The sequence below is a fragment of the Pristiophorus japonicus genome, chromosome 29, assembly GCF_044704955.1.
Source record: "Pristiophorus japonicus isolate sPriJap1 chromosome 29, sPriJap1.hap1, whole genome shotgun sequence".
In the NCBI taxonomy this organism is placed as follows: Eukaryota; Metazoa; Chordata; class Chondrichthyes; family Pristiophoridae; genus Pristiophorus; species Pristiophorus japonicus.
In genome coordinates, this window is record NC_092005.1 from 2,625,620 (window position 1) to 2,913,977 (window position 288,358).

General features: G+C 53.8%; 1 non-coding gene and 1 pseudogene across 1 annotated transcript; one reads left to right on the plus strand and one right to left on the minus strand.

Moving 5' to 3' along the window:
• The first annotated feature begins 38,127 nt into the window (after window positions 1-38,127).
• On the plus strand, window positions 38,128-226,088 carry LOC139239975 (zinc finger protein 850-like; annotated as a pseudogene).
• trnai-gau (transfer RNA isoleucine (anticodon GAU)) lies at window positions 106,482-106,565 on the minus strand. Its single transcript has one exon. It is a non-coding gene; the product is annotated as a tRNA-Ile (tRNA).
• Window positions 226,089-288,358: the final 62,270 nt, after the last annotated feature.

Consider the following 288,358-nt stretch of genomic DNA (forward strand, 5'->3'; position numbering starts at 1 on the left):
TTTAATCGTCCTTTGCTGTTTTTAAAAAAAATATCACAATTCTCTTGCCCACTAATTTTGGTAACTTTAAATGCCATTGTTTTCAATTTGATGTGATCCTTTACTTCCTTCGTTAGCCAAGGATTTCTCTCCCTTACCTTAAAGTCTTTCAATCTCACTGAAATAAGCTTTTGATGAGAGTTACATATCATCTCCTCAACTGTCAGCCACTGCTTCTCAACCATCTCACACTTTAATCTATTTTGCCTGTCCACGTATGCCAACTCTGCCTTACAGCTTTGTAATCGCCTTTATATAAGATCAGGACACTGGTTTGAGATCCAAATTTCTCACCCTCCAACTGAATTTCAAATTCAACCAAGCTACGATCACTCTTTCCTCGAGGATCCTTTACATAGAAACATAGAAACATAGAAAATAGGTGCAGGAGCAGGCCATTCAGCCCTTCTAGCCTGCACCGCCATTCAATGAGTTCATGGCTGAACATAAAACTTCAGTACCCGCTTCCTGCTTTCTCACCATACCCCTTGATCCCCCGAGTAGTAAGGACTTCATTTAACTCCATTTTGAATATATTTAGTGAATTGGCTTCAACTACTTTCTGTGGTAGAGAATTCCACAGGTTCACCACTCTCTGGGTGAAGAGGTTTCTTCTCATCTCGGTCTAAATGGCTTATCCCTTATCCTTAGACTGTGACCCCTGGTTCTGGACTTCCCCAACATTGGGAACATTCTTCCTCCATCTAACCTGTCTAAACCCGTCAGAATTTTAAACGTTTCTATGAGGTCCCCTCTTATTCTTCTGAACTCCAGTGAATACAACTAGTTGATCCAGTCATTCTTGATAGGTCAGTCGCACCATCCCGGGAATCAGTCTGGTGAATCTTCGCTGCACTCCCTCAATTGCAAGAATGTCCTTCCTCAAGTTAGGAGACCAAAACTGTACACAATACTCCAGGTGTCGCCTCACCAAGGCTCTGTACAACTGTAACAACAGTACCATGAAATAAGTTATTAATCTGTCTCATTACACAGTACCAGATCCAAAATAGCCTGCTCCCTGGTTGCTTCCCGAACATACTGTTCTGGAAACAATCCCGCATAACTCTATGAACTCTTCCTTAATGCTACCTTGGCTAATTTGGTTTGTACAATCAATATGAAGATTAAAATCGCCCATTATTATTGCCATGGCCTTCTTATAAGCTATCGTTATTTCTTGATTTATACTCTGTCCAACGGTGTAACTACTGTTAGGGGGCCTGTACACTATGCCCACCACTGACTTCTGCCAACTATTATTTCTTATCTCCACCCAAACTGATTTTAGATCTTGATCATCAGGGCCAATATCATTTCTCATTAATGTACTCATCGCATCCTTAACTAACAATGCTACCCCACCTACTTTTTCTTTCTGTCTATCCTTCCGAATTGTCAGATACCCCTGAATATTCAGTTCCCAGTCTTGCTCACCTTGCAACCACGTATCTGCAATGACTCTCAGATCATATCCATTTATAGCTATTTGTGCCGTCAACTCATCTATCTTGTTACGAATGCTGCGTGCATTCAGATAAAGAGATTTTAATTTTATCTTTTTAAGATTTTTCCCTGCTTTGCCCCCACTTTCTGCTACACTTTTATTTGTATATATTTTCTCCCTTCCTGTTGCACCCGATTAACATTCCCCCACCGCCACACAGCACTATTGCATTCTCCATGCTGTTTGAGTCGTTACATTTCCACTCACCTGAAACCTCCACCACCCCGCGCTCCGTCCCCCCCACACCCCCCCCCCCCCACACACACTTTAGTTGAAAGCCCTCTCTACAGCCTAGTTATTTAATTCGCCGGGACACTAGTCCCAGCATGGTTCAAGTGAAGCCTGTCCCAACTGAACAGCTTCCTCTTACGCAAGTACTCGTGCAAGTGCCGGATGAATTGAAACCATTTCTCTCACACCAGTCTTTGAGTCACGTGTTCATTTGTATGATTTTATTGACCTTGTGAAAATGTGCTCATGGTTCAGGTAGTAATCCAAATAGTGCTACCTTTGTAGTCTGCTTTTTAACTTTTCCTTTAGCTGCTCATACTCTCTCAGCAGAACGTCTGTCTTTGTTCTGTCTATGTCATTGGTACCTTCCTCGACCACGACAACTGGATCTTCCTCATTCCATGACAAGCTCCTCTTCAGCGTAGAGGAGGGCAGGAAAAAGAGTGGGAGAGCGATAGTGATAGGGGATTCAATCGTAAGGGGAATAGATAGGCGTTTCTGCGGCCGCAACCGAGACTCCAGGAAGTTATGTTGCCTCCCTGGTGAAGGGTCAAGGATGTCTCGGAGTGGGTGCAGGACATTCTAAAAAGGGAGGGAGAACAGCCAGTTGTCGTGGTGCACATTGGTACCAACGACACAGGTAAAAAAGTGATGAGGTCCAACGGACGATTTAAGGAGCTAGGAGCTAAATTAAAAAGTCGGACCTCAAAAGTAGTAATCTCGGGATTGCTACTAGTGCCACGTGCTAGTCAGAGTAGGAATTGCAGGATAGCTCAGATGAATACGTGGCTTGAGCAGTGGTACAGCAGGGAGGGATTCAAATTCCTGGGGCATTGGAACAGGTTCTGGGGAGGTGGGTCCAGTACAAACCAGAGGGTCTGCACCTGGGCAGGACCGGAACCAATGTACTAGGGGGAGTGTTTCCTAGTGCTGTTGGGGAGGAGTTAAACTAATATGGCAGGGGCATGGGAACCAATGCTGGGAGACAGAGGGAAGCAAAAAGGAGACAAAAGCAAAAGACAGAAAGGAGATGAGTAAAAGTGGAGGGCAGAGAAACACAAGGCAAGAAGCAAAAAGGGCCACTGAATATAAAGGGGCTGCAGGAGGGGTCAAAACTAAAAATCATGGTTTAAAAACTAGGATTAAAATACTCTACTTAAATGCACGCAGCATTCGAAATAAAGTAAATAAGTTGACGGCACAAATCATTACAAATGGGTATAATTTGCTGGCCATTACAGAAACATGGTTGCAGGGTGGCCAAGACTGGGAATTAAACATACAGGGGTATCTGACGTTTCTGAAAGATAGACAAGAATGGAAAAGAGGTGGGGTAGCTCTGTTAATAAAGGATGATATCAAGGCTGTTGTGAGGGACGATATTGGCTCCAATTAGCAAAATGTTGAATCATTGTGGGTGGAGATTAGAGATAGTAAGGGCAAAAATTCACTGGTCGGCGTAGTTTATAGGCCCCAAATAATAACATCACGGTGGGGCGGGCAATAATCAAGGGAATAATGGAGGCATGTTAAAAAGTAATGGCAGTAATCATGGGGGATGTTAACCAACATATCGATTGGTCAAATCAAATCGCACGGGGTAGCCTGGAGGAGAATTTCATAGAATGCATACGGGATTGTTTCTTAGAACAGTATGTAACAGAACCAACAAGGAAGCAAGCCATCTTGCATCTGGTCCTGTGCAATGAGACAGGAAAAATAAACGATCTCCTAGTAAAAGATCCTCTCGGAATGAGTGATCACAGTATGGTTGAATTTGTAATACAGATTGAGGGTGAGGAAGTTGTGTCACAAACGAGCGTACTATGCATAAACAAAGGGGACTACAGTGGGATGAGGGCTGAGTTGGCAAAAGTAGACTGGAAACACAGACTAAACGGTGGCACAATTGAGGAACAGTGGTGGTCTTTTCAGGAGCACTTTCATAGTGCGCAACAAAAATATATTCCAGTGAAAAAGAAGGGCGGTAAGAGAAGGGATAACCAGCCATGCATAATGAAGGAAATAAAGGAGAGTATCAAATCAAAGACCAATGCGTACAAGGTGGCCAATGTTAGTGGGAAACTAGCGGATTGGGAAAATTTTAAGCAACAGCAAAGAATGACTAAAAAAGCAATAAAGAAAGGAAAGATAGATTACGAAGGTAAACTTGCGCAAAACATAAAAACAGATAGTAAAAGCTTTTACAGATATATAAAACGGAAAAGAGTGACTAAAGAAAATGTTGGTCCCTTAGAAGATGAGAAGGGGGATTTAATAATGGGAAATGTGGAAATGGCTGAGACCTTAAACAAGACACAAGAACCATGCCAAAAATTGCTGGTCACAGGAATGTGGGAGGGGAGGACCTTGAGACAATCACTATCACTAGGGCGGTAGTGCTGGACAGGCTAATGGGACTCAAGGTTGACAAGTCCCCTGGTCCTGATGAAATGTATCCCAGGGTATTAAAAGAGATGGTGGAAGTTATAGCAGAAGCATTCGTTATAATCTACCAAAATTCCCTGTACTCTGGGGAGGTACCAGCGGATTGGAAGGCAGATAATGTAACGCCTCTGTTTAAAAAAGGGGGCAGACAAAAGGCACATAACTATAGGCCGGTTAGCTTATCATCTGTAGTGGGGAAAAAGCTTGAACTATCATTAAGGAAGAAATAGCGGGATATCTAGATAGGAATAGTGCAACCATGCAGACGCAGCATTGATTCATGACGGGGAAATCATGTTTCACTAATTTACTGCAATTCTTTGAGGATATAACGAGCATGGTGGATAGAGGTGTACCGATGGATGTGGTGTATTTAGATTTCCAAAAAGTTACTGCAGAAGATAGAGGTACGCGGAGTCAGAGGAAATGTATTAGCATGGATAGTGAATTGGCTGGCGAACAGAAAGAAGAGAGTCGGCATAAATGGGTCCTTTTCGGGTTGGAAATCGGTGGTTAGTGGTGTGCCACAGGGATCGGTGCTGGGCCCACAACTGTTTACAATATAAAAATATGACCTGGAAGAGGGGACAGAGTGTAGTGTAACAACATTTGCAGATGACACAAAGGTTAGTGAGAAAGCGAGTTGTGCAGAGTACTCAGAGAGGCTGAAAAGCGATTTGGATAGGTTAAGCGAATGGGCAAAGGTTTGGAAGATGGAATACAATGTCGGAAAGTGTGAGGTCATCCACCTTGGGAATAAAAACAGGAAAGGGGAATATTATTTGAATGGGGAGAAATTACAACAAGCTGAGGTACCGAGGGACCTGGGTGTCCTTGCGCATGAATCCCAAAAAGTTAGTTTGCAGGTGCAGCAGATAATCAGGAAGGCGAATGGAATGTTGGCCTTCATTGCGAGAGGGGTGGATTACAAAAGCAGGGAGATCCTGCTGCAACTGTACAGGGTATTGGTGAGGCCGCACCTGCAGTACTGCGTGCAGTTTTGGTCACCTTACTTAAGGAAGGATATACTGGCTTTGTAGGGGGTACAGAGACGATTCACTAGGCTGATTTCGGAGATGAGGGGGTTACCTTATGATGATAGATTGAGTAGACTGGGACTTTACTCGTTGGAGTTCAGAAGGATGAGGGGTGATCTTATAGAAACATTTAAAATCATGAAAGGGACAGACAAGATAGAGGCAGAGAGGTTGTTTCCACTGGTAGTGGAGACTAGAACTAGGGGGCACAACCTCAAAATACGGGGGAGCCAATATAAAACCGAGTTGAGAAGGAATTTCTTCTCCCAGAGGATTGTGAATCTGTGGAATTCTCTGCCCAAGGAAGCAGTTGAGGCTAGCTCATTGAATCTGTTCAAGTCACGGATAGATAGATTTTTAACCAATAAGGGAATGAAGGGTTACGGGGAGAGGGCGGGTAAGTGGAGCTGAGTCCACCGCCAGTTCAACCATGATCTTATTGAATGGTGGAGAAGGCTCTAGGGGCTAGATGGCCTACTCCTGTTTCGAATTATTATGTTCTTCTGTTTTTATGTTAACCATGGCAGCGGGCAGGCAATGCAGCCTTCGGGCCTCACTGCATAATCGGTCGCCATACCTGCCTCACTCGCAGTTATACCCTCTTGTCCCTGACCACGGACCAAATTTGAGTTAATTAATCTAAGGGGTGTGACTGCATCCTGGACACAGCGTCCTGGTGATTCTCCACCTCCCTGATCTGTTGCATTGTTTGAAGCTCGGACTCCAGTTCATCAACACGGAGCTGAAATTGCTCGAGCTTCAAAAGCTGTTTCAGATGTGGTCGTCGTGGACCTCAATGGGATCAAGCAGATCCCACATGCAGCACATCTCCTCCCCTGCCTTCTCTAATGTAGTTAATCAATTAAGTTCTCAAGTTTTTAACATTTACTTTTTAATCCCGGCTCTTAATGTAAACCAATGCCTAAGAAAAGTGAGAAACTCACCCACCAATCACTTGCCAGTGACGTCACACTTGGTTTTCTTTTAACTTCTTTCCCAGGTAAGTTGTCGCTGGATGATCGAGCTCCTTTTGTGCTCCCCGCTGCTCGGCTGCTTTCGTGATGCTCAGGCCCGCTGTTTTTGTAATACCCGCTGCTCGTGTGATTGAAGAGGGCACTGCTCTTTATGGTAAATGTTGATTGGGCACCTGAGTACATTCTTTTTCCAATAACTACCTGATCCCTTGAGATGGTCACCACCAGGGCCTGTTAAACAAGGAAAGAGTGAATTTATCTGTACTGGCGGCAGGTGGAGAACAAGCACTCATTCACACTAATAGGAACATAATAACAGGAGTAGACCATTCATAAACTGTTACAAAGGAAGAGGAGTAGGCCATTCTGCACCTGTAGCATAGGGATAGGCTATTCAGATCTGAGGTACTGCTATATAAGAAACAGGAATGACTTACTACCCCGCTCCATGTTAGCTGGAGCCTGCTACATAGCAATAGGAGGAGGCCATTCAACCCCTCGGGCCAGTTATATCATCACAGCAGGTGGCCATTCAACCTTTCATGCCTCTTAATTGAGAACAGGATGAGGCCATTGAGCTCCTGAGCTTGCCCCACTATTGAATTTGATATTTTCGGATCTGTATCTCAATTCTACGTCTCCACTTTTACTCCAAATCGCTCAAAGACTTAATCAACAAAAATGTATATGTCCCAGAACGCCATTCTTCCGTATTGCCCTCCTTGATGCTTTTCATCGCCGTTTCTTGTCTGCATTGATCATAATGTAGACAAGGATGGCTGCACTCCATCAGTGCAATACTGATTGAGTGGAGCCCTGTCTGCGGTGTCGTCTTTCACATGAGACGTTGACCCGAGGGCCATGGCTCTATTTTGGAAGCAGAGCAGGTGAGTTCTCCCCTCTGTCCTGATTATTGCTGATCCATCAACTACCATCACTGACAAACAGATGATCTGGTCATTATCATGTTGCTGATTGTGGGAGCTCTCTGTGTGCAAATTGGCTGCCGCCTTTCCTTCATTACAACAGTAACAGTACTTCAAAACTCGTAAATTTGCTGTAAAGTGCATTGGGACGTCCTGAAGTCGTGAAAGGCGTTATATAAATTTGAATCTTTGTTTTATTTTTCTTTCGACATTTAATTGTTAGTACACAATATCACCAAAAGGCTCCCACTATTATTAGAACTTTCTATCTTGCCACGTGTCAGTTTCAATCGACCTACACAGTTCGCCAAAATGTTTATTTTTTAAGGCAAAGCATAAAGTTCACGAGCACAGTAGGTTTCACAACAGTGAAATCTTTCATAGCTTTCGTCAAATTGTCAAAACCAGTTACATTATTGCCCAAGTTCAGTCTTTGATCTGATGCACATTGTCAATGTTTCCATCTGATGGGCCATTTCGCGTCGCAACCGGGAATTGTTGATCAACGAGATTATAATGATCAAGTCGATTACTTGCGGTTAGGAAATGCATTGGCCAACGGGTGGCACCTCATTACAGAGTCCTGCGGTTGAGCAGATCCAACAGCACCATCCTCACTGGGACCAGATCGCCTTTTCCAATTCAACTATTCAGTTAATTCAGATCCTGCTTTTTCTGTTTGGAAGGGTATGCTAACAGTGTTAGATCAAGGGGGTGGGAGGACGCTGGCGTGGAGCTTGAACACCGCGTTCACCAGTTATGGCAAACAGTCTGTTACTGTGCTGCACATTCAATGTTCTCTATGTGTTTTCCATATTGTTGATGCTGGTATGTTAATTGTCAAATGAGTTTCCAAGTTAACTGTCAAGTTTGGCAAAAGAAGTACATATTTGCAGCGTTCGGATTGGAGGTACTCCAGATGACGAATATAAGATTAGTTCACAATTGCAGAGGGGCTACGTTCTTTATGGTACATAGTTACAGGAGGAAGCCATTCTATACATTAATCCTGTTACATAGGAACTGGATGAGGCTATTCTGCAGCTGTAATCTGTTAGATAGGACCAGGTGGAGGTCATTATGCAGCTCAAGCATGTTACACATGCACTAAACTGCAGTACGGTATTCAGGCCATCGATACTGTAAATATTAACAAAAGGCATCGAATGAGATTTTCGAGCCTGTTACATAGGAAAAGGCAAGCGCATTCGGCTCCCACGATCCTGCAACATATCTGCAGGGGGAGGGCATTCAGCTACTCGAGCCTGTTCCATGGCAGGAGGAGAAGGCCAGCCATCCCCTGGCGCCTGCTACATAGGAACAGGAGAGTGCATTTAGCCCCTCGAACCATTTATAGAGGAACAGGAGGTAGCCAATCAACCCCTCGAGTCCGTTACTTAAGAAACAATGGCGGCCAATCAGACCCTCGATCCTCTTCCATAGGAAGTGTCTCCTTCGGTAAGCTTACCCAACACAAATCTATCGATCCCAATACCCAACAGTTCCCTACTAACCTCCTTGTTGCGCTTCATCGCAGTGTCATAACTGTGTACATTTATCCAGAAATTTAGCACAAAATCACATACTCATTCTCAGCATTTCTCTGACGAGATTGAAGATTATTTTGGAATTATTATGAAAGGGAAGACTGATCATTTAATACTGATCATTAACCACACGGAAGAGAAAAAACAAGATGCTACTGGAGAATTGGAGAAGGCCACCTTGGCCCAACGAGTATACTGGCATTGGATTGTTCAGCCTGATTCGGTGTACCAGTGGTCAGTGAAATGTATATCGTAAGAACTCCAATTTATATATCACCATTCAAGCTCTCAGGTTGTCACAAGTGCTTTACCTCAATTAAGCACTTTTTCTGGATGGTAGTTAATATTGTAATGCAGCCCAGTTGTGCAAATTAAGCTCCCACAAACGGAACTGTGATGATAAACATATAATCTTTATTTTAGTGATGACAGTTGTGGGCTAAATATTGGTCAGGTCTTCAGCAAGTACTACGCTACTCTTCCTCAATTTTACCATGGATCATTTACATCTGCTAGAGAGGGAAGTTAGGGCCTTGCTTTAATATGGCATCCGAAATCCAACATGTCTGATTAAAATCGCTTCCTCAGTACTGTCACCAGAAGTGCCAAACTGGAAAAGGGCTGAACTTTTCTCAGTGGGATTTAAACGAAAGACATTATGATTTAGAGGACAGAATAACACACTTGCGACATGGATGACGCTTGACTTGTATTCCATGGAGTTGGACTTATATTCCATCGAGTTTATCCGTACTTCTCTATTGTGGAGAGGATGGCTGCATCAAATGAAGAGGGGCGTGAGATCTAGGGCTGAATTTGGGAACTAACATAAATAGGGTTGAGTCCTTAATCATACCAAAGATTGCAAAAGGAGGGATATCACCAAAAAATATTAATCCCTCATTGATCACCACTGTTAAACAGATTCTGGGCTGCCGCATTTCCTGCATTGCGACAGTGATTCGACTTAAAAAAAACGTAACTGCTTGTAAAGCACTTTCGGAGGTCCTGGGGTATGAAAGGTGCTGTATAATTTCAGCTCTCTCCTTTTTAATTCTAAATTTTTGGTACAAGTATCAGCAAGAGTCTTCCACTGTAATGATAACATAATCTTGTAACGTCCCAGTTATAATTCCAACATTCAGTTCATCAAGACGTTTTTGTTTTGTAAATCAAAGTAGAATACAGGAGGTTTCACAACAGTTCCCATTTGACATTTATCATAACTTTAGTCAAATTGTCATGACGAGAAATAATTGCCCAAATCCAGCCTTTGTGTTCACACATTGTCAGTGTTTCCATCTGATGAGGCAAATCTCTCCACAACCGGGACATGGTGATCAAAGAGATTTTATTGAACAAATCGATGAAATGCGGTTTGGAAGTTCATTTACCACCGGGTGGATTCTAATAAGGGAGTCCTGTGGTTAAGTAGATCAAAACCCACCATCTTCATTCGTATTTGTCAATTCAACTGTTCAGTTAATGCACCTCCTCGCTTGTCTGCTTAGAAGTTCAGGTTGATAGCGTTAGATCAAGTGGGATGGGAGTTGAGTCATGTGGAGCTGCCCAAGCCCCTGCAGCAGAGTGGGCGAGGCTATGTGGCGGGGCTTAACTGGGATTGGTGGGACGGGATGAGAATCTCGTGTGAGCCGTCAATAGAAGTGGTAGACTCACTAAGGATGATTAAATTATGCAGCGAACGCGCTCTGTGGCCACAGTTTGCAAGCGCCCACCGGAAGTTCCCAGGTGGCGGCAGTTTCTTGTAAAATTCGCCTGCTGCTGATCGGAGAAGTGATCGGAGCCCGGAGCAGGGGTCGGTGGGTGTCCCGGGAGCTGGATCTGAGCATTCGGCGGCCTTAGAAGTTGAGGGTGAGTGTGCGTGATAAGAGCGCTCGGCGGGTGGGCGGGGATGGTGTAGGACTGGAGGCCACATGGACCAGCGGGGCAGGGGAACGGTATATGACGAGCGGGGGAGAGGGGGGCAATTTAACATTTATATCTACAGAGAAACCAGTAATTGCTCAGCGCTTCTACTTCCTCTTGTAATGTCTCGCTGGCCAAAAAGAGGAATGTTCCCTGAGAGTTCACACACTAAGCTACAGTTAATGCATATTTTGATTATTGAATAATCTTACTAACATGTCTCACTTGTAATTATAAACAGTCCTTCCCCGCCCCCACATAACATGACTTTAAACTTGCAGTGAACTGGAGACACAGCCCGGTTCTCAGAGTCAGTGTGTGAGAGAGAGGACTCAAAAATTCTACAAAAGGACATAGACAGGCTAAGTGAGTGAGTATAAATTTGGCAGATGGAGTATAATGTTGGAAATTGTGAGGTCATGCAATTTGGCTAAAAAAAAATCAAAGAGCAACTTATTATTTAAATAGAGAAAAATTGAAAACTGCTATAGTACAGTGGGACCTGAGGGTACTTGTGCATGAAATAAAAAGGTTAGTAAGTCGGTAAAGCAGGTGATCATGAAGGCCAATGGAATCTTGGTCTTTATTACAAAAGGGATGGAGTATAAAAGAGGGAAGACTTTCTACAGTTATACAGTGTCTTGTTGAGGATACAGATTGAACACTGCGTGCAAATTTGGTTTCCATATTTATGAAAGGATATATTTGTTTTGGAGGCAGTTCAGAGAAAGTTAACTAGCTTGATTTCGGATATGAGGGAGTTGACTTTTGAGAAAAGGTTGACGTGTTTGGGTCTCTACTGATTGGAATTCAGAAGAATGAGAGGTGTTCTTATCGAAATGTATAATATTATAAGGGGATTTGACAAGGTTGACGCAGAGAGGATGTTTCCACTGATAGGCGAGACTTAACTGATAAGGAATTAATGGGTAATGGGGAGGGCAGTGAAGTGGACCTGAGTCCATGATCGGATCAGCCATGATCGTACTAACTGGCGGGGCAGTCTCGAGGGGCCGCATGGCCTGCTCCTGCTCCTATTTCTGATGTTCTTATGTTCTTATGTCCCATTGACTCAGAAACACACTGGTCCTGCGGGACTGGGAAAAGGGTCAGTGAAAGTCCCAGTGACTCACATATACACTGGTCCTGGGGCTAGACTGGGGAGAAAGGTTAGAGAATATCGCACTTTTACTAGGGGACTGCAGATAAAGATCAGAGAGAGTGCCATTGACTCAGATACACAATGGGTTTGGAGCTGGATTGGGAAAAAAAGTCAGAGAGGGTCCCATTGACACAGTTGCACGCTGGTCCTGGAAATGGACTTGGGAGAAATGTCAGAATACATCCCATTGAAAGACACAGTCTGTTCATGCGATTGACTGGGGAGAAAGGTCAGAGAGAGTCCCGTTGACTCAGATACACACTGGTCCTGGGGATGGACTTGGGAGAAATGACAGAGTAAATCCCATTGACAAATGCACTCGGGTCCTGGGATGGACTGGGTAGAATGGTCAGGTAGAGTCCCATTGTCTCAGATACACAATGGTCCTGGAGGACTGGTGAGAAAGGTCAGAGAGAGACCCATTGACTCAGATACACACTGTTCTGGGGATGGAATTTGGAGAAAGAACAGTGTGAAATCCATTGACAGATAGAATCGGGTCCTGGGGTTGAACTCTGGAGAATGGTCAGGGAGAGTCCAATTGACTCAGATACACACTAGTCCTGTAGACAATACACAATGGTTTCAACGTAATGCAGGATATAGTGAGAATAAGACTGGGAGAGTCTGATCACTGAGCACATTTATCCAGTATGATGCCGTGCAATCAGATGTGCGATCAGTTTCTGTCTCTAACCATACTGTCATAGTGTATCTTGTGTATTTTACAGTAAAGGGGTTTGATCTAAGTGATGATTCCAATCGAAGGCAGAGCCCAGCTGATATTACTGTCTCCACGCCCCCAGAACCAACTCGGAAAGAACCGATCTTTATGTTCCCCATAATATCGATATTATATTGTGTGTGAAGATAGTAACGGACTTTGATACCGAGTTCAAATATATTTCATATCCAACTATCAACATAAATAATCGTGCAAATCTGAACCGCTTTAGTGGAAAGTAACAACTATTCCCCCCTTTAAACACTAACTGCAGTTTCAAGAATTGTCCCTTACCCACATTTTGTAGCATTTCAGTTGTACAAATGTAAGCATCAAATATTTCATCATCGAACTCAGTAGTGTGTAATATAAATGGTAACTGTTATTAGTTACAGATTTAGATGGTTTAAGACAATAAGATTTTACGAGGTGACGGATTTATTTCGAACGATGTGACAATTTTATCGATGTACTTCTGTAGTTGTGGCACGGCTTAATGTTGTGTACAGTTAGAACTGACGATGCATTCCGTAAGTTCGCAGTGTCAGGTCTGGTGGTGTAAAAGATCCATTGCTGGAATCACAGCTTCACGCTTAGAAAAACAGGATGAATGCTCAGGGTTAATGTTCTTACTGAACTCAGAACATTTGATGTTGGTTTTGTTACTTCCGTTTTAGTTATTCTCGGAGTGAATGCCTCTATTGCCATGGTAACAATCAGGCAGATCTCAGCTCAAGAGTAATTGGTCCAAATCATATCTGAAAATGGTGAAACCTTCAATGTTAACTCCTGTCTGTTTAATCAGCAGTCCACGAGTAGGAACATCTTCAGGATAAGTGGAATAACAATACAAAGTTAATGCTAGCAACGTAAGATTATAAAGCTGATTCTGAGCAGTAGGTTAAAAATGCATGTAATTCAGAAGACGTCGTGTTGTCCTGGTTTAATTACACTATTCACATATTGATCATCATCATAGGCGATCCCTCGTATCGAGCATGACTTGCTTCCATGCAAAAAGCGATGAGTTCACAGGTGTTGCAATGAAGAGCCTGATATTCCAGGTCCCGAACGACATGTAGAAGGGTGGAAGATGCCTGTGTGTGGACTTTTTTAACCTGTGGTAGCCGTTGCGTACCAGCCACCACACGGGCTTGAGAGAGCTAGATCTTGGACCATTGGCAAGGAATACTTAAGGTGACTGGAGGTCAGCTCTGCTGCACGGACCTAGTATGCACACATATCGCAGTGTGGGCTGGCCCATGCTGCCCCTGATCGCTCGCCTCTCCAGGGCCCTGGTCATGTCGCTCCATGATCATCCGCCGCTCCTGCGCCACAAACTCCCCACTCCTGCTGTACCTGCCCAAGCTCCAATCAGTGACCTGGATTGTGGCGATGTCCAATCCAGTCACACTGTTCACAGCCCGTCACTCTCCAGCATGCACTGTACCTTAAATTGGTGCGTGCGGCCCAGCCTGCAAGGATCCTCGGCAGTTCGGGGCCCTCAAAGGAGCTTTCATATCTTGATACCGCCCATTTCATACCTGTTTAATGTAGTCTGCATGTTATTCAGCCCTCCCAGCCCTGAAGGCGGTGCAGGGAATATTTGCACATGTTCTCCTGGCATTCCTGCCTCGTACTGCAAACGCAGTGAAAGCAACTTCCAGTCCTCTGCTTAAGTAGGAGCAAGGACATTGAGGGCCAGTAGTAATTACTTAAAAGTCTTATTTTTCTGGAACCCTTCTTGATGCTTCACAATTATTGTTGGCCCAATTCATCTCCTTTCAAGTTCACTTCCTGTCCACATCGGACATCAAAGCTCACGTGTAACCTCTCCCTCTCCGTTACAAACAGCATTGCATCTAAACAGTAAATGCTGTTTAAATGAGACAGAGTCTGCAGCTCAAAACTATTTAGAGGGAGACCTGATGTAAATGATTGCTAATACTGGTTTTAGGTAATTGATCCATGCTGAAAATATGGGACAGTACATGATCACACGCCGAGTGGAAGAAGAGAACATTCGGCACCACCATTCCGTTCCGCCAATCACTTGGCAGAGCGCTGTGCTCTCTGGCGCAGGCGCAGTGTTGCATGTGCTGTGACTCTGGGGATTGCCAGTGGGCGGGGTTTGCGTGTTGTGCCTCGCGGTTGGCGGGGCGGGGCTGTGTGTGAGAAGAGGGCAGAGAAAAGATGGTTTCCGGATTACCGGGGCGGGGCCGGTGTGTGAGTGAGGGTGAGGAACAGGAGGGTTGCCCGCGTTACCGGGGCGGGGCCGGTGTGTGAGTGAGGGTGAGGAACAGGAGGGTTTCCCGGGATATCGGGGCGGGGCCGGTGTGTGAGTGAGGGTGAGGAACAGGAGGGTTGCCTGGGTTACTGGGGCGTGGCCGGTGTGTGAGTGAGGGTGAGGAACAGGAGAGTTGCCTGTGTTACCGGGGCGGGGCCGGTGTGTGATTGAGGGTCAGGAACAGGAGGGTTGCCTGGGTTACCGTGGCGGGGCGAGTGTGTGAGTGAGGGTGAGGAACAGGAGGGTTGCCCGGGTTACCGGGACGGGGCCGGTGTGTGAGTGTGGGTGAGAAACAGCAGGGTTGCCTGGGTTACCGGGGCGGGGCCGGTGTATGTGTGAGGGTGAGTAACAGGAGGGTTGCCTGTGTTACCCGGGCCCGCTCTCTCACTGGGGGAACGGAGCTGTGTTGAGCTCACGGGCTGACAGTATGCGGCTCAGCCACAGACTATGTGTCGCACACGGAGGACCCACCCGGGAATGGGACAGTGACGGGCTGGAACAGCGGGCAAACTGGCGCATTTCTGCCCACACCACTCAAAATGCGGAATCTCAGGCGGCCGGAATTGTACTGTTAGGGGAAACACGGAACTTAAAACAGCCCCTGAGCTGAGGGCTTGGGACATGTGGGAGTTAGAGTGAAACTAGCAGTGGGCCCAGACAGTGGGTAAACGGAGGCCCAGTGAGATCAGACAGTGTGTAACCCGGGGGCCAAGTGAGATCAGACAGTGTGTAACCTGGGGGTGGGCCCAGTGAGATCAGACAGTGTGTAACCCGGGGTGGGCTCAGTGAGATCAGACAGTGTTTAACCGGTAGGGCCCAGTGAGATCAGACAGTGTGTAACCCGGGGGCCCAGTGAGATCAGACATTGTGTAACCCGGGAGCCCAGTGAGATCAGACAGTGTGTAACCCGGGGGCCCAGTGAGATCAGACAGTGTGTTACCCGGGGCCCATTGAGATCAGACAGTGTGTAACCCGTACGGCCCAGTGAGATCAGACAGTGTATAACCCGGGGGCCCATTGAGATAAGACAGTGTGTAACCCGTAGGGTCCAGTGAGATCAGACAGTGTGTAACCCGGGGGCCCAGTGAGATCAGACAGTGTGTAACCCGGGGGCCCAGTGAGATCAGAAAGTGTGTTACCCGGGGGCCCAGTTACATCAGACAGTATGTAACCGGGGGATGTGCCCAGTGAGATCAGACAGTGTGTAACCCGTTGGGCCCAGTGAGATCAGACAGTGTGTAACCCGGGTGTGTGCCCAGTGAGATCAGACAGTGTGTAACCCGGGGGCCCAGTGAGATCAGACAGTGTGTAACCCGGGGGCCCAGTGAGATCAGACAGTGTGTAACCCGAGGTCGGGCCCACTGAGATCAGACAGTGTGTAACCTGGGCACCCAGTGAGATCAGACAGTGTCTAATCCGGGGAGGATGGGCCCAGTGAGTTCAGATAGTGTGTATCCCGGGAGTGGGCCCAGTGAGATCAGATAGTGTGTAACCTAGGTGCCCAGTGAGATCAGACGATGTGTAACTCGGGGGCCCAGTGAGATCAGACTGTGTGTAACCTGGGGAGGATGCGCCCAGTGAGATCAGACCGTGTGTAATCCGGGGCTGTGCCCAGTGAGAACAGACACTGTGTAACCGGGGGAGGATGGGCCCAGTGAGATCAGGCAGTGTGTAACAAGGGGGCCCAGTGAGATCAGACAGCGTGTAACCCTGGGGCCCAGTGAGATCAGAAAGTGTGTTACCTGTGGCCCAGTGAGTTCAGACAGTGTGTAAACGGAGGAGGATGGGCCCAGTGAGATCAGGCAGTGCGTAACCGGGGGAGGATGGGCCCAGTGAGATCAGGCAGTGTGTAACCCGGGGGCCCAGTGAGATCAGACAGCGTGTAACCCGGGGGCCCAGTGAGATCAGACAGTGTGTAACCCGTGGCCCAGTGAGATCAGACAGTGTGTAAACCGAGGAGGATGGGCCCAGTGAGATCAGACAGTGTGCAAACCGAGGAGGATGGACCTAGTGAGATCAGGCAGTGTGTAACCGGGGGAGGATGGGCCCAGTTAGATCAGGCAGTGTGTAACCCGGGTGCCCAGTGAGATCAGACAGCGTGTAACCCGGGGGCCCAGTGAGACCAGACAGTGTGTAACCTGTGGCCCAGTGAGATCAGACAGTCTGTAAAACGAGGAGGATGGGTCCAGTGAGATCAGACAGTGTGTAACATGTGGTCCAGTGAGATTAGACAATGCGTAAACCGGGGAGGATGGGCCCAAACTGATCAGACAGTGTTCAACCCGAGAGGGTGGGCGCAGTGAGATCAGACAGTGTTTAACACGGGGAGGATGGCCCCAGTGAGATCAGACAGTGTGTAACCTGATGAGGAGGGCCCCAGTGAGATCAGACAGTGTGTAATGCGACAGGCCAGTGAGATCAGACAGTTAGTAACACGTGGGCCCAGTGAGATCAGACAGTGTGTAATCCGGGGAGGATGGGCCTAGTGAGATCAGACAGTGTTTAGCCCGGGGAAGATGGACCCAGTGAGATCAGATGGTGTTTAACCCGCGGAGGATGGGCCCAGTGAGATCAGACAGTGTTTAGCCCGGGGAAGATGGACCCAGTGAGATCAGATGGTGTTTAACCCGCGGAGGATGGGCCCAGTGAGATCAGACAGTGTGTAACCCGGAAGCCGGGAGAGATCAGACAGTATGTAACCCGCGTAGCCCAGTGAGACGAGACAGTGTTTAACGCGGGTCCCAGTGGGATCAGGCAATGTATAACCCGGGAATGATGGTCACAGTGAGATCAGATGGTGTGTAACCTGGGGAGGATGGGTCCAGTGAGATCAGACAGTCTGTAACCCGGGCAGGATGGGCCCACTGAGATTAGACAGTGTGTAAACCAGGGAGGATGCGCCCATGAGATCAGACTGTGTGTAACCTTGCAAGGATGGACCCCGTGGTCTGCCTTTCTGCCTTGAGACCTTCTTAGCGATACTAGAATACATAGGACGCCAGCTGTGCCCATGTCACTGCAATTGAATTAATATTTGCTCCTTGGCTGTGTGTGATGCTGGCAAGGGCGCTTTTAGTGTCCCTTTGTGGGTGCTCTGAGAAGATGCTGTGTCCACTCATTGAACTTCTGCACTTCTTGTGATGAAAGTGCTCCACAATAGTGTTATGTAGGTAATCCTGGCACAAAAAGCAGTGATAGTAAGGAACAGGCAAACACGTCCAAATAAGATTAGTGTGTGACTTGGTGATGAAAGTGTTCCCAAGAGCTTCCTTCGCACTGGTAAATTCACGGGAGAGGGAAATGCTGATGAAGGAATCTGTGCGCACAGAGCTGGGAATATCTGCTAAATGGGTGGCTTGCAACAGTGTGGCAAAAGGAATGTGTTGAGAGTGGGGATTGAGTGCACAAAGGGAAGGAGATGCTAAATGCTTTCAACCAAAGGGCAACAATTAATATTTCATCAGAGTAATTAATTGGATCTGAAGGAATAACTTAAGCAAAATGAGGGAAGAGCGGAAATCCGTTGCCTGCAATTCCTGTGCCATGTGGGAAGTCCAGGCTGCTTCATGTGTCCTTTATAACCACGTGTCTCGGATGTGCCTCCATTTGTTCGAACTCAGGTCTTCAGAGTAGGGAGGCTCAGAATTACCTGGAGCCCACGTTCCAGGAGGTTTTCACAGCGCAGCTTCAGACAGATCTGCAGAATAGAGTGTGTGGCCATCTGGCAGGGGAGGAAGAGGCAAGCACTGCAGGATTCTGCTTTCTGTGCTGAATATCAGTGAGGGACGCAACACATTGGGGGAGTGCAGTCTGGAGCACATCCACGGCACTGTGGGGCAAATGATTTCACAGGGCGGCGGGGCACACAGCAAAGTGTCGAAATGCAGTGGTCATAGTGGATTCGATATTCCGGGGGCATGGACAGGAGATTCTGCAACTGCTAACCTGAGTCCCACAAGGTGTGTTGCCTCTCTGGTCACAGGGTGAAGGACATTACTGAGAGGGTGAAGCACATATTGAGGAGGGAAAGCGGAACAGCCAGAAGTCGTGGTTCCAACATAGACCGATCACATAAGAAGGAAAATATTTAAGGTCCTGCAGTCAGTTTCAGGAGCTAGGGAAGAGGTTAAACAATAGGCAGTAATCTCTGTATTACTCCCAGTGTCATGCGCTGGTGAGTATAAGAATAGTAGGATAAAACATGAACAGGTTAGGCCATTTAGCCCCTCGAGCTTATTCCGCCGTTCAATGCTAATCTGTGACCTAACTCCCTATACACGCCTTTGCACTATATCCCTTAATCCCTTTGGTTAACGCAATTTAAACAATCTCATATTTAAAGTGAACGAATGGCTAAGCATCAACTGGTGTTTGCCAAAGAGAATTCCAAACTTCTACCATCGTTTGGGTGTTGAGGTGTTTCCTAACGTTGTTCCTGAGAGGTCTGACTTCAATATTTAGGCCGTGTCCTCTAGTCCTAGATTCCCCAACCAGAATAAATAATTTCTCTCTATCTACCTTTCAGTTCCCCTTAATATCTTAAATTCAAATTACCCCTCAATCTTCTAAACTCCAAGGAATACAAACCTAGTTTGTGTAACCTCTCCTCCTAAATTTACGTTGGAGTCTATATTTCATGCTAGTAAACCTACTTTGTGCTCCCTCCAAGGCCACAACATCCTTCCAAAGGTGTGGTGCCCAGAACTGAACAAAGTAGCCCAGGTTAATGCATGGCTGGAGAAATAGTACAGGAGGGAGGGCTTCATATACCAGGGGCATTGGGACCGGTTCTGTGGCAGGAGGGACCTGTACAAGATGGACAAGTTGCACCTCAGCAGAGCCGGGACCAATGTCCTCTCTTAAAGGTTAACTAGTGCTGCAGGGGGAGGTTTAAACTAATTTGGTCGGTGGTTGTATACCAGCATGAAACATAACTAAGGGGAAACAAGGTGCACAGAGGACAAGGAGAGGCGACATGCACTAGTGTAAAGAATAGTTCAGAATTAAGTGTGATGATACAGGGGGGAAATCCGAAGCATTCAAAATCGGTTTGGAGTGCATGTACGTAAATGGTGAATAAGGTTGATCAGCTGCAGGCATAAGTCGCTGTATGGGACAGTTATAAAATGGCAATAACATAGATCTGGCTAAATAGAACGGGAGAATTGGGAACACAATATTCCAGGCTGCAATATATTCAGGAAAGATCAAACAAAGTGGGATGGGACAGTGGCAGCATTGATCATTGAAGCTATTCTCGCACTCGAGGGATGATAGAGTTGAGGGGAAAAAGACAGAATGTAATTAATTAGAATTAAGCAACACTAGAATTCTACTGTGTTACTGTATAAGCCACAACATAATGGGCAGAAGATAGAGGAACAAATGTGCAGGTCAGTTACAGGCAGATGGAAGAACTACAGGATAATGAGAATGGGGAACTTCAATTATCCTAATATAGACTGGGACAGTAACAGTATAAAGGACAGAGTGGGAGGAATTCCGGAAATGTGTATAGAAGAACTTTTTTATCACTGTTTACAGCCGAACGATGAAATAAGCAGTGCTGGTTTCTCTCCGATCTCTCCTCATGGCCTTTCTGGGCTCATCCTGTTCATGAGAATCACTTTGTGCTCCCTTCCCCCTATTCCCACAAAACTGCTGACCACACAACTTCCTTTTCTGAGTCCGATGTTAGCTGATATTGTTAACGGTTCTCTCTCTCCTCAGGTACTGTCCCCCTTTCTATAAAATCTGCCGTCATCACCCCTCTCCTCAAAAATACTATCCTCCACCCCTCTGTCCTTGCAAACTACCACCCCTAAACTCCCTTATCTCTCCAGAGTCCTTGAACGTGTTGTTGTCTCATAATCGGTGCCCATCTTTCCCGAAATTCCATGTTTGAATCCCTCCAATCCGGTTTCCATGCCTGTCACATTATTGAAACGGCTCTCATCAAAGTCACAAATAACATCCTTTGTGACTGTGAAAAAGGCAAACTATCACTCCTCGTTATTCTTGATTTGTCTGCAGCCTTTGGCACGGTTGACCACTGCAGCCTCCTCCAACGCCTCTCCACCGTCGTCCAGCTGATTGGGACTACACTCGCCTGGTTCCATTCTTATCTTTCTAAACGTTGCCAGAGAATCACCTTGAACAGTTCCAATTCCCGCTCCCGCATCGTTGCCTCTGTTGTCCTCCAAGGATCTATCTTGCCCTCCAACTATTTCACATCTACATGTTGCCCCTTGGCGACATCATCGGAAAACACTGCATCAGTTTCCAAATGTATGCTGATTACACCCAGCTCTACCTCACTACCACTTTTCTCGACCCTCCACGGTCCCTAAGTTTTCAGACTGCTTGTCCAACATCCAGTTCAGGATGAACAGAAATTTTCTCCATTGAATATTGGGAACACCAACGCCATTGTTTACAGTCCCCGCCACTGACTCCATCCCTCTCCCCAACTTCAGTCTGATGCTGAACCAGACTGTTCGAACCTTGTTATATTTGACCCTGAAATCAGCTATCGACCATATATCCACAGCAGAACTAAGACTACCTATTTGCACCTCTGTAACAGTACCTGTCTCCACCCTTGCGCTGCTGAAGCCCTCATCCAAACCTTTGCTACCTCTAGACTTCACTATTCCAATGCATTGCTGGCTGGCCTCCTACATTCTACCCTTTGTAAACTAGAGGTGATCCAAAACTTGGCTGCCGATGTCCTAACTTGGATCAAGTCCCGCTCACCCATCACTCCTGAGCTCGCTGACCGACATTTTCTCCGGTTGAGTAATGCCACGATGTCAAAATTCTGATCCATGTTTTCAAATACCTCTATAATTTCGCCCCGCCTATCTCTATTCTCCTCCAGCCTCCCCCACCCCACCCCAACCCATAGATGTCTGCGCTCCTCTAATTCTGCCCTCTTGATCAATTCCTGATTATAATTACAAAACCATCGGTGGCAGTGCCTTCTGTTGCCTAGGCCTTAAGCTCTGGAATTCCCTGCCTAAACCACTCTGCCTCACTTTCCTCCTTCAAGATGCTGTTCAAAACCTACCTCTTTGACCAAGCTGTTTGTCCCCTACCCTAATTTCTTCCTTTGTGGCTCAGTGTCAATTTTGTTGTCTCTTAATACTCCTGTGGTGCACCTTGGGATATTTCACTATGTGAAAGATGCTATATAAATACAAGTTGTTGTAGGATATGGTTCTGAGGAATGAAGTACTGCAAGTGGAGCATGTTTCAATGAGAGCATTCGTGGAACAGTGATCATAATATCAGGCACAGAAGAGTAATGGAAAGGGACATGGTACAATCAAGTTTAAAAATATTAAACTGGAGTAGGGCTAACCTCAGTAAGGGATCAGGCCCAGATGGCTTGGAATCATAAATTGGTCGGCAAAATTGAACAATTGAACAAGAGGAGATGGTTCACGTACAGACTAGACACATTGCCATAAGGGTGAAAGGAAGGTCATCTGATGCGAGAGCTCCCTGGATGACGAAAGATCCAGAGGTTAAAATGAGACAAGAAAAGGAGGCATAGACAATTGTAATGTTCATAATCCAATAGAGAACCAAGCTGAATATAAAAAGTACAGCGGAGATCTTTGAGGGAATAAGAGGGCCACAGAGAGAGTATGAGAATAGATCAGCAGCGAACAAAAAGGGAACTCAAAATTCTGTTGTTAATACATAATAGTAAAAGGATATTCCTCGGAAGGGTGCGGCCGATTGGGGACTAAAAAGGAGAATTTGTGGAGGCAAATGGGAAAATGGCTGAGCTACTAAATGAATACTTTGCATCTGTCTTCAATAGAAAAGAGGATGCTGCGAATGTAGCAGTAAAGGAGGAGACAGTAGCGAGATATAGGATAAAGAGGAGGTAGTTAAATGTTTGGCAGTCCTCAAAGAAGAACAGTCACCCAGACCGGATGGGATGAATCCGAGGTTCATGGGGTAAGTGAGGGTGGAAATTACATAGGCTTTGGCCTCAATCTTCCAATCTTACTTGGATATGGGGTGGTGGCAGAGGACTGGAGGATTGTAAATGTTAAAAAGGGGAGAGTGACAAACCCGGCAAGTACAGGCCAGTTAGCCTAATGCCGGTGGTGGGAAACCTTGGGACAAAATTAATTGGCATTTGGAAAAGTAGGGGCTAATTAATAAGTCAGTGGATTTGTGGAAGGCAAATCATGTTTGACTAACTTGAGTAAGTTCTTTGAAGTAATGTAGAGAGTAGGTGAGGGTTGTGCGGTTGATGTTGAGTACATGTATTTTCAAAAGGCTTTAGACAATGCACCACCTTATAGACTTGTTAGCAAAATTAAAGCCCTGGGATTAAAGGGATAGATGGATAGAACATTCGTTAAGGGACAGAAGGCAGAAAGTAATGGGGAACGGCTGTTTTTTCACACTAAAGGGAAGTATACACTGGTGTTCCCCGAAGGTCAGTATTGAGACCGCCCTTTTTGATGTATATTAATGACCTAGACTTAGGCATACTGGGCATAATTTGACAGTTTGCAGATGAAATAAAACAGTGAGGAATACGGTACCAGACTTGAGGAGGACATAGACAGACTGGTGAAATGGGCAGACGCAGATAAGTGTGAAGTGATGCATTTTGGCAGGTAGAATGAAGACAGGCAATATGCAATAAATGGCCCAATTTAAAGCGCAGATGCAGAAACTGAGATGTCTGGGTGTGTATGTACGCACATCATTTGCGGTGGCAGGACAATTTGAGAAGCCTCTTAAAAAATGTGTGTGGCGTCTTTGGCTTTATTAAAAGAGTAAAAAATCAAGAAGGTTATTTCAATTCTTAACAAACACAGGTTAGGCCTCAGTTGGCGTGTTGTGTTCAATTCCGTGCACCACACTTTAGCAAGGATGTCCAGGCCTTGGAGAGGGTGCGGAAGATAATTACTAGACAGGTCCCTGTGATGAGGGACTTCGCATTCTGCTATCACCTGGAATGAAATGTTTTGCAGATAACAAGTTAAAAGAGATGGAGAATCCATCAAACAAACAAAGTCAGATTCAAGAACCTGCTCCTTGGAAAGGTGATCAGGCGGCAGGAACCGGTAAGTGTGAAGCGCAGATTTATTAAACATAACAAATAGGAGCAGGAGTATGCCCTGTTTTTAACAGAAATGTTAATGGGGCAGAGATTGCTTTGTGTGTAGAATGGACACCGCCCTTTGGACACGTACAAAATCACGTGCCCGCAAGCAAAGCCTCAATGCGCCGATCCTTTTAATTTAAATAAAATAAGCAGGTTATCAGCACCACTTGTGTTGTGCGTTGCCCCCTCGCAGAATGATGGCTGTCAATGTCACCATTGCTGGCGCCAAATCATGGCAACCTGCAGCTCAAAGTGAAGGAGCGTTTTGGCTGCAGGCAAATGTAAGTGAGGTTTGTGGCCAATGGTCAGCACAGCAGACCCTACAAAGGCCGCTAGTTTCCGGACACTGATTCGTGGTTTTACAGGAGGTGGTCTCCAGGAATAGGGATGACTTCTGTCTTTCAGGTGGCGATAAATACATCCAGATCATCCGTGAGTGGGGAGAGGTGGCAGAACGCGTAAGTGCCAGAAATATATCTCCATAACATGACTACAATGCAGAAAGTTCAATATCCTCACACAGAATACTAAAATAAACCGACTAACTCATTTATATCATTACTCTCACGCCTTGCATTACCTGTTGCCCCAGCACACTCAACCCTTCCCTCAATTACCAGAACTCTCCCTCATTCACTGCAAATTCCTATCTCTATATCCAGACGTCCATTGGCAGCATCACCTTCTGGATACAGGGAATACATTTTATACAATTTCTGCTGAATCAGAAAATTAATATTATAACCCAGCAGGTTTTATGCATACAAATAATTCAGCAGATTTCCTATTGTGATGGTTTAATAACATTTGTCTTATACCGATGGCGCCTTGTTTCATTTCATTTCTAATGGAGAATATTGTTCCTATTTATTCAGTATTCCAGCACTGGGAGTGTTGTAATGAACATTCGCCCATGTCTGCTTGCCATTCTCGCCTGTTTCAACAAACGCAGGGAGAATACTTTCCAGTCCATCTGTCAAAGGATCAGCAAAACCATCAAGATTCATTTGTAATGAGCTCACACTCTTATTGATAATGCTCATTTTCTGTAAGCATCATACTTACTGCTGCCCTTGTCCCTTGTCGCACATCAAACTTCACACTGCAGATATTAAACTTGGAGTGTAAACACACTCAGCATTACAGAGGTTGTGGTGTAGGGCTGGTCAGTGACGTATCAGTGTTAGGCTGGGTCAGTGGGGTATCAGTGTGGGGCTGGGTCAGTGAGGTATCAGTTTGGGGCTGGGTCAGTGGGGTATCAGTGTGGGGCTGGGTCAGTGGGGTATCAGTGTGGGGCTGGGTCAGTGGGGTATCGGTGTGGGGCTGGGTCAGTGGGGTATCGGTGTGGGCCTGTTCAATGGGGTGTGGGGCTGAGTCAGGGGGGAATCGGTGTGGGGTTGGGTCAATGGTGGTGTGGGGCTGGATCAGTGGGGTATAGGTGTGGGGCCGGATCAGTGAGGTATCGGTGTGAGGCCTGGGTCAGTGGGGTATCGGTGTGGGGCTGGGTCAGTGCGGTATCGGTCTGAAGCCTGGGTCAGTGGGATATTGGTGTGGGCCTGGTTCACTGGGGTATCGGTGTGGGGCTGGGTCAGTGGGGTATAGGTGTGGGGCCGGGTCACTGGGGTATCGGTGTGGGGACAGGTCAGTGGGTTATCGGTGTGGGGCTGGATCAGTGGGGTATCGGTGTGGGGCCGGGTCAGTGCGGTATCAGTGTGGGGACAGGTAAGTGGGGTATCGGTGTGGGCCTAGGTCATTGGGGTATCGGTGTGGGGCTGGCTCAGTGGGGTCACACAGTGCGTAACCCGGGAGGATGGGCCCAGTGAGATCAGAGAGTGTGTAACCAGGGGCCCAGCGAGATCATTGTGTAACCCGGGAGCCCAGTGCGATGAGACAATATGTAACCCAGGGGCCCAGTGAGATCAGACAGTGTGTAACCCGGGAGCCCGGTGAGATCAGACAGTGTGTAAACCGGGGGCCCAGTGACATCAGATAGTGTGTAACCTGGCTGTGGGTTTGCCCTCAGTCCCAGTGACGAGTTGCTCTTGACACCAAATCCACGGATGATTTGCAATGAGACATCAAATCCAGGATAAATTACATTGTGACACCAAATTGAAGATTTACTAATATCGTGACATCAAATCCAGGGTCCACTTACACTGAGACTACAACATTACATAGAATATATGGCACTGAAATGGTGCATTCGGAATAACCAGTCCCTGCTGGCATTTGTGCTCTGCTCAGTAATTAGAGAGCCTCAGTATGAGGAGTGGTCATGCCGGTGAAAGCAGCTCTAGTTAGGGCGAAAGGTGGGTAATGAATGAAGATATGATGGAGGAATCACATGGAGACTGGTGGGGCCTGGTGACAGATTATTGTCAGAAGCCCTTTTCAGGCAGGCTGATGATTAGATGTAACCAGCACAACAACTGTATCCATCTGTTATTGTCCCAAAATCCCCAAATCTAATCTCACTAATTTATTTTTCTGTGAGAAATGTAGAGATGTGAAAGAATGGAGGAATTGAGCCTTGCACATGAAAGAAGATTCCTTGAATGAACACATTGTGAGGCTATATTGTGACTTGTCTGTGTGAGGTTAAAATCATGAAATGGAAAAGGGCACGTCCAGTGACACTTATATTGCCAATAGTGCTTTCTAAGTTAATCACTATATCCTAAGCCGAATATCCTATTGACTATCCCAATCACTAATCCCAATCCTATCAAATAACCACAAACCACACCCACTAACCCCTAAACCTACATCTAAACCCAGCCCCTAACCAAGGCTCAGACCATAAGAAATAGTAGCAGAAGTAGGCCATCTGGCCCCTTGAGTCCACTCCACCATTCAATAAGATCATGGCTGATATGATCTTGGCCTCAATTCCACTTCCCTGCCCTCTCCCTATAACCCTTGACTTCCCTATCTGCAACTTAAGTATATTCAATGATCCAGCCTCCGTTGCTCTCTGGGGCAGAGAATTTCAAAGATTCACGACCCTCTGAGAGACGAAATTCCTCCTCATTTCCGTTTTAAATGGGCGTCCCCTTATGCTCAGACTGTGCCACCTAGTTCTAGATTCTCCCACAAGAGTAAACAGAGATCAGTGGGGAAGCTAAAGAACTGATAAAGAAAGTATTCAAACAATTATTTTGATGCAAAAGTTACTGCAAGGTATGTTAGTAACAAGTTAATATAATCAACTAACCCATCAAAATTAGCCAAGGCAATTACAAAGATCAGAACATTTCAAAGTTGATCACATGCAGTATGTGTGGAGAGCTATTAAACGCATTCAAAAATCGTTAAACAATACAGAAAATAACAGATTTCCAGTCTTAAGCAAGATAGTTCTTTCAAGGGTTGGTTTAACAGAAGTTCGAAAGAATGTAAAGTGAGACACGCTGGTTCAGTCCATGACACCCACAAGCCGTAGACTCAAACTTGGGATTTGATGTGGTAAAATGCGCAGGCGTCGGACCTGGCTGCATTTGGAGCATGCCCAGTGAGTGTAATGGCGGAGCGGGTGTTTTGAAATGTGCTCCGCAAAACAGCTCTGGTTCAGCGGGGCGGAGTTGAGTAATGGACCAGCGGGTGGGCGGGGAGGCTTCATAAACAACTCGTGCCCGCCGGAAATCCGGAATAATAACCTGAACTGGGTGAGAAGTGAAATAATCCAGAGTAAGAAAAGGCCCAAAATGGAAGGGGAGGAAACATCAATTAGTCTGCTTTTATTATGGAGAAATCAAATATTCGACACACTATGTTTCAAACAATATTTATGCAGAACATTAATCTCCAGCTCAGGTATAGGGGTTATGAAGAGCAGCAGAAACAAAATCTAAGTGCCAGAATGAACATGGTTCAATGCCCAATGGGGGCCCAGTAAATCATTTTCCATTCACGAAAGTGGTCTTTGGTATTTCCCCAGCATTCCCCGCGATGGAGAATGTGCTGAACACAAACTACAGGGGCCCAGTGCGCAGGCGTCGGACCTGGCTGCATGTGGAGCATGCGCAGTGAGTGTAATGGCGGAGCGGGTGTTTTGAAATATGTTCCGCAAAACAGCTCTGGTTCAGTGGGGCGGAGGTGAGTAATGGACCAGCGGGTAGGCGGGGAGGCTTCATAAACAACTTGTGCCCGCCGGAAGTCCGGAATAATAACCTGAATATCAGCGACTGTAGCCTCGAGGCTTTCTCCCGGTCACAGGCCCAGGGTAACGGCGGCCATCCATGTAGAGGTTGGCAGGGTCAGTTCTCCGCCATCTTTGTTCAGTGAGCAGCAAAGCGCATGCGCAGCCATCTTGGTAAAGTAACAGCTTAGTTATTTTATTCTCGACACCTCAGATTTCTCAACATCTCCGAGAGGCGCTGCTCATTGCGAAGTTTCTGGTTACGTCCCAGACAATTGTAACAGGAAAGCCCCAGAGCTGTTCACTCTCATGGTTAGAATCCCCATGTACAGTCCCAGGGTTATTATCTCATAAGAACATAACAACATAAGAAATAGGAGCAGGAGTTGGTCATTTGGCCCCTGGATCCTGCTGTGCCATTAAATAAAATCATGTGATCTGATCATGGTCTCACCTCCATCTCTCTGCCCGCTCCCCATAACTCTTTAATCCCTTATCGTGCAAAAATCTGCCCATCTCTGCCTTCAATATATTCAATGACCCAGCCTCCACAGTTCTCGGGCAGAGAATTGCACAGATTTACAACTCTCAGAGAAGAAATTCCTCCTCATCTCAGTTTTAAATGGGTGAACCCTTATTCTCAGACGACGCCCACTAGTTTTAGTTCAATATATGAGTGGCAATATCCTCTCTGGATCCACCTTGTCGAGTCCCCTTGTTATCATATGTTTCAATAAGATCACCTCTCATTCTTTTGAACTCCAAAGTGTATCAGCCCAATGATCTCAACATATCCTCATCAGACAACCCCCTCATCGCCGGAATCAACCTCTGAACAGCCTCCAATGCAAGTATATCCTTCCTTAAATACGCAGACCAAAAGTGCATGCAGTATTCCAGGTGTGGTCTCACCATTACCCTGTACAGTTGTAGCAGAATTTCTCTGTTTTTATACTCTATCCCCGTTGCAATAAAGGCCAACATTCCACGTGCCTTCCTGATTACTTGCTGTACCTGCATACTAACTTTTAGTGTTTTATGCACAAACAGCCTCAGGTCTCTCTGTCCTGTAGCACTTGCAATTTTTCTCCATTTAAATTATAATTTGCTTTTCTATTCTTTCTGCCAAAGTGGATAACCTCACATTTTCCCATATTATATTATATCTGACAAATTTTTGCCAACTAATTGAGCCTGTCTATATCCCTTTGCAGATTTCTTGTGTCCTCAATTTGCTTTCTAACCCATCTTTGTATCATCAGCAAACTTGGCTATATTACACTCGGTCCTTTTCTCCAAGTCATTAATATAGATTGTAAATAGTTGAGGACCTAGCACCGATTCCTGCGGCACCCAACTAGTCACCATTTGCCAACCAGAAAAAGACCCATTTATCCCGACTCTCTGTTTTTTGTTAGTTAGCCTATCCTCTAAACATGCTAATATATACTGCCCCCAACCCAGCGAGCTTGTATGTTGTGCAGTAACCTCTTATGTGCCACCTTATCAAATGCCTCCTGGAAATCCAAATACACCACATCCACTGGTTCCGCCTTATCCATCCTACTCATTATATCCTCAAAGAACTCCAGCAAATTTGTCAAACATGATTTCCCTTTCATGAAGCCTTACTGACTCTGCTGGATTGAATCATGCTTTTCCAAATGTCCCACTACTGTTTCCTTCATAATGGACTCCAGCATTTTCCCAATGACAGATGTCAGGCTAACCGGTCTATAGTTTCCTGCTTTTTGTCAGCCTCCTTTTTTAAATAGAGGCATTACATTTTCGGTTTTCCAATCAGCTGGGACCGCCCCAGAATCCAGAGAATGTTGTTAGATTACAACTAATGTGTCCACTATCTCTGCAGCCACTCCTCTTAAGACCCTACGATGTAAGCCATCTGGGCAAGGTGACTTTTCTGCCTTTAGTCCCATTATTTTTCTGAGTACTATTTCATTATGAATAGTGATTGTATTAAGTTCCTCCCTCCCTCACGATAGCCCCTTGATTATCCACTTCAGTATTACTCTCAGTGACCGAGAGTTTTACTCTAATTAAAGTGATCTCAGATTGTTTCTGTCAGATATTAACACCTGATTGTCCAGCAAACACTCCCACTCCCTCGTCCCTCTGATGTTTTTGCAGTATTGCCTTGTGAAGATGGGCTCATGGAAAGAAACACCCTGCACGGAATGATCCCAAATTGAGCATCTCCAAGGGACAAGGCTCCCAGCTTAATCATTCTCTGTCCTTTCCCCCCAGGCCCAGTTCCTTTGCTCAGATTCTGATAAAAGTAAATTAGGAAAAGTGCGCTTTGATTTTTACAGGCTGAATTATTGCAGAGAGCTGGGCATGCGTGGTTCAGCCTCGCCCCCTGTGTCGATTCCCAGTGAGCAGAAGAGCGCATGTGCTTTCCCCTCCTCCAGCACTGCCTGTAATCGCCATTCATTCAGTGAGTTGAAGAAGATGGTTTAAAACAGCCGGGAATGGCGACACTGTGTCCCCGGGGTAAGGCAGCAAGCAGCAGCCTCCTTACAGCAGGGCAGCGCTTTGGGAGCGTGTCTGCAGATGGGCTCAGAGATCAGCATTGAGTCCGGGGGAAGTTCGGGGGAGTCAGGGGCTGTGTGTGAGGGGCAGAGTGGAGCAAGAATCAGTCTCAGTGTGTGGTGTGAGTGGGGGAAGGGAGAGGCCATTTTCTGGCTGTGTGTGGACAGTGTGTGTCCAGGATAAGGGAGATAGAATGGTCAGAATCTGCTATCTACAATCTGCTGCTTTCTCTTTCCAAACCAGTAGTGAACGTTCCTGGTTTAGTTCCGTCGGGGGCTGTGTGTAAGAGGCAGAGTGGAGCAGGAACTAGTTCTGGAACATGATGTGAGTGGGGGAAGCGAGAGGCCATTCTGGGGCTGTGTGTGGACAGTGTAAGGTAACAGAGAAGGTAAACCACCTCGCTCTTTACAATCATTGCTGCTTTCTTTCCCCAAATCAGTAGTGAGTGTTCCTGATTCAGTTCCTATCTCACCGTGTCTGTTGTTCATGAACAGTGAGCAGTGGAAACAAAGCCTGACAGTGACGATGTGGGGAGTTTCACAAAGTGCATCTACTGCAGGCACCAGGAGAGGAGTGTGGGAGAAGATATTTTAAAGACGGATTATATTGTTTCAGTGAGCTGAGTTCTCCAGAACCATGTTGCTGATGATCGAGAGCTACATTGTCTCTCCCTCAGATACATCATATTCTCCCCGCATCCATATCTTAGAACGAATAATGTTCTCGTATTATTATTCTCAGAGCAAAATTCTTCAACCAGCCAGAATAAATGTGATCTTTTCTCCAACCAGAATACAAGGAACAGTGTAGGCAGCTCCTTCTCACACACAGTAAGTAGATTATCACTCACAGAGCGCAGAGACACAGAACTGGCCTCAATCCTATTGTCACAGACAGCAGAAGCTGTCAGTCCCACAGTGATCCGAAGTGGCAGAGTTACATTGTGAATCTTACAGCAACATGGAGCATTAGAATCAGATGCTGTTTCACCATTGAAACAGATCACACTGACAGCGACATTAAACACCCACACTCACTTGCCAGAAACTGGCAGGTAGAGAATAAAAGACAATCATCGATCAGAAAAAATATCAAACAGGTAGTATAAACCACGCTCGCATATCAGAAGCTGATGGGTACAGAGCAAAAGCCATATTCATGTTTCAGAATCTGACGGATTCAGTATTTAACCCCCCGAACATACCGGAACATGACAGGTGCAGAATAAAACCCACATTCCCGTACCATGGACTGAAAGATACAGTGTCCAACACACACCCACATATATGAAAGTGACTAACAGAATAAAACCCCCACTTGCATACCAGAGAGTGACAGGTAAAGTGTAAATCCCATGTGCACATATCGGAAAACTGAAAGGCAGTAAGTAAAATTTTTACTTGCATCGCAGAAAATGATAGGGGCAGAGTAAAACTCACACCCACACATCTGAAAAATTACACGTCGAAGGCAAAATCTTCACTCACATATCAGAGCAATACAGGTAAAAATTAAAATTGATTATCATGTTCACATACCAGAGACTGGCAAATACAGCTCAAACCCAGACTACCACAGCAGAAACTGAGAGGCACAGATTAAACCTCAACACACACCAGAACCTGACAGTTGCAGAAAAATACACACACTTGCATATCAGAGACTGAGAGATACAATATAAAATCCATACTCACATTTCAGAGCCGGACATATTAAAATCCATATTCCCATCACATAAATTGTCATACAGTGACATGCGCATACTCACGAACCAGTAATTGACAGGTATACGGTAAAGATCTCTCTTTCATTCCAGAAACTGACAGGTACAAAGGAAAGTCCACTCACAATTAAGCAGAAACTGGCAGGTATAGAGTAAGGCCCACAATCACATGTCAGAACGTGACAGGTACAGAATAAAACCCAGGCTCCCATAACAGAAATGGATAGAGACAGAGAAAGGCCCACACTCACATACCAGAGACAGATAGATACAGAGTAAAACTCGGACTTATTTACCAGAGAACAACAGATTCAGCATAAAACTCACCTCTACAACACAAATTGAGAGTTAGAAAGTAAAACGAATACTCTATCAGGAATTGTGGGTACACAGTAAAACAATACTAACATACTGGAGAATGACAGGTATGGAGTAGAGCTCGCATTCACATAACAGAGATGGACAGATACAGCACAAAACACTCACTCACACCAAGAATGGAAAGAAACATAGAAAATAGGTGCAGGAGCAGGCCATTCGGCCCTTCGAGCCTGCACCGCCATTCAATATGATCATGGCTGATCATGCAACCTCAGTACCCCACTCCCGCTTTCTGTCCATACCCCCTGATCCCCTTAGCCGTAAGGACCACATCTAACACCCTCTTGAATATATCCAACGAACTGGACTCCACGACTTTCTGTGGTAGAGAATTGCACAGGTTTACCACTCTCTGGGTGAAAAAGTTTCTCCTCATTTCAGTCCGATATGGCTTACCCCTTATCCTTAGACTGTGACCCCTGATTCTGGACTTCCCCAACATGGGGAACATTCTTCCTGCCTCAAACCTGTCCAGTCCCGTCATAATTTTATATGTTTCTATGAGATCCCCTCTCATTCTTCTAAACTCCAGCCTCACTGATCCAGTCTTTCTTCATATGTCAGTCCTGCCATTCTGGAAATTAGTCTGGTGAACCTTCGCTGCACTCCCTCAATAGCAAGCACGTCCTTGCTCAGATTAAGAGAGCAAAACTGCCCACAATACTCAAGGTGTGGTCTCACCAAGGCCCTGTACAACTGCAGTAAGACCTCCCTGCTCCTCTACTCAAATTCCCTCGCTATGAAGGCCAGCATGTCAGTTGCTTTCTTTACTGCCTGCTGTACCAGCATGCCTACCTTCAGTGACTTGATGTACCATGACACCCAGGTCTCTTTGCACCTCCCATTTTACTAATCTGTCACCATTCAGATAATAATCTGCCTTCCTGTTTTTGCCACCAAAGTGGATAACCTCACAATAATCCACATTATACTGCATCTGCCATGCAATTGCCCATTCACCTAACCTATCCAAGTCACCCTGCAGGCTCTTTAGCATCCTCCTCACAGCTCACACTGCCACCCAGCGTAGTGTCATCTGCAAACTCAGAGATATTACCTTCAATTCCATCGTCTAAATCATTAATATATATTGTAAATAGCTGGGATCCCAGCACTGAACCTTGCGGCACCCCACTAGTCACTGCCTGCCATTTTGAAAAAGAACCCGTTTATTCCCACTCTTTGCTTCCTGTCTGTCAACCGGATCTCTATCCATGTCAATACATTACCCCCAATACCACGTGCTTTAATTTTGCACACTAATCTCTTGTGTGAGACCTTTTCAAAAGTCTTTTGAAATTCCAAATACACCACATCCACTGGTTCTCCCTTATCCACTCTATTAGTTACATCCTCAAAAACCTCCAGAAGATTTGCCAAGCATAATTTACCTTTCAGAATTCCATGCTGACTTGGACCGATTCTGTCACTGCTTTACAAATGATTTGCTATTTCATCTTTAATAATTGATTCAAGCATATTCCCAACCACCAATGTCAGGCTAACCGGTCTATAATTCCCTGTTTTCTCTCCCCTTCCTTTTTTAAAAAAAAGTGGGGTTACTTTAGCTAATCCAGAGGTACTGATCCAGAGTCCTTGAAATTCTAGAAAATGACCACTAATGCATCTACTATTTCTAGGGCCACTTAGTTAACTACTCTTGGATGCAGACTATTAGGCCCTGGGGGTTTATCGGCCTTCAGTCCCATCAGATTCCCTTCAACCATTTCCTGCCTAATAAAGATTCCCCTCAGTTCCTTATTCCTGCTAGACCCTCGGTCTCCTAGTATTTTCGGGAGGTTATTCGTATCTTCCTTAGTGAAGACAGAACCAAAGTATTTGTTCAATTGGTCTGCCATTTCCTTGTTCCCCATTATGAATTTACCTGATTCTGACTGCAAGGGTCCACATTTGTCTTCATTAATATTTTTCTCTTCACATATCTATAGAAGCTTTTGCAGTCAGTTTTTAATGTTCCCTGCATGCTTACTCTCATATTCTTTTTCCCCCCTCCTAATTAGACTCTTAGTCCTCCTCTGCTGAATTCTAAATTTCTCCCAGTCCTCAGGTTTACTGGTTTTTCTGGCCAATTTATATGCCTCTTCCTTGGATTTAACACTGTCCCTAATTTCCCTTGTTAGCCGCGGTTGAGCCACCTTTCCAGTTTTATTTTTACGCCAGACAGGAATGTACAATAGTTGTAATTCATCCATATGATCTTTAAATGTCTGCCATTTCCTATCCACCATCAACCCTTTAAGTATCATTCGCCAGTTTATCCTAGACAAATCACGTCTCATACCATTGAAGTTTCCTTTAAGTTCAGGACCCTCGTCTCTGAGTTAACTGTGTCGCTCTCCATCTTAATGAACAATTCTACAATATTATGATCACTTTTCCCCAAGGGGCCACGCACGACCAGATTGCTAATTAATCCTCTCTCGTTACACAAGACCCTGTCTCGGATGGCCTGCTCTCCAGTTGGTTCCTCGATATATTGGTCTAGAAAACCATCCCTTATACACTCCAGGAAATCCTCCTCCACAGTACTGCTACAAGTTTGGTTCGCCCAATCAATATCTAGTTTAAGGTCACCCCCATGACAACTGCTGTACCCTTATTGCACGCGTCCCTAATTTCCTGTTTGATGCCATCCCCAACCTCCCTACTACTGTTTGGTGGTCTGTACACAACCCCAACTAACATTTTCTACCCTTTATTTTTTCGCAGCTCGATCCATATAGATTCCATATTCTCCCAGATAATGTCCTTCCATACTATTGCATTAACCTCCTCTTTAACCATTAACACGACCCCACCTCCTTTTCCTTTATGGCTATCCTTCCTGAATATTGAATACCCCTGGATGTTGTGTTCCCAGCCTTGGTTACCCTGGAGCCATGTCTCAGTAATCCCAGTTACATCATATCTGTTAACAGATATCTGTGCAGTTAATTCGTCCACCTTATTACAATGCTCCTCGCTTTGAGACTCAGAGCCTTCAGGCTTGTTTTTTTTTAGCACTCTTGTCCTTTAAGAATTATCTTGTAATTTGGCCCTTTTTGATACAGAATGAAACCCACAGGAAATTACCAGAAATTGAAAGGTACAGGATAAAATCCACGCTCTCCATTCAGAAACTAACATACAGTGTAAAACCCCATCCACATACCAGAGATGGACTGCTACAGAGTCAAATCTACACTCCCATACCAGACACCCACTATATAAGAAAATAAGAGCATAAGAAATAGGGGCAGGAGTAGTCCATACGGCCCCTCGAGAGTGCTCCACCATTTAATACGATCATGGCTGATCCAATCATGGACTCAGGACCACTTCCCTGCCCACTCCCCATAACCTCTTATTCCCTGATCGATTAAGACACTGTCTATCTCTGTCTTAAATATATTCAATGTCCCAGCTTCCACAGCTCTCTGAGGCAGCGAATTCCACAGGTGTACAACCCTTAGAGAAGAAATTTCTCCTCACCTCAGTTTTAACTGGAGGGCCCTTATTCTAAGATTATGTCCCCTAGTTCTAGTCTCCCCAATCAGTGAAAACATCCTCTCTGCTACCACCTTGTCAAGCCCTCTCATTATCTTATACATTTTGATAAATCACCTCTCATTCGTTCTTCTGAATTCAATGAGTCGAGGCCCAACCTCCTCAACATTTTCTCATAAGTCAAACCCCTCATCTGCAGAATCAACCCAGTGGACCTTCTCTCAACTTCCTCCAAAGCAAGTATATCATTTCATAAATATGGAAACCAAAACTGCACTCAGCATTCCAGGTGTGGCCTCACCAATAACTTGTATAACTGTAGCAAGACTTCCCTGCTTTTATACTCCAACCCCTTTGCAATAAAGGCCAAGATTCAGTTGGCCTTCCTAATCACTTGCTGTACCTGCATACTAATCTTTTGTGTTTCATGCACAAGTACCCCCAGGTCCCGCTGTACTGCAGCACTTTGCAATATTTCTCCATTTAAATAATAACTTGTTCTTTGATTTTATTTCTGCCATAGTGCATGACCTCACACTTTCCAACATTCTGCTCCATCTGCCAAATTTTTGCTCACTCACTTAGCCTGTCTGTGTCCTTTTACAGATTATTTGTGTCCTCCTCACACATTTCTTTTCCTCCCCTCTTTGTATTGCCAGCAAACCTGGCTACATTACTGTCGGTTCCGTCTTCCAAGTCGTTAATATAGATTGTAAATAGTTGGTGTCCCAGCACTGATCCCTGTGGCACCCCACTAGTTACTGGTTGCCAACCCAAGAATGAACCATTTAATTCAACTCTCTGTTTTCTGTTAGTTAGCCAACATCCCCCAGCCCCGTGAACTTTTATCTTGTGCAGTAACCTTTTATGTGGCACCTTGTCAAATGCCTTCTGGCATTCCAAATACACCACACCCACTTTATCCACCCTGTTCATTACATGGTCAAAGAATTCCAGCAAATTTGTCGAACTTAACTTCCCCTTAATAAATCCATGCTGACTCTGCCTGACCGAGTTATGCTTTTCCAAATGTCGTGCTACTGCTTCTTTAAGAATGAACTCTTCAACATTTTCGCAACCACAGATGTAATGCTAACTGGTCTATAGTTTCCTGCTTTTTGTCTGCCACCTTTTTAACCAAGTGTGGCTCTCAGTCCCCAGGCAACGCCGAGTGCGGCTCTCGGTCCCCAGGCAACGCCGATTGCGGGCTCGGTCCCCGGGCCGTGCCGAGTGCGGCTCTCGGTCCGCGGGCAGCGCCGAGTGCGGCACTCTGGTCCTGGGCAACGGCGAGTGCGGCTCTCGGGCGATGAGTCAGAGCTGCCGGGCCCGGCATCAGCAACCCCCGATGGCAGCACCTCCCCCACACCAGGACAACAACAAGTTGCATTTATATAGCAGGCCCAGCAATTCCCAGCCGTTCAGTATCAGGGTGGGAGCTGGATGTGGAAGTCGCTCCCTGGCCTCCTGTGTGGGTCTGTTTGTTGCATCAGTTTGAGCTGGATGGAGCGAGGGGAGAAGCTGCTGGTTTCACCCCCAGTAATTCTGGGCCCAGTGGGACCAACAATTTCCCATTTGGGCCTGTCGAGGGAGGTGGGTTCCCTTCCCTGAAGGACAGCAGTGACCCAGATGTGTTTTTATGACAATCCGGCAGCTTTCATGGTCACTTTTTTCTAGTGCCAGCCCCATAAATGAACAGACTCATATAGCTCAATTTCACTACCTGCCTATGTGTTTTTGTGGGTACTATCTCACACTCATTTTCCTGTTTGAAATTCACTTTACAGGATGTTAAAAGGGGAGGATTTGTAGATAGGAAGCTCAAACAAAACATCACCTCAAGATCTGATAGAGTCACTCGCTACTTCGGGACTGGAATATCATCACCTTTTGACCATGGAAGCAGAAGGCACCGTTCACAGTGGGGAGAAACGGTACACGTGCTCTGTGTGTGGACAAGGCTTCAGCCGATCGTCCAAACTGGAGAGACACAAGTGCAGTCACACTGGGGAGAAACCGTGTAAATGTGGGGATTGTGGGAAACGTTTCAACTACCCGCCCCAGCTGGAAATACATCGCCGAGTTCACACTGGGGAGAGGCCATTCACCTGCTCCGACTGTGGGATGGGATTCACTACATCTTCCTACCTGCTGACACACCAGCGAGTTCACACTAGGGAGAGACCGTTCACATGCTGCAAATGTGGGAAGGGATTCACTCAGTTATCCCACCTGCTTACACACCAGCGAGTTCACACTAGGGAGAGACCGTTCACCTGCCCCGCTAGTGGGAAGGGATTCACTCTATCATCCCACCTACTGACACACCAGCGAGTTCACACTAGGGAGAGACCGTTCACCTGCCCCGCTAGTGGGAAGGGATTCACTCTATCATCCCACCTACTGACACACCAGCGAGTTCACAATGGGGAGAGACCGTTCACCTGCTCAGAGTGTGGGAAGGGATTCACTCGATCATCGCACCTGCTGACACACCAGCGAGTTCACACTGGGGAGAGACCGATCACCTGCTCCGAGTGTGGAAGGAAATCACTTCATCATCCGACCTGCGGACACACCAGCGAGTTCACACTGGGGAGAGGCCATTCACCTGCTCCGACTGTGGGAAGGGATTCACTGTATCATCCAGCCTGTGGACACACCAGCGAGTTCACACAGGGAAGAGATCTTTTAAATGTTCAGTCTGTGAGAAGAGTTTGAAAGGAAAACAGCACCTGCTGATACATCAGCGAGTATACACTGGGCAGAGGCCTTTTAAATGTTCTGACTGTGAGAAGAGTTTTAAAAGCAAAGAGCATCTGCTGATACACCTGCGAGTTCACACTGGGGAGAGGCCGTTCACCTGTTCCGAGTGTGGGAAGGGATTTACTCTATCATACCACCTGCAGACACACCAGCGAGTTCACACTGGGGAGAGGCCGTTCACCTGCTCCGAGTGTGGGAAGGGATTTACTCTATCATACCACCTGCAGAGACATCAGCGAGTTCACACTGGGGAGAGGCGGTTCACCTGCTCCGACTGTGGGAAGGGATTCACTACATCATCCCACCTGCTGAGACACCAGCGAGTTCACGAGAGGCCGTTCACCTGTTCTGAATGTGGGAAGGGATTCACGCAGTTATCCAACTTGCTGACACATAGCGAATTCACACTGGGGAGAGACTGTTCACCTGCTCTGAGTGTGGGAAGGGATTCATTCGGTCATCCCACCTGCTGACACACCAGCGAGTTCACAAGTGACTGCAGGGGTTGGATTCTGCTGTTATTGCTGCTGTTAATCACATCCCGTGTTCATTCTGACAGTTGGGGTTTGTAATTCCTGTAACGCTGATGGTAATAACTCCTGTAACTGGACTGGAGTTTAATATTTGGGATACAGACACATAAATTAGTGTTGCTTTCAACACATTGCTGTTAATTGTTGTCTTTCCCACATGAGTGTTTAGCACCACCTGGCTGGAGCTGAGAAAGGACAATCTGTGGCGAGGATCTTACAGGGGGAACATAACTTCAGCCTGGACACAGTCCTTCAGGGCCATACAGAGATCACCTCATTCTTCTGAACTCCAATGTATATAGGCCCAACCTACTCAACCTATCGTCATAAGTCAAACTCCACATCTCTGGAATCAACTCCGGAATCTGCAGCAGACATGAGCAAGGACCTGAGGCTTATTAAATGACACATATTTCATTACAGACATGGTTACACTGGGAGAACTGTTCAGTTACAACATAAGAACATAATAAATAGGAGCAGGAGTAGGCCATTTGGCCCCTCGGGCCTGCTCCGCCATTTAATAAGATCATGGCTGATATGATCATGGATTCAGTTCCACTTCCCTGCCCGCTCCCCAAAATCCTTTACTCCCTTAATCGCTCAAAAATCTGTCTATCTCCACCTTAAATATATTCAAAGACCCAGCCTCCACAGCTCTCCTGGGCAGAGAATTCCACAGATTTACAACCCTCAGAGAAGAAATTCCTCGTCACAGTTTTAAATGAGCGGCCCCTTATTCTAAGACTATGTCCCCTAGTTTTAGTTACCCGTATAAATGGAAATATCCTCTCTGCATCCACCTTGTCGAGCCCCGTCATTATCTTATGTTTCGATAAAATCACCTCTCATTCTTCTGAACTCCAATGTGTTTAGGCCCAATCTACTCAACCTATCTTCATAAGTCAATCCTCTCATCTCCGGAATCAACCGAGTGAACCTTCACTGAACAGCCTCCAATGCAGGTAAATCCTTTCGTAAATATGGAGACCAAAATACGAAGTCCATTACAGGCAAAATGCCAATCAACCAGCAGCACACTGGCACCTTAACAGTGTCTCATTGGCCTACAGGCTTTTCTTAAATAGATTTGCTGAGTGGATATAAACTTAAACCAGGTTTACAGGCGTGATGCTCTATTCACATATTGAAGGTAGAAGAGTTGCTGTGGGGCACATGGTAAGTCCAGTAGCTGAAAGTGATTAACAGACTGGGTTTTGTGTTTACTGATCCCAGGCGTGTTACCAATACCAGCAAAATTGAAGCCCATGGAATAACGGGGAGAGTGGCAGCATGGATATGAAAGTGGCTAAGTGACACAGAGTAGTGGTGAACGGCTGTTTTTCAGACTGGATGAAGTGATGTTCCCCAGGGGTCGGTAGTAGGGCCACTGCTTTTCCTGATCTATATTAATTACTTCGACTTGGGTGTACAGGGCACAATTTCCAAATTTGCAGATGACACAAAACTTGGAAGTACAGTGAACAGTGAGGAGGATGGTGATAGACTTCAGAAAGACATAGACACGCTGGTGGAATGGGCGGAAATTTGGCAGATGAAACTTAACGAAGAAAAGTTCAAAAGTGATACATTTTGGTAGGAAGAAAGAATAGAGGAAATATAAACTAAAGGGTACAATTGGAAAGGGATGCGTGAACAGACAGACCCAGGAGTGTATGTGCACCATTTGCTGAAGATGGCAGCGCTGGTTGAGAAAGCAGTTACAAAGACTTAGCGGATCCTAGGCTTCATGAATAGAGGTATAGAGTACAGAAGTGTGGATGTTAGGATGAACCTTCATAACTTACTGGTTCGGCCTCAACTGGAGTATTTTGTCCAATTCTGGGTCACCATCATCATCATAGAAACAAGGAAACATAGAAAATAGATGCAGGAGTAGGCCATTCGGCCCCTTGACCATTCAATAAGATCATGGCTGATCATGCAACTTCAGCACCACATTCCTGCTTTCTCTCCATACCCCTTGATCCGTTTCGCTATAAAGGCCACATTTAACTCCCTTTTGAATATAATCTAACGAATTGACCTCAACAACTTTCTGTGGAAGAGAATTCCACATGTTCACAACTCTCTGAGTGAAGAAGTTTTGCCTCATCCCGGTCCTAAATGTCCTACCCCTTTTCCTTAGACTGTGACCCCTGGATCCGGACTTCCTCAACATCGGTAACATTCTTCCTGCATCTAATCTGTCCAATTCCATCAGAATTTTACATGTTTCTCTATCATTCTTCTAAATTCCAGTGAATATAAGCCTAGTCAATCCAGTCTCTCCTCATATGTAAGTCCTGCCATCTCGGAAATCAGTCTGGTTAACCTTCGCTGCATTGCCTCAATAGCAAGAATGACCTTCCTCATATTAGGAGACCAAAACTGTACACAATATTCAAGGTGTGGCCTCTCCAGGGCCCTGTACAACAGCAGCAAGACCTCCCTGCTCCGATACTCAAGTCCTCTCACTATAAAGGCCAACATGCAATTTTGACTTCTTCACCGCTTGCTGTACCTGCATACCAACTTTCAGTGACTTATGTACCATGACACCCAGGTCTCGTTGCACCTCTCCTTTGCTTGATCTGTCACCATTCAGATAATATTCTGCCTCCCTGTTTTTGCCACCAAAGTGGATAATCTCACATTTATCCACATTACACTGCATCCTCCATGCATTTGGCCACTCACCAAACCTGTCCAAGTCACCCTGCAGCCTCTTAGCATCCTCCTCACAGCACACACTGCGACCCAGCTTAGTGTCATCAACAAACTTGGAAATATTACATTCAATTCCTTCGTCCAAATCATTAATGTATATTGTAAATAAATGGGGTCCCAGCACTAAACTTTGTGGCACCCCACTAGTCACTGCCTGCCATTCTGAAAAGGACCCGTTTAGTCCTACTCTTTGCTTCCTGTCTGCCTAATAGTTCTCTATCCACGTCAATACATTACCCCCAATACCATGTGCTTTAATTTTGCACACTAATCGCTTGTGTGGGACCTTGTCAAAAGCCTTTTGAAAGACCAAATACACCACATCCACTGGTTCTCCCTTGTCCACTCTACTCGTTACATCCTCAAAAACTTCTAGAAGGTTTGTCATGCTTGATTTCCATGCTGACTTGGACCGATCCTGTCACTGCTTTCCAAATGCGCTGCTATTAAGTCTTTTATAATTGATTCCAACATTTTCCCCACTGCCGCTGTCAGGCTAATCGGTCCAAAATTACCGGCTTTCTCTCCCACCTTTTTTAAAAAGTGGGGTTACATTCGCTACACTCCAATCCATAGGAACTGATTCCGAGTCTATAGAATGTTGAAAAATGACCACTAGTACATCCACTATTTCTAGAGCCACTTCCTTAAGTACTCTGACATGCACACTATCAGGCCCTGGGGATTTATCAGCCTTCAATCCCACCAATTTCCCTCACTCAATTCCCAGACTAATAAGGATTTCCTTCAGTTCCTCCTTCTTGCTAGACCCTAGGTCCCATAGTATTTCCTGAAGGTTATTTGTGTCTTCCTTAGTGAAGAAAGAACCGAAGTATTTGTTCAATTGGTCTGCCATTTCATTGATCTCCATTATAAATTCACCTGATTCTGGCTGCGAGGGACCTATAGAAGCGTTTGCAATCCGTTTTTATGTACTCTGCAAGCTTACTCTCATACACGATTTTCCCCCTCCTAATTAAGCCCTTTGTCCTCCTCTACTGAATTCTAAATTTCTCCCAGTCCTCAGGTTTGCTGCTTTTTCTGGCCACTTTATATGCCTCTTCCTTGGATTTAACACTATCCCTAATTTGCCTTGTTCATGACAGTTGAACCAACTTCACCGTTTTATTTTTACGCCAGACAGAGATGTACAATTGTTGAAATTCATCCAGGCGATCATTTAATGCCTACCATTGCTTATCTACCGTCAACCCTTTAAGTATCATTTTCCAGTCTATCCTAGCCAATTCACGTCTCATACCATCGAAGTTACCTTTCTTTAAGTTCGGGACCCTAGTCTCTGAATTAACTGTGTCACTCTCCATCTTAATGAAGAATTCTACCATATTATGGTCATTCTTGCCCAAGGGGCCTCGCATAACAAGATTGCTCATATTTCTCTCTCATTACACAAGACCCAGTCTAGAATGGCCGGCTCTCTAGTGCATTCGTCGACATGTTGGTCCAGAAAACCATCCCTTATACACTCCAAAAAATCCACCGTGTTGCAACAAGTTTGGTTAGCCCAATCTATATGTAGATTAAAGTCACTCATGATAACTGCTGTACCTTTATTGCACACATCCCTAATTTCTTGGTTGATGCCATCCCCAACCTCACTACTACAGTGGTGGTCTATGCACAAATCCCAATTGCGTTTTCTGCACTTTGGTGTTCCGCAGCTCTACCCATACAGTTTCAACGTCCAAGCTAATGTCCTTCCTTACTGTTGCATTAGTCCCCTCTTTAACCAGCAACGGTACCCCACCTCCTGTTCCTTTCTGTCTATCCTTCCTGAATATTGATTAACCCTGGATGTTGAGCTCACAGTCTTGGTCGCCTTCGAGCTGTGTCTCAGTAATCCCATTTGCAATATATCCGTTAACAGCTATCTGCGCAGTAAATTGATCTACCTTTTTATGAATGTTCCTCGCATTGAGACACAGAGCCTTCAGGCTTGATTTTTTAACACTCTTTTTCCTTTTAGAATTATGTTCTAATGTGGCCTTTTATGATTTTTACCTTTGATTTATCTGGCCAACTTCTTTCCTTATCTCCTTTTTACCTTTTGCTTCTGTCCCCATTTTTCTTCCATCTGTCTCCCTTAATAGATTCCCATCCCCCTGCCATATTAGTTTAAAACCTCCCCAATAGCACGAGCAAACATTCCCCTTAGGACATTGGTTCCAGTCCTGCCCAGGTGCAGAATGTCTGGTTTGTACTGGTCCTACTTCCCCCAGAACCGGTTCCAATGTACCAGGAAAAATTGAACCCCTCCCTCTTGTACCATTCCTCAAGCCACGTATTCTTCTTAACTTTCCTGCTATTTCTACTCTGACTAACACGTGGCACTTGTAGCAATCCTGAGATTACTACCTTTGAGGTCCTACTTTTTAATTTAACTCCTAGCTCCCTAAATTCATCTTGTAGGACCTCATCCCATTCTTTAGCTTTATCGTTGGTACCTATATGCACCACGACAACTGGCTGTTCTCCCTCCCCCTCCAAAATGCCCTGAAGCCGCTCTGAGACATCCTTGACCCTTGCACCAAGGAGGCAATATACCATCCTGGAGTCTCGGTTGCAGCCGCAGAAACGCCAATCTCTTCCCCTTACAATTGAATCCCCTACCACTATAGCTCTCCCACTCTTTTTCCTGCCCTCCTGTGCAGCACAGCCACCCATGGTGCCATGAACTTGGCTGCTGCTGCACTCCCCTGATGAGCCATCGTCCCCAACCGGAGCCAATACGGTATATCTGTTTTGGAGGGAGATTACCACAGGGGACCCCTGCACTTCCTTCCTTCCATTGCTCTGCCTGATGGTCACCCATTCCCTATCTGCCTGAGTAACCTTTACCTGCGGTGTGACCAACTCACTAAACATGCTATTCATGACATCCTCAGCATCGCGGATGCTCCAGAGTGAATCCATTTGCAGCTTCAGTGCTGCAATGCGTTCTGTCAGGAGCTGAAGCTGGATACTCTTCCTGCACACATAGTAGTTAGGGACACTGGAAACGTCCACATAGAACAGGAGGAGCATGACACAGGTCTGGGCTCTCCTGCTGTGACTTAACCTCTGAATTAATTTAATTTGACAAAAATGACAAGGTTTCTTACTGCTATAGGATATAAAAAGCAAAAGAAAGATTAAATACTCACCAGTCAACCAGCCAATCACTTACCCGCTTGACTGTGACGTCACACTTCGATTTCTTTTTGCTTCTTTGTTTACCTTCTGCCGCTGCACCAGCTAACTTCCTCCGATCCGCCACCGCTCCCACTCGCTGCCACCACCCTTTATTCTCCTGCACCGCCCGCTCTCGCGATGCTGGCCTCCTCCGATCTACCACTGCTCCCACTCGCTGCATCCGCCCTTTGTCCTCCTGCATTCCTCGCTCTTGCGATGCTGGCCTCCTCCGATTCGCCACCGCTCCCACTCGCTGCCACCGCCCTTTATCCTCCTGCGCCGCCTGCTCTTGTGATGTTGACCTCCTCAGATCTACCGCTGCTCCCACTCGCTACCACCATCATTTTTCCTCCTGTGCCGCTCGCTCTCGCGATGCTGGCCTCCTCATCATAGGCAGTCCCTCAGAATCGATAAAGACTTGCTTCTACTCTAAAAATGAGTCCTTAGGTAGCTGAACACTCCAATATGAGAGCCACAGACCCTGTCACAGGTGGGACAGACCGTCATTGAGGGAAATGATGTGTGGGACTGGTTTGCCGCACACTCCTTCCACTGCCTGCGCTTGATATCTGCATGCTCTCGGCGGTGAGACTCGAGGTGCTCAGCTCCCTCCCGGATACACTTCCTCCACTTAGGGCAGTCTTTGGCCAGGGACTCCCAGGTGTCGGTGGGGATTTTGCACTTTATCGGGGAGGCTTTGTGAGTGTCCTTGTAACGTTTCCTCTGCCCACCTTTGGCTCATTTGTCGAGAAGGAGTTCCGAGCAGACCACTTGCTTTGGGAGTCTCGTATCTGGCAAACAATGTATCCTTCCCAGCAGAGCTGATCAAGTCTGGTCTTTGCTTCAAAGCTGGGTATGTTGGCCTGGTCAACGACGCTAATGTTGGCGCGTCTGTCCTCCCAGGGGATTTGTAGGATCTTGTGAAGACATTGATAAAAATGGATTCTTTTCCCTCAATCTGGTTCAGCGAAATTACTGTCGAATACCGTTTCTGCCTTAAACAAAGCAAGCTTTTATTTCAAAGCAAGTCTCGATCGGGGTCGGGGTCAGCCATGATCTTATTGAATGGTGGTGCAGGATCGATGGGCCAAATGCCCTACTCCTGCACCTATTTTCTCTGTGTCTATGAACCCAGCCAGATTCAGCACCTTTAGGGGAGCGGAACCAGTGAGTGTAGAACTGAACCCAGCCAGAGTCAGACCTTCAGGGGAGGGGAACCAGTGAGTGTAGAATTGAACCCAGCCAGAGTCAGCATCTTAATGAGAGGGGAACCAGTGAGTGTAGAACTGAACCCAGTCAGTCAGCACCTTCAGGGGAGGAGAGCGAGGGGAACCAGTGAGTGTAGAAATGAACCCAGCCAGAGTTGATGATGATAATTGGGAGCGGAGGACAAGCTGCCTTCAAACGTGCGATATGTTTGAATTTCAAGACAGGCAGAGTGAAGTGTATGGGGCGGGGATTTATTGCTTTGGGACGAACAAGGGAGCAAAAAATGTTCCATAGGATCTAGAATTGTCGGTTCTGAATTTCTGTGCTGTACTTGCAGTAATAATTATGTAGACTCCTTTTCCAGAGTATTCAATGAGCAGGATTTGCAGACGGGAAACTCAAACCAACCAACACGTCAAGATCTGACAGAATCACTCGACTCCTCACGATAAGAATATCATCGGTGTTGGAATGTGGAAGGAAAGAAGCTTGTCTGTTCTATCTGTGGGAACAGATTTCAAACATTAGTGATACTGGAAAACTACCGAGACACACACACCCGAGTGAGAGTGTTCCAGTTCACTGACTGTGGAACGAGCTTTAACCAGTTACACAGCCTGAAACAAACATTGCACCATTGACAGCAGGGAGAAAATGTACACGTGTTCTGTGTGTGGACCAGGCTTCAAGTGATCGTCCCACCTGGAGAGACACGAGGACATCCGCACCACTGAGAAACCGTGGGAATGTGGGGACTGTGGGAATGGATTCAATTACCCGTCCAATCTGGAAATTAATCGGCGCAGTCACACTAGGGAGAGGACGTTCACCTTCTCCAACTGTGGTAAGAGATTCACTACATCATCGATCCTCCTGAGACACCTGCGATTTCACACTGGGGAGAGGCCATTTACCTGCTCTGAATGTGAGAAGAGATTCACTGCTTCATCCGAGCTGCTGACACACCAGCGATTTCTCACTGGGGAGAGGCCGTTCACCTGCTCTGAATGTGGGAAGGGATTCACTACATCATCCGAGCTGGTGACACACCAGCGAGTTCACACTGGGGAGAGGCTGTTCACCTGCTCCGAGTGTGAGAAGGGATTCACTCAATCATTGACCCTGCTGACACACCAGCGAATTCACACAGGGGTGAGGCCGTATATCTGCTTCGAGTGTGGGAAGGGATTCACTACATCATCGATCCTGCTGAGACACCAGCGAATTCACACTGGGGAGAGGCCGTTCACCTGCTCTGTGTGTGTGAAGGGATTCACAGAGTTATCCAACCTGCTGACACACCAGCAAGTTCACACTGGGGAGAGGCCATTCATCTGCTCCGAGTGTGGGAAGGGATACACTTAATCATCCAGCCTGCTGAGACACCAGCGAGTTCACAACTGACTGCAGGTTTTGGATTCTGCTGCTGTCCCAGGCTGAATAGCGTCCATTCTGACAGTTGGGCTTTCTTTCTGCTGATACTGCTTGCCACTATAACTGGGCTAGAGTTTAATATTCGGGATATTTGACAAATTAATCAATGGAAAAATGGTCAGATAAAAATATTATGCTGATTATGTTTGCATCTATACATCACACTTTAAACAACATAAGAAATAGGAGCAGGAGTAGGCCATCGGCAACTCAAACCTACTCTGCCATTTAATAAGATCATGGCGGATCTGACCTCGGGCATAGCTCCACTTCCCCGCACACTCTCCATAAGCCTTCATGCCATTGTCGCTCAAAAATCTTTCTATCTCCACCTCAAATATATTCAATGACCCAGAGTCCACAGCTCTCTGCGGTAGAGAATCCAAAAATTTAAGACATTTCGAGAGAAGAAAATTCTCCTCATCACAGTTCTAAATCGGCTACCCCTTATTCTGAAACTATGCCCCTAGTTCTAGATTCCCCCACGAGTGGAAACATCGTCGCTGCATCTATCGTGTCGCGCCCCCTCAGCATCATATATTTCAATAAGTTAATCTCTTATTCTTCTAAACTCCAATGAGTATAGGGCCCAACCTGCTCAACCTATCTTCATAAGTCAACCCATTCATCTCAGAAATTAAACGAGTGAAGATTCTCTGAACTGTCTCCAATGCAAGTATATCCCGCCTTAAATAAGGAGATCAAAATTGCAAGCAGTGCTCCAGGTGTGGTCTCGCCAATACTCTGTACAATCATAGCAGGACTTCCCTGCTTTTACGCTCCATTTCCTTTGCAATAAAAGCCAACATTTATTTGCATTCATAATTATTTGCTATACTTGCATACTAACTTTTTGTGTTTCATGCACAAGGACCCCTAGATCCCTCTTTATTGCAGCATTTTGTAATATTTCTCCATTTCAATAATAAATTTGCAGCTCACCACAGTGCTGCTGCCCCAACCTTCAGCACCGCATCATTCGTTGCAACGATTCAAAATACTTCTGTGCTTGCTTTTTCAAAGTCAGCAGTAAATGACTAGATCTCTCTCAACAAATGGAACTAGAATTGCTGATCTACGCTGTAAATTTTTCTAATCATGGCTATCATTAGTCTTCCATGTACCTTTTTGCGCCACATCACCCTCGCTTATCACAGCACCGCTATTAATCAATGCATTGCCAGTGTGGAAACATTCAACATTGTAATCTTAGTAACTTGTGCAACACTGTAATTAGAGAATGCCTGGGCCATGGGCTTATCCTGAACATTAAGATATTCATTTGGCCTGGACCTTCCTGTATTGCACATTGACTCACTGTATGTCTATGTTTAAGTTTAGCAGGCGATGTCCCAGATCTGAATTCCCCAGCAGAGAATTCATGGATTGTTTGATCTAAAGAAGATTCAACATCAGTATCGTTAACTCTCTCCTTGTTTCACGACTCTTATCTCTCTTCAGCATCTCTTTGCTAAGGGCTGAACCTGTTGTAATTTCACCTTGGCTCGCATTCAGTGCGGCTCAGTTTGACTTCGACCCATGTCCCTTACACAACCCATCAGTGTCTTCAAAAGAACGGGGAATTTTAATCAAATTGTATATTCTGAAATTTGAATAAACACACCAGCATATTTCACTGTGTCTTCAAAACTGTGAGATGTAGCCTGGTGAGCTTTGCATCTTTATGAACATTTCAGCAGAACATTAAATAACATATGGAACTAGAATTACTGTTTAGCCAACATTTAACTGCAGTGTGAGAACAATCACAATTATCATTAGGCTTCCATGTACGTTCTGGCTCGGCATCACCCTAACAATCCGAGCTGCTCATAGCACGACACTTCATTGCCAGTGTGCAAAAATACACATTTTGAACTTAGCAACGTGTCAGAGACTGCCTGGGCCGTGGGCAATGATAACTTAACCTGAACGTTAAGATTTTCATTATCATTATACATTACATTAACACAACCTGAGCTCCGAGCACAGTTTGGGATCCATTGCCCCCAAGTGAGGCCTGAGTGGGCGGGGCAATTCCTCCCGGGGTTAGGTTTTCTTTCAAAAAAGTGTGAGAAAGTTTTGCTTCATTTGCTTTCCGATCGAAAAAGCTCAGTTGGGAGAGCGTTAGGCTGAAGTCCTAAAGTCCCTGGCAGGACCCACATCTTGGGTTTCAGCAATTTCTGGTTATTTTGTGTTCTCTTAAAATTTAAGGGGAGAGGCTGGTTTTATATGTGGACAATGCTTGAGGGACAGGCTGTTCAGCGGTTGTGCGATAATTTTCAAAATGAATTCTGTTGGATTCAGCGCTCTTTTTCTGTTACTTTCTATTTACACTCTACCCAGTTTTGTATATGAACAGTGAACAATGTGTACGCGTTCAATGTTTGTGCAGTAAATCTATCAGCCAGTGTGTACCGGAAATTCGTTACATGGTGTGGAATGTTAGCTCAGTTGGTTTGAGCATGGGGCTATTAACGCCAAGATAGCGGGTTTGGTCACTGTTGGAATGCTGTTCATAATTTATTCCGGTTTTTTATAACTTTTCATCCAATATTTATAATGAAACAAATCCATACAGAATCCCAAGGATTGCGAATTATTTGGAATACCTTACATTGCTTCTTTGCCGCTGTGGCGGTGAGGCACATGTTTCTGTTTATTTCTATTTCTTGGTCTGCTGATAAACGATGAACTGGCGGCCTGTTCCCGTTCATGGTCATAAGCAGGAACGGTTAGACAGAACGCTTCTGTCCCCCAGAGATGGGCAAATGGCTTCAGTTCAGGACAAATGCATCAAATGAAATGTTCACCCAGCACCGAGAGTGAACAAACCCCAGAGAAAAGGACAGGCAGAAATAGATTTCAGTGAATGCCTACCCGCACTTAATACCGTGGTTGTGCGGACATGTCTTTCATTGTCTCAATAAAAATGCCATTTGCTACAAACAGTTTTACGTGGCATGAATGTGATGTGAATTTAGAAGGAGCAAGGAGGAAAGAGCGTTGGTCTGTATTGTATGTAGTCACTCTTTTAATGATTCCACGAGGCAGGAGTATGGTACTTAAACTGTGAAGACTGTATTCGTTTATTGCAGCTCATAGAGTGAGGACACCAAGAGGTGAGTTCCCTTTTATACTGGGTTACCTGCAGTGTGCAGGTGACCCTTAGGTCTCCAGCAGCAGCACCCTCTGGTGTACAGGTAAGGTCTGTCCAGGGTGAAGGTGGTGACGTGATCAGTCATAGGCTGTGGGAGATTTTGGTGATGGTTGTGTGGGTGCCAGGTATGATCGCTGTGCATGAGGCTGGCCTCATATATTCAGTGTTACAGTACATCATAACATTGTAGGCATGCATACATAACAATACTCCCCACTAAGCATTTTTCAAGTCCTTATTGCCATGGCCTGTGGACGTGATCAGTAGTGGGCTGTGGGAGCTTTTGGTGAGGGCTGTGTTGGTGCCAGATGTGATTCCTGTGCATGAAGCTGGCCTCATACATTTCCCCCCTCACGCACAGACCATGTGGGTGTCACTTTTGTGGGATCTCTCAGTGGGGCTGCCAGTGCAGCAGTGGGTAGGGTACATACTCGGTAGAGTGGGTAATTGTGTGGTGGTGGGCAGGGATAAGCAGCAAGGGTGCATGTTGTGCGGACTGTAATGCATTAATGCAGGCTGAGCGGCCCGCAGCCTGCAAGTACCATCGGAGTAGGCCGGGGAGCGGAAGGAGCAGCGTGGCGGCCTGGCCCAGCAGTCTGCACGGCCGTCGGCCTGAGAGCACCATCGGAGCAGGCCAGGGAGTGGAAATAGCAGCGTGGAGACCTGGCCCAGTAGGCTGAGTGGCCCTCGGCCTGAGAGCACCAGCGGACCAGGCCGGGGAGTGGAAGGAGCAGTGTGGAGGCCTGGCCCAGCAGGCTGAGTGCAGGGTGACGTCACCAATGTCCAGGTCGTTGATTGGAGCATTGGCAGTTACTGCAGGACCGGCGAGGTCGGGGCGAAGGAGCGGAGAGAGATTGCAGTGGGACATGATCGGGGCCCAGGAGAGGCACGAGTTTAGGGCCCAGAAGAGGCGAGGGCCCAGGGGCAGCACGGGCTAGTCCACACTGTTATTTGTGTGCGCACTAGGTCCGTGCAGCAGAGCTGGTCTCCAGTTAGTCTTCGTTATCCCTTGCCACTGTGCGAAGACCTACATCTGTCAAGCCCGTGTGGTGACTTTTGTGCAAGGGCCACCACACGTTAAAAAAAATCCACGCACAGGCATCGTCCACATTTCAATGTTTAGTTCGAATCTGGAATTTTAGGTGCTTTAATGAAACACCTGTGAACTTTTTAACGTGGAAGCAAGTCATCCTGGATTCGAGGGACTGGCGATGATGATAGATAGTGATGGTGGTGGTCATTCCAGGGTCTGGCAGGAAAGGTGGAGGGTACTGGCCTCTCGCTCCTGGTGTTGGCCCTGCTGGCCAGGGGGTGTAGGGCCGATCTGGGGCAGGTTGCCAGTATTGATGGCTGTGCTGCCCATTGACCGCTGTCCCTGTCCCTGCAGTGGGTCTGTACCCACTGTGTGTGTGTGTGAGCCCTTCCTGGGGCAACACATTTGTCCCAAAAGTACAGGCTACATGGTCAGGTAGCCCGCTGGACCTGGGGTTCTCCCACTGGGGGATTCCTCTGGCATAAACATTGTCCCTGTTGAACCCGGTGTCCTTTAACAGTATACTTCTTGTACACATGACACATTGGCTCCAATCATACAGAGTCCAATCTACACTGCTTTCTCTCTTTACATTGTCACTTACAGCATTTACATCAATTTCTTGTATCTTGGTCTCTCCATACATGGTTGCATTTGGCATTTTTAAATTTCTATCATCATCAATAAACTTTACAAACTTGTTCTCAACATCACTTACACAAGCATTCATTACATTTTCCCATCAGTTACTCCAGCATCATAATTCAACGTTACATTTTCATACCTGCATTTGATAACTGCATTTTTAACTTTAAAGTCCTTGTCATCTTTACAGTGGAACTGTCCATTTAAATTATTTCGGTTACCGGTCTCCTTTAAGGGGGCCTTCCAATTCACTTCGCCGCTCGTTGCCACGTGTCGCTCCTCCAATGCTGCCCCTCGTGGTCTGATCGTGGCCATTTAGATTTTAGGTTCTTCGAGTCGTAGTGCGGCCGCCATCTTCTCGCTCTCCTCCAGTTAGGCTGTGGTGATCGCTCCTTCTCAGGTACAGCCACAGACGCCGGGAATCCACTTTTCCCAACGATTTGCTTCGCTTGGAGTTCTGCCACGGCCCGGAAGGTGAAGTCTGGATGTTTGGTTCTGGTGATCTCGCCATGGTGTTGTGAAGTTGTCGCCACGCAGTAGAGCTGGACGGCAGGATTTCTAGGTGCAGCCATGGATCCAAGTTCTGGACTGAATGGGATGTGGATTGCTGGAGCCCGGAGGCCGTCATCACTTCGACTGACTTGGACCTGCTTCATCCAACTTCTTCCCAGCAGTGTTGGACCATCGATGGCAGTAATCCACAGGGGGTCACATCGCCATGGGAGACCTGGACATCCCCGCTGCCAGTGACTGTGGTTTGCCTTTGGTGTAGCTGAGCAGCTTCGCTTGGACAGGAGACAGTTTTGTTCGTTTGGCGGGATTGATCCAAAGTTTTTCAAAGGTCGGCTGGCTCATCAAAGATTGGCTCGCCCCTGTTTCGATCTCCATCGAAACTGGAACTCCTATCATGTCTACTTCCATCTTCCATGGGGAAGTATCAGTGGATGATATATAAATTCCATACTCTTCTTCTAGGTGTTGAGCAGCTTCACCTTCATCTATGTCGGAGCCCAGGTGATCAGACAATTCTTCAGCGACGTGCTTTGACTAAAAGTTGGCAGGGCTCGTCCGGGATATCTCGTATTTCAATCATGAAAATCCTTAAGCGGTAATCATACCCCTAGACCAACGAGCCGCCAAACAGTGAGTAACATAGCTCTCAGATTCTGACGGTAGTTTACTATTCGGACCATCGTGCCTGTGCTGACTCTCAGAGACCGATCTAATGAGTCCCCCTCTCCATTGTCCTGCTAATGATTTCCCTTTGATGAATATATTATTAAGTTGAGACATTACATAACCAAAGTGATGCATCCTTGTCAGTAAAAGGTGAATTTGGCAATGCGGTTCAATGTGATTGACAAAAAACCAGATGGGTCAATTTTTAACACAATAACGACGAGGGTGGGAGCACCCTCGGTCAGCAGTCCATCGCCTGAATCTGTCGGCCATCTCGTCTCCTATTTATAGCAATGCCAGACATCCATCCCCTACTTTTTGCATCCAAACAGAAATAATGTGCAAGGAAGTCGACTTTACTGCCTGTTTTGCCCGTGCAACCACATCGGCAGTGAAGAAAATGTGCCATTATCTTCTTAAAGCAAACAGCCTTCCTTTACATCAGGTGAGTGACTGTACGAGATGGTTGGTTTTGAGCAGAATCAAAACAAAGAATATAAAATTTCACGCGGCGAGTTAATTGACCGCGGCAGGACTCGATGCTGCAATTTTCTGATAACATCGTGGTTATAATCGAAGTCAGATGCCTTATCCATTAGGCAACGCGGCCCCTGCATTGCCGCAAAATTGGTTGTTTTTAATCTTGAGAGCAAATTTGGGACAAGGGTTATTTCAAGGAATGGATGTAGAAAACATGAGCATATTTCGAGTAATGAATAGATGCGCTGCGATATGGATGTGCACGGACACAGGCAACGTCAATGTAGCTTGAAACACAACAGTTTAACAATTCGGTCATCGCAGCTGAAATCACACTCCTTTTAAAACTATACAGGATGATCCGGATTAGGAGAAAATACGTCATAACGGGGCAAATTATGAACCGGAACTGACACCCATCCCGTTTAAGCAGACGCCGAATGATCCTGAACAGCAAGCACATCCCTATTAGTAAGTAGTATAATGACGCTTGACTGACACAGATCGCATTTAAAAAAATAAAATGTGATTTCTATCATTCTTGAAGGCAATTGTGCCGCGCGTGAGTGAGAGTGGGGCACAGGACCAGTCGTGGCTGGGACAGTTGTTGAAGCCACAGGTGAACGAAGGGAGGATGGAGGGAGGGAATTAAAACCAACCCAGACAAAAAGACAATTTAAAATATCTATATATTTATCATAATAAGAAAATAAATAATTTTACAATTTTATTGCAAAAAATTGAATTTGATTTGATTAAAAAAATAAATACTTGTTTCTTAATCTATACATTTTTGATTGAACGAAGGCTGTGTGACTGGATGAATTTCACTGGAAATCAGGTGGTGCAGTCAGTAAATACCCAAACACAGTAAGCCCATGGTGGATGACAAGCCACGATGGAAGATGTGGGCAACAAAGGCCATCTTTTAAAGTCGCGAGTGACTTTCTGTTGGATTTGACAGCAGTTGCGTGTGCTGTGAAAGAGGTCAATAGAGCCCAGTGCAGGCAGAACAGAAAAAGTACATTTATTGTCAAAGTTAAAAAGTAGGGTATGTAAATAAATATAAGTTTATATTAATAATTATATATATATATATTTATATAAACAACTTCAGTCAATCAGTCAGTCAGTCATGTCTTGTCTTGTCTTGATTTGATTTGTATTTGAAAATAAGGGGGAAGGAGGTCATCATGTCACACAGCCCAGACACAAGGTCTCGATAAAATCGCAATGTTTCTAACTTATGTAATTTGCCTTCTTTCAATGTGGAGTTGCAAAATCCCAGAGCAGATTCTTCTCCTCTCAGGCAGTCATCCAATGCATGTTGAATCAAATCAGTGTGGCTTCAAGTTACATGTAATGCCTTTTTTCTCCCATGACATGAAATGCACTGTAAGATCGCGCAGCACGATTGCACGCACTCTCTCGCTAACACAAACACACAAACAAACTAAAATTCCTGCACCCTCCAAAGGCAGTTTGTGAAATTTTAAATTTTAAATCCGGGACAGACAGCACATCCCTTTTAAACAGACACAGAATGAAACGGGACTGATAGCACACCCATTTTAGAGAGACAGAGAATGACCCCGGTGATCAGCGCATCACCATAAAAGGGATACGGAAACAGATTGAACAAAAACAGCGAATTCTATAAAACTCAGCAGGTCGTGCAGATTCTGTGGATGAAGATCCCGGGTTCACGTTCAGTCATATGATCATTCCGATATTTTCGGCAAAACGTAAAGTTTACAGATTGTTTCAACAAAAATAGCGCCTGGAAAAAAATAGACAGCGAGGAAGGACAAAAGGGAATGTCTGTGATACAGTGGAACTTAGGAGTGATTGAATAATAAATGATACAATGCGAAAAGGCAAAGTGGGTGGTAAGTGGGCAACAAAGTAACAATCGATGGCCCAGAGGAGGTGTTAGTGGGAACAGCAGAACCATTACCAGATAATGGGAGCGGTGCTTATGATACGATACGTTGAACCTAATCGTGAGGCCAGAACACTATAACATACCTAGAATATAGGGTGTGAACGCCTTTTAAACAGACAAGGCAGCTTGGCTACCCCGGATTGATTTCCTGTCCGCTTTGAATTCGGCAGCCAAGGGACTACCTCAAAAGCTAGCTTCTCACATCTTTTCTGCGCGAGAGAAACAGGACGCACTCATATTCAGGGCAGAGTCTGTTTCACGTTGAAGTGGAGATTGACGCCGAATGTATGATTATCCCAATGGAGGTGAGCTCATGCGTGCAGAAAGGAAGATATATTGATCAAGTTTTGGCCGGAAACAAACACGGGTTTAGGTTGTCCAATGAGACACAGGGCCGAGTACATCTGAGATGCTTCAACTTTACTCAGTTAGGTGAGTTTCACTTTGCTCCTGGGAACATAGAAACATAGAAACATAGAAAATAGGTGCAGGAGCAGGCCATTCAGCCCTTCTAGCCTGCACCGCCATTCAATGAGTTCATGGCTGAACATGAAACTTCAGTACCCCCTTCCTGCTTTCTCGCCATAACCCTTGATCCCCCGAGTAGTAAGGACTTCATCTAACTCCCTTTTGAATATGTTTAGTGAATTGGCCTCAACTACTTTCTGTGGTAGAGAATTCCACAGGTTCACCACTCTCTGGGTGAAGAAGTTTCTCCTCATCTCGGTCCTAAATGGCTTACCCCTTATCCTCAGACTGTGACCCCTGGTTCTGGACTTCCCCAACATTGGGAACATTCTTTCTGCATCTAACCTGTCTAAACCCGTCAGAATTTTAAACGTTTCTATGAGGTCCCCTCTCATTCTTCTGAACTCCAGTGAATACAATCCCAATTGATCCAATCTTTCTTGATAGGTCAGTCCCGCCATCCCGGGAATCAGTCTGGTGAACCTTCGCTGCACTCCCTCAATAGCAAGAATGTCCTTCCTCAAGTTAGGAGACCAAAACTGTACACAATACTCCAGGTGTGGCCTCACCAAGGCCCTGTACAACTGTAGCAACACCTCCCTGCCCCTGTATTCAAATCCCCTCGCTATGAAGGCCAACATGCCATTTGCTTTCTTAACCGCCTGCTGTACCTGCATGCCAACCTTCAATGACTGATGTACCATGACACCCAGGTCTCGTTGCACCTTCCCTTTTCCTAATCTGTCACCATTCAGATAATAGTCTGTCTCTCTGTTTTTACCACCAAAGTGGATAACCTCACATTTATCCACATTATACTTCATCTGCCATGCATTTGCCCACTCACCTAACCTATCCAAGTCACTCTGCAGCCTAATAGCATCCTCCTCGCAGCTCACACTGCCACCCAACTTAGTATCATCCGCAAATTTGGAGATACTGCATTTAATCCCCTCGTCTAAATCATTAATGTACAATGTAAACAGCTGGGGCCCCAGCACAGAACCTTGCGGCACTCCACTAGTCACTGCCTGCCATTCTGAAAAGTACCCGTTTACTCCTACTCTTTGCTTCCTGTCTGACAACCAGTTCTCAATCCACGTCAGCACACTACCCCCAATCCCATGTGCTTTAACTTTGCACATTAATCTCTTGTGTGGGACCTTGTCGAAAGCCTTCTGAAAGTCCAAATATACCACATCAACTGGTTCTCCCTTGTCCACTTTACTGGAAACATCCTCAAAAAATTCCAGAAGATTTGTCAAGCATGATTTCCCTTTCACAAATCCATGCTGACTTGGACCTATCATGTCACCATTTTCCAGATGCACTGCTATGACATCCTTAATAATTGATTCCATCACTTTACCCACTACTGAGGTCAGGCTGACCGGTCTATAATTCCCTGTTTTCTCTCTCCCTCCTTTTTTAAAAAGTGGGGTTACATTGGCTACCCTCCACTCCATAGGAACTGATCCAGAGTCAATGGAATGTTGGAAAATGACTGTCAATGCATCCGCTATTTCCAAGGCCACCTCCTTAAGTACTCTAGGATGCAGTCCATCAGGCCCTGGGGATTTATCGGCCTTCAATCCCATCAATTTCCCCAACACAATTTCCCGACTAATAAAGATTTCCCTCAGTTCCTCTTCCTTACTAGACCCTCTGACCCCTTTATATCCGGAAGGTTGTTTGTATCCTCCTTAGTGAATACCGAACCAAAGTACTTGTTCAATTGATCCGCCATTTCTTTGTTCCCCGTTATGACTTCCCCTGATTCTGACTGCAGGGGACCTACGTTTGTCTTCACCAACCTTTTTCTCTTTACATACCTATAGAAACTTTTGCAATCCGCCTTAATGTTCCCTGCAAGCTTCTTCTCGTACTCCATTTTCCCTGTCCTAACCAAACCCTTTGTCCTCCTCTGCTGAGTTCTAAATTTCTCCCAGTCCCCAGGTTCGCTGCTATTTCTGGCCAATTTGTATGCCACTTCCTTGGCTTTAATACTATCCCTGATTTGGTCGGTGTGGGTACAACGGAGCGAAATCATACGTTTGAATTTGAAATATGTCTGTTTTGTCACATGTCGACCGGCTGAGAGGCGGTTCTTTGACTAAAAGTTGGCAGGGCTCGTCACCGATTTGGACCCGGGACCACTCGCATTTTAAACATGAAAATCTCTCAGCGAGAATCATACTCCTGGACCAACGACCGCCAAGAGTAAATCGAGTAGCTTTCAGAGTCTGACCGTAGTTTACTATTCGTCCCATCGTGCCTGTGCTGACTCTCAGAGACCTATATAATGAGTCCCCCTCTCCATAGTACTGTTATGTCTGGAGGTGTCGTTGGAAATAGCGGATGCATTGACAGTCATTTTCCAACATTCCATAGACTCTGGACCCATTCCTATGGAGTGGAGGGTCGCCAATGTAACCGCACCTTTTAAAAAAGGTGGGAGAGAGAAAACAGGGAATTATAGACGGGTCAGCCTGACATCGGTAGTGGGTAAAATGATGGAATCAATTAATAAGTATGTCATTGCAGCGCATTTGTAAAGAGGTGACATAATAGGTCCAAGTGGGCTTCGATTTGTGAAAGGGAAGTCATGTTTGACATAGCTTCTGGAATTTTTTGAGGATGTTTCCAGTAGAGTGGATGAGGGAGAACCAGTTGATGTGCTGTATTTGGACTTTCAGAAGGCTTTCGACAAATTCCCATACAAGAGATTAATGTGCAAAATTAAAGCACATGGGATTGGGTGTAGTGTGCTGACGTGAATTGAGAACTGGTTGGCAGAGAGGAAGCAAAGAGTAGGAGTAAATGGCTACTTTTTGGAATGGCAGTCAGTGACTAGTGGGGTACCACAATGTTCTGTGCTGGGGCCCCAGCTGCTTACATTATACATTAATGCTTTAGACGACGGCATTAAATGTAGTATCTCCAAATTTGTGGATGACACTAAGTTGGGTGGCAGTGTGAGCTGGGAGGAAGATGTTATGAGGCTGCAGAGTGACTTGGATAGGTTTGGTGAGTGGGAAATTGCATGGCAGATGAAGTATAATGTGGATAAATGTGAAGTTATCCACTTTGGAGGTAAAAACAGAGAGACAGACTATTGCCTAAATGGATTAACAAAAGGTGAGGTGCAACGAGTCCTGGGAGTCATGGTACATCAGTCATTGAAGGTTGGCATGCAGGTACAGCAGGCGGTTAAAAAAGCAAATGTCATGTTGGCCCTCATGCTCATAGCGAGGGGATTTGAGTACAGGGGCAGGGAGGTTTTACTACAGTTGTACAGGGCCTTGGTAAGGCCACACCTGGAGTATTGTGCACAGTTTTGGTCTCCTAACTTGAGGAAGGACATTCTTGCTATTGAGGGAGTGCAGCGAAGGTTCACCAGACTGATTCCCGGGATGGCGGGACTGACATATCAAGAAAGACTGGATGAACTGGGCTTGTATTCACTGGAGTTCAAAAGAATGAGAGGAGATCTCGTAGAAACGTTAAAATTCTGACGCGTTTAGACAGGTTAGATGCAGGAAGAATGTTCCCAATGTTGGGGAAATCCAGAACCAGGGGTCACAGTCTAAGGATAAGGGGTAAGCCAATTAGGACCGAGATGAGGAGAAACTTCTTCACCAAGAGAGTGGTGAACCTGTGGAATTCTCTATTACAAAAAGTTGTTGAGGCCAATTCACTAAATATATTCAAAAAATAGTTACTTGTAGTCCTTACCACTAGGGGGTTCAAGGTACATGGGGAGAAAGCAGGAATGGGGTACTGAAGTTGCATGTTCAGCCATGAACTCATGGAATGGCGGTGCAGGCTCGAAGGCCCGAATGGCCTACTCCTGCACTTTTTCCATGTTGCTATGTGTCTAATGTTTTCACTTTGATGAATATATTATTAATTTGAGACATTATATAACAAAAGTGCAGCATCCTTGTCAGTAAATTTGAATTTTGCAATGAGGTTAAATGTGATTAACAAAAAATCCAGAGGGGTGAAATGTTTAACACAATAACGACGAGGGTGGGAGCACACTGGATCAGCAATACATCGCCTGAACCTTTCGGCCACCTCGTCTCCTAGTTTATAGCAACGTCTCCATCCATCCCTTACTTTTTGCATCCAAACAGAAATAACTTTCAAGATAGTCTACTTCACCGCCTGTTCTGCCCGTGCAACAAGATTGACAGTGATGAAAATGTGCCATTAGCTTTTGAAAGCCAACAGCCTTCCTTTACTTCAGGTGAGTGACTGTCCGAGGTGGTTGGTTTTGAGGCAGAATCTAAACAAAGAATATAAAATTTCACGCAGCGAGTTAGTTAACCGCGGCAGGACTCGACACTGCCACTTTCTGATAACACCGCGGTTCAAAACCAAAGTCAGACGTCTTATCCATTAGGCCATGGAGCGGCAGTACTTGTTGTTGTTTATATTGAGAGCAAATTTTGGAACAGGGTGAAATCATGTACTGAATTTAGGAAAAGATGAGCATATTTCGAGTAATGAATAGATGCGCTGCGATATGGATGCGCACGGGTTCAGATAACGTCAATGTATCTTGAAACAAAAGAGTTTAAGAATTCGGTCATCGCAGCTGAAATCACACTCCTTATAAAACTATACAGGATGATCTGGCATTCTGAGTAAATATGTCTTAAAGGGGCAAATTATGAACCACAACTGACAACCATCCGTTTGAACAGACACCGAATGAGCAGGGGCTGTTGGCACATCGCTCTTACACAGATGTAGAATTACCTTTGACTGACAGCAGTTCCCTTTTAAAAGAATAAATTGGGATTTCTATCAACCCTGAAGGCAATTGTGCTGTGCGTGAGTGAGCGTGAGTCTCAGGAGCACGCCTGGTTGGGATGGTTGTTGAAGCCACAGATGATAGACAGGCAGGAATGAGGGAAGAAAGTAAAACCAACCCAGACAAAAAGCCAATTTTCACGTTTTCACGTTCAGTCGGGTAATCATTCCGATGTTTTGGGGAAAAGTTAAAGATTATTAATTTTTTTCAACAAAAACAACACCTGGAGAATATAGGCAGCGAGAAACAACAAAAGGGAACGTCTGTGATTCAGTGGAAGGCAAGAGTGATTAAATAATAAATGGCACAATGTGAAACGGCAAAGTGGGTGGTAATCGTGCAATAAATCAACAAAGGATGGGCCAAGAAGGGTGTTAGTTGGAACAGCAGAAACATTGTCAGGTAATGGGAGCGGTCCTGATGATCCGATATGTTCCAGCTAATGTTGAGACCAGAAGTCTATAAAATTCCTAAAAAATAGGAAGTCAACGCCTTTTAATCAGACCAGGCAGCTTAGCCTCCTCGGATTGATTTCCTGTACGCTTTGAATTCGGCAGCCAAGGGATTAATTCAAAAGCCAGCTTCTCACAGCTTTTCAGCGCTAGAGAAACATGACGCACTCATAATCAGGGAAGAGTCTGTTTCACGTTGAAGTTAAGATTGACGCTGAATGTATGTGTATCCCAGTGGAGGTGAGCTCATGCATGCAGAAAGGAAGATATACAGATCTCAAGTATTGGCCGGAATTAAACACGGGTTGGGGATCGTCCAATGAGACACAGAGCCGAGTACATCTGAAATACTTAATTTTACTCAGTTAGTAAATTTCACTTGCTCCTGTGGAACTCTTGGATTGGGACGCCGTGGGAACAGCTGTGCAAAATCACACGTTTTCATTTGAAATATTTCTGTTTTCGCACATGTCGACCAGCTATGAGAAGCGGATCTTTGACTAAAAGATGGCGAAGTTCATCCGGGATTTGAACCTGTGAACTCTTGCATTTCAATTATGAAAATCCCGAAAAAAAAACCTCTAGACCTAGACCAACGAGCCACGTAGGTCTCAGCCTCTGGCCATAGTTCACTATTCGGCCCATCCTGCATGTGCTGTCTCTCAGAGACCTATCCAATAAGTCACAATGACCATCGCCCTGCTCATGTTTTCCCTTTGATCAATATATTATTAATTTGAAACATTACATGACCAAAGTGCAGCATTCTTGTCACTTAATGTTGAATTTAGCCATGATATTAAATATGATTGAAAAAATAACCGAAGGGCTTAATTGTTTAACCTCATATCGACGAGGATGGAATTCGAATCCACGCATGCACAACACACTGGAGTAGCAGATCATCGCCTGAAGTTCTCGGCAATATCGTCTCCTATTACTAGCTACGTCAGCAATTGAATTTGCTGCTTTTTGCATCCAAACAGAAATAAAGTTGAAGAAAGTTTACTTCACTGCTTGTTCTGCCCGTGCAACCAGATCGACAGTGAAAATGTGCCATTAGCTTCTTAAAGCAAAGAGCCTTTCTTTTCTTCAGGTGAGTGACTGTACGAGATGACTGGTCTTGTGGCAGAATGACAACAAAAAAACCACATTTCGCGCACCGAGTTAATTTGCAACGGCAAGACGCGAATCTGAAAACTTCTGATAACGTCGCAGTTACATTCGAAGTCATATGCCTTAACCATTACGCCACGCTGCTGCTGGCATGAGGAAAAAATTTGTTGTTGTTTATATTAGGAGCAAATTCGGGGCAAAAGCTATACCTCGGAGTGGGTTTTGGAAAAGGTGAGCATATTTCAAGTAAATGAACAGATGCGCTGCGATTTGGGTGCGCACTTTAGCTGGGCTTGAAACTTGGAACACAAAGCTTAACAATTCGGTCATCGCAGCTGAAATCACACTCCTTTTCAAAATATGCATGGTGATCCGGGACTATGAGAAAATTTGTCTTAAAGGGAAAGATTATGAACCGGAACTGACAACCATCCCTTTTAAACAGACACAGAATGATCCGGGACTGCAAGCACATCCCTTTTTACACAGATGCAGAATGACACTTGACTAACAGCAGTTCACTTTTAAAAGAATAAAGTGAGATTTCCATCATCCCTGAAGGCAGTGAGTGAGCGTGGGGCTCAGGAACACGCGGGACTGGGACGGTGATTGAAGCCCCAGGTGATAGACAGGCAGGAAGGAGGGAGGGAAGTAAAACCAACCCAGACAAAAAGCCAATCTAATAAAATTTATATACTTAATTTTTTAAGGAATGTATACATGTGAAATTTATTAAAGAAAAATTGAATTTGATTTGTTTTAAATAAATATATCATTAATTAATAATGTATTTCTTTTTTGATTGAACGAAAGTTGTGTGTCTCGATGTTAACCATTGGAGATATGGGTGTGCACGCAGTAAATACGGACAGGCACCATCAACCCATGGTTGAAGACAAGCCACGAGGAAAGATGCGGGAGGCAATGGTGATCTTTTAAAGTGACGTGTGTCTGTCTGCTGTTTTTCAGATGTGCAATGTCAGGATCCGACAGCAGCTGCTTGTGCTGTGAACGTGGACAAAAGCAATAGAGCACAGTGCAGGCTGATCAGAAAAAGCACATTTATTGTGAAAGTTAAAAAGCGGGGAGGTATACATTGTATATAAGTATACACTCACACACACACACATATATACTTATAAAAATATATATATATAAACAAAGTCAGTCAGTCAGTCATGTGTTGCCTTGTCCTGTTTTGATTTGATTTGAATTTGAAAATGAGGTGGTTAATGTCATCCTGACAAAAAGCCCACATGCAAGCCCTGGCTGGAATCTGTATGTTTCTAACTTGTGTTTTTTGCATTTTTTCAGATGTGGAATGTCATGATCTCACAGCAGATTCTTCTCCTGTAAGATATTCCGCGAAGGAGTGTTCAAAAAATTCGGCATGGCTTCAAATTCCATGGAATGCCTTTTTTCATACATGATATGAAATGCCAAGCTCGATCGCACAAAACGTTTGCACTAACTCCCTCTCTCTCTTACACAAACTCACAAACAAACTTAAATTCCTATACCCTCCAAAGGCCGGTTTGAAATTTGAAATTTGAAATCTGTAATAGACAGCACATCCCTTTTAAACAGGCACAGAATGATTCGGGACTGATAGAATATCCCTTTTTAACAGACACAGGAATTTGCGTGACTGAAAGCAAATCCCTGTGAAGCAGATATAGAATGTTCTTGGACTGAGAGTTCTTTAATTTTAAACCGGCCCAGAATGACCCGGGACTGAGAGCAAATCCCTTTGAAAACAGACACAGATTGATCCTGGACTGACAGCAAATCAGTTTAGACAGACACAAACTGATCCGTGACCTCTCGCATTTCCACTGTTAAAATCACAAAGAGAGAACCATACCCCTTGACCAACGTGCAGCCGACAGTAAAGTGCGTAACCCATTCTCTATTAAAGCGGTATATTCTGACGGTAGTGAAGAAAGCTATTCGGCCCAACGTGACTGTGCTGTGTCTCTGAGAGAGCGATCAAATTAGTCTCCATCTCCATAGACCTGCGAATAACAACATAAGAACGTAAATGTGACCTTTGATGAATATATTGGGCCTGAAGTCATTGTGCTAGGCTTCCCCCAGGCGCTCGGCTGAAAATAGTGATAACGTTCCACACCTACCTTTTCCTCCTGCACCCTCCGCATCTGAGGCCTTCTCTGCCAGCGCTTCGCAGCGCATTCACGTCTTGGAGCTGCGGAGGGAGAAGCTGGATTCACGTGGCCCTGGACAGCCAAATGAAGGTACAGTATTATCATTCGTAATAATAGCATCTCCGGAAGTAGCGATTCTCAGTATTACGATTGAAAACGCCCCCATCACCCAAACACACATAAAATGTAAAACACCTCACGTATGTAATATTAATTTAAATTAAAGTTAACAAATGTGTTAGAAAAAAATATATTCGGATTTTATTTAAAGTTTGATATTTAGGGTTTAAAATAAACCTTCCTTAGTGGACAGAGTTTTTAAAGATACAAATGTTCTTACATTTTATTTCTATATGTTTTTATATTTTTTACATGTTTTAAAACACTGACGCTGATAAAAGTAGGCTATGCACCTGCTTTTCCCAGGCGCAAGCAATTTAAGTACATTCGCTGGGCAATTGATGCGTGAATAGCGCATACTCACGCGAATGTCCTTCTCCTGAAGAAGCATTGGGTCTGTCAAGCAAGAATTTGACATTGGAAAACCTGGTTTTCAGTGCATGCGCCTCGCACGCCAAAGAAGGGCTTTTGTCGGTCCTTGCTGGTTGTGTACGTACTTCGTACAGACCCAGTGAGGCCGGAATTGCAGGCCCTATATTAATTTGAGACATGACATGACAAAAGTACAGCATCCTTGACAGTAAAAGGCAAATTTGGCCACGGGGTATTATATGATTGACAAAATAACAAGAGGCTTCAAACGTTTTACACAATAAGGACGAGTATGGGATTCGGAGCCATGCATGCAGATCACAATGGATTAGCAGGTATTCGCCTTAAACTCTGGGCTACCTCCTCTCCCGTTTGAAGCAACGCTAGGCATTCAATTCCCTGCTTTTTGCATCCAAACAGAAATATTGTGCAAGAATGTCCACTTCACCGCTTGTCCTGCCTATGTAAGCAGATCGACAATGTTAAAAATGTGCCATCAGCTTCTTAAAGCAAACGCTTTCATTACTTCAGGTGGTGTACACACGTGGAATTAAATGTACCAGATACAGCAGAAGTAGGAGCTGCTGAAACAGCGGAGTTAGGTTATTCATAAAAAGAATGAATTGGGATGGGGCAGCAGAAACAGGGGAAATAGGCGCTGCGGAAACAGGGGATTTAGGAGCTCCGGAAACAAGGAAATTAGGAGCTCCAGAAACATCAGCATTGGTTGATCTCCAGAAACAATGGAATGAGAGTGCCCTAGAATGACGGGAAATAGGATCAAGAAACAGTTGAATTAGGATCTCCAGAAACACGGAGAATTGGATCAACAGAAACAGGAAAATTAGGACCTCCAGGTATGGGGGAATTAGGAGACCGTAACAGAAACCTGAAAATTAGTACAAAGCTCCATAAACAGGGAAATTACGAGACAGCTACAGTTACAATGGAATTCTTAACTCCAAATGCTGGGACGTTAGGAGAGGGCATCATAATCAGGGAAAGTCGGAGCGCCAGAAATAGGGTAATTAGGAAAAGGAAATTTAAGAGCTCCAGCACTTTACCTTATGAATCAGGGGAATTAGGAGCAGCAGAAAAGGAGAGTTAGCAGTTAAAGAAAGAGGTGAACTAGGTTCACCTGATACAGGGGCATTTGGAGCTCCAGTGACAGGGGCATTATTTACTCCAAAACATGGGACAAAGATGCTACTGAAACATTAGAACGAGGACCTGCAGAAACAGTGTAATTGGAGCGCCAGAAAGAGGGTAATCTGGAGTTCCTGACACAAGGAAATGAGGAGCACCTGAAACTGGAGAATTAGAAGCTGCTGAAATAGAGAAATGAGGAGTGCAAGAAAATGGAGAATTCGGAGCTCCAGGAACATAGGGAAAAGGAGCTCCTGAAACAGAGGGATACGGAGCTCCAAAAACAGCTGAATTAGGAGCTCCAGAAACAGTGGGATAAGGAGCTCCTGAAACAGGGGAATCAGGAGTTCCTGAAACAGAGGAATTAGGAGCTCCTGAAACAGAGGGATAAGGAGCTCCTGAAAGAGAGGAATTAGGAGCTCCTGAAACAGTGGGATAAGGAGCGCCTGAATCAGAAATTACGAGCTCTTGAAACATGGGGAATTCAGAGCTCCGGGTACATGGAAATTAGGAGTTTCAGAAACAGGGGCATTTGTTGTTCAAAAGACGGGAATTATGACCACCAAAAACAGGCGGTTTAGGAGAGATTTCAGTACTTGCACTCCTAAATATCATTGTCAGGCACAGTTTCGAAGTATAATATACTCTGATCCATCTTTCTTAGGTTCAATATGAAATCATTTACACTTCGTCACTGGGACCTATATCTGCATAGTTATTGTCACAAACACTATATAAGCGTCTCTTTGCAACTTGATGTTCCACGACACTATTTACAATGCCAATTACATTTTTATTCACTAAAATTGGACGAGAGAGCGGAATTGGAAAATGCCTCCCCGTTTGTTTTTCGTTCTCTGCTTCCTCACGTCTGTCTTTCTTTCTAGCTCCCCATCTGCTTCCAACACTCTCTTACTCAACATGCCACTCCGCCGTCTTTCTCCTCACTTGTGTAAGCCCCTCTGTCTTTCTCTGTGATCCTCCCGCCTTTCTCTCCGTCTGACTCCCACTGTCATTTTCTTTCCTCTGCTGTTATCTCTATTTCTGTCTCCCCGTCTGTGCACATCAGTCTCTCTCCCTCCATCCCTTTGTCTCTGTCTCTCGAGTCTGTCGCTTGCACTTCTCAGTCCGCCTGGCCCCGCAGTCTGTCAACCTATCTCTCTCACTATCTGTATCTGTCGTTACCTCTCTGACTCCCTCCTGTTAACTCCCCCGTTTGTCACCCTCTCTGTCTCCCCTTCTTGCTCTCTCTCTCCCTAAATTTTCTGTGTCTGTCTGATTCGTCTGTTCTATTTCTGTCTTCCCCGTTTCCCTCTGCTGTACATCTCTCCCCTTCTACATCCTCCAGTCTGTCTACAACCATCAATCCCGCCTACTCTGTCTCCTTCTTTTACATTTCCAGTCGGTTATCTCCACCACACGGTCTGCCGCTCTCTCTCTATCACCTCCTGTAGGTCTCTCTCTGTCCCCCGCCCCCCCCCCCCCCCCACCACCTCCGGCCCTCTCTATCTCCTTCCTATCTCTCGCCTGTCTTGCTCTCACTCTCTCTGTTGCCCCTCTGGCTCACCACTTTGCCTGCTCCCGTCCAGCACCGTCTCGGCCTTTGTCTTTGTAACTTATCATCTACCTACCGCAGCCTGTCGCAATGCACCATTCTTCCAGTCAATCTCTATCCCACCACACCCAATTTTTTGCTCTCTCTCTCTGTCTCTTGCTGCCCTAGCACTTTTTCTTAGTCTATCACGACGTTTTCTCCCTGTCTTTCCGGGTCTGTTTTCTGCCCATTTCTCTCCTGCGTCTGTCCCACTCTAACCCTCCGCACGTGTATTCACTTCTGTCTATCCACAGCTGTATCCCCATCTCTCATTCTCTCTGTCACCGTCAAATGTTTATCTCTCTTTGCCTTGCCGATCTGTCTATCTGACTCCGCCTTCTGGTTCTCTCCCTCTTTCTCCCCACGTCTGTCTCCCTACTGTCTCTTCATCTCTCTCACTCTGTTTGACCCATCGATTACCCTGCCGTCTGCCTCTGTCTCTATCTCTCTCTCGGTCGACCTATTTCCCTGTCTCCAAAGTTTTTTAAAAAATTAATTCAGAAATGTAGGCGTCGCAACCAAGGCCTTCCTTCCTTTATTGCCCTTCTGAAACTGCCCCGGAGAAGGTGGTGGTGAGCCGACTATTTGTAACCGCTGCAGTCCGTGTGGTGAAGGAACTCCCACAGTGCCGATTTTGTCGCTGCAGTTTGATTCAACTGAATGTCTCGCTGGGCGATTGTAGAGGGCATTGGAGTGTCAACCACATTGCTCTGCGTCTGGAATCACTTATAGCTCAGACCAGGAAAGGACGGCATATTTCATCCCCTAAAGTACATTAGTGAAACTGATGGATTATTATGACAATCCAGTATTATCATGGTCATTTCTGATACTAGCTCTTTAAATTCAGATTCATGTAATTAAATCAATTTAAATTGTTCAGCTGCCATGGCAGGATTTGAGCTTACATCTCGGCGATCTTCAGACCATTCCCACTCTGCTACCGTATGGTTTCTCTCACTCTCTCTCTCGGTGTTTTTCCGGTCTGTCTCCTCCATCTTTCTCCCCCACCTGCCTCTCTCTGTCTTGCCATCTGTCTTTTTCCACCGCCTGTCTCCATCACTCTATCTCTCTACCCATGTCTGTCTCTCGCTCTGATCCGCCGTATGTCTCTCTCATTCTGCCTCCTCGTATGTCTTTCTGCTCCTGTCTCTCCTGTATGCCTCTCTCTCTGTCTATATCTCCTCATCTGTCTGCCGTTGTTGTCTGCCCCATCTGTATCTCTCGCCGTTTCGCCCTGTTTGCCCCGATTGTTTCACCACACTCTCTATTTATCTGTCTCTTACACGTCTGTCTCACCCCTATCTCTCACTCTCACTGCCTCACCCCACCGTCTGTCTCTCTCTCTTTATCTCTATCTCAGCCCAGTGTGTTACCTGTCTGGCTAACCCCCGTCTGCCTCTCCTGTCTGTCAATTACTGTCCCCTTCCACCATGCAACCCCGTCTGCCACTGTCTGTCACGCACTTCCCCCTTCCATCATTCTCCGCCGTCTGCCTCCTCCCTTCTGCCTTCCACGTTTATCTCTCTCTTTGTCACCCATCATAAATCCCATCCACCCAGTTTGCCTCCATCCGTTTCTTACCCTGTCGGTCGGTCTTGCCGCCCCCTTCCCCTCAGTATTATCGCTCCCTATATACCCCACCATAATAAACTCACTCTGTCTCCCCTCCCCCTCGTCTGTCGTTCTCTCTCTCTCTCTCTTTCAAAATATGTCTGTCTCGCTTTCTGTCTCTCCGGACTGTCTCCTCCCCATCAAAACCACCTGTCTGTCTCTCTCTTTCTGTGACATGCACATAACTGTCTCCCCCTGCCTATCTATCTCTCTTTCACCTTACCAGGCGTAAGACTTTGAAGGAGATCTTCTAGGCAAGAGTTGGGAAAATAGCGCAAATCTCCGACCACAATGACCCATCTCTCGGGGATGCGTTGTATCTGTCAAAAGCCATTTTGACTGTCCCAGTGCCGGTTTTCAGCGCACGCACATCGTGCTCTGAGAAGCGCACTTGAGGGGCCTCGACGGGTGCGTGCTGACATCATACGTGCCCTTAGAGACCGCAATTGTTCGAAGTTTGGCAGGCTCTCTTTTGCCATGTATTTCCCTCAGTCTGAAACAGAACGTGACAAGTTGTCAATGGCGATTGCAATAATTATTAATCTTTCACAGAATGTTATGAAATTAATTTAATAAGCTTCATTTTAATTTAATAAATCGCGGAATGGGCATCGAACCTGTGCCGACGAGGAGAGAGCGCTGCATCCTAACCACTAGGTGGCGATCACAGGGGTGAGTAAACATTGATGTCGAGAACTCGTGAACCAGTGAGATGGCCTCTGTGAGAATGTTTAAAGGGAGAATGTTCAAAGTAAACTAGTCGCATCAGCAATGAACTGCAATTAAAAAAAACAGCCAAAACCTGTGTTTTTCCCCGGCAGACATGGCGGAAATTAAACGGCGGAATTTAACCGTTTTGAAGGTTGAATGTCTTTTGGAACTGGCTCGTTTTATTAATTGTAAAATATATGATTTATCTTAAAGACTTGGATATTTCATTGCAGTCCTCTGCTGTTGCGATTTTACCAGAACAACAACAACAATTTAGCTCCCAGATTAATGCGTGGTATCCGGATTGGTTTCAATACCCACAAAGTGGCGCTTTGGGATTACAATATCGGACCGTATCTGGATTGCATTGTTGACGCTTCACGTCAATGACATTTAATCACAACCCCGTCATCAGAAATCTTTCCAGAGATGCTGCCTGACTCGCTGAGTAGATCCAACATTTTCTGATTTCATTTCAGGCTTACAGGATTCGCAGTACTTTGCTTTTGAAACTAAAAAGTAACATAAGTTGACGTCATTGGCGATTCGAAAGTCAGTACCTTTATGCAACGGCAAACGTGAGCCATGCGTCGTGTGTATTCTCCCTTCTGCCAGCTAAAGAACATCACTGAGTTGGTGCAGAACATTTTGAGGGGCGAAGGGGAGCAGCATAAGCCGTGATCTATGTGCTAACCAATGCCATAAGGAAACAAGGGGATGAGTTCCTTCAGTCAGAGTTTCAGGTGCAATTGAGGAAATTAATGAGCAGAATCACAAAGTTATTCTATGGATTATTCCCAGTGGCCCGCGCTATTGAGTTTAGAAATAGCAACGTGTGTCTGGATAAATGGTGCACGAATTGTGGCTACAGAATCCGGGTGATTGGGACCAGTTCTGGCGCAGGAGGGACCTGTTACAGTAGGTCGGGTAGTACATCAATAGAGCTTGGACCAATGTCCTCGCGGGAAGTTTAACAACTGGGGCGGGTGAGGGGTTGAAATAATTTGGCAGTGGATTTGTGTACCAGGATGAAACATCTGTAGATGTTGTAATTATGCCTTTATACACAAGTCCAGATGATTATGTATATATCAACTATAGCAGTGAACGTGGCCTCAGACAGCGCATTTCAGCCCATCCTTGGGAAACGATATACCACGGCACGGCCAAACCTTCTCCTACACCGAACACAAGCAGAGGAAACACAGGCAAAGCAGAATTTGCTGAGGACCGTAGAGAGTAAAATGTTCTTTGATCAGTGATAGCTCTAAATATATTTTGGTGTCTCTGTGTTAAGATGCAATTTGTTCTGTGGGATATAATCATATTTTGTATATCCGTATTCGTGTTTATGTATTTGAATGCAACAAAGTTATTTATAATAGTATTGTGGAGCATCTATGTTTGTTATAAATGTATTTTCTGTGTATATCTTTGTATCTATGCTACTTGTAAACACCTCGCAAATAATCGTAAATACAATAATAAGCACAGAGATACTTAGAGATAAATTCATAAAGATAAGAGACATAAAAACAAATAGATTTATAATAACACATATATGAACACATATAATTTGATTATCAATGTTCCACACAATTTAATTTACAACTCACATATTGATGCACAAATATATTTATAAAGTTCCCGCACGGACATCCAAATTCATTACAAATAACAAAACATTGCACAAAAAATAAAACACGTCTATGGTGAAAATCTATGGAGTCTCAATCATTGAAGGCTTCTTGCAGAGAGGCGGCATAGACACGATGGGATGAAAGCTTCCTTCTGTGTTGAATGATTCGATGATTCATTGTCTTCTTCCTTGTTAGACAGGTGGAACAGGTAGCTGTATGATGGGAGCACAAAGACCACAGGATATGCAGCTCTAGTGGCGTAATCGGATGGCGCACGGTACTCATATGACAGTACAGGCTTGGGAAATGCCGAGGTTGTGAGTTCGAGCCTCACTGGAGCAGCCGATGCTTTTGCACGTGATGTTTGTACTTTTCAGAGTCTGAGACCGTTTTCTGTTTATCCATCTCTCTTGTCCATTCCGCCATTTACCATGGTGCTGTCTGTCTCTCGCGCTGTAGTTATTCCTGTGTCAATCTGTGGGTTATTTCTGATTGAATACACGTGCCTGTTCCCCACATGAAATAAATGAGGAGATCAAACAATTCCACATCTGGCACTCGGGAGCGAATGAACCCAAATTTATAAGACGATATAGTTTATTGTAAATATAACATTCCCTCTTGAGTGATATAGATTCAATTCTGTACAAAACCAAACTATGATCACAACGTGTTTCCAATAAGCCACCTTCTAATGTATTGTCGCAAGTGCGACCATTGTAGCTCAAGGAGTTTCATAATTAATAAGCGTAGGAATCAAGTAATGAAACGGTAGAGATGGTTCTGAGAATGTGGAATGCCCTCGCCCAGACCAACATTTAAAACAAGGTTTAAAAACTGGCAGCGTGCAGGAGGAAGGGAATAGAGGAAAGAGAGCCACAGAAAAGTCACGGGAGTTTCGGAAGGTCAGGGCATTTTTCTCTGACCACAGCATAGTTGCGCACGGCACGGATATTGTTACTGTTAAATATGAATAAATGCAACGTTTGTTTGCAATTGTTTCTGTTTCTGTCCCTTTTAACTAATTCTTAATTCCATTTGCCTGCGATGATTCCATAAATCTTCGTATCCTTGCCGAACAAAAGTCGATCAATGTGAAACTTGAAAATGTCAATTGCCCCAAACCTCGATAGATTTTTAGGGGAGGAATTATAAGACAGGTGGAATAGGCAGCTGTAACAAAAAGGGCCGCTGAATATAAAGAGGCTGCAGGAGGGTTCAAAACTAAAAATCATTGTTTAAAAACTAGGATTAAGGCACTCTACCTAAATGCACGCAGCATTCGAAATAAAGTAAATGAGTTGACGGCACAAATCATTAAAAATGGGTATGATTTGGTGGCCATTACAGAAACGTGGTTGCAGGGTGGCCAAGACTTGGAATTAAACATACAGGGGTATCTGACGATTTGTAAAGATAGACAAGAAGGGAAAGGAGGTCGGGGAGCTCTGTTAATAAAGGATGATATTAGGGCAGTTGTGAGAGACGATATTGGCTCGAATGAACAAAATGTTGAATCATTGTGGGTGGAGATTAGAGATAGTAAGGGGAAAAAGCCACTGGTGGGCGATGTTTATAGGCCCCCAAATAATAACTTCATGGTGGAGCGGGCAATAATCAAGGGAATAACGGAGGCATTTGAAAAAGGAACGGCAGTAGTCATGGGGGATTTTAACCTACATATCGATTGGTCAACTCAAATCGCACGGGGTAGCCTGGAGGAGGAATTCATAGAATGCATGCGGGATTGTTTCTTAGAACAATATGTAACAGAACCTACAAGGGAGCAAGCCATCTTAGATCTGGTCCTGTGTAATGAGACAGGAAAAATAAACGATCTCCGAGTAAAAAATCCTCTCGGAATGTGTGATCACAGTATGGTTGAATTTGTAATGTAGATTGAGGGTGAGGAAGTAGTGTCTCAAACGAGCGTACTATGCTTAAACAAAGGGGACTACATTGGGATGAGGGCAGAGTTGGCTAAAGTAGACTGGAGACAAGGACTAAATGATGGCACAATTGAGGAACAGTGGAGGACTTTTAAGGAGCTCTTTCATAGTGCGCAACAAAAATATATTCCAGTGAAAAAGAAGGGCGGTAAGAGAAGGGATAACCAGCCGTGGATAACCAAGGAAGTAAAGGAGAGGATCAAATCAAAGGCCAATGTGCATAAGGTGGTCAAGGCTAGTGGGAAACTAGAGGATTGGGAAAATTTTAAACAAAAGCAAAGAATGACTAAAAAGCAATAAAGATAGGAAAGATAGATTATGAAGGTAAACTGGCGCAAAACATAAAAACAGATAGTAAAAGCTTTTACAGATATACAAAACGGAAAGAGTGACTAAAGTAAATGTTGCTCCCTTAGAAGATGAGAAGGGGGATTTAATAATGCGAAATGCGGAAATGGCTGGGACCTTAAAATTATTTTGCTTCGGTCTTCACAGTGGAAGACGCAAAAACCATGCCAGAAATTGCTGGTCACAGGAATGTGGGAAGGGAAGACCTTGAGACAATCACTATCACTAGGGGGGTAGTGCTGGATAGGCTAATGGGACTCAAGGTAGACAAGTCCCCTGGTCCTGATAAATGCATCCCAAGGTATTAAAAGAGATGGCGGTAGTTATAGCAGATGCTTTCGTAATAATCTACCAAAATTCTCTGGACTCTGGGGAGGTACCAGCAGATTGGAAAGCAGCTAATGTAACACCTCTGTTAAAAAAAGGGGGCAGACAAAAGGCAGGTAACAATAGGCCAGTTAGTTAAACATCTGTAGTGGGGAAAATGCTTGAAACTATCATTAAGGAAGAAATAGCGGGACATCTAGATGGGAATAGTGCACTCAAGCAGACTCAGCATGGATTCATGAAGGGGAAATCATCTTTAACTAATTTACTGGAATTCTTTGAGGAAATAACGAGCATGGTGGATAGAGGTGTACCGATGGATGTGGTGTATTTAGATTTCCAAAAGGCATTCGATAAGGTGCCACATAAAAGATTACTGCAGAAAATCGAGGTACACGGAGTCAGAGGAAATGTATTAGCATGGATAGAGAATTGGCTGGCGAACAGAAAACAGAGATTCTGGATAAATGGGTCCTTTTCGTGTTGGAAATCGGTGGTTAGTGGTGTGCCACAACTGTTTACAATATATATAGATGACCTGGAAGAGGGGACAGAGTGTAGTGTAACAATATTTGCAGATGACACAAAGATTAGTGGGAAAGCGGGCTGTGTGGAGGACACAGAGAGGCTGCAAAGAGATTTGGATATGTTAAGCGAATGGGCTAAGGTTTGGCAGATGGAATACAATGTCGGAAAGTGTGAGGTCATCCACCTTGGGGAAATAAAACAGTAAAAGCGAATATTATTTGAATGGGGAGAATTTACAACATGCTGAGGTGCAGAGGGACCTGGGGGTCCTTGTGCATGAAACCCAAAAAATTAGTTTGCAGGTGCAGCAGGTAATCTGGAATACGAATGGAATGTTGGCCTATATTACGAGAGGGATGGAGTACAAAAGCAGGGAGGTCCTGCTGCAACTGTATAGGGTATTGGTAAGGCCGCACCTGGAGTATTGCGTGCAGTTTTGGTCACCTTACCTAAGAAAGGATACACTGGCTATGGAGGGGGTACAGAGAAGTTTCACTAGGCTGATTCCGCAGATGAGGGCGTTACCTTATGATGATAGATTGAGTAGACTGGGTCTTGACTCGTTGGAGTTCAGAAGGCTGAGGGGTGATCTTTTGGAAACATTTAAAATTATGAAAGGAATAGACAAGATAGAGGCAGAGAGGTTGTTTCCACTGGTCGGGGAGACGAGAACTGGGGGGCAAAGCCTCAAAATACGGGGGAGCCAATTTAAAACCGAGTAGAGAAGGAATTTCATCTCCCAGAGGGTTGTGAATCTGTGGAATTCTCTGCCCAAGGAAGCAGTTGAGGCTAGCTCATTGAGTGTATTCAAGTCAATGATAGATAGATTTTTAACCAATAAGGGAATTAAGGGTTACGGGGAGAGGGTGGGTAAGTGGAGCTGAGTCCACGGCCAGATCAGCCATGATCATATTGAATGGCGGAGCAGGCTCGAGGGGCTAGATGGCCGACTCCTGTTCCTAATTCTTATGTTCTTATGTTCTTATGTATGATGGGCGCACTAATACCACATAGCATTCGCATCCAATTCCAGCGACGGAATTGGATAGCGTGCAGTACTTATATGTCAGTGTAAGGACGCAGTAAGGCAGAGGTTGTACGCTCGAGCCTCACCTAATACAGCTGATGGCTTTGCTTGAGACTATTCGAAGGTACAATTGATGTATCCCCAAACGTTACCTATATATTCACTCTTCTATTCCAGCACACAATATTGCAACGGAGGATGAAAATTGTACGTATTTGTGGGATGGAGTGGAGGCGTTGTTACATTTAATCAATAACTCTGATGTAAATAATAATGTGCCAGAAACACACTCGATTTCAAAGAGAAGATGTGTAAAACGCATTGGTTATCTCTACATAATTCCTGCACCACATTCAACAGAAACAAGGATTTTCCTGAACATTTCGCTACAAATGTTGTGCTCAGTTTTGCAATGGCTCGTGTATTGGACTTCTCGCTGATTCTGTTCTATAGAAACATTCAAACTTGTCGATTCGAGTCCCATAAAAGTCCAATTGTAAATTAATAGAATGATTACCGCACAGCAGGAGGCCATTCGTCCCATCGAGAGCGTTCCAGCTCTCAGCTAGTCCCACTCCCCCGCCCTTTCCCCATAGCTCTGCAGGACAGGGTTGGCTGGTTCCGAGGCTGGAAATTAAAAGTTTGCAGCAAACCGCAACTGTCAGCGATAGACGGAAGGTTTATTGTTTTGGGCCTGAAATCCACTCAGATTTACCTGCTCGCTGCTACAATGTTTAAAGCTCCATTCAGTGCTTGAATAACTAAGAGCTGTAGCTGCCGGCCTGCATTTATATCTGTCAGAGCGTGAGATCCGCCAGGGAGGGAGGCACGTTTAAACTGTCGCCCAATTATCTTTTATGGTTTTACAACATTTCAAGAAAGCAAAAGGATTTCCCCTCAAGTTACAATGATCTTTTCTGTTATTGTCTTCGCATGCATCTTTCTAACTCTCCCTATCTCTGAATCTTGTATTTCTCTGGTTTTCGCTGATTGACTTCTCAGGTTTAAATGGACGGTCTGGGTTGATCTAACCTGCAACAAGGAAAGCAATGGGCAAAGAAATACCTGGACTATAGGACAACAATGATGTAAATTCGAGGCAAATATCTTCATAGATATGTTCCTTCGCGCTCGCAGTGAAATAAAGCAGCACCGATTACAGTTGTCTTAAGGTAGAGTGTACCTTATGTGGATGCCGACACAGACGACAATATAGAGCTATTAATGCTACAAAATCTCATTTGATAATACAGGTCACATATTCAAAACTAGTTATGTAAAGACATTCTAATATTGTTGACGTGGAATAGTGAGCAATGCTTGCACGGCAATTGCATGCCTGTGTCCAGTTGGAAAGCTGTCTGAAGTAACATGCAGAACAATGAATTTCTGCTGAGCAGACCATGAGCCTACTTCTTGAAAATGGTTCTCCGGTCCCGCTAAGAGGGGATTAAGTATCATGAGAGTTCGATAGGACTGTGCCGACTTGTATAGCAGGACGTGTAGGGGGCATTTTTCCTTCCTTAAAGGACAGTAATGACTCAGTTGCAGAATTTGCTCGCACCACTCGCAATTCGGCCCAAGGACGAGCCGAGCCGATCACGTGGAGTTAATTCAATTCCTCCAGACAGTAAATTCAGTTGGCATATCAAGAAAAAATAAGAAATCGCCGTGGCTTACTCAGTGACCGCGCAGCATAATGGAAAAGGTGGTTATTTACGTTATGTACCTTGATGTTATCAGGAAATTGCAGTTTTGAGGAGATTTGAATTCAAAGCCTAATTTATGTAAGATTCAGTCAAATGCTTGGAAGCTTTATCAGCAACATGCGCTTAACAAAGTAAATGAGCACAATCGATTAGCAGTCCATCGCCATAACCTCTCGTCTGCCATCTAGCACAACTCATCTATTACATTTCAGGCTTTTTGCATCCATACAGAAATACGCTGCAAAAAGTCCCCGTCACGACGTGTCCTGCCCGTGCAACCAGATCGACAATGTTGAAAATGTACAATCAGCTTCTGTAAGCAAACGGCCTTCAGCTACTACAGGATGGCTGTGAAATGCCTCCTCAAATGATGAGGTGCGGGCCCCTTTTAAATAGACCAGGCAGCCTGGCCACGCCGGTTTCAAAACCGACCAATATAGAACTCTCTACAGTTAAACCACATTAGGCGTACTGTGTGCAATTCTGGTCGCTATATTATAAAATAAACTAGTGAGGCACTGGATAGGATGCAGGTAAGATGGTATACTATCAGGAAAGAATCGACAGGCTCAATTTACTTTGTTGTGAAACGAGAAGTTTGAGGGATAACCTAATAGAGCTCTTTAATATCTTGAAAGATTTTGATAGAGTTGATATAGTGTTTCCACTTGTGGAGAAAATATTACAAGAGACCATTAATATAAGAAAAACCAGCAACAAATCAAATTGGGAATTAAGAAGAATCTTCTTTACGCAGAGAGTGGTAAGGATGTAGAACTCGCTGCCACCAAAGAGGTTGAATCAAATATTATAGATGCATGTAAGGAGCGGTTAGATAAATATATGAGGGAGAACTAAATGGAGGGCTATGCTGATAGTGCTGGATGCGGAAAGAGGGGAGGATGCTCCAATGGACCACAAACGTCGATATTGACAGTTTGGGACGAATAGCCTGTTTTTGCATTGAATATCCTATGTATTCGTATGATGTCGACACCATGGGTTCAATTCAAAAGCCAACTTCTCGCAACTTTCAGACCTAGAGGAAATAACACTGATTAATATTCCTGATTTAGGGTGTTTCAAAAAGATGTCAAGATTGATGCTCCTTAAAGCCTACCTCGTTGACCAAGCTTTGGGGCATCTGTCGTAATTTCTCTTTTAAGTGTCTCGGTGTAAGCGTTGTTTGATTTGTCTTAAGCTTTCGTGGAGCGCCCTGTGACGTCTTACTATGTTAAAGGCGCGACATAAATGCAAATTGTTGTTGTTGTAATATTTACATCATTGTCTCCCTGTTTCAGGTTTCACCGAAAACGTGCTGGTTGAGAAGGCATGCGGCATACTTACCTTTATTAGCCGAGATATATATTACAATAGCAGTGAAGACATGCTTGAGCTATATAAAACATTATTTGGGCCATAGCTAGATTACTGCGTACACATCATTACAGGAAAGATGTAATTGCACTAGAGAGGACGTAAAAGAGATTTACGAGGATGTTGCCTGGACTGGAGAATTTTGGCTATCAGTAATGATTCGATAGGCTGGGTTTGTTTTCATTGGAACATAGGAAGCTGAGGGGAAACAACATTGATGTGTACAAAATTATGAGGGGCCCGGAGAGAGTGGATAGGAAGGACCTATTTTTCTGAGCAGAATGGTCAACAACCAGGGGACATAGAATTAAAGTCATTGGTAGCAAGTTTAGAGGGGATTTGACGGGTAATGTTTTCCCCAAAGCAAGTTGGTAGTCTGGAACTCACTGCCTGAAAGGGTGGTAGAGGCAGAAACCCTCACCGCATTTAAAACACGCTTGGATATGCACTTAAAGTGCAATAACCTACAGGGCTACGGACCAAAAGCTGGAACATGGGATTCAACTGGATAGCTCTTTGTTGGCCAGCGTTGACCGGATGGGCCGAAATATCCTTCTTCCGTCCTGTAAATAACTGTGATTCTATGATTCAGTTCTAAGCGAGGATCTAACTGCAGATAATCCGGACGTGGAGACTTTATGGTAAAATTAAGAGATAGGAAAGGATTTAAGACAATAGTGGGAGTTGTGCATAGGCCCCCTAGTCGCAGCTGTGAAGTACTAGAATATATAAATTTAGAGATTAGACAAGCGTGCAGTAAAGACAGTGTGGTTTTAATAGGGGATTTAAATTTTCATATCTATTGTGATAATCGGACTAGCACCTGTCAGAAAGATTGTGTATTTCTTGAATGTGTCCGGGCTAGTTCTACAACAATATGTTCCAGAACGAACAAGGGACATGCCAATTTACATTTAGTAATGAGTAACGAGCCGGAGTATTCAACAGCCGAAGCGTAAGAGAAAATGTATTTAATAGCGATCAAAACATGATCGACTTCAACGTAACGTTTGACAGGGAGAAACGAGAAAAAGCTACTACAATTCCAGATTTCGGTAAGACCGACTTCAAGGGACTGAGACAGAGACTGTCCACAACAAATTGGGAAAATCTGTTAATGGGTAAAACGATAGGAGTTATTACAAATAATTTAAAGTTATACAGAATCAGTGTATACCCCTGGGGGCCCAAAAAACTGGCATGGGCGACTAAAGAGGTAAGGGACCACGTTAACCTAAAATTAAAAGCGTACACAAATGCAAAAAAATAGCACAGATCCTGGTGAATGGGAAAGCTACAAAGAAAAGCTAAGGGGCACAAAGAAGATAGTAAGTGCTGCAAAGAGGGAGTAAGAAAATAACCGACTGGTGAAATGAACAGACACATAGCAGATGTAAGTTAACGCAGAGAATTGTGAAGTGATACATTTTGATGGGATGAGGAGAGGCAATATGAATTAATCATACTATTTTAACGAGGCCAGATTTATACGTGAACATTTAAAACCCTATTTCAGCATCCGCCTCTGGAGATCAATGAACCCGAAACCGGTCAGAATGCTCTCCCTGTATTGTATCAACCAGCATTAAATCGTACAATTTTAACGAGGGGGCAGGATCTGGAAGACATGAGGACTTTTCTTTTGTTAATAGACGAATAAGGTATAAAAACAAGGAAGTTATGCCAAACAATTATGAGGCCTTAGCTGCAATATTGCGTTCAGTTCGTGACAACACGCTTTAGCCCTTGGCAGAATAGATTTACTCGAATAATGCCAGAGTTGGTGACCTCATTTATATGAAGAGACTGGTGAAGCTGGGATTTCTCTCCTCAGAATAGAAAGTCGAACCCATGATCTTCGGTTTACGGGACCGAAGCCTTACCACTTGGCCACCGCGCCTTGATAAGCTATGTGACTTGCTTTGAATTGCTACCGAATCCCACATCATTACAATTCCGTTGTCGAAGCACAGACGCATATACAAAAAAATAAAGCGGGATAGTGCAACGGGCAAATGACCAGCGTCATTTATGTGAAACTATCATAAAACATTTCATAAAATCATACATGACCGATGGAGAATATTTGGTCCATCGTACTCTTGAACGAGCTATCCAATTAGACCCATCTCTTTCCACAACGCCCTGCCAAATGTGGCTCTTCAAGCATTTATCCAATTCCATTTTGAGGGTTACAATTGAATCTGCAGTGCTCCGGGGAAATGACAGGGGGTGAGACTGTCCTAGAGTCAGAACGGGCTCGATGGGCCGAATTGTCTTCTTCCGTGTTGTAACAATTCTAAGAATCGAAGACTCTATGATTCACCACCCTTTCAGGTAGTGCATTCACAGATCACAACAACTCACAGTTTCAAAACGAACAATTCTCCTCCACTTCCATTTGTTTCCTCTGTTCTGCATTGGATGTTCCCAGGATGGATAGTTTTGGTTATGGGGAAAGATTGGGGTTGTTTTCTTCGGAACAGATGAGGATAAAAGGTGACATAATTGAGGTGTATAACATTATGCGGGGCCGTGATAGTGTGCATAAGAAACACCTATACCCCTGAGCGGAGAGGTCAATAACCAGGGGGCATAGATTTAAAGTAATTGGTAAAAGGATTACACGAGAGTCGAGGAAAATTTTTTTCGCCCAGAATGAATTTGGGTCTGGAGCTCACTGACTGAAAAGTTGATGGAGACACAATCGGTCATCACATTGAAGCAATACTTGTATATGGATTGAATTGCCCTACATATCAAGAGCTGGGAAGTGCGATTGGGCTTGATAACTCTTTAGATTGGCGGAGACAGGATGGGCCGAATGCCCTCCTTTCCTGATGCAAACTTCTACGATTCTATGATTCTATGAGGTGGGGAATGCTCTTTTGTTTCCTGCACATATCTGTATCGATGCGATCGTGCTGTGTGGTAATTGGCTGCCGTATTGCCCTACAGCACATCCAGTGACTACACTTCAAGAAGTACTTCATTTTCTGTAAAGCACGTTTTAATAAAATATTAATTCAGTGGATGTGGGCTTAGCTAGCAAGGCTGACACTTATTGGCCAACCCTAATTGCGTTTGAGAAGGTAGTGATGAACAAACTTCGTGAACCACTGCAGTTCTTGGATATGCACTTGATGGCTATGGTCCAAGAGCTCGAAATTGGATTTGGCAGGATAGTGCTTTGTCCACCAGCAAGGACGCGATGGGCTAAATGGTTTCCTTCTGTGCTGTAAATTTCTATGGCTCTGTGGTTCAGTCACTGATGTGATGGTACTAACAATGTGCTGTAGTAGAAGGAGTTCCAATATTTTCACCCCACACAATAATGGAAAGGCGATATATTTCATGGTTCATTATCTGCGGAGTTGATACTCGAGTTGGAAAAATCAATCTTCAGCGATCATGCCCACTTCTGACCTGAAGATGGAGGGCAGGTCATTGATGAAGCAGGTGATGATGATATCCTGCAGCGATATCCTGGGCTGAGATGATTGGCGTCGAAAAACCACAACCATCTTCTTTTAGGCTCGGTATGTCTCCAGCAGTGGAGATTAACCCCGCAATGACTTCAACGTTCGAAGCCTCCTTGATGAAACATTCGGCCAAATACTGCTTTGATGTCAAGGACAATCACTCTCACCTCATTTTAGAATTAATCACTTTTGTCCATATTTGGACCAAGGCTGTAATGATGTCTGGAGGCTGGGCGTCCTGTCGGAACTCAAACTGAGCAACGGCGAGCAATTGGGTCATCCTATGTTCGTGAAAGTTGCTACGGGAATGCAAGCTCGTGCTGTTACTGTCTGAAAAGAGTGCACAGTTGCATGATGTATATTTGTAGGATAAGATGTGTCTTCGGCCTGAAATCTTACTCCAACTTCCCCTTCCGACAGACCCTACCAGGGCTTCAAAGCATGGCACGTTCTAAAATGTCAGTGTTAAAAAATTGTTTCATTCTATATTTCTTAAAGATTAAGACACAACTGGCAGCGAGATATCCAGTTTGCCGATGATGCAAATATTGGTGATATAGTAATTAGTGCAGATTTTAGCGTATACTTATAAAGATATATTGATGGATTAAATGAACGGACGATTCAGTGGCAGATAGATTCCAAACAGATAATTGTGTGGTCATCCATTTTGGCTCACAAATATAAATCCGAGTACTAATTATATGTAGCACAGCTCGGAGGAATGGAGTTCCAAAGTGGTTTGGTGTCCAAGTGCCCATACCACTAACGTGCAGTAGCAAGTTACAAATATATTCAAAACAACTAATGGCATGTTAGGCATTATAACTATGGGTTGGACTATAAAGCTATGGAAGTTTTTCTTCAACTGAACAGAGATGTAGTTAGACTATATCTGGAGAACTCTAAGTTATAGAATATAATAGATTCATAGACGTTTACAGCACGAAGGAGGCAATTTCAGCCCATCCTGTCCGTACCACGGTTATCCAGCCTAATCCAACTTTCCAGCTCTAGGTCCATAACCCTGCGCGTTACGGCCCTTCAGGTACACATCCAAATACGTTTTAAATGTGCTAAAGGTTTCTGCCTCTACCACTCTTTCAGGCAGTGCGTTTTAGACAACAATAACTATCTGCGTGTGGAAATTTCCCATCACATCTCCTGTAAACCTTCTCTAATTACTATAAATGTATGCCCGCGGGTTGTTGAGCACTCTGCTAAGGGCAATAAGCCGTTTCTACCCATTATATCTCGTCCCCTTATGGGCGCGGCCCCTTGGAAATGATAGGCTGGATTGGAATGTGTACGATTCATACTCACCAGAATGTGACCAGGATGCCACGGGTTAAATTATGAGGAGAGATTACATAAACTAGGTCTGTACTCCCTGTAATATAGAAGGTTAAGTGTCGATTTGATTGAGATTTTTAAGGTTTTGAAACGAATTGATAAGATAGATAGAGATACAGCTTTTTTCACCGTTCGTGGGCGAGTTTTCGACAAGGGCACATAATGTTAAAATCAGAGGCAGGACATTCGACAGAGAAGTTAGGAAAATCTTCTTCACGCAAAGGGTGAAGTATTTATCTTCTACGAAAGGCAGGATATACTAGCTCAATTAAAAATGTTAATTTTAGATTGATAGTTTTTGCTAGATACTGGTTAAAACGATATGGAGCCAATGTAGATGGATGGAGATAAGATAGAGCTCAGCCAAGAATTAACAGAATGGCGAATAGGCACAAGGGGCGGAATGGCCTAATCCTGTTCCTATGTTCAGTCAATTGACAGAACACCTATTATAAATAAAGAAACGTTGTCTTGAAGGGTGAATTAAAATACATTATTTGCAGAGATTATGGACCGCTTCGACGCTGTCTTAACAAACAAGCAATGAGTCTAATTGTCAAACCAGTTGTTTGAATATTTACCAGGAGCAGAGACACATCAGTTGGATTTTAATTCCAACGCATTAACATTTCGGCCATCCTGCTCATGGGCACGCTGCAGTGCAGTGCTTGGAAATTCGGCAAATCGCTTGCAGACTCAAAATGTAGTTTTCAGCGCAGAGCAAACTACACGTCTGCATACTCTGCAAACGTGGGAGGATTTCTGCCTTGTTTTTAACTGTGGTCGGTGAAAAGCTGAACCGCAAAAGCACAGCACTTAGCCAACTCATTGAACTGACCGTCTGTAACTAGAAAAGAAACCCCCTTGCTTTAACCCACATAACATGTAATCTTCCCGTCAACACTGAACATCGTTGAATGAATAATGTTAAAATTAACGTCAAAAACCCAGTATCAGCAAGCTCAGACTGAACCAGCGCTTAAAGTGACAACGCATAAGGTAGAGAGTAAACTGATGTGGGGAGCGATGGAGAGAGTGACAGAGAGAAAGTCATATTTGGACGGTTAACAGATCTCCAATGAGAACAGGTTACAGAAATTGACTGCAACTGAGATAGACATAAAGCGAGACTAACACACGGAAAGAAAGTTAGATTCAGAGAGAAATAGAATGAATGATAGAGAGAGAAAAAGAGAACCAGCAAACTAAATGTGAGAAAATCCCTCCCGGCTCGGCCGGTAATTAAATCCGTGAACTGAGGTGTACAGGTGAAAACACAAGCTCACTGAGAAAAAGGAATGTAGCATCCCATGAGACACTTTCCCCAGAGCCCTGCAAACTGTTCGCCATCAACTATTTACCCAATTCCCTTCTAGAGGTGGTCACCCCGTTGCTTAAGAGCGTGCAGGTAGAGAGGGAGTGGGTGATCAGCAGACAGAAGAGGAGGACTCGGCAGGTAGTGCACGAGCCCCCGAGTCCATCTCGCTCGCCAACAGATATTATCTTCTGAGTACCGGTGTGGAGATAGTGCCTCTGGCGAGTGCAACCAGATCCAAATCCACGGCACTGAAGGTGGTTCAGCTGCACAGGGGAGGAGAGAGAGGAATGGAAGAGCTATAATGGTAGGGGTTTCAATAATCAGGGGAGCAGACAGGCGTTTCTGCAGCCACAGACGTGACACCAGAGTAATATGTTACCTTCCTGGAGGCAAGGATGTCACCGAGCAGCTGCAGGACATTCTGATAACATAAGAACATAAGAATTAGGAACAGCAGTAGGCCATCTAGCCCCTCGAGCCTGCTCCACCATTCAACAAGATCATGGCTGATCTGGCCGTGGATTCAGCTCCACTCAGCCGCCTGCTCCCCGTAATCCTTAATTCGCTTATTGGTTAAAAATCTATCTATCTGTGACTTGAATACATTCAATGAGCTAGCCTCAACTGCTTCCTTGGGCAGAGAATTCCACAGATTCACGACCCTCTGGAAGAAGAAATTCCTTCTCAACTCGGTTTTAAATTGGCTCCCCCATATTTTGAGGCTGTGCCCCCAAGTTCTAGTCTCCCCGACCAGTGGAGCAACCTCTCTGCCTCTATCTTGTCTATCCCGTTCATTATTTTAAATGTTTCTATAAGATCACCCCTCATCCTTCGAACTCCAACGAGTAAAGACCCATACTACTCAATCTATCTTCATAAGGTAACCGCCTCATCTCCTGAATCATACTAATGAATCGTCTCTGTACCCCCTGCAAAGCCAGTATATCCTTCCTTAAGTAAGGTGACCAAAACTGCACGCAGTACTCCAGGTGCGGCCTCACCAATACCCTATACAGTTGCAGCAGGACCTCCCTGCTTTTGTAATCCATCCCTCTCGGAGCAGGGTGATCAGTCAGCGGTCATTGTCCATATTGTTACCAATGACATAGGCAGAAAGAGGGGTGATGTCCAGCAGGCAAAGTTTGGGGAGCTACGAGAGAGGTTAAAAAGCAGGACCTGAAAGGTATTAATCTCCGGAATACTCCAGTTGCCACGAACTAGTAAGTACAGAAATAGGAGGATAAAGCACGTGGATGCATGGCTGGAGAGATGGAGCAGAAGGGAGGGCTTTAGTTTCCTGAGACATTTGGACTACTTTTGACGGAGTTGGAACCTGTACAAGCCAGACGGGTTGCCCCTCAAAAGAGCCGGGACCAATAACCTCGAGTGGCGGCGGACTGGGGGGAGGCGGTGGTTGCTCGTGCTGTTGGGGAGGGTTTAACCTAGTTTGGCAGGGGGATGGGAACCTTAGAATAGATTCAATAGGGAGGCAAGTAGAGTTGGAATTAAAAAGCAAATAGGTAGAAAGTTAGTTTGTAGGACAGAGGAAACAAGCAGGAAAAAGGTGTAAAAAACCAATTAAAAAAGCTTTTTGTCTAAATGCACGTAGCATTCGTAAGAAAACAGATGAGTTGACGGAACAAATAGATACAAATGAGTACGATCTGCTAATCATTACAGAGACGTGGTTGCAAGGTGACAAGGACTGGAAACTAAATATTCAGGAGTATTTCACATTTCAAAAGACAGACAAAAATAAAAAGTTAGGGTAACACTGTTAATAAAAGATGGGATCAGTGCGTTCATGAGAAACGATTTTGGCTCAGAGCATCAAGAGGTTGAATCAGTTTGGATGGCGATAAGGAACAATAACGGGAAAAAGTCGCGGTTGGACGTACTCTTTCGGCCCCCAAAAAGTAGTTAGACGGTTGGACGGAGTATAAATCAAGAAATAATGGAGGCTTGGATAAAAGGAACGGCAATAATGATAGGGGCTTTTAACCTTCATATTTACTGGATAAACTTAATTGGCCAGGCTAAACCTGAGGAGGCGTTCATGGAGTGTATCCGGGAGAATTTATATCTACAATACATGCTGCCCCAACCAGGGAGCAGGCTATCTTAGATCTAGTACTGTGTAATGAGACAGGATTAATAAATGATCTCATAGTAAAAGATCGTATAGGATTGAGTGACCACAATATGGTTCAATTTCAATTTCATTTCGAGGAATAGAAATTTGTTTCTCCAACCACTGTCCTAAGCTTAAATAAAGGAGACTACAATGGCATGAAGTCAGAAATGGATAAATTTGCTGGGAAAGTAGCCTAAGGTGTGGGACGGTTGATGAGCAGTGGCAGGCATTTAAGGAGATATTTTATAACTCGGAACAAAAATTTACCCAATGAGAAGGGAAGGCTGTAAGAGAAGGGATAACCATCCGCGTCTAATTAAGGAAATAACGAAGGGTATCAAATTGAAATCAAAGGTATACAATTTGGCCAAGACTAGTGGGAGACGAGAGCAGCGCATTGCGAATTTTTTGAAGCAAGCAGAGAACGATTAAAAACATTATTAAAGAGGGAAGTTAGATAATGAAATTAAACTAGCACAAAATATAACAACAGATCGTAAGAGTTTCTACAAATACATAACAACGTGAATGTTGGTCCCCTGGAGGATGACACTGGGGAATTAATATTGGAAAACAGGGAAATGGCAGAGACTTTGAACAAATATTTTGTATTGGTCTTTAAAGTAGATGACACTAAAAACAACCCAATAGTGGATAATCAAGCAGATATAGGCAGGGTTGAATTAATACTATCACTATCACGAAGGAAGTAGTACTCGTAAAATAAATGCCCTAAAGGCAGATAAGTCCCCTGGACCTGATGGCTTACATCCTAGAGTCTTAAGAGAAGTGATTGCAGAGGTACTGGATGCATTCGTTTTAATTTCTCAAAATTCCCTGGAATCGGGGGCGGTCCCAGCCGATTGGAAAACCGCAAATGTAACTCCACTTAAATACGAGACAAGCAAAAAACAGGAAACTATAGACCCGTTAGCCTAACATCTGCCGTTGCGAAAATGCTGGTGTCCATTATTAAGGAAGCAGTAGCGGAACATTCGGAAAAGCACGATTCAATCAAGCAGAATCAGCATGGTTTTATGAAAAGGAAATCATGTTTAACAAATTTGCTGGAGTTTTTGCATATGTAACGAGTGGATAAAGGGAACCCAGTAGAAGTGGTGTATTTTAATTTCAAGAAGGCATTCGATAATGTGCCACAGAAGAGGTTACTGCACAAGATAACATCTCATGGGGTTGGGAGTAAAATCTTAACATGGATAGAGGCTTTGCTAAATAACAGAAAACAGAGCGTCGGGAAAAATGCGTAATTTTCCAGTTGGCAAACAGTGACGAGTGGGGTGACTCAGGTATCGGTGCTGGGTCCTCAACTATTTACAATCTATATTAATGATATGCATGAAAGGACCGAGTGGAAATGAGCTAAGCTTGCTGATGAAACAAAGATGAGTAGGAAAGCAAATTCTGAGGAGGACACAAATTATCTGCAAAGGGATATAGACAAGCTCAGTAAGTGGGCAACAGGTTGGAGTTGCAATATAACGTGTGAAAATGTGACGTTACCATCTGTGACAGAAAGAATAGAAAAGCAAATTATAATTTAAATGGACAAAAGTTGCAAAGTGCTGCAGTACAGGGACACCTGAAGGTCCTTGTGCATGAAACACCAAAAATTATATGCAGGTACAGCAATTAATCAGAAAGGCAAATGGAATGTGCGTTTATTGCAAGTGAGATGGTTTACAAAAGCAGATTAGTCCTGCTACAATTGTACCGGGTATTAGTGAGGCCACACCTGGAGTACTGCGTACAGTTTTAGTCTCAGTAATTAAGGAAGGATATACTTGGAGATTGTTCAGAGAATGTTCACGAAGTTGACTTTGGAGATGAGAAGGGTTGACTTATGAAGATAATTTAAGTAGGTTGGGACTATCCACACTGGAGTTCAGAAGAATGAGAGGTAATCTTATCGGGAACTTAAAAGATAATGAGGACGCTCGACAAGGTGGATGCAGAGAAAATATTTCCACTCATAGGAGGAACTAAAACAAGTGGACATAGACTTAGAATAAGGGACCGCCCATTTATAAGAACATAAGAACATATGAAAGGAAAAGGCCATACGGCCCCTCGAGTCTGCACCACCATTTAATACGATAATTGCTGATCGGATCATGGACTCAGGTCCACTTCCCTGCCCGCTCCCCATTAACCTGTAATCCATTATTGGTTAAGAAACTGTCTCTGACTTAAATTTATTCAATGTCCCGGCTTCCAGAGCTCTCTGAGGTGGCGAATTCCACAGATTTACAACCCCCTTAGAGAAGAAATTCCTCCTCATCTCAGTATTAAATCGGCAGCCTCTTCTTCTAAGATGATGCCCCCTAGTTCTAGTCTCCCCTATCAATGGAAACCTCCTCACTGCATCCGCCTTGTCAAGCCCCCTCATAAACTTATACGTTTCGATAAGATCACCTCGCATTCTTCTGAATTCCAATGAGTAATGCCTGAAGCTCCTCACTCTTTCATCATAAATCAACCCCCTCATCTCCGAATGAACCTAGTGAACCTTCTCTGAATTGCCTCAAAAGCAAGTATCCTTTCATAAATATGGAAACCAAAACTATACACTGTATTTCAGGTGTGGCCTCAGAATACCCGATATAACTGTAGCAAGACTTCCCTGCTGTTATACTCCATCTCCTTTGTAATAAACGCCATGATTCCGTTGGCCTTCCTGATTATTTGCTGTAGCTGCACACCAAACATTTGTGTTTCATACACAAGTACCCATAGTTCCGGCTGTACTGCAGCACGTTGAAATTTTTCTCTATTTAAATAATAGCTTGATCTTTTCTGTCAAAGTTTTTTCTGTCAAATTGTATGACCTCACACTTTCAAGCATTATACTCATACATTGCTTTTCATCACACCTTTTCATCGTCAGCAAATGTGGCCACGTTACACGCGGTCCCTTCTTCCCAGTTTTTTATGAATTTAAAATTGAGATGAGAAGAAACTTCATTTCTCAGATCGTTTTAAATCTATGGAATTCTCTCCACCAGAGAGCCTTGGAGGCAGGGTCAATGAATATATATAATCAGAGATAGACAAATGTTTGATTATAAGGGAGTAAAGGGTTATGGGGAGCAGGCAGGGAAGTGGAGCTGAGTCCTTGATTAGATCATCCATGCTCTTATTCAATGGCAGAGCAGGCTCGAGGGGCCAAATACTCATGCCCCTAATTCTTATGGTCTTATATACTTAAGAAAGTTCTGATCGCATCTGTGCCAACCAACTGCAAAGCATTCCAAACTTGAACTACTTGGTGAATAAGTCAATAATCTCCTCACCTCAACTCCGGTTCATTTGTCAACTAAATTGCTAATTTAAATCTGAAATTGATAGATGTTTGCTAGATAATGTTAGGAATTGATTTGGTGTCAATGCAGATGGACGAAATTGAGATATTGGTCAAACATTACCTCACTGAATGGCGGAACCGACTCGAGGGTTCAACGACCCCTGCTCTTATTTTCCGTCAATTGGCAGGGCACCTGTTGTAAATGTAGAAACGCTGCCTGGAAATGTAAAATATAAATGCAGAACCTTACTTTCGAATGATTATAATATTTTAACACGTTATCATAATAGGCACCATTTGCTAGTACTGGAGCTCAAACTCAAGCCAACATTCGCATATTTGATTTTCAGTCCAAAACCTATGACACACTCAGCCATCCGGACGATTGAAGCAAAAAATGCAAATTTCGACAATTCAGCAAATTCATTCCACACCAAATACCAATCCATTGATAATGCTAGTGTTTGGAAAGCTGCTATAGAAAAAAAGTAACATCAATTACTTTTCAGTTTCCGAGCTCTCAATCTCCCTCTCACTATGGTCGTCCAATCACTCTGGATATCCATCCCGCACCAGGACGGCTTGAGGCCCCTCCGCTTCTTCATTGAAAGGACGCTCAACCAATTCGCATCCACCATCAATTCGTCTGCCTGGCGGAACTTGATTTAAACTGGCATTGGACAACTTCTCCTTTGACTCCACACATTTACTCCAAATTAAATGTGGCGCTATGGTAACCCGCATGTGGCCTAGGTATGCCTGTATTTCAATGATATAAATGCAACAATCTTTGTTCTAGTCCTACTCAGGTCCCATCCATCACCTCGTTTTCTGGTACATTGATGATTTTATCTGTGCCATTTCCAGCTTTCGCAGTGAACAAGACGTTTAGCAACTTTGCTTTAAATTTCCACCCTTCCTGCCCTTCACATGGCCCATCTCCGACTCTCCCCTTCCTCTTCTCGATTTCGCTACCTCCACTGCTGGGGATGGTCGGCCGACCAATATCTACTATAATCCCACTGATTCCCACATGTACCTTAGTTGCACTTTTTCACACTCGCTTTCTGTAAGGACTCTCTTCCATTCTCCCAATTTCTCCATCACCATCGTATGTGTCCTGACGATGGCAAAGTCAATACCAGTGCTACAGATATGTAGCTAAATATTTCTCCAGCAAGAAAAACCCACGACCCGAGTCCTGCCCATTTCCAGCACTTCTGCTCTCATCCCTTCTCCTCCCTCGCAGAACCGCGATAGGGTTCCATTTGTGCTTAACGTTCATCCCACTAACCGCCACATTCAATGGATCATCCTGCCCCATCTCTGACACATCCATCGTGGTCCCACCATTAAATACATCTTACCCTGCCCTCTCTTTTCAGCAGTCCAAATGGACCAGTCTATCCGGGACGCCCTGGTCCACTATCCAATCACCACCAGAAACGCTTTCCTTCCCACAGCACCTTCCCATGCAAGCGCAGGAGAAGCAACACATGGCCATTTCCTCCTCCCTTTCCACAGTCCAGGCCAGTGTCGGTGAAACAACGACGTACTTGTACTTCTTTCAAATTAGTATACTGTATCGACTGAAATCTCCTCTACATTCAGGCGACCAGGCACATATTAGGTGAGCACTTTACCGAGCAGCTCATTTCTGTCCGCATCAAGAACCCCAAGCTTTCGGTCGTCTGTCTCGTCCTCCATCACTGTTCCCATGAAGCTCAACGTAAGTTCGAGGAACAGCAGCTCCTCTTTCCATTAGGCACTTTACAGCCTTCCGTGCTCAACGTTGTATTCAACAATTTCAGATTCTAATCACTGCTCCCATTTTCTCCGACAGTAGCTGTTAGTAATGATTTTGATATTCTCTCTTACCCTTTCTCTAGACGCATATTTTTTTCTTGAAGTGTCCCATTATCATGCCCTTTTGCTTTTGTCATGAAATCATTCCTGCTTTCCACCATGTCACAGGACTTCCTTTTCGCTCTTTCCTCCCCTCCAACTCTCCCTGCTTATGTACCTGCTTAAAATCTGTTACACCTCCAACTTCTGACAGTTTTGATGAAATATCATCGACGTGAAACATTATCTCTGTTTCTCACTTCACTAATGCTGCTTGTCCTGTTGAATATGTTCAGCAATTTCTGTTTGCATTTCCTATTCCCAGCATCCCCAGTATGTTGCTTCAGAAAAAGTAACATCAGTGCTATGAATGAGAGGTTTTGTTATCAAGTGGTGATGAGGCGATCCTGGCAAACCGGAAAGAGCGGGTTCAACCTCTGTCTGCGCTTTCAAAGAAGTCTCGGTTGATCTCCTGTTGTTGCGACCAGTCCATTATTATCTCAAATGGTAATAGATCAGGAGGTCCACTGACCGAAGAATTTGAAAAGCCATTGAATGTTTCTGAGTCCGTTAATGTTCCCTATCTTTTGCTAAATGTATTTATCTGAAGTCACGTGCAGAACATTATTATCCGTTTCCCACAGGAGTAAAGGAACCACACCGAGGTAGAGGATGAGTATCCGAGAATGACAGAGTACTGAAGGAGACATTTCGGCCCATCGTGACTGAGTCATCTTTGTGAAAATGCTATCCAATTGGACCCACTTTCCACCTAGCCCTGCAATTGATTCCCAGGAAATGTTACCCAATTCACATTTGATGGCAAGCATTTCAAGAAAATGTCATAATTCGCTACAATGTACATTCTTTGAAGGAATAACAACACCAAACTAAAAATGTTCCAACCGTGGTTAACAAGAGAAATTAAAGATATAATTAGATTCAAGGAAGAGATTTATAATATTGCCAAAAATAGTAGTAAGCCTGAGAATAAGGGAGTTTTGAGAATTTAAAAAGCTGTCTGCTGTCAATCCCGGATAACGCTGTGCTTTTTAAAATGGGGATGCGATCATTCCCAGATCATTATGTGTCTGTTTAAAAGCGATGTATTGTAAGTCCTGGGTCACTTTGTGTCTGTTTAAAAGGGATGTGCTGTCAGTCCCGGATCATGCGGTGTCTGTTTAAAAGGGATGTGCTCCGAGTCCCGGGTCATTCTGTGTCTGTTTAAAAGGGATGTGCTGTCATTCCCGGATCATGCTCTGTCTGTTTAAAAGGTATGTGCTCTCAGTCCCGGGTCATTCTGTGTTAGTTTAAAAGGGATGTGCTGTCATTCCCGGATCAAGCTGTGTCTGTATAAAAGGGATCTACTGTCAGTCCTGAACCTTTCTTTGTCTGTGTAAATGGGATGTGCTGTCAGTCCTGGATCATTCTGTGTGTGTGTAAATGGGATGTGCTCTCAGTCCCGGATCATTCTGTGTGCGTGTAAAAGGGATATTCTCTTTTGACTGGGTCATGCTATGTTTGTGTAAAAGGGATATTCTCTCAGTCCACGATTATTCTGTGTCTGTGTAAAAGGACGTACTCTCAGTCCTGGATCATTCTGTGTTTGTGTAAAAGTGATGTGCACTTAGTACCGGATCAATCTGTGTGTGTGTAAAATGAATGTGCTTTCTGACCTGGATCATTCTGTGTTTTTGTCTGTTTCAAAGGAACGTGATTACAGTTCTGATTACCGAATATTTAAGGTGATGTGATGGAAAGCGCATTTGGTTACCTGCGTGTATGCGGACCCACTTTGCAAAGCTTCTGTTCAGTAATTCAATATATGTTTATCTTTACGTAAAACACTTTTTATCATAATAGTGGCCCTGAAAAGTTTCACAATTCTCTTCACACAAATGCACATCATTAAGTCATTGCATTTCATAGTATAGAAGAGGCCATTCCGGCCCATCGTGTCCACGTTTTCCGAAAAGGAGCTAACCAGCCTCATCCCAATTTCCAGCTCTTGTTACGTACTCTTGAAGGTAACGGCACTTTAAGTGCAAATCCAGGTACTTTTTGAAACCTGGGCAGGGAATCTGTCCGGACCATCCTTTCTCGGTGTGCTACAGTCCTGGATCATTCTGTTTGAAAAATTGTCCCCACAAATCACCTCTAAACCTCCGACCAATTACAATAAATCTTTGCCTCATCTTTGTTGACCGCACTGCTAAGGGAAATCGGTCCGACCTAACACCCTGTCTAGGCCCCTAATAATTGTATATGCCTAATTACCGTCCCCCCTCAGCCTCCTCTGTTCCAAAGAAAACTAACTCACCCTATCTAATCTTTCCTCAGAGCTCAAATTCTCCTGTCCAGGCAACATTCTCGTAAATCTCCACTGTATCCGCTCGAATGCAATTACATATTTCCTGTAATGTGCTGACACAGTACTCTACCTCTGGCCTACCTAGTGTTGTATAGAGTTCAAGCATAACCCCCCTGCTCTTGAATACTGTGCCTCGGCTGATAAAAGCAAGTATGACATATGTCTTATGAACCACATTATCTACCTGACCTGCAACGTTCGGGGATCTGTGGACCTGCACTCCAAGGTCCATTTGTTCCGCTACACTTCTTAGTGTCCTACAAGTTATTATGTATTCTCTTGCCATATTTTCTCTTTAAATATATATTAATAATTTTAGACATGGCATGAGCTGAGTGTAGCAAGCTAGGTAAAAAAGTTGAATTAGAAATGAATTTTCAGGTGATTGACTAAGAGCCACATGCATCAAATATTTAACAAAATACCGACGAGGATGGGACTGGACCCACGCGTGCAGAACACAATGGATTCATAGTCCATCGTGTTATCAAGTCGGCCACCTAGTGACGCAACACAATCAGCCTTCTCGTTTACTGATTTTTGTATCCAAACAGAAATCCCTTGCAAAAACATTCCCTCGCCGCTTGTCCTGCCCGTGCACCCAAATCGACAATGTTCAAAAAATCTACAATCAGCTTCTGTAAGCAAAGGGCCTTCCGTTACTTCAGGTGAGCGAATGTCAGAAATGCTCGGTTTTGAGACAGATTCAGAATGGAGAAAGACATGTTTTGCCCGGTGAGTTAAATGACCATGACAGGACTTCTTTAATATTGAAGTAAATCACCTTATTCATTCGGCCTCGCGCCAGTGTCATACCAGAAAAACTGTTGCTTGGAAGAATTATGAACAAAATAAAGGAGGGCTATTGATTGTGGAAGGCAGAAAAAGCTGGGAGAAGAGGTTGGTTTGAAGGAGTAAATATGTTCAACTGCTTAAAACGTATTATCTGTTTCATTTAGTGAGGATAAATGTTTCGCTGTGTTCTATCAGCAGGTGTCGGAGTGAACAAAAGATATAAAGCGAGATGTGTCGTGAATCGGATTCAAACCGAGGTTGCTGCGGCCACAACACAGCATACTAATCACTTTTCGATCACGGCCCACACACCAGCTGCCACAGCTTTCTTCTGACTGCAGCAAAGTTACACACGGCGCTGGTCAGGAAATATGTAGTTTTTGTGATTAAGCCAAATTCAACCCCGCCAGAAATTATAGCAGCGTTGATACGCGACCAAGGCCCCGCACCATCTCGGGCCTTACTCCAGAATGGGAACTAGTGCAACCCCAGTTTCGTTTAAAATGATTGCAGCTATATCACATGGCAAGAAACTCACCCTTTGTGAACTATGAAGACAGTAATTGCCAGCCCCGCTGTGAGGTAAACCGAGAATATTTTGTTTACTCGACAGGCGCTTTGACTAGTTAAGCCATGGACTGAAACTACGCCTTTGAACTATCGCCTCCACTCACTCATATCAATCAGCTACCTGTCACTTCCATTTGGAGTTTCAGTCCCTTTTTTATTTAAGCATCTATTTTATCTATTCTCATGTGTGCCAATGCTGCCTGTATCTCTCGCTGCATTAATCTCGATGACAATCTGTGCATTGATTCTGAATGGGTACCTATGTTTGCCTCGAACGTGAAATAAATGAAGGACTCAGACAATTCCTCCTCTGATACTAGAGACGTAAAAAGCCAACATTTATAACAAGATATTGTTTATTCTGATCCAGAAAATACAATATTCCATCTGGAACGATTTAGATTCAATTCTGTGCGAACGAGATTATGACACACCATTATAGCAACCATTTTAAATAAAAAGAGAATGAACCCGGACAGACGGCTCATCCCCTTAAGAGGGGAAACAGAATGAATAAAAAACAGATAATTACGTAAAACTCTGCAGATTGTGCAGATTCTGTGGATGAAAAACTCGGTTTCACGTTCTGTCGGATATTCATTCCGATATTTTAGGAAAAACTTACAGATTACAGATTTATTCAACAAAATTAGCGCCTGTAAAAAATACGCAGCGAGAAAGGACAAAAGTGAACGTCTTTGATACAGTGGAATGCAGGATCGATTAAATAATGAATGACATAATGGGGAATTGGCAAAGTGTGTGGGAATCGGCTAATAAGGTAACAAACGATGGTCTAGAGGAGGTGTTAGTGGGAACACCAGAACCATTACCAGATAATGCTTATGATACAATACGCTGAACCTAATGTTAAGGCCAGAAGACTATAACATGCCGAAAATATTGGGTGTCAACGCCTTTTAATCAGACCACGCAACATGGCCAGCCCGGATTGATTTTCTGTCCGGTTTGTATTCGGCAGTCAAGAGACTAATTCAAAAGACAGCTTCTCACATCTTTTCAGCTCGAGAGAAAGAGGATGCACTCATATTCAGAGCAGAGGTGGACATTGACGCTAAATGTATGCTTATTCCAATTGAAGTGAGCTCATGCGTCCAGACAGGAAGATATACTGATCAAGTATTGGCCGGAACCAAACACGGGTTTAGTTTATCCAACGAGACACAGAGTCGAGTACCTTTGAGATACTTTAACTTTACTCAGTTGGGTGAGTTTCACTTTGCTCTGGGATTTGGACGCTTTGGGAATATCGGCGCAAAATCACACGTTTTAACTTGAAATATTTCTGTTTACTCACGTCGACCGGCTGTGAGAAGCGGAATATTGAATAGAAAATGGCGGGGCTGGCCCGGGATTTGGACCCAGGGCCTCTCACATTTCAAATGTGGTTAACCCAAAGCGAGAATCATAACCCTAGACCAACGAGCCGTCGACAGAAAAGAGGGGATCTCTCAGATTCTGACGGTATTGAGAAAAGATATTAGGCCCATAGTGCTTGTGCTGTCGCTGAGACCCTATCTAATTTGTCCCTCTCGCCACAATTCTACAAGTATTATCCCTTTGTCGAATATATTATTAATTTGAGACATGACATGACATGAGCAAAGTGCAGCATTGTCAGTGAAAGGGGAATTTGGCAATGAGGTGAAATGTGATTGACAAAACGACCACGGTGGGCAAAGCTGCAACACAATAACGACGAGGATGGAGTTCGAACCCATGCGTGCAAAGCACAATGGATCAGCAATCGATCGACTTAACGTCTCGGCTACCTTGTCTCTTTTTCAGAGCACTGTCAATCATTCAATCTCCTGCGTTTTGTAACCAAAGAGAAATAATGTGCAAGAAAGTCAACTTTGCAGCTGCTCTGCCTCTGCAACCAGATCGACAATGATGAAAAGGTGCCATTAGATTCTTAAAGAAAACAGCCTTCCTTTAATTCATGTGAGTGACTGGAAGAGATGGTTGGTTTTTCGGCAGAATCACAACAAAGAATATAATATTTCACGCAGCGAACAAATTGATCGCAGTAGGACTTGAACCTGTAATCATTCTGATAACGTCGAGGTTGTAATCGAAGTCAGACGTCTCATCCATTAGGGCGCATGGCCTCCACCATCAGCGCAACATTTGGTATTGTGCATATTGGGAGAGTTGAGTCCTGACTCACATGTACTGACTTCCACGAGACACATGCTGAAGTCAAGGTCAATCAGGACCTGCACCTTTAATTCACAGCTCTCCACTGCTGCACTTGCCTGAGACCTGCCTTTATACACCTCAGTGGGACAGGTATGGAGTGTCCCCTGCAAGTGCACCCCTTTTGGTAAGGTATGCTTATTGTTTCAGGTCATATCCAGTTACAGTCATGTATAGCATGGTAAGATACAGTTATATACAGTAATGTGAGATACATGACATCAACCTCCCCCAAGTTCTTATTGCCTTTATAGATTCAGTCTCGGAGGTGGTCTGCGCTCTCGCGTGGAGCGTCTTAATTGTGGTTCCGTTGTTTGCTTGGTGCCTGTGTTTCGTTCGGTGTGATTGCTGGTATCTCGCCTGCGCTGTCTGTTGAGACTGCCTTTCCTCAGATTGTTCCACCTATCTGTCCGCCAGATGTGGTGTGAATTTCACATTGTCGTCTGCCTCTGGTTCTTCAGTGTAATCAGTGAATCTACTTTTTACTTGGTCTACATGCCTCCGGCAGGTTTGGCCATTGTCCATTTGTATAACGAGTAGACTGTTTCCCTCTTTGTCTTTTACTTTCCCTGCAAACCTTTTGGGACCCCAGCCATAGTTTAGCACCAACACTTTGTCCCCTATATCATTTCACCTCCCCTTTGAATTTCGGCCATGGTACTAAGTTAGCTTTCGACGCTTAGCGTCAACAATTTCATGCATGTCTGGGAGGATTAACGAGAGCATGGTCTTTAAGGTTCGTTTCATCAATAGTTGCGCGGGGGAAACCCCAGTCAACGAATGTGGACGAGATCTGTATGCCAGCAGCAGTCACGACAGGCGCCTCTGCAGCAAGGGACCTTGGATTCTGAGCATGCCTTGTTTAATGACCTGCACTGCTCGCTCCACCTGGCCATTGGAGGCCGGCTTGAAAGGTGCTGTTTTAAAGTGATTTATATCGTGGTCAACTATAAAATCGTGAAATTCTGCGCTGGTGAAACACGGACCATTATCACTGAACAATATGTCAGGAATGCCGTACATTGCAAACATGGTTCTAAGGTACTCCACAGTGGTGGAGGTTGTGCTGGAGTTTAAAATGGTGCACTCGATCCATTTTGAAAATGCATCAACGACTACGAGGAACATTTTGCCCATGAATGGGCTTGCATAGTCGACATGCACCCACGACCACGGTTTGGTGGGCCAGCGCCAGGGTCTTAAGGGGCCTCCCTGGGGGCATTACTGAGTTGGGCACAAAAGGTGCACCGACGGACACAGAGCTCCAAGTCCGCGTCAATGCCAGGCCACCAGACTTGAGATCTGGCTATGGCCTTCATAAGGACAATCCCCAGGTGCTCGCAATGGAGCTCCCAGAAAAATGCCTCCCTGCCTCGTAAGGGCATAACTACTTGGCTGCCCCACAGCAGGCAGTCTGCCTGTAGTGAGAGTTCATGCATGCACCTATGGAAGGGTTTGACCTCCTTGGGGCAGGCATCGCGAGCCTCTGCCCAGTCACCAGTTAAAACGCATCTTTTAACTAGAGATACCGTGGGGTCGCTGGTGGTCCAGCCTCTGATTTCGCGAGCGGTCATGGGCGAACCTGTGGATTCAAAGGCTTGATTGCCACGACCATCTCACAGTCCTGTTCGTCGGACCCTTCTGTGGTCGCCAGGGGTAGCCTGCTAAGCGCGTTGGCACAGTTCTGTGCCTGGTTTGTGACTTATCGTAAGCCACCAGCATGAGTGGCCACTGCTGAATGCGCGCCGAGGCGTTGGCGTTGATTGCCTTGCACTTGGGTAAGAGGGACGTGAGGGATTTGTGGTCAGTTTCTAACGCAAACTTGGCCCCGGAAAGGTATTGCTGCATCTTTTTGACACCATACACGTACACGAGTGCCTCCTTCTCAACCATACCGTTCCCGCGCTCTGCCCGCGAAAGTGACCTGGTTTCAAAAGCAACGGGCTGCAATTTACCTGCATCATTGACGTGCTGTAAAACGCAACTGAACCCATACGCTGACGCAGCACACATAAGCATTAACTTTTTACCTGGCTCAAAAAAGGCTAAAACACTGTTGGAACATAGGAGGTTGCGTGCCTTATTGAAGGTGCGTTCTTGGGCGTCCCCCCAAAACCAATCGCACCCATTTCTGAGTAGCACTTGGAGAGGCTCCAGCAGCGTGCTCAAGTTCTGCATAAAGTTCCCAAAGTAATTGAGCAGCCCGAGAAACGCAAACAGTTCTGAGACATTCCAGAGACTGGGTGGCAGGTGAATCGCTTTGGTTTTTGATTCGGTTGAGCGGATTCCATCAGCGGCAATCCTTCTGCCAAAAAATTCAACCTCAGGCGCGAGAAACAGACACGTGGTTTCTTAACTCTTTGGCCTACCTGATCCAATCGACTGAGTATTTCCCCAAGTTTGCGGAGATGAGAGTCGGTATCCCTGCCCATGATGAGTATGTCATCTTTAAACACAACAGTCCCCGGGATGGACTTGAGCAGACTCTCCATGTCGCGCTGGAATATAGCAGCCGCCGACCTGATGCCGAATGGGCATCCATTGTACCCAAAAAGGCCTCGATGTGTGTTGATGGTGGTGAGTAGCTTAGACGCTTCGGTCAGTTCTTGCGTCATATATGCAGATGTGCGTCAAGTTTCGAGAAAAGTTTACCTCCGGCGAACGTGGCAAATAGGTCCTCCGCTCTGGGCAGCAGGTATTGGTCCTGTCGGGAGACTCTATTTATCGCAGACTTGTAATCCCCACAGATTCACATGGATCCATCAGGCTTCATGACGGGGATGATGGTACTTGCCCAGTCGCTAAATTCCACGGGAGAAATTATGCCTTCCCGCAGAAGCCGGTCCAGTTTGTTTTCTCTATTTTCCCTCATCACATATAGATCCTCAGTTTGGTGTCGATCTTCGTGAGTTTTGGTCTGTTGCTTTTGTGCGGCCACAGTTGTTCAAATTGTTGAACGCTCATGAGGGATTGACTGGCCCCTGTGTCCAGTTCCATGTTGACGGGCATCCCGTTGAGTAGAACCCTCATCATAATTGGAGGCGTCTTGGTGTAAGAATAGTAGACATTGATCGTGTTAACCCGCTGTACCCCGGCGTCCCGTGCACTGTTCCAACCAGGTTCTGGTCCGCATTCCGACCCTACTGATTTGTATACCAGTCGAGCTGCTGTTTTTCTGCACATACGAGCCAGATGCCGTGTGTAGTTGCAGTTTCTGCAAACGGCATGCTGAAATCGACACACCCTGATAGAGTGCCTTCCCCCACATCTCCAACACAGACCGTTTCCATTATTTGCGAGGGATGAGCTGCGTCTGGCTGATATCCCTTGAGCTTCTCTCGACCTGTTGTTGATTGCTCGCATTGGGGTTGATGAGGTGTGAACTACCGTTCATATGGCCCTTGATTTTGATGGATTCTGGCGCCACTGTCTGCTGTTGAAGGCCTGCTCTCCGGCCTTTGTCTGTGTGTGGGGGTAGCGGTTTGTTTCACAATGTGAATCCCTTGTTCCGATGCATTGTTGGTTGTCATACCCGAAGTACAGATCAGCCTCGTTTCTTCTTCGCCTGCCAAGAACATCTGTGCGACCAGTGCTGCTGCCTTTCAAGGCAAGTTCTTAATTTCTATAAGCTTTCGGAATATGCCTGCGTGGCCTATTCCTTCAATAAAAAAGTCTCTCAATAATTCTCTCCTTAGTTCATCGGTGAAATCACATGAACTAGCCAGCCTCCGAAGTTCCGCAACCAAGTTGGGTATGCTTTGTTCCACATAGCGTCGGTAGTTGTAGAACCTGTATCTGGCCATGTGTAGGATGTTTGCTGGCTTCAGGTGGTCTCTCACCAGTGCGCTCAACTCCTCAAACGACTTGCTTGCTGGTTTCTTGTTGCCAGCAGATCTTTCATTAAAGCGTATGTTTTCGATCCACAGCTGGTCAAGAGATGGGCTCTTGTCTTGTCTGTCTTATCGTCGCCCAGCCAGTCTTTCGTCACAAAGCTTTGCTGGAGCCTTTCTATAAAGTCATCCCAATTGTCTCCAGCATTGTAGTTCTCATCTGAGCTATTGGTAGCCATTCTGTCGATTCTGTGATCCCATCCTCGTCGCCACTGTAAAGTCCTGAGTCTAATGTACTGACTTCCACAAGACATATGCTGAACTCAAGGTCACTCAGGACCTGCACCTTTAATTCACAGCTCTCCAGTGCTGCACTTGCCTGAGACCTCCCTTTATGTACCTCAGTGGGACAGGTATGGAGTGTATCCTGCAAGTGCACCCCTGGTGGTAAGGTATGCTTATTGTTACAGGTTATATCCAGTTAAAGTCATGTATAGCATGGTAAGATACTGTTATATACAGTATTGTGAGATACATCACAGGAAGCAAACTCGGGGCAAATGCTATATCAAGGAGTGGGTTTAGGAAAAGATGAGCATATTTCGAGTAAATGAACAAATGCAGCGAAGCAGCCAGCCCCAATGTAACTTGGAACACAACAGTTTAACAATTCGGTCATTGCACCAGAAATCACACTCTAGCTTACACAAATCATACTCCTTCTCAAACTATGCAGGATGATGCGGGATTACGAGAAAATCAGTTTTAAAGGGACAGTTATGAACCGGAACTGACAACCATCCCGTTTAAACAGACGCAAAATGATCCGCGAATGGAAGCACATCCATTTTACACAGATGCAGAATGACCCTTGACTGACATCAGTCACTTTTAAAAGAATAAAGTGAGATTTATATCATCCCTGAAGGCGATTGTGCGGTGCGTGAGTGAACGTGGGGGTCAGGCCCACGCGGGGCTGGGATGGTGATTGAAACCACATGTGATAGACAGGCAGAAAGGAGGGAGGGACGTAAAAGCACTAAAAGCCAATTAAGAAATATATATATATTTAACATTTTAAGAAAAGAAATACGCTTAAATGTTATTTAAAAATAAATGAATTTGATTTGTTTTAAATAAATAAATAATTAATTCATTATCTGGATGTTTTTTGATTGAACGAAGGCTGTGTGACTGGAAGAATTCAATTGGAAATCACGGGGTGCAGTCAGTAAATACCAAAACACTGTAAGCCCATGGCGGAAGAAAAGCCGGACGGAAGATGTGGGCTACAAAGGCGGTCTTTTAAATTCACATGTGTCATTCTACTGCATCTGAGAGCAGCTGCTTGTGCTGTGAAAGTGGTCAAATGTAATAGAGCCCAGTGCAGGCAGAACAGAAAAAGCATATTTATCGTGAAAGTTAAAAAGTTGGGATTGTATATATTTATACATATACATATATATATAAATATACATGTAAACACAAAGCCAGTCAGTTAGTCATGTCTTGTCTTGTCTTGAATTGATTTGATTTGAATTTCATAATACGGGTGGAGGATGTCATCATGTCACACAGCCCACACGCAAGCCCTGGCTAAAATCGCTATATTTCTAACTTGTGTATTTTCCCTTCTTTCAGATGTAGAATAGCAAAATCACACAGCAGATTCTTCTACTGTCAGAGAGTCCACGAAGGAGTGTTCAATCAAATCAGTCTGGCTTCAAGTTGCATGTAATGCATTTGTCTCACATGACATGAAATGCACAGTAAGATCGCACAGCACGCTTGCAAACACTCTGGCTTACAGAAACAAACAAACAAACAAATTAAATTCTAGCACCGTTCAAAGGCAGTTTTTGAAATTTGAAATTTGAAAGCCGGGACAGTCAACACTTCCCATTTTAATAGGCACAGAATGATCCGGGACTGAAAACACACCATTTTAAACAGACAGAGAATGATCTCGGATAGGCAGCCCATCCTCTTAAAAGGGACATGGAAACACAATGAATAAAAACAGATGAATGTATAAAACTCAGCCTGTCGTGCAGATTCTGTAGATGAAGAACCCGGTTTCACGTTCTGTCAGATAATCATACCGATATTTTAGGAAAAAGTTAAAGATTACAATTTTTTTCAACAAAAATAGCGCCTGGCAAATATACGTAGCGAGAAAGGTCAAAAGGAAACGTCTGTGATACACTGGAACGCAGGAGTGATTAAGTAATTGATGGCACAATGGGAAACGGCAAAGTGGGTGGTGTTCGGACAATAACGTAGCAGAGGATGGTCCAGTGTTAGTGCGAATAGCAGAACCAATCTCAGACAATGGGAACGATGCTTATGATCCTATACGTTGAACCTAATGTTGAGTCCAGAAGACTATAACATGACTGAAAGATATGCCTTCAACGCCTTTTAATCAGACCAGGCAGCTCGGCCACCCCTTATTCTTTTCCTGTCCGTTTTGAATTCGGCAGCCAAGGGTCTAATTCAAAAGCCAGCTTTTCACATCTTTTCAGCTCTAGAGAAACAGGACACACTCATATTCAGGTCAGAGTTGGAGATTGACGCTGAATGTATGCTTATCCCAGTTCAGATGAGGTTATGCGTTGAGACAGGAATATATACTGATCAAGTATTGGCCGGAACCAAACACGGGTTTCGGTTATCAAACGAGACACAGAGCCAAGTAGCTCTCAGATACTTTAACTTTACTCAGTTGGGTGAGTTTCACTTTGCTATGGAATTTGGAAACTGTGGGATCATCTGCGCAAAATCACATGTTTTAATGTGAAATATTTTTATTTTCTCTTACGTCGACCGGCTGGGAGAAGCAGAATTTTGAGTAAAAACTGGCGGGGCTCGTACGGGATTTCTCGCATTTTAAATGTGATCGTCGCTAAGCAAGAATCGCATCCATAGACCATCGAGCCACCAACAGTGAAGAATGTAGCTCTCAGATTCTGACGGAAGTGAGAAAAGATATTCGGCGCATCGTGCGTGTGCTGTCCCTCCAGACCTAGCTGATTAGTCCTCCTCTCCATAGTCCTACAAATGTTATCCCTTTGACGAATATATTATTAATTTGAGGCATGACAGTCGCAAAGTGCAGCATTCTTGTTAGCAAAAGGGGAATATGGCGATGAGGTTAAATGTGATTGACAAACGACCAGGGTGATCAAAACTGTAACACAACAACGACGAGGATGGGATTTGAACCCATGTGTGCAGAGCACAATAGATTATCAGTCCATTGCCTTAACCACTCGACCACCTCGTGTCTTATTTAGCGACAAGTCACCCATTCAACCTTCTGCTTTTTGTATCCAAAGAGAAATAATGTGCAAGAAAGTCCACTTCACAGCTTGTTCTGCCTGTGCAAACAGATCGACAATGATGAAAATGTGCCATTAGATTCTTGAAGCAAACAGCTTTCCTTCACTTCAGGTGAGTGACTGCAAGAGATGGTTGGTTTTTCGGCAGCATCACAACAAAGAATATAAATTTTCATGTGGCGAACTAATTGACCACAGCAGGACTCGAACTTGTAAGTTTCTGATAACGTCACGCTGGTAATCAAAGTCAGACACCTTATCCGTTAGGCCACCCGACCTCTGCATCAGTGCAAAGTTTGTTGTTGTTTATATTGGGAGCAAATTCGGGGCAACTGCGATATGAAGGAGTGGATTTTGGAAAAGATGAGCATATTTCGAGTAAAGTAACAAATGCACTGCGATCTGAGTGCGCATCGGCGCAGGCATCCCCAATGTAACTTGGAACACAACAGTTTAACAATTCGGTCATTGCATTTGAAATCATACGCCTTCTCAAACTATACAGGATGATTTGGGATTATGAGAAAATTCGTTTTAAATGGACAGATTATGAGCCGGACCTGACAACCATCCCGTTTAAACAGACACAGAATGATCCGCGACTGCAAACACAACCCTTTTTCACAGATGCAGAATGACCCTTGACTGACAGCAGTTCCCTTTTAAAACTATAAATTGACATTTCTATTATCCTTGAATGCAATTGTGCAGTGAGTGTGCGTGGGGGTCAGGAACTCGCGGGGCTGGGTCGGTGATTGAGACCACAGGTGATAGACAGTCAGGAAAGGGTGAGGGACGTAAAACCAAGCCAGTCAAAAAACCAATTTACAAATATATATACATTTAACATTTTAAGAAAAGATAAAATATATATTTTATTGAAAAAAATTGAATTTGATTTATTTTAAATAAATAAATAATTGATTCATTATCTCGATATGTTTTGTTTGAACGAAGGCTGCGTGACTGGAAGAATTCCATTGGAAATGATGGGGTGCTGTCAGCAAATATCCAAACACCGTAAGCCCTTGGTGGAAGGCAAGCCACGAGGGGAGAAGTGGGCTATAAAGGCGACCTTTTAAACTCGCGAGTGTCTTTCTGCGACATCTGACAGCAGCTGCTTGTGCTGTGAAACAGATCCAATGTAATGAAGCTCAGTGCAGGCAGAACAGAAAAAGCACATTTATTTTGAAAGTTAAAAAGTTGGGATTGTGTATAAATATACACATATATATACATGTATACACAAAGTCAGTCAGTCAGTCATGTCTTGTCATGTCTTGATTTTATTTGATTAGCATTGGAAAATAAGTGTGGAGGATGGCATCTTGTCACACAGCCCACACGCAAGCCATGGCTAAAATCGCTATATTTCTAACTTGTTTAATTTCCCTTCTTTCAGATGTGGAATAGCAAATTTCAACAGCAGATTATTGTACCATCAGAGAGTCGATGAAGGAGTGTTCAATCACATCAGTATGGCTTCAAGTTGCACGTAATGCATTTTTCTCACATGACATGCAATGCACAGTAAGATCGCACAGCGCGTTTGCACACACCCTGGCTTACACAAACACACAAACAAACTAAAATACCTGCACCGTCCACAGGCAGTTTTTGAAATTTGAAAGTTGAAATCTGGGACAGACAGCACATCCCTTTTAAACAGGCATAGAATGATCCGGGACTGAGAGCAAACCATTTTACACAGACAGTGAATGATCTTAGACAGACAGCACAGTCGCTTAAAAGGGATAAGGAAACAGAATGCATAAAGGACAGATAATTATGTGAAACTCAGCAGGTCGTGCAGATTCTGTGGATGAAGAACCCGGTTTCACGTTCTGTCGGATAATCATTCCAATATTTTAGGAAAATGATAAAGATTACAGATTTGTTCAACAAATCGAGCAGTTGGAAAAAATAGGCTAAGAGAAAGGACAAAAGAGCAGTTCTGTGATACAGTGGAGCGCATGAGTGATTAAATAATAAATGGCACAATGGGAAAAAGCAAAGTGGGTGGTAATCGGGCAATAAAGTAACAAAGGATGGTCCAGAGAAGTGTTAGTGGGAAGAGCAGAACCATTACCAGACAATGGGAGCGGTGCTTATGATCCGATTTGTTGAACGTAATTTTGAGGCCGAACGACTGTCAAATGCCTAATCGAAATATAGGATGTCAACGCCTTTTAATCAGACCAGGCAGCCTGGCCACCCGGGATTGATTTCCTGTCCGGTTTCAATTCGGCAGCCAAGGGTCTAATTCAAAAGCAAGCTTCGCACATCTTTTCAGCTCTAGAGAAACAGGACGCACTCATATTCAGGGAAGAGGTGGATATTGACGCTGAATGTCTGTTTATCCCAATTGAGGTGAGCTGATGCGGCACAAAGGAAGATATACCAGTCAAGTATTGTCTGGAACCAAAAACGGGTTTAGGTTGTTCAATGAGACACAGACACGAGTGCATCTGAGATATTTTAACTTTACTCAGTTGGGTAATTTCACTTTGCTCCTGTGAAACTCTGGGATTTGGACGCTGTCGGAACGACGGCGTGAAATGACACGCTTAATTTGAAATATTGTTGTTTTCTCACATGTCGACACATAAAAGATGTCGAGGCTCGTGCGGGATTTGAACCTGTGATTTCTCGCATTTAAATTGCGGCAATCGCTAAACAAGTCGACCAACGAGCCGCGAACGTTGAGAAGCGAAGCTATCAGATTCTAACGGTAGTTTACTATTCGGCCCATCGTGTCTGTGGTGTCTCTCAGTGACCTATCTAATTAATCACCATATCCATTGTCCTGCTAATGTTTTCTCTTTGATGAACATATTATTAATGTGAGACATGACATGACCAAAGTGCAGCATCCTTGTCAGTAAAAGGTGAATTTGGCCATGAGGTTAAATATGATTGACAAAACAAACAGAGCGGTCAAATGTTTAACACAATAACGACGAGGTTGGGAGCACAATTGATTAGCAGTCCATCACCTGAACCTCTCTGCCACTTTATCTCCTATTTACTACAACGTCAGCCATACAGCCCTCTTATTTTTGCATCCAAACAGACAAAATCTGCAAGAAGGTCGACTTCATCGCTTGTTGAGCCCGTGCAACCAGATCGACAATGATGAAAATTTGCCATTGGTTTCTTAAAGCAAACAGCCTCCCTTTACTTCAGATGAGTGACTGAGCGAGATGGCTCGTTTTGCAGCAGAATAACAACAAAGACGTTAACATTTCACGCAGCGAGATAATTGACAGCGGCAGGACACGAATCTCAATCGTCTGATAACATCACGCTTACAATCGAAGACAGACATCTTATCCATTAGGCCACGCGCTGCTGCCGCCAAAGGGCTATTTGTTTTTGTTTATATTGGGAGTAATTCGGGGCAACTGCGATAACAATGATTGGATTTAGGAAAAGATGAGCATGTCTTGAGTAATTTAACAGATGCGCTGCGACCTGCGTCAGCAGCGGATCAGGCAAACACAATGTAGCTTGGAAGACAACAGTTTAACAATTCGGTCATCGCAGTTGAAATCACACTCCTTTTAAAAATATACAGGATGATCTGGGTTTATGAGAAAATCCGTTTTCAAGGGGCAGATTATGAACTGGAACTGACAAAGATTTCGTTTAAACAGACACCGAATGATCCAGGACTACAAGCACATCCCTTTTAGCCACTTGCAGATAGACACTTGACAGACCACAGTTAACTTTTAAAAGAATAAAGTGAGATTTCTATCATCCCTGAAGGACATTGTTCAGTGAATGAGTGAGCGTGGGGCTCAGGACCACGCGGGGCTGGGACGGTTATTGGAGCCACAGGTTATAGACAGGCAGGAAGGAGGGACGCACATAAAATCAACCCAGACAAAAAGCCAATTTAAAAATATATATATATGTACATAAAACATTTTAAGAAAATACATAAATATTTAAGTTTCATTTAAAAAAAATAAATTTGATTTGTTTTAAATGAATAAATAATTGATTTCTAATCTATATATTTTCTGATTGAACGAAGGCTGCGTGACTGGATGAATCCCAATGGAAATGAGGGAATGCAGTCAGCAAATACTCAAACACAGTAAGCCCTTTGAGGAAGACAAGCCAAAAGGGAAGAAGTGCGCGACAAAGGCGATCTTTTAAAGTGGCGCGTGTCATTCTACGGGCTCTGACAGCAGCTCCTTGTGCTGTGAAAGAGGTCAAATGTAATAGAGCCCAGTGCAGGCAGAACAGAAAAAGCACATTTATTGTGAAAGTTAAAAAGTTGGGATTGCTTATAAATATACATATATATTTATATATATGTGTTAACAAAGTCAGTCAGTCAGTCTTGTCTTGTCTTGATTTGATTTGATTTGAATTTGAAAATAATTTGGATGATGTCATCATGTCACACAGCCCACACGCAAGCCCTGGCTAAAATCGTTACATTTCTAACTTGTTTATTTTCCCTTCGTTCAGATGTGGAATAGCAAAGGCCCACGACAGATTCTTCTACCGTCAGAGAGTGCACGAAGGAATGTTCAGTCAAATCAGTATGTCTTCAAGTTGCATTTAATGCATTTTACTCTCATGACATGAAATTCACGGTAAGATCGCACAGCACGTTTGCACACACTCTGGTTTACACAAACACACAAACAAACTAAAATACCTGCAATTTTTGGAATTTTGAAATTTGAAATCCAGGACCGACAGCACATCCCCTTAAAAGGGATATGGAAACAGAATGATTAAAGCAGATAATTACGTAAAACTCAGCAGGTCGTGCAGATTCTGTGAATGAAGAACCCGGTTCCACGTTCTGTCGGATAATAATTCCGATATTTTAGAATAAAGTTAAAGATTACAGAGTTTTTCAAAAAAAATAGAGCCTGGAAAAATTAAGCAGCGAGAAAGGTCAAAAGGAAACGTCTGTGGTACAATGGAACGCAGGAGTGATTAAATAATACATGGGACAATGGGGAACGGCAAAGTTGGTGGTAATCGGGCAATAAGGTAACAAAAGATTGTCCAGAGGAGGTGTTAGTGGGAACAGCAGTCCACTAACAGAAAATGGGAGCGGTGCTTATGATGCGATAAGTTGAATCTAATGTTGAGGCCAGAAGACTATAACATGCCTACAATATAGGGTGCTAATTAGATAGGTCTCCGAGGGTCTCTAATAACGCCTTTTAATCAGACCAGGCAGCTTGGCCACCCCGGTGTGATTTCCTGTCCGGTTTGAATTCGGCAGGCAAGGGACTAATTCAAAAGCCAGCTTCTCACTTCTTTTCAGCTTTAGAGAAACAGGACGCACTCATATTCAGGGCAGAGTTGCGATTGCCGCTGAATGTATGCTTATCCCAATTTAGGTGAGCTTATGCGTGCAGACAGGAAGATATACTGATTAAGCATTGGCCAAAACCAAACACGGGTTTAGGTTATCCAACTAGACACAGAGCCGAGTATCTCTGAGATACTTTAACTTTACTCAGTTGGGTGAGTTTCACTTTGCTCTGGGATCTGGGAACATCGGCGCAAAATCACACGTTTTAATGTGAAATATGTCTGATTTCTCAAATATCGACCGGCTGTGAGAAGCGGAACCTTGAGTAAAAAATGACGGGGCATGTCCGTGATTTGGACCCGCGACCTCTTGCATTTACAAATGTAATCACCCCTCAGCGCCAATCAGACACTGAGACCAACGAGCCGCCGGCAGTGAAGAGCGTAGCTCTCAGATTCTGACGGCAGTGAGAAAGAATATTCGGCGCATAGTGCTTGTGCTGTCCCTCAGAGACCTATCTAATTAGCCCCCCTCTCCATATTCCTAAAATGTTATCCCTTTAACGAATATATTATTAATTTGAGACGTGCAAAGGGCAGAATCCTTGTGAGTGTAAGAGGAAGTTGGCGATGAGGTTTAATGTGATTGATAAAACGACCACGGTGGGTCATAGCTGTAACACAACCAGGGCGAGGATGAGATTCGAACTCATGTGGGCAAAGCACAATGGATTAGCAGGCCATCTTTTTAACCTCTCGGACACCTCGTCTCTAAATTACTGCAGTATCCGGTTGGAAATCCGTGGTTAGTTGTGTGCCACAGGGATCAGTGCTGGGACCACAACTGTTTACAATATACATACCTGGAAGAGGGGAAAGAGTGTAATGTCACAAAATTTGCAGATGACACGAAGATTAGTGGCAAAGCGGGTTGTGTAGAGGATACAGAGAGGCTGCAAAGAGATTTAGATAGGTTAAGTGAATGGGCTAATGTTTGGCAGATGGAATAAAATGTCGGAAAATGTGAGGTCATCTACCTTGGAAAAAAAAACAGTAAAAGGTAATATTATTTGGATGGGGAGAAATTACAACATGCTGCGGTGCAGAGGGAACTGGGGGTCCTTGTGCATGAATCCCAAAATTTAGTTTGCAGGGGCAGCAGGTAATCAGGATGGCGAATGGAATGTTGGCCTTCATTGCGAGAGGGATGGAGTACAAAAGCAGGGAGGTCCTGCTGCAACTGTATAGGGTATTGGTGAGGCCGCACCTGGAGTACTGCGTGCAGTTTTGGTCACCTTACTTCAGAAGGATATGCTAGCTTTGGAGCGGGTACAGAGACGATTCACTCGGCTAATTCCGGAAATGAGGGGGTTACCTTATGATGATAGATTTAGTAGACTGGATCTTTACTCGTTGGAGTTCAGAAGGATGAGTGGTGATCTTATAGAAACATTTAAAATAATGAAAAGGATAGACAAGATAAAGGCAGAGAAGTTGTTTCCACTGGTCAGGAAGACTAGAACTAGCGGGCACAGCTTCAAAATACGGGGGAGCCAATTTAAAACCGAGTTGAGAAGGAATTGCTTCTCCCAGAGGGTTGTGAATCTATGTAATTCTCTGCCCAGGGAAGCAGTTGAGGCTAGCTCATTGTATATATTCAAATCATAGATAGATAGATTTTTAACCAATAAGGGAATTAAGGGTGAAAGGGAGCGGTCGGGAAAGTGGAGCTGAGTCCATGGCCAGATCAGCCATGATCTTGTTGAGTGGCGGAGCAGGCTCGAGGGGCGAGATGGCTTACTCCTGTTCCTAATTCTTATGTCAGTCATTCAATCTCCTGCTTCTTGGGCACAAAGAGAAATAATGTGCAAGAAAGTCCACGACACAGCTTGCTCTGCCCGTGCAACCAGATGGATAATGATGAAAATGTGCCATTAGATTCTTAAAGCAAACAGCCTTCCTTTACTTCAGATGAGTGACTGCAATAGATGATTGATTTTTCGGCAGAATTACATGAACGAATATAAGATTGCACGCACCGAACTAAGTGACCACGCCAAGACTCGAGCCTGCAATCTTCTGATAACAGCATGGTTTCAATCGAAGTCTGATGTCTTATTCATTTGGCCACGCGGTTTCTGCCATCAATTAAAAATTGGGAGCAAATTCGGTGCCACTGCTATATCAAGGATTGGGCTTTGGAAAAGATGAGCATTTTTCTAGAAAATGAACAGATACACTGTGATCTTGGTGCGCACCAGCGCAGGCAGCCCCAATGTAACTTGGAACACAACCGTTTAACTATTCAGTCATTGCAGCTGAAATCATACTCCTTCTCAAACTCTGCAGGATGATCCGGGATTACGAGATCATCCGTTTTAAAGGGAAAATTATGCACCGGAACTGACAACCATCCCGTTTAAACAGAGACATAATGATCCGCAACTGCAAGCACATCCCTTTTCGACAGATGTAGAATGACCCTTGACTGACAGCAGTTCCCTTTTAAAAGAATAAAGTGAGATTTCTATCATCCCTGAAGGCAATTGTTTGGTGCGTGAGTGAGTGTGGGCGTCAGGATCACGAGGGGCTGGGACGGTGATTGAAACCACGTGTGACATACAGGCAGGAAGGAGGGAGGGACGTAAAAGCAACCCAGACAAAAAGCCAATATACAAATATGTACATATTTAACATTTTAAGAATATAAATGTATTTACATTTTATTTAAAAATAAATTTCATTGATATGTTTTAAATAAATAAATAATTGATTCATTACCTAGATATTTTTTGATTGAACGAAGGCTTTGTGACGGGAAAAATTCCATTGGAAAAGAGGGGGTGCAGTCTGTAAATACCCAAACACAGTAAGCCCAAGGTGCAAGACAAGCCACGAGGGACGATGTGGGCTACAAAGACGATAATTTAAAGTCGCGTATGTCTTTCTGCTGGATCTGACAGTAGCTGCTTGTGCTGTGAAAGAGGTCAAATGTAATAGAGCTCAGTGCAGGCAGAAGAGAAAAAGCACATTTATTGTGAAAGTTAAAAATTTAAAATTGAATTCATGTATACATATATATATATATATATATATATAAACAAACTCAGTCAATGAGTCATGTTTTGTCTTGTCTTGATTTGATTTGATTTGAATTTCAAAATACGGGTGGAGGATGTCATTATGTCACACAGCCAACACGCAAGCACTGGCTAAAATCGCTATATTTCTAACTTGTGTATTTTCCCTTCTTTCAGATGTAAAATAGCAAAATCCCACAGCAGATTCTTCTACCGTCAGAGCGTCCACGAAGGAGTGTTCAATCAAATCAGTATGGCTTCAAGTTGCATGTACTGCGTTTTTCTCACATGACATGAAATGCACAGTAAGAACGCACACATGTTTGCACACACTCTGGCTTACACAAACAAACAAATTAAAATTCCTGCACCCTCCAAAGGCAGTTTTTGAAATTTCAAATTTGAAATCCGGGACAGACAGCACATCGCTTTTAAGCAGGCACAGAATCATCCGGGACTGATAGCACACCATTTTAAATAGACAGAGAATGATCCCAGACGGACAACACATCCTCTTAAATGGGATACGGAAACAGAATGAATAAAAACAGATAATTGTGTAAAACGCAGCAGGTCGTGCAGGTTCTGTGGATGAAGAACCCGGATAATCATTCCAATATTTTAGGAAAATTTAAAGATTACAGATTTTTTCAACAAAAATAGCGCCTGGAAAAAATACACAGCGAGAAAGGTCAAAAGGAAACGTCTGTGATACAGTGGAACGCATTAGTGATTAATTAATAAATGGCACAATGGAGAAAGGCAAAGTGGGTGGTAATCGGGCAATAACGTAACAAAGGATGGTCCACAGGAGGTGTTAGTGGGTACAGCAGAACCATTACCAGACAAAAGGAACGGTGCTTATGATCCGATACGTTGAACCGAATGTTGAGGCCAGAACACTATAATATGCCTGCAATATAGGGTTCAACGCCATTTCATCAGACCAGGCAGCTTGGCCAGCCCGGATTGATTTCCTGTCCGGTTTGAATTCGGTAGCCAAGTGATTAATTCAAAAGCCAGCTTCTCACATCTTTTCAGCTCTAGAGAAACAGGACGCACTCATATTCAGGGCAGAGTTGGAGATTGACGCTGAATGTATGCTTATCCCAATTGAGGTGAGGTTATGCGAACAGACAGCAATGTATATTGATCAAGTATTGGGCGGAATCAAAACACGGGTTTCGGTTATCCAACGAGACACAGAGCCGAATACCTCTGAGATATTTTAACTTTACTCAGTTGGGTGAGTTTCACTTTGCTCTGGGATTTGGACACTGTGGGGTCATCAGCGCAAAATCACATGTTGTAATGTGAATTATTTCTGTTTTTTCACATGTCGACCGGCTGTGAGAAGCGGAACTTTGAGTAAAAACTGGCGGGGATGGTCCAGGATTTGGACCCGGTACCTCTCGCATTTCAAATGTGATCATCGCTGAGCGAGACTCGTACCCCAAGACCAACGAGCCGCTGAGAGTGAAGAGCGTAGCTCTCAGCTTCTGACGGTAGAGAGAAAAGATATTCGGCGCGCCGTGCATGTACTGTCCCTCGAGATCTATCTAATTAGTCCCACTCTCGATCGTCCAACAAATGTCATCCCTTTCACGAATATATTATTAATTTGAGACATGACATTAGCAACGTGCAGCATTCTTGTTAGCGAAAGGGGAATTTAGAGATGAGGTTAAATGTGATTGACAAACGACCCGGGGCTCAAATTTGTAACACAATAACGACGAGGATGGGATTACGAACTCATGCGTGCAGAACACAACGGATTAGCAGTCGATCGCATTAACCTCTCCATAACCTCATATTTTACTTACCGAAGCGTCAGACATACAATTTCCCGCTTATTGCATGCAAACATAAATAAACTGCAAGAAAATCCACTTCAAAGCTTGCTCTGCCCGTGAAACCGGATCGACAATGATGAAAACGTGCGATTAGATTCTTAAAGCAAACAGCCTTCCTTTACTTCTGGTGAGTGACTGTCCGAGATGCTTGGTTTTTCGGCAGAATCCCAGCAAACAATATCAAATTTCACAGAGCGGTCTAATTGACCGCGGTAGGACGCAAACCTGCAATCTTCTGATAACTACGCGATTAGGCCACGCGGTCTCTGCCATTTGCGCCAAATGTGTTGTTGTGTACATTGGGAGCAAATTCGGGCCAACTCTTAAATTAAGGAGTGGATTTCGAAAAAGATGAGCATATTTCGAGTAAATGAACAGATGCACTGCGATCTGGGTGCGCACCGGTGCAGGCAACCCCATTTGGAACACAACAGTTTAACAATTCGGTCATTGCAGCTGAAATAACACTCCTTCTAAACTATACAACATGATCCGGGATTATGAGAAAATCCGTCTTAAAGGGACAGATTATTAACCGGAACGGACAACCATCCCGTTTAAACAGACATAGAATGATCCGCGACTGCAAGCACATCCCTTTTACCCAGATGCAGAATGACCCTTATTGACAGCAGTTTCCTTTTAAAAGAATTAAGTGAGATTTCTGTCATCGCTGAAGACAATTGTGCAGTGCGTGAGTGAGCGTGGTGCTCAGGACCACGCGGAGCTGGGACGCTGATTGAAGACACAGGTGATAGACAGGCAGGAAGGAGGCAGGGACGTAATTGCAACCCAGACGAAAAGCTAATTTATTAAAATATGCATACATAATTTAAAATAAATGAATACATATGAATTTTATTTAACAAAAATTGAATTTGATTTGTTTTAAATAAATATATAATTAATTAATAATCTATTTATTTTTTGATTGAACGAAGGCTGTGTGTCTGGATGACTAGCATTGCAAATAAGGTTGTGCACGCAGTAAATACCGACAGACACAGTCAGCCCATGGTGGAAGACAAGCCACGAGGGAAGATGTGGGATGCAATCGTGATCTTTTAAAGTGACGTGTGTCTGTCTGCTGTTTTTCAGTTGTGGAATGTCAGGATCCGACAGCAGCTGCTTGTGCTTGAAAGTGGACAAAAGCAATAGATTCCAGTGCAGGCAGAACAGAAAAAGCACATTTATTGTGAAATTTAAAAGCGGGGATGTATACATTGCATATAGCTATACACTCACACACACACACATATATATATAAACAAAGTCAGTCAGTGAGTCCTGTCTTGTTTTGTCCTGTTTTGATTTGAATTTGAAAATAAGGTGGTTAAGGTCATCATGTCTCACAGCCCACACGCAAGCCCTGGCTGAAATCCGTATGTTTCTAACTTGCGAATTTTGCCATTTTTCGGATGTGGAATGGCAAGATCCCACAACAGATTGTTCTTCTGTAAGATATTCCTCGAAGGAGTATTCAATCAAATCGGCATGGCTTCAATACCACGTAATGCCTTTTTTCACACATGACATTAATTGTCCAGCAAGATCTCACAACGCGTTTGCACTCGCTCCCTCCCTTACACAAACTCAGCAACAAGCTTACATTTCAATACACTCCAAAGGCAGATTTTGAAATTTGAAATTTGAAATCTGGCAATGACAGCACATCACTTTCAAACAGACACAGAATGATCTGGGACTGATAGCCTATCCCTTTTAAACAGAAACATAAATTTCCGAGACTGAATGCAAATCCCTCTGAAGCAGATATAGAATGATCTTGTACTGAGAGTTCTTTAATTTTAAACAGGCCCAGAATGACCCGGGACTGAGAGAAAATCCCTTTGGAAACAGACACAGAATGATCCTGGAATGAGAGCAAATCGGTTTAGACCGACATCGAATGATCCGGGACGTCTCGCATTTCCACTGTGAAAATCCCAAAGAGAGAACCATGCACCTAGACCAACGAGCCGCCGACAGTAAAGTGTGTAACCCATTCTATATTAAAACGGCATATTCTGACGGCAGTGAAGAAAGCTATTCGGCCCAACGTGGCTGTGCTGTGTCCCTGAGAGAGCGATCAAATTAGTCCCCCTCTCCATAGTCCTGCGAATAATAACATAGATTTTTCCTTTGATGTATATATTGGGCCTGAAGTCACTGTGCTAGGCTTCCCGCAGGCGCTCGGCTGAAAACAGGAATAATGTTCCACAACTACCTTTTGCTCCTGCTCCCTCCAGCAGTCCGCTTCTGCGGCCTTCTCTTCCCGCCCTTCGCAGCGCATTCAGGTCTTGGAGATTCGGAGAGAGACGCTGGATTCACGTGGCACTGGACAGCCAATGAAGGTACAGTATTAGCATGCATAATAATAGCATCTCCAGAAGTAGGGGTTCTCATTATGAGAACGCCCCATCACCCAAATACACATAAAAATTTAAAAAAACAGCATCTCGCGTATTTAATATTAATTTAAATTAAAGTTTTTAAATGTATTAGAAAAAATTATATTTTTCGGATTTTTAAAAAAGTTTGGTATTTAGAGTTTAAAATAAACCTACCATAGCGGACAGGGTTTTTAAAATAAAACTGTTCTTACATTTTATTTGTATTTGTTTTTATATTTTTTATGTTTTAAAACTTTTACGCTGATAAAAGAAGTCGATACACCTGCTTTTCTCAGGCGCAAGAAATTGAAGGACATTCGCTGGGCAATAGATGGGCAAATAGTGCATACTAACCCATGCGAATATCCTTTTCCTGAAGAAGCGTTGGATCTGTCAAACAAGAATTTGACATTGGAAAAGCTGATTTTCAGTGCATGCATCCCGTACGCCAAAGAAAGGCTTTGTGGGTCCTTGCCAGTCTTGTACGTATTCCGTACAGACCCAGTGAAGCCAGAAATCCAGGCCCGATTTTAATTTGAGACATGACATGACCAAAGTGCAGCATCCTTGACAGTAAAAGGCAAATTTGGCCATTAGGTTTAAGCTCATTTACAAAACAACAAGAGGATTCCTACATTTAACACATTAAGGATGATTATGGGATCCGGACCCACTCATGCAGATCACAATGATTTAGCAGTTATTCGCTTTAAAATCTGCACCACCAACTCTCCAGTTTGCAGCAACGTTAGGCATTCAATTTACTGCTTTTTGCATCCAAACAGAAATATTTTGCAAGAATGTCCACTTCACCACTTGTCCTGACAATGCAACCAGATGTACAATGTTGAAAATGTGCCATCAGCTTTCCATTACTTCAGGTGAGTGGCTGTACACACGTGTAATTAAGTGCACCAGATACAGCAGAAGGAGGAGCTGCGAAAATAGCGGAGTTAGGATATTCATAAAAAGGAGGAATTGGAATAGGGCTGCAGAAACAGGGAAATTAGAAGCTCCGGAAATAGAGCAATAAGGAGCTCCTGAAACAGAATGAGAAGGAGCTCCAAAACAGTGGGATAAGGAGCTCCTGAGTCAGACTGATAAGGAGCTCCTGAAACAGAGGGATAAGGAGCTCCTGAAACAGAGCGATAAGGAGCTCCTGAAACAGAGCGATAAGGAGCTCCAGAAACAGGGGGATAAGGAGCTCCTGAAACAGAGGGATAAGGAGCTCCTTAAACAGAGTCATTAGGAGCTCCAGAAACAGGGGGATAAGGAGCTCCTGAAACAGAGGGATAAGGAGCTCCTGAAACAGAGGAATAAGGAGCTCCTGAAACAGAGGAATTTGGAGCTCCTGAAACAGAGGGATACGTTGCTCCATAAACAGATTGATAAGGAGCTCCTGAAACAGAGGGATAAGGAGCTCCTGAAACAGAGGGATAAGAAACTCCTGAAAAAGAGGGATAAGGAGCTCCAGGAACAGAGTCATTAGGAGCTCCAGAAACAGGGGGATAAGGAGCTCCTGAAACAGAGGAATAAGGAGCTCCTGAAACAGAGCGATAAGGAGCTCCAGAAACAGGGGGATAAGGAGCTCCTGAAACAGAGGGATAAGGAGCTCCTTAAACAGAGTCATTAGGAGCTCCTGCAACACAGGGATAAGGAGCTCCTGAAACAGAGGGATAAGGAGCTCCTGAAACAGAGGGATAAGGAGCTCCTGAAACAGAGGAATTTGGAGCTCCTGAAACAGAGGGATACGTTGCTCCATAAACAGATTGATAAGGAGCTCCTGAAACAGAGGGATAAGGAGCTCCTGAAACAGAGGGATAAGAAACTCCTGAAAAAGAGGGATAAGGAGCTCCAGGAACAGAGGGATAAGGAGCTCCAGAAACAGAGTGATAAGGAACTCCAGAAACAGCGGGATAAGGAGCTCCTGAAACAGATGGAGAAGGAGCTCCTGCAACAGAGGATTTAGGAGCTCCTGAAACACAGGGATAAGGAGCTCCTGAAACAGAGGTGTAAGGAGCACCTGAAACAGAGGGATAAGGAGCTCCTGAAACAGAGGGATAAGGAGCTTATGAAACAGAGGGATCAGGAGCTCTTGAAACAGAGGGATAAGGAGCACCTGAAACAGAGGTGTAAGGAGCACCAGAAGCTGAGGGATTAGGAGCTCCTGAAACAGAGGGATAAGGAGCTTATGAAACAGAGGGATCAGGAGCTCTTGAAACAGAGGGATAAGGAGCACCTGAAACAGAAGAATTAGTAGCTTCTGCAACAGAGGGGTAAGGAGCTCCTGCAACAGATGGATAAATAGCTCATGAATCAGAGGGATAAGGAGCTCTTGAAACAGAGGGATAAGGAGCTCCTGAAGAGAAGAATTAGGAGCTCCTGCAAAAAGGGGATAAGGAGCTCCTGAAACAGAGGAATAAGGAGCTCCTGAAACAGGGGGATAAGGTGCTCCTGAAACAGGGGGATAAGGAGCTCCTGAAACAGAGGAATTAGGAGCTCCTGCAACAGAGGGGTAAGGAGATCCTGAAACAGAGGTGTAAGGATCTCCTGAAACAGGGGGATAAGGTGCTCCTGAAACAGAGGGATAAGGAGCTCCTGAAACAGAGGTGTAAGGAGCTCCTGAAACAGAGGTGTATGGAGCTCCTGAAACAGGGGGATAAGGAGCTCCTGAAACAGAGGTGTATGGAGCTCCTGAAACAGGGGGATAAGGAGCTCCTGAAACAGAGGTGTAAGGAGCTCCTGAAACAGGGGGATAAGGAGCTCCTGCAACAGAGGAATTAGGAGCTCCTGCAACACAGGGATAAGGAGCTCCTGCAACAGGGGGAAAAGGAGCTCCTGAAACAGATGGATAAGGAGCTCGTGAAACAGAGGAAATAGCAGCTCCTGCAACACAGGGATAAGGAGCTCCTGAAACAGAGGGATAAGGAGCTCCTGAAACAGAGGTGTAAGGAGCTCCTGAAACAGGGGGATAAGGAGCTCCTGAAACAGAGGGATAAGGAGCTCGTGAAACAGAGGTGTAAGGAGCCCCTGAAACAGGGGGATAAGGAGCTTCTGAAACAGAGAAATTAGGAGCTCCTGCAACAGAGGGGTAAGGAGCTCCTGCAACAGAGGAAATAGCAGCTCCTGCAACACAGGGATAAGGAGCTCCTGAAACAGAGGGATAAGGAGCTCCAGAAACAGGGGGATAAGGAGCTCCTGCAACAGATGAATTAGGAGCTCCTGCAACACAGGGATAAGGAGCTCCTGCCACAGAGGGATAAGGAGCTCCAGAAACAGATGGATAAGGAGCTCTTGAATCAGGACCTATGAGCTCCTGCAACAGAGGGACAAGGAGCTCCTGAAACAGATGTATAAGGTGCTCCTGAAACAGAGGGATAAGGAGCTACTGAAACAGAGGGATATGGAGCTCCTGAAACAGAGGGATAAGGAGCTCCTGAAACAGAGGGATAAGGAGCTCATGAAACAGAGGGATAAGGAACTCCTCAAACAGAGGGATATGGAGCTCCTGAAACAGAGGGATATGGAGCTCCTGAAACAGAGGGATAAGGAGCTCTTTAAACAGAGGGATAAGGAGCTCATGAAAGAGAGGGAAAAGGAGCTCCTGAAACAGGAAAATTTGGAGCTCCTGAAACAGAGGGATAGGGACCTCCTGCAGCAGATGAATTAGGAGCTCCTGAAACAGATGGATAAGGAGTGCCTGCAACAGAGTCATTAGGAGCTCCTGCAACACAGGGATAAGGAGCTCCTGAAACAGAGGGATAAGGAGCTCTAGAAACGGGAATAAGGAGCTCCTGAAACAGAGGGATAAGGAGCTCCTTAAACAGGAGAATTAGGAGCTCCTGAAACAGAGGAATTTGGAGCTCCTGAAACAGAGGGATAAGGAGCTCCTGAAACAGAGGTGTAAGGAGCTCCTGAAACAGTGGGATAAGGAGCTCCTGAAACAGAGGGATACGTTGCTCCATAAACAGATTGATAAGGAGCTCCTGAAACAGAGGGATAAGGAGCTCCTGAAACAGAGGGATAAGAAACTCCTGAAAAAGAGGGATAAGGAGCTCCAGGAACAGAGGGATAAGGAGCTCCAGAAACAGAGTGATAAGGAACTCCAGAAACAGCGGGATAAGGAGCTCCTGAAACAGAGGGATAAGGAGCTCCTGCAACAGAGGGATAAGGAGCTCCTGAAACAGATGGATAAGGAGCTCCTGAAACAGAGGGATAAGGAGCTCCTGAAACAGATGGAGAAGGAGCTCCTGCAACAGAGGATTTAGGAGCTCCTGAAACACAGGGATAAGGAGCTCCAGAAACAGAGGGATAAGGAGCTTATGAAACAGAGGGATCAGGAGCTCTTGAAACAGAGGGGTAAGGAGCTTATGAAACAGAGGGATAAGGAGCTCCTGAAACAGAGGGATAAGGAGCTTATGAAACAGAGGGATCAGGAGCTCTTGAAACAGAGGGGTAAGGAGCTTATGAAACAGAGGGATAAGGAGCTCCTGAAACAGAGGGATAAGGAGCTTATGAAACAGAGGGATCAGGAGCTCTTGAAACAGAGGGGTAAGGAGCACCTGAAACAGAAGAATTAGGAGCTTCTGCAACAGAGGGGTAAGGAGCTCCTGCAACAGATGGATAAATAGCTCATGAATCAGAGGGATAAGGAGCTCTTGAAACAGAGGGATAAGGAGCTCCTGAAGAGAAGAATTAGGAGCTCCTGCAAAAAGGGGATAAGGTGCTCCTGAAACAGAGGAATTAGGATCTACTGCAACACAGGGATAAGGAGCTCCTGAACCAGAGGGATAAGGAGCTACAGAAACAGGGGGATAAGGAGCTCCTGAAACAGAGGAATTAGGAGCTCCTGCAACACAGGGATAAGGAGCTCCTGCAACAGGGGGATAAGGAGCTCCTGAAACAGAGGGATAAGGAGCTGCTGAAACAGAGGGATATGGAGCTCCTGAAACAGAGGTGTAAGGAGCTCCTGCAACAGGGGGATAAGGTGCTCCTGAAACAGAGGGATAAGGAGCTCCTGAAACAGAGGTGTAAGGAGCTCCTGAAACAGAGGTGTAAGGAGCTCCTGAAACAGGGGGATAAGGAGCTCCTGAAACAGAGGTGTAAGGAGCTCCTGAAACAGGGGGATAAGGAGCTCCTGAAACAGAGGTGTAAGGAGCTCCTGAAACAGGGGGATAAGGAGCTCCTGAAACAGAGGTGTAAGGAGCTCCTGAAACAGGGGGATAAGGAGCTCCTGAAACAGAGGGATAAGGAGCTCGTGAAACAGAGGTGTAAGGAGCCCCTGAAACAGGGGGATAAGGAGCTTCTGAAACAGAGAAATTAGGATCTCCTGCAACAGAGGGGTAAGGAGCTCCTGCAACAGAGGAAATAGCAGCTCCTGCAACACAGGGATAAGGAGCTCCTGAAACAGAGGGATAAGGAGCTCCAGAAACAGTGGGATAAGGAGCTCCTGCAACAGATGAATTAGGAGCTCCTGCAACACAGGGATAAGGAGCTCCTGCCACAGAGGGATAAGGAGCTCCAGAAACAGATGGATAAGGAGCTCTTGAATCAGGACCTATGAGCTCCTGCAACAGAGGGACAAGGAGCTCCTGAAACAGAGGTATAAGGTGCTCCTGAAACAGAGGGATAAGGAGCTACTGAAACAGAGGGATATGGAGCTCCTGAAACAGAGGGATAAGGAGCTCCTGAAACAGAGGGATAAGGAGCTCATGAAACAGAGGGATAAGGAACTCCTCAAACAGAGGGATATGGAGCTCCTGAAACAGAGGGATATGGAGCTCCTGAAACAGAGGGATAAGGAGCTCTTTAAACAGAGGGATAAGGAGCTCATGAAAGAGAGGGAAAAGGAGCTCCTGAAACAGGAAAATTTGGAGCTCCTGAAACAGAGGGATAGGGACCTCCTGCAGCAGATGAATTAGGAGCTCCTGAAACAGATGGATAAGGAGTTCCTGCAACAGAGTCATTAGGAGCTCCTGCAACACAGGGATAAGGAGCTCCTGAAACAGAGGGATAAGGAGCTCCAGAAACGTTAATAAGGAGCTCCTGAAACAGAGGGATAAGGAGCTCCTTAAACAGGAGAATTAGGAGCTCCTGAAACAGAGGAATTTGGAGCTCCTGAAACAGAGGGATAAGGAGCTCCTGAAACAGAGGGATACGTTGCTCCATAAACAGATTGATAAGGAGCTCCTGAAACAGAGGGATAAGGAGCTCCTGAAACAGAGGGATAAGAAACTCCTGAAAAAGAGGGATAAGGAGCTCCAGGAACAGAGGGATAAGGAGCTCCAGAAACAGAGTGATAAGGAACTCCAGAAACAGCGGGATAAGGAGCTCCTGAAACAGATGGAGAAGGAGCTCCTGCAACAGAGGGATAAGAAGCCCCTGAAACAGAGGTGTAAGGAGCACCAGAAGCTGATGGATAAGGAGCTCCTGAAACAGAGGGATAAGGAGCTTATGAAACAGAGGGATCAGGAGCTCTTGAAACAGAGGGGTAAGGAGCACCTGAAACAGAAGAATTAGGAGCTTCTGCAACAGAAGGGTAAGGAGCTCCTGCAACAGATGGATAAATAGCTCATGAATCAGAGGGATAAGGAGCTCTTGAAACAGAGGGATAAGGAGCTCCTGAAGAGAAGAATTAGGAGCTCCTGCAAAAAGGGGATAAGGTGCTCCTGAAACAGAGGAATTAGGAGCTACTGCAACACAGGGATAAGGAGCTCCTGAACCAGAGGGATAAGGAACTCCTCAAACAGAGGGATATGGAGCTCCTGAAACAGAGGGATATGGAGCTCCTGAAACAGAGGGATAAGGAGCTCTTTAAACAGAGGGATAAGGAGCTCATGAAAGAGAGGGAAAAGGAGTTCCTGAAACAGGAAAATTTGGAGCTCCTGAAACAGAGGGATATGGAGCTCCTGAAACAGAGGGATAAGGAGCTCTTTAAACAGAGGGATACGGAGCTCATGAAAGAGAGGGAAAAGGAGCTCCTGAAACAGGAAAATTTGGAGCTACTGAAAGAGAAGGATATGGAGCTCCTGAAACAGAGGGATAAGGAGCTCCTGAAACAGAGGGATAAGGAGCTCATGAAACAGAGGGATAAGGAACTCCTCAAACAGAGGGATATGGAGCTCCTGAAACAGAGGGATATGGAGCTCCTGAAACAGAGGGATAAGGAGCTCTTTAAACAGAGGGATAAGGTGCTCATGAAAGAGAGGGAAAAGGAGCTCCTGAAACAGGAAAATTTGGAGCTCCTGAAACAGAGGCATAGGGACCTCCTGCAGCAGATGAATTAGGAGCTCCTGAAACAGATGGATAAGGAGTTCCTGCAACAGAGTCATTAGGAGCTCCTGCAACACAGGGATAAGGAGCTCCTGAAACAGAGGGATAAGGAGCTCCAGAAACGGGAATAAGGAGCTCCTGAAACAGAGGGATAAGGAGCTCCTTAAACAGGAGAATTAGGAGCTCCTGAAACAGAGGAATTTGGAGCTCCTGAAACAGAGGAATTTGGAGCTCCTGAAACAGAGGGATACGTTGCTCCATAAACAGATTGATAAGGAGCTCCTGAAACAGAGGGATAAGGAGCTCCTGAAACAGAGGGATAAGAAACTCCTGAAAAAGAGGGATAAGGAGCTCCAGGAACAGAGGGATAAGGAGCTCCAGAAACAGAGTGATAAGGAACTCCAGAAACAGCGGGATAAGGAGCTCCTGAAACAGAGGATTTAGGAGCTCCTGCAACACAGGGATAAGGAGCCCCTGAAACAGAGGGATAAGGAGCTTATGAAACAGAGGGATCAGGAGCTCTTGAAACAGAGGGGTAAGGAGCACCTGAAACAGAAGAATTAGGAGCTTCTGCAACAGAGGGGTAAGGAGCTCCTGCAACAGATGGATAAATAGCTCATGAATCAGAGGGATAAGGAGCTCTTGAAACAGAGGGATAAGGAGCTCCTGAAGAGATGAATTAGGAGCTCCTGCAAAAAGGGGATAAGGTGCTCCTGAAACAGAGGAATTAGGATCTACTGCAACACAGGGATAAGGAGCTCCTGAACCAAAGGGATAAGGAGCTACAGAAACAGGGGGATAAGGAGCTCCTGAAACAGAGGAATTAGGAGCTCCTGCAACACAGGGATAAGGAGCTCCTGCAACAGGGGGATAAGGAGCTCCTGAAACAGATGGATAAGGAGCTCGTGAATCAGGACCTATGAGCTCCTGCAACAGAGGGACAAGGAGCTCCTGAACCAGAGGGATAAGGAGCTGCTGAAACAGAGGGATATGGAGCTCCTGAAACAGAGGTGTAAGGAGCTCCTGCAACAGGGGGATAAGGTGCTCCTGAAACAGAGGTGTAAGGAGCTCCTGAAACAGAGGTGTAAGGAGCTCCTGAAACAGGGGGATAAGGAGCTCCTGAAACAGAGGTGTAAGGAGCTCCTGAAACAGAGGTGTAAGGAGCTCCTGAAACAGGGGGATAAGGAGCTCCTGAAACAGAGGTGTAAGGAGCTCCTGAAACAGGGAGATAAGGAGCTCCTGAAACAGAGGGATAAGGAGCTCGTGAAACAGAGGTGTAAGGAGCCCCTGAAACAGGGGGATAAGGAGCTTCTGAAACAGAGAAATTAGGAGCTCCTGCAACAGAGGGGTAAGGAGCTCCTGCAACAGAGGAAATAGCAGCTCCTGCAACACAGGGATAAGGAGCTCCTGAAACAGAGGGATAAGGAGCTCCAGAAACAGGGGGATAAAGGAGCTCCTGCAACAGATGAATTAGGAGCTCCTGCAACACAGGGATAAGGAGCTCCTGCCACAGAGGGATAAGGAGCTCCAGAAACAGATGGATAAGGAGCTCTTGAATCAGGACCTATGAGCTCCTGCAACAGAGGGACAAGGAGCTCCTGAAACAGAGGTATAAGGTGCTCCTGAAACAGAGGGATAAGGAGCTACTGAAACAGAGGGATATGGAGCTCCTGAAACAGAGGGATAAGGAGCTCCTGAAACAGAGGGATAAGGAGCTCATGAAACAGAGGGATAAGGAACTCCTCAAACAGAGGGATATGGAGCTCCTGAAACAGAGGGATATGGAGCTCCTGAAACAGAGGGATAAGGAGCTCTTTAAACAGAGGGATAAGGAGCTCATGAAAGAGAGGGAAAAGGAGCTCCTGAAACAGGAAAATTTGGAGCTCCTGAAACAGAGGGATAGGGACCTCCTGCAGCAGATGAATTAGGAGCTCCTGAAACAGATGGATAAGGAGTTCCTGCAAGAGAGTCATTAGGAGCTCCTGCAACACAGGGATAAGGAGCTCCTGAAACAGAGGGATAAGGAGCTCCAGAAACGGGAATAAGGAGCTCCTGAAACAGAGGGATAAGGAGCTCCTTAAACAGGAGAATTAGGAGCTCCTGAAACATAGGAATTTGGAGCTCCTGAAACAGAGGGATAAGGAGCTCCTGAAACAGAGGTGTAAGGAGCTCCTGAAACAGTGGGATAAGGAGCTCCTGAAACAGAGGTGTAAGGAGCTCCTGAAACAGGGGGATAAGGAGCTCCTGAAACAGAGGAATTAGGAGCTCCTGCAACACAGGGATAAGGAGCTCCTGCAACAGATGGATAAGGAGCTCCTGCAACAGAGGAAATAGCAGCTCCTGCAACACAGGGATAAGGAGCTCCTGAAACAGAGGGATAAGGAGCTCCAGAAACAGGGGGATAAGGAGCTCCTGAAATAGATGAATTAGGAGCTCCTGCAACACAGGGATAAGGAGCTCCTGCCACAGAGGGATAAGGAGCTCCTGAAACAGATGAATAAGGAGCTCTTGAATCAGGACCTATGAGCTCCTGCAACAGAGGGACAAGGAGCTCCTGAAACAGAGGTATAAGGTGCTCCTGAAACAGAGGGATTAGGAGCTACTGAAAGAGAGGGATATGGAGCTCCTGAAACAGAGGGATAAGGAGCTCCTGAAACAGAGGGATAAGGAGCTCATGAAACAGAGGGATAATGAACTCCTCAAACAGAGGGATATGGAGCTCCTGAAACAGAGGGATAATGAGCTCTTTAAACAGAGGGATAAGGAGCTCATGTAAGAGAGGGATAAGGAGCTCCTGAAACAGGAAAATTTGGAGCTCCTGAAACAGAGGGATAGGGACCTCCTGCAACAGATGAATTAGGAGCTCCTGAAACAGATGGATAAGGAGTTCCTGCAACAGAGTCATTAGGAGCTCCTGCAACACAGGGATAAGGAGCCCCTGAAACAGAGGGATAAGGAGCTCCTGAAACAGAGGGATAAGGAGCTCATGAAACAGAGGGATAAGGAGCTCCTGAAACAGAGGGATAAGGAGCTCATGAAACAGAGGGATAAGGAGCTCCAGAAACAGGTGAATTTGGAGCTCCTGAAACAGAGGGATAGGGAGCTCCTGAAACAGAGGGATAAGGAGCTCCTGAAACAGAGGGAGAAGGAACTCCAGAAACAGAGGGATAAGGAGCTCCAGAAACAGAGGGAAAAGGAGATCCTGAAACATGGGGAATTCAGAGCCCTGGCTCCAGGGATTTCCGGAGTTTCACAAACAGGGACATTTGGTTTTGAAAAGACATGTGAATGATGACCACCAAAAACAGGGCGATTTGGAGAGATGTCAGTACTTGCACCCCTAAATATCATTGTCAGATAAAGTTTCTAAATATAATGTACTCTGATCCATCTTTCTTAGGTTCAATGTGGAAGAATTTACACTTCGCCACAGGGATCTATATCTACACAGTTATTTTCGCAAACACTTAATAAACGTCTCTTTGCAACTTCATGTTCTACGACACTATTTGCAGTGCCAGTTACATTGTTATTCAATAAAATTGGATGAGAGAGCGGGACTGGAAATAGTCTCCCCGTTTGTTTTTCTTTCTCTGTCTTCTCACGTCTTTTTTCTTTTTGTCTCCCCATCTGTTTCCAACACTCTCTCGCCCAACGTTTCACTCCATCGTCTTTCTCGCCACTTGTGTACCCCCTGTCTGTCTTTCTCTGTGCCCCTATCGCCTGTCTCTCCGTCTGACTGCTACTGTCTTTATCTTTCCTCTGCTGGTATCTCTATTTCTGTCTCCCCGTCTGTGCCCATAAGTCTCTCCGCCTCCATCCCTCTGTCGTCTGTCTCTCGAGTCTGTCCCTTGCATTTCTCACTCCGTTTGGCCCGCAGTCTGTCCACCTATCTCTCTCACTGTCTGTCTCTGTCGTTACCTCCCTGTCTCCCTCCTGTTTAACTTCCTCGTCTGGCTCTCTCTGTCCCTAACTTTCCTGCTTTCCTGTGTCTGCCTGATCCCTCCGCTCTATTTCTGTCTTCCCCGTTTCCCTCTGCTGTATCTCTCTCCCCTTCTACATCCTCCCGTCTGTCTACCACCATCAGTCTCGCCCACTCTGTCTCCTTCTTTTACATTTCCAGTGGGACTATTTCCACCACACGGTCTGTCGCTCTCTCTCTATCACCTTCTGTGTGTGTCGCTCTCTCTCTGTCACCCACCACATCTCCTCTCTATCTCCTTCCTATATCTCGCCTGTCTTTCTCTCACTCTCTCTGTTGGCCCTCTGGCTCACCAGTTTCAATGTTCCCGTCTGGCACCGTCTCTGCCTTTGTCTTTGTAACATATCATCTATCTACCGCAGCCTGTCGCAATCCACCATTCTTCCAGTTAATCTCTATCCCAACACACCAATATATTGCTCTCTCTCTGTCTCTCGCTCCCCCAGCTCTTTTTCTTTGTCTATCACGTCGGTTTCTCCCTGGGTCTGATTTCTGCCGATTTCTCTCCTACGTCTGTCCCATTCTAACACGCCTCACGTGTACTCACTTCTGCATCAAATCCATCTGCCCTGTCTATCCACAGCTGTCTCTCCATCTCGCACTCTCTCTGTCACCCCCAAATGTTTATCTCTCTTTGCCCCGCCGATCTGTCTGTCTGTCTCTCTCTGTGCCTCCGCCTTCTCGTTCTCTCCCTCTTTCTCCCCACGTCTGTCTCCCTATCTTTCTCACTCTGTTTGACCCATCCATTACACCACCTTCTATATATCTCTCTCTTTCCCTGTCTCCAACGTGTTTTTTTTCATTAATTCAGAAATTTGGGCGTCGCTACTACGGCCTTCCTTCCTTTGTTGCCCTTCTGAAACTGCCCCGGAGAAGGTGGTGGTGAGCCGACTGTTTGAACCGCTGCAGTACGTGTGGTGACGTACTCCCACAATGCTTACATTGTCGCAGCGGTTTGATTCAACTGAGTGTCTCGCTGGGCCATTGCCGAGGGCATTGAAGTATCAACCACATTGCTATGCATTTGGAGTCATGTGTAGCCTAGACGAGGAATGGTCGGCATAATTCATCCTTTAAAGACATTAATGAACCAGATGGATTGTTACGAGGATCCAGTAGTATCATGGTCATTTTTGATACTAGCTTTTTAAATCCAGATTGATGTAATTAACTGAACCTAAATTTCTCAGCTGTGGGGGCAGGATTTGAACTTACATCTCGGGATCTTTAGTCCAGGCCACTGGATTAGTTCAGCAATATTCCCACTCTGCTACCGTAAGGTTTATCTCGTTCTCTCACTCGGTGTATTCCCGGTCTGTCTCCTCCTTCCTTCTCCCCCACCTGCCTCTCTCTGTCTTGCCATCTGTCTTTTTCCACCGCCTGTCTCCGTCACTTTCTCTCTCTCCCCACGCTCCTACCCGTATCTGTCTCCAACTCTGATCCCCCATATGTCCCTCTCATTCTGCCTCCTCTTATGTCTTTCTGGTCCTGTCTTTCCTGTATGCCTCTGTCTCTGTCTCTGTCTCCTCATCTGTCTGCCCTTGCTGTCTGCCGTTGCTGTATCTCTCGCCGTCTCGCCCTGTTTGCCCCGATTGTTTCAACCAATTCTCTATTTTTCTGTCTCTTACAAGTCTGTCTCGCCCCCTCTCTCTCACTCACTGCATCACCCCACCGTCTGTCTCTCTCTATCTCAGCCCACTCTGCTCTCTTTCTGGCTAACACACTTCTGCCTCCCCTGTCTGTCAATTACTATCCCCTTCCACCATTCACCCCCATCTGCCCCTGTCTGTCGATCAATGTCTGCGTTCCGTCAGTTTTTCCTGTCTGCCTCCCCTGTCCGTCACGCACTGCCCCCTTCCATTATTCTCCCACATCTGACTACTCCCTTCTGCCTTCCACGTCTATCTCTCTCTTTGTCTCCCACCATATCTCCCACCGCCCAGCCCCCCCAGTTTGCCTCCATCCGTTTCTCACCCTGTCGGTCTGTCTTGCCACCCCCTCCCCTCAGTATTGTCACTCTCTATATCCTCCACCATAATTAACTCACTCTTTCTCCCCTCCCCCTAGTCTGTCGCTCTCTCTCTTTCTAAATATGTCTGTCTCGCTTTCTGTCTCACAGAAATGTCTCCTCTCCATCACAAACCCCTGTCTGTCTCTCTCTTTCTGTGACATGCACATAACTGTCTCCCCCTGCCTGTCCATCTCTCCGTGACCTTTACCAGGCGTAAGATTTTGAAGGAGATCTTCCAAGCAAGAGTTTGTAAAATAGCGCAAATCTCCGACCACAAAGACCCTTCTCTCAGGGATCCGTTGGATCTGTCAAAAGCCATTTTGACTTTTCCAGTGCCGGTTTTCAGCGCATGTACATCGCGCTCTGAGAAGCGCACTTGAGGGGACTCGACGGGTGCGGCTGACAAGTTGTCAATGACGATTGCAATAATTATTAATCTTTCACAGAGAGTTATGAAATTAATTTAATAAGCTTCATTTTAATTTAATAAATCCCGGAACGGACATCGAAGCTGTGCCAACGAGGATAGAGTGCTGCATCCTAACCACTAGATGGCGGTCACAGGGTTGAGTAAACGTGAGAGGCCGAGAACTCGTGAGCCAGTCAGACGGCCTCTGTGAGAATCTTCAAAGTGAGAATATTCAAAGTAAACTAGTCGCAACAGCATTGAACTGCAATTTTTTAAAAAAGCTCAAGCCTGTAGTTTGCCCTGGCACACATAGCGGAAATTAAACGGCGCAAGTTAACCGATTTGAAGATTTAATGTCTTTTGGAACTGCTCGTTTTGTTAACTGTCAAACATATGATTTATCTTAAAGATTGGATATTTTATTGCAGTCCTCTGCTGTTGCGACTTTACAAGAACAACAACATCAATTTAGCTCCCAGACTGATGTGCGGTATCCGGATTGGTTTCAATATCCGCAAACTGGTGCACTGGGATTACCTCAGACAGTATCTGGATTGCATTATTGACGCTTCCCGTCAATGAAATTTAATCACAACCTCGTCATCATAAATCTTTCCAGAGTTGCTGGCTGAGTATATCCAACATTTTCTGATGTCATTTCAGATTTACAGGCTTCGCAGTACTTTGCTTTTGAAACTAAAAAGTTATGTAATTTGATGTCATTGAGGATTCGAACGTCAGGGCGTTTATTCAACGGCAAACGTGTGACGTGCGTGCTGTGTATCCTCCCTGCTGCCAGGTAAAGAACATCACTGAGCGGTGAGGAACATTTTGAGGGGTGAAGGTGATCAGCATAAGCCGTGATCTATGTGCTAACCAAGACATAAGAAGATAAGGGGATGAATTCCTTCAGTCAGAGTTTCAGGTGTAATTGAGGAAATTAATGAGCAGGACCACAAAGGCATTCCATGTATTATTCCCAGTGCCCCGCGCTATTGAGTTTAGAATAAACGGTGCACGAGGTTGGGCTACAGAAACCTGGGACATTGGGATCAGTTCTGGCGCAGGACGGACCTGTTACAGTCGGTCGAGTTGGACATCAACAGAGCTTGGACCAAAGTACTTGCGGGAAGATTAACTGGTGGGTTGGGTGAGAGGTTGAACTAATTTGGCAGTGGATTTGTTTATCAGGATAAAACATCTGTAGATGTTGTAATTTTGCACTTTATACCGAAGTCCAGATGATTATTATATATCAAATATAGCAGTGAACGTGGACTCAGACAGGGCATTGCAACCCATTCATGGGAAACGATAAACTACGGCCCGAACAAACCTTCCCTTACACCGAGCACAAGCATAGGCAAAACAGGCACAGCAGAATTTGCTGAGGACCGCAGAGAATAAAATGTTCTTTGATTAGTGATAGTTCTAAATATATGTTAATGTCCATGTGTTAAGTTGCAATTTGTTCTGTGGGATATAAAAATATTTTGTATATCTGTATTAGTGTTTATATATTTGAAAACAACAATATTATTTATAATTGAATTATGGATCATCTGTGTGCGATATAAATGTATATTCTGTGTCTATCTTTGTATCTATGTTACTTGTAAACACCTCGCAAATAAACGTAAAGACAATTGCAGCACAGAGATACTTAGAGAAAAATTCAGAAAGAAAACAGAGATAAAAACAAATATATTTATAATAACGCAAAGATGAACACAAATAACTTGATTATCAAGTTTCCACACAATTTTATATACATGTCACAGATAGATACACAGATATCGTTTAAATTTCCCGCACGGACATCCAAATTCATTAGAAATAACAAAGCATTACACACAAAAATAAAACAAGTGCAGATGGGGGTCGAACCCATGATCTTCAATTTACAATACCAACACCTTACCACTGGGCCACCGCACAATAATAAGCTGCGTGATTTTCGTCGCATTGCTACCGAATCCCAATTCATTAAAATTCCATTGTCTGAGCACAGACGCATATACAAAAACATAAAGTGGGAAAGTGCAACGGGCAAATGATCAGCGTAATTTATATGAAACTAACATAAAACATTTCCTAAAATCATACATTACCGATGGAGAGTACTTGGTCCATCGTACTCTTGAACGAGCTATCCAATTGGTCCCAGCTCTTTGCACAACGCCCTGCAAAATGTGCCTCGTCAAGCATTTATACAATTCCATTTTGAGGGTTACAATTGAATCTGTAGTGCAACGGGGAAATGACAGGGTGGTGAGACTAGCTGAGAGTCAGCACGGGCTCGACGGGCCGAATTGTCTTCTATTGTGCTGTAACAATTCTATGAATCAATGACTCTATGGTTCACCACCCTTTCAGGCAGTGCATTGCAGATCACAACAACTCACAGCTTAAAAACAAACAATTCTCCTCCACTTACATCTGTTTCCTTTGTTGTGCTCTGGATGTTCCAAAGACTGGATATATTCGGTTATGGGGAAAGATTGGAGTTGTTTTCGTCGGAACAGATGAGGATAATGGGTGACATAATTGAGGTGTTTAACTTTATGCGGGGCCCAGATAGTATGCATAAGAAACATCTATACCCCTGAGCAGAGAGGTCAATAACCAAGGGGCATAGATTTAAAGTAATTGATAAAATGATTACACGAGAGACGAGATAATTTTTTTCACCCAGAGTGAATTTGGGTCTTGAGCTCATTGACTGAAAAGTTGGTGGAGACACAATCATAAGCAGTACTTGTATATGGATTGAATTGCCCTAATCTGCAACGCTACAGATCAAGAGCTGGGACGTGTGATTAGGCTGAATAGCTCTTTCGATTGGCGGAGACAGGATCGGCCGAATTCCCTCCTTCTCTGCGGAAAACTTCTACAATTCTATGAGTCTAAGAGGTGTGGAATGCTCTTTTGTGTCCTGCTCGTATCTGTATCCCACCATCGATGGGATCTTGCTGTGTGGTAATTGGCTGCCGTATTGCGCAACAGTACATCCAGTGACTACACTTCAACAACGACTTCATCTTCTGTAAAGCACGTTTTAGTAAAATATTAATTGAGTGAATGTGTGCGTAGCTAGCAAGGCTTATATTTATTGTCCAACCCTAATTGGGTTTGAGAAGGTAGTGATGAACAAACTTCGTGAACCACTGCAGTACTTGGATATGCACTTGATGGCTATGGTCCAAGAGCTAGAAATTGGATTTGGCAGGAGAGTACTTTGTCCACCAGCAAGAACGCGATGGGCTAAATGGTTTCCTTCTGTGCTGGAAATATCTATAGTTCCATGATTCAGTGAGGTAATGGTAGTATCAATGTGCTGCTGTAGAAGGAGTTCCAAGATTTTCACCCAGTACAATAATGGAAATGCGATATATGTCCTGTTTCATTATCTGCGGAGTTGATACTCGAGTTGGAAAAATCAATCTTCAGCGATCATGCCCACTTCTGACCTTATGATGGTGGGTAAGTCGTTAATGAAGCAGGTGATGAGGAACTCCTGCAGCGATATCCTGGGCTGAGATGATTGGCGTCGAAAAACCACAATCATCTTCTTTTAGGCTAAGTATGTCTCCAGCAGTGGAGATTATCCCAGCAACGACTTCAACCTTAGAAACCTCCTTGATGAAACATTCGGTCAACTACTGCTTTGATGTCAAGGACAATCACTCTCGCCTCACTTTAGAATTAGTCACTTTTGGCCATATTTGGACCAAGGCTGTAATGATGTCTGGAGGCTGGGGGTCCTGTCGGAACTCAAACTGAGCAACAGCGGGCAATTGGGTCATTCTATGTTCGTGAAAGATGCTACAGGAATGCAGGCTCGTGCTGTTACTGTTTGATAACAGCACACAGTTGCATGATGTATATTTGTAGGATCACATGGGTGATCGACCTCAAATCTTACTCCTACCTTCCTCTTCCGACAGACCCTACCAGGGCTTCAAAGTATGGCAAGTTTTAAAGTGTAAGTGTTAAAAAAATTGTTTCATTCTATATTTCTTAAAGATTAAGCAGGCACAACAGGCAGCCATATATCCTAGTTTGCCGATGATGCAAATATTGGTGATATAGTAATTAGTGCAGAAGTTAGCGCATACTTATAAAGATATATTGATAGATTAAATGAACGGACAATTCAGTGGCAGATAGATTCTAAACAGGTAATTGTGTGGTCATCCATTTTAGATCACAAAGTTTAGATCCGAGTACTAATTAAATGGAGCATAGCTCGGAGGGATGGATTTCCAAAGTGGTTGACAGTCCAAGTGCACATACCGCTAAAATGTAGTAGCAAATTACAAATATATTCGAAACAACTAATGGCATGTTAGGCTTTATAACTAGGGGTTGGACTATAAAGCAATGGAAGTTTTTCTTCAACTGTACAGAGATGTAGTTAGACTATATCTGGAGTACTCTAAGTTATTGAATATAATAGATTCATACAAGTTTACAGCATGAAAGGAGGCATTTTCGGCCCATCCTGTCTGTGCCACGGTTATCCAGCCTAATCCAACTTTCCAGCTCTCGGTCGATAACCCTGCACGTTACGGCCCTTCAGGTGCACATCCAAATACGTTTTAAAGGTGCTACAGATTTCTGCCTCCACCACTCTTTCAGGCAGTGCGTTTTAGAGTACCACAACTATCTGCGTGTGGAAATTTACCATCACATCTCCTGTAAACCTTCTCCAATTACTATAAATGTATGCCCGCTTGTTGTTGAGCACTCTGCTAAGGGAAATAAGCCGTTTCTATCCATTATATCTAGTCCCCTTATGGGCACGGCCCCTTCGAAATGATAGGCTGGATTGGAATGTGTACGATTCATACTCACCAGAATGTTACCAGGATGCCACGGGTTAAATTATGAGGAGAGATTACATAAACTAGGCCTGTACTCCCTGGAATATAGAAGGTTACGTGTCGATTTGATAGAGGTTTTTAAGGTTTTGAAACGAATTGATAAGATAGATAGAGATAAATATTTTTTCACCATTCGTGGGGGAGTCTTGACAAGGAGACATAATGTTAAAATTCGACATTCGACAGAGTAGTTAGGAAAATCTTCTTCACGCAAAGGGTGATGGATATATCTTCTACAAAAGGCAGGATATACTAGCTTAATTAAAAATGTTAATTTTAGGTTGATAGATTTTGCGAGACACGGGTTGAAATGATGTGGAGCAAATGTAGGTGGATGGAGTTATGATGGAGCTCAGCCCAGAATTAACAGAATGGCGAATAGGCACAAGGGGCGGAATGGCCTAATCCTGTTCCTATGTTCAGTCAATTGGCAGAACACCTATTATAAATAAAGAAACGTTGTCTTGAAGGGTGAATTAAAATATATTATTTGCAGAGATTATGGACCGCTTCCACGCTTTAATAAGAAACAATCATTAAGTTTAATTGTCAAACCAGTTGTTTGAATATTTACCAGGAGCAGAGACACATCAGTTGGATTTTAATTCCAACGCATTAACATCTCGGCCATCCTGGTCATGGGCACGCTGCAGTGCAGTGCTTGGAAATTCGGCAAATCGCTTGCAGACTCAAAAAGTAGTTTTCAGCACAGAGCAAACTGCACGTCTGCATACTCTGCAAACGTGGGAGGATATATACCTTGTGTTTAACTGTGGATGGTGAAAAGCTGAAACGCAAAAGCAAAGCACTTAGGCAATAACGCATTGACAGATCAGTTGTGATCTTATTTAATGGCGGAGCATGTTCGTGAAGCCAAATGGCCTAATCCTGCTCCTATTTTTTAAAGGTTGATGGGTTTGTGTAGCTCTTTCAGACAGCTTGTGAGTGACTGTTAAAAGAGCCGTTGTGTTTGCGTTTGTTCTCTCAGAACAGCGCGCAGTTTTACTTGGAGCTGGTGTACTTGGTGACTGCCTGTATCCCTTCTGACACGGCGTGCTTGGCCAGCTCCCCGGGCAGCAGCAGGCGCACGGTGGTCTGGATCTCCCGGGAGCTGATGGTGCGGCGCTTGTTGTAATGGACCAGGCGGGAAGCCTCACCCGCGATGCGCTCGAAAATATCGTTCACACCGAGTTCATGATGCCCATGGCCTTGGTGGAGATGCCGGTGTCGGGGTGAACCTGCTTCATCACTTTGTAGATGTAGATCGAGTAACTCTCCTTCCTCGACTTTCTGCGCTTCTTGCGGCACTTCGCTGGCACTTTGGTGACGGTTTGCTCCGTGCCTTCCTTGGTGGAAACTGTTTACCCCGCCGGTGGAAGCAGGCTCAATGTCCGCCATCTTGGTCAGGGCGGGTCACACTGCGCATGAGCAGACCTTTGTGCAGGGACAAAATGTGGGCGGGGCTTCAGGGTATATGTCAGTTTGATTGGACAGACGTTTATGCCCGGGTCAGTCACCCCTGAAAAGGAGCCTTGTTGTTCTGATTATTATCTGGTGACACTGGGCCCAGGCTCCTCCTATTGGGCCAGCCCAGGCTTACCCTATCGGACCAGCACAGGCTCACACTATTGGGCCAGCCCTGGTTCTCCTTATCTGGCCAGTACAGATTCACCCTATTGGGCCAGCCCAGGCTTACCCTATCGGACCAGCACAGGCTCACACTATTGGGCCAGCCCTGGTTCTCCTTATCTGGCCAGTACAGATTCACCCTATTGGGCCAGCCCAGGCTTACCCTATCGGACCAGCACAGGCTCACACTATTGGGCCAGCCCTGGTTCTCCTTATCTGGCCAGTACAGATTCACCCTATTGGGCCAGCCCAGGCTGACCCGATTGAACCAGACAAGGTTCACCCGATTGCGCCAGCCCACGTGCACGTGATTGGGCCAGCCGGTCTCACGCTATTGGGCCAGCCCAGGCTGACCCGATTGAACCAGCCTAGGTTCACCCTATTGCGCCAGCCCACGTGCACGCGATTGGGCCAGCCGGTCTCACGCTATTGGGCCAGCCCAGGCTGACCCGATTGAACCAGCCTAGGTTCACCCTATTGGGCCAGCCCACGTGCACCCGATTGGGCCAGCCGGTCTCACCGTATTGGGCCAGCACAGGCTCAACCTATTGGGCAGCCGGTCTCACCCTATTGGGCCAGCCCGGGCTCACCATTTTGGGCCAGCACAAAAGACCCAGTGAGCAGCAGAGAAAATCAGCAGCTCATTGATTTTATTCTCACTCTGCGCACAGCGGCTGCAGAACTGAACCCAACCATGCAAGCTGGGATTAATGCACATCATCAGCCTTTGAATGGAGAAGGAGAAATGTTTGTCTCTTCTGTCTGTGGGAACAAATTTCAAACATCAGTGTGACTAGAGAAGCACCGAGATACATACACATCCGAGTGAGAGTGTCCCAGTGCACTGCCTGTGGAAAAAGTTTCAAGCAGTTACACAGCCTGAAAAACGTCGCACCTTTCACATCAGGGAGAAATACACGTGTTCTGTGTGTGGACAAAACGTCAACTTATCATCCAACCAAGGAGAGATACAAGGACACCCACACCATGGAGAAACCATCGAAATGTGGAGACTGTGAGAAGGGAAACAGTTCCCCTTCTGATCTAGAAATTTATTGTCGCAGTCACACCGGGGAGAGGCTGTTCACCTGCTCTGTGTGCGGGCAGAGTTTCACTCAGTCATCGGATCTGCTGAAACTCCAGCGAGTTCATACTCGGGAAGTGTGGGAAGGGATTCACTCAGTCATCTGAATTGCGAATTCACAAGTGACAGCAGCGGTTGGGTTCGACTGTTATTCCTGCTGTTAATCACATCCTGACTGAATCGTATTCATTCTGTCAATTGGGATTTGTTTCTGCTGATGTTAATAACCCCGAAAACTGGGATGGAGTTTAATATTTTGATGTTTCAAATAATACAATGTGTCGATATTTGATTTCTCCATGATAAGAGGAGACTTTTGATGTCCTGTTACATTTTGCGCTTTCTCTCCTTTCCAACTCTAGATTGTTTCAGTTCTCATGCCTTTGGTTACTCTCAGGGACAAGTCCAGTTCCTCATACCTTCCAGATTGCCTCTCTTTGCCTTGGCGTCCAGGGTAGGAATAGCCAACACGCCCGGGATCACTAAACAAAAACCCCAGTCTGTTAACATCTTTCAGCTACAGGACTTTGCGTATTCCTGGCAGCATCTCTCGCACATTCGAAGTGTGTATAGAGCATCCTGCAAATCTGGTTTAAATTAAAATTTGAATCCACTTCGTAAATGTATTTTTAAAAAGTACAGGTAAACCGATTACATCAAGTAATTGGCAAAGGTTTACAGTCAACAAGATGAACAAGTAAAAGCATCATGGGCCAATAACCCAGCTCTTTCTGCACAGGAGAAAGTCTGTTATCTAAATCCTCGAATGTCAGTTGGTGAGATCAGGGACTTAAACTCTTTCCACACTCAGCTGGTAAACGGCCTCTCCACCCGATGTGTTTCCACCAGACGCACAATTGCATCCATTCCCACTGTCCCCACATTTACAGTGTTGAATCAGCTGGGCACACACTTCTCACAGGCTAGACGATTGGTTGGTGGTGCAGCCATACAAACAACATGTGTCCTGTTTCTCCCCGCTGTAATTGGTGTTTTTCCAAAGGTTGATGATAAGGTGATGCCGATGAATCCGGTGAATCTCTCAAATCCTGGCGTGATGTTTGGTTTCAGTTTCTCAGCTGCAGATCCTCCCCTTCTAATACACTGCAAAGGGAGCTTACAAAAGTTGTTACTCATAAGTACAGGGTAGAAATTTCCACTGTGGTAGGTATCAGAGTCGGGTCAAATCCTGTCCTCAAATGACACCCACACACCTCCCAGTTTGAGGTCTTTTCCCAGTTGAGGTCATTGCATCGGTATCAAGAGCAGGGGCACTGCCTAATCTTTGCTCATATTTAGTCCAATGGTACTGAGGATAATTATAACCCTTGAACTATCGCCTTGGCTGAGATCAACTGACAACCCAGATCAAGGATCGAACATGGGACCTTCTCAGTCAGTATTGGAGAGTGTTCTAAACTTTTTGGGGGGAGGGGCGTGTCGGGGGAGGGTTAGAAACACATTTTACTCCAGCTTTAAACAAAACCTTCATCACACTGCACAATTGTCAAGTCTTTCCAAATTCGTCAAACGGATCATCAAAAAGAGTGAGACATTTTAGAAAGGCGCAAGTGACTGAAATAGACAGCTTTACAATCACTGCACAGTACAGAAGGGAGCGACTGTCAATGGGAGGTCGTTTCGTGAAGTCCTGCGACACTCCGAGATAAACTGGACTGTTCCTTGAAGTATAAATAAGCAGAGAAAAGGGAGTCCCTGTCCCTTAAATATCTGCCCCATTCCCCCAGGCAGTGGGAGGAGGAACAGCGCACGGTCTCTTTATATCCTCACACAGCAAGCACTGCCGGATGAGCTCTCACAGGGTCCTAAAATCCAAAGAAAACGTATCGCATCAAGTTAACCACAACAACTGAGAAGTGCACACACAAAGTCTTTGCTCTATATATATATGTGTGTGTATGTGTGTGTAAACAAAACACATCATTCCTAATGTTTACTAGTGACTTGCACAGAGAAAAGCTGTTATCTTCGCCAGTTATTTTCCAGCATTTTATTTCCTATTATTTACAATGTAATTGCAGAGTGTTTAATTCCTTTACCATTAATTGATGACCTGTTTGCTCTTGTTTAGAAAATGATGTCACACTGACCATTCCAGTACCAAGGTGACCATGTCTGTCCACAGTATTCAGTGGGAAACGGGATTACATCTCACCGAGGATAATGAGCAGCCACGCACCAGTCTCTGCACTTTATTGTCGAGTGATCACTTCACCATCACACAAAAGCTCCTAGATTTACCACCAGTGTGGATGACTTGCGTAAGTGATGTTAAAAATTAAATTGTAGGGGTAAAAGAGGAGTTGGGTGAGGGGATTTGGAGAGTAGGGGTGATAGAGAAGTTGGGTGAGGGGTTTGGGGAGTAGGGCTAAAAGAGGAGTTGGGGTGAGGGATGTTTGGGGAGTAGGGATGAAAGAGTAGTTGGGGAGGGGGAGTTGGAGAGTAGGGGTGAAGAAGGTGTATGAGTGATTGGGATTTACTGCCCATTACTTGCCTCTGTTGTAATATGATGGGATTTATCTTGCCGTTAAAATGTCTTGCATGGTGTGTTTCACTGAAGTTAGACGTGGGGCTGCAGTTCCTTGCAGGCACTGAACTGTTTCTGGTGAATTAATGTGGGTAGTGTTAATTGGGAATAGATTTGAGTGGGATCATTCTGCGCTGAATGAGATGCTGGGCTGCGGGTTTACCCTCAGTCCCAGTGACGAGATGCTGTTGACACCAAATCCAGGGACCACATACACTGTGACTCCAAATCCAGGGACCACATACATTGTGACTCCAAATCCAGGGACCATATACACTGTGACTCCAAATCCAGGGACCACATACATTGTGACTCCAAATCCAGGGACCACATATATTGTGACTCCAAATCCAGAGACCACATATATTGTGACTCCAAATCCAGAGACCACACACATTGTGACTCCAAATCCAGGGACCACACACATTGTGACTCTAAATCCAGGGACTACATACATTGTGACTCCAAATCCAGGGACTACATACATTGTGACTACAAACCCAGGGAATTCTTGCACTGATGCAGCAAATCCAGGGACTTCTTGCACTGATCGACAATGAGACATCAAATCCAGGATGAATTACATCGTGACACCAAATTGAGAGATTACAAAAACCGTGACAACAAATCCAGGGACCAGTAGCACTGAGACAACAAATCCAGGGAGCACTTACACTGAGACTACAACATTACATAGGATATACGGCACAGAAATGGACCATTCGCACTAACCAGTCCATGCCAGTGTTTATGCTCGGCTCGGGAATTAGAGAGCATCAGTATGGGGTGTGGCCATGCCGGTGAAACCAGCTCTAGTTAGGGTGAAAGGTGGGTAATGAATGAAGATATTATGGTCGCAGCAGACGGTGACCAGTGGGGCATGGTGACAGATTGTTGGAAGCCCTTTTCAGGCAGATTGATGATTAGATATAACCAGCACAACAACTATATCCATCTGTTCTTGATCAAAATCCCCAATCTAATGTCACTAATTTATTTTTCTGTGAGAAATGTAGTGATGTGAAAGAACAGATGAAATGAGGCTTGCACAGGAAAGAAGATTCCTTAAGTGAACACATTTGTGTGAGGTTAAAAACATGAAATGGAAACGGGCACGTCCAGTGACACTTATATTGCCAAAAGTGCTTTCTAAGTTAATCACTCTATCCTAAGCCGAATATCCTACTGACTATCCCAATCACTAATCCCAATCCTAAAAAATAATCATAAACCACACCCACTAACCGCTAAACCTACATCTAAACCCATTCCCCAACCAAAGCTAAGAACATAAGAAATAGTTGCAGAAGTAGGCCATCTGGCCCCTTGAGCCCACTCCGCCATTCAATAAGATCATGGCTGATATGATCTTGGCCTCAATTCCACTTCCCTGCTCTCTCCCCATAAACCTTGACTCCCCTATCTTTCAAAAATTAGTCCATCTTCAACTTAAATATCCCTCATATGCGGTCCCTCAAAATGAGATATATTCAATATCCAGCCTCCGTTGCTCTCTGGGGCAGAGAATGTCAAAGATTCACGACCCTCTGAGAGAAGAAATTCCTCCTCGTTTCGGTTTTAAATGGGCGACCTCTTATTCTCAGACTATGCCACCTCGTTCTAGATTCCCCACAAGAGGTAACAAAGATCAGTGTGGAAGCTAAAGACCTTATAAAGGAAGTATTTAAACAATTATGTTGATGCAAAAATTACTGCAAGGTATATTAGTAACAAGTAATTATAATCAACTAACCAATCAAAATTAGCACAGACAGTTACAAAGATCAGAACATTTCAATGTTGATCACATGCAGTATGTGTGGAGATCTATTAACCGCATCCAACAATCGTTAAACAATACAGAAAATAACAGATTTCCAGTCTTAAGCCTTTAGTTCTTTCAAGGGCTAGTTGAAAGGAACTTCAAATGAGTGTAAAATGAGACACGCCGATTCAGTCCATGACACCCACAAGCCATATATTCAAACGAAACAAGCTTGGGATTTGATGTGGCAAAAGATGAACTGCGTGAGAAGTGAAATAATCGAGAGTAAGAAAAGGCGCAAAATAGAAGGGAAGGGAACATTAATTAGTCTCCTCTTATGATGGAGAAATCAAATATTCGACACACGGTGTTTGAAACAAGCTGATTTATTCAGTATTTATACAGAACACTAATCTCCAGCTCAGGATTACTGAGAGCAGTAGTCGAAGATCCAGAATGAACATGGTTCAGTGCCCAATGCAATCGCAGTATTTCCTCATCCAGTCACTAAAGTGGCCTGTCATAGTTTCCCAGCATTCCGCGCAACAGGGAATGTGCCGAACGCAGACTACAGGGGCCCAGTGCGCAGGCGTAGGACCAATCTGTGTGTAGAGCATGCGCGGTGCGCGTAATGGCGGAGTGGGAATCGTGAGTGTGTGCTCCGTAAAAGTGACAATTTTCAGCGGGCCGGAGGGGAGGAATGGAGCAGCGGGTAGCTGCGGAGGTTTCATAAGTTATTGGTGCCCGTCGGAAGCCCGCAATATTAACCTGAATATCGGCGACTGCAACCTCGAGGCTTTCTCCCGGTCACAGGCCCAGGGTAACGGCGGCCAGCTTGGTACAGGAAGGCAGGGTCAGTACTCCGCCTTCTTCATTGAGTGAGCAGCGAAGCGCATGCGTGGCCATCTTGGTAAAGTAACAACTTAGTTATTTTATTCTCGCATTTCTCACCATCTCTCCCACAGGCGCTGCTCAGTGCTCAGCTTACAGTGTGTGTCCTAGACAATTGTAAGAGGAAAACCCCAGAGCTGTTCACTCCCAGTGTGAGAATCCCCATGTACAGTCAAAGGGTTGGAATCCCAGGGTTATTATCTCATAACTACATAATAACATCACAAAAATAGAAGTAGGAGTGGGTCAGTTGGCTCTTGCATCCTGCTCTGCCATTCAATAAGATCATGGCTGATCTGATCATGGACTGGTCTCCACTTCTCTGCCCGCTCCCCATAACCCTGTATTCCCTTATCGCTCAAAAATCTGTCTACTTCTGCCTTAAATGTATTCAATGACCCAGCCTCCACAGCTCTCCGGGGCAGAGAATTCTATTAACTGGGCAACCCCTTATTCTGAGACTATGCTCCTTAGTTTCAGTTTCCCCTGTGAGTGGCAATATCCTCTCTGCATTCAACTTTTCAACCCGCCTCGTGATCTCACATGTTTCAAAAAAATCACCTCTCATTTTTCTAAATTCCTATGTGTGTCGGCCCAACCTTCTCAACTTATCCTCATAAAACAACCCCCTCATCTTCGGAATCAACATCTGAACAGCCTCCAATGCAAGTATATCCTTCCTTAAATGCAGAGACAAAAACTGCATGCAGTATTTCAGGTGTGGTCTCAACAATACCCTGTACAGTTGTAGCAGGACTTCTCTGCTTTTATACTCTATCCCCCTTGCAATAAAGGCCAACATTCCATTTGCCTTCCTGATTACTTGCTGTACCGGCATACTAACTTTTTGTGTTTTATGCACAAACACCCTCAGGTCTCTCTGTCCTGTCGCAATTTACAATTTTTCTCCATTAAAATTACCATTTGTTTTTCTATTATTTCTGCCAAAGTGGATAACCTCAATACTATATCTGATAAATGTTTGTCCACTCATATAGCTTGTCTATATCCCTTTGCAGATGTTTTTGTGTCCTCTTCGTAATTTGCTTTCCACCCATTTTTCTATCATCAGCAAACTTGGCTTCATTAAACTTGGTCCTTTCATCCAAGTCAATAATATAGATTGTAAATAGTTGAGTCCGATCCCTGCGGCACCCCACTAGTCACTGTTCGAAAACCGGAAAATGACTAATTTATCCCAACTTTCTGTTTTCTGTTAGTTAGCCCACCCTCTATCCGTACTAATATATTACCCCAACCCCATGAACTGTTATCTTGTGCAATAGCCTTTTATATGGCACCTTATCGAAAGCCTTCTGGAAATCCAAATACACCACCTCCACTGGTTCCCCCTTATCCACCCTACTCATTACATCCTCAAAGAACTCCAGCAAATTTGTCAAATGTGATTTCCCTTTCATAAAGCCATGCTGACTCTGCTTGATTGAATCATGCTTTGCTAAATGTAAAACTACTGCTTCCTTCATATTGGACCCCAGCATTTTCCCAATGATAGATGTTAGGCTAACTGGTCTATAGTTTCCTGCTTTTTGTCTGCCTCCTTTTTTAAATAGAGGCGTTACATTTGTGGTTTTCCAATCTGCTGGGACCCAGATCCCAGTGTTTTTGGTAGATTACAACCAAAGCATCTTCTATCTCTACAGCTACTTCTCTTAAAACCCTCAGGTCGAGGGGACTTGCCTGCCTTTAGTCCCATTATTTTACTAAGTACTACTTCATTAGTGATCGTGATTGTATTAAGTTCCTCCCTCCATATATTCACTTGATTGTCCACTTCGGTATTACTCTCACTGACCGAGTGTTTTACTGTAATTAAATTAATCTCGGACTTTTTATGTCAGATTCTAACTCCTGCACGGTCCCAGCAAACACTACCCCTCCCTCGTCCTGCCGATATTTCTGCAGGATTGCTTTGTGAAGACGGGCTCATGGAGAGAAACACCATGCACGGAATGATTCCAAATTGAGCATCTCCAAGGGACAAGGCTCCCAGCTTTAATCATTCTTTGTCCTTTCCGCGCAGGCCCCGTTCCTGTGCCTCAGATTCGGATAAGAGTAAATTGGGAAAAGTGCTCTTTGATTTTTACAGGCTGAATTATTGCAGAGAGATGCGCATGTGCGGATAAGCCCTGCTCCGTGTTGATTTCCAGTGAGTAGAAGAGCGCATGCGTCTTCCCCTCCCCCAGCCCTGCCTGTGATCACCATTCACTCAGTGAGCAGAAGAAGATGGTTTAAAACAGCCGGGAATGGAGACACCGCGGCCCCGGGGTAAGGCAGCGAGCAGCAGCCTCCTTACAGCAGCGCAGCGCTTTGGGAGCATGTCCGCAGATGGGCTCAGAGATCGGCATTGAGTCCGGGGGGAGTTCAGGGGGCGTCGGGGGCTGTGTGCAAGAGGCTGAGTGGATCAAGAACCAGTCTCAGTGCGTGGTGTGAGTGGGGGAAGGGAGAGGCCATTCTCAGGCTGTGTGTGGACAGTGTGTGTCCAGGGAAGGGGAGACAGAATGGTCAGAATCTGCTATTTACAATCTGCTGCTTTCTCTCTCCACACCAGCAGTGAACGTTCCTGGTTTAGTTCCGTCAGGGTCTGTGTGTAAGAGGCAGAGTGGAGCAGGAACTAGTTCCGGAACATGGTGTGAGTGGGAGAAGGGAGAGGCCATTCTCGGGCTGTGTGTCGACATTGTAAGGTAACAGAGAAAGTAAATCACCTCGCTCTTTCAAATCATTGCTGCTTTCTTTCCCCAAATCAGTAGTGAGTGTTCCTGATTCAGTTCCAATCTCATCGTGTCTGTTGTTCTTGGGCAGTGAGCAGTGGAACCACAGCTTGAGAGTGAGGATTTGGGGAGTTTCACAAAGTGCATCTATTGCAGGCATCAGGAGAGGAGTGTGGTGGAAGATATTTTTAAAAAACAGTAAAATTGTTTCGGTGAGTTGAGTTCTCCAGAACCGTGTTGCTGATGATCGAGAGATACATTGTCGCCCCCTCAGATACACCATATTTTCCCCCGCATCCATTTCTTAGAACTTCTAATATTCTTGTATTATTATTCTCAGAGCAAAATTCTTCAACCAGCCAGAACAAATGTGATCTTTCCTCAATCCGGAACAAAAGGTACAGTGCAGGCAGCTCCTTCTCACAAACAGTAAGTAGATTATCACTCGCAGAGCACAGAGTCCCAGAACTGGCCTCAATCCTATTGTCACAGACAGCAGAAGCTGTCAGTCCCACAGTGATCCGAAGTGGCAGAGTTATATTGTGAATCTTACAGCCACATGGAGCAGTAGAAGCAGATGCTGTTTCACCATTGAAACAGATCACACTGACAGGTACATTAAACACCCACACTCACTTGGTAGGTCGAGCATAAAACAGACAATCACCTGTCGGAAAAAATGTCAAACAGATAGTATGAATCACACTCGCGTATCAGAAGCTGATGGGTACAGAGCAAAAGCCATATTCATGTTTCAGAATCTGACGGATTCACTATTAACCACCCGAACACACCAGAAGATGACAGGTGCAGAATAAAACCCACATTCCCGTACCACAGACTGAGAGATACAGTATACAACACACACCCACATATACGAAAGTGACAGTAACAAAATAAAATCGCCACTTGCATACCAGAGAGTGATAGTTAATGTGTAAATCCCATGTGCACATATCGGAAAACTGAAAGGCAGTAAGTAAAATTGTTACTTGCATCGCAGAAACTGATAGGGGCAGAGTAAAACCCTCACGCACACATCAGACAAATGACACATGGAAGGGAATATCTTCACTCACATATCAGAGAAATACAGGTAAAAAGTAACATTGATTCTCACGTTCACATACCAGATTCTGACAGATACAGAGTAAATTCCACACTCACATAGCAGGGACTGACAGGTAAAGTCTAAATCACACAATCAACTAGCAGGAACAAATAGGTACAGTTTTAACCCAGACTAACATAACAGAAACTGAGAGGTACAGATTATACCAACACTCACATACCAGAAACTGACAGGTACAGATTATACCCCACACTCACATACAAGGAACTGACAGGTACAGATTATACCCACACTCACATACCAGACACTGACAGCTACAGATTATATCACACTCACATGCCAGGAACTGACAGGTACAGATTACACTCACACTCACATACCAGAAACTGACAGATACAGATTATTCCCACACTCACATACCAGAGACTGACAGGTACAGATTCTACCCCACACTCACATATCAGAGACTGACAGGTACAGATTATACCCCACACACTCATACCAGAAACTGACAGATACAGATTATACCCCACACTCACAAATCAGAAACTGACAAATACAATATAAAACATACAACCACGTAACGTAATCGATAAAATTAAATGATTATACCTCATACACACTTATCAGAACGTGGCAGGTACAGAATAAAACCCAGACTCCCATAACAGAGAAAGGCCCGCACTCACATACCAGAGGCAGATAGATACAGAGTAAAACTCAGACTCACATACTAGAGACCGACAGATTCAGCATAAACCCTCACCTCCATAACAAAAATTGACAATTAGAAAGTAAATATTCTATCAGGAATTGGTGGTACCGAGTAAAACATTGCTAACATACTGGAGAATGATGCGTATGGATAGAGCTCACATAACAGATACAGCACAAAACAAACACTCACACGCCATGAATGGAAAGATACAGATTGAAACCCACTAACAATTACCAGAAATTGACAGGTACAGGATAAAACCCAGGCTCTCCTATCAGAAACTGAAATAGAGTAATACCCTCATTCACATGCCAGAGATGGACAGATACAGGGTCAAACCCACGCTCCCATAACAGACACCCACAACATTAATTCTATATTTACCTGTCAATGGATCAGAGAGTGGAAGTATCAGTATCTATCCTATAATCGGCAATTAATCCCACACTGACACTGCACCAGAGATTGAAAGTGGCAGGGTCTACCCTACATTCATCTGTCAATCAGAACCTCATATAGTATCAGAGAATGAGAAATGCAGTATATATCCAACGCTCATCTGTCACATAGTGTCAGAGAATGAGAGAGTCAGTATCTATCCAACACTCACCTGTCATATAGTGTCAGAGCATGAGAAAGGCAGTATCTATCCAACATTCACCTGTCACATAGTGTCAGAGAATGAGAGAGGCAGTATCTATCCAACACTCACCTGTCATATAGTGTCAGAGCATGAGAAAGGCAGTATCTATCCAACATTCACCTGTCACATAGTGTCAGAGAATGAGAGAGGCAGTATCTATCCTACACTCACCTGTCATATAGTGTCAGAGCATGAGAAAGGCAGTATCTGTCCAACACTCACCTGTCACATAGTGTCAGAGAATGAGAGAGGCAGTATCTATCCAACACTCACCTGTCATATAGTGTCAGAGCATGAGAAAGGCAGTGTCTATCCAACATTCACCTGTCACATAGTGTCAGAGAATGAGAGAGGCAGTATCTATCCTACACTCACCTGTCATATAGTGTCAGAGAATGAGAAAGGCAGTATCTATCCAACTTCTATTATTAAGGAAGCAGTAGAAGTATATTTGGAGTAGCATAATTCAATCAAGCAAAGTCAGCATGGTTTTATGAAAAGGAAATTATGTTTGACAAATTTGCTGGAGTTCTTTGAGGATGTAATGAGCAGGGTGGATAAGGGGGAACTAGTAGCTGTAGTGTATTTTGATTTGCAGAAGGCATCTGATAAGGTGCCACATAAGAGGTGACTGCATGAGATAAAATTTCACAGGATTTGGGGGTAATATATTAGCATGGATAGAGGATTGGTTAACTAACAGAAAACAGAAAGTCGGTATAAATGGGACATTTTCCAGTTGGCAAAAAGTGACTAGTGGGGTGCCACATGGATCGGTGCTTGGTCTTCACAATCTATATTAATTACTTGGATGAAGGGACCGATTGAAATGTAGCCAAGTTTGCTGATGATTCAAGGATGGGTAGGAAAACAAATGTGAGAAGGACACAAAAAATCTGCAATGGAATATAGACCGGCTAAGTGAGTGGGCAAAAATTTTGCAGATGGAGTATAATGTGGGAAAATGTGAGGTTATCCACTTTGGCAGAAGTAATAGAAAGCAAATTATAATTTAAATGGAGAAAAATTGCAAAATGCTGCAGTACAGAGAGACCTGGGGGTACTTGTGCATGAAACACAAAGTTTTAGTATGCTGGTACAGAAGTAATCAGGTAGGCAAATGGAATGTTGCCTTTTATTGCAAGGGGAATAGAGTATAAAAGCAGAGAAGTCCTGTTCCAACTGTACAGGGTATTGGTGAGGCCACACCTGGATTACTACGTGCAGTTTTGTTCTCTGTATTTAAGCCTGCTGACACACCAGCGAGTTCACACTGGGAAGAGGCCATTCAGCTGCACTGTGTGTGGGAAGGGATTCACTCAGTCATCTAGCCTGCTGACCCACCAGCAAGTTCACAAGTGACTGCAGGGTTTGGATTCTGCTATTATCACAGACTGAATCAGATCCATTCTGACAGTTGGGCTTTCTTTCTGCTGATATTGATACCCCTGAAACTGGTCTGGAGCTTAATATTCTGGATAGTTGACCAATTAATCAACGGGAAAAGGATCAGATAAAAAATAACGCTGATTTTGTTTGCATCTATAATTCATCCTTTAAAAAACAAAAGAAATAGGGGCAGGAGTAGGCCATTGTCCACTCAAACCTGCTCTGCCATTTAATAAGTTTATGGCTGATCTGATCTTGGCCATAGCTCCACTTCCCTGCCCACTCCCCATAACCCTTCGCTCCATTATCTCTCAAAAATCTGTCTACCTCCACCTTAAATACATTCAATGACCGAGTCTTCACAGCTCTCCGGGGTAGAAAATTCCAAAGATTTATGACCCTCTGAGAGAAGGAATTTCTCCTCATCTCAGTTCTAAATCGGCGACCCCTTATACTTAAACTATGGCCCCTCGTCCTAGATTCCCCCACGAGTGGAAACATCCTTTGTGTATCGACCTTGTCGATTCCCCTCAGTATCATATGTTTCAATAAGTTCACCTCTCATTCTTCTAAATTCCAATAAGTATAGACCCAACCCCATATGTCAACCCCTTCATCTCAGAAATTAAACTAGTGAAGCTTCTCTGAACTGTCTCCAATGCAAGTATATCCCTCCTTAAATAAGGAGACGAAAACTGTACGCAGTACTCCAGGTGTGGTCTCACCAAAATCCTGTACATTTGTAGCAGGACTTCCCTGCTTTTATACTCCATCCCCTTTGCAATAAAGGGCAACATTTCTATTGGCTTTATAAGTATTTGCTCTATCTTAACACTAAATTTTTGTCTTTTGAACACAAGGACAACACCGTCCCTCTGTACTGCAGACTTTGTAATACCTCTCCAATTAAATAATACTTTGTATTTTTATTTTTCCTGCCATAGTGGATAACCTCACACTTTCCCACATTATACTCCATCTGCCAAATATTAGCCCACTTACTTAGCCTGACTACATCCCTTTGCAGATTATTTGAGTCCTCCTCCAATTTACTTTCCCTTCCATCTTTGTATCATCAGCAAATTTGGTTACATTACACTCTGTCCCTTTATCCAAGTCACTAATATAGATTGTAAATAATTGAGGCCGATCCCTGCGGCACCCCATTAGTCACCGTTTGCCAAACAGAAAATGACCCATTTATCCCAACTCTCTGTCTTCAGTTAGTTAGCCCACTCTCTATCCATACTAATATATTACCCCCAATCCCATGAACTTTTATCTTGTGCAGTAGCCTTTTATATGGCCCCTTATCGAAAGTCTTCTGGAAATCCAAATACACCACATCCACTGGTTCCCCCTTATCCAACCTGCTCATTACATCCTCAAAGAACTCCAGCAAATTTGTCAAACATGAGTTCTCTTTCATAAAACCATGCTGACTCTGCTTGTCCTGCTACTCGTTCCTTAATAATGGACTCCAGGTTTTCCCAACAACAGATGTTAGGCTAACTAGTCTATAGTTTCCTGTTTTTTGCCTCCGTCATTTTTTAAAAAGCGGTGTTACATTTGTGGTTTTCCAAACCGCTGGGATCTCTCCACAATCCAGAGAGTTCTGGCAGATTTCAACCAACGCATCCACTATTATCTGAATGGTGACAGATTTGGAAAAGGGGAGATGCAACGAGACCTGGTTGTCATCGTGCATCAGTCATTGAAGGTTGGCATGCAGATACAGCAGGCGGTTAAGAAAGCAAATGGCATGTTGGCCTTCATAGCGAGGGGATTTGAGTATAGAGGCAGGGAGGTGTTACTACAGTTGTACAGGGCCTTGCTGAGGCCACACCGAGAGTATTGTGTACAGTTTAGGTCTCCTAACTTTTGGAAGGACATTGTTACTATTGAGGGAGTGCAGCGAAGGTTCACCAGACTGATTCCCGGGATGGCGGGACTGACAGATCAAGAAAGACTGGATCAACTGGGTTTGTATTCGCTGGAGTTTAGAAGAATGAGACGGGATCTCTGCAGCCACTCCTTTAAGACCCTTGGATGCAGGCCATGATGTCCAGCGGATTTCTCCACCTTTAGTCCCATTATTTTACAGCTTACTTTTTCTTTAGTGTCAGTGATAGTTTTAAGTACCACTTCCCTCTCCCCCTTGATTATTATTGGGATGTATTTCGTATCTTCACTAAATATATTCAAAAAGGAGTTAGATGTAGTCCTTACTACTCGGGGGATTAAGGGGTATGGCGAGAAAGAGGAATGGCGGACTGAAGTTGCATGTTCAGCCATGAACTCAATGTTTGGTGGTGCAGGCTCGAAGGGCCGAATGGCCTACTCCTGTACCTATTTTCTATGTTTTTATACAGCACCCCACAGGGACATCACACACTGTCCCTTCCCTGGGGCAGCTCAGAGTCAGATACAGAACGTACTGCACCCCAGAGGGACATCACACACTTTCCCCTCCCTGGGGCAGCTCAGAGTCAGATACAGAACGTACTGCACCCCACAGGGACATCACACACTTTCCCCTCCCTGGGGCAGCTCAGAGTCAGACACTAAACATACTGTACCCCACAGAGACATCACACACTGCCCCCACCCTGGCGTAGCTCAGAGTCAGACACTGAACATACTGCATCCCACGGGGTCATCACACGCTGCCCCCTCCATGGGGCAGCACAGGGTCAGACACTGAACAAACTGAACCCCACAGTGACATCACACACTGCCCCCTCCCTGGGGCAGCTCAGGTTCAGACACTGCACCCCACAGGGACATCACACACTACCCACTCCCTGGGGCAGCTCAGAGTCAGACACGGAACATACTGCACCCCACAGGGACATCACACACTGCCCCCTCCCTGGGGTAGCTCAGGATCAGACACTGCACCCCACAGGGACATCACACACTGCCCCCTCCCTGGGGCAGCTTAGGATCAGACAGTGATCATACTGCACACTACAGGGACATCACACACTGCACCCTCCCTGGGGCAGCTCAGGGTCAGACACTGCACCCAACAGGGACATCACACACTACCCCCTCCCTGGGGCAGCTCAGAGTCAGACACTGAACATACTGCACCCCACAGGGACAGCACACACTGCCCCCTCCCTGGGGCAGCTGAGGGTCAGACACTGAACATACTGCACACTACAGGGGCTGCACGATCTGCCCTGTTTCTGGGGGAGTCGCAGCTGAGGGTCCGCAGACAGAAGGGGAACTTCTTCAAACCTTCTGGTCATGAATCGTGAGTCAGATTGATGTCGAATCCCCACATTCTGCGCTCCTCCTGAGAAGTCACAGAGACCATGGAACCTCACGGACCCTGGAGAAGCTCCCAGACCTCAGAGCTCTGCCCCACAGATCTGTGATACTGGGTCACCACATGGTGGCAGTGATCCCTCGGCCTCACCCCCCACCCACAGACTCCCCCCTCCGCATGTTAGCTCCACTCTCACTGTGAGCTGCATGGAGTTACATTTATCCACAGCCGCTCTCATCCCCTGAAGACGCTGACTCTGGCTGGGTGCAGAAATACAAACCAAACATCTTCAATTCCCAGCACACATTCAGGAAATGTGCGCCACTTACTGGGCACTGTACAGGCCTGGAGCAGATAACACCTCCCTCAATTATCCTGGTCCCAGACTAACCCAGAACCAGATCCCCCCTCACCCTGCCCTGTCCCAGACTGTCCCAGAACCCCCTCACCCTCCCCTGTCGAAGACTGACCCAGACCTCCCCTCACCCTCCCCTGTCCCAGACTGACCCAGACTCCCCTCACACTCCCCTGTCCCAGAACCCCCCTCACCCTGCCCTGTCTCAGAACCCCCCCCTCACCCTCCCCTGTACCAGGCTGACCCAGAACCCTCCTCACCCTCCCCTGTCCCAGACCTCCAATCACCCTCTCCTGTACCAGACTAACCCAGAACCCTCCTCACCCTCCCCTGTCCCGGACTGACCGAGACCTCCCCTCAATCACCCCTGTCCCAGACCTCCCCTCACACTCCCCTGTTAAAGACTGACCCAGAACACCCTCACCCTCCCCTATCCCAGACCCCACCACTCACCCTCCCCTGTTCCCGACTGACCCAGGACCCCCTCACCCTCCCCTGTCCCAGACCCCACGCCTCACCCTCCCCTGTCCCAGACTGACCCAGATCCCCTCACCCTCCCCTGTCCCAGACCCCACTCCTCACCCTCCAGTGTCCCAGACTAACCCAGACCTCCACTCACCCTCCCCTGACCCAGACCTCCCCTCACCCTCCCCTGTCCCAGACTGACCCAGAACCCCCTCACCCTCCCCTGTCCCAGACTGACCCAGAACACCCTCACACTCCCCTGTCCCAGACTGACCCAGACCTTCCCTCACCCTCCCCCTCCCAGACTGACCCAGAACCCCCTCACCCTCCCCTGTCAAAGACTGACTCAGAAACCACCTCACACTCCCCTGTCCCAGACTGACTCAGAAACCACCTCACACTCCCCTGTCCCAGACTGACTCAGACCTCCCCTCACCCACCCATGTCCCAGACTAACCCAGAAACCCCTCACCCTCCCCTACCCCAGAGTGACCTAGAACACCCTCACCCTCCCATGTCCCAGACTGACCCAGAACCCCCCTCACCTTACCCTGTCCCAGAATGACCCAGAACCCTCTCACCCTCCCCTGTCCCAGACTGATCCAGAACCCCCTCACCATCCCCTGTCCAAGACTGACCCAAAACCCCCTCACCCTCCCCTGTCCCAGACTCACTCAGAAACCCCTCACCCTCCACTGTCCAAGACTGACCAAGAACCCCCTCACCCTCCCCCTCCCAGACTGACTCAGAACCCCCCTCACCCTCCACTGTCCTAGGCTGACTCAGAACCCCTCACCCTTCCCTGTCCCAGACTGACCTAGACTTCCCCTCACCCTCCCCTGTCCCAGACTAACCCCGAACCCCCTCACCCTCCCCTGTCCCAGATCTCCCCTCAGCCTCCCCTGTCCCAGACTGACTCAGAACCCCCCTCACTCTCCCCTGTCCCAGACTGACTCAGAATCCCCTCACCCTCCCCGTCCCACACTGACTCAGGCCTCCCCTCACCCTCCTCTGTCCCAGACCTTCCCTCACCCTGCCCTGTCCCAGACTGACTCAGAACCCCCCTCACTCTCCCCTGTACTAGACTGACCCAGACCTGCACTCACCCACCCCTGTCCCAGACTGACTCAGAATTCTCTCACCCTCCCCTGTCCCAGACTGACTCAGACCTCCCCTCACCCTCCCCTGTCCCAGACTGACCCAGAACCCCCTCACCCTCCCCTGTCCCAGACTGACCCAGAACCCTCCTCACCATCCCCTGTCCCAGACTGACCGGGACCTCCCCTCAATCTCCCCTGTCCCAGACCTCCCCTCACACTCCCCTGTTAAAGACTGACCCAGAACACCCTCACCCTCCCCTATCCCAGACCCCACCACTCACCCTCCCCTGTCCCCGACTGACCCAGGACCCCCTCACCCTCCCCTATCCCAGACCCCACCACTCACCCGCCCCTGTCCCCGACTGACCCAGGACCCCCTCACCCTCCCCTGTCCCAGACCCCACGCCTCACCCTCCCCTGTCCCAGACTGACCCAGATCCCCTCACCCTCCCCTGTCCCAGACCCCAATCCTCACCCTCCAGTGTCCCAGACTAACCCAGACCTCCACTCACCCTCCCCTGTCCCAGACTGACCCAGAACCCCCCTCACCCTCCCCTATCCCAGACTGACCCAGACCTCCCCTCACCCTCCCCTGTCCCAGACTGACCCAGAACCCCCTCACCCTCCCCTGTCAAAGACTGACTCAGAAACCACCTCACACTCCCCTGTCCCAGACTGACTCAGAACCCCCCTCACCCTCCCCTGTCCTAGACTGACTCAGACCTCCCCTCACCTCCCCTGTCCCAGACTGACTCAGACCTCCCCTCACCCTCCCCTGTCCCAGACTAACCCAGAAACCCCTCACCCTCCCCTACCCCAGAGTGACCTAGAACACCCTCACCATCCCATGTCCCAGACTGACCCAGAACCCCCCTCACCTTACCCTGTCCCAGAATGACCCAGAACCCCTTAACCTCCCCTGTCCCAGGCTAACCCAGAACCCTCTCACCCTCCCCTGTCCCAGACTGATCCAGAACCCCCTCACCCTCCCGTGTCCAAGACTGACCCAAAACCCCCTCACCCTCCCCTGTCCCAGACTCACTCAGAAACCCCTCACCCTCCACTGTCCAAGACTGACCAAGAACCCCCTCACCCTCCCCCTCCCAGACTGACTCAGAACCCCCCTCACCCTCCACTGTCCTAGGCTGACTCAGAACCCCTCACCCTTCCCTGTCCCAGACTGACCTAGACTTCCCCTCACCCTCCCCTGTCCCAGACTGACCCAGAACCCCCTCACCCTCCCCTGTCCCAGATCTCCCCTCACCCTCCCCTGTCCCAGACTGACTCAGAACCCCACTCACTCTCCCCTGTCCCAGACTGACTCAGAATCCCCTCACCCTCCCCGTCCCACACTGACTCAGGCCTCCCCTCACCCTCCTCTGTCCCAGACCTTCCCTCACCCTGCCCTGTCCCAGACTGACTCAGAACCCCCCTCACTCTCCCCTGTACTAGACTGACCCAGACCTGCACTCACCCACCCCTGTCCCAGACTGACTCAGAATTCTCTCACCCTCCCCTGTCCCAGACTGACTCAGAACCCCCTCACCCTCCCCTGTCCCAGACTGACCCAGAACCCCCTCACCCTCCCCTGTCCCAGACTGACCCAGAACCCTCCTCACCCTCCCCTGTCCCAGACTGATCGAGACCTCCCCTCAATCTCCCCTGTCCCAGACCTCCCCTCACACTCCCCTGTTAAAGACTGACCCAGAACACCCTCACCCTCCCCTATCCCAGACCCCACCACTCACCCTCCCCTGTCCCCGACTGACCCAGGACCCACTCACCCTCCCCTGTCCCAGACCCCACGCCTCACCCTCCCCTGTCCCAGACTGACCCAGATCCCCTCACCCTCCCCTGTCCCAGACCCCACGCCTCACCCTCCCCTGTCCCAGACTGACCCAGATCCCCTCACCCTCCCCTGTCCCAGACCCCACGCCTCACCCTCCCCTGTCCCAGACTGACCCAGATCCCCTCACCCTCCCCTGTCCCAGACCCCACGCCTCACCCTCCAGTGTCCCAGACTAACCCAGACCTCCACTCACCCTCCCCTGTCCCAGACTGACCCAGAACCCCCCTCACCCTCCCCTATCCCAGACTGACCCAGACCTCCCCTCACCCTCCCCTGTCCCAGACTGACCCAGAACCCCCTCACCCTCCCCTGTCAAAGACTGACTCAGAAACCACCTCACACTCCCCTGTCCCAGACTGACTCAGAACCCCCCTCACCCTCCCCTGTCCTAGACTGACTCAGACCTCCCCTCACCCACCCCTGTCCCAGACTAACCCAGAAACCCCTCACCCTCCCCTACCCCAGAGTGACCTAGAACACCCTCACCCTCCCATGTCCCAGACTGACCCAGAACCCCCCTCACCTTACCCTGTCCCAGAATGACCCAGAACCCCTTAACCTCCCCTGTCCCAGGCTAACCCAGAACCCTCTCACCCTCCCCTGTCCTAGATTGACTCAGACCTCCTCTCACCCTCCACTGTCCCAGACTGACCAAGAACCCCCTCACCCTCCCCTGTCCAAGACTGACCCAAAACCCCCTCACCCTCCCCTGTCCCAGACTCACTCAGAAACCCCTCACCCTCCACTGTCCCAGACTGACCAAGAACCCCTTAACCTCCCCCTCCCAGACTGACTCAGAACCCCCCTCACCCTCCACTGTCCTAGGCTGACTCAGAACCCCTCACCCTTCCCTGTCCCAGACTGACCTAGACTTCCTCTCACCCTCCCCTGTCCCAGACTGACCCAGAACCCCCTCACCCTCCCCTGTCCCAGACCTCCGCTCACCCTCCCCTGTCCCAGACTGATCCAGAACCCCCACACCCTCCCCTGTCCCAGACTAACCCCGAACCCCCTCACCCTCCCCTGTCCCAGATCTCCCCTCAGCCTCCCCTGTCCCAGACTGACCCAGAACCCTCCTCACCATCCCCTGTCCCAAACTGACGCAGACCTCCCCTCACCCTCCCCTGTCCCAGACTGACCCAGAAGCCCTCATCTCCCCTGTCCTAGGTTGACCCAGACCCCACTCGCCCTCCCCTGTCCCTGACTGACCTAGAACACCCTCACCCTCCCCTGTCCCAGACTGACCAGGACTCCCTCACCCTCCCCTGTCCCAGACTGACTCAGGCCTCCCCTCACCCTCCCCTGTCCCAGACCTTCCCTCACCCTGCCCTGTCCCAGACTGACTCAGAACCCCGCTTACTCTCCCCTCTACCAGACTGACCCAGACCTCCCCTCACCCACCCCTGTCCCAGACTGACTCAGAATCCCCTCACCCTCCCCTGTCCCAGACTGACTTAGACCTCCCCTCACCCTCCCCTGTCCCAGACTGACCCAGAACCCCTCACCCTCCCCTGTCCCAAACTAACCCAGAACCACCTCACTCCACCCTGTCAGAGACTGACCTAGATCCCCCTCACCCTCCCCTGTCCCAGACTGACCAGAACCCCTCACCCTCCCCTGTCCCAGATTGACCCAGACCTCCCCTCACCCTCCCCTGTCCCAGACTGACCCAGAACCCCCTCACCCTCCCCTGTACCAGACATCCGCTCACCTTCCCCTGTCCCAGACTGACTCAGAAACCCCCTCACCCTCCCCTGTCCCAGAGTGACTCAGACATCCCCTCACTCTCCCCTGTCCCAGATTGACCCAGAACCCCTCACACTCCCCTGCCCAGACTGATTCAGAACCCCCCTCACCCTCCCCTGTCCTAGACTGACTCAGACCTCTCCTCACCCACCCCTGTCCCACACTAACCCAGAACCCGCTCACCCTCCCCTGCCCCAGACTGACCGAGAACACCCTCACCCTCCCATGTCCCAGACTGACCCAGAACCCCCCTCACCTTACCCTGTCCCAGACTGACCTAGAACACCCTCACCCTCCCATGTCCCAGACTGACCCAGAACCCCCCTCACCTTACACTGTCCCAGACTGACCTAGAACACCCTCACCCTCCCATGTCCCAGACTGACCCAGAACCCCCCTCACCTTACCCTGTCCCAGACTGACCTAGAACACCCTCACCCTCCCATGTCCCAGACTGACCCAGAACCCCCCTCACCTTACCCTGTCCCAGAATGACCAAGAACCCCTCACCCTTCCCTGTCCCAGACTGACCTAGACTTCCCCTCACCCTCCCCTCCCAGACTGACCCAGAACCCCCTCACCCTCCCCTGTCCCAGACTGATCCAGAACCCCCACACCCTCCCCTGTCCCAGACTCACTCAGAACCCCCTCACACTCCACTGTCCCAGACTGACCAAGAACCCCCTCACCCTCCCCCTCCCAGACTGACTCAGAACACCCCTCACCCTCCACTGTCCTAGGCTGACTCAGAACCCCTCACCCTTCCCTGTCCCAGACTGACCTAGACTTCCCCTCACCCTTCCCTGTCCCAGACTGACCCAGAACCCCCTCACCCTCCCCTGTCCCAGACTGATCCAGAACCCTCCTCACCCTCCCCTGTCCCAGACTGACCCAGAAGCCCTCACCCTCCCCTGTCCCAGACTGATCCAGAACCCCCTCACCCTCCCCTGTCCCAGACTGATCCAGAACCCCCTCACCATCCACTGTCCCAGACTGACCCAGAAACCCCTCACCCTCCACTGTCCCAGATCTCCCCTCACCCTTCCCTGTCCCAGACTGACCCAGAACCCTCCTCACCCACCCCTGTCCCAAACTGATGCAGACCTCCCCTCACCCTCCCCTGTCCCAGACTGCCCATGACCCCCCTCACCCTCCCCTGTCCCAGACTGACTCAGAAGCCCTCTCCATCCCCTGTCCCAGGTTGATCCAGACCCCCGTCGCCCTCCCCTGTCCCTGACTGACCTAGAACCCCCTCGCCCTCCCTTGCCCCAGTCTGACCCAGACCTCCCGCACCCTCCCCTGTCTCTGACTGATCTAGAACCCCCTCACCCTCCCCTGTCCCAGACAGACCCAGACCCCCCTCACCATTCCCTGTCCCAGACTGACCTAGAACACCCTCACCCGCCCCTATCCCAGACTGACCCAGACATCTCCTCACCCTCCCCTGTCCCAGTCTGACCCAGAACCCCCTCACCCTCCCCTGTCCCAGACCTCCCATCACCCTCCCCTGTCCCAGGCTGACCCAGAACCTTGCTCACCCTCCCCTGTCCCAGACTGACCCAGAACCCCCTCACCCTCCCCTGTCACAGACTGACCCAGAACCCCTCACCCTCCCCTGTCCCAGGCTAACGCAGAACCCCCTCACCCTCCCCTGTCCCAGACTGACCCAGACCCCCTCACCCTCCCCTGTCCTAGACTGACCTAGAACCCCCTCACGCTCCCCGGTCCCAGACTGACCCAGACCCCCCTCACCCTCCCCTGTCCCAGACTGACCCAGAACCCCCTCACCCTCCCCTATCTCAGACCTCCGCTCACCCTCCCCTGTCCCAGACTGATCCAGAACCCCCTCACCCTCCCCTGTCCCAGACTGACCCAGAAACCCCTCACCCTCCCCTGTCCCAGACCTCCGCTCACCCTCCCCTGTCCCAGACTGACCCAGACCCCCCTCACCCTCCCCTGTCCCAGACTGATCCAGAACCCCCTCACCCTCCCCTGTCCCAGACTGACCCAGAAACCCCTCACCCTCCCCTGTCCCAGACCTCCCATCACCCTCCCCTGTCCCAGACTGACCCAGAACCTTCCTCACTCTCCCCTGTCCAAGACTGACCCAGACCTCCCCTCGCCCTCCCCTGTCCCAGACTGCCCCAGAACCCCCTCACCTTCCCGTGTCCCAGCCTTACCCATTACCCCTCATCCTCCCCTGCCCCAGGCTGACCCAGACCTCCCGCACCCTCCCCTGTCTCTGACTGATCTCGAAACCCCTCACCCTCCCCTGTCCCAAACTGACCCAGAACCCCCTCACCCTCCCCTGCCCCACGCTGACCCAGACCTCCCGCACCCTCCCCTGTCTCTGACTGATCTAGAACCCCCTCACCCTCCCCTGTCCCAGACTGACCCAGACCCCCCTCACCCTTCCCTGTCCCAGACTGACCTAGAACCCCCTCACGCTCCCCGGTCCCAGACTGACCCAGAACCCCCTCACCCTCCCCTGTCCCAGACCTCCGCTAACCCTCCCCTGTCCCAGACTGATCCAGAATCCCCTCACCCTCCCCTGTCACAGACTGACCCAGAACCCCCTCACCCTCCCCTGTCCCAGACCTCCCCTCACCCTCCCCTGTCCCAGACTGACGCAGACCTCCCCTCACCCTCCCCTGTCCCAGACTGCCCAAGAACCCCCTCACCCTCCCCTCCCAGACTGACCCAGCAGCCCTCACCCTCCCCTTTCCCAGTTTGACCCAGAACCCCCTCGCCCTCCCCTGTCCCTGACTGACCTAGAACCCCCTCAACCTACCCTGTCCCAGACTAACCCAGAACCCCCTCACCCTCCATTGTCCCAGACTGACTCAGGCCTCCTCTCACACTTCCCTGTCGCAGACCTTCCCTCATCCTCCCCTGTCCCAGACTGACTCAGACCTCCCCTCACCCTCCCCTGTCCCAGACTGACCCAGAACCCCGCACCCTCCCCTGTCCCAAACTAAACAAGAACACCCTCACCCTCCCCTGTCCCAGACTTACTCAGAACCCGCTCACTCTCCACTGTCCCAGACTTACTCAGAACCCCCTCACCCTCCACTGTCCCAGACTGACACAGAACCCCCTCACCCTCCCCGTCCCAGACTGACTCAGAAATCCACTCACCCTCCACTCTCCCAGACTGACTCAGAACTCCTCACCCTCCCCTGTCCCAGACTGACCCAGACTTCCCCTCACGCTCCCCTGTCCCAGACTGACCCAGAACTCCCCTCACCCTCCCGTGTCCCAGACTACCCCAGAACCCCCTCACCCTCCCGTGTCCCAGACTGACCCAGAAACCCTCACCCTCCCCTGTCCCAGACTGTCCTAGAACCCCCTCACGCTTCCCGGTCCCAGACTGACCCAGAACCCCCTCACCCTCCCCTGTCCCAGACCTCCGCTCACCCTCAACCTGTCCCAGACTGATCCAGAACCCCCTCACCCTCCACTGTCCCAGAAACCCGTCACCCTCCTCTGTCCCAGACTGACCCAGAAACCCGTCACCCTCCTCTGTCCCAGACTGACCCAGAAACCCGTCACCCTCCTCTGTCCCAGACCTCCCCTCACCCTCCCCTGTCCCAGACTGCCCATGAACCCCCTCACCCTCCCCTGTCCCAGACTGACTCAGAAGCCCTCTCCTTCCCCTGTCCCAAGTTGATCCAGACCCCCCTCGCCCTCCCCTGTCCCTGACTGACCTAGAACCCCCTCAACCTCCCCTGTCCCAGACTGACCCAGAACCCGCTCACCCACCCCTGTCCCAGACTGACTCAGGCCTCCTCTCATCCTCCCCTCTCCCAGACCTTCCCTCACCCTGCCCTGAGCCAGACTGACTCAGAACCCCCCTCAATCTCCCCTGTCCCAGACTGACTCAGAATCCCCTCACCCTCCCCTGTCCCACACTGACTCAGGCCTCCCCTCACTCTCCCCTGTCCCAGACTGACTCAGAATCCCCTCACCCTCCCTGTCCCACACTGACTCAGGCCTCCCCTCACCCTCCCCTGTCCCAGACCTTCCCTCACCCTGCCCTGTCCCAGACTGACTCAGAACCCCCCTCACTCTCCCCTGTACTAGACTGACCCAGACCTGCCCTCACCCACCCCTGTCCCAGACTGACTCAGAATTCCCTCACCCTCCCCTGTCCCAGACTGACCAGAACCCCTCACAATTCCCTGTCCCAGATTGACCCAGACCTCCCCTCACCCTCCCCTGTCCCTGACTGACCCAGAACCCCCTCACCCTCCCCTGTACCAGACCTCCGCTCACCCTCCCCTGTCCCAGACTGATCCAGAAACCCTCACCCTCCCCTGTCCCAGACTGACCCAGAACCCCCTCACCCTCCCCTGTCCCAGACTGACCCAGAACCTTCCTCACACTCCCCTATCCCTGACTGACCTAGAACCCCCTCACACTCCCCTGTCCCAGGCTGACCCAGACCTCCCGCACACTCCCCTGTCCCAGACTGACCCAGAACCCCCTCACCCTCCCCTGTCCCAGACTGACCCAGAACCCCTCACCCTCCCCTGTCCCAGGCTAACCCAGAACCCCTCACCCTCCCCTGTCCCAGGCTAACCCAGAACCCCCTCACCCTCCCCTGTCACAGACTGACCCAGAACCCCTCACCCTCCCCTGTCCCAGGCTAACCCAGAACCCCCTCACCCTCCCCTGTCCCAGACTGACCCAGACCCCCTCACCCTCACCTGTCCCAGGCTAACCCAGAACCCCTCACCCTCCCCTGTCCCAGGCTAACCCAGAACCCCTCACGCTCCCCGGTCCCAGACTGACCCAGACCCCCCTCACCGTCCCCTGTCCCAGACTGACCCAGAACCCCCTCACCCTCCCCTGTCCCAACTGACCCAGAACCCCCTCACCCTCCCCTGTCCCAGACCTCCGCTCACCCTCCCCTGTCCCAGACTGACCCAGACCACCCTCACCCTCAACTGTCCCGGACTGACCCAGAACCCCCTCACCCTCCCCTGTCCCAACTGACCCAGAACCCGCTCACCCTCCCCTGTCCCAGACTGACCCAGAACCCCCTCACCCTCCCCTGTCCCAAACCTCCCATCACCCTCCCCTGTCCCAGACTGACCCAGAACCCCCTCACCCTCCCCTGTCCCAAACCTCCCATCACCCTCCCCTGTCCCAAACCTCCCATCACCCTCCCCTGTCCCAGGCTGACCCAGAACCCCCTCACCCTCCCCTGTCCCAGACTGACTCAGGCCTCCTCTCACCCTTCCCTCTCCCAGACCTTCCCTCACCCTGCCCTGAGCCAGACTGACTCAGAACCCCCCTCACTCTCCCCTGTCCCAGACTGACTCAGAATCCCCTCACCCTCCCCTGTCCCACACTGACTCAGGCCTCCCCTCACCCTCCCCTGTCCCAGACCTTCCCTCACCCTGCCCTGTCCCAGACTGACTCAGAACCCCCCTCACTCTCCCCTGTACTAGACTGACCCAGACCTGCCCTCACCCACCCCTGTCCCAGACTGACTCAGAATTCCCTCACCCTCCCCTGTCCCAGACTGACTCAGACCTCCCCTCACCCTCCCCTGTCCCAGACTGACCCAGAACCCCCTCACCCTCCCCTGTCCCAGACTGACCAGAACCCCTCACCCTTCCCTGTCCAAGATTGACCCAGACCTCCCCTCACCCTCCCCTGTCCCTGACTGACCCAGAACCCCCTCACCCTCCCCTGTACCAGACCTCCACTAACCCTCCCCTGTCCCAGACTGATCCAGAAACCCTCACCCTCCCATGTCTCAGACTGACCCAGAGCCCCCTCACCCTCCCGTGTCCCAGACTGACCCAGAACCACTCACCCTCCCCTGTCCCAGACTGACCCAGACCCCCTCACCCTCCCCTGTCCCAGACTGACCTAGAACCCCCTCACGCTCCCCGGTCCCAGACTGACCCAGACCCCCCTCACCCTCTCCTGTCCCAGACTGACCCAGAACCCCCTCATCCTCCCCTGTCCCAGACTGACCCAGAACCCCCTCACCCTCCCCTGTCCCAACTGACACAGAACCCCCTCACCCTCCCCTGTCCCAGACCTCCGCTCACCCTCCCCTGTCCCAGACTGACCCAGACCACCCTCACCCTCAACTGTCCCTGACTGACCGAGAACCCCCTCACCCTCCCCTGTCCCAGACCTCCCATCACCCTCCCCTGTCCCAGACTGAACCAGAACCTTCCTCACCCTTCCCTGTCCAAGATTGACCCAGACCTCCCCTCACCCTCCCCTGTCCCTGACTGACCCAGAACCCCCTCACCCTCTCCTGTCCCAGACCTCCCATCACCCTCCCCTGTCCCAGGCTGACCCAGACCTCCCGCACCCTCCCCTGTCCCAGAATGACCCAGAACCCCCCTCACCCTCCCCTGTCCCAGACTGACCCAGACCCCCCTCACCCTCCCCTGTCCCAGACTGACCCAGACCGCCCTCACCCTTCCCTGTCCCAGACTGACCAAGAACACCCTCACCCTCCCCTGTCCCAGACTGACCCAGACCCCCCTCACCCTTCCCTGTCCCAGACTGACCAAGAACACCCTCACCCGCCCCTGTCCCAGACTGACCCAGACCCCCCTCACCCTCCCCTGTCCCAGACTGACCCAGACCCCCCTCACCCTTCCCTGTCCCAGACTGACCCAGACCCCCCTCACCCTCCCCTGTCCCAGACTGACCCAGACCTCCCCTCACACTCCCCTGTCCCAGACTGACCCAGACCTCTCCTCACCCTCCCCTGTCCCAGACTGACCCAGAACCCCCTCACCCTCCCCTGTCCCAGGCTGACCCAGAACCTTGCACACCCTCCCCTGTCCCAGACTGACCCAGACCTCCCCTCATCCTCCCCTGTCCCAGACTGCCCCAGAACCCCCTCACCCTCCCGTGTCCCAGACTGACGCAGGACCTCTCGCCCTCCCCTGTCCCAGACTGCCCCAGAACCCCCTCACCCTCCACTGTCCCAGACTGACCCAGAACCCCCTCAACCTCCCCGTCCCAGACTGACTCAGAAATCCACTCACCCTCCACTCTCCCAGACTGACGCAGACCTCCCCTCAACCTCCCCTGTCCCAGACTGACCCAGAAGCCCTCATCTCCCCTGTCCTAGGTTGACCCAGACCCCACTCGCCCTCCCCTGTCCCTGACTGACCTAGAACACCCTCACCCTCCCCTGTCCCAGACTGACCAGGACTCCCTCACCCTCCCCTGTCCCAGACTGACTCAGGCCTCCCCTCACCCTCCCCTGTCCCAGACTGACTCAGGCCTCCCCTCACCCTCCCCTGTCCCATACCTTCCCTCACCCTGCCCTTTCCCAGACTGACTCAGAACCCCCCTTACTCTCCCCTCTACCAGACTGACCCAGACCTCCCCTCACCCACCCCTGTCCCAGACTGACTCAGAATCCCCTCACCCTCCCCTGTTCCACACTGACTCAGACATCCCCTCACCCTCCCCTGTCCCAGACTGACCCAGAACCCCTCACCCTCCCCTGTCCCAAACTAACCCAGAACCCCTCACACTCCCCTGTCCCAGATTGACCCAGACCTCCCCTCACCCTCCCCTGTCCCAGACTGACCCAGAACCCCCTCACCCTCCCCTGTACCAGACATCCGCTCACCTTCCCCTGTCCCAGACTGACTCAGAAACCCCCTCACCCTCCCCTCTCCCAGACTGACTCAGACATCCCCTCACTCACCCCTGTCCCAGATTGACCCAGAACCCCCTCACCCTCCCCTGTCCCAGACTCACTCAGAACCCCCCTCACCCTGCCCTGTCCTAGACTGACTCAGACATCCCCTCACCCACCCCTGTCCCAGACTAACCCAGAACCCGCTCACCCTCCCCTGCCCCAGACTGACCTAGAACACCCTCACCCTCCCATGTCCCAGACTGACCCAGAACCCCCCTCACCTTACCCTGTCCCAGAATGACCAAGAACCCCTTAACCTCCCCTGTCCTAGGCTAACCCAGAACCCTCTCACCCTCGCCTGTCCCAGACTGATCCAGAACCCCCTCACCCTCCCCTGTCCAAGACTTACCCAGAACCCGCTCACCCTCCCCTGCCCCAGACTGACCAAGAACACCCTCACCCTCCCATGTCCCAGACTGACCCAGAACCCCCCTCACCCTCCACTGTCCCAGACTGACTCAGAAGCCCTCACCCTTCCCTGTCCCAGACTGACCTAGACTTCCCCTCACACTCCCATCCCAGACTGACCCAGAACCCCCTCACCCTCCCCTGTCCCAGACTGATCCAGAACCCCCACACCCTCTCCTGTCCCAGACTCACTCAGAACCCCCTCACACTCCACTGTCCCAGACTGACCAAGAACCCCCTCACCCTCCCCATCCCAGACTGACTCAGAACCCCCCTCACCCTCCACTGTCCTAGGCTGACTCAGAACCCCTCACCCTTCCCTGTCCCAGACTGACCTAGACTTCCCCTCACCCTCCCCTCCCAGACTGACCCAGAACCCCCTCACCCTCCCCTGTCCCAGACTGATCCAGAACCCCCACACCCTCCCCTGTCCCAGATTAACCCCGAACCCCCTCACCCTCCCCTGTCCCAGATCTCCCCTCACCCTCCCCTGTCCCAGACTGACCCAGAAGCCCTCACCCTCCCCTGACCTAGGTTGACCCAGACACCCCTCACCCTCCCCTGTCCCAGACTGATCCAGAACCCCCTCACCCTCCACTGTCCCAGACTGACCCAGAAACCCCTCACCCTCCACTGTCCCAGATCTCCCCTCACCCTCCCCTGTCCCAGACTGACCCAGAAACCTCCTCACCCACCCCTGTCCCAGACTGATGCAGACCTCCCCTCACCCTACCCTGTCCCAGACTGCCCATGAACCCCCTCACCCTCCCCTGTCCCAGACTGACTCAGAAGCCCTCTCCTTCCCCTGTACCAGGTTGATCCAGACCCCCGTCGCCCTCCCCTGTCCCTGACTGACCTAGAACCCCCTCAACCTCCCCTGTCCCAGACTGACCCAGAACCCGCTCACCCACCCCTGTCCCAGACTGACTCAGGCCTCCTCTCACCCTCCCCTCTCCCAGACCTTCCCTCACCCTGCCCTGTGCCAGACTGACTCAGAACCCCCCTCACTCTCCCCTGTCCCAGACTGACTCAGAATCCCCTCACCCTCCCCGTCCCACACTGACTCAGGCCTCCCCTCACCCTCCTCTGTCCCAGACCTTCCCTCACCCTGCCCTGTCCCAGACTGACCCAGAACCCCCTCACCCTCCCCTGTCCCAGACTGATCCAGAACCCCCTCACCCTCCCCTGTCCCAGACCTCCGCTCACCCTCCCCTGTCCCAGACTGACCCAGACCACCCTCACCCTCAACTGTCCCGGACTGACCGAGAACCCCCTCACCCTCCCCTGTCCCAGACTGACCTAGAATCTTCCTCACCCTCCCCTGTCTCTGACTGACCTAGACCTCCCTTCACCCTCCCCTGTCCCAGACTGACCCAGAACCCGCTCACCCTCCCCTGTCCCAGACCTCCCATCACCCTCCCCTGCCCAGGCTAACCCAGAACCCCCTCACCCTCCCCTGTCCCAGACTGACCCAGACCCCCCTCACCCTTCCCTGTCCCAGGCTGACCAAGAACACCCTCACCCGCCCCTGTCCCAGACTGACCCAGACCTCGCCTCACACTCCCCTGTCCCAGACTGACCCAGACCTCTCCTCACCCTCCCCTGTCCCAGACTGACCCAGAACCCCCTCACCCTCCCCTGTCCCAGACCTCCCATCACCCTCCCCTGTCCCAGACTGACCCAGACCTCCCCTCACACTCCCCTGTCCCAGACTGACCCAGACCTCTCCTCACCCTCCCCTGTCCCAGACTGACCCAGAACCCCCTCACCCTCCCCTGTCCCAGACCTCCCATCACCCTCCCCTGACCCAGACTGACCCAGACCTCCCCTCACACTCCCCTGTCCCAGACTGACCCAGACCCCCCTCACCCTCCCCTGTCCCAGACTGACCTTGAACCACCTCACGCTCCCCGGTCCCAGACTGACCCAGAACCCCCTCACCCTCCCCTGTCCCAGACCTCCGCTAACCCTCCCCTGTCCCAGACTGATCCAGAACCCCCTCACCGTCCCCTGTCACAGACTGACCCATAACCCCCTCACCCTCCCCTGTCCCAGACCTCCCCTCACCCTCCCCTGTCCCAGACTGACACAGAACTCTACTCACCTCCCCTGTCCCAGACTGACGCAGACCTCACCTCACCCTCCCCTGTCCCAGACTGCCCAAGAACCCCCTCACCCTCCCCTGTCCCAGACTGACCCAGTAGCCCTCACCCTCCCCTTTCCCAGGTTGACCCAGAACCCCCTCGCCATCCCCTGTCCCTGACTGACCTAGAACCCCCTCAACCTACCCTGTCCCAGACTGACCCAGAACCCCCTCACCCTCCACTGTCCCAGACTGACTCAGGCCTCCTCTCACACTTCCCTGTCCCAGAACTTCCCTCATCCTCCCCTGTCCCAGACTGACTCAGACCTCCCCTCACCCTCCCCTGTCCCAGACTGACCCAGAACCCCGCACCCTCCCCTGTCCCAAACTAAACAAGAACGCCCTCACCCTCCCCTGTCCCAGACTGACCTAGAACCCCCTCACTCTCCCCTCTCCCAGAGTGACCCAGAACCCCCTCACCCTCCCCTGTCCCAGACTGACCAGAACCCCTCACCCTCCCCTGTCCCAGATTGACTCAGAACCCCCTCACCCTCCCCTGTCCCAGACTGACTCAGAACCCGCTCACCCTCCCCTGTCCCAGACTGACTCAAAAATCCGCTCACCCTCCACTGTCCCAGACTGACGCAGACCTCCCCTCACCCTCCCCTGTCCCAGACTGACCCAGAAGCCCTCATCTCCCCTGTCCTAGGTTGACCCAGACCCCACTCGCCCTCCCCTGTCCCTGACTGACCTAGAACACCCTCACCCTCCCCTGTCCCAGACTGACCAGGACTCCCTCACCCTCCCCTGTCCCAGACTGACTCAGGCCTCCCCTCACCCTCCCCTGCCCAGACCTTCCCTCACCCTGCCCTGTCCCAGACTGACTCAGAACCCCCCTTACTCTCCCCTCTACCAGACTGACCCAGACCTCCCCTCACCCACCCCTGTCCCAGACTGACTCAGAATCCCCTCACCCTCCCCTGTCCCAGACTGACTCAGACATCCCCTCACCCTCCCCTGTCCCAGACTGACCCAGAACCCCTCACCCTCCCCTGTCCCAAACTAACCCAGAACCCCCTCACTCTACCCTGTCAGAGACTGACCTAGAACCCCCTCACCCTCCCCTGTCCCAGACTGACCCAGAACCCCCTCACTCTCCCCTGTCCCAGACTGACCAGAACCCCTCACACTCCCCTGTCCCAGATTGACCCAGACCTCCCCTCACCCTCCCCTGTCCCAGACTGACCCAGAACCCCCTCACCCTCCCCTGTACCAGACATCCGCTCACCTTCCCCTGTCCCAGACTGACTCAGAAACCCCCTCACCCTCCCCTGTCCCAGACTGACTCAGACATCCCCTCACTCACCCCTGTCCCAGATTGACCCAGAACCCACTCACCCTCCCCTGTCCCAGACTCACTCAGAACCCCCCTCACCCTGCCCTGTCCTAGACTGACTCAGACCTCTCCTCACCCACCCCTGTCCCAGAATAACCCAGAAACCGCTCACCCTCCCCTGTCCCAGACTGACCCAGAATCCCCACACCCTCCCCTGTCCCAGACTCACTCAGAACCCCCTCACACTCCACTGTCCCAGACTGACCAAGAACCCCCTCACCCTCCCCATCCCAGACTGACTCAGACCCCCCCTCACCCTCCACTGTCCTAGGCTGACTCAGAACCCCTCACCCTTCCCTGTCCCAGACTGACCTAGACTTCCCCTCACCCTCCCCTCCCAGACTGACCCAGAAGCCCCTCACCCTCCCCTGTCCCAGACTGATCCAGAACCCCCACACCCTCCCCTGTCCCAGATTAACCCCGAACCCCCTCACCCTCCCCTGTCCCAGATCTCCCCTCACCCTCCCCTGTCCCAGACTGACCCAGAACCCTCCTCACACTCCCCTGTCCCAGACTGACCCAGAAGCCCTCACCCTCCCCTGACCTAGGTTGACCCAGACACCCCTCACCCTCCCCTGTCCCAGACTGATCCAGAACCCCCTCACCATCCACTGTCCCAGACTGACCCAGAAACCCCTCACCCTCCACTGTCCCAGATCTCCCCTCACCCTCCCCTGTCCCAGACTGACCCAGAACCCTCCTCACCCACCCCTGTCCCAGACTGATGCAGACCTCCCCTCACCCTACCCTGTCCCAGACTGCCCATGAACCCCCTCACCCTCCCCTGTCCCAGACTGACTCAGAAGCCCTCTCCTTCCCCTGTCCCAGGTTGATCCAGATCCCCGTCGCCCTCCCCTGTCCCTGACTGACCTAGAACCCCCTCAACCTCCCCTGTCCCAGACTGACCCAGAACCCGCTCACCCACCCCTGTCCCAGACTGACTCAGGCCTCCTCTCACCCTCCCCTCTCCCAGACCTTCCCTCACCCTGCCCTGTGCCAGACTGACTCAGAACCCCCCTCACTCTCCCCTGTCCCAGACTGACTCAGAATCCCCTCACCCTCCCCGTCCCACACTGACTCAGGCCTCCCCTCACCCTCCTCTGTCCCAGACCTTCCCTCACCCTGCCCTGTCCCAGACTGACTCAGAACCCCCCTCACTCTCCCCTGTACTAGACTGACCCAGACCTGCCCTCACCCACCCCTGTCCCAGACTGACTCAGAATTCTCTCACCCTCCCCTGTCCCAGACTGACTCAGAACCCCCTCACCCTCCCCTGTCCCAGACTGACCCAGAACCCCCTCACCCTCCCCTGTCCCAGACTGACCTGAACCCCTCACCCTTCCCTGTCCCAGATTGACCCAGACCTCCCCTCACCCTCCGCTGTCCCTGACTGACTCAGAACCCCCTCACCCTCCCCTGTCCCAGACTGACCCAGAACCCCCTCACCCTCCCCTGTACTAGACTGACCCAGACCTGCCCTCACCCTCCCCTGTCCCAGACTGACCCAGAACCCCCTCACCCTCCCCTGTCCCAGACTGACCTGAACCCCTCACCCTTCCCTGTCCCAGATTGACCCAGACCTCCCCTCACCCTCCGCTGTCCCTGACTGACCCAGAACCCCCTCACCCTCCCCTGTACCAGACCTCCACTCACCCTCCCCTGTCCCAGACTGATCCAGAAACCCTCACCCTCCCATGTCTCAGACTGACCCAGACCTCCCCTCACCCTCCCCTGTCCCAGACTGATCCAGAAACCCTCACCCTCCCATGTCTCAGACTGACCCAGAACCTTCCTCACCCTCCCATGTCTCAGACTGACCCAGACCTCCCCGCATCCTCCCCTGTCCCAGACTGCCCCAAAACTCCCTCACCCTCCCGTGTCCCAGACTGACCCAGACCTTCGCACACTCCCCTATCCCTGACTGACCTAGAACCCCCTCACACTCCCCTGTCCCAGACTGACCCAGAACCCCCTCACCCTCCCCTGTCACAGACTGACCCAGAACCCCTCACCCTCCCCTGTCCCAGGCTAACCCAGAACCCCCTCGCCCTCCCCTGTCCCAGACTGACCCAGACCCCCCTCACCCTCCCCTGTCCCAGACTGACCCAGACCCACTCACCCTCCCCTGTCCCAGACTGACCTAGAACCCCCTCACGCTCCCCGGTCCCAGTCTGACTCAGAACCCCATCACCCTCCCCTGTCCCAGACTGACCCAGACACCCCTCACCCTCCCCTGTCTCTGACTGACCCAGACCTCCCTTCACCCTCCCCTGTCCCAGACTGACCCAGAACCCGCTCACCCTCCCGTGTCCCAGACTTGCCCAGTACCCCTCACCCTTCCCTGCCCCAGGCTGACCCAGACCTCCCGCACCCTCCCCTGTCTCTGACTGATCTCGAACCCCCTCACCCTCCCCTGTCCCAGACTGACCCAGAACCCGCTCACCCTCCCGTGTCCCAGACTGACCCAGACGCCCTCACCATTCCCTGTCCCAGACTGACCTAGAACACCCTCACCCGCCCCTGTCCCAGACTGACCCAGACCTCCCCTCACCCTCCCCTATCCCAGACTGACCCAGACCTCTCCTCACCCTCCCCTGTCCCAGACTGACCCAGAACCCCCTCACCCTCCCCTGTCCCAGACCTCCCCTCACCCTCCCCTGTCCAAGGCTAACCCAGAACCCCCTCACCCTCCCCTGTCCCAGACTGACCCGGAATCCCTCACCTTCCCCTGTCCCAGACTGACCCAGACCCCCCTCACCCTCCCCTGTCCCAGACTGACCCAGAACCCCCTCACCCTCCCCTGTCTCAGACCTCCGCTCACCCTCCCCTGTCCCAGACTGACCCAGACCCCCCTCACCCTCCCCTGTCCCAGACTGACCCAGAACCCCCTCACCCTCCCCTGTCCCAGACCTCCCATCACCCTCCCCTGTCCCAGACTGAACCAGAACCTTCCTCACTTTCCCCTGTCCTAGACTGACCCAGACCTCCCCTCACCCTCCCCTGTCCCAGACTGCCCCAGAACCCCCTCACCCTCCCGTGTCCCAGACTTACCCAGTACCCCTCACCCTCCCCTGCCCCAGGCTGACCCAGACCTCCCGCACCCTCCCCTGTCTCTGACTGATCTCGAAACCCCTCACCAATCCCTGTCCCAGACTGACCCAGAACCCCCTCACCCTCCCCTGCCCCAGGCTGACCCAGACCTCCCGCACCCTCCCCTGTCTCTGACTGATCTAGAACCCCCTCACCCTCCCCTGTCCCAGACTGACCCAGACCCCCCTCACCCTTCCCTGTCCCAGACTGACCTAGAACACACTCACCCACCCTGTCCCAGACCGACCCACACCTCCCCTCACCCTCCCCTGTCCCAGACTGACCCAGACCTCTCCTCACCCTCCCCTGTCCCAGACTGACCCAGAACCCCCTCACCCTCCCCTGTCCCAGACCTCCCATCACCCTCACCTGTCCCAGGCTGACGCAGAACTCTCCTCACCCTCCCCTGTCCCAGACTGACGCAGACCTCCCCTCACCCTCCCCTGTCCCAAACTAAACAAGAACCCCCTCACCCTCCCCTGTCCCAGACTGACCTAGAACCCCCTCACCCTCCCCTCTCCCAGACTGCCCAAGAACCCCCTCACCCTCCCCTGTCCCAGACTGACCCAGCAGCCCTCAACCTCCCCTTTCCCAGTTTGACCCAGAACCCCCTCACCCTCCCCTGTCCCTGACTGACCTAGAACCCCCTCAACCTACCCTGTCCCAGACTAACCCAGAACCCCCTCACCCTCCACTGTCCCAGACTGACTCAGGCCTCCTCTCACACTTCCCTGTCCCAGACCTTCCCTCATCCTCCCCTGTCCCAGACTGACTCAGACCTCCCCTCACCCTCCCCTGTCCCAGACTGACCCAGAACCCCCCACACTCCCCTGTCCCAAACTAAACAAGAACCCCCTCACCCTCCCCTGTCCCAGACTGACCTAGAACCCCCTCACCCTCCCCTCTCCCAGACTGCCCAAGAACCCCCTCACCCTCCCCTGTCCCAGACTGACCCAGCAGCCCTCAACCTCCCCTTTCCCAGTTTGACCCAGAACCCCCTCACCCTCCCCTGTCCCTGACTGACCTAGAACCCCCTCAACCTACCCTGTCCCAGACTAACCCAGAACCCCCTCACCCTCCACTGTCCCAGACTGACTCAGGCCTCCTCTCACACTTCCCTGTCCCAGACCTTCCCTCATCCTCCCCTGTCCCAGACTGACTCAGACCTCGCCTCACCCTCCCCTGTCCCAGACTGACCCAGAACCCCCCACACTCCCCTGTCCCAAACTAAACAAGAACCCCCTCACCCTCCCCTGTCCCAGACTGACCTAGAACCCCCTCACCCTCCCCTCTCCCAGACTGACCCAGAACCCCCTCACCCTCCCCTATCCCAGACTGACCAGAACCCCCGCACCCTCCCCTGTCCCAGACTGACTCAGAACTCCTCACCCTCCCCTGTCCCAGACTGACCCAGACTTCCCCTCACGCTCCCCTGTCCCAGACTGACCCAGAACCCCCTCCCCCTCCCCTGTACCAGACCTCCGCTCACCCTCCCCTGTCCCAGACTGACGCAGAACCACCTCACCCTCCCCTTTCTCTGACTGACCCAGACCTCCCCTCAACCTCCCCTGTCCCAGACTGACCCAGAAGCCGCTCAACCTCCCCTGTCCCAGACCTCCCATCACCCTCCCCTGTCCCAGACTGACCCAGAACCCCCCTCACCCTGCCCTGTCCTAGACTGACTCAGACCTCTCCTCACCCACCCCTGTCCCAGACTAACCCAGAAACCGCTCACCCTCCCCTGTCCCAGACTGACCCAGAATCCCCACACCCTCCCCTGTCCCAGACTCACTCAGAACCCCCTCACACTCCACTGTCCCAGACTGACCAAGAACCCCCTCACCCTCCCCATCCCAGACTGACTCAGAACCCCCCTCACCCTCCACTGTCCTAGGCTGACTCAGAACCCCTCACCCTTCCCTGTCCCAGACTGACCTAGACTTCCCCTCACCCTCCCCTCCCAGACTGACCCAGAAGCCCCTCACCCTCCCCTGTCCCAGACTGATCCAGAACCCCCACACCCTCCCCTGTCCCAGATTAACCCCGAACCCCCTCACCCTCCCCTGTCCCAGACTGACCCAGAACCCTCCTCACACTCCCCTGTCCCAGACTGACCCAGAAGCCCTCACCCTCCCCTGACCTAGGTTGACCCAGACACCCCTCACCCTCCCCTGTCCCAGACTGATCCAGAACCCCCTCACCATCCACTGTCCCAGACTGACCCAGAAACCCCTCACCCTCCACTGTCCCAGATCTCCCCTCACCCTCCCCTGTCCCAGACTGACCCAGAACCCTCCTCACCCACCCCTGTCCCAGACTGATGCAGACCTCCCCTCACCCTACCCTGTCCCAGACTGCCCATGAACCCCCTCACCCTCCCCTGTCCCAGACTGACTCAGAAGCCCTCTCCTTCCCCTGTCCCAGGTTGATCCAGATCCCCGTCGCCCTCCCCTGTCCCTGACTGACCTAGAACCCCCTCAACCTCCCCTGTCCCAGACTGACCCAGAACCCGCTCACCCACCCCTGTCCCAGACTGACTCAGGCCTCCTCTCACCCTCCCCTCTCCCAGACCTTCCCTCACCCTGCCCTGTGCCAGACTGACTCAGAACCCCCCTCACTCTCCCCTGTCCCAGACTGACTCAGAATCCCCTCACCCTCCCCGTCCCACACTGACTCAGGCCTCCCCTCACCCTCCTCTGTCCCAGACCTTCCCTCACCCTGCCCTGTCCCAGACTGACTCAGAACCCCCCTCACTCTCCCCTGTACTAGACTGACCCAGACCTGCCCTCACCCACCCCTGTCCCAGACTGACTCAGAATTCTCTCACCCTCCCCTGTCCCAGACTGACTCAGAACCCCCTCACCCTCCCCTGTCCCAGACTGACCCAGAACCCCCTCACCCTCCCCTGTACTAGACTGACCCAGACCTGCCCTCACCCTCCCCTGTCCCAGACTGACCCAGAACCCCCTCACCCTCCCCTGTCCCAGACTGACCTGAACCCCTCACCCTTCCCTGTCCCAGATTGACCCAGACCTCCCCTCACCCTCCGCTGTCCCTGACTGACCCAGAACCCCCTCACCCTCCCCTGTCACAGACTGACCCAGAACCCCTCACCCTCCCCTGTCCCAGGCTAACCCAGAACCCCCTCACCCTCCCCTGTCCCAGACTGACCCAGACCCACTCACCCTCCCCTGTCCCAGACTGACCTAGAACCCCCTCACGCTCCCCGGTCCCAGTCTGACTCAGAACCCCCTCACCCTCCCCTGTCCCAGACTGACCCAGAACACCCTCACCCTCCCCTGTCTCAGACCTCCGCTCACCCTCCCCTGTCCCCGACTGATCCAGAACCCACTCACCCTCCCCTGTCCCAGACTGACCTAGAACCCCCTCACGCTCCCCGGTCCCAGTCTGACTCAGAACCCCCTCACCCTCCCCTGTCCCAGACTGACCCAGAACCCCCTCACCCTCCCCTGTCCCAGACCTCCGCTCACCCTTCCCTGTCCCAGACTCACCCAGACACCCCTCACCCTCCCCTGTCCCAGACTGACCCAGAACCCCCTCACCCTCCCCTGTCCCAGACTGACCCAGAACCTTCCTCACCCTCCCCTGTCTCTGACTGACCCAGACCTCCCTTCACCCTCCCCTGTCCCAGACTGACCCAGAACCCGCTCACCCTCCCGTGTCCCAGACTTGCCCAGTACCCCTCACCCTTCCCTGCCCCAGGCTGACCCAGACCTCCCGCACCCTCCCCTGTCTCTGACTGATCTCGAACCCCCTCACCCTCCCCTGTCCCAGACTGACCCAGAACCCGCTCACCCTCCCGTGTCCCAGACTGACCCAGACGCCCTCACCATTCCCTGTCCCAGACTGACCTAGAACACCCTCACCCGCCCCTGTCCCAGACTGACCCAGACCTCCCCTCACCCTCCCCTATCCCAGACTGACCCAGACCTCTCCTCACCCTCCCCTGTCCCAGACTGACCCAGAACCCCCTCACCCTCCCCTGTCCCAGACCTCCCCTCACCCTCCCCTGTCCAAGGCTAACCCAGAACCCCCTCACCCTCCCCTGTCCCAGACTGACCCGGAATCCCTCACCTTCCCCTGTCCCAGACTGACCCAGAACCCCCTCACCCTCCCCTGTCTCAGACCTCCGCTCACCCTCCCCTGTCCCAGACTGACCCAGACCCCCCTCACCCTCCCCTGTCCCAGACTGACCCAGAACCCCCTCACCCTCCCCTGTCTCAGACCTCCGCTCACCCTCCCCTGTCCCAGACTGACCCAGACCCCCCTCACCCTCCCCTGTCCCAGACTGACCCAGAACCCCCTCACCCTCCCCTGTCCCAGACTGACCCAGAACCCCCTCACCCTCCCCTGTCTCAGACCTCCCCTCACCCTCCCCTGTCCCAGACTGCCCCAGAACCCCCTCACCCTCCCGTGTCCCAGACTTACCCAGTACCCCTCACCCTCCCCTGCCCCAGGCTGACCCAGACCTCCCGCACCCTCCCCTGTCTCTGACTGATCTCGAAACCCCTCACCAATCCCTGTCCCAGACTGACCCAGAACCCCCTCACCCTCCCCTGCCCCAGGCTGACCCAGACCTCCCGCACCCTCCCCTGTCTCTGACTGATCTAGAACCCCCTCACCCTCCCCTGTCCCAGACTGACCCAGACCCCCCTCACCCTTCCCTGTCCCAGACTGACCTAGAACACACTCACCCACCCTGTCCCAGACCGACCCACACCTCCCCTCACCCTCCCCTGTCCCAGACTGACCCAGACCTCTCCTCACCCTCCCCTGTCCCAGACTGACCCAGAACCCCCTCACCCTCCCCTGTCCCAGACCTCCCATCACCCTCACCTGTCCCAGGCTGACGCAGAACTCTCCTCACCCTCCCCTGTCCCAGACTGACGCAGACCTCCCCTCACCCTCCCCTGTCCCAAACTAAACAAGAACCCCCTCACCCTCCCCTGTCCCAGACTGACCTAGAACCCCCTCACCCTCCCCTCTCCCAGACTGCCCAAGAACCCCCTCACCCTCCCCTGTCCCAGACTGACCCAGCAGCCCTCAACCTCCCCTTTCCCAGTTTGACCCAGAACCCCCTCACCCTCCCCTGTCCCTGACTGACCTAGAACCCCCTCAACCTACCCTGTCCCAGACTAACCCAGAACCCCCTCACCCTCCACTGTCCCAGACTGACTCAGGCCTCCTCTCACACTTCCCTGTCCCAGACCTTCCCTCATCCTCCCCTGTCCCAGACTGACTCAGACCTCCCCTCACCCTCCCCTGTCCCAGACTGACCCAGAACCCCCCACACTCCCCTGTCCCAAACTAAACAAGAACCCCCTCACCCTCCCCTGTCCCAGACTGACCTAGAACCCCCTCACCCTCCCCTCTCCCAGACTGCCCAAGAACCCCCTCACCCTCCCCTGTCCCAGACTGACCCAGCAGCCCTCAACCTCCCCTTTCCCAGTTTGACCCAGAACCCCCTCACCCTCCCCTGTCCCTGACTGACCTAGAACCCCCTCAACCTACCCTGTCCCAGACTAACCCAGAACCCCCTCACCCTCCACTGTCCCAGACTGACTCAGGCCTCCTCTCACACTTCCCTGTCCCAGACCTTCCCTCATCCTCCCCTGTCCCAGACTGACTCAGACCTCGCCTCACCCTCCCCTGTCCCAGACTGACCCAGAACCCCCCACACTCCCCTGTCCCAAACTAAACAAGAACCCCCTCACCCTCCCCTGTCCCAGACTGACCTAGAACCCCCTCACCCTCCCCTCTCCCAGACTGACCCAGAACCCCCTCACCCTCCCCTATCCCAGACTGACCAGAACCCCCGCACCCTCCCCTGTCCCAGACTGACTCAGAACTCCTCACCCTCCCCTGTCCCAGACTGACCCAGACTTCCCCTCACGCTCCCCTGTCCCAGACTGACCCAGAACCCCCTCCCCTCCCCTGTACCAGACCTCCGCTCACCCTCCCCTGTCCCAGACTGACGCAGAACCACCTCACCCTCCCCTTTCTCTGACTGACCCAGACCTCCCCTCAACCTCCCCTGTCCCAGACTGACCCAGAAGCCGCTCAACCTCCCCTGTCCCAGACCTCCCATCACCCTCCCCTGTCCCAGACTGACCCAGAACCCCCCTCACCCTGCCCTGTCCTAGACTGACTCAGACCTCTCCTCACCCACCCCTGTCCCAGACTAACCCAGAAACCGCTCACCCTCCCCTGTCCCAGACTGACCCAGAATCCCCACACCCTCCCCTGTCCCAGACTCACTCAGAACCCCCTCACACTCCACTGTCCCAGACTGACCAAGAACCCCCTCACCCTCCCCATCCCAGACTGACTCAGAACCCCCCTCACCCTCCACTGTCCTAGGCTGACTCAGAACCCCTCACCCTTCCCTGTCCCAGACTGACCTAGACTTCCCCTCACCCTCCCCTCCCAGACTGACCCAGAAGCCCCTCACCCTCCCCTGTCCCAGACTGATCCAGAACCCCCACACCCTCCCCTGTCCCAGATTAACCCCGAACCCCCTCACCCTCCCCTGTCCCAGATCTCCCCTCACCCTCCCCTGTCCCAGACTGACCCAGAACCCTCCTCACACTCCCCTGTCCCAGACTGACCCAGAAGCCCTCACCCTCCCCTGACCTAGGTTGACCCAGACACCCCTCACCCTCCCCTGTCCCAGACTGATCCAGAACCCCCTCACCATCCACTGTCCCAGACTGACCCAGAAACCCCTCACCCTCCACTGTCCCAGATCTCCCCTCACCCTCCCCTGTCCCAGACTGACCCAGAACCCTCCTCACCCACCCCTGTCCCAGACTGATGCAGACCTCCCCTCACCCTACCCTGTCCCAGACTGCCCATGAACCCCCTCACCCTCCCCTGTCCCAGACTGACTCAGAAGCCCTCTCCTTCCCCTGTCCCAGGTTGATCCAGATCCCCGTCGCCCTCCCCTGTCCCTGACTGACCTAGAACCCCCTCAACCTCCCCTGTCCCAGACTGACCCAGAACCCGCTCACCCACCCCTGTCCCAGACTGACTCAGGCCTCCTCTCACCCTCCCCTCTCCCAGACCTTCCCTCACCCTGCCCTGTGCCAGACTGACTCAGAACCCCCCTCACTCTCCCCTGTCCCAGACTGACTCAGAATCCCCTCACCCTCCCCGTCCCACACTGACTCAGGCCTCCCCTCACCCTCCTCTGTCCCAGACCTTCCCTCACCCTGCCCTGTCCCAGACTGACTCAGAACCCCCCTCACTCTCCCCTGTACTAGACTGACCCAGACCTGCCCTCACCCACCCCTGTCCCAGACTGACTCAGAATTCTCTCACCCTCCCCTGTCCCAGACTGACTCAGAACCCCCTCACCCTCCCCTGTCCCAGACTGACCCAGAACCCCCTCACCCTCCCCTGTCCCAGACTGACCTGAACCCCTCACCCTTCCCTGTCCCAGATTGACCCAGACCTCCCCTCACCCTCCGCTGTCCCTGACTGACCCAGAAACCCCTCACCCTCCCCTGTACCAGACCTCCACTCACCCTCCCCTGTCCCAGACTGATCCAGAAACCCTCACCCTCCCATGTCTCAGACTGACCCAGACCTCCCCTCACCCTCCCCTGTCCCAGACTGATCCAGAAACCCTCACCCTCCCATGTCTCAGACTGACCCAGACCTCCCCGCATCCTCCCCTGTCCCAGACTGCCCCAAAACTCCCTCACCCTCCCGTGTCCCAGACTGACCCAGACCTTCGCACACTCCCCTATCCCTGACTGACCTAGAACCCCCTCACACTCCCCTGTCCCAGACTGACCCAGAACCCCCTCACCCTCCCCTGTCACAGACTGACCCAGAACCCCTCACCCTCCCCTGTCCCAGGCTAACCCAGAACCCCCTCACCCTCCCCTGTCCCAGACTGACCCAGACCCACTCACCCTCCCCTGTCCCAGACTGACCTAGAACCCCCTCACGCTCCCCGGTCCCAGTCTGACTCAGAACCCCCTCACCCTCCCCTGTCCCAGACTGACCCAGAACACCCTCACCCTCCCCTGTCTCAGACCTCCGCTCACCCTCCCCTGTCCCCGACTGATCCAGAACCCCCTCACCCTCCCCTGTCCCAAACTGACCCAGAACCCCCTCACCCTCCCCTGTCCCAGACCTCCGCTCACCCTTCCCTGTCCCAGACTCACCCAGACACCCCTCACCCTCCCCTGTCCCAGACTGACCCAGAACCCCCTCACCCTCCCCTGTCCCAGACCTCCCATCACCCTCCCCTGTCCCAGACTGATCCAGAACCCCCTCACCCTCCACTGTCCCAGACTGACCCAGAACCCCCTCACCCTCCCCTGTCCCAGACCTCCCATCACCCTCCCCTGTCCCAGACTGACCCAGAACCTTCCTCACCCTCCCCTGTCTCTGACTGACCCAGACCTCCCTTCACCCTCCCCTGTCCCAGACTGACCCAGAACCCGCTCACCCTCCCGTGTCCCAGACTTGCCCAGTACCCCTCACCCTTCCCTGCCCCAGGCTGACCCAGACCTCCCGCACCCTCCCCTGTCTCTGACTGATCTCGAACCCCCTCACCCTCCCCTGTCCCAGACTGACCCAGAACCCGCTCACCCTCCCGTGTCCCAGACTGACCCAGACGCCCTCACCATTCCCTGTCCCAGACTGACCTAGAACACCCTCACCCGCCCCTGTCCCAGACTGACCCAGACCTCCCCTCACCCTCCCCTATCCCAGACTGACCCAGACCTCTCCTCACCCTCCCCTGTCCCAGACTGACCCAGAACCCCCTCACCCTCCCCTGTCCCAGACCTCCCCTCACCCTCCCCTGTCCAAGGCTAACCCAGAACCCCCTCACCCTCCCCTGTCCCAGACTGACCCGGAATCCCTCACCTTCCCCTGTCCCAGACTGACCCAGAACCCCCTCACCCTCCCCTGTCTCAGACCTCCGCTCACCCTCCCCTGTCCCAGACTGACCCAGACCCCCCTCACCCTCCCCTGTCCCAGACTGACCTAGAACCCCCTCACCCTCCCCTGTCCCAGACTGAACCAGAACCTTCCTCACTCTCCCCTGTCTCTGACTGACCCAGACCCCCCTCACCCTCCCCTGTCCAAGACTGACCCAGAACCCGCTCACCCTCTCCTGTCCCAGACCTCCCATCACCCTCCCCTGTCCTAGACTGACCCAGACCTCCCCTCACCCTCCCCTGTCCCAGACTGCCCCAGAACCCCCTCACCCTCCCGTGTCCCAGACTTACCCAGTACCCCTCACCCTCCCCTGCCCCAGGCTGACCCAGACCTCCCGCACCCTCCCCTGTCTCTGACTGATCTCGAAACCCCTCACCAATCCCTGTCCCAGACTGACCCAGAACCCCCTCACCCTCCCCTGCCCCAGGCTGACCCAGACCTCCCGCACCCTCCCCTGTCTCTGACTGATCTAGAACCCCCTCACCCTCCCCTGTCCCAGACTGACCCAGACCCCCCTCACCTATCCCTGTCCCAGACTGACCTAGAACACACTCACCCACCCTGTCCCAGACTGACCCACACCTCCCCTCACCCTCCCCTGTCCCAGACTGACCCAGACCTCTCCTCACCCTCCCCTGTCCCAGACTGACCCAGAACCCCCTCACCCTCCCCTGTCCCAGACCTCCCATCACCCTCACCTGTCCCAGGCTGACGCAGAACTCTCCTCACCCTCCCCTGTCCCAGACTGACGCAGACCTCCCCTCACCCTCCCCTGTCCCAAACTAAACAAGAACCCCCTCACCCTCCCCTGTCCCAGACTGACCTAGAACCCCCTCACCCTCCCCTCTCCCAGACTGCCCAAGAACCCCCTCACCCTCCCCTGTCCCAGACTGACCCAGCAGCCCTCAACCTCCCCTTTCCCAGTTTGACCCAGAACCCCCTCACCCTCCCCTGTCCCTGACTGACCTAGAACCCCCTCAACCTACCCTGTCCCAGACTAACCCAGAACCCCCTCACCCTCCACTGTCCCAGACTGACTCAGGCCTCCTCTCACACTTCCCTGTCCCAGACCTTCCCTCATCCTCCCCTGTCCCAGACTGACTCAGACCTCCCCTCACCCTCCCCTGTCCCAGACTGACCCAGAACCCCCCACACTCCCCTGTCCCAAACTAAACAAGAACCCCTTCACCCTCCCCTGTCCCAGACTGACCTAGAACCCCCTCACCCTCCCCTCTCCCAGACTGCCCAAGAACCCCCTCACCCTCCCCTGTCCCAGACTGACCCAGCAGCCCTCAACCTCCCCTTTCCCAGTTTGACCCAGAACCCCCTCACCCTCCCCTGTCCCTGACTGACCTAGAACCCCCTCAACCTACCCTGTCCCAGACTAACCCAGAACCCCCTCACCCTCCACTGTCCCAGACTGACTCAGGCCTCCTCTCACACTTCCCTGTCCCAGACCTTCCCTCATCCTCCCCTGTCCCAGACTGACTCAGACCTCGCCTCACCCTCCCCTGTCCCAGACTGACCCAGAACCCCCCACACTCCCCTGTCCCAAACTAAACAAGAACCCCCTCACCCTCCCCTGTCCCAGACTGACCTAGAACCCCCTCACCCTCCCCTCTCCCAGACTGACCCAGAACCCCCTCACCCTCCCCTATCCCAGACTGACCAGAACCCCCGCACCCTCCCCTGTCCCAGACTGACTCAGAACTCCTCACCCTCCCCTGTCCCAGACTGACCCAGACTTCCCCTCACGCTCCCCTGTCCCAGACTGACCCAGAACCCCCTCCCCCTCCCCTGTACCAGACCTCCGCTCACCCTCCCCTGTCCCAGACTGACGCAGAACCACCTCACCCTCCCCTTTCTCTGACTGACCCAGACCTCCCCTCAACCTCCCCTCAACCTCCCCTGTCCCAGACTGACCCAGAAGCCGCTCAACCTCCCCTGTCCCAGACCTCCCATCACCCTCCCCTGTCCCAGACTGACCCAGAACCTTCCTCACCCTCCCCTGTCCCAGACTGACCCAGAACTCCCCTCACCCTCCCCTGTCCCAGACTGCCCCAGAACCCCCTCACCCTCCCGTGTCCCAGACTGACCCAGAACCCCTCACCCTCCCCTGTCCCAGACTGTCCTAGAACCCCCTCACGCTTCCCGGTCCCAGACTGACCCAGAGCGCCCTCACCCTCCCCTGTCCCAGACTGACCCAGAACCCCCTCACCCTCCCCTGTCCCAGACTGACCCAGACCCCCCTCACCCTCCACTGTCCCAGACTGACCCAGAAACCCGTCACCCTCCACTGTCCCAGATCTCCCCTCACCCTCCCCTGTCCCAGACTGACCCAGAACCCTCCTCACCCTCCCCTGTCCCAGACTGATGCAGACCTCCCCTCACCCTCCCCTGTCCCAGACTGCCCATGAACCCCCTCACCCTCCCCTGTCCAAGACTGACTCAGAAGCCCTCTCCTTCCCCTGTCCCAGGTTGCTCCAGACCCCCCTCGCCCTCCCCTGTCCCTGACTGACCTAGAACCCCCTCAACCTCCCCTGTCCCAGACTGACCCAGAACCCCCTCACCCTCCCCTGTCCCAGACTGACTCAGGCCACCTCTCACCCTCCCCTCTCCCAGACCTTCCCTCACACTGCCCTGAGCCAGACTGACTCAGAACCCCCCTCACTCTCCCCTGTCCCAGACTGACTCAGAATCCCCTCACACTCCCCTGTCCCACACTGACTCAGGCCTCCCCTCAACCTCCCCTGTCCCAGACCTTCCCTCACCCTGCCCTGTCCCAGACTGACCCAGAACCCCTCACACTCCCCTGTCCCAAGCTATCCCAGAACCCCCTCACCCTCCCCTGTCCCAGACTGACCCAGACCCCCTCACCCTCCCCTGTCCCAGACTGACCTAGAACCCCCTCACGCTCCCCGGTCCCAGACTGACCCAGACACCCCTCACCCTCCCCTGTCCCAGACTGATCCAGAACCCCCTCACCCTCCCCTGTCCCAACTGACCCAGAACCCCCTCACGCTCCCCGGTCCCAGACTGACCCAGACCCCCCTCACCCTCCCCTGTCCCAGACTGATCCAGAACCCCCTCACCCTCACCTGTCCCAGACTGACCCAGAACCCCCTCACCCTCCCCGGTCCCAGACTGACCCAGACCCCCCTCACCCTCCCCTGTCCCAGACTGATCCAGAACCCCCTCACCCTCACCTGTCCCAGACTGACCCAGAACCCCCTCACCCTCCCCTGTCCCAGACTGACCCAGAACCCCCTCACCCTCACCTGTCCCAGACTGACCCAGAACCCCCTCACCCTCCCCTGTCCCAGACCTCCCATCACCCTCCCCTGTCCCAGACTGACCCAGAACCTTCCTCACTCTCCCCTGTCTCTGACTGACCCAGACCTCCCTTCACCCTCCCCTGTCCCAGACTGACCCAGAACCCGCTCACCCTCCCCTGCCCCAGGCTGACCCAGACCTCCCGTACCCTCCCCTGTCCCAGAATGACTCAGAACCTCTCACCCTCCCCTGTCCAGGCTAACCCAGAACCCCCTCACCCTCCCCTGTCCCAGACTGACCTAGAACCCCCTCACCCGACCCTGTCCCAGACTGACCCAGACCTCCCCTCACACTCCCCTGTCCCAGACTGACCCAAACCTCTCCTCACCCTCCCCTGTCCCAGACTGACCCAGAACCCACTCACCCTCCCCTGTCCCAGACCTCCCATCACCCTCCCCTGTCCCAGACTGCCCCAGAACCCCCCCGCATCCTCCCCTGTCCCAGACTGCCCAAGAACCTTGCTCACCCTCCCCTGTCCCAGACTGCCCCAGAACCTTGCTCACCCTCCCCTGTCCCAGGCTGACCCAGAACCTTGCTCACCCTCCCCTGTCCCAGACTGCCCCAGAACCCCCTCACCCTACCGTGTCCCAGACTGACGCAGGACCTCTCGCCCTCCCCTGTCCCAGACTGACCCAGAAGCCCCTCACCCTCCCCTGTCCCAGACCTCCGCTAACCCTCCCCTGTCCCAGACTGATCCAGAACCCCCTCACCCTCCCCTGTCACAGACTGACCCATAACCCCCTCACGCTCCCCTGTCCCAGACTGACACAGAACTCTACTAACCCTCCCCTGTCCCAAACTGACGCAGACCTCCCCTCACCCTCCCCTGTCCCAGACTGCCCAAGAACCCCCTCACCCTCCCCTTTCCCAGACTGACCCAGTAGCCCTCACCCTCCCCTTTCCCAGGTTGACCCAGAACCCCCTCGCCATCCCCTGTCCCTGACTGACCTAGAACCCCCTCAACCAACCCTGTCCCAGACTGACCCAGAACCCCCTCACCCTCCACTGTCCCAGACTGACTCGGGCCTCCTCTCACACTTCCCTGTCCCAGACCTTCCCTCATCCTCCCCTGTCCCAGACTGACTCAGACCTCCCCTCACCCTCCCCTGTCCCAGACTGACCCAGAACCCCGCACCCTCCCCTGTCCCAAACTAAACAAGAACGCCCTCACCCTCCCCTGTCCCAGACTGACCTAGAACCCCCTCACCCTCCCCTCTCCCAGACTGACCCAGAACCCCCTCACCCTCCCCTATCCCAGACTGACCAGAACCCCACACCCTCCCCTGTCCCAGATTGACTCAGAACCGCCTCACCCTCCCCTGTCCCAGACTGACTCAGAACCCGCTCACCCTCCACTATCCCAGACTGACTCAGAACTCCTCACCCTCCTGTCCCAGACTGACCCAGACTTCCCCTCACGCTCCCCTGTCCCAGACTGACCCAGAACCCCCTCACCCTGTACCAGACCTCCGCTCACCCTCCCCTGTCCCAGACTGACCCAGAACCCCCTCACACTCCCCTGTCTCTGACTGACCCAGACCTCCCCTCACCCTCCCCTGTCCCAGACTGACTCGGGCCTCCTCTCACACTTCCCTGTCCCAGACCTTCCCTCATCCTCCCCTGTCCCAGACTGACTCAGACCTCCCCTCACCCTCCCCTGTCCCAGACTGACCCAGAACCCGCTCAACCTCCCCGTCCCAGACTGACTCAGAAATCCACTCACCCTCCACTATCCCAGACTGACTCAGAACTCCTCACCCTCCTGTCCCAGACTGACCCAGACTTCCCCTCACGCTCCCCTGTCCCAGACTGACCCAGAACCCCCTCACCCTGTACCAGACCTCCGCTCACCCTCCCCTGTCCCAGACTGACCCAGAACCCCCTCACACTCCCCTGTCTCTGACTGACCCAGACCTCCCCTCACCCTCCCCTGTCCCAGACTGACTCAGGCCTCCTCTCACCCTCCGCTCTCCCAGACCTTCCCTCACCCTGCCCTGTGCCAGACTGACTCAGAACCCCCCTCACTCTCCCCTGTCCCAGACTGACTCAGAATCCCCTCACCCTCCCCTGTCCCAGACTGACTCAGGCCTCCCCTCACCCTCCCCTGTCCCAAACTAACCCAGAACGCCCTCACCGTCCCTGTCCCAGACTGACCTAGAACCCACTCACACTCCCCTGTCGCAGAGTGACCCAGAACCCCCTCACCCTCCCCTGTCCCAGATTGAAAAGAACCCCTCACCCTCCCCTGTCCCAGATTGACCCAGAACCCCCTCACTCTCCCCTGTCCCAGACTGACTCAGAACCCGCTCACCCTCCACTGTCCCAGACTGACTCAGAACCCGCTCACCCTCCACTGTCCCAGACTGACCCAGAAACCCCTCACCCTTCCCGTCCCAGACTGACTCAGAACTCCACTCACCCTCCCCTGTCCCAGACTGACCCAGACTTCCCCTCACCCTCCCCTGTCCCAGACTGACCCAGAACCCGCTCACCCTCCCCTGTCCCAGACCACCCATCACCCTCCCCTGTCCCAGACTGACCCAGAACCTTCCTCACCCTACCCTGTCCCAGAATGACCCAGACCTCCCCTCACCGTCCCCTGTCCCAGACTGACCCAGAACCCCTCACCCTCCCGTGTCCCAGACCTCCCATCACCCTCCCCTGTCCCAGAATGACCCAGACCTCCCCTCACCCTCCCCTGTCCCAGGCTGACCAAGAACCTTCCTCACCCTCCCCAGTCCCAGACTGACCCAGACCTCCCCGCATCCTCCCCTGTCCCAGACTGCCCCAAAACCCCCTCACCCTCCCCTGTCCCAGACTGACCCAGAACCCCCTCACCCTCCCGTGTCCCAGACTGACCCAGAACCCCCTCACCCTCCCCTGTCCCAAACGAACCCAGAACCCCCTCACCCTCCCCTGTCCCAGACTGACCTAGAACCCCCTCACCCTCCCCTGTCCCAGACTGACCCAGAACCCCCTCACCCTCCCCTCTCCCAGACTGACACAGACCCCCTCACCCTCCCCTGTTCCAGACTGACCAGAACCCCTCACCCTCCCCTTTCCCAGACTGATCCAGAACCCCCTCACCCTCCCCTGTCTCTGACTGACCCAGACCTCCCCTCACCCTCCCCTGTCCCAGATTGACCCAGACGTCCCCTCACCCTCCCTTGTCCCTGACTGACCCAGAACCCCCTCACCCTCCCCTGTCCCAGATTGACCCAGACGTCCCCTCACCCTCCCTTGTCCCTGACTGACCCAGAACCCCCTCACCCTCCCCTGTCCCAGACCTCCCATCACCCACCCCTGTCCCAGGCTGACCCAGAACCTTACTCACCCTCCCATGTCTCAGACTGACCCAGACCTCCCCTCACCCTCCCCTGTCCCAGACTGACCCAGAACCCCTCACCCTCCCGTGTCCCAGACTGACCCAGAACCACTCACCCTCCCCTGTCCCAGGCTGACCCAGACCTCCCGCACACTCCCCTATCCCTGACTGACCTAGAACCCCCTCACCCTCCCCTGTCCCAGACTGACCCAGAACCCCCTCACCCTCCCCTGTCCCAGACTGAACCAGAACCCCCTCACCCTCCCGTGTCCCAGACTGACCCAGAACCACTCACCCTCCCCTGTCCCAGGCTGACCCAGACCTCCCGCACACTCCCCTATCCCTGACTGACCTAGAACCCCCTCATGCTCCCCGGTCCCAGACTGACCCAGACCCCCCTCACCCTCCCCTGTCCCAGACCTCCGCTCACCCTCACCTGTCCCAGACTGATCCAGAACCCCCTCACCCTCCCCTGTCCCAGACCTCCCATCACCCTCCCCTGTCCCAGACTGACCCAGAATCTTCCTCACTCTCCCATGTCCCAGACTGACCCAGACATCCCCTCACCCTCCCCTGTCCCAGACTGCCCCAGAACCCCCTCATCCTCCCATGTCCCAGACTTACCCAGTACCCCTCACCCTCCCCTGCCCCAGGCTGACCCAGACCTCCCGCACCCTCCCCTGTCCCAGAATGACCCAGAACCTCTCACCCTCCCCTGTCCAGGCTAACCCAGAACCCCCTCACTCTCCCCTGTCCCAGACTGACCCAGAACCCCCTCACCCTCCCCTGTCCCAGACTGACCCAGACCCCCCTCACCCTTCCCTGTCCCAGACTGACCCAGCAGCCCTCAACCTCCCCTTTCCCAGTTTGACCCAGAACCCCCTCGCCCTCCCCTGTCCCTGACTGACCTAGAACCCCCTCAACCTACCCTGTCCCAGACTAACCCAGAACCCCCTCACCCTCCACTGTCCCAGACTGACTCAGGCCTCCTCTCACACTTCCCTGTCCCAGACCTTCCCTCATCCTCCCCTGTCCCAGACTGACTCAGACCTCCCCTCACCCTCCCCTGTCCCAGACTGACCCAGAATCCCCCACACTCCCCTGTCCCAAACTAAACAAGAACCCCCTCACCCTCCCCTGTCCCAGACTGACCTAGAACCCCCTCACCCTCCCCTCTCCCAGACTGCCCAAGAACCCCCTCACCCTCCCCTGTCCCAGACTGACCCAGCAGCCCTCAACCTCCCCTTTCCCAGTTTGACCCAGAACCCCCTCACCCTCCCCTGTCCCAGACTGACCCAGACTTCCCCTCAAACTCCCCTGTCCCAGACTGACCCAGAAACCCCTCACCCTCCCCTTTCCCAGACTGATCCAGAACCCCCTCACCCTCCCCTGTCTCTGACTGACCCAGACCTCCCCTCACTCTCCCCTGTCCCAGATTGACCCAGACGTCCCCTCACCCTCCCTTGTCCCTGACTGACCCAGAACCCCCTCACCCTCCCCTGGCCCAGACCTCCCATCACCCACCCCTGTCCCAGGCTGACCCAGAACCTTACTCACCCTCCCATGTCTCAGACTGACCCAGACCTCCCCTCACCCTCCCCTGTCCCAGACTGACCCAGAACCCCTCACCCTCCCGTGTCCCAGACTGACCCAGAACCACTCACCCTCCCCTGTCCCAGGCTGACCCAGACCTCCCGCACACTCCCCTATCCCTGACTGACCTAGAACCCCCTCACACTCCCCTGTCCCAGACTGACCCAGAACCCCCTCACCCTCCCCTGTCCCAGACTGAACCAGAACCCCCTCACCCTCCCGTGTCCCAGACTGACCCAGAACCACTCACCCTCCCCTGTCCCAGGCTGACCCAGACCTCCCGCACACTCCCCTATCCCTGACTGACCTAGAACCCCCTCATGCTCCCCGGTCCCAGACTGACCCAGACCCCCCTCACCCTCCCCTGTCCCAGACCTCCGCTCACCCTCACCTGTCCCAGACTGATCCAGAACCCCCTCACCCTCCCCTGTCCCAGACCTCCCATCACCCTCCCCTGTCCCAGACTGACCCAGAATCTTCCTCACTCTCCCATGTCCCAGACTGACCCAGACATCCCCTCACCCTCCCCTGTCCCAGACTGCCCCAGAACCCCCTCATCCTCCCATGTCCCAGACTTACCCAGTACCCCTCACCCTCCCCTGCCCCAGGCTGACCCAGACCTCCCGCACCCTCCCCTGTCCCAGAATGACCCAGAACCTCTCACCCTCCCCTGTCCAGGCTAACCCAGAACCCCCTCACCCTCCCCTGTCCCAGACTGACCCAGAACCCCCTCACCCTCCCCTGTCCCAGACTGACCCAGACCCCCCTCACCCTTCCCTGTCCCAGACTGACCCAGCAGCCCTCAACCTCCCCTTTCCCAGTTTGACCCAGAACCCCCTCGCCCTCCCCTGTCCCTGACTGACCTAGAACCCCCTCAACCTACCCTGTCCCAGACTAACCCAGAACCCCCTCACCCTCCACTGTCCCAGACTGACTCAGGCCTCCTCTCACACTTCCCTGTCCCAGACCTTCCCTCATCCTCCCCTGTCCCAGACTGACTCAGACCTCCCCTCACCCTCCCCTGTCCCAGACTGACCCAGAACCCCCCACACTCCCCTGTCCCAAACTAAACAAGAACCCCCTCACCCTCCCCTGTCCCAGACTGACCTAGAACCCCCTCACCCTCCCCTCTCCCAGACTGCCCAAGAACCCCCTCACCCTCCCCTGTCCCAGACTGACCCAGCAGCCCTCAACCTCCCCTTTCCCAGTTTGACCCAGAACCCCCTCACCCTCCCCTGTCCCTGACTGACCTAGAACCCCCTCAACCTACCCTGTCCCAGACTAACCCAGAACCCCCTCACCCTCCACTGTCCCAGACTGACTCAGGCCTCCTCTCACACTTCCCTGTCCCAGACCTTCCCTCATCCTCCCCTGTCCCAGACTGACTCAGACCTCCCCTCACCCTCCCCTGTCCCAGACTGCCCATGAACCCCCTCACCCTCCCCTGTCCAAGACTGACTCAGAAGCCCTCTCCTTCCCCTGTCCCAGGTTGATCCAGACCCCCCTCGCCCTCCCCTGTCCCTGACTGACCTAGAACCCCCTCAACCTCCCCTGTCCCAGACTGACCCAGAACCCCCTCACCCTCCCCTGTCCCAGACTGACTCAGGCCACCTCTCACCCTCCCCTCTCCCAGACCTTCCCTCACACTGCCCTGAGCCAGACTGACTCAGAACCCCCCTCACTCTCCCCTGTCCCAGACTGACCCAGAATCCCCCACACTCCCCTGTCCCAAACTAAACAAGAACCCCCTCACCCTCCCCTGTCCCAGACTGACCTAGAACCCCCTCACCCTCCCCTCTCCCAGACTGCCCAAGAACCCCCTCACCCTCCCCTGTCCCAGACTGACCCAGCAGCCCTCAACCTCCCCTTTCCCAGTTTGACCCAGAACCCCCTCACCCTCCCCTGTCCCAGACTGACCCAGACTTCCCCTCAAACTCCCCTGTCCCAGACTGACCCAGAAACCCCTCACCCTCCCCTTTCCCAGACTGATCCAGAACCCCCTCACCCTCCCCTGTCTCTGACTGACCCAGACCTCCCCTCACTCTCCCCTGTCCCAGATTGACCCAGACGTCCCCTCACCCTCCCTTGTCCCTGACTGACCCAGAACCCCCTCACCCTCCCCTGTCCCAGACCTCCCATCACCCACCCCTGTCCCAGGCTGACCCAGAACCTTACTCACCCTCCCATGTCTCAGACTGACCCAGACCTCCCCTCACCCTCCCCTGTCCCAGACTGACCCAGAACCCCTCACCCTCCCGTGTCCCAGACTGACCCAGAACCACTCACCCTCCCCTGTCCCAGGCTGACCCAGACCTCCCGCACACTCCCCTATCCCTGACTGACCTAGAACCCCCTCACACTCCCCTGTCCCAGACTGAACCAGAACCCCCTCACCCTCCCGTGTCCCAGACTGACCCAGAACCACTCACCCTCCCCTGTCCCAGGCTGACCCAGACCTCCCGCACACTCCCCTATCCCTGACTGACCTAGAACCCCCTCATGCTCCCCGGTCCCAGACTGACCCAGACCCCCCTCACCCTCCCCTGTCCCAGACCTCCGCTCACCCTCACCTGTCCCAGACTGATCCAGAACCCCCTCACCCTCCCCTGTCCCAGACCTCCCATCACCCTCCCCTGTCCCAGACTGACCCAGAATCTTCCTCACTCTCCCATGTCCCAGACTGACCCAGACATCCCCTCACCCTCCCCTGTCCCAGACTGCCCCAGAACCCCCTCATCCTCCCATGTCCCAGACTTACCCAGTACCCCTCACCCTCCCCTGCCCCAGGCTGACCCAGACCTCCCGCACCCTCCCCTGTCCCAGAATGACCCAGAACCTCTCACCCTCCCCTGTCCAGGCTAACCCAGAACCCCCTCACCCTCCCCTGTCCCAGACTGACCCAGAACCCCCTCACCCTCCCCTGTCCCAGACTGACCCAGACCCCCCTCACCCTTCCCTGTCCCAGACTGACCCAGCAGCCCTCAAACTCCCCTTTCCCAGTTTGACCCAGAACCCCCTCGCCCTCCCCTGTCCCTGACTGACCTAGAACCCCCTCAACCTACCCTGTCCCAGACTAACCCAGAACCCCCTCACCCTCCACTGTCCCAGACTGACTCAGTCCTCCTCTCACACTTCCCTGTCCCAGACCTTCCCTCATCCTCCCCTGTCCCAGACTGACTCAGACCTCCCCTCACCCTCCCCTGTCCGAGACTGACCCAGAACCCCCCACACTCCCCTGTCCCAAACTAAACAAGAACCCCCTCACCCTCCCCTGTCCCAGACTGACCTAGAACCCCCTCACCCTCCCCTCTCCCAGACTGCCCAAGAACCCCCTCACCCTCCCCTGTCCCAGACTGACCCAGCAGCCCTCAACCTCCCCTTTCCCAGTTTGACCCAGAACCCCCTCACCCTCCCCTGTCCCTGACTGACCTAGAACCCCCTCAACCTACCCTGTCCCAGACTAACCCAGAACCCCCTCACCCTCCACTGTCCCAGACTGACTCAGGCCTCCTCTCACACTTCCCTGTCCCAGACCTTCCCTCATCCTCCCCTGTCCCAGACTGACTCAGACCTCCCCTCACCCTCCCCTGTCCCAGACTGCCCATGAACCCCCTCACCCTCCCCTGTCCAAGACTGACTCAGAAGCCCTCTCCTTCCCCTGTCCCAGGTTGATCCAGACCCCCCTCGCCCTCCCCTGTCCCTGACTGACCTAGAACCCCCTCAACCTCCCCTGTCCCAGACTGACCCAGAACCCCCTCACCCTCCCCTGTCCCAGACTGACTCAGGCCACCTCTCACCCTCCCCTCTCCCAGACCTTCCCTCACACTGCCCTGAGCCAGACTGACTCAGAACCCCCCTCACTCTCCCCTGTCCCAGACTGACTCAGAATCCCCTCACACTCCCCTGTCCCACACTGACTCAGGCCTCCCCTCAACCTCCCCTGTCCCAGACCTTCCCTCACCCTGCCCTGTCCCAGACTGACCCAGAACCCCTCACACTCCCCTGTCCCAAGCTATCCCAGAACCCCCTCACCCTCCCCTGTCCCAGACTGACCCAGACCCCCTCACCCTCCCCTGTCCCAGACTGACCTAGAACCCCCTCACGCTCCCCGGTCCCAGACTGACCCAGACCCCCCTCACCCTCCCCTGTCCCAGACTGATCCAGAACCCCCTCACCCTCCCCTGTCCCAACTGACCCAGAACCCCCTCACGCTCCCCGGTCCCAGACTGACCCAGACCCCCCTCACCCTCCCCTGTCCCAGACTGATCCAGAACCCCCTCACCCTCACCTGTCCCAGACTGACCCAGAACCCCCTCACCCTCCCCTGTCCTAGACCTCCCTTCACCCTCCCCTGTCCCAGACTGACCCAGAACCCGCTCACCCTCCCCTGCCCCAGGCTGACCCAGACCTCCCGCACCCTCCCCTGTCCCAGAATGACTCAGAACCTCTCACCCTCCCCTGTCCAGGCTAACCCAGAACCCCCTCACCCTCCCCTGTCCCAGACTGACCCAGACCTCCCCTCACACTCCCCTGTCCCAGACTGACCCAAACCTCTCCTCACCCTCCCCTGTCCCAGACTGACCCAGAACCCACTCACCCTCCCCTGTCCCAGACCTCCCATCACCCTCCCCTGTCCCAGACTGCCCCAGAACCCCCCCGCATCCTCCCCTGTCCCAGACTGCCCAAGAACCTTGCTCACCCTCCCCTGTCCCAGACTGCCCCAGAACCTTGCTCACCCTCCCCTGTCCCAGGCTGACCCAGAACCTTGCTCACCCTCCCCTGTCCCAGACTGCCCCAGAACCCCCTCACCCTACCGTGTCCCAGACTGACGCAGGACCTCTCGCCCTCCCCTGTCCCAGACTGACCCAGAAGCCCCTCACCCTCCCCTGTCCCAGACCTCCGCTAACCCTCCCCTGTCCCAGACTGATCCAGAACCCCCTCACCCTCCCCTGTCACAGACTGACCCATAACCCCCTCACGCTCCCCTGTCCCAGACTGACACAGAACTCTACTAACCCTCCCCTGTCCCAAACTGACGCAGACCTCCCCTCACCCTCCCCTGTCCCAGACTGCCCAAGAACCCCCTCACCCTCCCCTGTCCCAGACTGACCCAGTAGCCCTCACCCTCCCCTTTCCCAGGTTGACCCAGAACCCCCTCGCCATCCCCTGTCCCTGACTGACCTAGAACCCCCTCAACCAACCCTGTCCCAGACTGACCCAGAACCCCCTCACCCTCCACTGTCCCAGACTGACTCGGGCCTCCTCTCACACTTCCCTGTCCCAGACCTTCCCTCATCCTCCCCTGTCCCAGACTGACTCAGACCTCCCCTCACCCTCCCCTGTCCCAGACTGACCCAGAACCCCGCACCCTCCCCTGTCCCAAACTAAACAAGAACGCCCTCACCCTCCCCTGTCCCAGACTGACCTAGAACCCCCTCACCCTCCCCTCTCCCAGACTGACCCAGAACCCCCTCACCCTCCCCTATCCCAGACTGACCAGAACCCCACACCCTCCCCTGTCCCAGATTGACTCAGAACCGCCTCACCCTCCCCTGTCCCAGACTGACTCAGAACCCGCTCACCCTCCACTGTCCCAGACTGACCCAGAACCCGCTCAACCTCCCCGTCCCAGACTGACTCAGAAATCCACTCACCCTCCACTATCCCAGACTGACTCAGAACTCCTCACCCTCCTGTCCCAGACTGACCCAGACTTCCCCTCACGCTCCCCTGTCCCAGACTGACCCAGAACCCCCTCACCCTGTACCAGACCTCCGCTCACCCTCCCCTGTCCCAGACTGACCCAGAACCCCCTCACACTCCCCTGTCTCTGACTGACCCAGACCTCCCCTCACCCTCCCCTGTCCCAGACTGACTCAGGCCTCCTCTCACCCTCCGCTCTCCCAGACCTTCCCTCACCCTGCCCTGTGCCAGACTGACTCAGAACCCCCCTCACTCTCCCCTGTCCCAGACTGACTCAGAATCCCCTCACCCTCCCCTGTCCCAGACTGACTCAGGCCTCCCCTCACCCTCCCCTGTCCCAAACTAACCCAGAACCCCCTCACCCTCCCCTGTCCCAGACTGAAAAGAACCCCTCACCCTCCCCTGTCCCAGATTGACCCAGAACCCCCTCACTCTCCCCTGTCCCAGACTGACTCAGAACCCGCTCACCCTCCACTGTCCCAGACTGACCCAGAAACCCCTCACCCTTCCCGTCCCAGACTGACTCAGAACTCCACTCACCCTCCCCTGTCCCAGACTGACCCAGACTTCCCCTCACCCTCCCCTGTCCCAGACTGACCCAGAACCCGCTCACCCTCCCCTGTCCCAGACTGACCCAGACCACCCATCACCCTCCCCTGTCCCAGACTGACCCAGAACCTTCCTCACCCTACCCTGTCCCAGAATGACCCAGACCTCCCCTCACCGTCCCCTGTCCCAGACTGATCCAGAACCCCCTCACCCTCCCCTGTCCCAGACTGATCCAGAACCCCCTCACCCTCCCCTGTCCCAGACTGACCCAGAACCCCCTCACCCTCCCCTGTCCCAGACTGACCCAGAACCTTCCTCACCCTCCCCTGTCCCAGACTGACCCAGAACCCCCTCACCCTCCCCTGTCCCAAACGAACCCAGAACACCCTCACCCTCCCCTGTCCCAGACTGACCTAGAACCCCCTCACCCTCCCCTCTCCCAGACTGACACAGACCCCCTCACCCTCCACTGTCCCAGACTGACTCAGAACACCTCACCCTCCACTGTCCCAGACTGACACAGACCCCCTCACCCTCCACTGTCCCAGACTGACCCAGAAACCCCTCACCCTCCCCTCTCCCAGACTGATCCAGAACCCCCTCACCCTCCCCTGTCTCTGACTGACCCAGACCTCCCCTCACCCTCCCCTGTCCCAGATTGACCCAGACGTCCCCTCACCCTCCCTTGTCCCTGACTGACCCAGAACCCCCTCACCCTCCCCTGTCCCAGACCTCCCATCACCCACCCCTGTCCCAGGCTGACCCAGAACCTTACTCACCCTCCCATGTCTCAGACTGACCCAGACCTCCCCTCACCCTCCCCTGTCCCAGACTGACCCAGAACCCCTCACCCTCCCGTGTCCCAGACTGACCCAGAACCACTCACCCTCCCCTGTCCCAGGCTGACCCAGACCTCCCGCACACTCCCCTATCCCTGACTGACCTAGAACCCCCTCACACTCCCCTGTCCCAGACTGACCCAGAACCCCCTCACCCTCCCCTGTCCCAGACCTCCGCTCACCCTCACCTGTCCCAGACTGATCCAGAACCCCCTCACCCTCCCCTGTCCCAGACCTCCCATCACCCTCCCCTGTCCCAGACTGACCCAGAATCTTCCTCACTCTCCCATGTCCCAGACTGACCCAGACATCCCCTCACCCTCCCCTGTCCCAGACTGCCACAGAACCCCCTCATCCTCCCATGTCCCAGACTTACCCAGTACCCCTCACCCTCCCCTGCCCCAGGCTGACCCAGACCTCCCGCACCCTCCCCTGTCCCAGAATGACCCAGAACCTCTCACCCTCCCCTGTCCAGGCTAACCCAGAACCCCCTCACCCTCCCCTGTCCCAGACTGACCCAGAACCCCCTCACCCTCCCCTGTCCCAGACTGACCCAGACCCCCCTCACCCTTCCCTGTCCCAGACTGACCCAGCAGCCCTCAACCTCCCCTTTCCCAGTTTGACCCAGAACCCCCTCGCCCTCCCCTGTCCCTGACTGACCTAGAACCCCCTCAACCTACCCTGTCCCAGACTAACCCAGAACCCCCTCACCCTCCACTGTCCCAGACTGACTCAGGCCTCCTCTCACACTTCCCTGTCCCAGACCTTCCCTCATCCTCCCCTGTCCCAGACTGACTCAGACCTCCCCTCACCCTCCCCTGTCCCAGACTGACCCAGAACCCCCCACACTCCCCTGTCCCAAACTAAACAAGAACCCCCTCACCCTCCCCTGTCCCAGACTGACCTAGAACCCCCTCACCCTCCCCTCTCCCAGACTGCCCAAGAACCCCCTCACCCTCCCCTGTCCCAGACTGACCCAGCAGCCCTCAACCTCCCCTTTCCCAGTTTGACCCAGAACCCCCTCACCCTCCCCTGTCCCTGACTGACCTAGAACCCCCTCAACCTACCCTGTCCCAGACTAACCCAGAACCCCCTCACCCTCCACTGTCCCAGACTGACTCAGGCCTCCTCTCACACTTCCCTGTCCCAGACCTTCCCTCATCCTCCCCTGTCCCAGACTGACTCAGACCTCCCCTCACCCTCCCCTGTCCCAGACTGACCCAGAACCCCCCACACTCCCCTGTCCCAAACTAAACAAGAACCCCCTCACCCTCCCCTGTCCCAGACTGACCTAGAACCCCCTCACCCTCCCCTCTCCCAGACTGACCCAGAACCCCCTCACCCTCCCCTATCCCAGACTGACCAGAACCCCCGCACCCTCCCCTGTCCCAGACTGACTCAGAACTCCTCACCCTCCCCTGTCCCAGACTGACCCAGAACCCCCTCCCCCTCCCCTGTACCAGACCTCCGCTCACCCTCCCCTGTCCCAGACTGACGCAGAACCACCTCACCCTCCCCTTTCTCTGACTGACCCAGACCTCCCCTCAACCTCCCCTCAACCTCCCCTGTCCCAGACTGACCCAGAAGCCGCTCAACCTCCCCTGTCCCAGACCTCCCATCACCCTCCCCTGTCCCAGACTGACCCAGAACCTTCCTCACCCTCCCCTGTCCCAGACTGACCCAGAACTCCCCTCACCCTCCCCTGTCCCAGACTGCCCCAGAACCCCCTCACCCTCCCGTGTCCCAGACTGACCCAGAACCCCTCACCCTCCCCTGTCCCAGACTGTCCTAGAACCCCCTCACGCTTCCCGGTCCCAGACTGACCCAGAGCGCCCTCGCCCTCCCCTGTCCCAGACTGACCCAGAACCCCCTCACCCTCCCCTGTCCCAGACTGACCCAGAACCCCCTCACCCTCCCCTGTCCCAGACTGACCCAGACCCCCCTCACCCTCCACTGTCCCAGACTGACCCAGAAACCCGTCACCCTCCACTGTCCCAGATCTCCCCTCACCCTCCCCTGTCCCAGACTGACCCAGAAACCTCCTCACCCTCCCCTGTCCCAGACTGATGCAGACCTCCCCTCACCCTCCCCTGTCCCAGACTGCCCATGAACCCCCTCACCCTCCCCTGTCCAAGACTGACTCAGAAGCCCTCTCCTTCCACTGTCCCAGGTTGATCCAGACCCCCCTCGCCCTCCCCTGTCCCTGACTGACCTAGAACACCCTCAACCTCCCCTGTCCCAGACTGACCCAGAACCCCCTCACCCTCCCCTGTCCCAGACTGACTCAGGCCACCTCTCACCCTCCCCTCTCCCAGACCTTCCCTCACACTGCCCTGAGCCAGACTGACTCAGAACCCCCCTCACTCTCCCCTGTCCCAGACTGACTCAGAATCCCCTCACACTCCCCTGTCCCACACTGACTCAGGCCTCCCCTCAACCTCCCCTGTCCCAGACCTTCCCTCACCCTGCCCTGTCCCAGACTGACCCAGAACCCCTCACACTCCCCTGTCCCAAGCTATCCCAGAACCCCCTCACCCTCCCCTGTCCCAGACTGACCCAGACCCCCTCACCCTCCCCTGTCCCAGACTGACCTAGAACCCCCTCACGCTCCCCGGTCCCAGACTGACCCAGACCCCCCTCACCCTCCCCTGTCCCAGACTGACCCAGACCTCCCCGCATCCTCCCCAGTCCCAGACTGACCCAAAACCCCCTCACCCTCCCGTGTCCCAGACTGACCCAGAACCCCCTCACCCTCCCCTGTCCCAAACGAACCCAGAACCCCCTCACCCTCCCCTGTCCCAGACTGACCTAGAACCCCCTCACCCTCCCCTCTCCCAGACTGACACAGACCCCCTCACCCTCCCCTGTTCCAGACTGACCAGAACCCCTCACCCTCCACTGTCCCAGACTGACCCAGACTTCCCCTCAAACTCCCCTGTCCCAGACTGACTCAGAACACCTCACCCTCCCCTGTCCCAGACTGACCCAGACTTCCCCTCAAACTCCCCTGTCCCAGACTGACTCAGAACACCTCACCCTCCCCTGTCCCAGACTGACCCAGACTTCCCCTCAAACTCCCCTGTCCCAGACTGACCCAGAAACCCCTCACCCTCCCCTTTCCCAGACTGATCCAGAACCCCCTCACCCTCCCCTGTCTCTGACTGACCCAGACGTCCCCTCACCCTCCCTTGTCCCTGACTGACCCAGAACCCCCTCACCCTCCCCTGTCCCAGACCTCCCATCACCCACCCCTGTCCCAGGCTGACCCAGAACCTTACTCACCCTCCCATGTCTCAGACTGACCCAGACCTCCCCTCACCCTCCCCTGTCCCAGACTGACCCAGAACCCCTCACCCTCCCGTGTCCCAGACTGACCCAGAACCACTCACCCTCCCCTGTCCCAGGCTGACCCAGACCTCCCGCACACTCCTCTATCCCTGACTGACCTAGAACCCCCTCACACTCCCCTGTCCCAGACTGACCCAGAACCCCCTCACCCTCCCCTGTCCCAGACTGAACCAGACCCCCCTCACCCTACCCTGTCCCAGACCTCCGCTCACCCTCACCTGTCCCAGACTGATCCAGAACCCCCTCACCCTCCCCTGTCCCAGACCTCCCATCACCCTCCCCTGTCCCAGACTGACCCAGAATCTTCCTCACTCTCCCATGTCCCAGACTGACCCAGACATCCCCTCACCCTCCCCTGTCCCAGACTGCCCCAGAACCCCCTCATCCTCCCATGTCCCAGACTTACCCAGTACCCCTCACCCTCCCCTGCCCCAGGCTGACCCAGACCTCCCGCACCCTCCCCTGTCCCAGAATGACCCAGAACCTCTCACCCTCCCCTGTCCAGGCTAACCCAGAACCCCCTCACCCTCCCCTGTCCCAGACTGACCCAGAACCCGCTCACCCTCCCCTGTCCCAGACTGACCCAGACCCCCCTCACCCTCCCCTGTCCCAGGCTGACCCAGACCTCCCGCACACTCCCCTATCCCTGACTGACCTAGAACCCCCTCACACTCCCCTGTCCCAGACTGACCCAGAACCCCCTCACCCTCCCCTGTCCCAGACTGACCCAGAACCCCCTCACCCTCCCGTGTCCCAGACTGACCCAGAACCACTCACCCTCCCCTGTCCCAGGCTGACCCAGACCTCCCGCACACTCCCCTATCCCTGACTGACCTAGAACCCCCTCATGCTCCCCGGTCCCAGACTGACCCAGACCCCCCTCACCCTCCCCTGTCCCAGACCTCCGCTCACCCTCACCTGTCCCAGACTGACCCTGAACCCCCTCACCCTCCCCTGTCCCAGACTGACTCAGGCCTCCTCTCACCCTCCCCTCTCCCAGACCTTCCCTCACCCTGCCCTGTGCCAGACTGACTCAGAACCCCCCTCACTCTCCCCTGTCCCCCCTCACCCTCCCCTGTCCCAGACTGACTCAGGCCTCCCCTCACCCTCCCCTGTCCCAAACTAACCCAGAACGCCCTCACCGTCCCTGTCCCAGACTGACCTAGAACCCCCTCACCCTCCCCTGTCGCAGAGTGACCCAGAACCCCCTCACCCTCCCCTGTCCCAGACTGAAAAGCACCCCTCACCCTCCCCTGTCCCAGATTGACCCAGAACCCCCTCACTCTCCCCTGTCCCAGACTGACTCAGAACTCCACTCACCTTCCACTGTCCCAGACTGACCTAGAACCCCCTCACCCTCCCCTGTCGCAGAGTGACTCAGAACCCCCTCACTCTCCCCTGTCCCAGACTGACTCAGAACTCCACTCACCTTCCACTGTCCCAGACTGACCTAGAACCCCCTCACCCTCCCCTGTCGCAGAGTGACTCAGAACCCCCTCACCCTCCACTGTCCCAGACTGACTCAGAACACATCACCCTTCCCGTCCCAGACTGACCCAGACTTCGCCTCACCCTCCCCTGTCCCAGACTGACCCAGAACCCGCTCATCCTCCCCTGTCCCAGACCTCCCATCACCCTCCCCTGTCCCAGACTGACCCAGAATCTTCCTCACTCTCCCATGTCCCAGACTGACCCAGACATCCCCTCACCCTCCCCTGTCCCAGACTGCCCCAGAACCCCCTCATCCTCCCATGTCCCAGACTTACCCAGTACCCCGCACCCTCCCCTGTCCCAGAATGACCCAGAACCTCTCACCCTCCCCTGTCCAGGCTAACCCAGAACCCCCTCACCCTCCCCTGTCCCAGACTGACCCAGACCCCCCTCACCCTCCCCTGTCCCAGACTGACCCAGACCCCCCTCACCCTTCCCTGTCCCAGACTGACCAAGAACAACCTCACCCGCCCCTGTCCCAGACTGACCCAGACCTCCCCTCACACTCCCCTGTCCCAGACTGACCCAGAACCCCCTCACCCTCCCGTGTCCCAGACTGACCCCTCACCCCCTCACCCTCCCCTGTCCCAGACCTCCCATCACCCTCCACTGTCCCAGGCTGACCCAGAACCTTGCTCACCCTCCCCTGTCCCAGACTGACCCAGACCTCCCCTCATCCTCCCCTGTCCCAGACTGCCCCAGAACCCCCTCACCCTCCCGTGTCCCAGACTGACGCAGAACCTCTCGCCCTCCCCCGTCCAAGGCTGACCCAGAACCCCTCACCCTCCCCTGTCCCAGGCTAACCCAGGACCCCCTCACCCTCCCCTGTCCCAGACTGACGGATACCCCCCTCACCCTCCCCTGTCCCAGACTGACCAAGAACCACCTCACGCTCCCCGGTCCCAGACTGACCCAGAACCCCCACACCCTCCCCTGTCCCAGACCTCCGCTAACCCTCCCCTGTCCCAGACTGATCCAGAACCCCCTCACACTCCCCTGTCACAGACTGACCCATAACCCCCTCACCCTCCCCTGTCCCAGACCTCCCCTCACCCTCCCCTGTCCCAGACTGCCCAAGAACCCCCTCACCCTCCCCTGTCCCAGACTGACCCAGTAGCCCTCACCCTCCCCTTTCCCAGGTTGACCCAGAACCCCCTCGCCATCCCCTGTCCCTGACTGACCTAGAACCCCCTCAACCAACCCTTTCCCAGACTGACCCAGAACCCCCTCACCCTCCACTGTCCCAGACTGACTCAGGCCTCCTCTCACACTTCCCTGTCCCAGACCTTCCCTCATCCTCCCCTGTCCCAGACTGACTCAGACCTCCCCTCACCCTCCCCTGTCCCAGACTGACCCAGAACCCCGCACCCTCCCCTGTCCCAAACTAAACAAGAACGCCCTCAACCTCCCCTGTCACAGACTGACCTAGAACCCCCTCACCCTCCCCTCTCCCAGACTGACCCAGAACCCCCTCACCCTCCCCTATCCCAGACTGACCAGAACCCCTCACCCTCCCCTGTCCCAGATTGACTCAGAACCCCCTCACCCTCCCCTGTCCCAGACTGACTCAGAACCCGCTCACCCTCCACTGTCCCAGACTGACCCAGAACCCCCTCAACCTCCCCGTCCCAGACTGACTCAGAAATCCACTCACCCTCCACTCTCCCAGACTGACTCAGAACTCCTCACCCTCCCCTGTCCCAGATTGACCCAGACTTCCCCTCACGCTCCCCTGTCCCAGACTGACCCAGAACCCCCTCACCCTGTACCAGACCTCCGCTCACCCTCCCCTGTCCCAGACTGACCCAGAACCCCCTCACACTCCCCTGTCTCTGACTGACCCAGACCTCCCCTCACACTCCCCTGTCCGAGACTGACCCAGAACCCGCTCAACCTCCCCTGTCCCAGAACCTTCCTCACCCTCCCCTGTCCCAGACTGACCCAGACCTCCCCTCACCCTCCCCTGTCCCAGACTGCCCCAGAACCCCCTCACCCTCCCGTGTCCCAGACTGACCCAGAACCCCTCACTCTCCCCTGTCCCAGACTGTCCTTGAACCCCCTCACGCTCCCCGGTCCCAGACTGACCCAGACCCCCCTCACCCTCCCCTGTTCCAGACTGACCCAGAACCCCCTCACCCTCCCCTGCCCCTGACCTCCGCTCACCCTCCCCTGTCCCAGACTGATCCATATCCCCCTCACCCTCCACTGTCCCAGACTGCCCCAGAACCCCCTCACCCTCCACTGTCCCAGACTGACCCAGAAACCCCTCACCCTCCACTGTCCCAGATCTCCCCTCACCCTCCCCTGTCCCAGACTGCCCATGAACCCCCTCAACCTCCCCTGTCCCAGACTGATTCAGAAGCCCTTTCCTTCCCCTGTCCCAGTTTTATCCAGACCCGCCTCACCCTCCCCTGTCCCTGACTGACCTAGAACCCCGTCAACCTCCCCTGTCCCAGACTGACCCTGAACCCCCTCACCCTCCCCTGTCCCAGACTGACTCAGGCCTCCTCTCACCCTCCCCTCTCCCAGACCTTCCCTCACCCAGCCCTGTGCCAGACTGACTCAGAACCCCCCTCACTCTCCCCTGTCCCCCCTCACCCTCCCCTGTCCCAGACTGACTCAGGCCTCCCCTCACCCTCCCCTGTCCCAAACTAACCCAGAACGCCCTCACCGTCCCTGTCCCAGACTGACCTAGAACCCCCTCACCCTCCCCTGTCGCAGAGTGACCCAGAACCCTCTCACCCTCCCCTGTCCCAGACTGAAAAGCACCCCTCACCCTCCCCTGTCCCAGATTGACCCAGAACCCCCTCACTCTCCCCTGTCCCAGACTGACTCAGAACTCCACTCACCTTCCACTGTCCCAGACTGACCTAGAACCCCCTCACCCTCCCCTGTCGCAGAGTGACTCAGAACCCCCTCACTCTCCCCTGTCCCAGACTGACTCAGAACCCCCTCACTCTCCCCTGTCCCAGACTGACTCAGAACCCCCTCACTCTCCCCTGTCCCAGACTGACTCAGAACTCCACTCACCTTCCACTGTCCCAGACTGACCCAGAACACATCACCCTTCCCGTCCCAGACTGACTCAGAACTCCACTCACCTTCCACTGTCCCAGACTGACTCAGAACACATCACCCTCCCCTGTCCCAGACTGACCCAGAACCCGCTCATCCTCCCCTGTCCCAGACCACCCATCACCCTCCCCTGTCCCAGACTGACCCAGAACCTTCCTCACCCTACCCTGTCCCAGACTGACCCAGACCTCCCCTCACCCTCCCCTGTCCCAGACTGACCCAGAACCTTCCTCACCCTCCCCTGTCCCAGACTGACCCAGGCCTCCCCGCATCCTCCCCAGTCCCAGACTGACCCAGGCCTCCCCGCATCCTCCCCTGTCCCAGACTGCCCCAAAACCCCCTCACCCTCCCCTGTCCCAGACTGACCCAGGCCTCCCCGCATCCTCCCCTGTCCCAGACTGCCCCAAAACCCCCTCACCCTCCCCTGTCCCAGACTGACCCAGAACCCTTCACCCTCCCGTGTCCCAGACTGACCCAGAACCCCCTCACCCTCCCCTGTCCCAGGCTGACCCATACATCCCGCACACTCCCCTATCCCTGACTGACCTAGAACCCCCTCACCCTCCCCTGTCCCAGACTGACCCAGAACCTCCTCACCCTCCCCTGTCCCAGACTGACCCAGAACCCCTCACCCTCCCCTGTCCCAGGCTAACCCAGAACCCCCTCACCCTCCCCTGTCCCAGACTGACCCAGACCCCCCTCACACTCCCCTGTCCCAGACTGACCTAGAACCCCCTCACGCTCCCCGGTCCCAGACTGACACAGACCCCCCTCACCCTCCACTGTCCCAGACCTCCCCTCACCCTCCCCTGTCCCTGACTGACCCAGAACCTCCTCATCCTCCCCTGTCCCAGACTGACGCAGACCTCCCCTCACTCACCCCTGTCCCAGACTGACCAAGAACCCCCTCACACTCTCCTGTCCCAGACTGACCCAGAAGCCCTCACCCTCCCCTGTCCCAGGTTGACCCAGACTCCCCTCGCCCTCCCCTGTCCCTGATTGGCCTAGAACCCCCTCACTCTAACCTGTCCCAGACTGACCAAGAACCCCCTCACCCTCCCCTGTCCCAGACTGACTCAGGCCTCCTCTCATCCTCCGTTGTCCCAGAGCTTCCCTCACCCTGCCCTGTCCCAGACTGACTCAGAACCCCACTCACCCTCCCCTGTCCCAGATTGACTCAGAATCCCCTCACCCTCCCCTGTCCCAGACTGACTCAGACCTCCCCTCCCCATCCCCTGTCCCAGACTGACCCAGAACCCCTCACCCTCCCCTGTCCCAAACTAACCCAGAACCCCCTCACCCTCCCCTGTCCCAGACTGACCTAGAACCCCCTCACCCTCCCCTGTCCCAGACTGACCCAGACTTCCCCTCAAACTCCCCTGTCCCAGACTGACCCAGAAACTCCTCACCCTCCCCTGTACCAGACCTCCGCTCACCCTCCCCTTTCCCAGACTGACCCAGAACCCCCTCACCCTCCCCTGTCTCTGACTGACCCAGACCTCCCCTCACCCTTCCCTGTCCCAGACTGACCCAGAACCCGCTCACCCTCCCCTGTCCCAGACCTCCCATCACCCTCCCCTGTCCCAGACTGACCCAGAACCTTCCTCACTCTCCCCTGTCCCAGAATGACCCTGACCTCCCCTCACCCTCCCCTGTCCCAGACTGACCCAGAACCCCCTCACCCTCCCGTGTCCCAGACTGACCCAGAACCCCTCACCCTCCCCTGCCACAGGCTGACCCAGACTTCCCGCAACCTCCCCTGTCTCTGTCTGATCTAGAACCCCCTCACCCTCCCCTGTCCCAGACTGACCCAGAACCCCCTCACCCTCCCCTGTCCCAGACTGACCTAGAACACCCTCACCCGCCCCTGTCCCAGACTGACCCAGACCTCCCCTCACCCTCCCCTGTCCCAGACTGACCCAGACCTCCTCTCACCCTCCCCTCTCCCAGACCTTCCCTCATCCTGCCCTGTGCCAGACTGACTCAGAACCACCCTCACTCTCCCCTGTCCCAGACTGATTCTGAATCCCCTCACCCTCCCCTGTCCCAGACTGACTCAGACCTCCCCTCACGCTCTCCTGTCCCAGACTGACCCAGAACCCCTCATACTCCCCTGTCCCAAACTAACCCAGAACGCCCTCACCCTCCCTGTCACAGACTGACCTAGAACCCGCTCACCCTCCCCTGTCATAGACTGACCCAGAACCCCCTCACCCTCCCCTGTCCCAGATTGACCCAGAACCCCTTCACCCTTACCTGTCCCAGACTGACCGAGAACCCCCTCACCCTCCCCTGTCCCAGACTGACCCAGAACCCCCTCACCCTCCCCTGTCCCAGACTGACCTAGAACACCCTCACCCGCCCCTGTCCCAGACTGACCCAGACCTCCCCTCACCCTCCCCTGTCCCAGACTGACCCAGACCTCCTCTCACCCTCCCCTCTCCCAGACCTTCCCTCATCCTGCCCTGTGCCAGACTGACTCAGAACCACCCTCACTCTCCCCTGTCCCAGACTGATTCTGAATCCCCTCACCCTCCCCTGTCCCAGACTGACTCAGACCTCCCCTCACGCTCTCCTGTCCCAGACTGATCCAGAACCCCTCATACTCCCCTGTCCCAAACTAACCCAGAACGCCCTCACCCTCCCTGTCACAGACTGACCTAGAACCCGCTCACCCTCCCCTGTCCCAGATTGACCCAGAACCCCTTCACCCTTACCTGTCCCAGACTGACCGAGACCCCCCTCATCTTCCCCTGTCCCAGACTGACCTAGAACCCCCTCACGCTCCCCGGTCCCAGACTGACCCAGAACCCCTTCACCCACCCCTGTCCCAGACCTCCCCTCACCCTCCCCTGTCCCAGACTGACGCAGACCTCCCCTCACCTCCCCTGTCCCAGACTGACCCAGACCCCCCTCGCCCTCCCCTGTCCCTGACTGACCTAGAACCCACTCACCCTACCCTGTCCCAGACTGACCCAGAACCCCCTCACACTCCACTGTCCCAGACTAACTCAGGCCTCCTTTCACACTCCCCTGTCCCAGACCTTCCCTCACCCTGCCCTGTCGCAGAATGACTCAGAACCCCCCTCACCCTCCCATGTCCCAGACTGACCAGAAACCCACACCCTCCCCTGTCCCAGATTGACTCAGAACCCGCTCACCCTCCACTGTCACAGACTGACCCAGAACCCCCTCACCCTCCCCGTCCCAGACTGACTCAGAACTCCTCACCCTCCCCGTCCCAGACTGACTCAGAACTCCTCACCCTCCCCGTCCCAGACTGACTCAGAACTCCTCACCCTCCCCGTCCCAGACTGACCCAGACTTCCCCTCACCCACCCCTGTCCCAGACTGACCCAGAACCTTCCTCACCCTCCCCTGTCCCAGACTGACCCAGGCCTCCCCGCATCCTCCCCTGTACTAGACCTCCGCTCACCCTCCCCTGTCCCAGACAAACCCAGAACCCCCTCGCCTCTCTCTGACTGACCCAGTCCTCCCCTCACCCTCCCCTGTCCCAGACTGACCCAGAACCACTCACCCTCCCCTGTCCCAGACTGCCCCAGAACTCCCCTCACCCTCCCGTGTCCCAGACTGACCCAGAACCCCTCACCCTCCTCTGTCCCAGACTGACCAAGAACCCCCTCACCCTCCCCTGTCCCAGACTGACCTAGAACCCCCTCACGCTCCCCGGTCCCAGACTGTCCCAGACCACCTCTCACCCTCCCCTGTCCCAGACTGATCCAGAACATCCTCACCCTCCCCTGTCCCAGACTGACCCAGAACCCCCTCACCCTCCACTGTCCCAGACCTCCCCTCACCCTCCCGTGTCCCAGACTGATCCAGAACCCTCCTCACCCTCCCCTGTCCCAGACTGACGCAGACCTCCCCTCACCCTCCCCTGTCCCAGACTGCCCATGAACCCCCTCACCCTCCCCTGTCCCAGACTGACCCAGAAGCCCTCTCCCTCCCCTGTCCCAGGTTGCTCCAGACCCCCCTCGCCCTCCCCTGTCCCCGACTGACCTAGAACCCCCTCACCCTCCCCTGTCCCAGACTGACCCAGTACCCCCTCACCCCCCCTGTCCCAAACTGACTCAGGCCTCATCTCACCCACCCCTCTCCCAGACCTTCCCTCATCCTGCCCTGTGCCAGACTGACTCAGAACCCCCCTCACTCTCCCCTGTCCCAGACTGACTCAGAATCCCCTCACCCTCCCCTGTCCCAGACCTCCCCTCACCCTCTCCTGTCCCAGACTGACCCAGAACCCCTCATACTCCCCTGTCCCAAACTAACCCAGAACGCCCTCACACTCCCTGTCCCAGACTGACCTAGAACCCCCTCACCCTCCCCTGTCCCAGACTGACCAGAACCCCTCACCCTACCCTGTCCCAGATTGACCCAGAACCCCCTCACCCTCCCCTGTCCCAGACTGACTCAGAACCCGCTCACCCTCCACTGTCCCAGACTGACCCAGAACCCCCTCACCCTCCCCGTCCCAGACTGACTCAGAACTCCACTCACCCTCCACTGTCCCAGACTGACTCAGAACACATCACCCTCCCCTGTCCCAGACTGACGCAGACCTCCCCTCACCCTCCCCTGTCCCAGACTGCCCATGAACCCCCTCACCCTCCCCTGTCCCAGACTGACCCAGAAGCCCTCTCCCTCCCCTGTCCCAGGTTGCTCCAGACCCCCCTCGCCCTCCCCTGTCCCCGACTGACCTAGAACCCCCTCACCCTCCCCTGTCCCAGACTGACCCAGTACCCCCTCACCCCCCCTGTCCCAAACTGACTCAGGCCTCATCTCACCCACCCCTCTCCCAGACCTTCCCTCATCCTGCCCTGTGCCAGACTGACTCAGAACCCCCCTCACTCTCCCCTGTCCCAGACTGACTCAGAATCCCCTCACCCTCCCCTGTCCCAGACCTCCCCTCACCCTCTCCTGTCCCAGACTGACCCAGAACCCCTCATACTCCCCTGTCCCAAACTAACCCAGAACGCCCTCACACTCCCTGTCCCAGACTGACCTAGAACCCCCTCACCCTCCCCTGTCCCAGACTGACTCAGAACCCGCTCACCCTCCACTGTCCCAGACTGACCCAGAACCCCATCACCCTCCCCGTCCCAGACTGACTCAGAACTCCACTCACCCTCCACTGTCCCAGACTGACTCAGAACACATCACCCTCCCCTGTCCCAGACTGACCCAGACTTCCCCTCACCCTCCCCTGTCCCAGACGGACCCATCCCTCACCCTCCCCTGTTCCAGATCTCCGCTCACCCTCCCCTGTCCCAGACTGACCCAGAACCCCCTCATCCTCCCCTCTCTCTGACTGACCCAGACCTCCCCTCACTCTCCCCTGTCCCAGACTGACCCAGAACCCGCTCACCCTCCCCTGTCCCAGACCTCCCATCACCCTCCCCTGTCCCAGACTGACCCAGAACCTTCCTCACCCTACCCTGTCCCAGACTGACCCAGACCTCCCCTCACCCTCCCCTGTCCCAGACTGACCCAGAACCTCTCACCCTCCCCTGTCCCAGGCTGACCCAGACCTCCCGCACCCTCCCCTGTCTCTGACTGACCTGGAGCCCCCTCACCCTCCCCTGTCCCAGGCTAACCCATAACCCCCTCACCCTCCCCTGTCCCAGACTGACCCAGACGCCCCTCATCCTCCCCTGTCCCAGACTGACCTAGAACACCCTCACCCGCCCCTGTCCCATACTGACCCAGACCTCCCCTCACCCTCCACTGTCCCAGACTGACCCAGAACCCCTCACCCTCCCCTGTCCCAGACTGACCTAGAACCCCCTCACCCTCCCCTGTGCCAGACTGACCCAGACCTCCCCTCACCCTCTCCTGTCCAGACTTCCTGAAAGATTTTGGTAAGCAGCCGCACAAGAAGCATAATTCCTGCTACAATCCATGTCCATTTTTCCTCTCGTGAGCACTCGCCTTGCATTGTTTGAAGGTCTCGTGTCAGATTCCTGAGAGCTTTCAATCTGCACATCTGTGTTGGTTCTAATGGGGGAAGACCCTGTGAGGCGGCATCTTTAGCTGCCTGGTCGGCTAGGGCATTTCCCTGTGCTTCCGCAGTATTTTCCTTGGTATGGGCCTCACACTTCAGGATGGACACTTCCTGAGGTAATTGTATGGCCTCTTGTAAGTCTCAGACTTCTTTTCCATTTCAGATAGGTGTACCAGCAGCAGTGAGGAATCCTCTTTTCCGCCATAACAGACCAAAGTCGTGAGCGACTCCAAAAGCATAACGCGAATCTGTGTAGACATTAGCTGTCTGTCCTTCTGCTCTTCGACATGCTTCTGACAGGGCCCATAACTCGGCCTGTTGTGCTGACATTCCTGAGGGTATACATCCTTTTTCCACTACCTCATATAAGGTTGTAACTGCCCATCCTGCTTTTCTGGTACCATTTTCAACAAAGGAGGAACCATCTGTAAACAGGATGAGGTCTGGGTTGTGCAGAGGCTCCTCTGCTGCTAAGGCTGCTTCTTCTGTTTCTTTTAAAATCTCCACGCAGTCATGCTCTTCACATTCTCCCTGCTCTTGATCCCTCGATTCTGACATCGGGAGCATAGTTGCGGGATTAACCGGGCTGGCCCGGACGATATGGAGATTAGGAGCTTCCAAAACTGCTTTCCAGCGAGTCCATCTAGCTGCCGTCGCCTGAGACATTCCTTTCAAAGACAGCAAAGCGTGTACAGTGTGGGGACACGTGACAATCAGCTTTTGGTCGAGGACGAGACCCGCAGTGATCATTACCGCTCGACATGTAGCTTCCATGGCCCTTAGGCAACTTCCCCTTCCGAGGGCATACATTTTTGCCGAATAATAGCCAATAGGTCTTTGTCGATCCCCATGTTCTTGTGTCAGTATAGCTGTCATGTATCCTTCTTTCTAATGGACAAACGGTAAATGGCTTACCACTGTCGGAGATTCCCAGAGCCGGTGCTGAACACAAAACCTTTTTCAAACTCAGGAAGGCCTCTTGCTGTTCCTTAGTGAGGGTGATGGCTTCTTTAGAGGCACGTTTCCCCTTTAAAATATCAGTGGCTGAGCAAGCTGCATGAAGGAGTCAATCCAATTCCTGTTAAAGTTACACAATCCCAAAAAAGACCTTAGTTCCTGAATAGTGGTGGGTTTTTTAGCAGCCCGAATGGCTGCAGTTCTCTCCAAGGTAAGTTCTCTCTTTCCTTCTGAAATCTTTTGTCCAAGTTATATACCTCTTCTTGGGATATTTTTGCTTTGTCGATGCTGGCTTTATGTCCTTTCAGCCAAAGATGGTCCAGCAAAGCTCGTAAATCTTGTTCATGCTGTTCTTCCGTGTTTGACGCGAGCAGGATATCGTCTACATATTGGATGACTGTGGATGACAGAGGAGGTAATTCTCGCAAATGGCTTTGTAAAGTCATGTCGAATACCGTAGGGCTGTTGTGGAATCCCTGCGGTAACCGGGTCCAAGTATATTGTTGTCCTTGTACAGTGAAAGCAAACCACTGTTGAACCTCCGGTGCCAGAGGCACCGACCAAAATCCGTTGGCCATATCTATAACCGAGAAATATTTATGTTCCGGTTTGAGAGCATTAAAAATGGTGGAGGGATCCGCGACCAAAGGAGCTTTTGTGATCAATAGACTGATTAGCTTTCCTATAATCGACAGTCAAACGCCAAGTTTCATTAGATTTCTGTACCGGCCACACGGGGACATTGGAGGAGCTATGCGTTTTAATAAGCACCCCTTGTTTCTCCAATTGCTGAATAACCAGTAAGATTCCCGCGGTTGGACTGATGGGATACTATTTAGTGCATGGAGGCTTGGTCCCGGTAAATGACGTAGGCTCCAGCTGGAGTAGACCACAATCGTTCTTATCTTTCGTCCATATCGGGTGTTCCTTCAAATCTTCTTTCTTCAAAGTTCTCATTGACCATGTCACCCGACCATCCTCGAAATGCAATGATGAATCTACTTGGATTAGAACGTCCATTCCCAAAAGGGGTTGATCTACTGGGCCTATCCAGACCGGCGTCATTAGTTCATGTGGACCCAGCCCTATAAGTACCCGTGTTGTCCTTTTAATTTCCATTTTATGGCCCCCAACTCCAGAGGCTGTACGTGCCCTACCATCCAACGACAAAAAGTCTCCATATTGTAGGGGTAAGCATGTTAATTCCACCCCTGTGTCTAAAAGACAGTACACATCCTTATCGCCCATCCTCACAGTTATATATAGCCCATCTCCTCTTTGTTGTATTAGTGTGAGGAAGTCGATCAGGGTGGGCTCTAATTGTATTTTGCTATCCCAAGTAACTCCTTCTGTTGTTGTATTGCCAGTCGCTTAAATGCCTCTATGAGGTTGTTATCTTTGACAAGCCTGGTTTGTTGGCTGAATTGTATCCCTGGCTGCGTCCTCTTCCCCGGCCACGACCTTGCTGTTTTGCTTTGCAAGTCTTGGCCCAGTGACCTTCTTTCCCACAATAATGAAATTTTCCAGGTAATTTTCCTAATAACTGTTTATCGGAATCCTGGGATTTCCATCCGATAGCCTGTACAGCTCGGACTTTAGCTCCCATATCCCGATGTAACTGGTTACATCGATCCACCAATGCTGCAAAGGTAGTTTCTCTCCCTTCCCAGTCCGCTAAAACTACCTCAAGCATTTTGGACAGTTCTGGCTTTAGACCTATCAAGAAAGCTGCTTTCAGGGGTTCAAACACTTGTTCATACATTTCCTCATCCGTATTATTCATAGCCGAATGTTCTCGCCACATGCATCTAAACCGCTCGTCATACTCCCGGACCTCCTCTGTTCCTTTCTGTTGGCAGGCTGCAATTTTTCCCCTGTCTGTCTTAGCTGGATTGAAGGCTTGCAGCTAGTGTTTAATCGCCTCCCATCCTGCGTTTAATTCTTGTTCATCCTGCCCCAAAGCTGCTTCTACCTTGTCGTGCAATTTTCTTCTCTGTGTTTTTGGCACCATTATGGTCAAAATTTGCACTCCGTCCCAGGGATGAAGTTGATATATATTTCTTAAGCGGTCCAATTGGTCCCACGTTTTTACTCCCCCTTTCTTTGGTTTGGGCAATTCCTTGGACCATTTATCAATTTTCTCTGGCTCAGCCGGATCATGAACTAAATATTCTGCATACACCCTTTTCCTCGTTTTTTTGGTTCCACCCTCATCCGCAGTCTCTTCCGATTTGACGACAACTCGTCTTTTTTTAAATGGGGTAAAGCATACACCAAATTCTTCATCCTCTGACCCTGTATCGTCAGAGGATTCAGAATCCGTATCTATTCCTCGATCGTGTCTTCGGGTTAGCGCTTTTAATTTATCCAAACATGGGTACCCTGGGAATTGACCGATACATTTTCCTTTTCCTATTACTGTCTCCTTGACCTAATGATTATTTCCATTCTTTAATATCACCTTTAAGATCTTTAACTTCTGCTTCAAGTTCAAGTTTTTCTGTCGGAGCTGTGCACAAACAGCTTGCAATTGGTCCTTTGTACTGGTCAGTTGGGAACGCATTATAATTTCATTCTGCTTTCGGATCTTTCCATTACGGCTAGGAACCTTCCAGTTCGTTCTTTATTTTTCATACGGGTCGTTTTTCCCCAGACCCTTTTACTCTCGTCCAAGGACCATTGTCCTTTGGAGGTTCCTTACTTTTGATCGATCTTAATACAGATTTTAGATAAGTCGAATTGTTGCTCTATGTATTCTTTCAACTGTTGGAGGATTTCATCTATCGAAACCTCAGCTGGTGCCTGCCCACCTTTAACAGTTGTAGGCAATTCTTTGCTCTTATCTCCTGCTGCCATAATACTGATATCTTTACTGGGGTCTCGAGTCGTAGGCTTTCCAGCCGATTAGTGGGTCGGTGAGTAATTTACTAACACACCACCCAAGTTAGACATCTATGGGACCTCGAGCCGACTACCAACTGGAGGGTTCGCAAACCGGCGGCTTTCGGAATTGCGTAGAAGGAGAGGCGAATTTAGACTTTTGATCGAGGACTTTTATAAAGAGGAGTCCTTACTTCAGTATGTAGGTCAGATGTCCAAAATTCAGTTTCTTCCTTCAGTGATCCTTTTGGTGACGCCAAAATTGTTAGATCTCTTAATTTCCAATGAAATACGTACTCCAATTGTAGTTTTACTGTAACTTTATTTTGGCAGCAGCAACAAGCTTCTGGCTTTAAGCCAGGCCTTTGTCCTTCTGAGACCACATGGTGAAAATGGGTGTACTTATACCTGGTTCAATTTACAGAAAAGAACTCGCCTCCTTTGACCTTATTGCCTCAATTGATATATTCTTAACCCCGAATTGGCTCACTGTCAAAGGTCCTGAAATGTCAAGTTGATTGATGACTTAATGCAATGTGTTCAGTCACATGTCGACATGGGAGTCTGTGTTTTCTCAACCTGTCTCAATGCAGCCTGTTTGAATTCTCGATCAGGATGTTAGCCTGGACGAGGACACTGATGTTGCTACATCTGTCCTCCCAGGGGAGTTGCAGAATCTTGCAGAGACATCTACATTTAATACGATCAAGGCTGATCCGATCATGGACTAGGGCCCACGCCCCATTACCCCTTATTCACTTATCGGTTCAGAAACTGTCGATCTGTGTCTTAAATTTATTCAATGTCCCAGGTTCCTCAGCTCTCTGAGGAAGCGAATTCCACAGATTTACAACCCTGTGAGAGAAGAAATTCCTCCTCATCTCCGTTTTAAATATGCGACACCTTAATCTAAGATTATGCCCCCTAGTTCTAGTCTCCCCTATCAGTGGAAACATCCTCTCTCCATCCTTCTTGTCAAACCCCATTATAATCTTACACGGTTTGATAAATTACCTCTCTTTTTTCTGAATTCCAATGTGTAGAGACTCAACCTCCTCAACCTTTTCTCATCAGTCAACCCCCTCATCTCCGGAATCAACCTAGTGAACCTTCTCCGAACTGCCTCCAAAGCAAATATATCCTTTTGTAAATATGGAAACCAAAACTGCATGCAGTATTCCAGGTGTGGCCTCACCAATAACCTGTATAACTGTAGCAAAATTTCCTTGGTTTTATCCCCTTTGCAATAAAGGCCAAGACTCCATTGGCGTTCCTGATCACTTGCTGTACCTGCATACTAAACTTTTGTGTTTCATGCATAAGTACCTCCAGGTCCCGCTGTAATGCAGCACATTGCCATATTTCTCCATTTAAGTAACAACTTGCTCTTTGATTTTTTGTGCCAAAGTGCATGACCTCTCACTTTCCAACATTATACTCCATCTGCAAAAATTTGCCCACTCACTTAGCCATTCTATGTCCTCTTGCAGATTCTGTGCCCTCCTCACACATTGCTTTTCCTCCCATCTTTGTAACGTCAGCAAACTTGGTGAGGTTACACTCTGTCCCTTCTTCAAAATCGTTAACATAGATTGCAAATAGTTGGGGTCCCAGCCACGATCCCTGCGGCAGAGACAGCATGGATTTATGAAGAGGAAGTCATATTTGACAAATTTGCTGGAATTCTTTGAGGATGTAACGAACAGGGTGGATAAAGTGGATGTGTTGCATTTGGAATTCCAGTCGGCATTTGACACTAATTAATGATTCCCAAACAGTGAATGAACCATTTATCCCAACTCTCTGTTTTCTGTTAGTTAGCCAATCCTCAATCCATGCTAATATATTACCCTCAACCCCGTGAACTTTTATCGTGTGCAGTAACCTTTTATGTGGCACCTTGTCAAATGCCTTCTGGAAGTCAAAATACACCACATCCACTTTATCCACCCTGTTCGTTACATCCTCAAAAAATTCCAGCAAATTTGTCAAACATGAGTTCCTCTTCATAAATCCATGCTGTCTCTGCCTGACCAAATTATGCTTTTCCAAATGCCCTGCGACTGCTTCTTTAATAATGGACCCCCACATTTTCCCAACCACATATGTTACGCTGACTGGTCTATAGTTTCCTGCTTTTTGTCTGCCTCCTTTTTCACTGAGTGTGGTTCTCAGTCCCTGAGTCAGAGCTGCCGATCAAGCCCGCCCGGACGGGCAACACGGCGTGTGGCCCCTGGGCAAAGCGGCTCTCAGGGCCCCGGGCAGCACGGCGTGGGTTCCCCGGGCAACGCAGCTCTCGGAGCCCCGGGCAGCACGGCGTGGGTTCCCCGGGCAACGCAGCTCTCGGAGCCCCGGGCAGCACGGCGTGCGTTCCCCGGGCAACGCTGCTCTCAGGGCCCCTGCTGCACGGCCTGCGGCTCTCGGGCAACGCGGCTCTCGGGCAACGCAGCTCTCGGGGCCCCGGGCAGCACGGCCTGCGGCTCTCGGGCAACGCGGCTCTCGGGCAACGCAGCTCTCGGGGCCCCGGGCAGCACGGCGTGGGTTCCCCGGGCAACGCAGCTCTCAGGGCCCCGGGCAGCACGGCGTGCATTCCCCGGGCAACGCAGCTCTCAGGGACCCGGGCAGCACGGCGTGGGTTCCCCGGGCAACGCAGCTCTCAGGGCCCCTGCTGCACGGCGTGCGTTCCCCGGGCAACGCAGCTCTCAGGGCCCCGGGCAGCACGGCCTGCGGCTCTCGGGCAACGCGGCTCTCGGGCAACGCAGCTCTCGGGGCCCCGGGCAGCACGGCGTGGGTTCCCCGGGCAACGCAGCTCTCAGGGCCCCGGGCAGCACGGCGTGGGTTCCCCGGGCAACGCAGCTCTCAGGGCCCCTGCTGCACGGCGTGCATTCCCCGGGCAACGCAGCTCTCAGGGCCCCGGGCAGCACGGCGTGGGTTCCCCGGGCAACGCAGCTCTCAGGGCCCCTGCTGCACGGCGTGGGTTCCCCGGGCAACGCAGCTCTCAGGGCCCCGGGCAGCACGGCGTGGGTTCCCCGGGCAACGCAGCTCTCAGGGCCCCGGGCAGCACGGCGTGCGTTCCCCGGGCAACGCAGCTCTCAGGGCCCCGGGCAGCACGGCGTGGGTTCCCCGGGCAACGCAGCTCTCAGGGCCCCGGGCAGCACGGCGTGGGTTCCCCGGGCAACGCAGCTCTCAGGGCCCCGGGCAGCACGGCGTGCGTTCCCCGGGCAACGCAGCTCTCAGGGACCCGGGCAGCACGGCGTGGGTTCCCCGGGCAACGCAGCTCTCGGGGCCCCGGGCAGCACGGCGTGGGTTCCCCGGGCAACGCAGCTCTCAGGGCCCCGGGCAGCACGGCGTGGGTTCCCCGGGCAACGCAGCTCTCGGGGCCCCGGGCAGCACGGCGTGGGTTCCCCGGGCAACGCTGCTCTCAGGGACCCGGGCAGCACGGCGTGGGTTCCCCGGGCAACGCAGCTCTCAGGGACCCGGGCAGCACGGCGTGGGTTCCCCGGGCAACGCTGCTCTCAGGGACCCGGGCAGCACGGCGTGGGTTCCCCGGGCAACGCAGCTCTCAGGGCCCCGGGCAGCACGGCGTGGGTTCCCCGGGCAACGCTGCTCTCAGGGACCCGGGCAGCACGGCGTGCGGATCTCGGGCAACGCAGCTCTCAGGGACCCGGGCAGCACGGCGTGGGTTCCCCGGGCAACGCGGCTCTCGGGGCCCCGAGTCAGGTTCCACTCCCGGCACCAGCAAACCCCAGGGGCAGCACCTCCCCCACACCAGGAAAACAACAACTTGCGTTTATACAGCAGGCCCAGCAATTCCCAGCCGCTCTGTATCAGGGTGGGCGCTGGATGTGGAAGTCCCTCCCTGGCCTCCTGTGTGGGTCTGTTTGTTGCATCACTTTGAGCTGGATGGAGAGGGGGGAGAAGCTGCTGGGTTTCACCCCCGGTAATTCTGGGCCCAGTGGGACCAACAGTTTACCATGTGGGCCTGTCGAGGGATGTGGGTTCCCTTCCCTGAAGTACAGCAGTGACCCAGATGTTTTTTTACGACATTCCAGCAGCTTTCATGGTCACTTTTTTCTCGTGCCGGCCCCACAAATGACCAGATTTATTCAGCTCAATTTCACAACCTGCCTTTGTGTTTTTGTGGGTTCTCTCTCACACTCCCTTTTTCCTGTTTGAAATTCACTTCACAGGGTGTTAAAAGGGGAGGATTTCTAGAATGGAAGCTCAAACCAAACATCACCTCAAGATCTGACAGTAAATCGATCCATTCGAACTGGAAGATCAACAGCTTTTGATCATGGAAGCAGAAGGCACCATTCACAGTGGGGAGAAACTATACACGTGCTCTGTTTGTGGACAAGGCTTCAGCCAATCATCCAACCTGGAGAGACACAAATGCAGTCACATTGGGGAGAAACCATTTAAATGTGGGGACTGTGGGAAAAGATTCAACTACCTGTCCCAGCTGGAAACGCATCATCGAATTCACACCGGGGAGAGGCCGTTCACCTGCTCCGACTGTGGGAAGGGATTCACTCGGTAATCCCACCTGCTGATACACCAGCGAGTTCACACTGGGGTGAAGCCATTCATCTGCTGCGACTGTGCGAAAGGATTCATGACATCATCCGACCTGCGGACACATCAGCGAGTTCACACTGGGGAGAGTCCGTTCACCTGCTCTCAGTGTGGGAAGGGATTCACTCAGCCATCCCACCTGTTGACACACCAGCGTGTTCACACTGGGGAGAGGCCGTTCACCTGCTCCGAGTGTAGGAAGGGATTCACTCAGTCATCTAACCTGCTGGCACACCAGCGAGTTCACACTGGGGCAAGGCCATTCACCTGCTCCAACTGTGGGAAGGGATTCACTGAATTATCCTACCTGCTGACACATCAGCGAGTTCACACTGGGGAGAAACCTTTTAAATGTTCTCACAGTGAGAAGAGTTTTAAAAGCAAACAGTATCTCCTGACACACCAGCGAGTTCACACTGGGGAGAGACCTTTTAAATGTTCTCACAGTGAGAAGAGTTTTAAAAGCAAACAGTATCTCCTGACACACCAGCGAGTTCACACTGGGGAGAGACCTTTTAAATGTTCTGACTGTGAGAAGAGTTTTAAAAGCAAACAGTACCAGCTGAGACACCAGCGAGTTCACAAGTGACTACAGCGATTGGATTCTACGATTATTGCTGCTGTTAATCACATCCCGGACTGAATCGTGTTCATTCTGATAGTTGGGGTTTTAACTCCTGTAACGCTGGTGTTAATAACTCTATCTAGACACACAAATTAGTTTTGCTTTCAACACATTGCTGTGGAATTTTGTCTTTGCCACCTGAATGTTTAGCATAACCTGACTGGAGCTGAGAAAGGACAATCTGGGGGAAGGATCTTACAGGGGGAACAGAACTTCAGCCTGGACACAGTCCTTCAGGGCCACACTGAGAGGGACAAGCAGCACTTTAGTCTTTCTCATCTCTCTTCACTGACAGCAAAGTTGCCATGAGGGTTAATCCTGACACGTGTACATTCCAGATGATACCACCCAAGGGTGATTAAAGAAATGGGATGGGCGCTCTGTCAGCCCCTTGCCCATATCTCCAACAGCTCAGTAGAGTCATGGGTTGTTCCCTGAGATTAGAAGGCAGCACATGTAGTTCCCGTTTTCCAAATTGGGGACAAATCTGAGCCAGGGAATAAACACCCATCAACGTGACCTCGATCACCAGGAAGATGCTCGAACAGATCCTGAGAGGTGATGTTTTCATGCGGAAAATGAAGGGGCCATTAGAGCTACTGAACATGGCTTCCTCAAAATAAGGTCACATCTTACAAACTAGCTTGAGTTAGTGAAGTAATGGTTAGGTTGGTGGATGGGGGGAATCCGGTTGACATTGTCTACCTTCGGGCTGTCAAACGCATTTTCTATGGTGGGCCTGATCCGATATCCTGGCACTTGGCGTGGACCACATTCAGAAAAAGCTATTAAAATAGGAATAAATGAAGATAAACCATATCAGAATTTACATTTAGATTTTATTTACTGGTGATGCTCTCAATTCCTACCAACTCTTAGCTTGAACATTGGTGAACTAACCCTGCTCAAACCATAACCACAACGATATCGGTGCATTGTTCTGCCTGTGACACAAGGCTGTGTCACTGTCACACACAGGTAGTGTTTCCTTGTTTCACATCTCCAAACAAAGACCATCTCTTTACACATGCCTGCTGCAATTGTGTAGAAAAGGTATGAGCAAGGACCTGAAGCTTATTAAAAGACACACATTTCAATACAACAAACGTTACACTGGGAGAAATGTTCAGTTAAACATATGAAATAGGAGTAGGATATTTGGACCCTCGAGCCTGCTTTTACGAGAGGAATAGCCCAGCTTAATCACACGAAGCAAATGTGTACCTTATCAAGTCATGGCCATAAACCCTTGTTCATCAGTGATGACTTTGTCCACTACTTTCTCACGGGAAACCAATTCTGTCTTTTCTTATTTTCATATTGATTCGTAGAACCATTTTATTAACCCTTTCATGATTCTTCCACCTACATTCACACCAATTCCCTGCCCTGTCCCCATAACCCTTTACTCCCTTATCACTCAAAAATCTATCTATCTCTGCCTTAATTATATTCAAAGACCCAGCCTCCACACCTCTCTCAGGCAGAGAATTCCATAGATTTACAACCCTCAGAGAAGAAATTCCTCATCTCCGTTTCAAATGGGTGGCCACTTATTGTAAGATATGTCCACAAGTTTTAGTTTCCCCTGAGTTGAAATATCCTTCCTGCATCCACCTTGTCGAGCCCCCTCATTATCTTATAAGTTTCGATAAGATCACCCCTGATTCTTCTGAGCTCCACTGTGTATAGGCCCAACCTACTCAACGTATCTTCATAAATCAACCCCGTCATCTCTGGAATCAACGTAGTGAACTTTCTCTGAACAGCCTCCAATGCAAGTATACCCTTCCTTAAATATGGAGACCAAAATACGGAGTCCATTACAGGCAAAATGCCAAGCAAACCAGCAGCACACTGGCAACTGAACAGTGTCTCATCGGCCTACAGGCTTTTCTTAAATCGATTTGCTGAGAGGATATAAACTTAAACCAGGTTTGCAGGCGTGTTGCTCTATTCACATATTAAAGGTGGAAGAGATGCTGTGGGACACATGCTAAGTCCAGTAGCTGAAAGTGATTAACAGACTGGGCTTAGTTTTTAGTCATCCCGGGCGTGTTACCAATACCAGCAAAATCGAAGCCCATGAATAACATGGACAGTGGCAGCATGGATTTGAAAGTGGCTAAGTGACACAAACAGACTAGTGGTGAACGGTTGTTTTTCTGACTGGAGGAAGTGGTGTTCCCCAGGAGTCGTTACTGAGTATACTGCTTTTCTTGATCTATATTAATGACTTAGACTTGGGTGTACAGGGCACAATTTCCAAACTTGCAGATGAAACAAAACTTGGAAGGATCGTGAACACTGAGGAGGATAGTGATAGACTTCAGAAAGAAATATAGGCTGGTGGAATGGGCAGACATGTGGCAGCCTAAATTTAACATGGAAGAGTTAAAAGTGATAAATTTTGTTCAGAAGAGGAGAGGCAATATAAACTAAAGGGTACAATTTTAAAGGGGTGCGTGAACAGAGAGACCCAGGAGTATATGTGCACCAATCACTGAAGGTGGCAGCACAGGTTGAGAAAGCGATTGCAAAGACTTCCGGGATCCTAGGCTTCATGAATAGAGGTATAGAAGTGTGGATATTATGATCGACTTGCATACAATATTGTTTCGGTCTCAATTGGAGGATTGTGTCCAATTCTGGGCACCGCATTTTAGTAATTATGTGAAGGCTTTGGCGAGGATGCAGAAAAGATTTACGAGAATGATTCCAGGGATGAGAGACTTCATTTATGTGGATAGTCTGGAGAAGCTGGGGTTGTTCTCCTCAGAACAGAGAATATTGCGAGGAGATTTGACAGAGGTGTTCAAAATCATGAGGGGTCTGGACAGAGTCGATAGAAACTGTGCCCATTGGCAGTAGGGCCGAGAACCAGAGGACATAAATTTAAGATGATTAACAAAAGAACCAAAGGCAACATAAGAAAAATATTTTTTACGTAGCTAGTGGTTAGGATCTGGAATGCACTGCCTGAAAGGATGGTGGAGGCAGACTCAATCACGGCTTTCGAAAGGGAATTAGATAAGTACCAGAAAGAGAGAAATCTGCAGGGCTATGGGGAAAGGGAGGGGGAGTGGGATTAGCTGAATCTTTTGCAGATAGCCAGCATGGGCTCAATGGGTCATTGGCCTCCTTCCGAGCTATAACCGTCTCTGATTCTAAGATGATGAAAAACCTGTTGCCCAGGATGCTCCATCTCCCGGGCACTGGGACCGAGTTGGGAGCAGAGACCCTGAAGCCCCACCCACTCTCTGTTCCTGAACCAAGATGGCCACGCATGAACCCTGACCCCGCCCTGCGCAAGATGGCGGCCAGTGACCCCGCTCACCTGGGACTGTCGGCTCTAATTCGGGGCCTGATGCCGACACCGGGTGTTGACAGAGCTTCCCAGCCCACCCATGGGTCCTAATCCTGCCCTGCGGCCACAATCCCCTCCTGTCTCCCCGAACTGCCTGTCCGACCGAAGTCCGCCTCCACTGCCTGCGCAGACAGTGAGGGAGATGCAGACTCGGCCCTGCCCACTGGGGGCCGCAAGCCCCGCCCGCTGAGCCAACCCCGCCCCTCGCACACTCCGATTGGTTGAAGGACCAACCGCCTGGTCGGTCCTCCAGCCCTGCACTGCGCTCTTCGCTCTTCCTATTGGTCGCGAGGCACGTCAATCTGTCGGGCAGTGTGAGCTGACATGCGTGGTGGGTGGGAGGGAGGGAGCGGGTTAATGAACCCCGGTGGTGGGGCGGGGGGGTCGCGGGCCTCACTCAGCCCGAGTGGTGGCCCAGGCCGCACCCGAGAGAAAACACTCCACATCATCCGCTTCACACACCCGCTGTGGGCCTCAGGCCCGAACAAGAACCGCGGGCAGATGTCTCCGGCCTGAAACATTTCCCTGTCAGTCCCTGTTCCCGGAGGAGCGTGAGATTCCGGTGGGGAGGCTCTTCTCTTCCCGCAGTGCAAAGCGCGCTCCCCTCCTCCAGGTTCCCACGCAGGAGATACAGTGACGTGTGACTGCTCAACCAATCAGGTAAAGTATTCTCAATTAACAGTAAGCGGATCTCCCTGTCTCCAAGTTCTCATTGCTGTTCATTGAGAAAAACAACAAACACAATAACACCAAATAAAACATTAGAAACACACCCTAATTCAAATTAAAGTTAATAAATATATTAGAGAAAAAAAACATTTGCAAGTTTTTAACAAGGTTTTTTAAATTATGGTTTAAAATAATCTAGTGGGCAGAGTTTCTAAAAAAATAAAGTTTTTTTTTAAATGTTATTTTCTATGTGTTAAGTGTGTTTTAAAACACTTACACCTGTAAAAGTAGGCTACGCTCCTGTTTTTATCTGGTGCAAGAGGTTTGAGGCCATTTGCTGGGCAAGATATGGGTAAATCCTGCAATCTTGCCCATGCAAATGTGCTCGCTCCCGTTATGCGTTGAATCTGTCAAGCTCATTGTGTGCTGGAAACCGGCTTTTGTGATGCCTTCCCGGGTCCTTGCACACTCCGTACGGATCCGGGGAGGCCGGGATTTCCAGGCCAATGTTGTATGTTTCTATCCTGGACTTTTGATGGCTTTTGTAAACTCCTGTTACAGGCTGTGAGAAGGGTAGCATTTACAGACTGCACATTCAATCCCAACATCACATTAAGGTCTGACAGTGTCACTCCATTCACCAGGGCCCCAATATCATCGGCCTTTGAATGTGGAAGGTTAAACGTTTGTTGTGTTTGTGGGAAAAGATTTCAAACATCAGTGTGACTGGAAAAGCACCGAGACTCTCTCTCACTCACACACACACACACGAGCGAGAGTGTTCCAGTGTACTGGCTGTGGAAAGAGCTTTAATCAGTTACACAGCCTGAAAAAACATCGCACCATTGACAGCGGGGAGAAACCGTACACGTGTATTGTGTGTGGACCAGGCTTCAACCGAGTGTCCAAACTGAAGAGACAAAAAGACACCCGCACCACAGAGAAACCGTGAAATATGGGGACTGTAGGAAGAGATTCAATTACCCGTCCCAGCTGGAAATTCATCGACGCAGTCACACTCGGGAGAGGCTGTTCAGTTGCTCTTACTGTCTGAAGACTTCCAAAAAAATCATCGTACCTGCGAAACACCAGCAAATTTATACTCGGGAGAAGCTGTTCACCTGCTCAGTGTTGGAAGGGATTTTCTCAATACAACCACACCCTGGCACACCAGCGAGTTCACACTGGCGAGCGGTCGTTTAGGTGCTCTAACTCTGCAAAGATATTTGCTCACTCGCCCAACCTACTGAAACAACAGCGAGTTCACACCAGGGAAAGGTCATTCACCTGCTCCGTATGTGTGAAGGGATTCACTCGTTCATCTAGCCTGCTGACCCACAAGCGAGTTCACCCTGGAAAAAGCCGTCTCCTGCTCGGTGTGTGGGATGAGATTCGCTCAGTCATCCAACCTCAGGACACACCAGCTTGTTCACACCGATAAAATACACTTTTAAATGTTCTGACTGTGGGAAGAGCTTTCAAAACACAAAGGATCTGCTGACACACCACTGAATTCACACTGGGGAGAGACCGTTCACCTGCCCTGACTGTGCAAAGGGATTCACTAATTTTTCCAACGTGCTGACACACCAGTGAGTTCACAAGTGTTCCAGGGGTTGTACTCTGCTGTTACTGTTAATCATATCCAGGCTTGAACCATGTTCATTCGGGCAGTTGGGGTTTGGTAAAGCTGATGTTAGTAATCCCTATAACTGTGCTGGAGTTTAATCAGCATCAATGTCAAATAAATCAGGTTTGTTTCACAGACACTCAGTGTGTCGAGTCCTTGATGTCTCGACAATAAGACGAGCTGATTGAGCACTTGTTACAAACAGTGTGGAATCCATTTCAGAACTGAGTTCCCACAACTTTTTAAAAGATGGATCTGCAATATGTCCAAGTCTGACAGGAAATAAATGATTCTTATATCACAGGATCCAGTCCAACCATCCAGGAAAGTGAGTCCCTGTAATATTGGATTTTAACCTATTGGAAATATTCTGATAATCTGTTATTGCCACAGGGCAAAGCAGCATTGTTGGTTTAACATCAATTTAGTCAAACTCAATGGGCAATCCAATCTTCAAAGGGGATTATCTCCTTAAAGCTGATGGTGTCGGCAGTTCTGAAGCTCATTTCTCACTGTGAGCGTGTCAGAATGAGAAGCTTTAACAACAACCGATGTTTCACAGAAGGACTTCTCACCAGACCAAAGGACATTGGTGGACTTTAATGGGCTGTTTGTGTCACTGGGCTACAGGAGGAAACCTGGTGACAGCAAACAGACAGTTTAACAGCCTGTCCATGGTCCACTCTAAACCACACCTTCTCTCTCTCACTATTTATGGACATTGCTGCAGTAATTGCTCCTCTGACCTATTCTCCCTTGTCCCTGCTACACCCCTAATACACGGCCTACACAACCTCTCTCCCCGACATCCTCACTGTGCTGGAATCCACCACAGTCTCCCCATCGACTAAACTCAGTCTGCCCTTACTGAAGTCTACAAGCTCGAAAGCTGAGGCTTGGTGTCCCTCAGACCTGTCTCTTTGATTTATCTGCCCTCTCTCCTCCTCCTTCCCCCTTGGTTATGTTCCACAATCTGGGCCCTGGCCAATCCCCGGGGATTCAAAAGAGAGTAAACTTCCCTCTGCACTGTTCCAACAAAAACTCCCAGGGCAGATACGGGGGAGTGTAGATACAGAGTAACGCTCCCTCTACACTGTCCAACAAACACTCCCAGGGCAGGTACAGCACGGGGTTAGATAGAGAGTAAAGCTCCCTCTACACTGCCCATCAAACACTCCCAGGACAGATACAGGGTGTTAGATAGAGAGTAAAGCTCCCTCTACACTGTCCCATCAAACACTCCCAGGGGAAGTACAGGGGGTTAGATACAGTTTAAAGCTCCCTCTGCACTGTCCCATCAAACACTCACAGGGCAGATACAGCACGGATTAAATAGAGTAAAGTTCCCTCTACACTGCTCCATCAAACATTCTCAAGAAAGTTACAGATACAGAGTAAAGCTCCCTCATCACTGTTCAATCAAACACTCCTAGAGCACGTATAGTCCAGGTTAGATACAGAGTAAAGCTCCCTCTGCACTGTCCCATCAAACAGTCCCAGGGCAGATACAGCATGGGATGGATGCTGATGTGAGCATTGAGGTTGGGTGTCACTGATGCTGACCTCACTGCATGTTGTGTTTACAAAATCACAAATTAGGGCATACCTGTGTGAAGTAAGACGAGAATCCAAAGAAATTCCCTTTGAATGGGCACAGAGATTCTTTCCCTTTAAAAAGCAACAGAGACTGTGTGAAACGAAGAAAGAAGCATTAATGGACGATTAAAATTAAACTGGATGTTGGCACCTGTAAATAGCGCTCCACAAGCCGACATCCGACTGATCGGCGACTGCTGAGGCTGTTGGGTCAGAACCAGGGGGCGAGAGCCAATGTTTGAGCCGCGGCGCTGTACACGGCGATAACATCAGCATGACGGAGCACAGCAAAGTGAGGCGCAATGTGTTACTGCCTCCTCAAAACTCCCGACAGATTTAGTAGGAGGTGCTCTTCTCACCGCGTCTGGGCACAAACTCATTTAAAGCCGGTTATCGCCAGCCGGGGGCACTGTCAGGAGACTCAAAGGAGCAAAATTTCACCCCTCTCCCTTTCAACATGGACAGAGAAACTTCAAATTTAATCCGGCTCAGAGACACCCCAAATCGCTAGAGAAATACCACCAACACTGTCTCCGCAAGCTCCTACACATCCCCTGGGAGGACAGACACAGCAACGTCAGTGTTCTCGATCAGACCAACATCCCCAGCATCAAAGCACTGAGCACACTAACCCAGCTCCGCTGGGCGGGCCACAGTGTCCACATGTCCCACACCAGACTCCCAAAGCAAGTGCTGTACTCGGAGCTCCGACACGGCCAGCGAGCCCCAGGGGGGCAGAGGGAACGTTACAGGGACAACCTCAAAGCCTCCCTGATAAAGTGTAACCTCCCCACCGACACCTGGGAGTCCCTGGTCACAGACCATCCATAGTGGAGGCAGTGTATCCGGGAGGGCGCTGAGCATCGCCGAGAGTGAGCAGAAACCAAGCTCAGGCAGCGGAAAGAGCGAGTGGTCAACCTGTCCCACCTGACATACTCTCTCATTCCCCTGGGCTGCTCACTCACCTTTACACTGGATGAAGTCTTCCTCCATCCCCAGGGACTGCCCACCATGGTGACGGTGATGATGATGACAGAGGCCCAGTGACACTGCCCCTTTAAATAGACACAGCCTGCCCCTTTAAGGAGCGCGCCCTGGATTGTTCGGCGATGGATTGCTGCCGTAGCCCCGCCCCCGCCGCTGATTCGCGGCGAGCAGCGCGCGCTGGGAGGGGGGTGGGGCTGCTGCCCCGTGCGGCCTCACCATTGGCTGCGGGCCGAGTGACGGTTGGCGGTTGGTGGCGCGGGGGGCCCAGGTTCCCTGTGGACTCACTGACACCGCGGGGGGCCCAGGTTCCCTGTGGACTCACTGACACCGTGGGGGGCCCAGGTTCCCTGTGGACTCACTGACCCCGCGGGGGGCCCAGGTTCCCTGTGGACTCACTGACACCGCGGGGGGCCCAGGTTCCCTGTGGACTCACTGACACCGCGGGGGGCCCAGGTTCCCTGTGGACTCACTGACCCCGCGGGGGGCCCAGGTTCCCCTGTGGACTCACTGACACCGCGGGGGCGGACCCAGGTTCCCTGTGGACCCACTGACACCGCGGGGGGCCCAGGTTCCCTGTGGACTCACTGACACCCCGGGGGGCCCAGGTTCCCTGTGGACTCACTGACACCGCGGGGGCCCAGGTTCCCTGTGGACCCACTGACACCGCGGGGGCCCAGGTTCCCTGTGGACTCACTGACACCGCGGGGGCCCAGGTTCCCTGTGGACCCACTGACACCGCGGGGGCCCAGGTTCCCTGTGGACTCACTGACACCGCGGGGGGCCCAGGTTCCCTGTGGACTCACTGACACCGCGGGGGGCCCAGGTTCCCTGTGGACTCACTGACACCGCGGGGGGCCCAGGTTCCCTGTGGACTCACTGACACCGCGGGGGGCCCAGGTTCCCTGTGGACTCACTGACACCGCGGGGGACCCAGGTTCCCTGTGGACTCACTGACACCGTGGGGGGCCCAGGTTCCCTGTGGACTCACTGACACCGCGGGGGGCCCAGGTTCCCTGTGGACTCACTGACACCGCGGGGGGCCCAGGTTCCCTGTGGACTCACTGACACCGCGGGGGGCCCAGGTTCCCTGTGGACTCACTGACACCGCGGGGTGCCCAGGTTCCCTGTGGACTCACTGACACCGCGGGGGGCCCAGGTTCCCTGTGGACTCACTGACACCGCGGGGGGCCCAGGTTCCCTGTGGACTCACTGACACCGCGGGGGGCCCAGGTTCCCTGTGGACTCACTGACACCGCGGGGGGCCCAGGTTCCCTGTGGACTCACTGACCCCGCGGGGGGCCCAGGTTCCCTGTGGACTCACTGACACCGCGGGGGGCCCAGGTTCCCTGTGGACTCACTGACACCGCGGGGGGCCCAGGTTCCCTGTGGACTCACTGACACCGCGGGGGCCCAGGTTCCCTGTGGACCCACTGACACCGCGGGGGCCCAGGTTCCCTGTGGACTCACTGACACCGCGGGGGGCCCAGGTTCCCTGTGGACTCACTGACACCGCGGGGGGCCCAGGTTCCCTGTGGACTCACTGACACCGCGGGGGCGGACCCAGGTTCCCTGTGGACTCACTGACACCGCGGGGGGCCCAGGTTCCCTGTGGACTCACTGACACCGCGGGGGGCCCAGGTTCCCTGTGGACTCACTGACACCGCGGGGGGCCCAGGTTCCCTGTGGACTCACTGACACCGCGGGGGGCCCAGGTTCCCTGTGGACTCACTGACACCGCGGGGGGCCCAGGTTCCCTGTGGACTCACTGACACCGCGGGGGGCCCAGGTTCCCTGTGGACTCACTGACACCGCGGGGGGCCCAGGTTCCCTGTGGACTCACTGACACCGCGGGGGGCCCAGGTTCCCTGTGGACTCACTGACACCGCGGGGGGCCCAGGTTCCCTGTGGACTCACTGACACCGCGGGGGGCCCAGGTTCCCTGTGGACTCACTGACACCGCGGGGGGCCCAGGTTCCCCTGTGGACTCACTGACACCGCGGGGGGCCCAGGTTCCCTGTGGACTCACTGACACCGCGGGGGGCGGGCCCAGGTTCCCTGTGGACTCACTGACACCGCGGGGGGCCCAGGTTCCCTGTGGACTCACTGACACCGCGGGGGGCGGGCCCAGGTTCCCTGTGGGCTCACTGACACCGCGGGGGGCCCAGGTTCCCTGTGGACTCACTGACACCGCGGGGGGCCCAGGTTCCCTGTGGACTCACTGACACCGCGGGGGGCCCAGGTTCCCTGTGGACTCACTGACACCGCGGGGGCCCAGGTTCCCTGTGGACCCACTGACACCGCGGGGGCCCAGGTTCCCTGTGGACTCACTGACACCGCGGGGGGCCCAGGTTCCCTGTGGACTCACTGACACCGCGGGGGGCCCAGGTTCCCTGTGGACTCACTGACACCGCGGGGGCGGACCCAGGTTCCCTGTGGACTCACTGACACCGCGGGGGGCCCAGGTTCCCTGTGGACTCACTGACACCGCGGGGGGCCCAGGTTCCCTGTGGACTCACTGACACCGCGGGGGGCCCAGGTTCCCTGTGGACTCACTGACACCGCGGGGGGCCCAGGTTCCCTGTGGACTCACTGACACCGCGGGGGGCCCAGGTTCCCTGTGGACTCACTGACACCGCGGGGGGCCCAGGTTCCCTGTGGACTCACTGACACCGCGGGGGGCCCAGGTTCCCTGTGGACTCACTGACACCGCGGGGGGCCCAGGTTCCCTGTGGACTCACTGACACCGCGGGGGGCCCAGGTTCCCTGTGGACTCACTGACACCGCGGGGGGCCCAGGTTCCCCTGTGGACTCACTGACACCGCGGGGGGCCCAGGTTCCCTGTGGACTCACTGACACCGCGGGGGGCGGGCCCAGGTTCCCTGTGGACTCACTGACACCGCGGGGGGCCCAGGTTCCCTGTGGACTCACTGACACCGCGGGGGGCGGGCCCAGGTTCCCTGTGGGCTCACTGACACCGCGGGGGGCCCAGGTTCCCTGTGGACTCACTGACACCGCGGGGGGCCCAGGGCCCAGGTTCCCTGTGGGCTCACTGACACCGCGGGCGCGGACCCAGGTTCCCTGTGGAGTCACTGACACCGCGGGGGCGGACCCAGGTTCCCTGTGGGCTCACTGACACCGCGGGGGCGGGCCCAGGTTCCCTGTGGACTCACTGACACCGCGGGGGGCCCAGGTTCCCTGTGGACTCACTGACACCGCGAAGGCGGACCCAGGTTCCCTGTGGACTCACTGACACCGCGGGGGGCCCAGGTTCCCTGTGGACTCACTGACACCGCGGGGGCCCAGGTTCCCTGTGGACTCACTGACACCGCGGGGGCCCAGGTTCCCTGTGGACTCACTGACACCGCGGGGGGCCCAGGTTCCCTGTGGACTCACTGACACCGCGGGGGCGGACCCAGGTTCCCAATGGACTCACTGCCACCGCGGGGGGCCCAGGTTCCCAATGGACTCACTGACACCGCGGGGGCGGACCCAGGTTCCCTGTGGACTCACTGACACCGCGGGGGGCCCAGGTTCCCTGTGGACTCACTGACACCGCGGGGGCCGGGGGGCCCAGGTTCCCTGTGGACTCACTGACACCGCGGGGGGCCCAGGTTCCCTGTGGACTCACTGACACCGCGGGGGGCCCAGGTTCCCTGTGGACTCACTGACACCGCGGGGGGCCCAGGTTCCCTGTGGACTCACTGACACCGCGGGGGGCCCAGGTTCCCTGTGGACTCACTGACACCGCGGGGGGCCCAGGTTACCTGTGCACTCACTGACACCGCGGGGGGCCCAGGTTCCCTGTGGACTCACTGACACCGCGGGGGGCCCAGGTTCCCTGTGGACTCACTGACACCGCGGGGGGCCCAGGTTCCCTGTGGACTCACTGACACCGCGGGGGCGGACCCAGGTTCCCTGTGGACTCACTGACACCGCGGGGGACCCAGGTTCCCTGTGGACTCACTGACACCGCGGGGGCGGACCCAGGTTCCCTGTGGACTCACTGACACCGCGGGGGCGGACCCAGGTTCCCTGTGGACTCACTGACACCGCGGGGGGCCCAGGTTCCCTGTGGACTCACTGACACCGCGGGGGCGGACCCAGGTTCCCTGTGGACTCACTGACACCGCGGGGGCGGGCCCAGGTTCCCTGTGGACTCACTGACCCCGCGGGGGGCCCAGGTTCCCTGTGGACTCACTGACACCGCGGGGGCGGGCCCAGGTTCCCTGTGGACTCACTGACACCGCGGGGGACCCAGGTTCCCTGTGGACTCACTGACACCGCGGGCCCAGGTTCCCTGTGGACTCACTGACACCGCGGGGGGCCCAGGTTCCCTGTGGACTCACTGACACCGCGGGGGGCCCAGGTTCCCTGTGGACTCACTGACACCGCGGGGGGCCCAGGTTCCCTGTGGACTCACTGACACCGCGGGGGGCCCAGGTTCCCTGTGGACCCACTGACACCGCGGAGGGCCCAGGTTCCCTGTGGACCCACTGACACCGCGGGGGGCCCAGGTTCCCTGTGGACTCACTGACCCCGCGGGGGGCCCAGGTTCCCTGTGGACTCACTGACACCGCGGGGGGCCCAGGTTCCCTGTGGACTCACTGACACCGCGGGGGGCCCAGGTTCCCTGTGGACTCACTGACACCGCGGGGGGCCCAGGTTCCCTGTGGACTCACTGACACCGCGGGGGGCCCAGGTTCCCTGTGGACTCACTGACACCGCGGGGGGCCCAGGTTCCCTGTGGACTCACTGACACCGCGGGGGGCCAGGTTCCCTGTGGACTCACTGACACCGCGGGGGGGCCCAGGTTCCCTGTGCACTCACTGACACCGTGGGGGGCCAGGTTCCCTGTGGACTCACTGACACCGCGGGGGGCCCAGGTTCCCTGTGGACTCACTGACACCGCGGGGGGCCCAGGTTCCCTGTGGACTCACTGACACCGCGGGGGGCCCAGGTTCCCTGTGCACTCACTGACACCGCGGGGGGCCCAGGTTCCCTGTGGACTCACTGACACCGCGGGGGCGGACCCAGGTTCCCTGTGGACTCACTGACACCGCGGGGGGCCCAGGTTCCCTGTGGACTCACTGACACCGCGGGGGCGGACCCAGGTTCCCTGTGGACTCACTGACACCGCGGGGGCCCAGGTTCCCTGTGGACTCACTGACACCGCGGGGGCGGGCCGGGGGGCCCAGGTTCCCTGTGGACTCACTGACACCGCGAGGCCGGGCCCCCAGGTTCCCTGTGGACTCACTGACACCGCGGGGGCGGGCCAAGGTTCCCCTGTGGACACACTGACACCGCGGGGGGCCCAGGTTCCATGTGGGCTGACTGACACCGCGGGGGCGGGCCCAGGTTCCCTGTGGACTCACTGACACCGCGGGGCGCCCAGGTTCCCTGTGGACTCACTGACACCGCGGGGGGCCCAGGTTCCCTGTGGACTCACTGACACCGCGGGGGGCCCAGGTTCCCTGTGGACTCACTGACACCGCGAGGGCGGGCCCAGGTTCCCTGTGGACTCACTGACACCGCGGGGGGCCCAGGTTCCTTGTGGACTCACTGACACCGCGGGGGGCCCAGGTTCCCTGTGGACTCACTGACACCGCGGGGGGCCCAGGTTCCCTGTGGACTCACTGACACCGCGGGGGGCCCAGGTTCCCTGTGGACTCACTGACACCGCGGGGGGCCCAGGGCCCAGGTTCCCTGTGGGCTCACTGACACCGAGGGGGCGGGCCCAGGTTCCCTGTGGACTCACTGACACCGCGGGGGCGGACCCAGGTTCCCTGTGGGCTCACTGACACCGCGGGGGGCCCAGGTTCCCTGTGGACTCACTGACACCGCGGGGGCGGACCCAGGTTCCCTGTGGACTCACTGACACCGCGGGGGCGGACCCAGGTTCCCAATGGACTCACTGCCACCGCGGGGGGCCCAGGTTCCCAATGGACTCACTGACACCGCGGGGGCGGACCCAGGTTCCCTGTGGACTCACTGACACCGCGGGGGGCCCAGGTTCCCTGTGGACTCACTGACACCGCGGGGGCCGGGGGGCCCAGGTTCCCTGTGGACTCACTGACACCGCGGGGGGCCCAGGTTCCCTGTGGACTCACTGACACCGCGGGGGGCCCAGGTTCCCTGTGGACTCACTGACACCGCGGGGGGCCCAGGTTCCCTGTGGACTCACTGACAACGCGGGGGGCCCAGGTTCCCTGTGGACTCACTGACACCGTGGGGGGCCCAGGTTCCCTGTGGACTCACTGACACCGCGGGGGGCCCAGGTTCCCTGTGCACTCACTGACACCGCGGGGGGCCCAGGTTCCCTGTGGACTCACTGACACCGCGGGGGGCCCAGGTTCCCTGTGGACTCACTGACACCGCGGGGGGCCCAGGTTCCCTGTGGACTCACTGACACCGCGGTGGCGGACCCAGGTTCCCTGTGGACTCACTGACACCGCGGGGGCCCAGGTTCCCTGTGGACTCAGTGACACCGCGGGGGACCCAGGTTCCCTGTGGACTCACTGACACCGCGGGGGGCCCAGGTTCCCTGTGGACTCACTGACACCGCGGGGGCGGACCCAGGTTCCCTGTGGACTCACTGACACCGCGGGGGGCCCAGGTTCCCTGTGGACTCACTGACACCGCGGGGGGCCCAGGTTCCCTGTGGACTCACTGACACCGCGGGGGCGGGCCCAGGTTCCCTGTGGACTCAGTGACACCGCGGGGGACCCAGGTTCCCTGTGGACTCACTGACACCGCGGGGGGCCCAGGTTCCCTGTGGACTCACTGACACCGCGGGGGGCCCAGGTTCCCTGTGGACTCACTGACACCGCGGGGGCGGACCCAGGTTCCCTGTGGACTCACTGACACCGCGGGGGCGGACCCAGGTTCCCTGTGGACTCACTAACACCGCGGGGGCGGACCCAGGTTCCCTGTGGACCCACTGACACCGCGGGGGGCCCAGGTTCCCTGTGGACTCACTGACACCGCGGGGGGCCCAGGTTCCCTGTGGACTCACTGACACCGCGGGGGCGGGCCCAGGTTCCCTGTGGACTCACTGACACCGCGGGGGCGGGCCCAGGTTCCCTGTGGACTCACTGACACCGCGGGGGCGGGCCCAGGTTCCCTGTGGACTCACTGACACCGCGGGCCCAGGTTCCCTGTGGACCCACTGACACCGCGGGGGGCCCAGGTTCCCTGTGGACTCACTGACACCGCGGGGGACCCAGGTTCCCTGTGGACTCACTGACCCCGCGGGGGGCCCAGGTTCCCTGCAGACTCACTGACACCGCGGGGGGCCCAGGTTCCCTGTGGACTCACTGACACCGCGGGGGCCCAGGTTCCCTGTGGACTCACTGACACCGCGGGGGCGGGCCGGGGGGCCCAGGTTCCCTGTGGACTCACTGACACCGCGGGGCCGGGCCCCCAGGTTCCCTGTGGACTCACTGACACCGCGGGGGCGGGCCAAGGTTCCCCTGTGGACACACTGACACCGCGGGGGGCCCAGGTTCCCTGTGGACACACTGACACCGCGGGGGGCCCAGGTTCCATGTGGGCTCACTGACACCGCGGGGGCGGGCCAAGGTTCCCCTGTGGACACACTGACACCGCGGGGGGCCCAGGTTCCCTGTGGGCTCACTGACACCGCGGGGGGCCCAGGTTCCATGTGGACTCACTGACACCGCGGGGGGCCCAGGTTCCCTGTGGACTCACTGACACCGCGGGGGGCCCAGGTTCCCTGTGGACTCACTGACACCGCGGGGGCGGGCCCAGGTTCCCTGTGGACTCACTGACACCGCGGGAGGCCCAGGTTCCCTGTGGACTCACTGACACCGCGGGGGGCCCAGGTTCCCTGTGGACTCACTGACACCGCGGGGGCCCAGGTTCCCTGTGGACTCACTGACACCGCGGGGGCCCAGGTTCCCTGTGGACTCACTGACACCGCGGGGGCGGGCCGGGGGGCCCAGGTTCCCTGTGGACTCACTGACACCGCGGGGGGCCCAGGTTCCCTGTGGACTCACTGACACCGCGGGGGCGGGCCCCCAGGTTCCCTGTGGACTCACTAACACCGCGGGGGCGGGCCCCCAGGTTCCCTGTGGACTCAGTGACACCGCGGGGGCGGGCCCAGGTTCCCTGTGGACTCACTGACACCGCGGGGGGCCCAGGTTCCCTGTGGACTCACTGACACCGCGGGGGGCCCAGGTTCCCTGTGGACTCACTGACACCGCGGGGGGCCCAGGTTCCCTGTGGACTCACTGACACCGCGGGGGGCCCAGGTTCCCTGTGGACTCACTGACACCGCGGGGTCCCAGGTTCCCTGTGGACTCACTGACACCGCGGGGGGCCCAGGTTCCCTGTGGACTCACTGACACCGCGGGGGCGGACCCAGGTTCCCTGTGGACTCACTGACACCGCGGGGGGCCCAGGTTCCCTGTGGACTCACTGACACCGCGGGGGGCCCAGGTTCCATGTGGACTCACTGACACCGCGGGGGGCCCAGGTTCCCTGTGGACTCACTGACACCGCGGGGGGCCCAGGTTCCCTGTGGACTCACTGACACCGCGGGGGCGGGCCCAGGTTCCCTGTGGACTCACTGACACCGCGGGGGGCCCAGGTTCCCTGTGGACTCACTGACACCGCGGGGGGCCCAGGTTCCCTGTGGACTCACTGACACCGCGGGGGCGGGCCCCCAGGTTCCCTGTGGACTCACTAACACCGCGGGGGCGGGCCCCCAGGTTCCCTGTGGACTCAGTGACACCGCGGGGGCGGGCCCAGGTTCCCTGTGGACTCACTGACACCGCGGGGGGCCCAGGTTCCCTGTGGACTCACTGACACCGCGGGGGCGGGCCCAGGTTCCCTGTGGGCTCACTGACACCGCGGTGGGCCCAGGTTCCCTGTGGACTCACTGACACCGCGGGGGGCCCAGGTTCCCTGTGGACTCAGTGACACCCCGGGGGGACCCAGGTTCCCTGTGGACTCACTGACACCGCGGGGGGCCCAGGTTCCCTGTGGACTCACTGACACCGCGGGGGGCCCAGGTTCCCTGTGGACTCACTGACACCGCGGGGGGCCCAGGTTCCCTGTGGACACACTGACACCGCGGGGGGCCCAGGTTCCCTGTGGACTCACTGACACCGCGGGGGGCCCAGGTTCCCTGTGGACTCACTGACACCGCGGGGGGCCCAGGTTCCCTGTGGACTCACTGACACCGCGGGGCCGGGCCCCCAGGTTCCCTGTGGACTCACTGACACCGCGGGGGCGGGCCAAGGTTCCCCTGTGGACACACTGACACCGCGGGGGGCCCAGGTTCCCTGTGGGCTCACTGACACCGCGGGGGGCCCAGGTTCCATGTGGACTCACTGACACCGCGGGGGGCCCAGGTTCCCTGTGGACTCACTGACACCGCGGGGGGCCCAGGTTCCCTGTGGACTCACTGACACCGCGGGGGCGGGCCCAGGTTCCCTGTGGACTCACTGACACCGCGGGGGGCCCAGGTTCACTGTGGACTCACTGACACCGCGGGGGGCCCAGGTTCCCTGTGGACTCACTGACACCGCGGGGGCGGGCCCCCAGGTTCCCTGTGGACTCACTAACACCGCGGGGGCGGGCCCCCAGGTTCCCTGTGGACTCAGTGACACCGCGGGGGCGGGCCCAGGTTACCTGTGGACTCACTGACACCGCGGGGGGCCCAGGTTCCCTGTGGACTCACTGACACCGCGGGGGCGGGCCCCCAGGTTCCCTGTGGACTCAGTGACACCGCGGGGGCGGGCCCAGGTTCCCTGTGGACTCACTGACACCGCGGGGGCGGGCCCCCAGGTTCCCTGTGGGCTCACTGACACCGCGGGGGGCCCAGGTTCCCTGTGGACTCACTGACACCGCGGGGGGCCCAGGTTCCCTGTGGACTCACTGACACCGCGGGGGGCCCAGGTTCCCTGTGGACTCACTGACACCGCGGGGGGCCCAGGTTCCCTGTGGACTCACTGACACCGCGGGGGGCCCAGGTTCCCTGTGGACTCACTGACACCGCGGGGGGCCCAGGTTCCCTGTGGACTCACTGACACCGCGGGGGGCCCAGGTTCCCTGTGGACTCACTGACACCGCGGGGGGCCCAGGTTCACTGTGGACTCACTGACACCGCGGGGGGCCCAGGTTCCCTGTGGGCTCACTGACACCGCGGGGGCGGGCTCAGGTTCCCTGTGGACTCACTGACACCGCGGGGGGACCCAGGTTCCCTGTGGACTCACTGACACCGCGAGGGGCGGGCCCAGGTTCCCTGTGGACTCACTGACACCGCGGGGGGCGGGCCCAAGTTCCCTGTGGACTCACTAACACCGCGGGGGGCCCAGGTTCCCTGTGGACTCACTGACACCGCGGGGGGCCCAGGTTCCCTGTGGACTCACTGACACCGCGGGGGGCCCAGGTTCCCTGTGGGCTCACTGACACCGCGGGGGCGGGCTCAGGTTCCCTGTGGACTCACTGACACCGCGGGGGGACCCAGGTTCCCTGTGGACTCACTGACACCGCGGGGGGCCCAGGTTCCCTGTGGACTCACTGACACCGCGGGGGGCCCAGGTTCCCTGTGGACTCACTGACACCGCGGGGGCCCAGGTTCCCTGTGGACTCACTGACACCGCGGGGGGCCCAGGTTCCCTGTGGACTCACTAACACCGCGGGGGCGGGCCCAGGTTCCCTGTGGGCTCACTGACACCGCGGGGGGCTCAGGTTCCCTGTGGACTCACTGACCCCGCGGGGGGCCCAGGTTCCCTGTGGACTCACTGACACCGCGGGGGCCCAGGTTCCCTGTGGACTCACTGACACCGCGGGGTGTGCCCAGGTTCCCTGTGGTCTCACTGACACCGCGGGGGGCCCAGGTTCCCTGTGGACTCACTGACACCGCGGGGGGCCCAGGTTCCCTGTGGACTCACTGACACCGCGGGGGCGGACCCAGGTTCCCTGTGGTCTCACTAACACCGCGGGGGCCCAGGTTCCCTGTGGACTCACTGACACCGCGGGGGGCCCAGGTTCCCTGTGGACTCACTAACACGGCGGGGGCGGGCCCAGGTTCCCTGTGGGCTCACTGACACCGCGGGGGGCTCAGGTTCCCTGTGGACTCACTGACCCCGCGGGGGGCCCAGGTTCCCTGTGGACTCACTGACACCGCGGGGGCCCAGGTTCCCTGTGGACTCACTGACACCGCGGGGTGTGCCCAGGTTCCCTGTGGTCTCACTGACACCGCGGGGGGCCCAGGTTCCCTGTGGACTCACTGACACCGCGGGGGGCCCAGGTTCCCTGTGGACTCACTAACACCGCGGGGGGCCCAGGTTCCCTGTGGACTCACTGACACCGCGGGGGGCCCAGGTTCCCTGTGGACTCACTGACACCGCGGGGGCGGACCCAGGTTCCCTGTGGACTCACTGACACCGCGGGGGGTCCAGGTTCCCTGTGGACTCACTGACACCGCGGGGGGCCCAGGTTCCCTGTGGACTCACTAACACCGCGGGGGGCCCAGGTTCCCTGTGGACTCACTGACACCGCGGGGGGCCCAGGTTCCCTGTGGACTCACTGACACCGCGGGGGGCCCAGGTTCCCTGTGGACTCACTGACACCGCGGGGGCCCAGGTTCCCTGTGGACTCACTAACACCGCGGGGGGCCCAGGTTCCCTGTGGACTCACTGACACCGCGGGGGGCCCAGGTTCCCTGTGGACTCACTGACACCGCGGGGGCGGACCCAGGTTCCCTGTGGACTCACTAACACCGCGGGGGGCCCAGGTTCCCTGTGGACTCACTGACACCGCGGGGGGCCCAGGTTCCCTGTGGACTCACTGACACCGCGGGGGCGGACCCAGGTTCCCTGTGGACTCACTAACACCGCGGGGGGCCCAGGTTCCCTGTGGACTCACTGACACCGCGGGGGGCCCAGGTTCCCTGTGGACTCACTGACACCGCGGGGGCCCAGGTTCCCTGTGGACTCACTAACACCGCGGGGGGCCCAGGTTCCCTGTGGACTCACTGACACCGCGGGGGGCCCAGGTTCCCTGTGGACTCACTGACACCGCGGGGGGCGGCCCAGGTTCCCTGTGGACTCACTGACACCGCGGGGGGCCCAGGTTCCCTGTGGACTCACTGACACCGCGGGGGGCCCAGGTTCCCTGTGGACTCACTAACACCGCCGTGGGCCCAGGTTCCCTGTGGACTCACTGACACCGCGGGGGGCCCAGGTTCCCTGTGGACTCACTGACACCGCGGGGGGCCCAGGTTCCCTGTGGACTCACTGACACCGCGGGGGCGGACCCAGGTTCCCTGTGGACTCACTAACACCGCGGGGGCGGGCCCAGGTTCCCTGTGGACTCACTGACCCCGCGGGGGCCCAGGTTCCCTGTGGACTCACTGACACCGCGGGGGGCGGGCCCAGGTTCCCTGTGGACTCACTAACACCGCGGGGGGCCCAGGTTCCCTGTGGACTCACTGACACCGCGGGGGGCCCAGGTTCCCTGTGGACTCACTGACACCGCGGGGGGCCCAGGTTCCCTGTTGGCTCACTGACACCGCGGGGGCGGGCTCAGGTTCCCTGTGGACTCACTGACACCGCGGGGGGACCCAGGTTCCCTGTGGACTCACTGACACCGCGGGGGGCCCCGGTTCCCTGTGGACTCACTGACACCGCGGGGGCGGGCCCAGGTTCCCTGTGGACTCACTGACACCGCGGGGGCCCAGGTTCCCTGTGGACTCACTGACACCGCGGGGGGCCCAGGTTCCCTGTGGACTCACTAACACCGCGGGGGCGGGCCCAGGTTCCCTGTGGGCTCACTGACACCGCGGGGGGCTCAGGTTCCCTGTGGACTCACTGACCCCGCGGGGGGCCCAGGTTCCCTGTGGACTCACTGACACCGCGGCGGCCCAGGTTCCCTGTGGACTCACTGACACCGCGGGGTGTGCCCAGGTTCCCTGTGGTCTCACTGACACCGCGGGGGGCCCAGGTTCCCTGTGGACTCACTGACACCGCGGGGGGCCCAGGTTCTCTGTGGACTCACTGACACCGCGGGGGCGGACCCAGGTTCCCTGTGGTCTCACTAACACCGCGGGGGCCCAGGTTCCCTGTGGACTCACTGACACCGCGGGGGGCCCAGGTTCCCTGTGGACTCACTAACACCGCGGGGGCGGGCCCAGGTTCCCTGTGGGCTCACTGACACCGCGGGGGGCTCAGGTTCCCTGTGGACTCACTGACCCCGCGGGGGGCCCAGGTTCCCTGTGGACTCACTGACACCGCGGGGGCCCAGGTTCCCTGTGGACTCACTGACACCGCGGGGTGTGCCCAGGTTCCCTGTGGTCTCACTGACACCGCGGGGGGCCCAGGTTCCCTGTGGACTCACTGACACCGCGGGGGGCCCAGGTTCCCTGTGGACTCACTAACACCGCGGGGGGCCCAGGTTCCCTGTGGACTCACTGACACCGCGGGGGGCCCAGGTTCCCTGTGGACTCACTGACACCGCGGGGGCGGACCCAGGTTCCCTGTGGACTCACTGACACCGCGGGGGGTCCAGGTTCCCTGTGGACTCACTGACAACGCGGGGGGCCCAGGTTCCCTGTGGACTCACTAACACCGCGGGGGGCCCAGGTTCCCTGTGGACTCACTGACACCGCGGGGGGCCCAGGTTCCCTGTGGACTCACTGACACCGCGGGGGGCCCAGGTTCCCTGTGGACTCACTGACACCGCGGGGGCGGACCCAGGTTCCCTGTGGACTCACTAACACCGCGGGGGCGGGCCCAGGTTCCCTGTGGACTCACTGACCCCGCGGGGGCCCAGGTTCCCTGTGGACTCACTGACACCGCGGGGGGCGGGCCCAGGTTCCCTGTGGACTCACTAACACCGCGGGGGGCCCAGGTTCCCTGTGGACTCACTGACACCGCGGGGGGCCCAGGTTCCCTGTGGACTCACTGACACCGCGGGGGGCCCAGGTTCCCTGTGGGCTCACTGACACCGCGGGGGCGGGCTCAGGTTCCCTGTGGACTCACTGACACCGCGGGGGTACCCAGGTTCCCTGTGGACTCACTGACACCGCGGGGGGCCCCGGTTCCCTGTGGACTCACTGACACCGCGGGGGCGGGCCCAGGTTCCCTGTGGACTCACTGACACCGCGGGGGCCCAGGTTCCCTGTGGACTCACTGACACCGCGGGGGGCCCAGGTTCCCTGTGGACTCACTAACACCGCGGGGGCGGGCCCAGGTTCCCTGTGGGCTCACTGACACCGCGGGGGGCTCAGGTTCCCTGTGGACTCACTGACCCCGCGGGGGGCCCAGGTTCCCTGTGGACTCACTGACACCGCGGGGGCCCAGGTTCCCTGTGGACTCACTGACACCGCGGGGTGTGCCCAGGTTCCCTGTGGTCTCACTGACACCGCGGGGGGCCCAGGTTCCCTGTGGACTCACTGACACCGCGGGGGGCCCAGGTTCCCTGTGGACTCACTGACACCGCGGGGGCGGACCCAGGTTCCCTGTGGTCTCACTAACACCGCGGGGGCCCAGGTTCCCTGTGGACTCACTGACACCGCGGGGGGCCCAGGTTCCCTGTGGACTCACTAACACCGCGGGGGCGGGCCCAGGTTCCCTGTGGGCTCACTGACACCGCGGGGGGCTCAGGTTCCCTGTGGACTCACTGACCCCGCGGGGGGCCCAGGTTCCCTGTGGACTCACTGACACCGCGGGGGCCCAGGTTCCCTGTGGACTCACTGACAACGCGGGGTGTGCCCAGGTTCCCTGTGGTCTCACTGACACCGCGGGGGGCCCAGGTTCCCTGTGGACTCACTGACACCGCGGGGGGCCCAGGTTCCCTGTGGACTCACTAACACCGCGGGGGGCCCAGGTTCCCTGTGGACTCACTGACACCGCGGGGGGCCCAGGTTCCCTGTGGACTCACTGACACCGCGGGGGCGGACCCAGGTTCCCTGTGGACTCACTGACACCGCGGGGGGTCCAGGTTCCCTGTGGACTCACTGACACCGCGGGGGGCCCAGGTTCCCTGTGGACTCACTAACACCGCGGGGGGCCCAGGTTCCCTGTGGACTCACTGACACCGCGGGGGGCCCAGGTTCCCTGTGGACTCACTGACACCGCGGGGGGCCCAGGTTCCCTGTGGACTCACTGACACCGCGGGGGCCCAGGTTCCCTGTGGAATCACTAACACCGCGGGGGGCCCAGGTTCCCTGTGGACTCACTGACACCGCGGGGGGCCCAGGTTCCCTGTGGGCTCACTGACACCGCGGGGGGCCCAGGTTCCCTGTGGACTCACTGACACCGCGGGGGGCCCAGGTTTCCTGTGGACTCACTAACACCGCGGGGGGACCCAGGTTCCCTGTGGACTCACTGACACCGCGGGGGGCCCAGGTTCCCTGTGGACTCACTGACACCGCGGGGGGCCCAGGTTCCCTATGGACCCACTGACCCCGCGGGGGCCCAGGTTCCCTGTGGACTCACTAACACCGCGGGGGACCCAGGTTCCCTGTGGACTCACTGACACCGCGGGGGCGGGCCCAGGGCCCAGGTTCCCTGTGGACTCACTAACACCGCGGGGGCCCAGGTTCCCTGTGGACCCACTGACCCCGCGGGGACCCAGGTTCCCTGTGGACTCACTAACACCGCGGGGGGCCCAGGTTCCCTGTGGACTCACTAACACCGCGGGGGGCCCAGGTTCCCTGTGGACTCACTAACACCGCGGGGGGCCCAGGTTCCCTGTGGACTCACTGACACCGCGGGGCCCCCAGGTTCCCTGTGGACTCACTGACACCGCGGGGACCCAGGTTCCCTGTGGACTCACTGACACCGCGGGGGGCCCAGGTTCCCTGTGGACTCACTAACACCGCGGGGGGCCCAGGTTCCCTGTGGACTCACTGACACCGCGGGGGCCCAGGTTCCCTGTGGACTCACTGACACCGCGGGGGGCCCAGGTTCCCTGTGGACTCACTGACACCGCGGGGACCCAGGTTCCCTGTGGACTCACTGACACCGCGGGGGGCCCAGGTTCCCTGTGGACTCACTAACACCGCGGGGGGCCCAGGTTCCCTGTGGACTCACTGACACCGCGGGGGCCCAGGTTCCCTGTGGACTCACTGACACCGCGGGGGGCCCAGGTTCCCTGTGGACCCACTGACCCCGCGGGGGCCCAGGTTCCCTGTGGACTCACTAACACCGCGGGGGGCCCAGGTTCCCTGTGGACTCACTGACACCGCGGGGGACCCAGGTTCCCTGTGGACTCACTGACACCGCGGGGGCGGGCCCAGGGCCCAGGTTCCCTGTGGACTCACTAACACCGCGGGGGCCCAGGTTCCCTGTGGACCCACTGACCCCGCGGGGACCCAGGTTCCCTGTGGACTCACTAACACCGCGGGGGGCCCAGGTTCCCTGTGGACTCACTAACACCGCGGGGGGCCCAGGTTCCCTGTGGACTCACTAACACCGCGGGAGGCCCAGGTTCCCTGTGGACTCACTGACACCGCGGGGCCCCCAGGTTCCCTGTGGACTCACTGACACCGCGGGGACCCAGGTTCCCTGTGGACTCACTGACACCGCGGGGGGGCCCAGGTTCCCTGTGGACTCACTAACACCGCGGGGGGCCCAGGTTCCCTGTGGACTCACTGACACCGCGGGGGCCCAGGTTCCCTGTGGACTCACTGACACCGCGGGGGGCCCAGGTTCCCTGTGGACTCACTGACACCGCGGGGGACCCAGGTTCCCTGTGGACTCACTGACACCGCGGGGGGCCAGGTTCCCTGTGGACTCACTGACACCGCGGGGGGCACAGGTTCCCTGTGGACTCACTGACACCGCGGGGGGCCAGGTTCCCTGTGGACTCACTGACACCGCGGGGGCGGACCCAGGTTCCCTGTGGACTCACTGACACCGCGGGGGCCCAGGTTCCCTGTGGACTCACTGACACCGCGGGGGGCCCAGGTTCCCTGTGGACCCACTGACACCGCGGGGGCCCAGGTTCCCTGTGGACTCACTAACACCGCGGGGGGCCCAGGTTCCCTGTGGACTCACTGACACCGCGGGGGACCCAGGTTCCCTGTGGACTCACTGACACCGCGGGGGGCCCAGGTTCCCTGTGGACTCACTGACACCGCGGGGGACCCAGGTTCCCTGTGGACTCACTGACACCGCGGGGGGCCCAGGTTCCCTGTGGACTCACTGACACCGCGGGGGGCACAGGTTCCCTGTGGACTCACTGACACCGCGGGGGGCCCAGGTTCCCTGTGGACTCACTGACACCGCGGGGGGCCCAGGTTCCCTGTGGACTCACTGACACCGCGGGGGACCCAGGTTCCCTGTGGACTCACTGACACCGCGGGGGGCCCAGGTTCCCTGTGGACTCACTGACACCGCGGGGGGCCCAGGTTCCCTGTGGACTCACTGACACCGCGGGGGGCCCAGGTTCCCTGTGGACTCACTGACACCGCGGGGGGCCCAGGTTCCCTGTGGACTCACTGACACCGCGGGGGGCCCAGGTTCCCTGTGGACTCACTGACACCGCGGGGGGCCCAGGTTCCCTGTGGACTGACTGACACCGCGGGGGGCCCAGGTTCCCTGTGGACTCAGTGACACCGCGGGGGGCCCAGGTTCCCTGTGGACTCACTGACACCGCGGGGGGACCCAGGTTCCCTGTGGACTCACTGACACCGCGGGGGGCCCAGGTTCCCTGTGGACTCACTGACACCGCGGGGGGCCCAGGTTCCCTGTGGACTCACTGACACCGCGGGGGGCCCAGGTTCCCTGTGGACTCACTGACACCGCGGGGGGCCCAGGTTCCCTGTGGACTCACTGACACCGCGGGGGACCCAGGTTCCCTGTGGACTCACTAACACCGCGGGGGCCCAGGTTCCCTGTGGACTGACTGACACCGCGGGGGCCCCAGGTTCCCTGTGGACTCACTAACACCGCGGGGGGCCCAGGTTCCCTGTGGACTCACTGACACCGCGGGGGGCCCAGGTTCCCTGTGGACTCACTGACACCGCGGGGGGCCCAGGTTCCCTGTGGACCCACTGACACTGCGGGGGGCGGGCCCAGGTTCCCTGTGGGCTCACTGACACCGCGGGGGGCCCAGGGCCCAGGTTCCCTGTGGACTCACTGACACCGCGGGGGGCCCAGGTTCCCTGTGGACCCACTGACACCGCGGGGGGCGGGCCCAGGTTCCCTGTGGACTCACTGACACCGCGGGGGGCCCAGGTTCCCTGTGGGCTCACTGACACCGCGGGGGGCCCAGGGCCCAGGTTCCCTGTGGGCTCACTGACACCGCGGGGGGCCCAGGGCCCAGGTTCCCTGTGGGCTCACTGACACCGCGGGGCCCAGGGCCCAGGTTCCCTGTGGACTCACTGACACCGCGGGGGGCCCAGGGCCCAGGTTCCCTGTGGACTCACTGACACCGCGGGGGGCCCAGGTTCCCTGTGGACTCACTGACACCGCGGGGGGCCCAGGTTCCCTGTGGGCTGACTGACACCGCGGGGGGCCCAGGTTCCCTGTGGACTCACTGACACCCCGGGGGGACCCAGGTTCCCTGTGGACTGACTGACACCGCGGGGGGCCCAGGTTCCCTGTGGTCTCACTGACACCGCGGGGGGCCCAGGTTCCCTGTGGACTCACTGACACCGCGGGGCCCAGGGCCCAGGTTCCCTGTGGACTCACTAACACCGCGGGGGGCCCAGGTTCCCTGTGGACTCACTGACACCGCGGGGGGCACAGGTTCCCTGTGGACTCACTGACACCGCGGGGGGCCCAGGTTCCCTGTGGACTCACTGACACCGCGGGGGGCCCAGGTTCCCTGTGGACTCACTGACACCGCGGGGGGCCCAGGTTCCCTGTGGACTCACTGACACCCCGGGGGGCCCAGGTTCCCTGTGGACTCACTGACACCGCGGGGGACCCAGGTTCCCTGTGGACTCACTGACACCGCGGGGGGCCCAGGTTCCCTGTGGACTCACTGACACCGCGGGGGGCCCAGGTTCCCTGTGGACTCACTGACACCGCGGGGGGCCCAGGTTCCCTGTGGACTCACTGACACCGCGGGGGCGGGCCCAGGTTCCCTGTGGACTCACTGACACCGCGGGGGACCCAGGTTCCCTGTGGACTCACTGACACCGCGGGGGGCCCAGGTTCCCTGTGGACTCACTGACACCGCGGGGGGCCCAGGTTCCCTGTGGACTCACTGACACCGCGGGGGCGGACCCAGGTTCCCAATGGACTCACTGCCACCGCGGGGGGCCCAGGTTCCCAATGGACTCACTGACACCGCGGGGGCGGACCCAGGTTCCCTGTGGACTCACTGACACCGCGGGGGGCCCAGGTTCCCTGTGGACTCACTGACACCGCGGGGGGCCCAGGTTCCCTGTGGACTCACTGACACCGCGGGGGGCCCAGGTTCCCTGTGGACTCACTGACACCGCGGGGGGCCCAGGTTCCCTGTGGACTGACTGACACCGCGGGGGGCCCAGGTTCCCTGTGGACTCAGTGACACCGCGGGGGGCCCAGGTTCCCTGTGGACTCACTGACACCGCGGGGGGACCCAGGTTCCCTGTGGACTCACTGACACCGCGGGGGCCCAGGTTCCCTGTGGACTCACTGACACCGCGGGGGGCCCAGGTTCCCTGTGGACTCACTGACACCGCGGGGGGCCCAGGTTCCCTGTGGACTCACTGACACCGCGGGGGGCCCAGGTTCCCTGTGGACTCACTGACACCGCGGGGGGCCCAGGTTCCCTGTGGACTCACTGACACCGCGGGGGACCCAGGTTCCCTGTGGACTCACTAACACCGCGGGGGCCCAGGTTCCCTGTGGACTGACTGACACCGCGGGGGCCCCAGATTCCCTGTGGACTCACTAACACCGCGGGGGGCCCAGGTTCCCTGTGGACTCACTGACACCGCGGGGGGCCCAGGTTCCCTGTGGACTCACTGACACCGCGGGGGGCCCAGGTTCCCTGTGGACCCACTGACACTGCGGGGGGCGGGCCCAGGTTCCCTGTGGGCTCACTGACACCGCGGGGGGCCCAGGGCCCAGGTTCCCTGTGGACTCACTGACACCGCGGGGGGCCCAGGTTCCCTGTGGACCCACTGACACCGCGGGGGGCGGGCCCAGGTTCCCTGTGGACTCACTGACACCGCGGGGGGCCCAGGTTCCCTGTGGGCTCACTGACACCGCGGGGGGCCCAAGGCCCAGGTTCCCTGTGGGCTCACTGACACCGCGGGGGGCCCAGGGCCCAGGTTCCCTGTGGGCTCACTGACACCGCGGGGCCCAGGGCCCAGGTTCCCTGTGGACTCACTGACACCGCGGGGGGCCCAGGGCCCAGGTTCCCTGTGGACTCACTGACACCGCGGGGGGCCCAGGTTCCCTGTGGACTCACTGACACCGCGGGGGGCCCAGGTTCCCTGTGGGCTGACTGACACCGCGGGGGGCCCAGGTTCCCTGTGGACTCACTGACACCCCGGGGGGACCCAGGTTCCCTGTGGACTGACTGACACCGCGGGGGGCCCAGGTTCCCTGTGGTCTCACTGACACCGCGGGGGGCCCAGGTTCCCTGTGGACTCACTGACACCGCGGGGCCCAGGGCCCAGGTTCCCTGTGGACTCACTAACACCGCGGGGGGCCCAGGTTCCCTGTGGACTCACTGACACCGCGGGGGGCACAGGTTCCCTGTGGACTCACTGACACCGCGGGGGGCCCAGGTTCCCTGTGGACTCACTGACACCGCGGGGGGCCCAGGTTCCCTGTGGACTCACTGACACCGCGGGGGGCCCAGGTTCCCTGTGGACTCACTGACACCCCGGGGGGCCCAGGTTCCCTGTGGACTCACTGACACCGCGGGGGACCCAGGTTCCCTGTGGACTCACTGACACCGCGGGGGGCCCAGGTTCCCTGTGGACTCACTGACACCGCGGGGGGCCCAGGTTCCCTGTGGACTCACTGACACCGCGGGGGGCCCAGGTTCCCTGTGGACTCACTGACACCGCGGGGGCGGGCCCAGGTTCCCTGTGGACTCACTGACACCGCGGGGGACCCAGGTTCCCTGTGGACTCACTGACACCGCGGGGGGCCCAGGTTCCCTGTGGACTCACTGACACCGCGGGGGACCCAGGTTCCCTGTGGACTCACTGACACCGCGGGGGCGGACCCAGGTTCCCAATGGACTCACTGCCACCGCGGGGGGCCCAGGTTCCCAATGGACTCACTGACACCGCGGGGGCGGACCCAGGTTCCCTGTGGACTCACTGACACCGCGGGGGGCCCAGGTTCCCTGTGGACTCACTGACACCGCGGGGGCCGGGGGGCCCAGGTTCCCTGTGGACTCACTGACACCGCGGGGGGCCCAGGTTCCCTGTGGACTCACTGACACCGCGGGGGGCCCAGGTTCCCTGTGGACTCACTGACACCGCGGGGGGCCCAGGTTCCCTGTGGACTCACTGACACCGCGGGGGGCCCAGGTTCCCTGTGGACTCACTGACACCGCGGGGGGCCCAGGTTCCCTGTGCACTCACTGACACCGCGGGGGGCCCAGGTTCCCTGTGGACTCACTGACACCGCGGGGGGCCCAGGTTCCCTGTGGACTCACTGACACCGCGGGGGGCCCAGGTTCCCTGTGGACTCACTGACACCCCGGGGGGACCCAGGTTCCCTGTGGACTCACTGACACCGCGGGGGGCCCAGGTTCCCTGTGGACTCACTGACACCGCGGGGGGCCCAGGTTCCCTGTGGACTCACTGACACCGCGGGGGGCCCAGGTTCCCTGTGGACTCACTGACCCCGCGGGGGGCCCAGGTTCCCTGTGGACTCACTGACACCGCGGGGGGCCCAGGTTCCCTGTGGACTCACTGACACCGCGGGGGGCCCAGGTTCCCTGTGGACTCACTGACACCGCGGGGGCCCAGGTTCCCTGTGGACCCACTGACACCGCGGGGGCCCAGGTTCCCTGTGGACTCACTGACACCGCGGGGGGCCCAGGTTCCCTGTGGACTCACTGACACCGCGGGGGGCCCAGGTTCCCTGTGGACTCACTGACACCGCGGGGGCAGACCCAGGTTCCCTGTGGACTCACTGACACCGCGGGGGGCCCAGGTTCCCTGTGGACTCACTGACACCGCGGGGGGCCCAGGTTCCCCTGTGGACTCACTGACACCGCGGGGGGCCCAGGTTCCCTGTGGACTCACTGACACCGCGGGGGGCGGGCCCAGGTTCCCTGTGGACTCACTGACACCGCGGGGGGCCCAGGTTCCCTGTGGACTCACTGACACCGCGGGGGGCGGGCCCAGGTTCCCTGTGGGCTCACTGACACCGCGGGGGGCCCAGGTTCCCTGTGGACTCACTGACACCGCGGGGGGCCCAGGGCCCAGGTTCCCTGTGGGCTCACTGACACCGCGGGGGCGGACCCAGGTTCCCTGTGGAGTCACTGACACCGCGGGGGCGGACCCAGGTTCCCTGTGGGCTCACTGACACCGCGGGGGCGGGCCCAGGTTCCCTGTGGACTCACTGACACCGCGGGGGGCCCAGGTTCCCTGTGGACTCACTGACACCGCGAAGGCGGACCCAGGTTCCCTGTGGACTCACTGACACCGCGGGCGGCCCAGGTTCCCTGTGGACTCACTGACACCGCGGGGGGCCCAGGTTCCCTGTGGACTCACTGACACCGCGGGGGCCCAGGTTCCCTGTGGACTCACTGACACCGCGGGGGGCCCAGGTTCCCTGTGGACTCACTGACACCGCGGGGGCGGACCCAGGTTCCCAATGGACTCACTGCCACCGCGGGGGGCCCAGGTTCCCATTGGACTCACTGACACCGCGGGGGCGGACCCAGGTTCCCTGTGGACTCACTGACACCGCGGGGGGCCCAGGTTCCCTGTGGACTCACTGACACCGCGGGGGCCGGGGGGCCCAGGTTCCCTGTGGACTCACTGACACCGCGGGGGGCCCAGGTTCCCTGTGGACTCACTGACACCGCGGGGGGCCCAGGTTCCCTGTGGACTCACTGACACCGCGGGGGGCCCAGGTTCCCTGTGGACTCACTGACACCGCGGGGGGCCCAGGTTCCCTGTGGACTCACTGACACCGCGGGGGGCCCAGGTTCCCTGTGCACTCACTGACACCGCGGGGGGCCCAGGTTCCCTGTGGACTCACTGACACCGCGGGGGGCCCAGGTTCCCTGTGGACTCACTGACACCGCGGGGGGCCCAGGTTCCCTGTGGACTCACTGACACCGCGGGGGCGGACCCAGGTTCCCTGTGGACTCACTGACATCGCGGGGGGCCCAGGTTCCCTGTGGACCCACTGACACCGCGGGGGGCCCAGGTTCCCTGTGGACCCACTGACACCGCGGGGGGCCCAGGTTCCCGGTGGACTCACTGACACCGCGGGGGACCCAGGTTCCCTGTGGACTCACTGACCCCGCGGGGGGCCCAGGTTCCCTGTGGACTCACTGACACCGCGGGGGGCCCAGGTTCCCTGTGGACTCACTGACACCGCGGGGGGCCCAGGTTCCCTGTGGACTCACTGACACCGCGGGGGCCCAGGTTCCCTGTGGACTCACTGACACCGCGGGGGCGGGCCGGGGGGCCCAGGTTCCCTGTGGACTCACTGACACCGCGGGGCCGGGCCCCCAGGTTCCCTGTGGACTCACTGACATCGCGGGGGCGGGCCAAGGTTCCCCTGTGGACACACTGACACCGCGGGGGGCCCAGGTTCCCTGTGGACACACTGACACCGCGGGGGGCCCAGGTTCCATGTGGGCTCACTGACACCGCGGGGGCGGGCCAAGGTTCCCCTGTGGACACACTGACACCGCGGGGGGCCCAGGTTCCCTGTGGACTCACTGACACCGCGGGGGGCCCAGGTTCCCTGTGGACTCACTGACACCGCGGGGGGCCCAAGTTTCCTGTGGACTCACTGACACCGCGGGGGGCCCAGGTTCCCTGTGGACTCACTGACACCGCGGGGGGCCCAGGTTCCCTGTGGACTCACTGACACCGCGGGGGCGGACCCAGGTTCCCTGTGGACTCACTGACACCGCGGGGGGCCCAGGTTCCCTGTGGACTCACTGACACCGCGGGGGCGGACCCAGGTTCCCTGTGGACTCACTGACACCGCGGGGGCGGACCCAGGTTCCCTGTGGACTCACTGACACCGCGGGGGGCCCAGGTTCCCTGTGGACTCACTGACACCGCGGGGGGCCAGGTTCCCTGTGGACTCACTGACACCGCGGGGGGGCCCAGGTTCCCTGTGCACTCACTGACACCGTGGGGGGCCAGGTTCCCTGTGGACTCACTGACACCGCGGGGGGCCCAGGTTCCCTGTGGACTCACTGACACCGCGGGGGGCCCAGGTTCCCTGTGGACTCACTGACACCGCGGGGGGCCCAGGTTCCCTGTGCACTCACTGACACCGCGGGGGGCCCAGGTTCCCTGTGGACTCACTGACACCGCGGGGGCGGACCCAGGTTCCCTGTGGACTCACTGACACCGCGGGGGGCCCAGGTTCCCTGTGGACTCACTGACACCGCGGGGGCGGACCCAGGTTCCCTGTGGACTCACTGACACCGCGGGGGCCCAGGTTCCCTGTGGACTCACTGACACCGCGGGGGCGGGCCGGGGGGCCCAGGTTCCCTGTGGACTCACTGACACCGCGAGGCCGGGCCCCCAGGTTCCCTGTGGACTCACTGACACCGCGGGGGCGGGCCAAGGTTCCCCTGTGGACACACTGACACCGCGGGGGGCCCAGGTTCCATGTGGGCTGACTGACACCGCGGGGGCGGGCCCAGGTTCCCTGTGGACTCACTGACACCGCGGGGGGCCCAGGTTCCCTGTGGACTCACTGACACCGCGGGGGGCCCAGGTTCCCTGTGGACTCACTGACACCGCGGGGGGCCCAGGTTCCCTGTGGACTCACTGACACCGCGGGGGCGGGCCCAGGTTCCCTGTGGACTCACTGACACCGCGGGGGGCCCAGGTTCCCTGTGGACTCACTGACACCGCGGGGGGCCCAGGTTCCCTGTGGACTCACTGACACCGCGGGGAGCCCAGGTTCCCTGTGGACTCACTGACACCGCGGGGGGCCCAGGTTCCCTGTGGACTCACTGACACCGCGGGGGGCCCAGGGCCCAGGTTCCCTGTGGGCTCACTGACACCGAGGGGGCGGGCCCAGGTTCCCTGTGGACTCACTGACACCGCGGGGGCGGACCCAGGTTCCCTGTGGGCTCACTGACACCGCGGGGGGCCCAGGTTCCCTGTGGACTCACTGACACCGCGGGGGCGGACCCAGGTTCCCTGTGGACTCACTGACACCGCGGGGGCGGACCCAGGTTCCCAATGGACTCACTGCCACCGCGGGGGGCCCAGGTTCCCAATGGACTCACTGACACCGCGGGGGCGGACCCAGGTTCCCTGTGGACTCACTGACACCGCGGGGGCCGGGGGGCCCAGGTTCCCTGTGGACTCACTGACACCGCGGGGGGCCCAGGTTCCCTGTGGACTCACTGACACCGCGGGGGGCCCAGGTTCCCTGTGGACTCACTGACACCGCGGGGGGCCCAGGTTCCCTGTGGACTCACTGACATCGCAGGGGGCCCAGGTTCCCTGTGGACTCACTGACACCGTGGGGGGCCCAGGTTCCCTGTGGACTCACTGACACCGCGGGGGGCCCAGGTTCCCTGTGCACTCACTGACACCGCGGGGGGCCCAGGTTCCCTGTGGACTCACTGACACCGCGGGGGGCCCAGGTTCCCTGTGGACTCACTGACACCGCGGGGGGCCCAGGTTCCCTGTGGACTCACTGACACCGCGGTGGCGGACCCAGGTTCCCTGTGGACTCACTGACACCGCGGGGGCCCAGGTTCCCTGTGGACTCAGTGACACCGCGGGGGACCCAGGTTCCCTGTGTACTCACTGACACCGCGGGGGGCCCAGGTTCCCTGTGGACTCACTGACACCGCGGGGGCGGACCCAGGTTCCCTGTGGACTCACTGACACCGCGGGGGGCCCAGGTTCCCTGTGGACTCACTGACACCGCGGGGGGCCCAGGTTCCCTGTGGACTCACTGACACCGCGGGGGCGGGCCCAGGTTCCCTGTGGACTCAGTGACACCGCGGGGGACCCAGGTTCCCTGTGGACTCACTGACACCGCGGGGGGCCCAGGTTCCCTGTGGACTCACTGACACCGCGGGGGGCCCAGGTTCCCTGTGGACTCACTGACACCGCGGGGGCGGACCCAGGTTCCCTGTGGACTCACTGACACCGCGGGGGCGGACCCAGGTTCCCTGTGGACTCACTAACACCGCGGGGGCGGACCCAGGTTCCCTGTGGACCCACTGACACCGCGGGGGGCCCAGGTTCCCTGTGGACTCACTGACACCGCGGGGGGCCCAGGTTCCCTGTGGACTCACTGACACCGCGGGGGCGGGCCCAGGTTCCCTGTGGACTCACTGACACCGCGGGGGCGGGCCCAGGTTCCCTGTGGACTCACTGACACCGCGGGGGCGGGCCCAGGTTCCCTGTGGACTCACTGACACCGCGGGCCCAGGTTCCCTGTGGACCCACTGACACCGCGGGGGGCCCAGGTTCCCTGTGGACTCACTGACACCGCGGGGGACCCAGGTTCCCTGTGGACTCACTGACCCCGCGGGGGGCCCAGGTTCCCTGCAGACTCACTGACACCGCGGGGGGCCCAGGTTCCCTGTGGACTCACTGACACCGCGGGGGCCCAGGTTCCCTGTGGACTCACTGACACCGCGGGGGCGGGCCGGGGGGCCCAGGTTCCCTGTGGACTCACTGACACCGCGGGGCCGGGCCCCCAGGTTCCCTGTGGACTCACTGACACCGCGGGGGCGGGCCAAGGTTCCCCTGTGGACACACTGACACCGCGGGGAGCCCAGGTTCCCTGTGGACACACTGACACCGCGGGGGGCCCAGGTTCCATGTGGGCTCACTGACACCGCGGGGGCGGGCCAAGGTTCCCCTGTGGACACACTGACACCGCGGGGGGCCCAGGTTCCCTGTGGGCTCACTGACACCGCGGGGGGCCCAGGTTCCCTGTGGACTCACTGACACCGCGGGGGCGGGCCCAGGTTCCCTGTGGACTCACTGACACCGCGGGGGGCCCAGGTTCCCTGTGGACTCACTGACACCGCGGGGGGCCCAGGTTCCCTGTGGACTCACTGACACCGCGGGGGCGGGCCCCCAGGTTCCCTGTGGACTCACTAACACCGCGGGGGCGGGCCCCCAGGTTCCCTGTGGACTCAGTGACACCGCGGGGGCGGGCCCAGGTTCCCTGTGGACTCACTGACACCGCGGGGGGCCCAGGTTCCCTGTGGACTCACTGACACCGCGGGGGGCCCAGGTTCCCTGTGGACTCACTGACACCGCGGGGGGCCCAGGTTCCCTGTGGACTCACTGACACCGCGGGGGGCCCAGGTTCCCTGTGGACTCACTGACACCGCGGGGTCCCAGGTTCCCTGTGGACTCACTGACACCGCGGGGGGCCCAGGTTCCCTGTGGACTCACTGACACCGCGGGGGCGGACCCAGGTTCCCTGTGGACTCACTGACACCGCGGGGGGCCCAGGTTCCCTGTGGACTCACTGACACCGCGGGGGCGGGCCCAGGTTCCCTGTGGACTCACTGACACCGCGGGGGCGGACCCCCAGGTTCCCTGTGGACTCACTGACACCGCGGGGGGCCCAGGTTCCATGTGGACTCACTGACACCGCGGGGGGCCCAGGTTCCCTGTGGACTCACTGACACCGCGGGGGCGGGCCCAGGTTCCCTGTGGACTCACTGACACCGCGGGGGGCCCAGGTTCCCTGTGGACTCACTGACACCGCGGGGGGCCCAGGTTCCCTGTGGACTCACTGACACCGCGGGGGCGGGCCCCCAGGTTCCCTGTGGACTCACTAACACCGCGGGGGCGGGCCCCCAGGTTCCCTGTGGACTCAGTGACACCGCGGGGGCGGGCCCAGGTTCCCTGTGGACTCACTGACACCGCGGGGGGCCCAGGTTCCCTGTGGACTCACTGACACCGCGGGGGCGGGCCCCCAGGTTCCCTGTGGACTCACTAACACCGCGGGGGCGGGCCCCCAGGTTCCCTGTGGACTCAGTGACACCGCGGGGGCGGGCCCAGGTTCCCTGTGGGCTCACTGACACCGCGGGGGCGGGCCCAGGTTCCCTGTGGACTCACTGACACCGCGGGGGCGGGCCCAGGTTCCCTGTGGACTCACTGACACCGCGGGGGGCCCAGGTTCCCTGTGGACTCAGTGACACCCCGGGGGGACCCAAGTTCCCTGTGGACTCACTGACACCGCGGGGGGCCCAGGTTCCCTGTGGACTCACTGACACCGCGGGGGGCCCAGGTTCCCTGTGGACTCACTGACACCGCGGGGGGCCCAGGTTCCCTGTGGACACACTAACACCGCGGGGGGCCCAGGTTTCCTGTGGACTCACTGACACCGCGGGGGGCCCAGGTTCCCTGTGGACTCACTGACACCGCGGGGGGCCCAGGTTCCCTGTGGACTCACTGACACCGCGGGGGGCCCAGGTTCACTGTGGACTCACTGACACCGCGGGGGGCCCAGGTTCCCTGTGGACTCACTGACACCGCGGGGGGCCCAGGTTCCCTGTGGACTCACTGACACCGCGGGGGGCCCAGGTTCACTGTGGACTCACTGACACCGCGGGGGGCCCAGGTTCACTGTGGACTCAGTGACACCGCGGGGGGCCCAGGTTCCCTGTGGACTCACTGACACCGCGGGGCCGGGCCTCCAGGTTCCCTGTGGACTCACTGACACCGCGGGGGCGGGCCAAGGTTCCCCTGTGGACACACTGACACCGCGGGGGGCCCAGGTTCCCTGTGGGCTCACTGACACCGCGGGGGGCCCAGGTTCCCTGTGGACTCACTGACACCGCGGGGGGCCCAGGTTCCCTGTGGACTCACTGACACCGCGGGGGGCCCAGGTTCCCTGTGGACTCACTGACACCGCGGGGGCGGGCCCAGGTTCCCTGTGGACTCAGTGACACCGCGGGGGACCCAGGTTCCCTGTGGACTCACTGACACCGCGGGGGGCCCAGGTTCCCTGTGGACTCACTGACACCGCGGGGGGCCCAGGTTCCCTGTGGACTCACTGACACCGCGGGGGCGGACCCAGGTTCCCTGTGGACTCACTGACACCGCGGGGGCGGACCCAGGTTCCCTGTGGACTCACTAACACCGCGGGGGCGGACCCAGGTTCCCTGTGGACCCACTGACACCGCGGGGGGCCCAGGTTCCCTGTGGACTCACTGACACCGCGGGGGGCCCAGGTTCCCTGTGGACTCACTGACACCGCGGGGGCGGGCCCAGGTTCCCTGTGGACTCACTGACACCGCGGGGGCGGGCCCAGGTTCCCTGTGGACTCACTGACACCGCGGGGGCGGGCCCAGGTTCCCTGTGGACTCACTGACACCGCGGGCCCAGGTTCCCTGTGGACCCACTGACACCGCGGGGGGCCCAGGTTCCCTGTGGACTCACTGACACCGCGGGGGACCCAGGTTCCCTGTGGACTCACTGACCCCGCGGGGGGCCCAGGTTCCCTGCAGACTCACTGACACCGCGGGGGGCCCAGGTTCCCTGTGGACTCACTGACACCGCGGGGGCCCAGGTTCCCTGTGGACTCACTGACACCGCGGGGGCGGGCCGGGGGGCCCAGGTTCCCTGTGGACTCACTGACACCGCGGGGCCGGGCCCCCAGGTTCCCTGTGGACTCACTGACACCGCGGGGGCGGGCCAAGGTTCCCCTGTGGACACACTGACACCGCGGGGAGCCCAGGTTCCCTGTGGGCTCACTGACACCGCGGGGGGCCCAGGTTCCCTGTGGACTCACTGACACCGCGGGGGCGGGCCCAGGTTCCCTGTGGACTCACTGACACCGCGGGGGGCCCAGGTTCCCTGTGGACTCACTGACACCGCGGGGGGCCCAGGTTCCCTGTGGACTCACTGACACCGCGGGGGCGGGCCCCCAGGTTCCCTGTGGACTCACTAACACCGCGGGGGCGGGCCCCCAGGTTCCCTGTGGACTCAGTGACACCGCGGGGGCGGGCCCAGGTTCCCTGTGGACTCACTGACACCGCGGGGGGCCCAGGTTCCCTGTGGACTCACTGACACCGCGGGGGGCCCAGGTTCCCTGTGGACTCACTGACACCGCGGGGGGCCCAGGTTCCCTGTGGACTCACTGACACCGCGGGGGGCCCAGGTTCCCTGTGGACTCACTGACACCGCGGGGGGCCCAGGTTCCCTGTGGACTCACTGACACCGCGGGGGCGGACCCAGGTTCCCTGTGGACTCACTGACACCGCGGGGGGCCCAGGTTCCCTGTGGACTCACTGACACCGCGGGGGGCCCAGGTTCCATGTGGACTCACTGACACCGCGGGGGGCCCAGGTTCCCTGTGGACTCACTGACACCGCGGGGGCGGGCCCAGGTTCCCTGTGGACTCACTGACACCGCGGGGGCGGACCCCCAGGTTCCCTGTGGACTCACTGACACCGCGGGGGGCCCAGGTTCCATGTGGACTCACTGACACCGCGGGGGGCCCAGGTTCCCTGTGGACTCACTGACACCGCGGGGGCGGGCCCAGGTTCCCTGTGGACTCACTGACACCGCGGGGGGCCCAGGTTCCCTGTGGACTCACTGACACCGCGGGGGGCCCAGGTTCCCTGTGGACTCACTGACACCGCGGGGGCGGGCCCCCAGGTTCCCTGTGGACTCACTAACACCGCGGGGGCGGGCCCCCAGGTTCCCTGTGGACTCAGTGACACCGCGGGGGCGGGCCCAGGTTCCCTGTGGACTCACTGACACCGCGGGGGGCCCAGGTTCCCTGTGGACTCACTGACACCGCGGGGGCGGGCCCCCAGGTTCCCTGTGGACTCACTAACACCGCGGGGGCGGGCCCCCAGGTTCCCTGTGGACTCAGTGACACCGCGGGGGCGGGCCCAGGTTCCCTGTGGACTCACTGACACCGCGGGGGGCCCAGGTTCCCTGTGGACTCACTGACACCGCGGGGGGCCCAGGTTCCCTGTGGACTCACTGACACCGCGGGGGGCCCAGGTTCCCTGTGGACTCACTGACACCGCGGGGGGCCCAGGTTCCCTGTGGACTCACTGACACCGCGGGGGGCCCAGGTTCCCTGTGGACTCACTGACACCGCGGGGGGCCCAGGTTCACTATTGACTCAGTGACACCGCGGGGGGCCCAGGTTCCCTGTGGGCTCACTGACACCGCGGGGGCGGGCCCAGGTTCCCTGTGGACTCACTGACACCGCGGGGGCGGGCCCAGGTTCCCTGTGGGCTCACTGACACCGCGGTGGGCCCAGGTTCCCTGTGGACTCACTGACACCGCGGGGGGCCCAGGTTCCCTGTGGACTCAGTGACACCCCGGGGGGACCCAAGTTCCCTGTGGACTCACTGACACCGCGGGGGGCCCAGGTTCCCTGTGGACTCACTGACACCGCGGGGGGCCCAGGTTCCCTGTGGACTCACTGACACCGCGGGGGGCCCAGGTTCCCTGTGGACTCACTGACACCGCGGGGGGCCCAGGTTCCCTGTGGACTCACTGACACCGCGGGGGGCCCAGGTTCCCTGTGGACTCACTGACACCGCGGGGGGCCCAGGTTCCCTGTGGACTCACTGACACCGCGGGGGGCCCAGGTTCACTGTGGACTCACTGACACCGCGGGGGGCCCAGGTTCCCTGTGGACTCACTGACACCGCGGGGGGCCCAGGTTCCCTGTGGACTCACTGACACCGCGGGGGGCCCAGGTTCACTGTGGACTCACTGACACCGCGGGGGGCCCAGGTTCACTGTGGACTCAGTGACACCGCGGGGGGCCCAGGTTCCCTGTGGACTCACTGACACCGCGGGGCCGGGCCCCCAGGTTCCCTGTGGACTCACTGACACCGCGGGGGCGGGCCAAGGTTCCCCTGTGGACACACTGACACCGCGGGGGGCCCAGGTTCCCTGTGGGCTCACTGACACCGCGGGGGGCCCAGGTTCCCTGTGGACTCACTGACACCGCGGGGGGCCCAGGTTCCCTGTGGACTCACTGACACCGCGGGGGGCCCAGGTTCCCTGTGGACTCACTGACACCGCGGGGGCGGGCCCCCAGGTTCCCTGTGGACTCAGTGACACCGCGGGGGCGGGCCCAGGTTCCCTGTGGACTCACTGACACCGCGGGGGCGGGCCCCCAGGTTCCCTGTGGGCTCACTGACACCGCGGGGGGCCCAGGTTCCCTGTGGACTCACTGACACCGCGGGGGGCCCAGGTTCCCTGTGGACTCACTGACACCGCGGGGGGCCCAGGTTCCCTGTGGACTCACTGACACCGCGGGGGGCCCAGGTTCCCTGTGGACTCACTGACACCGCGGGGGGCCCAGGTTCCCTGTGGACTCACTGACACCGCGGGGGGCCCAGGTTCCCTGTGGACTCACTGACACCGCGGGGGGCCCAGGTTCACTGTGGACTCACTGACACCGCGGGGGGCCCAGGTTCCCTGTGGGCTCACTGACGCGGGGGCGGGCTCAGGTTCCCTGTGGACTCACTGACACCGCGGGGGGCCCAGGTTCCCTGTGGACTCACTGACACCGCGGGGGCCCAGGTTCCCTGTGGACTCACTGACACCGCGGGGTGTGCCCAGGTTCCCTGTGGTCTCACTGACACCGCGGGGGGCCCAGGTTCCCTGTGGACTCACTGACACCGCGGGGGGCCCAGGTTCCCTGTGGACTCACTGACACCGCGGGGGCGGACCCAGGTTCCCTGTGGTCTCACTAACACCGCGGGGGCCCAGGTTCCCTGTGGACTCACTGACACCGCGGGGGGCCCAGGTTCCCTGTGGACTCACTAACACCGCGGGGGCGGGCCCAGGTTCCCTGTGGGCTCACTGACACCGCGGGGGGCTCAGGTTCCCTGTGGACTCACTGACCCCGCGGGGGGCCCAGGTTCCCTGTGGACTCACTGACACCGCGGGGGCCCAGGTTCCCTGTGGACTCACTGACACCGCGGGGTGTGCCCAGGTTCCCTGTGGTCTCACTGACACCGCGGGGGGCCCAGGTTCCCTGTGGACTCACTGACACCGCGGGGGGCCCAGGTTCCCTGTGGACTCACTGACACCGCGGGGGGCCCAGGTTCCCTGTGGACTCACTGACACCGCGGGGGCGGACCCAGGTTCCCTGTGGACTCACTGACACCGCGGGGGGTCCAGGTTCCCTGTGGACTCACTGACACCGCGGGGGGCCCAGGTTCCCTGTGGACTCACTAACACCGCGGGGGGCCCAGGTTCCCTGTGGACTCACTGACACCGCGGGGGGCCCAGGTTCCCTGTGGACTCACTGACACCGCGGGGGGCCCAGGTTCCCTGTGGACTCACTTACACCGCGGGGGGCCCAGGTTCCCTGTGGACTCACTGACACCGCGGGGGGCCCAGGTTCCCTGTGGACTCACTGACACCGCGGGGGGCCCAGGTTCCCTGTGGACTCACTGACACCGCGGGGGCGGACCCAGGTTCCCTGTGGACTCACTAACACCGCGGGGGCGGGCCCAGGTTCCCTGTGGACTCACTGACCCCGCGGGGGCCCAGGTTCCCTGTGGACTCACTGACACCGCTGGGGGCGGGCCCAGGTTCCCTGTGGACTCACTAACACCGCGGGGGGCCCAGGTTCCCTGTGGACTCACTGACACCGCGGGGGGCCCAGGTTCCCTGTGGACTCACTGACACCGCGGGGGGCCCAGGTTCCCTGTGGGCTCACTGACACCGCGGGGGCGGGCTCAGGTTCCCTGTGGACTCACTGACACCGCGGGGGGACCCAGGTTCCCTGTGGACTCACTGACACCGCGGGGGGCCCCGGTTCCCTGTGGACTCACTGACACCGCGGGGGCGGGCCCAGGTTCCCTGTGGACTCACTGACACCGCGGGGGCCCAGGTTCCCTGTGGACTCACTGACACCGCGGGGGGCCCTGGTTCCCTGTGGACTCACTAACACCGCGGGGGCGGGCCCAGGTTCCCTGTGGGCTCACTGACACCGCGGGGGGCTCAGGTTCCCTGTGGACTCACTGACCCCGCGGGGGGCCCAGGTTCCCTGTGGACTCACTGACACCGCGGGGGCCCAGGTTCCCTGTGGACTCACTGACACCGCGGGGTGTGCCCAGGTTCCCTGTGGTCTCACTGACACCGCGGGGGGCCCAGGTTCCCTGTGGACTCACTGACACCGCGGGGGGCCCAGGTTCCCTGTGGACTCACTGACACCGCGGGGGCGGACCCAGGTTCCCTGTGGTCTCACTAACACCGCGGGGGCCCAGGTTCCCTGTGGACTCACTGACACCGCGGGGGGCCCAGGTTCCCTGTGGACTCACTAACACCGCGGGGGCGGGCCCAGGTTCCCTGTGGGCTCACTGACACCGCGGGGGGCTCAGGTTCCCTGTGGACTCACTGACCCCGCGGGGGGCCCAGGTTCCCTGTGGACTCACTGACACCGCGGGGGCCCAGGTTCCCTGTGGACTCACTGACACCGCGGGGTGTGCCCAGGTTCCCTGTGGTCTCACTGACACCGCGGGGGGCCCAGGTTCCCTGTGGACTCACTGACACCGCGGGGGGCCCAGGTTCCCTGTGGACTCACTAACACCGCGGGGGGCCCAGGTTCCCTGTGGACTCACTGACACCGCGGGGGGCCCAGGTTCCCTGTGGACTCACTGACACCGCGGGGGCGGACCCAGGTTCCCTGTGGACTCACTGACACCGCGGGGGGTCCAGGTTCCCTGTGGACTCACTGACACCGCGGGGGGCCCAGGTTCCCTGTGGACTCACTAACACCGCGGGGGGCCCAGGTTCCCTGCGGACTCACTGACACCGCGGGGGGCCCAGGTTCCCTGTGGACTCACTGACACCGCGGGGGGCCCAGGTTCCCTGTGGACTCACTGACACCGCGGGGGCCCAGGTTCCCTGTGGACTCACTAACACCGCGGGGGGCCCAGGTTCCCTGTGGACTCACTGACACCGCGGGGGGCCCAGGTTCCCTGTGGGCTCACTGACACCGCGGGGGGCCCAGGTTCCCTGTGGACTCACTGACACCGCGGGGGGCCCAGGTTTCCTGTGGACTCACTAACACCGCGGGGGGACCCAGGTTCCCTGTGGACTCACTAACACCGCGGGGGGCCCAGGTTCCCTGTGGACTCACTGACACCGCGGGGGGCCCAGGTTCCCTGTGGACTCAGTGACACCGCGGGGGGCCCAGGTTCCCTGTGGACTCAGTGACACCGCGGGGGGCCCAGGTTCCCTGTGGACTCAGTGACACCGCGGGGGGCCCAGGTTCCCTGTGGACTCACTGACCCCGCGGGGGGCCCAGGTTCCCTGTGGACTCACTGACCCCGCGGGGGACCCAGGTTCCCTGTGGACTCACTGACCCCGCGGGGGACCCAGGTTCCCTGTGGACTCACTGACACCGCGGGGGGCCCAGGTTCCCTGTGGACTCACTGACCCCGCGGGGGACCCAGGTTCCCTGTGGACTCACTGACACCGCGGGGGGCCCAGGTTCCCTGTGGACTCAGTGACACCGCGGGGGGCCCAGGTTCCCTGTGGACTCACTGACACCGCGGGGGGCCCAGGTTCCCTGTGGACTCACTGACCCCGCGGGGGACCCAGGTTCCCTGTGGACTCACTGACCCCGCGGGGGACCCAGGTTCCCTGTGGACTCAGTGACACCGCGGGGGGCCCAGGTTCCCTGTGGACCCAGTGACACCGTGGGGGGCCAGGTTCCCTGTGGACTCACTGACACCGCGGGGGGCACAGGTTCCCTGTGGACTCACTGACACCGCGGGGGGCCCAGGTTCCCTGTGGACTCACTGACACCGCGGGGGGCCCAGGTTCCCTGTGGACTCACTGACACCGCGGGGGGCCCAGGTTCCCTGTGGACTCACTGACACCGCGGGGGACCCAGGTTCCCTGTGGACTCACTGACACCGCGGGGGGCCAGGTTCCCTGTGGACTCACTGACACCGCGGGGGGCACAGGTTCCCTGTGGACTCACTGACACCGCGGGGGGCCAGGTTCCCTGTGGACTCACTGACACCGCGGGGGGCCAGGTTCCCTGTGGACTCACTGACACCGCGGGGGGCACAGGTTCCCTGTGGACTCACTGACACCGCGGGGGGCCCAGGTTCCCTGTGGACTCACTGACACCGCGGGGGGCACAGGTTCCCTGTGGACTCACTGACACCGCGGGGGGCCCAGGTTCCCTGTGGACTCACTGACACCGCGGGGGGCCCAGGTTCCCTGTGGACTCACTGACACCGCGGGGGGCCCAGGTTCCCTGTGGACTCACTGACACCGCGGGGGCGGGCCCAGGTTCCCTGTGGACTCACTGACACCGCGGGGGGCCCAGGTTCCCTGTGGACCCACTGACCCCGCGGGGGCCCAGGTTCCCTGTGGACTCACTAACACCGCGGGGGGCCCAGGTTCCCTGTGGACTCACTGACACCGCGGGGGACCCAGGTTCCCTGTGGACTCACTGACCCCGCGGGGGCCCAGGTTCCCTGTGGACCCACTGACCCCGCGGGGACCCAGGTTCCCTGTGGACTCACTGACACCGCGGGGGCGGGCCCAGGGCCCAGGTTCCCTGTGGACTCACTAACACCGCGGGGGCCCAGGTTCCCTGTGGACCCACTGACCCCGCGGGGACCCAGGTTCCCTGTGGACTCACTGACACCGCGGGGGGCCCAGGTTCCCTGTGGACTCACTAACACCGCGGGGGGCCCAGGTTCCCTGTGGACTCACTAAAACCGCGGGGGGCCCAGGTTCCCTGTGGACTCACTGACACCGCGGGGGGCCCAGGTTCCCTGTGGACTCACTGACACCGCGGGGGGCCCAGGTTCCCTGTGGACTCACTGACACCGCGGGGGGACCCAGGTTCCCTGTGGGCTCACTAACACCGCGGGGGGCCCAGGTTCCCTGTGGACTCACTGACACCGCGGGGGGACCCAGGTTCCCTGTGGACTCACTAACACCGCGGGGGACCCAGGTTCCCTGTGGACTCACTGACACCGCGGGGGGCACAGGTTCCCTGTGGACTCACTGACACCGCGGGGGCGGGCCCAGGTTCCCTGTGGACTCACTGACACCGCGGGGGGCCCAGGTTCCCTGTGGACTCACTGACACCGCGGGGGACCCAGGTTCCCTGTGGACTCACTGACACCGCGGGGGGCCAGGTTCCCTGTGGACTCACTGACACCGCGGGGGGCACAGGTTCCCTGTGGACTCACTGACACCGCGGGGGGCCAGGTTCCCTGTGGACTCACTGACACCGCGGGGGGCCAGTTTCCCTGTGGACTCACTGACACCGCGAGGGGCACAGGTTCCCTGTGGACTCACTGACACCGCGGGGGGCCCAGGTTCCCTGTGGACTCACTGACACCGCGGGGGGCACAGGTTCCCTGTGGACTCACTGACACCGCGGGGGGCCCAGGTTCCCTGTGGACTCACTGACACCGCGGGGGGCCCAGGTTCCCTGTGGACTCACTGACACCGCGGGGGGCCCAGGTTCCCTGTGGACTCACTGACACCGCGGGGGCGGGCCCAGGTTCCCTGTGGACTCACTGACACCGCGGGGGGCCCAGGTTCCCTGTGGACCCACTGACCCCGCGGGGGCCCAGGTTCCCTGTGGACTCACTAACACCGCGGGGGGCCCAGGTTCCCTGTGGACTCACTGACACCGCGGGGGACCCAGGTTCCCTGTGGACTCACTGACACCGCGGGGGCGGGCCCAGGGCCCAGGTTCCCTGTGGACTCACTAACACCGCGGGGGCCCAGGTTCCCTGTGGACCCACTGACCCCGCGGGGACCCAGGTTCCCTGTGGACTCACTAACACCGCGGGGGGCCCAGGTTCCCTGTGGACTCACTAACACCGCGGGGGCGGGCCCAGGTTCCCTGTGGGCTCACTGACACCGCGGGGGGCTCAGGTTCCCTGTGGACTCACTGACCCCGCGGGGGGCCCAGGTTCCCTGTGGACTCACTGACACCGCGGGGGCCCAGGTTCCCTGTGGACTCACTGACACCGCGGGGTGTGCCCAGGTTCCCTGTGGTCTCACTGACACCGCGGGGGGCCCAGGTTCCCTGTGGACTCACTGACACCGCGGGGGCCCAGGTTCCCTGTGGACTCACTAACACCGCGGGGGGCCCAGGTTCCCTGTGGACTCACTGACACCGCGGGGGCGGACCCAGGTTCCCTGTGGACTCACTAACACCGCGGGGGGCCCAGGTTCCCTGTGGACTCACTGACACCGCGGGGGGCCCAGGTTCCCTGTGGACTCACTGACACCGCGGGGGCGGACCCAGGTTCCCTGTGGACTCACTAACACCGCGGGGGGCCCAGGTTCCCTGTGGACTCACTAACACCGCGGGGGGCCCAGGTTCCCTGTGGACTCACTGACACCGCGGGGGGCCCAGGTTCCCTGTGGACTCACTGACACCGCGGGGGGCCCAGGTTCCCTGTGGACTCACTGACACCGCGGGGGCCCAGGTTCCCTGTGGACTCACTAACACCGCGGGGGGCCCAGGTTCCCTGTGGACTCACTGACACCGCGGGGTGCCCAGGTTCCCTGTGGACTCACTGACACCGCGGGGGGCGGCCCAGGTTCCCTGTGGACTCACTGACACCGCGGGGGGCCCAGGTTCCCTGTGGACTCACTGACACCGCGGGGGGCCCAGGTTCCCTGTGGACTCACTAACACCGCGGGGGGCCCAGGTTCCCTGTGGACTCACTGACACCGCGCGGGGCCCAGGTTCCCTGTGGACTCACTGACACCGCGGGGGGCCCAGGTTCCCTGTGGACTCACTGACACCGCGGGGGCGGACCCAGGTTCCCTGTGGACTCACTAACACCGCGGGGGCGGGCCCAGGTTCCCTGTGGACTCACTGACCCCGCGGGGGCCCAGGTTCCCTGTGGACTCACTGACACCGCGGGGGGCGGGCCCAGGTTCCCTGTGGACTCACTAACACCGCGGGGGGCCCAGGTTCCCTGTGGACTCACTGACACCGCGGGGGGCCCAGGTTCCCTGTGGACTCACTGACACCGCGGGGGGCCCAGGTTCCCTGTGGGCTCACTGACACCGCGGGGGCGGGCTCAGGTTCCCTGTGGACTCACTGACACCGCGGGGGGACCCAGGTTCCCTGTGGACTCACTGACACCGCGGGGGGCCCCGGTTCCCTGTGGACTCACTGACACCGCGGGGGCGGGCCCAGGTTCCCTGTGGACTCACTGACACCGCGGGGGCCCAGGTTCCCTGTGGACTCACTGACACCGCGGGGGGCCCAGGTTCCCTGTGGACTCACTAACACCGCGGGGGCGGGCCCAGGTTCCCTGTGGGCTCACTGACACCGCGGGGGGCTCAGGTTCCCTGTGGACTCACTGACCCCGCGGGGGGCCCAGGTTCCCTGTGGACTCACTGACACCGCGGGGGCCCAGGTTCCCTGTGGACTCACTGACACCGCGGGGTGTGCCCAGGTTCCCTGTGGTCTCACTGACACCGCGGGGGGCCCAGGTTCCCTGTGGACTCACTGACACCGCGGGGGGCCCAGGTTCCCTGTGGACTCACTGACACCGCGGGGGCGGACCCAGGTTCCCTGTGGTCTCACTAACACCGCGGGGGCCCAGGTTCCCTGTGGACTCACTGACACCGCGGGGGGCCCAGGTTCCCTGTGGACTCACTAACACCGCGGGGGCGGGCCCAGGTTCCCTGTGGGCTCACTGACACCGCGGGGGGCTCAGGTTCCCTGTGGACTCACTGACCCCGCGGGGGGCCCAGGTTCCCTGTGGACTCACTGACACCGCGGGGGCCCAGGTTCCCTGTGGACTCACTGACACCGCAGGGTGTGCCCAGGTTCCCTGTGGTCTCACTGACACCGCGGGGGGCCCAGGTTCCCTGTGGACTCACTGACACCGCAGGGTGTGCCCAGGTTCCCTGTGGTCTCACTGACACCGCGGGGGGCCCAGGTTCCCTGTGGACTCACTGACACCGCGGGGGCGGACCCAGGTTCCCTGTGGTCTCACTAACACCGCGGGGGCTCAGGTTCCCTGTGGACTCACTGACACCGCGGGGGGCCCAGGTTCCCTGTGGACTCACTAACACCGCGGGGGCGGGCCCAGGTTCCCTGTGGGCTCACTGACACCGCGGGGGGCTCAGGTTCCCTGTGGACTCACTGACCCCGCGGGGGGCCCAGGTTCCCTGTGGACTCACTGACACCGCGGGGGCCCAGGTTCCCTGTGGACTCACTGACACCGCAGGGTGTGCCCAGGTTCCCTGTGGTCTCACTGACACCGCGGGGGGCCCAGGTTCCCTGTGGACTCACTGACACCGCGGGGGGCCCAGGTTCCCTGTGGACTCACTAACACCGCGGGGGGCCCAGGTTCCCTGTGGACTCACTGACACCGCGGGGGGCCCAGGTTCCCTGTGGACTCACTGACACCGCGGGGGCGGACCCAGGTTCCCTGTGGACTCACTGACACCGCGGGGGGTCCAGGTTCCCTGTGGACTAGCTGACACCGCGGGGGGCCCATGTTCCCTGTGGACTCACTAACACCGCGGGGGCGGACCCAGGTTCCCTGTGGACTCACTGACACCGCGGGGGGCCCAGGTTCCCTGTGGACTCACTAACACCGCGGGGGGACCCAGGTTCCCTGTGGACTCACTGACACCGCGGGGGGCCCAGGTTCCCTGTGGACTCACTAACACCGCGGGGGGACCCAGGTTCCCTGTGGACTCACTGACACCGCGGGGGGCCCAGGTTCCCTGTGGACTCACTGACACCGCGGGGGACCCAGGTTCCCTGTGGACTCACTGACACCGCGGGGGGCCCAGGTTCCCTGTGGACTCACTGACACCGCGGGGGGCCCAGGTTCCCTGTGGACTCACTGACACCGCGGGGGGCCCAGGTTCCCTGTGGACTCACTGACACCGCGGGGGGCCCAGGTTCCCTGTGGACTCAGTGACACCGCGGGGGGCCCAGGTTCCCTGTGGACTCAGTGACACCGCGGGGGGCCCAGGTTCCCTGTGGACTCAGTGACACCGCGGGGGGCCCAGGTTCCCTGTGGACTCACTGACCCCGCGGGGGGCCCAGGTTCCCTGTGGACTCACTGACCCCGCGGGGGACCCAGGTTCCCTGTGGACTCACTGACACCGCGGGGGGCCCAGGTTCCCTGTGGACTCACTGACCCCGCGGGGGACCCAGGTTCCCTGTGGACTCACTGACACCGCGGGGGGCCCAGGTTCCCTGTGGACTCAGTGACACCGCGGGGGGCCCAGGTTCCCTGTGGACTCACTGACACCGCGGGGGGCCCAGGTTCCCTGTGGACTCACTGACCCCGCGGGGGACCCAGGTTCCCTGTGGACTCACTGACCCCGCGGGGGACCCAGGTTCCCTGTGGATTCAGTGACACCGCGGGGGGCCCAGGTTCCCTGTGGACCCAGTGACACCGTGGGGGGCCAGGTTCCCTGTGGACTCACTGACACCGCGGGGGGCACAGGTTCCCTGTGGACTCACTGACACCGCGGGGGGCCCAGGTTCCCTGTGGACTCACTGACACCGCGGGGGGCCCAGGTTCCCTGTGGACTCACTGACACCGCGGGGGGCCCAGGTTCCCTGTGGACTCACTGACACCGCGGGGGACCCAGGTTCCCTGTGGACTCACTGACACCGCGGGGGGCCAGGTTCCCTGTGGACTCACTGACACCGCGGGGGGCACAGGTTCCCTGTGGACTCACTGACACCGCGGGGGGCCAGGTTCCCTGTGGACTCACTGACACCGCGGGGGGCCAGGTTCCCTGTGGACTCACTGACACCGCGGGGGGCACAGGTTCCCTGTGGACTCACTGACACCGCGGGGGGCCCAGGTTCCCTGTGGACTCACTGACACCGCGGGGGGCACAGGTTCCCTGTGGACTCACTGACACCGCGGGGGGCCCAGGTTCCCTGTGGACTCACTGACACCGCGGGGGGCCCAGGTTCCCTGTGGACTCACTGACACCGCGGGGGGCCCAGGTTCCCTGTGGACTCACTGACACCGCGGGGGCGGGCCCAGGTTCCCTGTGGACTCACTGACACCGCGGGGGGCCCAGGTTCCCTGTGGACCCACTGACCCCGCGGGGGCCCAGGTTCCCTGTGGACTCACTAACACCGCGGGGGGCCCAGGTTCCCTGTGGACTCACTGACACCGCGGGGGACCCAGGTTCCCTGTGGACTCACTGACCCCGCGGGGGCCCAGGTTCCCTGTGGACCCACTGACCCCGCGGGGACCCAGGTTCCCTGTGGACTCACTGACACCGCGGGGGCGGGCCCAGGGCCCAGGTTCCCTGTGGACTCACTGACACCGCGGGGGCCCAGGTTCCCTGTGGACCCACTGACCCCGCGGGGACCCAGGTTCCCTGTGGACTCACTGACACCGCGGGGGGCCCAGGTTCCCTGTGGACTCACTGACACCGCGGGGGGCCCAGGTTCCCTGTGGACTCACTGACACCGCGGGGGGACCCAGGTTCCCTGTGGACTCACTAACACCGCGGGGGGCCCAGGTTCCCTGTGGACTCACTGACACCGCGGGGGGACCCAGGTTCCCTGTGGACTCACTAACACCGCGGGGGACCCAGGTTCCCTGTGGACTCACTGACACCGCGGGGGGCACAGGTTCCCTGTGGACTCACTGACACCGCGGGGGACCCAGGTTCCCTGTGGACTCACTGACACCGCGGGGGGCCAGGTTCCCTGTGGACTCACTGACACCGCGGGGGGCACAGGTTCCCTGTGGACTCACTGACACCGCGGGGGGCCAGGTTCCCTGTGGACTCACTGACACCGCGGGGGGCCAGTTTCCCTGTGGACTCACTGACACCGCGGGGGGCACAGGTTCCCTGTGGACTCACTGACACCGCGGGGGGCCCAGGTTCCCTGTGGACTCACTGACACCGCGGGGGGCACAGGTTCCCTGTGGACTCACTGACACCGCGGGGGGCCCAGGTTCCCTGTGGACTCACTGACACCGCGGGGGGCCCAGGTTCCCTGTGGACTCACTGACACCGCGGGGGGCCCAGGTTCCCTGTGGACTCACTGACACCGCGGGGGCGGGCCCAGGTTCCCTGTGGACTCACTGACACCGCGGGGGGCCCAGGTTCCCTGTGGACCCACTGACCCCGCGGGGGCCCAGGTTCCCTGTGGACTCACTAACACCGCGGGGGGCCCAGGTTCCCTGTGGACTCACTGACACCGCGGGGGACCCAGGTTCCCTGTGGACTCACTGACACCGCGGGGGCGGGCCCAGGGCCCAGGTTCCCTGTGGACTCACTAACACCGCGGGGGCCCAGGTTCCCTGTGGACCCACTGACCCCGCGGGGACCCAGGTTCCCTGTGGACTCACTAACACCGCGGGGGGCCCAGGTTCCCTGTGGACTCACTAACACCGCGGGGGCGGGCCCAGGTTCCCTGTGGGCTCACTGACACCGCGGGGGGCTCAGGTTCCCTGTGGACTCACTGACCCCGCGGGGGGCCCAGGTTCCCTGTGGACTCACTGACACCGCGGGGGCCCAGGTTCCCTGTGGACTCACTGACACCGCGGGGTGTGCCCAGGTTCCCTGTGGTCTCACTGACACCGCGGGGGGCCCAGGTTCCCTGTGGACTCACTGACACCGCGGGGGGCCCAGGTTCCCTGTGGACTCACTAACACCGCGGGGGGCCCAGGTTCCCTGTGGACTCACTGACACCGCGGGGGGCCCAGGTTCCCTGTGGACTCACTGACACCGCGGGGGCGGACCCAGGTTCCCTGTGGACTCACTGACACCGCGGGGGGTCCAGGTTCCCTGTGGACTCACTGACACCGCGGGGGGCCCAGGTTCCCTGTGGACTCACTAACACCGCGGGGGGCCCAGGTTCCCTGTGGACTCACTGACACCGCGGGGGGCCCAGGTTCCCTGTGGACTCACTGACACCGCGGGGGGCCCAGGTTCCCTGTGGACTCACTGACACCGCTGGGGCCCAGGTTCCCTGTGGACTCACTAACACCGCGGGGGGCCCAGGTTCCCTGTGGACTCACTGACACCGCGGGGGGCCCAGGTTCCCTGTGGACTCACTGACACCGCGGGGGCGGACCCAGGTTCCCTGTGGACTCACTAACACCGCGGGGGGCCCAGGTTCCCTGTGGACTCACTGACACCGCGGGGGGCCCAGGTTCCCTGTGGACTCACTGACACCGCGGGGGCCCAGGTTCCCTGTGGACTCACTAACACCGCGGGGGGCCCAGGTTCCCTGTGGACTCACTGACACCGCGGGGGGCCCAGGTTCCCTGTGGACTCACTGACACCGCGGGGGGCCCAGGTTCCCTGTGGACTCACTGACACCGCGGGGGCGGACCCAGGTTCCCTGTGGACTCACTAACACCGCGGGGGGCCCAGGTTCCCTGTGGACTCACTGACACCGCGGGGGGCCCAGGTTCCCTGTGGACTCACTGACACCGCGGGGGCGGACCCAGGTTCCCTGTGGACTCACTAACACCGCGGGGGGCCCAGGTTCCCTGTGGACTCACTAACACCGCGGGGGGCCCAGGTTCCCTGTGGACTCACTGACACCGCGGGGGGCCCAGGTTCCCTGTGGACTCACTGACACCGCGGGGGGCCCAGGTTCCCTGTGGACTCACTGACACCGCGGGGGCCCAGGTTCCCTGTGGACTCACTAACACCGCGGGGGGCCCAGGTTCCCTGTGGACTCACTGACACCGCGGGGTGCCCAGGTTCCCTGTGGACTCACTGACACCGCGGGGGGCGGCCCAGGTTCCCTGTGGACTCACTGACACCGCGGGGGGCCCAGGTTCCCTGTGGACTCACTGACACCGCGGGGGGCCCAGGTTCCCTGTGGACTCACTAACACCGCGGGGGGCCCAGGTTCCCTGTGGACTCACTGACACCGCGCGGGGCCCAGGTTCCCTGTGGACTCACTGACACCGCGGGGGGCCCAGGTTCCCTGTGGACTCACTGACACCGCGGGGGCGGACCCAGGTTCCCTGTGGACTCACTAACACCGCGGGGGCGGGCCCAGGTTCCCTGTGGACTCACTGACCCCGCGGGGGCCCAGGTTCCCTGTGGACTCACTGACACCGCGGGGGGCGGGCCCAGGTTCCCTGTGGACTCACTAACACCGCGGGGGGCCCAGGTTCCCTGTGGACTCACTGACACCGCGGGGGGCCCAGGTTCCCTGTGGACTCACTGACACCGCGGGGGGCCCAGGTTCCCTGTGGGCTCACTGACACCGCGGGGGCGGGCTCAGGTTCCCTGTGGACTCACTGACACCGCGGGGGGACCCAGGTTCCCTGTGGACTCACTGACACCGCGGGGGGCCCCGGTTCCCTGTGGACTCACTGACACCGCGGGGGCGGGCCCAGGTTCCCTGTGGACTCACTGACACCGCGGGGGCCCAGGTTCCCTGTGGACTCACTGACACCGCGGGGGGCCCAGGTTCCCTGTGGACTCACTAACACCGCGGGGGCGGGCCCAGGTTCCCTGTGGGCTCACTGACACCGCGGGGGGCTCAGGTTCCCTGTGGACTCACTGACCCCGCGGGGGGCCCAGGTTCCCTGTGGACTCACTGACACCGCGGGGGCCCAGGTTCCCTGTGGACTCACTGACACCGCGGGGTGTGCCCAGGTTCCCTGTGGTCTCACTGACACCGCGGGGGGCCCAGGTTCCCTGTGGACTCACTGACACCGCGGGGGGCCCAGGTTCCCTGTGGACTCACTGACACCGCGGGGGCGGACCCAGGTTCCCTGTGGTCTCACTAACACCGCGGGGGCCCAGGTTCCCTGTGGACTCACTGACACCGCGGGGGGCCCAGGTTCCCTGTGGACTCACTAACACCGCGGGGGCGGGCCCAGGTTCCCTGTGGGCTCACTGACACCGCGGGGGGCTCAGGTTCCCTGTGGACTCACTGACCCCGCGGGGGGCCCAGGTTCCCTGTGGACTCACTGACACCGCGGGGGCCCAGGTTCCCTGTGGACTCACTGACACCGCAGGGTGTGCCCAGGTTCCCTGTGGTCTCACTGACACCGCGGGGGGCCCAGGTTCCCTGTGGACTCACTGACACCGCAGGGTGTGCCCAGGTTCCCTGTGGTCTCACTGACACCGCGGGGGGCCCAGGTTCCCTGTGGACTCACTGACACCGCGGGGGCGGACCCAGGTTCCCTGTGGTCTCACTAACACCGCGGGGGCTCAGGTTCCCTGTGGACTCACTGACACCGCGGGGGGCCCAGGTTCCCTGTGGACTCACTAACACCGCGGGGGCGGGCCCAGGTTCCCTGTGGGCTCACTGACACCGCGGGGGGCTCAGGTTCCCTGTGGACTCACTGACCCCGCGGGGGGCCCAGGTTCCCTGTGGACTCACTGACACCGCGGGGGCCCAGGTTCCCTGTGGACTCACTGACACCGCAGGGTGTGCCCAGGTTCCCTGTGGTCTCACTGACACCGCGGGGGGCCCAGGTTCCCTGTGGACTCACTGACACCGCGGGGGGCCCAGGTTCCCTGTGGACTCACTAACACCGCGGGGGGCCCAGGTTCCCTGTGGACTCACTGACACCGCGGGGGGCCCAGGTTCCCTGTGGACTCACTGACACCGCGGGGGCGGACCCAGGTTCCCTGTGGACTCACTGACACCGCGGGGGGTCCAGGTTCCCTGTGGACTAGCTGACACCGCGGGGGGCCCATGTTCCCTGTGGACTCACTAACACCGCGGGGGCGGACCCAGGTTCCCTGTGGACTCACTGACACCGCGGGGGGCCCAGGTTCCCTGTGGACTCACTAACACCGCGGGGGGACCCAGGTTCCCTGTGGACTCACTGACACCGCGGGGGGCCCAGGTTCCCTGTGGACTCACTAACACCGCGGGGGGACCCAGGTTCCCTGTGGACTCACTGACACCGCGGGGGGCCCAGGTTCCCTGTGGACTCACTGACACCGCGGGGGACCCAGGTTCCCTGTGGACTCACTGACACCGCGGGGGGCCCAGGTTCCCTGTGGACTCACTGACACCGCGGGGGGCCCAGGTTCCCTGTGGACTCACTGACACCGCGGGGGGCCCAGGTTCCCTGTGGACTCACTGACACCGCGGGGGGCCCAGGTTCCCTGTGGACTCAGTGACACCGCGGGGGGCCCAGGTTCCCTGTGGACTCAGTGACACCGCGGGGGGCCCAGGTTCCCTGTGGACTCAGTGACACCGCGGGGGGCCCAGGTTCCCTGTGGACTCACTGACCCCGCGGGGGGCCCAGGTTCCCTGTGGACTCACTGACCCCGCGGGGGACCCAGGTTCCCTGTGGACTCACTGACACCGCGGGGGGCCCAGGTTCCCTGTGGACTCACTGACCCCGCGGGGGACCCAGGTTCCCTGTGGACTCACTGACACCGCGGGGGGCCCAGGTTCCCTGTGGACTCAGTGACACCGCGGGGGGCCCAGGTTCCCTGTGGACTCACTGACACCGCGGGGGGCCCAGGTTCCCTGTGGACTCACTGACCCCGCGGGGGACCCAGGTTCCCTGTGGACTCACTGACCCCGCGGGGGACCCAGGTTCCCTGTGGATTCAGTGACACCGCGGGGGGCCCAGGTTCCCTGTGGACCCAGTGACACCGTGGGGGGCCAGGTTCCCTGTGGACTCACTGACACCGCGGGGGGCACAGGTTCCCTGTGGACTCACTGACACCGCGGGGGGCCCAGGTTCCCTGTGGACTCACTGACACCGCGGGGGGCCCAGGTTCCCTGTGGACTCACTGACACCGCGGGGGGCCCAGGTTCCCTGTGGACTCACTGACACCGCGGGGGACCCAGGTTCCCTGTGGACTCACTGACACCGCGGGGGGCCAGGTTCCCTGTGGACTCACTGACACCGCGGGGGGCACAGGTTCCCTGTGGACTCACTGACACCGCGGGGGGCCAGGTTCCCTGTGGACTCACTGACACCGCGGGGGGCCAGGTTCCCTGTGGACTCACTGACACCGCGGGGGGCACAGGTTCCCTGTGGACTCACTGACACCGCGGGGGGCCCAGGTTCCCTGTGGACTCACTGACACCGCGGGGGGCACAGGTTCCCTGTGGACTCACTGACACCGCGGGGGGCCCAGGTTCCCTGTGGACTCACTGACACCGCGGGGGGCCCAGGTTCCCTGTGGACTCACTGACACCGCGGGGGGCCCAGGTTCCCTGTGGACTCACTGACACCGCGGGGGCGGGCCCAGGTTCCCTGTGGACTCACTGACACCGCGGGGGGCCCAGGTTCCCTGTGGACCCACTGACCCCGCGGGGGCCCAGGTTCCCTGTGGACTCACTAACACCGCGGGGGGCCCAGGTTCCCTGTGGACTCACTGACACCGCGGGGGACCCAGGTTCCCTGTGGACTCACTGACCCCGCGGGGGCCCAGGTTCCCTGTGGACCCACTGACCCCGCGGAGACCCAGGTTCCCTGTGGACTCACTGACACCGCGGGGGCGGGCCCAGGGCCCAGGTTCCCTGTGGACTCACTGACACCGCGGGGGCCCAGGTTCCCTGTGGACCCACTGACCCCGCGGGGACCCAGGTTCCCTGTGGACTCACTGACACCGCGGGGGGCCCAGGTTCCCTGTGGACTCACTGACACCGCGGGGGGCCCAGGTTCCCTGTGGACTCACTGACACCGCGGGGGGACCCAGGTTCCCTGTGGACTCACTGACACCGCGGGGGGCCCAGGTTCCCTGTGGACTCACTGACACCGCGGGGGGACCCAGGTTCCCTGTGGACTCACTAACACCGCGGGGGACCCAGGTTCCCTGTGGACTCACTGACACCGCGGGGGGCACAGGTTCCCTGTGGACTCACTGACACCGCGGGGGCGGGCCCAGGTTCCCTGTGGACTCACTGACACCGCGGGGGGCCCAGGTTCCCTGTGGACTCACTGACACCGCGGGGGACCCAGGTTCCCTGTGGACTCACTGACACCGCGGGGGGCCAGGTTCCCTGTGGACTCACTGACACCGCGGGGGGCACAGGTTCCCTGTGGACTCACTGACACCGCGGGGGGCCAGGTTCCCTGTGGACTCACTGACACCGCGGGGGGCCAGGTTCCCTGTGGACTCACTGACACCGCGGGGGGCACAGGTTCCCTGTGGACTCACTGACACCGCGGGGGGCCCAGGTTCCCTGTGGACTCACTGACACCGCGGGGGGCACAGGTTCCCTGTGGACTCACTGACACCGCGGGGGGCCCAGGTTCCCTGTGGACTCACTGACACCGCGGGGGGCCCAGGTTCCCTGTGGACTCACTGACACCGCGGGGGGCCCAGGTTCCCTGTGGACTCACTGACACCGCGGGGGCGGGCCCAGGTTCCCTGTGGACTCACTGACACCGCGGGGGGCCCAGGTTCCCTGTGGACCCACTGACCCCGCGGGGGCCCAGGTTCCCTGTGGACTCACTAACACCGCGGGGGGCCCAGGTTCCCTGTGGACTCACTGACACCGCGGGGGACCCAGGTTCCCTGTGGACTCACTGACACCGCGGGGGCGGGCCCAGGGCCCAGGTTCCCTGTGGACTCACTAACACCGCGGGGGCCCAGGTTCCCTGTGGACCCACTGACCCCGTTGGGACCCAGGTTCCCTGTGGACTCACTAACACCGCGGGGGGCCCAGGTTCCCTGTGGACTCACTAACACCGCGGGGGGCCCAGGTTCCCTGTGGACTCACTAACACCGCGGGGGGCCCAGGTTCCCTGTGGACTCACTGACACCGCGGGGCCCCCAGGTTCCCTGTGGACTCACCGACACCGCGGGGACCCAGGTTCCCTGTGGACTCACTGACACCGCGGGGGGCCCAGGTTCCCTGTGGACTCACTAACACCGCGGGGGGCCCAGGTTCCCTGTGGACTCACTGACACCGCGGGGGCCCAGGTTCCCTGTGGACTCACTGACACCGCGGGGGGCCCAGGTTCCCTGTGGACTCACTGACACCGCGGGGACCCAGGTTCCCTGTGGACTCACTGACACCGCGGGGGGCCCAGGTTCCCTGTGGACTCACTGACACCGCGGGGGGCCCAGGTTCCCTGTGGACTCACTGACACCGCGGGGGCCCAGGTTCCCTGTGGACTCACTGACACCGCGGGGGGCCCAGGTTCCCTGTGGACCCACTGACCCCGCGGGGGCCCAGGTTCCCTGTGGACTCACTAACACCGCGGGGGGCCCAGGTTCCCTGTGGACTCACTGACACCGCGGGGGACCCAGGTTCCCTGTGGACTCACTGACACCGCGGGGGCGGGCCCAGGGCCCAGGTTCCCTGTGGACTCACTAACACCGCGGGGGCCCAGGTTCCCTGTGGACCCACTGACCCCGCGGGGACCCAGGTTCCCTGTGGACTCACTAACACCGCGGGGGGCCCAGGTTCCCTGTGGACTCACTAACACCGCGGGGGGCCCAGGTTCCCTGTGGACTCACTAACACCGCGGGGGGCCCAGGTTCCCTGTGGACTCACTGACACCGCGGGGCCCCCAGGTTCCCTGTGGACTCACTGACACCGCGGGGACCCAGGTTCCCTGTGGACTCACTGACACCGCGGGGGGCCCAGGTTCCCTGTGGACTCACTAACACCGCGGGGGGCCCAGGTTCCCTGTGGACTCACTGACACCGCGGGGGCCCAGGTTCCCTGTGGACTCACTGACACCGCGGGGGGCCCAGGTTCCCTGTGGACTCACTGACACCGCGGGGGACCCAGGTTCCCTGTGGACTCACTGACACCGCGGGGGGCCAGGTTCCCTGTGGACTCACTGACACCGCGGGGGGCACAGGTTCCCTGTGGACTCACTGACACCGCGGGGGGCCAGGTTCCCTGTGGACTCACTGACACCGCGGGGGCGGACCCAGGTTCCCTGTGGACTCACTGACACCGCGGGGGCCCAGGTTCCCTGTGGACTCACTGACACCGCGGGGGGCCCAGGTTCCCTGTGGACCCACTGACACCGCGGGGGCCCAGGTTCCCTGTGGACTCACTAACACCGCGGGGGGCCCAGGTTCCCTGTGGACTCACTGACACCGCGGGGGACCCAGGTTCCCTGTGGACTCACTGACACCGCGGGGGGCCCAGGTTCCCTGTGGACTCACTGACACCGCGGGGGACCCAGGTTCCCTGTGGACTCACTGACACCGCGGGGGGCCCAGGTTCCCTGTGGACTCACTGACACCGCGGGGGGCACAGGTTCCCTGTGGACTCACTGACACCGCGGGGGGCCCAGGTTCCCTGTGGACTCACTGACACCGCGGGGGGCCCAGGTTCCCTGTGGACCCACTGACACTGCGGGGGGCGGGCCCAGGTTCCCTGTGGGCTCACTGACACCGCGGGGGGCCCAGGGCCCAGGTTCCCTGTGGACTCACTGACACTGCGGGGGGCCCAGGTTCCCTGTGGACCCACTGACACCGCGGGGGGCGGGCCCAGGTTCCCTGTGGACTCACTGACACCGCGGGGGGCCCAGGTTCCCTGTGGGCTCACTGACACCGCGGGGGGCCCAGGGCCCAGGTTCCCTGTGGGCTCACTGACACCGCGGGGGGCCCAGGGCCCAGGTTCCCTGTGGGCTCACTGACACCGCGGGGCCCAGGGCCCAGGTTCCCTGTGGACTCACTGACACCGCGGGGGGCCCAGGGCCCAGGTTCCCTGTGGACTCACTGACACCGCGGGGGGCCCAGGTTCCCTGTGGACTCACTGACACCGCGGGGGGCCCGTTTCCCTGTGGACTCACTGACACCGCGGGGGGCCCAGGTTCCCTGTGGGCTGACTGACACCGCGGGGGGCCCAGGTTCCCTGTGGACTCACTGACACCGCGGGGGCCCAGGTTCCCTGTGGACTCACTGACACCGCGGGGGGCCCAGGTTCCCTGTGGACCCACTGACACCGCGGGGGCCCAGGTTCCCTGTGGACTCACTAACACCGCGGGGGGCCCAGGTTCCCTGTGGACTCACTGACACCGCGGGGGACCCAGGTTCCCTGTGGACTCACTGACACCGCGGGGGGCCCAGGTTCCCTGTGGACTCACTGACACCGCGGGGGACCCAGGTTCCCTGTGGACTCACTGACACCGCGGGGGGCCCAGGTTCCCTGTGGACTCACTGACACCGCGGGGGGCACAGGTTCCCTGTGGACTCACTGACACCGCGGGGGGCCCAGGTTCCCTGTGGACTCACTGACACCGCGGGGGGCCCAGGTTCCCTGTGGACCCACTGACACTGCGGGGGGCGGGCCCAGGTTCCCTGTGGGCTCACTGACACCGCGGGGGGCCCAGGGCCCAGGTTCCCTGTGGACTCACTGACACTGCGGGGGGCCCAGGTTCCCTGTGGACCCACTGACACCGCGGGGGGCGGGCCCAGGTTCCCTGTGGACTCACTGACACCGCGGGGGGCCCAGGTTCCCTGTGGGCTCACTGACACCGCGGGGGGCCCAGGGCCCAGGTTCCCTGTGGGCTCACTGACACCGCGGGGGGCCCAGGGCCCAGGTTCCCTGTGGGCTCACTGACACCGCGGGGCCCAGGGCCCAGGTTCCCTGTGGACTCACTGACACCGCGGGGGGCCCAGGGCCCAGGTTCCCTGTGGACTCACTGACACCGCGGGGGGCCCAGGTTCCCTGTGGACTCACTGACACCGCGGGGGGCCCGTTTCCCTGTGGACTCACTGACACCGCGGGGGGCCCAGGTTCCCTGTGGGCTGACTGACACCGCGGGGGGCCCAGGTTCCCTGTGGACTCACTGACACCCCGGGGGGACCCAGGTTCCCTGTGGACTGACTGACACCGCGGGGGGCCCAGGTTCCCTGTGGTCTCACTGACACCGCGGGGGGCCCAGGTTCCCTGTGGACTCACTGACACCGCGGGGCCCAGGGCCCAGGTTCCCTGTGGACTCACTAACACCGCGGGGGGCCCAGGTTCCCTGTGGACTGACTGACACCGCGGGGGCGGGCCCAGGTTCCCTGTGGACTCACTGACACCGCGGGGGGCCCAGGTTCCCTGTGGACTCACTGACACCGCGGGGGGCACAGGTTCCCTGTGGACTCACTGACACCGCGGGGGGCCCAGGTTCCCTGTGGACTCACTGACACCGCGGGGGGCCCAGGTTCCCTGTGGACTCACTGACACCGCGGGGGGCCCAGGTTCCCTGTGGACTCACTGACACCGCGGGGGGCCCAGGTTCCCTGTGGACTCACTGACACCGCGGGGGGCCCAGGTTCCCTGTGGACTCACTAACACCGCGGGGGGCCCAGGTTCCCTGTGGACTCACTGACCCCGCGGGGGGCCCAGGTTCCCTGTGGACTGACTGACACCGCGGGGGGCACAGGTTCCCTGTGGACTCACTGACACCGCGGGGGGCCCAGGTTCCCTGTGGACTCACTGACACCGCGGGGGGCCCAGGTTCCCTGTGGGCTCACTGACACCGCGGGGGGCCCAGGTTCCCTGTGGACTCACTAACACCGCGGGGGGCACAGGTTCCCTGTGGACTCACTGACACCGCGGGGGCGGACCCAGGTTCCCTGTGGACTCACTGACACCGCGGGGGGCCCAGGTTCCCTGTGGACTCACTGACACCCCGGGGGGCCCAGGTTCCCTGTGGACTCACTGACACCGCGGGGGCCCAGGTTCCCTGTGGACCCACTGACACCGCGGGGGGCCCAGGTTCCCTGTGGACTCACTGACACCGCGGGGGGCCCAGGTTCCCTGTGGACTCACTGACACCGCGGGGGGCCCAGGTTCCCTGTGGACTCACTGACACCGCGGGGGGCCCAGGTTCCCTGTGGGCTCACTGACACCGCGGGGGGCCCAGGTTCCCTGTGGACTCACTGAAACCGCGGGGGGCCCAGGTTCCCTGTGGACTCACTGACACCGCGGGGGGCCCAGGTTCCCTGTGGACTCACTGACACCCCGGGGGGCCCAGGTTCCCTGTGGACTCACTAACACCGCGGGGGCCCAGGTTCCCTGTGGACTCACTGACACCGCGGGGGACCCAGGTTCCCTGTGGACTCACTGACACCGCGGGGGGCCCAGGTTCCCTGTGGACTCACTGACACCGCGGGGGGCCCAGGTTCCCTGTGGACTCACTGACACCGCGGGGGGCCCAGGTTCCCTGTGGACTCACTGACACCGCGGGGGGCCCAGGTTCCCTGTGGACTCACTGACACCGCGGGGGGCACAGGTTCCCTGTGGACTCACTGACACCGCGGGGGCCGGGGGGCCCAGGTTCCCTGTGGACTCACTGACACCGCGGGGGGCCCAGGTTCCCTGTGGACTCACTGACACCGCGGGGGGCCCAGGTTCCCTGTGGACTCACTGACACCGCGGGGGGCCCAGGTTCCCTGTGGACTCACTGACACCGCGGGGGGCGGACCCAGGTTCCCTGTGGACTCACTGACACCGCGGGGGGCCCAGGTTCCCTGTGGACCCACTGACACCGCGGGGGCCCAGGTTCCCTGTGGACTCACTGACACCGCGGGGGCGGACCCAGGTTCCCTGTGGACTCACTGACACCGCGGGGGACCCAGGTTCCCTGTGGACTGACTGACACCGCGGGGGGCCCAGGTTCCCTGTGGACTGACTGACACCGCGGGGGGCCCAGGTTCCCTGTGGACTGACTGACACCGCGGGGGGCCCAGGGCCCAGGGCCCAGGTTCCCTGTGGACCCACTGACACCGCGGACCCAGGTTCCCTGTGGACTGACTGACACCGCGGGGACCCAGGGCCCAGGTTCCCTGTGGACTCACTGACACCGCGGGGACCCAGGGCCCAGGTTCCCTGTGGACTCACTGACACCGCGGGGGGCCCAGGTTCCCTGTGGACTCACTGACACCGCGGGGGGCCCAGGTTCCCTGTGGACTCACTGACACCGCGGGGGGCCCAGGTTCCCTGTGGACTCACTGACACCGCGGGGACCCAGGGCCCAGGTTCCCTGTGGACTCACTGACACCGCGGGGACCCAGGGCCCAGGTTCCCTGTGGACTCACTGACACCGCGGGGACCCAGGGCCCAGGTTCCCTGTGGACTCACTGACACCGCGGGGACCCAGGGCCCAGGTTCCCTGTGGACTCACTGACACCGCGGGGACCCAGGGCCCAGGTTCCCTGTGGACTCACTGACACCGCGGGGACCCAGGGCCCAGGTTCCCTGTGGACTCACTGACACCGCGGGGACCCAGGGCCCAGGTTCCCTGTGGACTCACTGACACCGCGGGGACCCAGGGCCCAGGTTCCCTGTGGACTCACTGACACCGCGGGGACCCAGGGCCCAGGTTCCCTGTGGACTCACTGACACCGCGGGGACCCAGGGCCCAGGTTCCCTGTGGACTCACTGACACCGCGGGGACCCAGGGCCCAGGTTCCCTGTGGACTCACTGACACCGCGGGGGGTCCAGGTTCCCTGTGGACTCACTGACACCGCGGGGGGCCCAGGTTCCCTGTGGACTCACTGACACCGCGGGGGGTCCAGGTTCCCTGTGGACTCACTGACACCGCGGGGGACCCAGGTTCCCTGTGGACTCACTGACACCGCGGGGGCGGACCCAGGTTCCCTGTGGACTCACTGACACCGCGGGGGGCCCAGGTTCCCTGTGGACTCACTGACACCGCGGGGGGCCCAGGTTCCCTGTGGACTCACTGACACCGCGGGGGGCCCAGGTTCCCTGTGGACTCACTGACACCGCGGGGGCGGACCCAGGTTCCCTGTGGACTCACTAACACCGCGGGGGGCCCAGGTTCCCTGTGGACTCACTGACACCGCGGGGGCGGACCCAGGTTCCCTGTGGACTCACTGACACCGCGGGGGGCCCAGGTTCCCTGTGGACTCACTGACACCGCGGGGGGCCCAGGTTCCCTGTGGACTCACTGACACCGCGGGGGGCCCAGGTTCCCTGTGGACTCACTGACACCGCGGGGGACCCAGGTTCCCTGTGGACTCACTGACACCGCGGGGGACCCAGGTTCCCTGTGGACTCACTGACACCGCGGGGGACCCAGGTTCCCTGTGGACTCACTAACACCGCGGGGGACCCAGGTTCCCTGTGGACTCACTGACACCGCGGGGGACCCAGGTTCCCTGTGGACTCACTGACACCGCGGGGGACCCAGGTTCCCTGTGGACTCACTAACACCGCGGGGGACCCAGGTTCCCTGTGGACTCACTGACACCGCGGGGGACCCAGGTTCCCTGTGGACTCACTGACACCGCGGGGGGCGGACCCAGGTTCCCTGTGGACTCACTGACACCGCGGGGGACCCAGGTTCCCTGTGGACTCACTAACACCGCGGGCGGACCCAGGTTCCCTGTGGACCCAGTGACACCGCGGCGGACCCAGGTTCCCTGTGGACTCACTAACACCGCGGGGGACCCAGGTTCCCTGTGGACTCACTAACACCGCGGGGGCGGGCCCAGGTTCCCTGTGGACTCAGTGACCCCGCGGGGGGACCCAGGTTCCCTGTGGACTCACTGACCCCGCGGGGGGACCCAGGTTCCCTGTGGACTCAGTGACCCCGCGGGGGGACCCAGGTTCCCTGTGGACTCAGTGACCCCGCGGGGGGACCCAGGTTCCCTGTGGACTCACTGACACCGCGGGGGGACCCAGGTTCCCTGTGGACTCACTGACACCGCGGGGGCCCAGGTTCCCTGTGGACTCACTGACACCGCGGAGGGCCCAGGTTCCCTGTGGACTCACTGACACCGCGGGGGGCCCAGGTTCCCTGTGGACTCACTGACCCCGCGGGGGCCCAGGTTCCCTGTGGACTCACTGACACCGCGGGGGGCCCAGGTTCCCTGTGGACTCACTGACACCGCGGGGGGCCCAGGTTCCCTGTGGACTCACTGACACCGCGGGGGGCCCAGGTTCCCTGTGGACTCACTGACACCGCGGGGGACCCAGGTTCCCTGTGGACTCACTGACACCGCGGGGGGCCCAGGTTCCCTGTGGACTCACTGACACCGCGGGGGGCCCAGGTTCCCTGTGGACTCACTGACACCGCGGGGGGCCCAGGTTCCCTGTGGACTCACTAACAC